This window comes from Heterocephalus glaber, unplaced genomic scaffold (assembly GCF_053883595.1).
Source record: "Heterocephalus glaber isolate CG9 unplaced genomic scaffold, H.glaber_assembly_v1.0 deba00001067, whole genome shotgun sequence".
Lineage (NCBI taxonomy): Eukaryota > Metazoa > Chordata > Mammalia > Rodentia > Bathyergidae > Heterocephalus > Heterocephalus glaber.
In genome coordinates this window covers 229,123-498,410 of record NW_028258187.1, presented here as the reverse complement: position 1 = coordinate 498,410, position 269,288 = coordinate 229,123, and the positions used below count along the sequence as shown (strand labels likewise).

General features: G+C 44.0%; 4 protein-coding genes and 2 pseudogenes across 18 annotated transcripts; 3 read left to right on the top strand and 3 right to left on the bottom strand.

Annotated features, from left to right (window-relative positions):
* Positions 1–80,254: 80,254 nt before the first annotated feature.
* On the top strand, positions 80,255–220,990 carry Enah (ENAH actin regulator). Of its 14 annotated transcripts, none has more exons than XM_087209801.1 (16): positions 80,257–80,481; positions 147,786–147,951; positions 156,070–156,247; positions 181,274–181,330; positions 185,922–186,006; positions 198,510–198,721; positions 199,804–200,553; positions 202,621–202,862; positions 203,964–204,109; positions 204,273–204,330; positions 205,157–205,205; positions 208,645–208,711; positions 210,459–210,521; positions 213,929–214,007; positions 216,366–216,423; positions 216,943–220,990. In XM_087209801.1, exons 1-16 carry the CDS (start codon positions 80,477–80,479, stop codon positions 216,978–216,980), a joined length of 2,253 nt encoding a protein of 750 aa, XP_087065927.1. In that variant the 5' UTR covers positions 80,257–80,476; the 3' UTR covers positions 216,981–220,990. The 14 variants fall into 14 exon arrangements, with proteins under 14 accessions (XP_087065931.1, XP_087065933.1, XP_087065927.1 ...); XM_087209809.1 differs by having other exon boundaries at positions 80,263–80,481; positions 200,443–200,553; XM_087209802.1 differs by lacking the exon at positions 80,257–80,481 and adding an exon at positions 80,678–81,095.
* On the bottom strand, positions 162,706–163,419 carry LOC101697838 (small nuclear ribonucleoprotein-associated protein N). The gene has a single exon (XM_004867455.4). It carries the CDS (start codon positions 163,417–163,419, stop codon positions 162,706–162,708), a length of 714 nt encoding a protein of 237 aa, XP_004867512.1.
* On the top strand, positions 163,467–181,267 carry LOC147828468 (deoxynucleotidyltransferase terminal-interacting protein 2 pseudogene; annotated as a pseudogene).
* LOC110346214 (SNRPN upstream reading frame protein pseudogene) lies at positions 163,722–163,982 on the bottom strand (annotated as a pseudogene).
* A 20,842-nt stretch (positions 220,991–241,832) lies between the features above and the next one.
* On the bottom strand, positions 241,833–250,072 carry LOC110346188 (uncharacterized). Its single transcript, XM_087209795.1, has 4 exons — positions 250,041–250,072; positions 247,624–247,835; positions 244,901–247,523; positions 241,833–244,531 (listed from the first exon to the last, which is right to left on the bottom strand). The coding sequence occupies exons 1-3, from the start codon at positions 250,070–250,072 to the stop codon at positions 246,319–246,321; spliced, it is 1,449 nt and encodes a 482-aa protein (XP_087065921.1). The 3' UTR covers positions 241,833–244,531; positions 244,901–246,318.
* Positions 247,138–267,242, top strand: Lbr (lamin B receptor). Of its 2 annotated transcripts, XM_004867456.4 has the most exons (14): positions 247,138–247,244; positions 250,438–250,616; positions 251,932–252,147; positions 254,516–254,647; positions 254,935–255,127; positions 255,866–256,062; positions 257,723–257,777; positions 259,866–260,057; positions 260,638–260,741; positions 261,525–261,650; positions 263,288–263,456; positions 264,569–264,649; positions 264,742–264,864; positions 265,186–267,242. In XM_004867456.4, the coding sequence occupies exons 2-14, from the start codon at positions 250,452–250,454 to the stop codon at positions 265,344–265,346; spliced, it is 1,914 nt and encodes a 637-aa protein (XP_004867513.1). In that variant the 5' UTR covers positions 247,138–247,244; positions 250,438–250,451; the 3' UTR covers positions 265,347–267,242. The 2 variants fall into 2 exon arrangements, with proteins under 2 accessions (XP_004867513.1, XP_021102098.1); XM_021246439.2 differs by lacking the exons at positions 247,138–247,244; positions 250,438–250,616; positions 251,932–252,147; ... (2 more) ...; positions 255,866–256,062; positions 257,723–257,777 and adding an exon at positions 257,806–258,829.
* Positions 267,243–269,288: the final 2,046 nt, after the last annotated feature.

Sequence of the window (269,288 nt, the reverse complement as noted above, 5' to 3'; positions counted from 1 at the left end):
AAGCTGTAGTGTAAGGAGAGAAGACTTGGACAAACCCTGGGAAACAGTCACATTGACAAAGTTTTAGAAGGCATAGAGTCCACTAGGGAAGCAGAGTAGATGCTAAGAGAGATAAAAAAAAAGACTAGGATTTTCTGGGGAGTGAAGAACCAAGAGGGTTTTGAGGAGGTAGCAGTCAGTGTGTACAATGGCCGATAGGGTAAAGTACAGTGAGAACCAAAATGAACTGGTTGACTACACTAGGGACCTGGACCAGCGGAGTCTCAATTGCACTAGGGGTCTCATTGGAACTGACCGTAAGAGCTGAAGAGGTAAGAAATTGATGGCCATTGCTTTATACTGTTCTGTAGATGACATCTCTCACCAGCAGAAGAGGTAAAGTGTCCACAAAGAGACACGAGGGAAAGAAAAAGTGGTTTTGTTTTTTTTTTGGTACCAGGGATCGAACTCAGGACCTTGCACTTTTGAGGCAGGTGGCAGAACCACTGAGCTAAATCCCCGGCCCAAAAGTGGTATGTTTTAAGATGAAAAGATTCTGTCATCTTTATAACTTTCATGGGAAAATTCAGAAAGATGGAGACATCAAAAACACAGGAGAAAGAAGAACAAAAAAATCTCAGGGGAAACATGAAGGGGAGGAACAAAGACCCAGAGCAGTGAAAACAGCAGGTTCCCACTGCCTCTGATGTAGAGGGGAAGAGGAAAGGGGTGGGTAAGGGGTATGAGCAGGTATGCAAACACAGGGACAAGAAGGTATATTCTCTTCGTCAGACAAGAAACAAGACCATCTTCTGACTGGGAGGGTAGGGGTAGGTTTGGTGCCTTAAAATTTGGAAAAGCCATTGTAGGGAGTTAGTCCATTGGGTAGAGCTGAAAGCTGAGATTGAAGGTGGTCTCTGGGAATAGCCTTCCGTAGGTCTGTCCCCAGGGCCACCAGAATCCTAGTTGCAGCATGGGAAGGTGGACACTAGGATTTTTAGGGTGCATAAAGCAGAACAAGAAGTCAAGAACATTGAGAACACCAACAAGAGAGTGCTTGAAGTGATAAATCATGGGATCCAGGCTAGATAGATAAATCATGACATGCAGGCTAGATAAGCCAAAAGAGAAAGGTTAAGGGACAAGATTTCAAAGAAATTTGAATATAATCAGAGGAACTGAAGTTATAGTTGAATACTGGAATTTATTGTTTTAGAGGAGCGGTGGTTCCTGATGATGCTGGGTTGCTAGTTGGGTTGTCCACAAAAGTATTAAAATCACTTATGTATAAAAAAAGGGGATAAGGGGCCAGGGATTTAGCTCAGTGGTTTCGCCGCCTGCTGTGCAAGTGCAAGGACCCGAGTTTGATCCCCGGTACCAAAAAATAAAATAAATAAAAATTTTAAAAGAGGATAAGATGAAGTCTGTGAGCCAGGAGCCTAAATCCTCAGTTAATGGGAATGGGGTTTTGGAAGAGGGTCTCTACTGGGGTGTGGGAGCCATAGAGAACAATGAAAGACTCATTTCCATTGTGAAGTCTCCAGTATCTCAGAGCTCAGCCCATTCCAGCTTCTGAAGAGGAATAGAAATCAAGATGAGGAAGTAGAGGAACTGTTCTTGATAATACAAATGCTGCCAGCTACCCAAGATGCATTCTTTAAAGTAGGTAATTCTTTTCCAGCTGTGGAGACATAGCTTCCAAAAGGCTATCAGAGAGTGTCCTTTATAAATTTCTCACACTGGCACAATGTGGGAAAAAGAAAAATTTCTTTCATCTCAGGAAAAGCAGGGCCTGTATAATTTTGCAGTTGTCCTTTCTGCTTCATTTCTATATAGGCGTCTCATTTGAGCCTTAAAGCAACTTTGTAGGGTGGTTGTTACCACAGTTCCAAAAATCTAAAAAGCTCTAGAAGACAAAAATATCTTGACAACTCCTTTGGTGAAAAACTTGGCCTGACCTTCACTAGAGTTGTTTATATTTGATTTATCCTACTTGGTAACCATGTGTGATTATAGGGTGGAGCCTAGGTCCAACTGGCAGTGGTATATATTACATGGTGCACACTCTGTGTTATCTTTCTAGACTATAACAGGCTGTCTTTAATGCTAATCTTTTCAACAACCATGCTGTCCTTGGCCCCAACTTTACACCACTTTCTCTCAGGCTAATCTGAAAATTTTTCACATCTTAAAGCTTTGCTCCTTATTCTCAGTATAAATCTGGCTAAAAGCACCCACCAGTATCCATGCCTATAGCCTGGACATTGGGCTGGTTTGAAATTTCCCCCACTGGATTAGTCTACCACCTTCAATTTTAACCTCATATAAAATCTTAGGTCATGGGCCAAATGAAGATAAGCTCTTTGCCAGAAAGTAACACACATTATCTCTAGTTCATTTTACAGTAGAGCCCTCATTCCCATCTGAAACATCCTGAGTCTGGCCTTTACTGTCCCCATTCTTATCAACATTTTGGTTTTCTATGGGGCCAGGGATGTAGCTCAGTGGCGCTATGCCTGCCTGGCAAGCGCAAGGTCCTGAGTTCAATTCCCAGTACCTCCCCTCCAAAAAACCCCCCAAAACAAAAAAAATTCTGGTTTTCTGAGCTCCAACCAGAATCACCCATCAAGCGGAGCTTACAGCATTCTAAGTCTTCTCTAGCCAGTATCTTCAAACCTTTCCAAACTCCTCATAAACTAGTTCCCAAAGGCTTCTGAACCACATGATCAGGTAGAGTCACAGCAAAGACCCCACTCTTGGTATCAGTTTTCTGCATTAGTCATTTTCCCATCATTGGGACAAAATATCTGACACCCACAATTTAAAGGAGGAGGGGTTTATTTTGGGTCACAGATTTAATGGGTTTAGTCCATGGTTGGTTACCTCCAAGGCATGAATGGCCTAGTGGAAGGGCTGGTGGAGGAAAGCTGCTCACTCCACGGTGGCCAGGAAGCAAAGTTGGGGGGGGGGGAGCAAGAACACCCCCTTACAGGTCATGCCCCCAGTGATCCAAGGCCCCTCCTCTGAATGTTCAGCCCAGCACACATGGCCCAGGGCTTTTTCAGCTAGATCACTCAGCTGCATTTGAGACCACTGGCCACCCTCTCATCCCTAAGCTTCCCATGCCCTTGGACTTTGGGGCCCCATTCTGTCTCACTGCTCCTGCCCCTCTGACCTTTCCTCCTCTTCCTCCCCGATCCTTCAGCCTTGGAGTCCCAAGGAACCAGGCTTTGCTTTGGTTATTAACTTCTCAACTTTTCCCTAGATGACTCCTGTGGGTTTTAACTACCATATCCATGCTGTAGGACTTCTGAATTTGTACTTAGTCCAGACCTCTTCCCTGAGCTTCAGATTCAGGTCTACCAGGTCCTAGGCTAACACTAGAGTTGAATTTTGGGAGATGAAAACAATTTCTCAGCAAATCTAGACAATGTCTAAGCAATAAATGTGATATTTCCTTTCTTTAAACTTAATTTATTATTACTGTTGGCAAATTATTAGCTACTTATGTACTACATTTGACCGTTAGGAATTTAATAGCTGTGGATTTCAGACTTTTTGCAGGCCAGTCATTGTGTTGGTGAAGTATTTTAAGAGCTAATGAGGTCAGGAACAGACATTAGGGCAAGTTCACAAATACCTATAAATGAAGCAGAAAGCATGTCCCAGCAGGGAGGGAGCAACCTAAACTCTAAACTCTGACAGTACCCGTGTTTGATTTCCCTTTGATTTGTCTCCCCAGTCCCTTATTGGGCTGGTAAGTCAAGCAGGATGGGAAGGAGGTGGTTCTTTTTTTCCCTTTTTTTCTGTTTTTTGGGGGTTTTGTTTTGTTTTGTTTTATTGGTATGGGGATCAAACTCTTGCAAGGCAGGCAGCGGAACCCCGAACTAAATCCCCGGCAGAGGTGGTTCCTTTTTAAATGGGATGGGTGCCGCATGGGGATAGAGCACTTGCCCAGCATGCACAAGACTCTGGGTACCATTTTAAGCATTGCAAATAAAATTAGAGATTGAGAGGAATGATGGACTAGTCTTGAACTCTTCTATTTGACCCTTATGTCCCTCTGTTGCCAGCACTGTAGGTGTTCTGCAGTAAGAACAGGTGTGGATCTTTAAATGCATTCTTCCATTAATCCCAATAATAGTTCGAGTAAAAGTCCTGGTACGCCAGGAATGCGTGTTCTTATGTTTTTCTCAAATTAAATGTTTATCCACCAAGAGTCAAAGAAGTCCTTGTTCTTCTTATACTTCCCAGGTTTCATGAATTCAGTAGAAGGCAGTCAGGGTAAAACGAACCTGGTAAGAGAAGCCAACCAAGAAACTGGTTTGCCCAGAAGCTGTGTCCCCGCCTTGAGGGAAGGGACCCTGAGCAAGCCCTGATGTCTGGGCAAGCCTGGGGCAGCTCCAGTTGTGTTCAGCAGAGGGCAGTGCTGTGCAGTCACAGGGAGATCAATGCCCCTAGGCAGAGCAGCCACCCTCAAGGGATAGCCCTGAGCAATGCGAACATTCCTTCATGGGAGCCACCACTCCAATCCATTAATTACTTTCTGAACACCTACTGGGCATCTGTCACATGCCCATACCCTGCCCCTGGCACTAGGAGCTCACAGAGCAGAGGAGGGTATGGGGCCCTGAAAGTTCCCTGTCCCCGAAACAGAAGTCGGAGATGGCAGGAGGGAACAGAGGAGAGCCTGCCACAGCAGGGCAGGTGCTGGAGTCTCAGAGTCTGGGGACTTCTTGCCTTGGGTGATACAGAGCTTGGAGGTATTCCAGTCACAAGACAGTGCAACATGAAGTCTGACTCACTAGAAAAGTCGTCTTTTGTGTGCCTGGAGGAGCAACCTAGGCCTGAGCCCCTCCAGAATTCCCCCTGGAACTTTTTTTTTTCAGTTCTGGGACTGAACCCAAGGTCTCTTGCATGCTGAGCAAGTGCTCTACCATGGATTGATGCCCCTGGATTCTGCCCCGAACTCTGAGCTGCCTTGGGAATCTAGGGGTTGCCTTGAAGGGCAGCAAAGGCAGAGGCAAAGAAAAAAGCTTCCTGAGAAATAAAGCTCTTCCTGAGGCTCAGACACCAATACCTCCTGCCACCCCATTTCAGGGGCGTGCGCTGTGCCGAGTTCCTGCAGGCTGCCCTCGCAGTCCAGCAGCAGGAACGGTGGCGTCTCACCCCATGGACAGGGAATGTCGCCCCAGCAAAACAGATTTCAAGCAGAACCAGTATACCCCAAAGAACGACAGAGGAGAGAGCCATGGCTTCCCCCAGAGTATCGAGGGAGTACAGCTCCCAGTGAACTTGGGGGCCGGGGAGGACACCCCCAGCCACCCGACCTCTGTGACTGGTTCTGCTGGACACTGGTGGCCAAAGGCAGGGCAGAAAATCCCGAGGCTCCTGGCTTGTCAGCTTCATCTGAAACTGATGAAAACAAAATGCCAAAGCCCAGTACCTGGAAGGAAAGGTCAGGATTCTGCCCCTGCCAGCCTGTTCCTCAGCACGGGGCTCTCTGGCCCAGGGCCACTGGGTCACATTTCCCCTTTCCCAGAAGCCCTGCACTGCTCAGAAACTCCACAGAATGGCCCCATTGTAAATCAGACAGACCAAAATAGCAGCATTTTCTGTTCTCTACCTTAGGGGATTCACCTAAAACCCCAAAGTCTCAGATGGGGATGACAATGGAAGTAGTTGTTGCAAATGAGAGGCAGGTAGCGGAGAGGGCCAGTGTAGTGGCCTGTAGAGAGGGAGAACAGCTACACAGTCAGTCCAGTAACCCAATTAGCAAACTCTGGCCTCGAGCTGCAGGGAGAATGGAAAGGGGACAGGAAGCTGGGGGTGGGGTGCTGGATGAAAGGCTCGGAGGGAAGCCTCAGTCATTTCTGTGCTGCACATGTTATTTTTATCATTTTTTAAATGTTCTGGGTCTTAAAAAAAACATGCCCTGGAGCATTTGTAGGAACCATGTTTGCATTAATTAATAAATCAGATGACATCGCTGCACCTCAGCAGGCTCAGCAGTGGAAACGCTCTGGGTGGCCTGGGAACAGTGGTGGCTGGAATCTTGATGGATGACGCTGTCCCGTCATCAGTCCTGTGTCCAAGTCAGTCACTACTTCCCCAGCTTCTGCCTGGTGCAGGCCCTCACCTGGGTTTTGTGGAGGAGGTCGGGGGACAGCTGGAATAAGGCACCATCTGCATGCAAAACAGGCTGTAACCGTGGTGCTTATGACCAAGCTGCGGAATTCTGCTGAACCTCTGCGCCGGCTGACAGCCTGTTAAGCAGGATGGGGGCCAGGAAAGCTGTGGAGCAGGGGTTCTGGGGGTGGGGGCCGGACCACGATGAGCAGTGGCGAGGTGGCCAGGCTCTCACTAGTGGGGGTGTTGGCAGGAGCCAAGGAGGAAGGCGCTGCTTTGGGAGCAGGTGCCGGTCTTCTCGGGTGCAGGACACCCTGGGAACAGGGTGGGCCTTTGCGTCTGTGATGCCCAGAGTGAGCCCCTCTGGTGGGCATGTGAGGAGGCTCTTGCTCTTCCCTGTCAGGCACAGCGTTTTCAGAGGCCACCAGGTTGGGTACTACTCGGGGCTCAGGGGGGCCTGGGGTCCTGGAAACAACACGCTGATTGCTCCAGTTTCTTGGGCAGTGAGAAGAGAGGGAGTCTGGAACCTGCTCAGCTCTGCACACTGGGAGGCAGATGGACTGGCTGGAGAAGCCCAGGAGGGAGGGGCGGTAACGTGGCTGGGTGCTGCCTGGTCCTGCCCCACTGCCGGGGTCCTGCTGCCTTCTCCCCTCCCACCGAGCTGCTCTACCTTGCACTGTCCTTACCGGACCTGGTGAGAGAAAATCGGAACATGTGCAAAGCTTTGTCTCCAGTGCAAACACAAGGTGCCTCGTCCCTCATATCCAGTCACCAAGAAAGGGTCTATGGCCCATGTGCTGTGCCCCCTTCCCCTTACTGTTGGTGAGCTGGATGCTGGGGCAGCAGGCAGCTCTGCTTCAGACAGCCCCGTGTAGCCAGCACTCCCAGTATCCGAAGACCCATGGAGAAACTGCCTGGCCCCACCACAGTTTAAGGAAAATCTTCCCTTGCTGACTGAGGGGCTTTTTGTAGCCCCAAGAAGATGGCTGGGGACATGCAGAGTGAGGTTCAGCCCTCTTTCCAGTGGTTGTGGCCACCAGCATCCTCCCGAGCACAGCCTTCCTCCTCCAGAATCCCACAAGAGCCCTCCCTGGGCACAAGGCCTGGATGAGTTTGTGCATGCATTGCTGTTTTCACACAAGCCTGCCTTCTCAAGGACAGCTGAGGGTGAGGCCTGACTTCCTTGGCTCCCTGACTCCCTGCTGGGGCAGGCCCAGGCCCTGCGGCCACCAGGCTTCAGAGACACTCAGTCTCCTGTGGGGATGAGCTGCCTCTGGTCCCGGAAGGCAGAGACTGCAGAGGGGAGAGCAGCAGGTCTGCATCACCCCGAGGTCCTGCCTGGCCCCAGCAGTGCTCCATGGTGAGGCTTCCTGACCTCACAGCTCCTGCCCTAGCCCCAACAGGCCTCAAAACGCCTCCCACAGGGTGGGGAGTGAATACACCCGCTCCCACCCCATCCCTCTCCAGTATGCTTCCAGTTGGCTGGCATCACTACCTTCCCCTTCCAGATGCTGGGCTCCTGGATGCAGTGGGAGCAGCCCAGGTTCTTCTCTGGCTTCTGTACCCGAGTGGGTGTCATACTGCACAGCTGCCCTGGGCCATGCAGCTTCCTTTGTTGAGCTGGGGCTTTGAAATCAGGTATTGGTGATAAAAAGTTCTGGCAAGAGCTTTGGCAAATCTGCCTGGAAAGAGGCTGCAGGAAGATAATTAGGTCTGATAATTGGTTGCTTTTTCCTTTTTCACAGGCAAAGGGATTGTGGTTGGGAGGAGTCATCAGAAAACTTCTCTGGCGCCAAAGCTAACCAACATGTCCTGGTTCAAGAGGAAAAGCCCCTCTCAGCTGGCCCCACCTTTGTTTGGTTTTTGTTTTTTTTTTTTTTTGGTTTTTGTCTAGTTTTATTTTATTTTATTTTATTTGTATATCCTTTTATTGGTACATTTTAGGTGTACAACATAATGACACTCATCATTGGAAATTTGCACCTTTACATAGTCTCTCTTGGTTCTTAGTTTTCACCCTTGCCCAGCCCTCCCTTCAACCCCTCCATCCCTCCCTATTTACAAAGACTTTGTTTTTTCCATTTTCTCATATTAATCCTATTCCCTTCTTTCTTTTCCCCTACCCCTCCCACTTCCCCCCCCCTTTTACCCCTTTTCTTCCTATTTCACACTATCTATTACACCTTTTAGTCCTCATTTACACTTTCAGTTTCTCACACCAGAGAAACTATTCGATATTTACACATGTGTGTCCTGTTTATTTCACTTAAGAGTATCGCCTCAATGTGCATCCACTTAGCTATAAATGTCTCTAATTTCTCATTTTTTATGGTTGAGTCGTACTCCATTTTATAAAAAAACCACATTTTCTTTATTCAGTCTCCAGTTAATGGGCATTTGGGCTGTTTCCAAGCTTTAGCTATCACAAACGGCGCTGCTGTGAACATGGGTGCACATATATCACTGTGGTATGATTCTTTTAATTCTTTTGGGAAGATCCCCAGCAGGGGAATATCTGGGTCAAATGGGACTTCCAGTCCTAGTTCTTTGAGGTATCTCCATACTGATTTCCACAGTGCTTGCACCAGTCTACACTCCCACCAGCAGTGGAGCAGGGTTCCTCTTTCCCCACAGCCCCGCCACCATTTGTTATTGGTTGATTTCATGATAGCAGCCATTCTTTCTGGAGTGAAGTGGAATCTCAGCGTTGTTTTCATTTGCATCTCTCCAATGACCAGTGATGTTGAACATTTTTTCATATGTTTATTTGCCATGTTTACTTCTTTGTCTGAGAAATGTCTGTTCATTTCAGATGCCCATTTTTGAATTGGGTCTTTAAATTTGGGAGGACTGATCTTTTGAAGTTCTTTATAGATTCGAGATAGTAGACCTTTGCCTGAGGAAGAGCAGGTGAAGATTTTTTCCCACATTGTGGGTTGTCTCTTCACACTGCTGGTGGTTTCTCTTGCTGTGCAGAAGCTTTTTAGTAAGAAGAGATCCCACTTTTTGATTGTTTATGCTAGTTCACAGGCAACTGAGGTTTTGTTCATAAAATCTTTTCCTACACCGATGTCTTCAAGAGTTCTACCTAACCTCTGTTCCAGCCAGTTCAGTGTTTCTGTTTTTATATTTAGATCTTTGATCCATTTCGATTTTAGATTAGTGCATGGTGAGAGATACAGGTCTAGTTTTAGTCTTTGGCAAGTTGAAACCCAATTTCTCCAGCACCATTTATTGAAGAGGCTATCTTTCCTCCAGTGAGGGTGGTTGGTTCCTTTGTCAAAGATGAGGTGGCTGAGTGTGTCTGGAGTTGTTTCTGCATCTTCTAATCTGTTCCACTGGTCTTCAGGTCTGTTTCTATGCCAGTACCATGCAGTTTTTATCACAGTAGCTTTGTAGTATAGTTTCAAGTTGGGGGTTGTAATACCCACTGCCATGTCTCTGTTACCTAGAATTGCTTTTGCTATTCTGGGTCTCTTCTTGTTCCAAATGAATTTTTAGATTGTTTTCTCAAGGTCTATGAAGTATGCTGCTAGAATTTCAATTGGGATTCCATTGAATCTACATAGCAATTTTGGAAGTATAACCATTTTCACTATGTTGATCCTTCCTACCCAGGAGCAAAGGATGTCTTTCCATTTTCTGATATCCCTTCAATATCTTTTTTCGAAGTGCTATAATTTTCAGAGAAGAGGTCTTTGATTTCTTTTGTGAGGTTGATTCCTAGGTATTTCAGTTTTTTGGATGCTATTGTGAAAGGAATTGTTTGCCCTATTTCTCTCCCAGTGACTCTGTTGTTCGTGTAGAGGAAAGCTATTGATTTTTGTGTGTTGACCTTGTATCCAGCTACTTTACTGAATTTGGTATTAAGTCTAGAAGACTTTTGGTGGAGTTCTTGGGGTCTTCTATGTAGAGTATCATGTCATCTTCAAACAATGACAGTTTGACGTCTTCATTTCCTATCTTTATTCCTTTTATTTCTTTCTCTTGTCTAATTGCCGTGGCTAATGTTTCCAAAACTATATTGAACAGGAGTGGTGATAGTGGACATCCTTGTCTTGTTCCTGATTTGAGTGTGAAGGATTTCAGTTTTTGACCATTTAGTATGATATTGGCTGTTGGTTTTTCATAGATGGCTTTTATCAGATTGAGGTAGAGACCGTCTATTCCGATTTTTTGTAGGGTTTTTATCATAAATGCGTGTTGGATTTTGTCAAATGCTTTTTCTGCATCTATTGAGATGATCATATGGTTTTTGTCCCTGGCTCTATTGATATAGTGTATTACATTGATTGATTTGCGTATGTTGAACCATCCCTGCATCCCTGGGATGAATCTCACTTGGTTAGGGTGTGTGATCTTCTTGATGATCTTCCGCATTCTGTTTGCCAGTATCTTATTGAGGATTTTTGCATCTATGTTCATTAATGAGATTGGCCTATAGTTCTCTTTTTCGGTTGGGTCTTTCTCTGCTTTGGGGATCAATACTCCCATGAGTTTGGGAGTATTGCTTCCCTTTCAATTTCGTTGAAGAGTTTAAACAGTAGTGGCAATAGTTCCTCTCTAAATGTCTTATAGAATTCAGCAGTGAAGCCATCAGGACCCAGGCTTTTCTTGGTTGGTAAGTTTTTAATTATATTTTCAATTTCATTGATTGATATTGGGTTGTTTAGAATTTTTAGGTCTTCTTCATTCAACTTTGGTAATTCATACATGTCTAGGAATCTGTCCATTTCTTCTGTGTTTTCTATCTTATTGGTGTATAGGTTCTGGAAGTAGGTATTGATGATCCCCTGGATTTCTGCTGGGTTTGTTGTAATTTCACCCTTTTCATTCCTAATTGCATGGCTTTGAGGCCCCACCCCTTGTGTCCTACTGAATACCTATCTGGCTCTTGATGACTCCTTGCCTGCAGGCTATGCTCCTGCCCCTGATATAGGATGACGTTTCTGGGCTCTGCTCAGAGGATCCAGAGGAAAGCTCAGGTGGAATTACCCTGTCAGGTGTCCCAGGAGGACTCATGGAGCCTGTTGCACGAGACTGACTCATTGGGGCCTTTGTTTAGGGTAGAGCTGACTCATCTCCTGAAGTCAGTTTGCTTCTGGGCAGTTTCCAGGCCCAAACCTCAACTGTCCATCTCACCAGGCCAGATGGATCATGTTAGATCCCAGTTCACCACCCTTTGCAGGCAAGGGCTCTGCATTGGTCCCAGCCAAGCCACTGATTCATGCTGTTAATCAAGGCGGTCCTGGCCATTTGATTCCACTGAAGTACAGAAGCTGTGGATCTGAATTCCAGTGTCCAAGGGTTACCTGCTGATTTAAACCCTAACTGGAAGTGTGGGTCTGGAGCTCAGGTGGGGACCTAGGGCCTCTGCACTGGGTCCTGAACAGGTGAGGCCTTTGGGAGAACTAGTTAATCAGCGTTCGTCAGGTTGGAGTCAAGAATCTAGTTCTGTGGGTTTTTAATATCTTGGATATAAGCAGACAAGACTTGATGAACACTGAGCTCTGGGCTCTCCTACGCACCCCCCACACCGCAGTGGTACGGATGGAGCCAGGGCCCTGTGCATGCCACATAAGGGCTCTGCCTTGGAGCTGCACCCCAGCCCAGTTCTGGGGTTAGATTTAACAACGGCCTTCCTCTGCCACCCTTCCACCCAGGCATCAATACATTTTAGTCCTTCACTGTGGAGCATATACCATGTGGTAGATGGAGTGCTTAGGGCTCAGAAATAAGGATAAAAAGACAGTTCTTGCCCTCAAGGGACTTCCTGGAGCTGTGTGGGAGAGACAGGCGCTCACAGTGCAGGACATGAACGCATGTTGGCCTGGTGCACACTCTTTTCTGCCCCTCACAGGCACAGTTCCCAACTGGGGACCACTCACTTCCTCAGGTGCAGGACAGGAGACATGCTGGTACCACCTCAGCACTTACGTAGTTCAAGGTATTTCTTGGATCTGAAGCATTTAAAACTGTGCCAGGAGGAGGCAAGCTGGCACAGGTGGGGCATTTGAGAAGCTGTGGTGCCCCACATCTAGCAGGGTTCAGGGCTAAAGAGAAGGAGATATCAGACATGAGCCTGGGACTCAGGGATGCCAGACAGTAGTTAGGAAGGTTGGATGCGTCACCAGCAGTGTGTTCATTGGGTCTGCAATCATCGTGCCCCTGATGTGTTCCTCTGTAAAGCAGAGCTGGTAGTGTTTTCCCTTCAGCCTTGCTAGGAAGAAGGCGAGAAAGCAGCATTTTTATCTACTGTGTGCTGGAGACAGTTTTATTCTGAGAAGTGAGAGATATATTTTAAATGTATTTTAAAATTTTATTTTTTTCAGTACCACAATCAAACTCAGGACCTTGCACATGCAAGGCAGGCACAGCCATGGATTTAAAATTATAAAAATAGTAGTTAGGATTTGGCTCTGTGGTAGGGAGCTTGCCTAGCACATATGAGTCCCTGGGTTTGATCCCCAGTACCACAAAAATTAAAAATTTATTACAAAATATAAAACAACACAGAGGGTGATGGTGATTTTTTTTTCTCTTCCCTCCCCTACTCTATTGAGAGTTGGTGGAAAGGGCAGGCACTGTACTGTGACTCACACAGCAGGTGACACTTTGCCTAGAGTGCCTGTCTTGCTTCCTGAGTCCCTCAGTTCTGACTCTTGACTCCTGGTTCCCGAGGTCAGCAACTTCTTGCAGGAGGTGGATCTGAACCAGTGAGAAGCCTGGGGAGCCCCGCTGAGCCCATCAAAGAAAAGTTCATGGGTGACCCCATCAGATGAGATGAGCACAGCAATTCCATGCAGATGCAGGTCCTTCTGGGCCTGGAGGAGCTGAAACCAGCTGAGTGTTGGAGCTTGAGTGAGGCTGGCGGCACACAGCAAAGGGTGCTAATGGAGATGGGTGAGAAGGCAAGGTGGAGGGTGCACCCTTAGCATTTGTGCTCTGTCAGGAGCCACCTTCCTCTGGCCTCAGAGATTTTTTGGCAAGGCTGCAGAGCTCCCTACCAAGACTGAGGCTGGTTAGGCAGTGGTGCAGGGGAGGAGGACATCGGTGAAGTCCCCGCAGTCCACATGGGGGCCTTTCAGGTGAGTGGCCAGCACTCACAGATTACCATCCACTTCCCAGTCTCTGCCAGTGGACTCTCCAGGACCCTGCCCAGGGCCAGAGCGTGGGATTCATGGCTGAAGCAAGAGTCCCAGGCCTATGGGCCATGTCTGCATGCTCCATGTGTCTTTGCAGAACAGAAGACTGTGAACTTCCCAGCTCCTCCCGGCCTGGGGGTCCTAGACCTTTGGGAAACAGCCTTTTCTACGACCCTTTGGACAGATGGGGGAAAATAGCTGCAAGGTTGGTGTCTGCATCCTGTTTGGAGGCCTCGCCTGTCTTTTTCAGTCTGCCCTCAAGACTCTTCTGTTTTACAAGGCTCTGGTAAGGATCACTGACACAGGGTACGTGGAAACCCTTTGCTAACTGAAAAGTACCTGAGAGGGGAGGAATCACTCCCAGCATAGAACTGCAGGCCACTGGGTGTTCAGGGCTGAGCCCCCAGGCCACTCTCTCAGGACCTCCTGAAGGCAGGGGAAGGTGTTCTGGGTTCCTAATGAAAAGGAGCCCTCAGGGCACACAGAAGGAACTGGGTTTCTTCTTTGGCCACTATTTACATGTGACCACACTGCCGTGGTTGGAACACCCCACCCTCCCAGACCAGGGACCCAAGGGGCCCTATTTTCTACAGGAGTGTGACTATAATACCATAGCGTCTTTACCTCTTATCTAGTGAGAGTGAGTAATCCATTTGACATATTTAACAAAAACCAGACATTACCTCACTGATATCTTATCCACAGGGCTCCAGCTTCCCATTAATTCCAGCGAGTTGGGGTCTTTTTTTGCCTTAACGTTTAAATAGCCCAGAGAGAAATTCAGGGACTTTTTCTCTGGGTAAAGGGAGCCACAGAACACAAAGATCTGAGAAGACTTTTTCTCCTATTTGTCTTCAAGTCTGTTCTTCCCCCCAGGAAATGTCGGTTTCTTCATGCTGAGAGCAGGGCAGGGGAATTAGCCTCAGCCCACCCCCAGGCCATTCTGGCTTCTGTCAGGATCCTCTGAAAGCTCAGAAGGTGCAGCCTCTGGCAGCAAGGGATCACCTTCCTAGCTCAGTTGGCTTCATCTGTTCTCAGTTGGTACAGCACTTGCCTGCCATGGACAAGGCCTAGCACTGAAGGAGTATATATCACGTGCATGAATGTATCAAGGTAGATAATGACATTTGAATATCTAGGTGGTATATTTTGTAATTTCCTCCTTTCCTCCCTCCCCCGCCCTTCCCCTATTTTCTTTCTTTTCTTTTCTTTCTTTCTTTCTTTCTTTCTTTCTTTCTTTCTTTCTTTCTTTCTTTCTTTCTTTCTTTCTTTCCTTCCTTCCTTCTTTCTTTCCAATGCTAGGCATCAAACCCAGGGCCCTTTCATATGCTGGACAAGTGCCCTGCCACTGAGCTATACCCTCTACCTTAATTTGTTTTTCTTAATTCAGGTCCTAAAGTTCTTTCTTTCTAATTTTCACCTTTTTTCCATGACTCCAAAACCCCTGATTCAGTTTTTACTCCTCTGAGAATGATTCCTGGATCTGATTGTCCATCCCTTCTCTCTCGGCATCATCCCTACGTCTCCACCCATTTAATGCCTTTTCTTCATTTCGGTCAAATTCATCTAAGTCAGTTTCTCTGCCACAGAAGTGTCAAATCAGCACCTTCTTTGATTTCCTGTTTCTGTCCTAGCAAATTCAATAACTGCGCATGTTATTTTCAATTGTCCTTTCAACTTTTACCTCTCCCCTCTGGGTTGTTCACATATAGAGCTGACAATTTAGTTTCCAAACATTCTGGGTTTTGATTTTTTTTTTTTGAATATTAGGTTTTCCCCCCAGAAATGTTGTTTTACATCAATTATTTCCAAGTTCAAAAATGTTATGATGGGCCGGGGAATTAGCTCAGTGGTTCCACTGCCTGCCTCGAAAGCACAAGGTCCTGAGTTTGATCCCCAGTACCAAAGAAAAAAACAAACAAACAAAGTGTTCTGGTGGCTCACAGCTACCATCAGGCAGTCTGAAGTCCTCGAATCCCATGTCATCCCTCAAGGCTGGCACTTCCCTGCAGTGTTGCTGCCTACTGTCCCCTGCCCGGAGCCATCAGGCACAGTCTTCCTGTCCTGTACTCTTGATGCTTCCCTTGCCCACCCTTGAGGGCCAAGTCAATGCCATTGCCCAGGATGCACTGAGATTGCTCCTGTGGCCCAGTCAAGGTGCTCCTTGGGGTGGCAAAGCTTGTTCTATAAAAAGTAGCTCTTATCTCCCTCCCCAGAACCCTCCCTATTAATAATGAGCTGGGGCCTAGGGATATAGCTTTCAGCGCCAGCACCAAACAAAAAGGAAAGGGAAAAAGAAGAGCTCAGTTAGTTGGCAGACCCAGGAAATGGAGGTGGGAATGAAGAGACATGGTTACTCAGACGTCTCATAAGTATGCACACTAAATCCACTTCACCCCAGCCCTTCTCCCAGTTCCTCTTCCATGATGTCAACTACATGGGAGGCTCATGTCAAATCCCCAGGGCTGTGGGCACCTGTTCTCTCACCTGTGGTAGGAACCTGATGAAAAGAAGATTCCTTTAAATGTAATAGTTTATCAGTTCTCTAAGATCCACATTCTTCACATTTAATATCTCTGAAATCAGGATACATCTTACCACCAATGGAAATGTTTTTCTGTCTTGGTGATATACAAAAGTAAAAAGTACATCTAATATTGACAGTTTCTTAAATTTGATGAAGTATAGTATATGAGAAGGCACTTATACAAATAAAATGCAAATAAGCAGCTTTAATTATTTGACATGAATATTAAATGGGAGGTTGGAAATGAGATTTTCAGAACACTGGGCCTATACCACTGAGACATGGCTCCAGCACTTGGTTCTAGAGCATTCCCTCACGAAGCAGAGCTTTCCTCTGCCCCACATCCTAGTGCTTTGACATTGTTTGTGAGCGGCTGGAGGAGCAGAGACCCAGAACAAATATATCTTGGAATTCCCTATATAAGTGGCCTAAAGAACAGATGTAATATCCACAAGCAGAAATAATAAAAACTTGGTCTGAGGGAAGCCACTGGCCAGGGTGCAGGCCAAGTAATAGTGGGGGCCAGGGTACAGCCCCTGCCAGAGGCTCTGCCCTGGGCCAGGCTGCAGCCCTGGTTAGCACCTGCCCAAGTCCCGCCAGGACCCTGGAACTAAAGGCTGGGGTTTCCCAGCAGTCCTTCGAGGCCTGCACTGTGACTACAGAAGCTGCTGGACAGCGTGCTCTGGAGTTTGTTGCCAATTTTGTATTTTCTTGTATTCCCACCTGTGTCCATATCAGCAATACCAGGAATTTAGGCAAACCAGCCTCTCCAGTGTCCTCTGTCCCTTCTTCACTTAACCGTGGTGAAGCTGGGAGCTTCAACTTAGTTCACTGTGCACCTTAGGTCACTGTGCATCTGCCCATGTTCCACACAACTTAGAAAGGAAACTCCAGCGGGGGGGGGGGTCATGGGAGAAGCTGGGTGCAGGATTCTGCACCCTCAATACATAATTCACATCGGGTCTGCAGAATAAAGGGGGTCTGAGTAACTGGAGAGCAGGGGCAGAGGGGTTTGAAAGTACACGGATGTGCATACACCAGCATGGGCTTTCTCAGAAGCCTTGTGACTGGCTTTCTGATTTTATGTGTACTTAAATGCTTCTGCAGCTGTGTGTAGGCCCATTGCCAACTTGGTCCCTGGGTGCACAGGCAGGAGTTGACTTGCAGAGTTCTTCCTGCTGTGGAAGTAGCAAGGGAACTGTGGGTTTCATCCAAGGCTGCACTAAGGAGCAGGTGCGACTCCAGTGTGACAGAGACAGGAGGAGGAAAGCACGCCTGGGTCGGGGCCACTTTGTTTTAAACCTGCTCTGGCTCTTTCAACAAATCAGCTTCTCCTCTCCTTGGCGTATCCTGGGTCCTGGGATCACAGGACACTGTTCTGAGGTGCTTAGAAGGGACAAGAGGAAGTAGGATGTATAAGCCACTTGCAGGAGAGTGAATTTAAAATGCCGTTCTTTGACCTTCATCCCAGTTCCTGCATCACTCCTGGGTGTGTTTTATCTTTGCCAGAACCACAGAAGGAGGAAGCGGCTCAGACGAAGGGTGACTGCGAAGCCAATTTCTATTCCTAGCCTGTGGGTGATCCTGGCGAGTGACCTTGATCAGGTCATTAACTCCCACACAGGGTGATTTACTAGATTCTCACCTAGGTCAAGCAACTCCTGTGAAAATTATGTTGGAATTTTAAAGTGTTCTGTGTAGGGAGGGGTCCTTGAAGTCTGGCTCCCTACACACTGGCTGTGCTTGTGATAAATACTGCTAACATCTGTTCCATGTCTATGGTGTGCTGAGCACTGTCATGCTCACTGCAGCATTATGAGGTACAGTTGAGGAGACAGATTCAGAAAAGTTAAATAACTTCCCCAGAGTCGCACAATTAATAAACCAAAGCCCTCTGTTTGGACTCTGGCCCCCTGAGTCCTGGATCTGCTATTATCTACAATGGTGGAGCATGCCTGCCAACCAGGTGGTCATTGGTGAGGCCAGGCTGGGTGGTGAGGCAGGTACTGATCAGGGAAGGGAAGGAGATTGACAGGCGCTGACTTGGTGATGCCAAAGTACTTTTGGAAATCTGCGCGGAGATCCGTGTGGGCTGGACTTTTGGGGAAGATTTCATGAGGAGAATGACGCTCGAACATCCTTGGTGTTTTGCCTTCCAAACTGTTGGGAGGTAGGCTCTGGGACAGCGGTCTCCAGGCAGGTGCTGGTGTGTGTTGCTGCAGGGAGGCTCACTCGTGGCAACACCCAGGGCCTGCTGCGTAGTCTCGTGGAGCTTCACAGTGCCGTTGGTTCCGGAGGCCCTGTGAGGTTCTGCAGTTCAAACAAATAAGCAAAACTCTGCATGGTCCCAAATTCTTGGCCATGGAGCAGGTTTTACGTGGACTGAGCCAATATTTAGAGATTTCCAGGTTAGAACCACTGACGTAGAGAAAAGAAACACACGGGGCGTGGAAAGATGGCAAGCACCGCGGAAACGCAGCTCCTTTCATCAGCGTGCCCTTCGCCTTCCAGAGGCAGTGCTCCTTATCCGTCACCCCTTTGGTTTTGTGGTGCTGGTGGGGGACCGCAGGGCCTCCCACGTGCTAGGCAAGTCCTCTGCGACTGCGCTGCACCCCAGCCCCTCATACCACTCTTCTGACATTGGATTCTCTCTTTTCCTATGGGCACCGCCTTCCTGCCCTAACCACACTATGAATAATAACTGAAATGCAAGCACGTGGCTGGCATATCTCTTATCTCTCCTGTTCCTCTTAGTCCACCCCTATCTAAAAAAAGGCCAATAAATATTTGTTAGTTTAAAAACAGAGACATAATAGAGGAAAGAAAAGGAAGGGAAAAAAAGACACCTGAAATTATTGGTAAATTGCAACTGTTTACTTAGTTGTTAATTGCTGCTCATCAATGAGCACTCTTTGAAAGACTGGTGTTTCATTTAAAATGCAAAATCATGTTTTTCTGAGTCCGGGAATTGGCCAGAGCTGGCTGCATAGTTAGAGGCAGTAGGCCCTGGAGCATGACCTATACAGTGAATCTTCTTTTAGCCCCTGGGGCTGCTTCCTGCCCAACATGGGTCCGTGGCCTGCCCAGCGCCAGAGTGTGAAGGCGGGACCGAGGCTCCAAGGAGTTCAGTCATCTGGGATGCCACGGCTCGAGGGCACCTGGCCCAGTGGTAGGGACCTGGCAAGCGAGAGTAAAAGTGACACTCTGCGTTAGTGGGAGTCTCCGGTGGGGTCCCCATCCAACGTGCCTCTCAGGACCTCTCCGGTGCCATTCATTCTGGAGAGGTTTGCAGACTGGGGACTCACTGGCTCCCTAACCCCGCTTTGGTGTTTGGATCTTTTGTGTTTTGTTTTGGTTTTGCTTCCACAGTGCTGATGAACCAAGGACTCAAGAAGGAACTCATGAGCTATTCGGAGCTGGCACTCAAAGCCCATGAGGCTGGTGTGGGACTGGGCCCCTGTTCTTGGAAGGAAGGAGGACCGGCCTTCTGAAGGGTTCGGGTCCCTGTGCAGGGTGTGGACACCTTGAAGCATTTTCAGCTTTGTCTTAGGAGAGCTCTGCCTCGAATGAGGAAAGAAGTTGGCTGTGTTTGTTCTTTCTTTCCCTCCGCTGAGTCTCAGCATGGTTCTCATTGTCGTGTGTCCTTGGTTCTCAGTGGCCGGAAGACTCCCATGGATCCCATGGTGTCCCTGCCCTTGCAGGGACAGCAGGAGCAGGTGTGGGCTCAGGAGACCCCACAAGCCTGCGGTGTCTTGTCCCATCATCCCCCTGAGAGGTTCCAGTTCATTCAGCTGCTGAGAAAAGACTGGAAGTCAGGGGTGGTGAGACTCTAAGCCCTGAAATCTGATCTGTGGTTGTTTTTCTCAGTCTAAATGGATCCCCACCCACGACCAGCTGCTAGTGCCCTTAAAGCCAGGGCAGCTGCTGCTCCAGATCCTGATGCCCAGGCCCCACTTTTGATAGACCCACTGACAGCCCATGGGAGGGGTTGGGACCAAGAGGCTCCTTTTGGCTTCAGTGTTGAGAGGCGACTATCAAAAACCTCATTCCTGAGCCGGGGATTTAGCTCAGTGGTTTCGCCGCCTGCTTCGCAAGTGCAAGGACCCGAGTTCAATCCCTGGTACCAAAAAAAAACAAACCAAAAAAACCTCATCCCACCTTTAATTTCTCTGACATGAGAAATGGAGCTTGGTGGGAACAGCCAGGAGCCTCTGTTCACCACCTGTCACACCTACTGGGCCAAAGAACAGGCGCCCATGGTGGGGTGCAGATGGCAGGGCTCCAGGCTTTGGGGTGGTTGAGCCCTCCCTATGTAGCCACCGGTCATCTTGGACCCAACCCAGGACCTCCAATGGAAAGGAAAGATTTCTTTTGGCTCATGTCTTTAGAGTTTCAGTCCATGATCAGCTGCTGCAAGGCAAGAGCATCATGGTGGAAGGGCTTGGTGCAGCACAACTACTTAGTTCATGGCAGCCCAGGAAGCACAGCAAGGAACAGCAGCAGAGAGGAAGAGGCCAGGGACCAGATGTAGTCCCCAAGGTCACTCCTCTGTGGCCTATCCAGACCCTCCCAGGGGCGTGCTTTACTAATCCCCCAGGGCGGCTCCCAAGCCAGTCGGGGTGGTAGCAGTGGCTCTGCAACTCTCTGGCAGCCATGTGCTTGCAGAGGCTTTTTCTTACTAAACAACCACTTCTGACTCTACCCCATGTTGGAGTTTCATCCTTGATGCTTGTGTCCTGACTTGGGAAAAGTCTGATATTTAAGATTTACAGCAGAGAGCTCCAAAGGCTTCTTGAAGGCAGAGCAGCTGCAGACTACAGGGCAAGCTCATCTTACGACTCTAGTGTGTGAAGTAGTCTGCTGGGGCTTCAGGAAGGGTCTTTTCTCTTCGTGCTGGCTGTGTGCAAACAGCCACCAGCAGAAGTTGCCCGACATCAGGTGTCCCCAAGGCCTGATCTGGGCCTCACTTGTTGCTCTGAGCACTGGGCATCATGCGTGGTGGCTCAACCTGAGCATGTCCCCTACAGCTTGGAGTGGGCTGGCAAGGCTCCGGCAAGAGGGTCTCCCACTTGTCCCTCAGACCACCTCCAGCCCAGGGAGTAGGTGGAGCTGGCTGGGAGGCCACACCCGACCCTCAGGCCAGGCCCCAGTGCCAGTGTCCTGGCCCTTCCTGTCCTTCCTTCAATGCTCTTCAGCACCCAAGACACACATGAGGTGATTACTGCCAGGCTGTGTCTCCTCTGCTCAAGAATCCCCCCAGTGCCCGGCAAGGGCAGCCCAGCTCTCTCTCCAAGGGGAGGCAGGGCTAGGCAGGGAGCTCCAACATTGGGCTGGGGGGATGGCTTCAGGATGGGCTTCTTGGGGGGCCTCATGTGGGAGAAGGACCAGGAGCTCTCAGCAGGCTGCCTACCAGCTGTCTCTGTGAGGCCAGTGTTCTCTTCCATTTAGCTGACTGGCGATTGTGTCCCTGAGTGGAACTTAATACCCTTTGGAAACGTCTGTTTTTTTTTCTTCTCTTTTAAAATGTCTCCTGTTTTCTCCATCTGCTCTAGGTTGTCACTGTGTTCCTCGCTCCTGAAGGTGGGCAGTAGCACGTTCCTGGTGGCTGGCCCTCGAGGACAATCTCCCCTCTGAGGCTAAGCTGCGGGACTGGGAGACAGACTCTAGTGCAGGAGGCCGGGGGATGTTCTGTCTCCATCCGAGCAGGGACAAGGTCTGGCCTGGGAGGAGGCCAGGAGGGGCTACCAGGGCCTGCTCTGAGGGACAGGGTAACCAAGGCATCTTCCGGAGCTTGTGCCCTGGCTGCTGGGGCCTCGGCTACACTAAGGTGCTTGGCTGACCAGTTACGGACATGGCCAGGGGCGCTACCTTCCTATGCAGGCAGAGCACTTTCTACAAAAGCAGGGCTGCGAGAGAAACGGCAATTCTACTGCTCAATCCCACCACCTTGAAGGACCTGTAGGAAATTACAGGTTATGTTCTACCCTAGTCCTCCGAGGCCCGAAAACAATGGAACACCATCCCCCATGGCAAGTAAGAATCTGCTGCTGTCAACAGCACAGGTGCTGCCTCCACCAGAGGGCTGTGAGCTGCAGCTGTGTGTAGCTCACCATGGCAACGAGTCCCGAGAACACATCCTGCGGTGATTCCCTCGTTTTGCAAACATCATGGAGCCCTCTCCTCAGGGGAGGTGGCCGCACTGTCCTTGGGTGGTAGAGTCTTGCACCGTGTATGGCATTTGTTGTTGGCCTGTGCTTTATTAGGCACACATGACGTGTATCACTTTCCCTTCCCGGTAACCCTGTATCTGTTTACCATTGAATCAACAGAGACCAGGGCACTGTGAGCTGGCCCAGGACCCAGGACCAAGACCGTAGCAAACCCAGGCCTCCCGGTGCCGAGAACATGACCCCAGGACTTGTCCTGGAAGCCCTGTGCAGTGAGTCATTGTCACCGCTGACTGCTCCATAGGCTGCAATTCCAGGCCCAGACCTAGGCCTCCACAGTGTTCTCTATTTTCAGCTTCTCATCCCTTCCCAGGAAGGCATCAAGTGGGGGACCTCATGTGATTATTCGATGCACCCAGAGTTTGGTACTTGCTGTTGTGCCAAGCACTGTTCTGGACACTGCATCGCAGGAGGGAACAACACGGTAAAAGTTTCTGCCTCGGGGCTCACCTAGCCGGGGCACAGACGTTTATCTGGCAGAGCAGCTATTGCTGAACCTGGGCAGCCCATGTGCGGACTGGGGAGGATGAGAAGGGGAGAGAGGAGACTTCTGGGTCTCCTGGGCTGCAGGCTGCTGTGTGCAGCGAGCATCCCTCTCTAGTGTGGCCAGCTCTGTTCCCTGGCTGCAGGTAGGGCTCTGCCTCTGCTGTGGACTCTTCCCTGGTTGTGTTCCTGAGCGCCTTTTCCAGGGAGCCTGGGATTGAGACCAATGTCTCCCACAAGCGAAAAGCCAGGAGCTTAGACACAGTCTTTTCATTTTTTTAGAACTTTAATTAAATAGATCAGTTAATTAATTTGTTAATTACCTCTGGACTGGAAACTTCTAACACCTTCCCGTCTCTGGTTTGGCATCTTTCTCAGATACAGCCGTGCTCTTGCAGTGGGTGCAGAAAGAAAGCCCCTCTCTACCCACCCTGGCTTGAGATGATTCCTATCACTTATACCCAAATACATTCTCAGCTCAAGTATAAACAGAAACCTGGGATTCCAGTGAAGAGTGGAAGATGCAGGCCTAGAGCCACCGTGGTATGCTTAGGTCTGGGGATAACTAAGTTCAGCCGTTCCCTGGAGACCAGGCAGCAGCAGGATGTCCCTCTTGTCAAGTGTGCCCTGTACCCAGGCACAACCAGAGCCCAACTTCCCCACTTCTGCTCACTACACAGGGTCAGACTTTCTGACCCACTCACATTTCTTCCCTTGCTCTAGACAATCGCAGGGAGTAAAGATTGTGGTGAAAGAAAAGAAGGAAAACAATGACCCTAAACTGCGGGTGCAGTGTGGAAGGGCTGTTAGGGTTGATTCTGGCAGGAATCCACTCAGCGCAGCATCCTGTTCAGAAAGAGAATGGGAGTCCAGCAAAAAGGCTTGTGGATCCATTGAAGAAGACTTCTCCATTGGCCACCTCTGCCCTGGACTAGACAGGTCAGGGCATCCTCAGTTGGGCACTTCCCAGTGGCATGCAGCTCAGCGCCACTGGTCCTGAGTGAAGGCCATATATGTACCACTGCCTGGTGCCAGCAGATGCCTAGAATATAGGCGCTCAGCAGATGGAACCAGGCAAGCGTCCAGTGCTGCCTGTGATGTTCCCAACCCTGCATGACCTGGCTTCCTCCCACTGCAGGAGACAGAGTGCACTCAGGAGGCAGATGGAGCAGACGGGGCCCAGGCAACCTTGGGGAGAGCAGGGATGGACTCAGGGCCTTATGTCTGCTAGGCCGGCACTCACTGCTGCACAGCAGCCTCCACCACTCGGGGGACCCTGGTGAGCTATGAATGGGCTCAGTCAGCTGGGATTCAGGTAGACTTTGCACCATAGAAAGCCAGCCTTGTTCTCTCCTGTAACCTAATTCAGCAGGAATACAGTCCTGGGCAGGGGTAGTGACTGCATGAAGACAGCAGGAACCCATGCTGCCTTGGCTTTTTCCAGGCTTGTTCTCAAGCCCAGTCTCCATCCCCAAGGCTGCTGCACGGTCCAGGAGGCCTAGGGCACACTGGCCATCACACCTGCATGCCTGGCCCCAAGTGGCAGGAGTCAAGCAGTGAGTGACACGTGTGTCTGCTCCCTCTAAGAAACTTGTTGAAGATTCCACTTATTACAGCCAGGAAAGGTTGGGTTGTGGACTTAGCTGGCCACAGCACTCCAAATAGACTTGGTTATGATAGCTAAGGGGAAGAGGAAACAAGGTCTCACTCTGGAGCTTGCAGTTCTACTCAGGCCCTAAGCAAAACGGACAGCACCTCCACCTCACCCACACCCCAGATTTTCTGTGTTGAAAACCAGTAGACATCGCTGGACGTCACAGCTCCCTTGACACAGGGGCTGGTGCTCAATGCCTTTAGCTCCACAAGAGCCACAGAAATGGGAGGAGCCTCTCCTTGCTCACTTGTCCCTTGCCCTCAGAACAAGAAGGGACCATCAAGAGTCTGGTGTGGGCCAGCTGTGGAAGTCAGCACTGGGCATCTCTCCCAAGGCCAGGCAATGGCACTGTCATGGGTCCTGACTGTTGTGAGTTCATGCAGTACACGGGGCCCTGCCGTGGAACTGATGGCCAATGGGCAGCAGACCAGGTGGAGGAGAAGAGACTCTCACTCCCTCATGTTCACAGGGCAAGAGATCCCCCACCTCAGACCCCTAGTTAGTGCTTCCAAACTGCAGACTGATTTTCTGCTCATCTGGAAATATCTAGCATTGAACAACCATGATAAAAGAAACGTGAGAGCATCGCGGAGGCCTGGGGTGGAGCTCAGGCCCTGCCCTGGTTAAATTCCTTACGAGTCTGTTTCCTCAGGTGAAGTAGGGGCTATGACAACAGCTACCTCACAAAGGACTGTGCAGAAAGGTAGGTGAGTGAGCTGAGCACAGTGCCTGGTACAGCGGGTCCTCAAGGAACACAGTGACACTTAAGGCTGAGAACACAAAATGGAGGTGGTGGCAGAGGTCACCATGGAGCTTGGACCCTGAACAAAGCTCCTCTGAAATGGGAGAAATCTGCAACCCTGGCATCTTGGCCAGAGTCCCAGGAAGGGATGGGCCCCTGCCATAGCAGATCCAGCCCGGCACAAAGGCAAGCCCTGGGGATGGCCACTCCCCATCAGGGGTGGGCCCACTTTGTGTCCTGGGGACACTGCCCTTGGAAAAGCACTATTGATTCTGTAGCTCAGATTGCAAAGAGAGGAAGCAAGGGCCGGGGATTTAGCTCAGTGGTTTCGCCGCCTGCTGCACAAGCACAAGGACCGGAGTTCTATCCCGGGTACCAAAAAAAAAAAAAAAAAAAAAGGAGAGGAAGCAAGACTGAAGTTCATTGCAGAAATCATTTCTGCCTACTATGTACTGGTCAATCATTGTTATCTGAGCCCCTCCTTAAACCGGTTTCAGAAATTGCTTGTAAAAGAAGAACAGAGAAGAAATAACTGGCTGGAGACCATGTGGACACTAGCAGAGTTAGAGGTTGTGACCCCCAAGTTTCTAGCACATGGCTTAACTACCTGATCCAGGAGTACCTGGTGGGGGGGCGGGGCTTACCCGGGACAGCTCGTACTTACTGCTAAGCCAGACGGTAAGTGATCACCAGACCCTAGGTAGAGGCTACCTGACTGTCCCCAGCAGCTCAGAACAAGAGGTGAGATGGCATGTCCCCAGCCAGACCACAAGTCCTAGAGCTGGATGCGGGGACCTGTCCAGGATGTGGGGCATTCACAGAGCCAGGGAGCCCTGGGTAGGGCCGTGGCCCAGCCAGGTGCATCCTTTGTTTTCAGCCCTGGAACGACACTGTGGCAGCATGTGGGGGCTGTGGGGCTGAGAGGAGGGTAAGGCGGAGCCTGGAGGTAGCTGTCTGCAGCACTTGCTGCCCAGGAATCCGCCTGTATTGTCTTGCCACCTTGTCTGAGAGCCAGTCATCTCTGAGTCACAGGGGCTGGGGCACCAGCTCAGAGTTCCGGACTTGCTTGTGTTCCTTGGGCTCCCTCCAGATGGCACAGAGCATGGTGAGCATGGTCCCTTGGGGCACCCAGGAGTGTAGGAGGCCTGGCCTGCAAACAGACTGACTGTGGCCTTCACCTGTGTCTGTCCCTGAAAAAGCGCTAGGCACATGTCTTCCTGGATGGTCAGTTTTCAGAGGACAGGATGTTCAGTGACTGCCTCAAGGGAGCACAGGCCTGACTGCAGAGGGCGATTCCAAGGCAGAGCTGCCCCACTCCCCATGAGCCTCAAAGTCAGCCTGACCTCATCCCTTCCTTGCCCCAGGTTTGAGAGAACTTGCAGAGCCCTTCCTGTCCCTTTCCAGAAACCCAAAGGGTTACTCTTCTGGTAACTGGAGGGGCCTTGGGACTTGAGGCTGCTCCGAGGGATGACGGTGCATCTGCTGCAAGTTCTCAACTGCCAGGAAGTACAGGGCCTGGGTCACCTCCTGCAGCCCTCACCCAGCAGCTGGTGTGGCACCAGGTGGCAGGAAGGTGCAGCTGCTGACCCTCGTGAGCTCTCCTGCCCTCCGGCTCCCAGCAGCCTCTGTCCCAGAAGCCTTTCCTCGTCCAGCTGCTTTCTGAGACACAGATAGCAGCAGGGGTAGGGGTGGCTGGCAGCTCCAGAGCAGAGCTAACCCCTTTGACCCACTACCGTCCTGTGCACCAGCCCCCATGCCCAGAGGTGGTGCCTGCTCCTCCCTTGGATTTTGCTAACAATTTTGTAGAATATTAAAACTGCTATTGGAGCAGCAGATGACTAAAGTTCCCTAGAGATTAAGAAACAATGAATGGCATGATGGCCAGTTCTGGAACCCAGGCCACAGGCACCCACTACTGCTCAGCCACCACTTCTGCTCTGGCCCAGGTACTGAGCCTGGACACGGGCTTCATGTGAAAGAGGGCTTCATTGCTTTCAGGGTGTTTGGCACCGTTGCTTGGGTTATCCTTCACCCGTCCATGCGGAGATATGCAGAGTTCAAAAGAGGAAAAATAAAAAAGGAAGAGGTAGGTTGTCTCTGCTTTTGGCACTGGGAGGATCCCTGGGCCTTGCTCATGCTGGTCCTGAGGTAGCTGCTCTGGAGGACCAGGGAAAGCTCCCTCTGTGAAGGGGTCTCCATTGGCCTGCTCTACTGTCCCTAAAGAGGAATCCTGGCCATAGCCAGGCTCTTTTCTGTGGGACATAGGAGGAGCACATCTTGAAATACTAATCCAAGATGATAACAGACATACGATTCCTACATAATCTGGAGCTAAATATGAATGTGACATGAAGTCTCGAGGTGCCGCCCATGTAGGAAGGCTCTCCCTGTCTCTCCCAGTCTCCTCAGAGCCGGCCCAGGGTGAAGCAGTGCCAGCAGACCTGTTTCCCCTTCGCTGTTCTCCTGGGTGGCATCACCCTTTGGCTGCAGTGAGAATGTGACCCTTCGAGCTATTTCAATGTGGCCAAGTCCTGATCATCAGTGTCCTGGGAGCTCCTGGGGAGGCCCAGTACTGCATACTGGGAGCTGTCCTCAATTTGGCAGGGCCACTTTGGTGCCAACAGGCCCCTCACCATCAGGCCCAGCCTGTGGGTGGTGGCAGTGTGGGATGCTCACATCTGCTGCCACACAACAGGGCAGAGCGATCCAAAGCCATTCAGCCTCTCAGTTTGTCGCCCTCCCACTCCCCCAGCTACAATCTGGAGTTGTGACATCCTACTGTCACTCATGTCACTTCCTCAAACACCGCCCTCTCAAAAGTGCTGTGGGGCGTGTGTTTACGTTTAAGATTAAGGTGAATTAAAATTGGAAAGTTACCTGAGCGTTTTTTGGCACTCTAACAAAAAGATTTCCAGGAGAAGTTTGGAAGCTGGAAGGACGGATCTGACTCCATCCAGGGGAGTTTTTGACCAGCTGGGGCAGGTGCATACGTCCTGGTGCTTTTCCCACCTGCCACCCAGTCCCTGGCCCTCAGGAACATTCCTCCTGTCCTCAGTGTCCTCGCCAGTGCTGGGCCCTGCCCTGGAACTGTCCCCTCGACCCTCCCACAAACCTCTTCTGGGCTGGGTGAGTCTTTGGAAAGGCACTAAAATGTCTACGTCCCCTTCCAGCACAACAGTTTTAGTAGGGCTAAGGGTGATGATAATACCTTGAAGACTTAATCCCACCCAAGGATATTTGTAATTTAAGTGGAGATAAAAACATACTCAGGAGAATTAATTTCCAGTGAAACTTCAACAGGTAACAAAATGACTAGGGGTGGTGGGGTGGCTCTGCCTACTGTATGGACCCCTGGTTATGCAAATCTTTGCTTGGGCTGAGGTAAAAGGTGTGGGATGAGAGGTGAGTGACCCACATCTATTTCTGACTTAATCCATTCTTTACTAAGCATCTTCTGTGTGCCTGGCATTTGGCCAGGCCCTAGGAGTCCAGGGATGACTGGGACAGATTCTGTCCGCTGTGAATACTCAGCCTATCAGGAGGCATCAAATACAGTACCATGATAAGTGCTTGCTTAGCAAGATAGGCAAAATACTGTGGGAACACAGACAGAGGGTGGTTAATTCTGCCTGGAGAAAGGCAGAGGATTAATATTTGCATTGGACTGGAAGGATACAGCAGGATGAGAAGGGAGGAGAAACAGAGGGAAGTCGATGGAGGGGGAAAACACTTGAAAAAGTGCACAGGCCATTTCTAGGGAGATCCAAAAGTCTGGGGCCAGAGAAGGGATGCAGCGAGGTGGGGCTGAAAAGCAAGGCCAGGCTGGAGTTTCAGAAGGATCCTCCTGTGGCTGGGTCTTGAATGTCCTTGGTCCACAGCCTGGCAGGTGACCGCACCTGTAGAGGTAGGGCCTGTGGGAGGTCTTTAGGTTGCCAGACTGTGTATTTGCAAGGCATCATGGGATGCTGGCTCCCTCCTGTTTCCCTCCTGTTCTTCCTGGCATAAAGTGATCAGTCCTGTTCACCACATAATCCTGCCATTTTCACTGAGCCATCCCACCAGAGGCCCAGAGCCATGGACTGGAACCGCCAAAATAACCTTTTCTCTTTATAAAGATCTTTAAGGCCAATGATCTAGAACTCTGTTGTGGACATGAAACAGTTTAGGAAATGATTATACAATTAAGAATTCATCTTAGAAACCCTAAAACGTTTCGTGTTCCTTCACACTTCTTAGAATTTATTCCAGAGGAACAGTGGACAGGTATAAATGAACCAGAATATCTTTTCTTCTTTATAAGCTGATCATTTCAGTTATTTTGTTATAGTGACAGAACGCTAACACAGCTTTCCATGCCCTGCTGAGGAGTAGCAGCATCACCTTGTAGACTATGGAGCCATCAGAACTGTTTTAAGTCTCTGTGGAGAGATTCATCAGGAGAAGTCACATGTGACAAATGAAGTTCTTGCTTGGGCTGATAAGAACTGGTGTTTTATTAATTGAAGACATGGATTGTAGGAGCCAGGGCAGTGGGAAATAAAAATTGGTGAGGTTTGGGGCCTGTTGGTTTAAGAGAGAAGGTTGTGGATGTCCCTGCAGAGGATTCTCCTTTGTTTATGTTTTGGGTCTTCCTAAGAGGACGCTGAGCTTGAATTTTCCAGGCATGAGTCTACCTCTGATCTGGCTCTTCCTCTGGCATGGTCTCTTCCCTCAGACAGCAGGATGTGAGCCTTCCAGGAGTTTCTGGAAGGTCAGGTCCCCACGCACACAGGCTGCTTCTTCAACTTCCTTGGTGTTGAGGCCTGGGGTGCCTCACAGTGGTAGAGAGCTTGCCTAGCATGCAAGAGGCCCTGGGTTCTATCCATAGCACTGCAGCAAGAATGAATAAATGTTAAGCTTTTCTCTCTCCATTTGTTTCCTGTTTTCAGTTGTCTTTCTTAAGTAATATCCTTGCTTTGGAAACCAATTATATCCAAAGACAGCCTGTGAATCTTTGCTTGTTTCAGCATGAATATTGTTGAGTGAAAATCAATAACTATTGGTTGAAAACCAATGATCTAGAACTCTGTTGTGGATATAAAGCAGTTTAGAAATGATTATACAATTAGAAATTCATCTTAGAAACCCTAAAAAGGTTTGTGTTCCTTGGTGCTTCTTAGAATTTACTCTAGAGGAACAGAGGACAGGGAGACAAAGATGTGTGTACAAAGTTGTCAATCTTGCCTATTAAAATAAAACACTAAGAAATAATTTAAAAGATCACAAAATAAAGGATTAATTGAATTAATTAAAATGATTGGGGGGGAGGGGGGAGGGGGGACCTCACGAGTCTTCACTTAGACTCCCGAGCCGTGTCACCTGCCTCCTTGCTATCATCCTCATCCTGCCCACATTCATTTTCCCTCTTGGAGCTGGGGATTTTGAAAGACAGCAGTGAGAAGCATTGTTTCACATTTCAAGTGAGACTATGTCAGTTTTCTTAACCACACTGCAGTGGCACCCGCTCCCCACTGCTCTCGCCCTATTCCTTTCCCTCTGCTGCCACCCTGGCTTCTCTCGCAGTCTCTGTCACCCAGACACACTGCCTTCTCCTCCCACAAGGCTGCTGAAGGCCCTGACCAGTAAGCACGGACCAAGGTCCTATCAGGTGGCTTCTGAGACCAGGCTCCTGGGACAGTGCTCGTGGGACCAAGGACAGAATGGTGGGAGAGGTCAGCACAATGGCTGGCTTGCCCCACAGCAGCACTGCCAGGAGGCTGCTCAGAGGTGTCCTGAGCTGGGTAAGGGCCAGGCTGTCCTGTCCCTGATGGAACCAGGTACCAGGAGGGAGGGCAATCCTGCCCTGGTCCCACTGGTTGGTGCCTCCATGATTGCCCTGTGTCTTTGGCCAGGCAGGGTACTGTGCAACACAGCACGGGCTTGCTTTGGCCCTCCTCATGTGTTGTGGGCCCGTGGACCTCAGGCGATGCTGTGTTTGGTCCTCTGCTGGCAGGCGGGATGCTCAGGACCTCGTGATACTGGCAGCAGCTGTGGCCTCATGAGGAGGAAGCCAAAGCCACCCCTGCAATAACTGTGTCCTGCTACACTGAGTGCTGAGGGCGGCTTCTGGGTCTCCTGAGGGTGATGCTGAAGAAAATGCTCAGAGCTGGTCTCCTTCCTGGCAGGCTGGCTGCGCCATGGCGGGAGCTGGATTCGCTTTGGCATGTGGGAACCCCCCAAACACACACACATTGTTCACCTGCCCCTGGCAGCAGTCCTGGAGCAGCCAGTAGCAGAGGTGAGCTGGCTTCACCTGCCAGGTCCGGCACTTCCGTGGCTGTGCTGTCCTTCAGAGCTGAGGTGCTGAGCAACGATCTGTATCATACGCCACTCCATGTGTCCACCCCAGAGATACTTGGTCGCACTCTTCTTTGTCCCAATCTTCATGTTTTTCTCTGAGTCCTTGTTTGTTCCAGCCCAAGCCTCTTCTGTGCCCAAATAGAACGTGGGGGTGGGGGTAGGTTCCATGTGTATGACCTCTGCCCACTGAGGGCTTCTCACCATCTTTCCAGGCTCCCGGAGTCCAGTCATGTCCTGCTTCAGCTTACACCCACCTGACGACTCCCTCCTCTGTTAACCAGGTCCAGCCAGCTAACCAGGGACCACCAGGAGCTGCAGGATGAGCTGAGGAGGAGGCTCAGAGGCTGCACTTTGTGCAGACACATGTCCCTCCAGCCCTGCTGTGGTGGGCTCTGGGTATGCTGTCCATGCTCCATTGGCTGCTGCTGGGCCTGCCTCTCCTTGCAACTCCTTGACCATGGTGAGAAGCCATGCCTCTCTGGTTACTCAAGGAGTGGTCTTTTAGGGCCTGAGAGCATGCCTAGAGCTTTCTAGAAAGTGCTTTCTTCTTTGCCACAGTTGACATGGCCTTGCTCCAAATCCTTGTGTATTTGCATTGTGATTTTCCCTTTGGGACTTGTCACAAATTCCACATGATATCTTTTCCCAACATGGATGCCTCTGGTAACATAGGGTCTGCCAGTCACAGGGCCCAACCACCAGGGCTGCTGACACAGTAGGCTGGACAAGCTGCAGAGCCTGACCCTGTTTGTGGTCCCGTCTGAAACTGTCGCCTTGACTGTGGGTTGAGATCGGTAGTTCCAGGTTTGGAGCTGGCTGCCTCCAGAACTCAGAGGCCTGCCTTGTGTTCTACTTCCTTCTTTGTGAAGGGAAGTGCATGATCCAATAACATATCCTTAGCTGTAGGGGATGTCACAGCAGGCCCCAGCCCTCTGAGTGCTCCTGGAGTTTCTCTCCCACTCTCCAAAATGTGTAGCGTGTGTTACAGAGGCCTACAGCGTGCCAGCCATCCGGTTGGCGTGGTGTCATAAACACCCAGCCAACCCAGATCCCAGACACTATATCACACCAAGAGTGGGAGCATTCACATGGCCACAGAATCCAGCTAAAAACACACGAGTCTATTCTTCTGATAGAAAAGGATTGACGCCTTGACTCAGTGGCCACAGATTATGTACCTGAGGACATTTTGATCTGCTCTGGTGAAGATACCTCATCTGGCACAGCAGCTGCTAATGAGGCTCCTGCTTGGTTAACTATGGAAATTACTGTCACTTTCAGGTCTGATTTTTGCGGGGTTCAGACTTGTGGTTCAACGGCATTGTGCTGGCCCCACCCACCCTGCCTTCCTAGTCTTTCTCAGTTGCTTCTGTAATTGCTCTTTGTAAATTGCTGGTCTGCCTCCTTTGTTTTGCCGTCTTGGCTCCTGAGGGGAAGAGAGGTGCTAGAGAAACAGCTTTGGGTTCCACTGGCCTTTCCGTTGTCACAGCTCTTATCCACAGACAGACAAGTACACCGGGCACATCCATCTGATTGTGTATCCAAGACCTGGGCACAACCCCTGGCAAGTTCTTGGGCCTGGTGAGGGCATAGCCTCCACTTGCCAACTGGCCCTGTGTCGCCCACCATTGCAGGATGTCATGATGATAGTTCAGGACCTTATGTGGACCATCCTGAGGAAAGCATTCTCTTTTCCCGTGTTGGCCACCAGGCAAAGGGTCCTTGTCACCTTTAAGAAAGGACACAGAAAGTAACCCTCAGGCACATGCGCAGGAAGCACAGGTGCTTCTTGCTGTCTTCTTCTATCCACCCATTCTTCCCAGTTCCCACCTGGAAACGCAGCAGGGGATCTTGGCTTTTACAGGGTTGGCTGTCCTCGGCTTCCCGGTCATCCATACAGATTCTGTATCCTTGTGCAGACCAAGCAGTCATTTTGGCTGTGTCTTTGTAGTGACATGTGCTCCTGGGGCTGGGTCCCTAGTGCCCACCTCAGCCTTGTAGCTCATCAGGATCTTGCATCCCCCTGGCTTCTGCGGGTTTGGTGTCACATCTGTACCTGACTGTGCCAGGGCTCTATTATCCCATTGTCATTAATGTCATCCTAACCCTAAGCCCCAGTGTCACCCAGAGTCCAGTAGCCAAGGCTATTGGAGATGGAGGCTTCTCCATCCCTCATGCATCAGCCCGGCTCTACTGTTCTGTAGTGTCTGTGGGCCTCCTGCTGCGTGTCTGTGGCTGTATGCTCCCTCTGTCACCCTGGGAACCTTGCAGGGCCTGACATCCTGACAGGCTGCTTCCAAACCACAGTCTCTCCCTTCCCACCTTACCCTTGTCCCATGCACCCTCCAAGGGTGCAAACCCCTCCCTCTCACTGGGCACAGTTTGATTCTGGCCAGGCGACCTTAACTGTTGTGAGTTTACCTGAGGGTAGCTGGTGGCAGCAGTGCTGGGGAGAGTTCTCAGGGTCAGCCAAGTGCGAGTGCTAACCCTTACTTAGAGTGACCAGGGAAGGCAAGGTCCTCAGCAGTGTCCACGCAGGTATGTCCCACGCACCAGAACCCCACCCCTCCTGGCTTGGCCCATCTGTAATTGCCATCTTATCCAGAACGCAGCTACTCCGTTAGCCTATACCAGTCCTCTGCTCACCCATTCCTCCAGGTGTGAGAAATAAGAACCTTCTTATAGTTTCCCAAAGAGATCCTTTGACTGGCACATTAAATTTCTAATTGCTAATTATTGTTTCTTTCTTTCTTTTTTTTTTTTTTTTGGTACTGAGGATCGAACTCAGGCCCTTGCGCTTGTGCTGCAGGCGGCCAAACCACTGCGCTAAATCCCCAGCCTGATTATTGTTTCTTAATGTTTCATTATTCCTTCAAAGTGATAATTATCCTCAGTAAAAGACACCCAGTTGCACTCTGCCTAGGGAGTTTCCCTGTAGCCCTCAAACACCTGATCCGTTATACCCTCTGGTGGATTCCCTTCTGCCAGGGCACTCACTCAGCTCTCAAGAGATGGGAGATTTAGCAATGTCACTGCCACCTTGTGCAAGGGACTCTATGCTCCACCTGTTCCCATCGATGAAGTCCTCACCCTTACTCCCAGATGGGAGGTGATCTAATTCCCAAGTCCCACCTTAAACCTGCATGCTTGGGCCCACACTGTATCAACAGTCTTGGGTTGAGTTTCCAGGGAGGCTCACGCTACAACAGGTGTGAAGGCAGGAGAAGCTCAAGAAACTCCCAGTGCCAACACCATTGGGAGGGAGGCAGGGGGAAGGCCAGGTTGCACAGAGGACAGGGGCTGAGCCTAGCGCAGTCCCATGGGGCCTCGAGCAGCTTCCCAGCAAGCTCCAGTTCAGAACTGTCTCAAGTTGGGCCAGCTCTCGTTGGATGTGGGCTGTCACAGGGGCTGGGATGGTGTTGTGGCTTGTGTCTAGATGTCCCCCCAAAAGCCTCATGAAGAGGTGACTGATTCATGGTGCAACGCTAGGCTCAGGGGGCTCGAATTGAGGATGTGAGCTCTACCTGCCCCGAGCAGTCTGGAAAAGGTACAAGGGGTAGGAAGATGCTGTTAAGTTCCCTTGTTGCTTTTGCTACTTGTGGCTGCCATGAGCTGTTGTTCTCCTCTGCGATGCCCCTCTGCCATGTGCCACTCTGTCCTAGAGCCAGCCACCTATGGAGTAAAACCTCTACGAACTGTGAGCTAAGTAAACCTCTCCTCCTTTAACTTTGGGTGTTGGGTATTTTGTCTCAGCAATGAGAGAAAAGTGACTAATATAGATGGTCTTCAGCGAGGTGACTTTTTGGTCCCACAGGAGACCAACAGCTGTCCATGCTCTGCAGCTGGGTACAGTCTTCAGTCCAGAGGGCCACCTGGACAGGATAAGGCACCCTGTTATCCCTAAGCAGTCAGGCTAACTGTCCTGTGTCCCACTCAGTGAGGTGGCCCAGGCCACTCCTAAATTCAGCATCTCATCTGTTGCACTTAACACCTTCAAACACAGTCATACACCTTAATTAAGAGTAATTAACCTGCTCTTCATATTTACTGCTCAGTGTCAATTTCCTCTGCTAGAATGTCGGTAAAAGGGGACAGTGATTTTTGTTAATTTCTTTATGGGCGAGTCTTAAGCACACAGCACATAACAGGAGCTGAAAAATATGTGCAGAATCAATAAGCAAATCAGTAAATACCTCACTCACTGGGTCATGGTGAAGATGAAATCACACTGCTGACTGTGGTGTATTTAAATACCTTAGACACTGAATAACTACTATAAAATCTATTGTTATTATAGAGTTTAGAGTCTTAGTGATTTTCTTTGACTCATGATATTATAGGTAGTTTCTATTTTGTTCTTTGGAATTTTTATATATTCTAATTTTCTATAATGAGTACATTTAATTTTTTAATGATGAAAAAAATGGAAAATCATTAAATTAAAAGAAAATGTGATTGAAGTGTTAGGAGTACAGAGGGTGGCAGTTCCCGATGTCGTCGCTTTGTCAGAGGGCCTGGATTCTGAGTTCCCAGTGCTCCCTGCTGAGGTTTGACTGCAAGCTGTGAGCGCTGAAGCTGTGTGGCACAGAATGAGCACTCGGTGAGCAGGGCCAAGGCTGGGGGGTGGGAGCACAAGGTTGGGAGGTGTCTGCTCCTCTGAAAGCAGCCGTCAGCTCAAGACAGCTGGAAAGTCCAGTTTGGGTGTCAGCTTAGGCTTCTCTGTGAGCCAAAAGCCTGGTAGTAACTGTTGTTACAGCCTGGCTCTTTAATGTCGCCCCCCAGGCTGTATGCTAAGGAGCTGTGGCTTGCACCACTACTGGGAGAGCGGGGAACCCTTCGGGCAGAGCCTGGTGGGAGAAGCCGAGGTGGCTGGGGACCTGCTGCGGAAGGGGTCATTGGGACCTAGCGCTTCCCTCCCCTCTGCTTCCTGGCCTCCATGAAGTGAACAGCTCTGCTCTGCCACGGGCTCCCACCATGATTCTGCCTCATGGTGAGCCTGGAAATAATGGAGCCAGTTGACCATGGATGGAAACCTCTGAAACCATGAGCCAATCAAATCTCTCTTTGGGCCAGGGATTTAGTTCAGTGGCACCGCACCTGGCTTGAAAGTGCGAGGTCCTGAGTTGGATCACCGGCACCAAAAAAAAAAAATCTCCTTTAAGGTGCTTGTCAGATACTTTGTCACAGCAACACAAAGCTGACCAACACAGAGAATTGGTTCCAAAAAGTGAGGCCACTGCTATGACTGCAGACCTGACTGGTTCAGAAGGCTTGAAATTGGTTTGTCTGAGGAGTTGGGAAGTCTGGAGATGCGGGCTCAGGGAGCCCTAGAATGTTGTCACGGCTCAGTGGACGATTCTGGTGGAGGCTCAGAAAACCAGAATGCTGGTAGGAATGACAACAATAAAATCCAGTTTTGGAAAACAGGCATTTCCTCAAAAACTTAAACAGAGTTACCATGTGACCCAGAAATTCCACTCCTATGTATATGCCTGTGAGAACTGAAAACATATGTTTACATGAGAATGTATACACAAATATTCATTGTATGTTATTCCTGCTAGCCAAAAGGTAGAGACAGCCCAAATGTCCATCAGCTGATGAAGAGATAAACAAAATCTATGCAGTGGCTCGAGCAAGCTCAGTGAGAGGTCCCTGCCTAACATGAGCAAAGCCCTGGGTTCAATCCCCAGCACAATGCAACAGAATATTACTAAGCCATCAAAAGGAATGAGGTTACTGATACATATTCCAATAGGAGGGAGCCTTGAACACATGCTGAGAGAAGCCAGACCCAAAGTTGCATACAATATTATTCCACTTACAAGGAGCATCCTGATAAACAAATGTATTGGCCAGCTGGAGATGCAGCTCAAGCTGGAGGTGGAGCAGGTATTCAGAGGCCCTGGGCTCAATCTCCAGCACAGAAAACAAAAGAGAGAAGGAGGCCGATAGCCGTGGGTGGGGAGAAGGTTTGTGAAGATGTCCTAAGAGGAAGACGTGGTAAAGAGGGTTCTGTGAATGTATTAAGAACCACTGAACTGGGCCGGGGATGTAGTTCAGTGGTTCTATCACTTGCCTTGCAAGCACAAGGTCCCAAGTTCCATCCCCGGTACCAAAAAAACCACAAAAAACAGCGGCTTTGTTTAGATACACTTCCATACCATAAAATCCATGCTTTAAAGTCTGTAGTTCAGTGTTTTTTGTTTGTTTGTTTGTTCCTGGGGATCGATCTTGAGACCTTGAGCTTGCGAGGCAGGTGGCAGAACCACAGAGGTACATCCCCGGCCCCAAACAAAGCTGTTATTGCAAAAAGAAAAGATAGAGCCAGGGATTTAGCCCAGTGGTGGTGGTTCCGCCACTGCCTGCCTCCCAAGTGCAAGGTAAAAAAAATAAATAAATAAGAAAGAAAAGCTGGACAACCCGAGGAGCTGTCTGGACAGAGCGTTAGAGCAGCAGACGCACTCCCAGGGACTCCCCACTCCCTCCCTTGGGGCTTGGGCCTCATCAGACTGAGGTGACACTTTCGGAGCCTGAGCCCCAGTGCCCTGAGTCACCAGCTGCCCCCTAAGCCTGTGTTCCCCCCACAGCCTGTCCAGCAGGGCTCTGGGTCCCTGGCCTGGGAGACCCCCCCACCTTGGCCCCCGTCAAGGGAGCACTGAGTCTGCTGGACCCAAACCACCCCAGGGTGCTTCTGTGGAAGGACAGAGGCTCCAGCTCACCGCTGACACTGAGCTGGGGGGCAGTGTGGGTGCTGGGCGGGGTCACGCCCTGGCTCAGGCACTTGGGACCCCTGCTCTCGGCCACCTGGGGCTCCGGGGGACTCAGCTTTCCCAGAGTGGCCCTGACCCACGGAGCTGCCTGGCCCGAGGTCCCCGAGAACACCCTCCTCTGTGTGAGTCGGTACTGTCACCTGCTCAAAGACTCCAGCCGAGAGGAGCTGGGTCCCTGGGAGAGGCTAATCCTGGCTGCATGAGCACACGATGGGTGAACGCTGCCACGGCTCTGCTGGTCTAACGCACCTGTTATCCAGGGTGCAACCACTGGTATAGAGGATCTGGAATATTTATCAGGAATTTAGGAATGATTATCACCATCACCATTATTATATTTTTTGTATTACATTCTTTTATTGGTACATTGTAGGTATACAACACAATTACACTTCTCATTGGGAATTGTACCTTTACATAATGCATCTTGGTTCTTATTTTTTCCCCATTCCTAGCCCTCCCTTCACGCCCTCCACCCTTCCCTATTTACAAAGACTTTATTTCCAATTTTTCCATTTTTCAGCATTATTCCTTTCCCTTCTTTCCTTTCCCCTGCCCCTCCCACTACCCCTACCCCTTCGGACCTTTTCTTCCTATTTTGCATTATCGATTATTCATTCTAATCATTGGTACATTTTAGGTATACAATATAATGACATTCATCATTGGAAATTTGCACCTTTACATAGTCTCTCTTGGTTCTTAGTTTTCACCCTTGCCCAGCCCTCCCTTCAACCCCTCCAGTCCTCCCTATTTACAAAGATTTTGTTCCTATTTTTCCATTTTCTCATATTAATCCCATTCCCTTCTATCCTTTCCCCTAGCCCTCCCACTTCCTTCCCCTTTGCCCCTTTTCTTCCTATTTCACATTACCTATTATACATTTAGTCCTTATTTACACTTTCAGTTTCTCACACCAGAGAAACTATTCGGTATTTACACATGTGTGTCCTATTTATTTCACTTAAGAGTATTGCCTCAATGTGCATCCACTTAGCTACAAATGTCTCTAATTTCTCATTCTTTATGGCTGAGTAGTACTCCATTTTATTAAAAAACCATACTTTCTTTATCCAGTCTCCAGTTGATGGGCATTTGGGCTGTTTCCAAGTTTTAGCTATTACAAACTGTGCTGCTATGAACAAGGGTGCACATATATCACTGTGGTATGATTCTTTTAATTCTTTGGGGAAGATCCCCAGCAGTGGAATAGCAGGGTCAAATGGGACTTGCAGTCCTAGTTCTTTGAGGTATCTCCATACTGATTTCCACAGTGGTTGCACCAGTCTACACTCCCACCAGCAGTGGAGCAGGGTTCCTCTTTCCCCACAGCCCCGACACCATTTGTTATTGGTTGATTTCATGATAGCAGCCATTCTTTCTGGAGTGAAGTGGAATCTCAGCGTTGTTTTCATTTGCATCTCTCGAATGACCAGTAATGTTGAACATTTTTTCATGTATTTATTTGCTATTTCTACCTCTTTGTCTGAGAAATGTCTGTTCATTTCAGATGCCCATTTTTGGATTGGGTCTTCAAATTTGGGAGGTCTGATCTTTTGACGTTCTTTATAGATTCGAGAGAGTAGACCTTTGCCTGAGGAAGAGCAGGTGAAGATTTTTTCCCACATTGTGGGTTGTCTCTTCACACTGCTGGTGGTTTCTCTTGCTGTGCAGAAGCTTTTAATAAGAAGAGATCCCATTTGTTGATTTTTTGTGCTAGTTCACGGGCAACTGAGGTTTTGTTCATAAAATCTTTTCCTACACCGATGTCTTCAAGGGTTCTACCTAACCTCTGTTCCAACTGGTTCAGAGTTTCTATTTTAATATTTAGATCTTTAATCCATTTTGATTTTAGTTTGGTGCATGGTGAGAGATATAGGTCTAGTTTTAATCTTTGGCAAGTTGAAGGCCAATTTTTCCAGCGTCATTTATTGAAGAGGCTATCTTTCCTCCAGTGAGGGTGTTTGGCTCCTTTGTCGAAGATGAGATGGCTGAGTGTGTCTGGCGTTGTTTCTGCATCTTCTAATCTGTTCCACTGGTCCTCAAGTCTGTTTCTTTGCCAGTACCATGCTGTTTTTATCACAGTAGCTTTGTAGTAGAGTTGCAGGTTGGGGATTGTGATACCCCCTGCCATGTCTCTGTTACCTAGAATTGCTTTTGCTATTCTGGGTCTCTTCTTACTCCAAATGAATTTTTGGATTGTTTTCGTGAGGTCTATGAAGTATGCTGCTGGGATCTCAATTGGAATTGCATTAAATCTATATAGCAGTTTCAGAAGTATGGCCATTTTCACTATATTAATCCTTCCTACCCAGGAGCAGGGGATGTCTGTCCATTTTCTGATATCATCTTCAATCTCTCTTTTCAGAGTGCCATAGTTTTCAGAGAAGAGGTCTTTGATTTCTTTCATTAGGATGATTCCTAGGTATTTCAGTTTTTTGGATGCTATTGTGAAAGGAATTATTTGCCCTATTTCTCTCTCAGTGAGTCTGTCATTGGTGTAGAGGAAAGCTATTGATTTTTGTGTGTTGACCTTGTAACCAGCTACTTGACTGAATTTGGTTATTAAGTCTAGAAGACTTTTGGTGGAGTTCTTGGGGTCTTCTATATACAGTATCATGTCATCTGCAAATAATGACAGTTTGACGTCTTCATTACCTATCTTCATTCCTTTTATTTCTTTCTCTTGTCTAATTGCCATGGCTAATGTTTCCAGAACTATATTGAACAAGAGTGGTGATAGTTGACATCCTTGTCTTGTTCCTGATTTGAGTGTGAAGGATTTCAGTTTTTGACCATTTAGTGTGATATTGGCTTTTGGTTTTTCATAGATGGCTTTTATCAGTTTGAGGTAGAGACCATCTATTCCAATTTTTTGTAAGGTTTTTATCATAAATGCATGTTGGATTTTGTCAAATGCTTTTTCTGCATCTATGGAGAGAATCATATGGTTTTTGTCCTTGGCTCTATTGATATAGTGTATTACATTGATTGATTTGTGTATGTTGAACCATCCCTGCATCCCTGGGATGAATCCCACTTGATCAGGGTGTATGATCTTCTTGATGATCTTCTGCATTCTGTTTGGCATTACCTTATTAAGGAGTTTTGCATCTATGTTCATTAGTGAGATTGGCCTATAGTTCTCTTTTTCAGTTGGGCCTTTCTCTGCTTTGGGGATCAAGGTGATGCTTGCTTCCAGGAATGAAGTTGGGAGTATTGCTTCCCTTTCCATGTCATTGAAGAGTTTAAACAGTAGTGGCAGCAGTTCCTCTCTAAATGTCTTGTAGAATTCAGCAGTGAAGCCATCAGGGCCCAGGCTTTTCTTAGTTGATAAGTTTTTAATTACATTTTCAATTTCATTGGTTGATATTGGGTTGTTCAGAATTTTTAGGTCTTCTTCGTTCAACTTTGGTAATTCATATGTGTCTAGGAATCTGTCCATTTCTTCTGTGTTGTCCATGTTATTGGCATATAGGTTTGTGGAAGTAGGTATTGATGATCCCCTGGATTTCTGCTGGGTCTGTTGTAATTTCACCCTTTTCATTTCTAATTGCATGGATTTGGGCCTTTTCTTTCCTTTTTCTGACAAGGCTGGCTAAAGGTTTGTCAATTTTGTTGATTCTTTTGAAGAACCAACTCTTGGCTTCATTGATTTTTTTTTTGTATCGTTCTCTTAGTCTCCATTGCATTGATTTCTCCTCTGACCTTTATAATTTCCTCCCTTACATGAGTTTTGGGGTTGTCCTGCTCTTCTTTTTCTAGAAGCTTGAGGTTCAGCATCAGGTTGTTTAATTGGGCTCGTTCTGTTTTCCTCATATGGGTATTCACTGCTATGAATTTCCCTCGTAAGGCTGCTTTCATTGTGTTCCATAGATTCCGATATGTTGCATTGTCATTGTCATTTAATTGAAGGAACTGTCTGATTTCTTCTTTAATTTCCTCTGTGACCCATTGGTTATTCAGAAGTGTGTTGTTCAATTTCCACGTGTTTATGACATTTTTTGAGTTTCTTTTGCTATGGATCTCCAATTTCATCGCACTATGGTCTGATAATATACAGGGGATAACTTCAATTCCTTTGCACTTACTTAAACATGTTCTATGTGTGAATATGTGGTCTATTTTGGAGAATGACCCATGTGCAGCTGAGAAGAATGTGTATTCTGATTTTGTGGGGTGGAAGACTCTGTAAACATCTGTTAAGTTCATTTGTTCAAGAGTTGGATTGAGTTCTAGTATTTCATTACTTATTTTTAGTCTAGCTGATCTATCTATTTGTGACAGTGGGGTGTTGAGGTCCCCCACTACAATTGTATTAGTGCTTATATGACTTTTCATGTCCGTTAGTATTTGTTTTATATAGTTGGGTGCACTAGTGCTTGGTGCATAGATATTTATGATTGTCATCTCTTCCTCTTGGATTCTTCCCTTTACAAGGATGTAGTGTCCTTCTCATCTCTCTTAATCAGTGTTGGTTTGGAATCTACTTGATCTGCCAAGAGGATAGCTACTCCTGCTTTTTTTCAGGTTCCTGTCGCATGCAGTATTGTTTTCCACCCTTTAACTTTCAGTCTATGAGTTTCCTTTTGAATGAAGTGTATTTCTTGTATGCAGCATATTGTTGGATTTTGCTTCTTGACCCATTCTGCCAGTCTATTTCTTTTGATTGGTGAATTGAGACCATTAACGTTGATGGTTATAACTGAAACATATTGACTTGTCATTGCCATGACTTTTTCTTTTTGTTGGGTTCTCCCCCTTTCCATTTAATTTCTTGTCATGCCAGATGGGTTCATTCTGCTTTGCTTCCTGGGGTTGTGATCCTCAATGTCTGTTCCTAGGCTATTGTGTAAAATTCTTTGGAGTGCTGGTTTGGTATTCACAAAATTCCTAAGGTGCTCTTTGTCATGAAAGTATCTTATTTCTCCATCCATTTTGAAAGATAGTTTTGCAGGGTACATCAATCTGGGTTGGAGGCTGTTTTCTTTTAGGGCTTGGAATATGTCACTCCAAGCTCTTCTTGCCTTGATGGTTTGTGTTGAGAAGTCTCCTGTGATTCTGATGGGCTTTCCTTTGAATGTGATTTGTTTCTTTTCTCTGACTGCTTGGAGAACTTTGTTCTTCTGTTGTGTTTCTGGAATCTTAACAATTATATGTCTATGTGTAGATTTTTTTTTGATCAAGGCTATTTGGAGTCCTATATGCCTCACTTATCTGTATGTCAAGCTCTTTTCCCCTGCTTGGGAAGTTTTCTGCCATTATTTCTGTGAAGAGATTTTTTTATGTCATCTGCACTCTCTCCTGTTTCTTCATTGAGCCCAGTCAGTCTTATGTTATTCTTTTTTGCATCATCTAGCAGCTGCTGGATTGATTTCTCATGGTCCCTTATAATTTTGAAGCAATTTTTCTTTTCCTGGTCACTAATTGCAATCTTATCTTCTATATCTGAAATTCTGTCCTCACATTGGCTCCTTCTGCTGTGTAGACTTTCAGTGGAGTTTTTCATGTCCTGGAAATCTATTTGCATCTGTTTTATGGGTTCCATTTGTTTCTTATGTTGGGATTCCATCATGTTCCTGAGCTCCTCTCTAGATTTATTAATCATGTCTTGCACTAGGGGCACAATTTCTCCTGTTATCTGAGAAATTATTTCTGATTTCATTTTTTCCAGATCCCCTTTTGTTGCCAGTTCAGTGGGTCCAGGTGGTTGAGTATCAGAGTGTTCCATCTCATTTCCCTTTGGGGTTTCTGTAGGTGATCTGGAAGTCTGGTTTTGAGACTTATTTACGTGTTTTCTCATTTCGACTGGGGCGGGGGGCTGTTAGCGCCTGCACGGATTACCTCCTCTGAGCTGGGTGAGGTGGGACAGGGGCTGGGAGCAGCGGTAGGGATGTTGACCCAAAAGCCCTTTCCTGTGGGCTGGGACCAGTGGGAGGGATGGTGACCTGGAAAGCCCCTTCCTCTGGACCAGGAGCAATGGGACGATGGCTCAGAAGCCCCTACCTCTGGGCCAGGAACAGCGGGACTCAGTACCTTGGTCTGGTGGTCTGGTGTCCTCTGCGTCTTTGTAGTGTGGAACCAGGTGGCTGCTTGTCTGCAGCGGGATGATTCGGTGTTTTCCGCGGGACTCAGGACCTCGGTAGGGTGTTCACAGACCTTCCTGTGTGCAGCGGGCTCATCATCATTATTATTAATGAAGTCTGACTTCCGGCTCGAGAAATCCTCCTGTCTCAGCCTCTCAGGTATTTGGGCCGACAGGCACCATCCATTGCACCTGGCTTTTGGGGATATCTGGTACAGGGAATTAGAATTTGATACATGTCACCTCAGGTCTGACAGGAAGAGAAGAGCTCTGGCTAGCTGTTCCTAAGGGAGCACCCTGACTGCACCCTGAGATAATCCTGTGCCATCCACACCCCACCCAGGAAACTTCCCCCTGGGTCCCAAAGTACCAGTGGCCACCCCCTGTCAAGGCATGACGGGAAAGCGAGGGGGAAAGTTAGGTGCAGACAGAGGTCTCCACGTCTCCACTGGCTAAAGCATTTCAGTTTTGAAAACGTAGAAAACATAACCAGGAGTGCACATAGAGCCCCCCGCCCCCCCGAGCCACAGACAGGGCTGGGGCCGCATAAAGCCCCAAACTCCACAGCAAGGGCCCTGGCAGCCTCCCCCTGGCCTCTTGGGCTCATGCTGTCCCCTCATTCTGGACACCCGGGCGCATGAATGTTTGGCCATCACTCCCAAATTCTCAATTAATATTTGTGGGATGCATGAGCGAAGAAAACATTTCAGACTAAAAGCTGCTTTCCGGGGAGACTTGGTTCATCCAAAATGGAATTCAGAGGCCAGGGATGTAGCTCAGTGGCACAGCACCTACCTGGCAAGCACGAGGTCCTGAGTTTGATCTCTGGCACAAAAAAAAACCAAAAAAAGGAATGAGGATTCCAAAGCCCATGAGGAATTACAGGACGATGACACCATGGGTGTTGCCCCAGTGTTCCAGGGCTGTTCCCACACGTGGCACCCCCAGGCAAGTGAAATCCTCCTCCCTGCTGTTAGACACCCGCCTGCCCGCATGCACTTGCCCAACAGCAGCACAGTGGACTCCGCCTTGCTCTTCGTGCAGGGACAGAGCCTTTGGGTCACAGTGTCCCCAAACCCTCACCCCAATCCTATCCTGCCCCACCCTCTCTTCCTCCATTCCTGCCTCTCTGGAGCCAGGTCTCAGTGCCAAGGCAAGGAGCAGGTGGCCCCCACTTAAAAGGGGGTAATAACAGTGCTTGTTTTACGTGGTGGTTGTGGGAATTAAATGACAGGGTGGGGGTGACTGTTAGGGCACTTGCCTGGCATATGTGAGGCCCTGGTTCCATGCCCATTGAGGCAGAGAGAGCGCGCGCGAGTGAGAGAGAGAGAGAGAGGGGAGAAGAGGAAGAGCAGGAGGAGGAGGAGCAGGAGGAGGAAGAGGAGGAGCAGGAGGAGGAGGAGGAGGAAGAGGAGGAGCAGGAGGAGGAGGAGGAGCAGGAGCAGGAGGAGGAGGAGGAAGAGGAGGAGCAGGAGGAGGAGGAGGAGGAGGAGGAGGAGCAGGAGGAGGAGGAGGAAAGGGAAGAGAAGGAGGAGGCCAGGCGAGAGGAGAGCGGGAGTGGAGAGGACCAGAAGCACACATGGAAGGGAGGGCGCGGGAGGCACAGTGCAGCCTGAGGCCCTCTCTGCAGGCTGCTGCCTGGAACTACACCTCCCAGCCATTAGCGCTGTGAGGAATAAGTCTCTTTTCTTTCTAAATCACACAGTCTGGGACGTCTTGTTAAGTCAGCGTGGTGGATGAGGAGGAAGCCAGCTGTTCACTGGAGCTGCCCTGCAGCCACCGCCCTGCCTTCCCCCACAGCATGGGCCTCTCTCCCCGCAGCTGGTTCTGGAACCCAGGCCCTGGCGCTCTCCACAGAGCCACACCCTGCCCCTGGAGCTTTCTGTGAAGCCCGGCCTTCACCCATCCTTACTGACAGCTCTTCTTTGTCCCTGCTCTGGGTCCTGATATTTGCCTCCTGCTCCTTTTTCATGGCCTGCTCTCGAAGGTGTCCAGTGGCCTGCTCCCATGGCTATGCCTTGCCTTCTGTTCTAGGGGCATGGATGCTCATCTTTCTGGCCTGAGCAGGGCTCACACCGTTCTGTCCCACAACAGCCACACCGGGAGGAGAGGTGACTGACCAGACAGCAGTGACCATGTGCCTGCCAGGGAGGAGGGAGGCGAGCCAGGCTGCAAAGCCAGAGCAGTTGCTCTGGAGTTTCTGCTGCTCTTGTTTTATGTTTGCAGGGCTAAGGATCAAACCCCAGGCCTCACATATGCCAGACAAGAGCTCTGCCGATGAGCAGAACCAGGCTAGGAAATCTTTTAGTTGAAGCCAGACTCTACCTGATGGGCAAGGTGTGCAGGGCGGGGTGGGACTTAGGGAACAAAGGCCCCATCATCCAGACTCCCTCTAGATGTTTTCGTCACACTAGAGTGTGAATGACTCAGAAGGGTTGAGAATGTGACCCATTTCAGTTGTGTTTGCATTTTGTATGAAAATGCCCACCTCACAAGGTCCAGTCCTAATCACAGGATTTCAGGCATTTGCCCTAAGTTAGAAGAGAATATCGTTGTTGCTGTTGTAGCTGTTCTTGTTCTTTTGAGGCTCATCCCTCCATCTCTGCGGTTTCCCAGTAGCCAGCTCTGCCGGGAGGTCAGGCAGCCTCAGCTCATACAACCTCACTCCTCCCGCTGTCTGCTCTCTGGGAAGCTGCAACTCTGCATCCCATGTGTTATTTTCATCAAAACCACCTTTGGTTTCTTTTCTTTTTCCTATTTATTTATTTATTTATTTACTGCTGGAGATTGAACCCTAAACATGCACTCTACCACTGACCTATACCCCAGCCTCATTTTTTAAGCCCTCTCTTTCACACAGAGTGGTTTTCCCATGCCTTGGAAGCAGCGATTATAGCAATACTTAGCCATGTTTGCTGGAGCACTCTCCACTGCAAAAAAGAACAAAATGTTTCATTTTATTAGGGTAATGACAGCCTGCAATATGTCACCTGTATAGCAGAGTCAGACTCTCCAAGAGGAAGGACTAATTTTACATTTTTTTTTTTACACTTTTTTTTTGGTACCAGGGATTGAACTCAGGGCCTTGCACTAGCGAGGCAGGCCTAGCACCACTGAGCTAAATCCCTGGCCCAAAACACTTTAATAATTGCTACTGAAGTTGCTAAATGCTCTCTCTCAGTTCCCGTCCTTACCTTGCTGGGCTTAGTAGGGAGCAGTTTGCAGTCAGAGCCATTGCAGGAATGCATTCTGAGCAGCACCAGCGCATGTTGTCTGCAGAACAACTCCGTGCCTTTCTGACTCCATCACATCTGTTCAGTGGGCAGCACGGGTTGAGTATGTCCTACACAGCAAGTGCCCAGCCGGGTGCTGCCACACAGGAATGAGGCCTCCACGGACACTTCACTCTGCAGCAGAAGCAGACTTGGACCTGCTCTCTGCAAATTAGTTAACTTTAGGTAAATGCTGAAGAGATTGGAATACTTGACGTTCACACTAGGATGTCCATGACGGCCAACAGGTCCGGAAACACTTCTTCAAAGAGCCTCTCATGTCAGAGCTGAGGAACGAGGAAGCACGAGTTCTGTCCAGAAGGGGCAGAGGCTCGAGGAGCAGGAAAGGCAGTGGGAGGCGCTGGGGCAGAGGCTGGCAGCGGTGGGTGGCGGGGCACAGGGTCCCGAAGGTGGGAGGCTGTGGCCTGGCTCAGCAGAGCATCTTGGGAGTTGCTACGATGACTGGCCCTCGAAATCCATCTTGATGTGCAACTGCCGCAGTAGCAGCGTGCAGAGGTGGGGCCTCAAGACCTGACCTGGCTGCGACAGGAACAGGCCCTTGTCCTTATCGGGATGCAGTGCTCAGAGTTTGGCCCCAACTTCCTTTCTCCCTTCTTGGTCTCATGTTCTCCTTGCCAAGTGTGGGAGCCACGCTCTGAAACCCCAGGCCCTAGACCTGCGAGCCTGATACCTTTTTACTGTTGACGATGTCCCCAGTCTGTGGGGTTCTGTTAGGACAGCAGAAGATGGAGCTCCTGGACAGTTTTGCTTTTAATTTTTACTTATTTTGCAGAACTGGGGGTTGAACTCAGGATCACTTTACCACTGCGCTACCTCCCTAGGCCTTTTCACACATCGATTTAGAGGTAGAGTCTCATCAAATTGTCCAGGCTGACCTTGAACTTTGATCCTGATCCTCCTGCCTCAGCCTCCTGAGTGCTGGGTTAGAGCCATGTGCCACCATGCCCAGTTCCTCAAGGGTTTGGAACAAGGGAGTGACATGGTCATTTCCTTTTAAAAATAAGAATCTTACTTTCCCATTAGTAAAACAACAGTTTTCATAATAAGTGCAATGGGGAATTAACAATCCATTGCAAAACTTTTCACACAGGAGCAAAGTTTTGGGAGTGCGCTTGTGTCTTGAGGGTTGTATGGGACCCCAAGCCTGCAAAGACTGTCACGAAGACACCTGCTCATCTTCCGGCAGCAGAATGTTTCTCCCTCCATTTACTCTGGAAATAACCTCCAGAATCAAGAAACCAGGGGGACCAGGACAGACCCTCCACCTCGTGACACAGTTTCCTTCCTCCTGGAAGCCAAAGATTCCCCTGGAGCTGGATGCGGTGATCCATAGTCTCAGCTACTTGGAGGCTGAGGCAAGAAGCTCTTGAGCCTAAGCGTTCAAGGCCTTTTCTTCCCACCTTCAGGTCATTCATGAGTCCCAGAGGGGCACTAAGAAGCCGCACACACAAGGACGACGCCTGACACAGCAAAGCGGGAGGAGCAGAAAGAGCCTGAGTCCCGGGGGCCCGGCCTGGACTGCTGCCTTGATCTCCTTGTTACAGGAGAAAAACAACTCTGGCTGCAGGCCCTGTGGGTCTGGTTTTCTGATTCTTCAACTTGGAAGCAGTCGGGCTGCTCAGAGGGAGATGAGGGTCCACAAAATCAGCTCAACCTGGTGGCACATTCTCCCCCTGTGGCTGTTCCTGGCGTTGGTTTAGATATTTCACCAAAAAGGGCTTTTGTTTGATTCTGATGCCCCTGCCCTTCTCCCTAGGCACTGTAACAGGATAAGGAGGCTCTGCCTGTGTCCTTTGTTTCCCGAAAGGGGAAGGGCAAGCTACGTGGCTTCTGGTGGAAACTGCTGATACACTACACCACATTAGAATGTGCTGTGCTCATTTATTTTTTAATACAAACCCATTTTTGCATGTGGGCACTGGCAGAGAGTTTGTGGCTATGAAATATGGGGCAATAGTGGTAATATAGGAGGTGACACACAGCAGAGGAATCTTGACTTCAGATTGCACAGAATGCAGACCACTGCGGTTCATGACATAGCATGACAGCTTTTCCATATTTATCCAACAGACTCCAGTGAAATGGATTGTGTGTCTCATTTGTTACATGAGTGTATAAAAGCACCAGACAGGGTTGTGCAAAGTAGTGTGTGAGGACCCCAGGCAGGGCTGCGGGAACAGCTCAGTGACAGAATGAGCACTGAGCACTCCTGCTCACTTTATTTTGTTTGAGAAACAGAACACAAGCTGTAGGAAGGTGTGGGCAGCAGGCCTTTGCCTAGGCACCAGGGGGTCTGTACCAGGCCTCAGGAAGTGTCCTCAGGAGCCACTTGAGCTGCAGCCTCTATATTCAGTGCCAAAGCAATGAGCAGAGACAGTGAATTCAAAGGTAGAGGAAATATTCCTATCCCAGACACAAGTGCCCATGTATCCACAGTGTCAAGGGCTTCTTAAGTCCATGAGCTAGCTGTCTTTCAGGCAAAGTAGCCTCTACTAAAAATAATTCTATTTGATCAGACAAAGAGAGAAGAATGGTACCAAAGTTAGAATCAAAACAGAATAATCTCTCCTGCCTGCAAAAGGGCCCTGTGAAGGCCCATCTATCAAAGGAGAGGCATTTTAAAGGTGCACCACTGGCACCCAAAGGAAGATATAAATGGCCGGAGGTTTGCATAACGAGGCCTCTTGGTCTATAATGAGACCCCATGGATGGGGTCTGGCTGAAAACTGAATTAGACAATGAAGCTGAGACCCCTGTAACCTTGAGGAGAGCAGCTGAAGGCTTTAATGTACACATATTTTTAGTCACTAAATTTCTGTAACATCTGGCACACGATTAGTGCCCAAAGAGGTTTAAGAGCTTCTAATGATACTAATAGCCCTTGCGGCTGCTGGAAGAACTCCACTGCCAGAGAAACAAGTGGTCAGACATGCAAAGCCTCTAAGGGGTAGAGAAAGGCATTCCGATGAATTTAGTACCTCATGGGAACCAGGGTCAATTTTCCAAACTACATTCGAGCTTCAGCAGTCTATACTTGCTTCCCCAGGTAAAACAAGTTTTCTGACTTTTGAAGAAAATTTAAAAATTTTTGGAAAGTCTGAAAAGCCTTAAGATCTCAATCTGAGGCTAAAAACAATATTATAAACATATATGCAGAAGAATATATTAGGAAAAAATTTAAGAGTCAACAGCAGTTATACATGGAGTTGTAGAATTACTTCTTTATGTGTTTCACAGTTTCCAGTTTTCTATTATGAATATTTTTTTATATTCAGAAAACTGACAGTACTGGTTTTTTTCTTTTTACAATGCTAAGGATTGAACCCCAGGCATCATTATGTTAGGCAAGTGCTCTACCACTGAGCTGCGTCTTCAACCTTGGGAATGCTTCCAAGAGCAAAAGAAATATTTCAAGAGACTCCTTGGAAAACAAGCCCCCTTCTATAGAGGAGAAGGGACAATAGGGTTCCACCTTTGCCGTTTGCCAGCTGTGTATCTTGGTCCTAGAGATGAGCTGCTGTGAGATTGAAAGAAATCACGGACATAAACCACCTACAAGAGTGCAAGGTGTATTACAGACACAAATACCTATCCGAGTCAGTATTCTAGCTCAAAACATGCTCAGAGTTCAAAATGTGTCATTCATATTGAGGAGAAATCATCTGAAATTTTGTTCTGTTTTGTTTTGTCTGAAACAGGGTCTCGATACATAGCCTGGGCGGGTGTGAAACTCTAGGCACTTCTGCCTCAGTCTCCCAAGTACCTGAAAATGCAGGCTGGCAGCGCCCTTCTTAGCTTATCTGAATTTTAAAATGCGAGAAAACTGTTCTGAAATGGGATGAGAGAAAAGACCTCCCCCCAGGTCAGCGCATGGGACACTCCGCGCTCCACCTGTAAAGCATAGGAACCCCAGCTCCAAAGCTGGCAGCCCTCCTCCTCCAGACGAGGAGCTCTCACGCTGGACCTGCACTGGGTCCTTGGGAGCTGTGTGGCTTGCTGAACAGTGAGCCTGGATTCCCTAGATGCCATTATTAAGGATGGGAATCTGGTTTCCCAACCTCGGTTGACTTCAAGACAGATCAAGACTGTGAACTATTGTGGCCGCTTATCAGGGTGCCCATGCCTGGGGCCAGGTGCAGAAAGGGGATCACAGTTGCCAGCCATCAGCTTGTGGGACTGTTGTAAGGTCACCAAGTCTCCTTGTCCACATGCCAAGCTCCAAGCAATGCTCTGCGCTGTGCAGCGAGGAATGACCCTTCCTGCCTCCCTCCAGGATGGCTTTCTTTCCTGTCTGCTTCCCTAGTCCAGAGCTCTCAGGGAACAGAGTCTTAAACATTGTTCCTCTAAGCCAAAGCCTTTTGGGGAGGTTTTCTGCCAAATTTTTCTAGCGATTCCTCGGTGTCTAGAATTTCTGTTCTCCCTACAATGGAAGTAGAGGGCAGTGTGCTGAAATCTGAGGGATGCCAGCCCAGCCAGAGCTGCCTTCCTCCAGAAGGGTCTCGGATGTGGGCCTCTGAAACATCCTGGGATATTTGTACATAGGTACTGAGACCGATATCTCATGGATGGGACCCAAGTATATGCTCCACCATACCTACGTCCTCCATATACACTTGTGTACTTAGCTGGAAGGTAATTTATGCACTATATTAACTAATGTTGCACATGAGACAGGTGCCACACAGGCACTCAGAAAGTCTGGGAGCCAGGTGTGTTGGCGCATGCCTGAAAATCCAGCGCTTGGGAGCTGAGGCAGGAGCATCACTCCTAGTTTGAGGCCAGCCTGAGCTACATAGCAAGATACTGTCTCAAAGAACAAAACAAACAGGGGCCAGGGTTCAGTGTTCACTGGCCACCAGTTCAGTGGCACCATGCCTGCCTCGAAAGCACAAGGTCCTGAGTTCCATCCCTGGTACCCCCCAGAAAAACAAAACAAAGTCTGTGATTTTGGAGCACTCTGGGTTTCAGATTTTTGAATGAAGGATGTTCAGCCTGTAACAACTAACACTCACTTGGTGCCTGTAGTATGCTGAGCCACTTCTGCAATGCTGTGTCTTTGACCCCCATCAAACTTGTATAGCAGACACAGCTACTACTGAGTGCTGTCCCCAGTTCCTGTGACCCCAAAACTAGTCATGCACACAAACCTAGGAGCATCTTATCTACTCATAAAATTCCACAGTTCCACTTAAGAAGGTGCCAGTGTGGGTCTCTGTGGACTCAGAGGAACAGGCCTCACAATGGGTTCTCTTCCTTAGTTCCCATCCACTGAGCCTGGGCCCTGGTCTAGATGACCCTGTGTCCAGGTTTCAGGTATGATTTTTTTACCCTGTCCCTAAAGACTGATGCTCTGCACTGTTGGCCTCAATTCTCTCCTAAATGCCATAATATTCTTTTTTATTGTTTTTAACACCCTGAGGAACTTCCAGAGCAGCCAAAAGACAGGATGGGATGAGCACTGGCTGGACCGTCTGCCCTGAATTTTTTAGTGTAAGAAGAGCCGGTGGTGTCCATCACTCATTTATCACACAAGCGTCCGGGCAACAGCTGACAAGCGCAAACTAACCCTGCGAGTCACAGCCGCGAGTCCTGCCGCAAATGTGGCCTGCAGCCCCTCCCCATCCTCCCTGCCCCCAGAGCCGGCTCTCTGCAAACACATGGGGCCATTCCTCACTGCTCTCCTTTCAGGCCCAAGTCATGTTGGCAACAGGGATTTACAATGATCCAAAATGCAGTGTTCTGTTTTCTTTTGCATTATTCCAAGTTTGGGGCCTGTTAAAAGTTTTGTAACTACATAAATATTTATCCTGAGGTTTTGGTTACTGCATGAACACTACAAACATGACACTGGACCCAAATGCTGTAAGTTGGATAAAAGTAGGGGGAAATGAAAAAGGAGCCTCAGAACCAATTATTTTTATCATGAAATATTTTTACTTTTCTTTGGATGTGGGCTTCAAAAATATCCAAATATGCATATCCTTGGCTCTGTAGCTGTCACTGTCCGTTGGGCAACCTGCTTGCGAGTGCCCTGGGTCACAGAGCTGCGGAGAGGGGAGCTTGGGATGAAGAACAAGGCCCTGCTCACTCACCTGCCTGCACGGGGCCCTGGGCTCAACCCCCGCACGAAGGGGAAGCTGCTCACTCTGAGCTTCACACCTTTGAAGGCAGTGATATTGTTCTGGGTCCGAATGTCTTTTTCTTGCATTTGCTAGTGGGTTTGGGAGACACTTGTAGGTGCTCTGTAAGAAGAGTATGAATCATGGAGGACAGACACTAAAGTACCAGATGTGCTGATAACGGAAAATGTGGAGGAAAATATTATTGTGCATTTTTTCTTTTTTTCTTTCTGTGGTGCTGGGGATGAACTCAGGAGCATGTGCAGGCCAGGTGAGATTGTCACTGAGCTGTACCCTCAATCTGTGCATTCTTTTATGAACTATTTGCACAAAGCTCACCCTCCACTTCTAAGAAGGAAAGTTTGTGTGAATGCATGGGTGAAGCTTGTGTTCTTCAGAGCTGTTGGGATCAGTATTTTCTACTTCCAAAAAGACACACCTGACCTTCATCATAGGAGGAGATCCTGGTGGAACTCTCTACTTTTCCAAGAGCAGATGATCCAGGCAGAAAGCAGCATCATGAGAATCTGTTGCCACTTCTGGTGGGTACAGTAAGGTCAGCCCCTTATTGCTTTGCAGGAGGTTAGCCTGGACCAAGAAGAGAACTGCTCTTCTGTTGATGGTTTGTGTAGAGAAAGCAAACCCTGTAACAAGTGAGGCAAGTGCTGGCTTTGTGTGCTCTTGCACTGCCCAAAGTGATGACAGAGACACCTGTGGGGATGGCTCTGGAGAGGCTCCCCACAGTGCTGCAGGCTGATGCTAAGGCCCCCGGGGTTCTCTGCTTCAAAGGATCTCACTAGCAGCAGTTGATGTTGCTGAAGTGTCCTATCCCTATTCTGTGCACTGTAAGTGTGGAATAGCAAGTGCTTTAATGACTTGCTCCAAAGTTCATAACATACCAGGTATGGAGAAAACAACAGCTGGACTTTCTGATTTTCAACCCCATGCTTTATCCAGGAGACTCAACTCTCCGTAGACCCATTTTGAATGCACAGCAGGAAAATTCAGAAAAGATGTTGGAGAATCCAGTGTCTTTTAGAACTTTTGGATGGATGTTAGCAAAGCTCCCTGCTAGCATTTTAACTCACTTGCCTCTGCATGAAGCTTCTAAGACGCAATGAGTCATGCTTCTTGCTCCTCTAAGGACCTGAGATGCAGAAAGCTTGACAGTTTAGCCAAGGGCACATCATTAGAGGTTGAGGCAGGGCCAGATGTGCAGGGTCTCCTGAGTCTAAACCACAGCTTTTCCAGGATGCTAGTGACTGACCAGGTGAGTTCTCAGTGACCTTCCATGTACATGCACTGGTTTTGTGCTGTACACAAAACCTGCTCTAGCTGGAGCAGCTCCCAGGTTCTCATTCTCTGCACACTGCTGGGGTGGAGTCAGTTCAAACAGGGACCTTCCCAGACTTGGAAGACAGGAGCAGGCAAGCCACTGTGCTCTGGAAACTGCTTATAGCTCGAGGCTGGCCATGTGCTTTCCTACCCCACATCCACAGTTCTTCCTGTAACCAACAGTGGCTCGGCCCAGTCTGGGGGCCTGGCTGTCCATACACTGGGCCACTTTGGTGTCCCCACGAGTGCTGCAGGGCCCCACACACCCTCATCCAGCTTCTCTACACTGGCCTGATCTGTCCTTTCCTGGTTCAGGTAATGCACACGCAACACCACAGGGGCTCCATGCTCTTAGGAGCATTTACCACACCCGCCTGGGCACTCAGGGCCACTGGCTATATAGTGACAAATACCCAGTGTGGGCCTTGTGGTCTCAGCTGTCCAGTCTGTTTGGGTGCAAGGTGGAAGAGCCGAGGGAGTGGACATAGAATTGGCCTCTGGGCCCAGTGCAGACAGACTTTTCCTCCTCTTTCCCGGGCTTTAAGCTTCTTATCAGCACAAAGATAGAGAGAAAGTCATTTACATGTTGGGTCAAGATGTCGAGTAGAGATGAAAACAAATGCTGACACTGAAGATTTCCCATTCAGCCACGCTCGTGCAAAGTGAGTTCTGGAATTCCGGGCTTGGTTAACCCAAATCCACAAATTTCCTGGAGTTACGAAGCTTAGGGAGAACTCTGTTTTTCTATTATGCCTTCCCTATTTCTGCTGTCCTGAACTGACACCACCAAATTTATTTCCCCCTCATTTTTAACCCTCTGTCTGTTGATCTGATCATTTTTTGACAGAGACCAGGAAAACATGAAAACGTGAATTCTTGGGCTTTTCATGGCACAAATTTTATTTACAAAACTTAGCTGGAAATTGCCCCACTGGCTCAATCTAGTTCCTCATTTTGTTGGGCCTCAATTTCCTTCTGTTAAAAATAGTGTTACTACTATGGTTTGGATCAGTGTTCTCCTAAGGGCCACCTGCAAAAGGCTTGGTCCCCAGCTTGGCCCCGCTGTGGGTGGGAGACCTTGAAGAAGCAGGGTCTAGTGGGAGAAGCTGAAGCCACAGAGGCATGGCTTGAGGGGCATTGGGGCCTGCTTCTCCCTCTCTTGTAGTTTCCCTGCGACACTGTGATGTGACCCGCTGTGATGTGTAGCCTTATCACAGGCCCAGAACCAATGGGTCAACCAATCACGAACTGAAACCTGTAAAACTGTGAGCCAAAATAAACCTTACTTCTTTTTAACTTGATTTATCTTAGGCATTCTGAGCAGAGCCAAAAGGGTAACACAGTTACACAAACACAAACAAAGGAAATGCATCAAAGGGCTGGATATGTAGCTCAGGGGCAGGGCACATTTGAGGCCCTGGCTTTGATCCCCAACACCACGCACGCACATGTGGTTACTAATGCCTCTTTGGGGAACTGTGAGCACCAATGGTTGGTTCCGTACCCACGGACAGCCCTGGAATGAAGGACAGCACCCACCTTAGGCAGGCTTTGGGCATGGCAATGCCAGCTTCTGAAAGCTGCAAGAGAACTGGGGTTTGTTGTGTGCCTTATGTGTCCTTCCCTCGAGTGTTGACTCTAGAGACCTAAACATATAGTCAGTGACCTCACTGGTAACTCAGAAAAATGAGGGTTTATGCTTAGCTTTGATCCTTGTCTGCTAAGTGATCTGAATTTACAATGGAAGAGGAAAGGGGAGAAGGAAAGGAAACACGGAAAACAGTGAAGGGTGTGAGTCCCACCTTGATCTTAAAAACATGAGAGAGAAACTCCAGCACAAACTTCTTTTTGCAACCAGAAAGGCCTGGACAGGAGAGATATGTGCAGGGTGCCATTTAGGCCACTCAGGAGAACTAACTGGCCCTGCCCTGCACACGTGTGTTTGGAGAATGTGGACATGTCTACACAGTTCTTTTAGGACACTGAGCCCAGGTTCATGACTCCTTTGTCTCTGGATTTTCTGCCATGATGCTTCCGAGCCAGTGTCTAAGGGGCTTCTGCCCACCTGGAAGAGAAGTCTGGGAGCGACGATGTCTTTTGAAGCAAGCAATGAGGCTGTGACACACATACTTGTGTTCCTCACTCGTGGGAGAAAACAGAGTCACACGGAAGCATGGTCAGGGCACGAGCCGAGTCCATTCCTGCAGAGCAAGGGGACCCAGACTTGGGAGGCCCATGGGAAGGAGCTGGGTGGGCCAGCATGGGTGGGGTCGCGGGAAGGAAGAGGAGAGGTGTCATCACTAGGAGCTTGCTCCCCTGGAAGGAAATGAAGCATTGACTCCCCCCGCCCCGACACGAGCTGCTCAGGGATGGCCACATCTTTAGGAACAAGTTGCATTTAAAAATGCGTTTTCATATGGCATTGTATTTATAAAACAAGAATAAAGAGGCTGAAGCAGAGGCTCCGGAGCTCCAGGCCCCTGCTTATTTCTTGCTCTCATTACAGAGACTCTGAGGGCCAGGGGCCTGAGGTCAGCTTGAAAGTCTCTCCCTAACAGCGAGGCCTTGAGAATCCAGTCTGCACAGCAGGGGCTCTGGGAAGCAGAGCCCAAAGTCCTTAGCCTATGTCCTTAGATGATAGGGTGTCCAGGAGCCTTGCAGAAGTGAACTATTCAGCTGGACTCAGGGTGTGGTTGAAATCCAGTCATTTGGGGCTTGCAGATTATTTGGTGGTTGCTGTTCTGACATTGAGGGATGATAAGATTACGACTGATTTAATAGCACAAACCTCAAATATAACGAGTTGCCATGGAAAAGGATCACCACTTTGTGAAGTGTTTTCCGGGAGGGCCCTGCCACTAGACCCCTTGGGGACCGGGCCACCCTGGTCAGAGTCAGCTGTGGGGCAGCCCCACACTGGTCTGGCAGGAGGAGTGCCTGGCTCCTGAGGCAGAGTACCTTGTTGCCACCCACCCCAGGGGCCAGTGGCTTGTTCTCCTCTCAGTGAACACCAAGGAAAGGGCACGTGTGGAAGGAGATGCCCGGATGTGCAGCCCAGATGGTCTGGGTGCTCCAGAGCCCGTGTCCCAGTGCGCAGTGGGCAGGAAAGTGAGGCGCCCGGTTGTGGTGGGGGGAGTGCTGTTCCCAAACAGCATGCAGGAGGAGGGGTGGCCCTGCGCCCCTGACTTCCCCTGCTGCTGCACCTTCAAGACAGGAAAAACTCGGGTGCAGTTCTGTGGCAGGGCTCACGCTCAGCAGGCAGCGGGCCTGGGTGAACAGAACCGTGCTGCTGTGGCTGGGCAGGGCTCCCGACTCAGCCCTCCAGGTGGGCAGCAGAGGCCTTCTGTGTCGAACACGGAAAACGAGATCATAGCTTCTCAGCTCCCTCAGCCCCCAAATCTATCCTCAAAAAACAAAACAAAGACAAAGACAAAGAAAAAAATCACTTCCTAGTCTACAAAAACTCAAAGTGAAGCAAATTCTTCAATGAGTGTCCTCAAAATAAAACCAACAACAACGGAAAAATGGGCAAAAGACAGAAGTAGGCTGAGCCGATCCCACCTCCAGGCGGCCAGCGCAGAGCACCGCCTGGTGCTGCTGTGGACCCGCAGCCGGGGCAAGTTCAGGCTCTCGCAGTGGCGTGGGGGAGAGGGCTGCGGAGCCTTGTCTCCGAATTCCCAGTGGGAGCGCACATAGGCATAACCATCTCGGCAGACAGCATGCCATTTGCTGTAAGGACTAACGTGTGTGTTGTTGGGACTTAGCAGCTTCACTCCTGAGTATTCCAGGTCATTTCCCCCCAAACATGTATGTTAGCGGGTTGTGAAATCAATTTAGTAGTGCTCAACCAATTTTTTTTTTAGTTGTGGCCTTGCTATGTCCCCAGCCTGGCCTTGAAGTCCTAGGCTCAAATGATCCTCCTGCCTCAGCTTCCCTTGATACCTGCGACCACTGGGGCACCCTACTGCGTGTGGTTCAAATAGCATCTGTAACAAATGAAATAAAATCAGCAAAGTAGAAGAGCTTAGAGGGCACTGAGTGAGACGGAAAGCCTGCTCCACCTTCCCAGTCCCTGGTTGTATGAAAGATGGAGGCAGACGTGATCAGTTTGGGGAAGATGAAGGGGGGGGGGGACCTTGACCCGTGTGACCGGTGGTCTTCTCAGAGGGGGACGTTTGCACATGGACACAAAGGCACGCACGGAGGACACTGAGCCAGGTGTGGTGGTGCACACCTGCAATCTCAGCACTCCAGAGGCTGAGGCAGGACTGCCACGAGCTTGAGACCAGCTTGGGCTACACAGCAAGACCTTGTTGCAAAGAAACAAAAAGAAATCCAAAAACCCACACCATGGAAAGTGGACAAGGTCGCAGGGATTCAGAGAGGCCAGTGGCCACCAGCTGTTGGAAGGTACCAACTCTGCTACACCTTGATCTTGGGTTTCTAGTCTGTGAGATCACAAACGTCGACTGCTCTATGTCTTTCAGTGTGTGGGACTCTGATGCAGTGGGCCTGGCAAATGAATACACTGTGGTTCTTGAAGACAGAAGAAAATGTTTAATCTCCTATTTAAATTTCAAACATTATCTTATGACCTCTGTAGGTTATAGCCAGTATTTGAAATCAGGAGACTTTGAATAAAGATTCTACTCTGCCTTTTAGCTTTCATTTTTCAAGAGACAGAGTCTTGGTATATTGTTCAGGTCTGCCTAGTTTTTTTTTTTTTTTTTTTTTCCCCATTCCTAGCCCTCCCTTCACGCCCTCCACCCTTCCCTATTTACAAAGATTTTATTTCCATTTTTTCCATTTCTCATCATTTTTTCCTTTCCCTTCTTTCCTTTCCCCTGCCCCTCCCACTACCCCTACCCCTTCGGACCTTTTCTTCCTATTTTGCGTTATCGATTATTCATTCTAATCATTGGTACATTTTAGGTATACAATATAATGACATTCATCATTGGAAATTTGCACCTTTACATAGTCTCTCTTGGTTCTTATTTTTCACCCTTGCCCAGCCCTCCCTTCAACCCCTCCAGTCCTCCCTATTTACAAAGATTTTGTTCCTATTTTTCCATTTACTCATATTAATCCTATTCCCTTCTATCCTTTCCCCTAGCCCTCCCACTTCCTTCCCCTTTGCCCCTTTTCTTCCTATTTCACATTACCTATTATACATTTAGTCCTTATTTACACTTTCAGTTTCTCACACCAGAGAAACTATTCGGTATTTACACATGTGTGTCCTATTTATTTCACTTAAGAGTATTGCCTCAATGTGCATCCACTTAGCTACAAATGTCTCTAATTTCTCATTTTTTGTGGCTGAGTAGTACTCCATTTTATAAAAAAACCACATTTTCTTTATCCAGTCTCCAGTTGATGGGCATTTGGGCTGTTTCCAAGTTTTAGCTATTACAAACTGTGCTGCTATGAACATGGGTGCACATATATCACTGTGGTATGATTCTTTTAATTCTTTGGGGAAGATCCCCAGCAGTGGAATAGCGGGGTCAAATGGGACTTGCAGTCCTAGTTCTTTGAGGTATCTCCATACTGATTTCCACAGTGGTTGCACCAGTCTACACTCCCACCAGCAGTGGAGCAGGGTTCCTCTTTCCCCACAGCCCCGCCACCAATTGTTATTGGTTGATTTCATGATAGCAGCCATTCTTTCTGGAGTGAAGTGGAATCTGAGTGTTGTTTTCATTTGCATCTCTCCAATGACCAGTGATGTTGAACATTTTTTTCATGTATTTATTTCCTATTTCTACCTCTTTGTCTGAGAAATGTCTGTTCATTTCAGATGCCCATTTTTGGATTGGGTCTTTAAATTTGGGAGGTCTGATCTTTTGAAGTTCTTTATAGATTCGAGATAGTAGACCTTTGTCTGAGGAAGAGCAGGTGAAGATTTTTTCCCACATTGTGGGTTGTCTCTTCACACTGCTGGTGGTTTCTCTTACTGTGCAGAAGCTTTTTAATAAGAAGAGATCCCATTTGTTGATTGTTTGTGCTAGTTCATGGGCAACTGGGGTTTTGTTCATAAATTCTACCCAACCTCTCTTCCAACTGGTTCAGAGTTTCTATTTTAATATTTAGATCTTTAATCCATTTTGATTTTAGTTTAGTGCATGGTGAGAGATATAGGTCTAGTTTTAATCTTTGGCAAGTTGAAGCCCAATTTTTCCAGCACCATTTATTAAAGAGGCTATCTTTCCTCCAGTGAGGGTGTTTGGCTCCTTTGTCGAAGATGAGACGGCTGAGTGTGTCTGGCGTTGTTTCTGCATCTTCTAATCTGTTCCACTGGTCCTCAAGTCTGTTTCTTTGCCAGTACCATGCTGTTTTTATCACAGTAGCTTTGTAGTAGAGTTGCAGGTTGGGGATTGTGATACCCCCTGCCATGTCTCTGTTACCTAGAATTGCTTTTGTTATTCTGGGTCTCTTCTTGCTCCAAATGAATTTTTGGATTGTTTTCGTGAGGTCTATGAAGTATGCTGCTGGGATCTCAATTGGAATTGCATTAAATCTATATAGCAGTTTTGGAAGTATGGCCATTTTCACTATATTAATCCTTCCTACCCAGGAGCAGGGGATGTCTGTCCATTTTCTGATAATCATCTTCAATCTCTCTTTTCAGAGTGCCATAGTTTTCAGAGAAGAGGTCTTTGATTTCTTTCATTAGGATGATTCCTAGGTATTTCAGTTTTTTGGATGCTATTGTGAAAGGAATTATTTGCCCTATTTCTCTCTCAGTGACACTGTTGTTTGTGTAGAGGAAAGCTATTGATTTTTGTGTGTTGACCTTGTAACCAGCTACTTGACTGAATTTGGTTATTAAATCTAGAAGACTTTTGGTGGAGTTCTTGGGGTCTTCTATATAGAGTATCATGTCATCTGCAAATAATGACAATTTGACTTCTTCATTTCCTATCTTTATTCCTTTTATTTCTTTCTCTTGTCTAATTGCCATGGCTAATGTTTCCAGAACTATATTGAACAAGAGTGGTGATAGTTGACATCCTTGTCTTGTTCCTGATTTGAGTGTGAAGGATTTCAGTTTTTGACCATTTAGTATGATATTGGCTTTTGGTTTTTCATAGACGGCTTCTATCAGTTTGAGGTAGAGACCATCTATTCCAATTTTTTGTAGGGTTTTTATCATAAATGCATGTTGGATTTTGTCAAATGCTTTTTCTGTGTCTATGGAGAGAATCATATAGTTTTTGTCCTTGGCTCTATTGATATAGTGTATTACATTGATTGATTTGTGTATGTTGAACCATCCCTGCATCCCTGGGATGAATCCCACTTGATCAGGGTGTATGATCTTCTTGATGATCTTCTGCATTCTGTTTGGCATTACCTTATTAAGGAGTTTTGCATCTATGTTCATTAGTGAGATTGGCCTATAGTTCTCTTTTTCAGTTGGGCCTTTCTCTGCTTTGGGGATCAAGGTGATGCTTGCTTCCAGGAATGAAGTTGGGAGTATTGCTTCCCTTTCCATGTCATTGAAGAGTTTAAACAGTAGTGGCAGCAGTTCCTCTCTAAATGTCTTGTAGAATTCAGCAGTGAAGCCATCAGGGCCCAGGCTTTTCTTAGTTGATAAGTTTTTAATTACATTTTCAATTTCATTGGTTGATATTGGGTTGTTCAGAATTTTTAGGTCTTCTTCGTTCAACTTTGGTAATTCATATGTGTCTAGGAATCTGTCCATTTCTTCTGTGTTGTCCATGTTATTGGCGTATAGGTTCTGGAAGTAGGTATTGATGATCCTCTGGATTTCTGCTGGGTCTGTTGTAATTTCACCCTTTTCATTTCTAATTGCATGGATTTGGGCCTTTTCTTTCCTTTTTCTGACAAGGCTGGCTAAAGGTTTGTCAATTTTGTTGATTCTTTTGAAGAACCAACTCTTGGCTTCATTGATTTTTTTTGTATCGTTCTCTTAGTCTCCATTGCATTGATTTCTCCTCTGACCTTTATAATTTCCTCCCTTGTATGAGCTCTGGGGTTGTCCTGCTCTTCTTTTTCTAGAAGCTTGAGGTTCAGCATCAGGTTGTTTAATTGGGCTCGTTCTGTTTTCCTCATATGGGTATTCACTGCTATGAATTTCCCTCGTAAGGCTGCTTTCATTGTGTCCCATAGATTCTGATATGTTGTATTGTCACTGTCATTTAATTGAAGGAACTGTCTGATTTCTTCTTTAATTTCCTCTGTGACCCATTGGTTATTCAGAAGTGTGTTGTTCAGTTTCCACATGTTTATGACATTTTTTGAGTTTCTTTTGCTATGGATCTCCAATTTCATCGCACTATGGTCTGATAATATACAGGGGATAACTTCAATTCCTTTGCACTTACTTAAACATGTTCTATGTGTGAGTATGTGGTCTATTTTGGAGAATGACCCATGTGCAGCTGAGAAGAATGTGTATTCTGATTTTGTGGGGTGGAAGACTCTGTAAACATCTGTTAAGTTCATTTGTTCAAGAGTTGGATTGAGTTCTAGTATTTCATTACTTATTTTTAGTCTAGTTGATCTATCTATTTGTGACAGTGGGGTGTTGAGGTCCCCCACTACAATTGTATTAGTGCTTATATGACTTTTCATGTCCGTTAGTATTTGTTTTATATAGTTGGGCGCACTAGTGCTTGGTGCATAGATATTTATGATTGTCATCTCTTCCTCTTGGATTCTTCCCTTTACAAGGATGTAGTGTCCTTCTCATCTCTCTTAATCAGTGTTGGTTTGGAATCTACTTGATCTGCCAAGAGGATAGCTACTCCTGCTTTTTTTCAGGTTCCTGTCGCATGCAGTATTGTTTTCCACCCTTTAACTTTCAGTCTATGAGTTTCCTTTTGAATGAAGTGTGTTTCTTGTATGCAGCATATTGTTGGATTTTGCTTCTTGACCCATTCTGCCAGTCTATTTCTTTTGATTGGTGAATTGAGACCATTAACGTTGATGGTTATAACTGAAACATATTGACTTGTCATTGCCATGACTTTTTCTTTTTGTTGGGTTCTCCCCCTTTCCATTTAATTTCTTGTCATGCCAGATGGGTTCATTCTGCTTTGCTTCCTGGGGTTGTGATCCTCAATGTCTGTTCCTAGGCTATTGTGTAAAATTCTTTGGAGTGCTGGTTTGGTATTCACAAAATTCCTAAGGTGCTCTTTGTCATGAAAGTATCTTATTTCTCCATCCATTTTGAAAGATAGTTTTGCAGGGTACATCAATCTGGGTTGGGGGCTGTTTTCTTTTAGGGCTTGGAATATGTCACTCCAAGCTCTTCTTGCCTTGATGGTTTGTGTTGAGAAGTCTCCTGTGATTCTGATGGGCTTTCCTTTGAATGTGATTTGTTTCTTTTCTCTGACTGCTTGGAGAACTTTGTTCTTCTGTTGTGTTTCTGGAATCTTAACAATTATATGTCTATGTGTAGATTTTTTTTTGATCAAGGCTATTTGGAGTCCTATATGCCTCACTTATCTGTATGTCAAGCTCTTTTCCCCTGCTTGGGAAGTTTTCTGCCATTATTTCTGTGAAGAGATTTTTTATGTCATCTGCACTCTCTCCTGTTTCTTCATTGAGCCCAGTCAGTCTTATGTTATTCTTTTTTGCATCATCTAGCAGCTGCTGGATTGATTTCTCATGTTCCCTTATAATTTTGAAGCAATTTTTCTTTTCCTGGTCACTAATTGCAATCTTATCTTCTATATCTGAAATTCTGTCCTCACATTGGCTCCTTCTGCTGTGTAGACTTTCAGTGGAGTTTTTCATGTCCTGGAAATCTATTTGCATCTGTTTTATGGGTTCCATTTGTTTCTTATGTTGGGATTCCATCATGTTCCTGAGCTCCTCTCTAGATTTATTAATCATGTCTTGCACTAGGGGCACAATTTCTCCTGTTATCTGAGAAATTATTTCTGATTTCATTTTTTCCAGATCCCCTTTTGTTGCCAGTTCAGTGGGTCCAGGTGGTTGAGTATCAGAGTGTTCCATCTCATTTCCCTTTGGGGTTTCTGTAGGTGATCTGGAAGTCTGGTTTTGAGACTTATTTACATGTTTTCTCATTTCGACTGGGGCGGGGGGCTGTTAGCGCCTGCACGGATTACCTCCTCTGAGCTGGGTGAGGTGGGACAGGGGCTGGGAGCAGCGGTAGGGATGTTGACCCAAAAGCCCTTTCTTGTGGGCTGGGAGCAGCTGGAGGGATGGTGGCCGGGAAACCCCTTCCTCTGGACCAGGAGCAGTGGGATGGTGGCTCAGAAGCCCCTACCTCTGGGCCGGGAACAGTGGGACTCAGTACCTTGGTCTGGTGGTCTGGTGTCCTCTGCGTCTTTGTAGTGTGGAATCAGGTGCTGGCCTGTCTGCAGCGGGGTGATTCGGTGTCTTCCGCGTGACTCAGGACCTCGGTAGGGCGTGCACAGTCCTGCCTGTCTGCAGCGGGCTGATTGGGCGTGTTCTGTGCGACTCAGGACCTAGGTATGGCATGGGCAGACCTGCCTGTCTGCAGCAGGGTGATTCGGTGTCTTCCGCGCGACTCAGGACCTCGGTAGGGTGTGCCAGGTCTGCCTAGTTTCAAGGGATCTTCCTGTCCCAGTCTCCAAGAATCTGTTACTACAGGTGCATTCCCTTTTTACAGTGTGTAGCCATGCTAAGCTAAGAGCATTTCCTCGTAACATTGCATTTCTAAGTGATCTACATCCCCTGTGTTGTGAGCATTGGTTCTAGGACCCCTTACAGCTCCCAACATCTTCAGATGCTAAAGTCCTTCATGTAACCTGGTGTCATCCTTGCAAAGAACCTATGCTTATCTTCCTACTGACTTTAGATCATCTTTTGACACTCACAGTTCCCAACACAATGCAGACACTATATAAAAAGTTGTTCTACCTTGTACAGGGAGTAGAGACAAGCACAGAAACAGTCTGTACATGTTCAGTACAGATGCAATTTTTAAAGAACATTATTAATCCATGCTCGATTGAATTCACAGGTGGGGAATTGTGACATAGAGGGCCAGATGTGCTTTTAGTAGCTACACAGTAAGACTCCTTAAAAAATCACTATCATCTGAGGGGTTTTGTGAACCAGAAGTCCTGGGGGATACTGTAGAGTTTTTTTTAAAAACTAAATCTGTTTTCAAGAGAGTCCTGTTGGGTAGATTCTTCTCCACGACTGTTATCCGATTTCATAGCAGGTGAAAGACACCCAGAAAGGGTCATCAAATTCCTAGACTGGTGTTTCCTCAAAGTGGCAGGAATACTGGGAAATACTCCTATGGGTAGAGACATGCAGAGGGGCAACCAATTCAGCACAGCACTCTAAATGTCAGAGGAAGAAAACTCACGATTTGGACAAAAACTCCTGACATGTGCAGGTGTCCTGGAAGATGGATGGTTGTCCTAATGGTGTACCACAAGTAGCTCTTGCTTCAGAATTGACAATTAATAGCAGTGCTCATGGTGTTCTGGCACATCAGAGCAGTGAGGTAATGCCTCATGTGTCTTCTGTAGACCAATCATTAAGCACTGGCTGCAGGCGTGTGATGCTTCTGATGTGCGCAGAGGGTATTTTTGCTGTCATAACTTTGTGTATTTGGGGTTTTAGAAATGATTTACCACTTACTATATCTGAAATCCAAATTGTGGAATTGGCTTTGGTTGTTGCCAGCTAACAAATGCTATAATATTTGAAAGAATTTAAGAAGTTATGATAGACTGCTTCAATTTCATGTGGAAAAGAAATTCCTGAATTTATAGGTTAAAATATGATAATTTGCATAATTTAAAATGATGCTTGTCACCTCTACCTGTTCCCCTTAGAAACACAGCCAGACCTGCTCACGTGATGCTGGTGCACAGGATTTATCCAACTGAACAGAACAGTCCTGGATGCTGTTATAAACGCAACATGCGCCCTGCAGGCGAGCCTGCCATAAGAATGACAGTACTTCTGGCTGGAGGAAAAAGAAAATGTCACCTGATTTCAGCCCCTTTGCACCCTGTATTTCCTCCTCCCTCCTCCTTCTCACCCTAAATAAAAACAAAAAACACTAAAAACAGAGATGCTTGTCATATTCTGTAGGAAAAAAGTCTTCTTGATATATTTTCTAGCTCTTTTTAATTTTTTTTTTTTTTTAGGTACTGGGGATCAGATTCAGGTCCTTGTGCTTGCACAGCAGGCGGTAGAACCACTGAGCTAGATCCCCGGCCTAAATCTTTTTAATATTTTTAATATGATATACTCTTTTTTTTGGTATATCCTTTTATTGGTACATTTTAAGTATACAATGTAACGATATTCATCATTGGGAATTTGCACCTTTACATAATCTCTCTTGGTTCTTATTTTTTCCCCCTTCCCCTGCTCTCCCTTCAACCCCTCCATCCCTCCCTATTTACAGAGACTTTGTTTCCTTTTTTTCATTTTCTCATATTTATTCCATTCCCTTCTTTCCTTTCCCCTACCCCTCCCACTTCCCCTTCCCCTTTGCCCCTTTTCTTCCTATAACACGATATATTTTTGAGTAAATTTTTTTAGACTATAAGTACAAGAAGTTGTAACCTAAGTAATATTACTACTGCATTGTTTGAATTGTGACTATACAGCTAAATGGGACTCTATTGTCCTAAGTATCACCATTTTTCTTCCTTTTGTCTTCTCCTAAAGCATAAAATAAGAGAACATGTGACATATAGAAATATAAAGGCTTAGGTTTCTAGGAGATTGTGAGAATGTGCCATTGTTACTGCAGTGTAGATTTAGAACAAGTAGTACAATTCTTCATTAGCACATCTTCTGGCAATGCTGAGAAGAGTCCAGTGTTTTCATTTCACTGCTTCCTGGTGAAAGAAAGCCTACCTTTCAGCATCAATTACAACCCAACATCATCCAATCAGCAACTCTGAGCCATCATCTAGCTTGGGACTATGTTCAAATATAGTATTTTACTGTATTTCAAAATACAAATGTGGAATTTTAAAAATTATTAGAGCTGGAAAGATATAGATCCGCTATTCAACTCTCAATTTACAGGGAAGGGAATAGAGGACTCAGAAAGTAAACAATTTGCTGATGGCAGATTATTGTTTGTTTATTTACTTGGTCATCTGTCCTCACATTCAGTCAACCAGGGTCACTGATAGGAGTTAACATGAGTCCCCAGAAAGCAGAAAGAGTGGGAGACCACAGCTGTCCCTGTGGAGTTGTCCCTAGGGAGGTGCTCTCCGGCAGGGAGCAGCACCCCTGCCCCCAGCCAGCCACTGCTTCGGCCTCAGAGGACCCTGCCAGCCCTCACCCTCAGCTGCCAAAGAGTGAGGGGGGTGTCACGGAAGAGCCTGTAGTAGAGAATGAGCATCTGTCATACAGAGAATGAACAGCATGAGCAAAGCCACCAGCCATGGGCAGGCGTGACAGGAGTGGAACTATCATCAGTCCAAGGTATGAGTGTGTGGGATGCATGGGTCAAGGGTGGGGAACATGAATGTCATGAAATTGGTCTTCAAAAGTCTACCTGACTAAATTGGTACAGGTCTTGAATGTCACACTGAGAAGTATGAACTCTGCTCTGAAAAAATAGTGCAGCTTCCCTAGAAGGTTTATATGAGGGGATATGGTCAGACCTTGATTTATGTTGGAGATGAGTTAGCAATATACATGCTAGACAGGAGGTGACGAGAGCAGAATGTGGAAAAGCAGTGATGAAGAGGAACTAGGAACAGACACACATGGAAAGACGGGCAGCAGGGAGACGCAGGTCAAACTCATAACGCAATATACTGTACACCCACCAGAATGGGCTGCACAGAAAGGTGCACTATCCCAGATGTCGGTGAGGGTGTGGGGCAAATGCAACTCATAAATGCTGCTGGTAGGAATGTGAAGTGCTGCAGCTTTGGAAAATAGTTTGGCAATTCCCTGTAAAGCTAAATATACACTTACCACATGACCCAGCCTTTTCAACCTTGAGAACTGAAAAGATGTGTCTTGCTATAGTCTGAATGTGGTTCATCTTCTCTGAAATGCATACTGGGCTTTACTCATTGTGAGGTATTGAGAGGAGAAACTCATTTTGACTATGGCATTCAGAGGTGGGGCCTGGGGGTGATTAGATAAAGTCATCAGGGTGGAGCCCTTGTGATTGGAGCGCGAGAGAGGAATCAGAAGTCACACACGCATATATGCACACCCATGCACACACTCACGCAGTACTCCTTGTCTCTGGCATACATGATACCTTTCACTGCTTTAGGAATCTGCCAGCAAGAGATGCAACCCCCTGACTGGACTTCCAGACCTGAGCCAAAATAAGTCTGCTTTTTAAAATGTATGCAGATTGTGGTGTTGTGTAACTAGGCACACAGAAAACAGGCTAAGACATGTCCACAAAAGACTTCTCTGTGAATGTTTGTAGCAACTGCCTACTTCATAGCCCCAGCTGGAAACAACCTGGATCTCCAACAGCAGAGAAGCAGATAAAGACATTAAACAAACTGTGGCAATCCTTGCAGTGTGAACTGTTCAGCAGTAACAAGACATGATCTACGGGTAAATATAACAACACAAGAAATTGCCAAAGCACTACTCAGTGAAACTGACCCAACATGCATTTATGTGAAATTCTAGAAAAGTCTGATCTAAAGTGACAGAAAGCAGACCAGTGGTTGCCTGGGGCTGAGGGTGAGGGAGAGATTGACTAGGAAGGCTCACAAAGGAATTTGGGGCGATGGAGTGATGGCAGTCACATGGGTATACAAATATGTCCAAACTCATTGAATTAATGTACACTTAATGGGTGCATTTTAGGATATATACTTTATGCCACAATAACATTCATTAAAAAGTAATTGAACTTGGGGGGAGGGAAACTACCTGATTCAAGTGTCTGAGAAACAAATCTCTTTTGTTCTTCTAGGCTGCAGTGGAACAACTTTAACAGGGTTGTGGCTTTTCCTTTCCTTTATAAAACATGCTCAGCAAACTGTACCAGTTAAATACAGTTTGGTAAATTGTTAGGTTCACAATTATGACATCTGCAATGTTTTATAAAGTAACTAATTTAATACAATTACTATTGTGAAGACTTAAAAAAAAAAAGTAATTGAACTGAGCTGGGTGTGGTGAAAGCTGTCTATTGTCCCAGTTACCCTGGAGGCTAAGGCAGGAGGATATTCAGCCCAGAAGTTCAAGACCAGTCTAAGCAACATTATAAAACCCCATTTTAAAAAAACAAAGCAAAAAAACCCCTGAACTTAGATGATTATTGAAATAAGCTAAAAGTATAGTAGTTGACATTATTTTGCAGGCTTCTCTTTTGGTTCTATTTAGTTATGAATTGATGTCTTTTTTTTTGAGACAGGGTGTCCAGGCTGGCCTTGAACTCACTAGGTAACCCAGCTGGCCTTGACCTCATGCCGGTCCTTGTGCCTCAGCCTCCTGAGTGCTGGGATTACAGGTGTGCCACTGCATCCGGCTTGAATCGGTGTTTTAAAGCAGTCCAAATCAGCCAAGATACAAACAAACAAAAAGGATTCTCTGTTCATCCAGCCAGTCAAGGGTGAGACCTGTGTAGACCTCAGTGACCAGCACAGTGCGGAGACCCAGTTCCACGCGACTGTAAAAGCAGTGCAGCTGATGTTGATGTGGCCCCGTGGGCCCCTCTGGAACTGGAAGTAACTGATCTCAGGACTGCTTCCACCACCTTTCTCTCACTTGAAAAATTATAAATGTATTTTTCTATATTTTAAATGGATCTCTATTCTATTTACATATAAGGCTTATAAAGTGATGGAATCATCTTTAACACTGACGGTTTAAATTTTTCTTTCTGCTGTTGTATTTCCATTTTTATTTTCGCAAATTTCACTACACAACCAGGGTAAAAAGGAGAATGACAGAGGAGGAGAAAGAGAGACACTGCCCGGAATGCTATGTGTCGGTTTTATTATTTTCCAACTTTAGTCTTCCAAGTGATGCACTTGGCAAGGAAGATAGAAGAATGTATTTTTATTTTAAATTTTCTATTAGTACACATTTGCCATACATAATGATCACATTTATCATAAGTAGTTTTTTACCTGTACATAATATATGTTAATTCTTCTTTTCCCTATACCTCTCCTCTCCCTTCTACCCTTTTTCTCCTCCCCATTTACAAAGGGGAAGACAGAAGAATTCAGAACTGTTCTATTTCCATCTTCAGGGAGCACTCCCTCCCTTCTCTGAGGGGCTTTTCCTTGCCTTCCCCCCGTTGGGGAAGAGCCCTTCCACAGTCTCTGGTGGCCAAGAAAGAGGTGAGTCAGGAGCTGCTGGCAGCCACAGTTACAGCTTTGTGACGAAGCCAGCCTAAGAAAAGGAAGCTAAAACTCAGACCCTAAGAAATGGAATCCCCTAAAGAGCCGGGTGTGGTGGTGCATGCCTGTTACACCAGCAAGCAGGAGGCTGAGGCAGGAGAATCGCTGTGAGTTCAAGACCAGCCTAGGCTACATAGCAAGACCCTATCTCAAAAAAAAAAAGAGGGAAAGAAGGAAGAGTGGAGAGCCCCTCTGTGTGAGAGATGCTGCCCTCCCTGCCCTTCCGAGGTCTTAGCACACAAAAAACAACACCCTTGATTTGGGGTGACTTTTTGTCCATTGAAGCTTTCTTTCTTTCTTTCCTAAAATGAGTTATTCATATAGGTCTCTTGTCCTCTGGCCAAGTCACAATACAGCCAACATTTCCCGAAGAGCAGAGTGGTCTGGGGCTCCCTAATGGAGAAATGAGGGCTCTTTTCCTCTTCCAACAGCCTGACTTCCTTCTTTCTGACCCAGGTGTCTACTTCCCTTGGGTCCACATGTCTGGAGCTCTCAGGACCCTAACACAACTTCTTAGATTGCATACAATCCAGCTTCCTTGCAGTTACTACACTGGACTGTTGCCTGGTGAGTGTGGAGGCCATAACCTAAAGCATTGCTCTGAACCCTCCAGGAACATCTGCTTGCTTCACTGTTTCCTTGTCTGAGGACCAGGCCATCTTGAACGCTTCTGCAGGATGACCTCAGTGTCTTTCTCCATTGGAAAGAAGCATGTACCTCATCCCCACTCACGTCTGCTTCCTCCACCAGGACACAGTAATCTCTGCTGAGAACTTTGCCAAGTGCAGCTAAGTTGGAGCTGGTTCCTAAGTGTTTATTCCCAGAGAACTTACAAGGATGGTTAGGGATAGTTACCTTATCATCAACTCAACAGCAGTAGAATTGAGAGGGGTGATATTCTCCCTGGAAACTTGAACTTGAGCTTTAATACCTTTTGTCCAGCTGAGAGCAGTTTGAGGCGTTCAAATACAAATTTACTAAAGGAAAATAAGGAGGAGAGAAACAAAAATCTAGACTATCAGCACACAGCTCATGGCTTTTGCTCATAGTTTCAATAACTCCTGTCTTATCTGTGGGTAATCTGGCTTTTTATCTTCTGTTTATCCTCCATCTTGAATTTTCTGCCTCCTTTTGTAAGAAGAGCTCCCAAGTGTATCAAGCAATGAGGGCTGCAGCACATCAAGGCTCACAGACTCTGAGAAGTCTCCAGAGCGTCCTTGATGTGAGATCCAGGACCAAAGTAAACATCTTCTAACTGGAGGAAGAGCTTCACTCAAATTCTCCCCTCTGTGCAGTAGCAACTCAAAGACTTACAGGAAGTTCTTGAAGAAAAGCATTGGTGCATCAGTAAACTTTGGCAGCTTAACAAACTACCCCATAACTTTAGTGGCTTTAGCCATGGGTTAGAATGAATGATTAGCATACACAAGGCCCAACAACAGCAAAACACAAACCAAAAGACAAAACAAAAACCATCATTTCTCATGACTCTGTGGGTTGATTGGGCTGTCTTCTTGGTTGAGGTCAGCTCACCTGGGGTCAGGAGGCCTAGAGGTCTCTCAGCCTGGGGGTTGGAAGGCTGGTGGCCTGAGAGCAGCCTGCAGGCTCTATTCTGCCTACACGTCTTGCAGCCCTTACTATCCAGCCTGCTTCTTCTGGGAACCATCTTAGGTTTCCAAAGTGCAGCAGGAAAGGGTAGGCTCCATCCACAGTCCATCATAGACCTCGTGGGGGTCACATCTGCTATTGTGCCACTGGCCACAGCAAGCTACAGGCCAAGCTCAGAGAAGCTAAACAGGGGCAGTTCTTGTGGCTGTTGTCGACACTTGTACCACTGGGAGGGAAGGAAGATAGAAGGCGACACCCACGGCTGGAGGGCGGAGGCCTGTACTGCCCTGGACCTCACCCAGTGGTGCAGAGCAGACGCTACTGGAGCTCATCTCTGCAGAGCTTGCACCTCTGTGCCTGGGGCTGCATTTGGGGGCGTGGAAACACTGCTCTCAGAGGTTTCCGCTCTGCTCTTTGTGCACTGATACCATTCCCTTCCCCACTCCTACCTCACTAGGATTTTGGTTGTTTAGTTGAACCCACCCTCCTTAGCTGGAGGCTCTGTGAGTCATTCATCTGGGTGGCAGCACAGTGCCCCCAGGGGTACATGACTTGGTCCTGGCCAATTCAAGAGCCTGTTCAACCTGGCCTCAGTCGTGATCCAGGATGGTCCTACCAATCGGGGTGGGCCAATCAGATTGCTCACTGGTTGGGTGGTGTGCCCAGCTCTGCCATCACAGAGGTGGTAGAAGGTGGCGTGGGGAAATGCACAGAAGAGGAGAATAGATAAAAACACAAAAGAAGTAAAGCTAAGCAGAGCTAAGAGATGGAGATGACCATGTTGCTTTAGGCCTTGGCTACTTTGAACTGGGTTTCTGTCACTTGCAACCAGAATCCTAACAAAAAGGCCTTGCCTGATAGAAAGGCAATGCAGAAAAGCTTCTTTTCCTAGATGACGGGACTAGTTAGGCTAGACTTAGCACCTAGGCCCGTTACTGCTCTCAGTGGCTGTCTTGTCAGGATAGCCCTGTCTTTAGAAAATGGCCAACTGCCTTGTATTCATTGGATGGTGCCAAATGACTAGGCCTCAATCTAGAAGTCAAATTACCTTATCAATTATTTTTGTGCATTTACAATGGCCACACTGCCCTCTGTCATCCTTTCTCCCTACTCTGTCTCCACATCTGGTCTTGGAGCACAGTTTCTCTGGAAGGGACAACTGGGTTATCCCTGACAAACTATGAGATCAGCTAGTTATGTTAACTTTCAAATTAAACAGACTGCTCGGGATACCAGAAGAACATGAAGGATCACAGACCAGCTTTCTTCAGAATTGCTTCTTAACTTAATTTGGGCATCATGCAGTAGGAAAAGAATCCCAAATCAGACTTGATATTAAACAGAGACCTGAAGATATAAATAACCCAAATAAAGTGAAATCAATAATTACCATCTCATTGGTAGTAGGAGAGAAAATAAAATGAAAAACAAGGAAAAGACCAGACTGTGAACTTTTGGAGGTAAACACTATTTGCAAGCAAAAGACACTGAATAAAATAAGTACAGTGAGGTGCTCAGTGGAGGCTGCATTACAAAAAACACACAAAACAGGAGCTATTTAAATAAAGACTCCTTAAGAGATGCCTGACAGGTACAAAATGCTGGAGTTAGACAAGAAATCCTGAATGGGACAGTAAGGTTCTATGCGAGGCCTTTCCTGAAACATTATAGTCATCTGCACTGGTGATAAACTTTAAATGAGTGTTTAAATCCTCACAAGAGTATATAAGAAGAAATTGATGTGTTCTTTCCAAAGATCTTGGTAAATCTCATCCTAGACTAAGATGTTTGCAAACAACCAAAGCTAAAGACAACATAGGACCACTTGGGGGCACATACTCCCTCCCAAGTCTCTCTACTACTAATTAGAATATTTAAAAAGTGAATGTGAACACTTCTCAAAATATCTTTAAAAATGTACATAGGCTCACAGGTGCATGTGTATGTCCAAACTCATCAAATGCACATGTCACATATGGTAACTTGTAAACCCAACAAAATAAAAGTACAAATAAGAACACACACACACACACACACACACACACACAGGATTGTATCATCCTGCATTCAACAAAAAATATTAGCACGCCTTTGTGAGTTTTTGGTTAAGTTGGTTTAAGAAACTCTACCCCATAAGCTCTGTAAACTTCTACCCTTTTATATCTGGGATATTTAAAATGAAGGAGTGATGAATGAATCACCATTGGTCATTTCACAGTAGCAGTACTATACTAGAAATAAAGTCCTAGCATTACTCTAACTTGGAGATTTATTAAATTATCTGAGCCCTCATATCACACAAGGCACAGCTTAGGCACTAGAGACTAAGTGTCTGCCCAAAAGAAGGGTTTATTTATAGCTTGGGGGAGGAATGTCATGATTTACCAGAGAGGTTATCTACTGTGGCTTCTTGTGACAGTGAGGAGCTCAGTGTTGTTTTTAGCAGTGCTAGCGCCATTTCCTAAATGGACCTTGAATCAGTGTCTGTCTCTCTCTCCCTCTCTCTCTCTCTGTCTCCCCCCCCCCCACTTTGGGGAGCCCAACCAAGGGCCTTGTGCATGCTGAACAAACGCTCTATCACTGAGCTACATCTGCAGCCCCCCTGCCCCCTTTCCTTTTTTATCAGAGGAAGTATTTTGGTGGGGAGGTTGGGAGTGTGTGTGCGGAGCTGGCCTCTCTGGCTCTCTCACTAGCTTTGTGGCTTCAGGCTCTTAATCCTGTCTCACCTTCATGAGCTGCACACTGAGGCACAGTGGTGCCCATGTCACAGGAAGGGTCTGAGGATTAACTGAGTTAACGTTCATAAGTACTCAGCAAGTCAGAGATCATTACCAGCCAGCTGATCACTTAGCTATATCTATCTCTTACATTCCGGAGACTCAAAGAGCATGATTTTTTTCTCCAATGTAGAGCTTGTTTATGTCAGGTTCCACTGAAAGCAGGTATTTGTACAGAGAGGGGTTGGAAGTGAGAGGCTTTGTTGGCGTGCTGGAGAATCAAAACCAGGGCCCGCACATGCCAGGTAAGCCTTCTGCTGCTGCACTTCACCCTGGCCTCAGTGGGCTTCCTTTTCACTTGTCATTCAATTCATTTACCCCCAAATTTAGCATTCAGTCCCTGGTTCCTCTGATTAAAGGACCACCCCACATATACAAAATGAGCAGAACAGCACCGTCTTACTTCATTTTACAGTGGAACTAAGGATAAATGAGTTAAGGTCATAGAATGTCTGGAGGCCAAATGTAAGTATTAGGACTAATGACACAAAATGAAATTATTTTAAATTATTTTCTGCTTTCTTCCCGCTTCAGTAAGACCTGATGGGAGGTTGAATTTTGCTATTAAACCCAATCAAATGAAGATTGGAAGGTAATTCTCAAGTTAGAATTTGGCCAGGTCATCATGATTAGCAATAGATTCAAAAGGAAAGATAATGGGGAGTTTTAATAAGCTTGAAACTTACCTGAAAGGTGAGATAAACACCACAAAAGAAGTGCTGTTAAGCAGCGTGACCTAATTTTAGGCAGCTTGTTTGGGACATATCCTCATGGTAATATCTGTCTTTTCTATTGTGATTAGCTGGAAAAGAATCTTTTCTTTGTTAACTTTCCTTCAGATCTCCTTTGAGGAAATACTCCAAGGTCAGCTGTTCCCTGGCCAGGAAAATTAGCTGGTGTTCCCAAGTCTGATTACAGTAAAGAGGGCAAGTCAGTCAGTTCAGTGCTGGAAAGAGCAACCACTCGTTCTTCCCAAGCTCCCTGCAGAATTTTACAGACTGAAAGGTAAGAGTTCAGCATTGGAGGATGATACTTCTCTTCAGTTTCGAAAGCACCACGGTTTATTACCTAATTACCTAGAAAGGGAGCCCTCCTGCCATATTCTTTAATAGCAGCCTTGGCTGAATTTTGAGGAAATGATTCATCACATTTTAGAGAAGGCAGCCTCTGCCTATCAATTTGACTCAAACACCACTCTGGCTATAGGACTCTCCTGCAAGTGGAAACACTGTCAAATTAAGGAAAGAAAGAGACTCAAGGGAGAAGAAAGGAAATCTAACTGAGTTAACCCTAATATGGGAGATAAATGACAAATGGAAGAAAAATGCAAGCGGCAGAGAGACAAATAGTTTTCTCTAATGTCTCCTGAACATATTTTAAAGCTGAGATTATATATGGGCAGCTAAATTGGAAAAATGAGTAATAAAATATCTTCAATTCTATTGGAATGCCAAGGTCTATTTTACTTTTCTCTCCCCTTCTTAGGTAAACAAGACTTACACTGTAAACTGTCACAAAAGAAAATACGGTACCGTTACATACTAATAGGAAGCGGACTTTGAACCACCTTCCCTTCTTTCTCAGTCCCCAAGGACCTTGAGGGAAGGCTTGTTCTTGGGGACTGCCTAAGGCCCTTATTTCGCACGGGCTTCCCTACTGCTGGCAGCATTAGGTACGAATCTTGCCCCTTGCCACATGCTGGGAGCACCGCGCTGTAGATCACTACGGCCAGGCCTAACTTGCCTCCTCCTGTGGACGAAGCAGGGCCCCGAATGGAACAAGGAACATGGCTCTCTTTCGCTTCCTCCCGGGGAAGAGGCAGGGCCCCGAGGGAGGAGACCGGGCTACAAGAGGGCGTGGTGGAGTAAGGCCTAGCTGAGGACTATCTTCCTTCCCACTCATCTGCCAGAGAAACATCAAGTACTGTCTCTTGCAGACCCTAGCTGCTCTCCCTGTTCCAATCAGGCCTCCCCTTTCGGTTTCCTTGTCTACACTATAAATAAAGGTGCTGAGGATGCAAGCCGAGCTTTTTGTCTAACCAGGACAAAGAGTTTCCACCTGGCCTCAGCTATGCACACTTTACTGTTGTCTTTGTCTTATTCTTTGACTTTCTTAGCCTCTCACTGTCGTTTCTCACTCTGTGAACCCTTCAGCCATGCGGGTTGTGGCACCCACGCATGGAGGACAAGTCTAAACCGATGCTCCTGGACAGGCTTCAACAGGTCTATTTTGGTGGCACCCTTGAAGCCAGACTACAGCATTCCTGTGGCAAACCCATTTTCAACACTGTAGGTGTTTTTCATTTTCTGTCTGAGTGTGAACTGATAACAGACATACAGACGGATTCGTGATGCTGGCTGTGTACACTGAGGGCTGTAATATTGAGGTGGGGTGGAAGGTTCCTGTGAGGCAAAGTGGAGGTCCATATTCTTGGTGTTAAGAAAAAAGTTGGGGTTGGGGGTACAGCACGGTCTTACCATGAACAAGGTCCTGGACTCCATCCCAATACCAGGGAGGAAAAACAAAGTATACATACATTAGCATAATTCTTCTGACGAACGGTTAGAGCACTCATTCACTGGCTCATTCACTCACTTTTGGAGCATCCAGATGCCAGCTTTGTGGGCCAAGCATTGGGCTTTGGGCCCAGCAACCCTCATGAGAAGAGTTCAAATGATTTTCACCATTCAGAAAGCCACATTTAATTTTGAAGCAAGATTAATGAGGAGGGAATCAGCTTTAAAATTTACTGTCTTAATTCACTCCAGTTATACCATAGGAAGGTAGCATGATGTGGCAGAAGGAGTAACAGGCCATGAGTTGGAAATGCTAGCTTAGGTTCAGCTCTGCCAGAGGAACTGCATGCTTGTAGGCAAGTTACTTAACCTCTCTGGGCCTCACACTCCTCTTCCTAAAAACGGGCGGGCTGGGCTTGAGATTCCTTCCATCTCTAAAATTCTTTTATTCTATATAGTAACACATTTCACAAAGTTTCCTTTGTGGCCAGAATTACTCTGTGATTCCCTAGCTCAAGTGCCCCCGCCCGCCCCATGTTAAACCAAATATGAACAAAAAGCAATAACATTTTGTCACAACTGCCTTTTGCAGTGACCTTTGGAGGTCAGGCCACCGATACAAGATCTAAACCCAAAGGCAATGTTCTGACCACTTGTGGCTGGCAGGCTGCCATTCAAAAGATGGAAATGGCTGCAGGCCACCAAGATTCTTGGCTGGGACATTTTTAATAAACATAGAACATAAGAGCAGCATTTTCCACTTGGATTGCTTAATTTGGTGCCATACCATTGGAACGTTTGCTGTTAGGACAGAGATGATGTGATATATAACTTATTTAGCTCAGGATGGAGTAACTTTCACCAATGAGAAATAGGTTATGGAGTCATCCCTGAGGAATTTTCACCCTTGCTGCTCATCTGGCAGGAGACAGCTTGAGTCATAGCAGCAGTGACCCCCATTCCGTGCCAGCTCTCGTGGCCCTCGGTAAGTTTGCCCTGAAACACCAGCTCTGCTGAGTGTGCTGCTATGCACGTATGGACAGAAGCAAATTGGTGCGACTCTGGCTGAAGCCACGTCTTTATGAATACTTTTCCCAGAGAGTTCAATGTGTCTGCATAACTCTTCCGAGAAGAAAGCCTCCACAGCAACTGTCCTCTAAAGTGGAGAACAATACTTGAGGCACAGGTATCTTACACCACAGTGAGTAGTGAGTCACAACTCCCCTCCAAGCTGTGACTTCCCAGTCGGTCTCTGGGTCTCCCAGTCTCCCACGGTGGAGGGCAGGCCACAGCGAAGGCCTCCCCCTGGCCAGGCTTCAGAGAGCTCAAGAAGCTGCAGTTAGATGCGTGGGTGGAAATGAGCGCTCTCCAAACGCTTCACGTTTGGACCGAGGCCCCATGCTTTCCTACCTGCGGCCACCCTGGGCCTGACTATAGCTGCAGCTTCCCACTTCTGAGGCTGCAAGTTCCAAGAGGAAAACAGCTGAGACCAGCCAGCTTTTCAGTTAACTGGGTTCCTCCGTTCCATTACAGACGCCTCAGGCCCTGATGGAACTGAGTGACCATAATCTCTTCACTCAACCTGGCCTTCATAGTCATCTCAGTTGCACCCCAAGTCACTCCAGGGATGAGAGGCCTGGTGACAGGAACTGGCGGCAGCAACCTTCTCCGGCTCAGGGTCCTACCAGAATGCTGGATGTAAATGCGGACACTCGAATCCCGGGATTGTGGGTCCCTGCGCCCCCGCACCCTTTGGCTCCGACGTGCACATAGGGGTGTTCTGCACCCGCCCTCGGCAGAGGTAGCTCCCGGCTGCTGGGGCAGGAGGATTTGACCGGGCACGCGGTCCGGTCAGGCGGTGCGGGCAGGGGTCGGTTCTAGAGCAGGGCGCAGGGAGCTGCGCGCCTGTGTGCGCCCCACAATCACGCATCCCGCCCTGCACTGCGCCCCGCCGGTCACGCACCGCCGCCTCCGCTCCCGCCCCCGGCAGCCACGGGGGGCAGCGCGTCACCCACGGGACCCCCGCAGCCGGGGCTCGGGCGTGACAAAGATCCCGCAGGCCCCGCCCCCGGGACGGAGGGAGCGTATCTGCGCGCCCCGCCCCGCCCCTCCGCCGGCCCCGCCCCGCCAGGCCCCGCCCCCACTGCACACGGCCTGGCTGCCCGCGGCGCCGGCTCTGAGGAGGACGCGGGCGAGCGGAGGACGCGGCGGAGGCCGGAGGACGCGAGCGGGTGCGGAGCGGCGGCGGGTCCTGGGGTTCCCGGGGTCCCCGGGCGCCCGGCCCCCCGCCCCCGGCCCCACCCCGGCCCGCGGCCCCACGCGGACATGGTGTAGCCGCCGCCGCGCCGGACGCCGCCCCCCTGAGCCGCGGCCGCGAAGCCGGGCCCGCCGCCGACGCCATGAGGTGAGCGGGGCCGGGGCCGGGTCGCGGGGACCCCTTTGTCCGCGGGGCTCGCCGCCCGGGACCCCGCACCGCCCCGCCGGGCCCGACTCAGCTGTCCGAGCCGGCCCGCGAGCCGCGGCGGGGTCGCGATCCCGCGGGACTTGCAGCGGCGGCGCGCGGGCGGGGGTCCGGGCGGGGCCGAGGGTCGTGGGGAGGCGGGGCCCGCGGAGGTGCTCGGGCCCCGAGGTGCAGTGCGGCAGCAGCCCGCCCCGCTGTGCTGGTCCCCGCGGCAGCGCGGTCTCGGCCGATCCGGGCGCTCGCAGCCGCGGCCGGGCGGAGGGGGCTCCTTTGTGTCGGCCGGCTGGCCGGTGCCTGGCGTGCGGTTCGACCAGGACCGCCTCGGCTCTGCGGGCTCCCGAGCGGCACCAGCCGTTCTGCGCGATCATCCTCCGGCCTGCCCACCAGGCGCCCGTCGCGGGTGAAGTACATTACCCACTCTCCCTCGGAGAGAGTCTTACTGTTCGTCTGGGTTTGAATCTCCTTTGTGTTAGAGATTAATGGCTAGCCGTTGCCAAGACCTTTATGATGTAATACAATGAGATTTGAGTGGTAAAATCCACGGATTCCTTGATTTGGTAAGAAAATGTCTTCTCATTAGACTTTTTTTCAATTTAAGTCGTTTTCATTTGAAACTATTTTCATTTGTATCAGAATTAAACCTATTCCTGTTTTCCTTTTTTCGGTCTTTTTTTGTGATACAGTTGTGTTTTCCCTGAAACTTACTCAGAATTTGAATTATTTTATTCTCGTTGTTCGAGTTACAGGCTTTTATTTATGATGTCTTAAAATTTCGAAATGCAAAGTGACCGCTTTTCCATGGTAATTTCACATAAGTTACTTTCAAATGTAGTGGATCAGTTTAGAAAGTAATTATGGCATAGAAACCAGGACCCATAATTAATCTTTGTAAAATATGGCTTGAAAAACTTCAGTTATATATTTGTGCTTTTTTTAAGTCATGATACCGCTGTCCTTGAAAACTCAGGAACGGTGATATACACATTGTGCCATATTATATATAGCATTGATTTCTGCCTCAGATTTAATGTTATAGGGTTCTTGTAGACAAGAGGTATCAAACTTTGACTAAATTTATCTTAACATTGAAGAAGTGTACGACAGTGACAGGAGGTTATTCTAAAAAGCAGTCGTCAAGCTAACTCAAAGATTGTGAGCCGACAGAAAGACACTGCAAGCTTTGGGTGTTCAGTAAAGTTCGTCACTGTCACGTATCGATGTCAATCTGTCTTGGGTAAATTGTGTCTTCACTTTTAAACTTCTTTTTCTAGTAAAATACAACTTCTATTTTTAAAGCTCTTTTTGTGCCCTATTCCACATTAAGTATAGTGAGGGAGGAATCGCACTGTTTTTCCAGTAGCATAAACATAGAAAGAACATGGTACCCAGGTATGAAAAGTTTAAGCGGTCTATAATAATTCTTTGTGGGGTAGTTTTGAGTAATTTAAGAACAGAAAGGAGGATTACCTTTTTCATTTTAGAAGAAATTGGATTATTTGGTAATGTTTTGTACAATTGTATGAGATGAGGCAAAATTTGGGCTATTTTCTTGCTTAAGAAAGGATTTTTTAGGCCGGGGATTTAGCTCAGTGGTTCTGCTGCCTGCCTCACAAGCGCAAGGACCCAAGTTCGATCCCTGGTACCAAAAAAAAAAGAAAAAAAGAAAGGATTTTTCATTAATATAGTGGGCCCTCAAGTTATGACCAGCCTGACATATGAACAACTTGGGTTAATCAGGTTAATGGAAGATTCATCTGGCTCTTTTTATCTATAGCATGTAGCCAGGTAACCATCCAGATCTCAGCTGAATTGACTTACAACCAATTTGAGCTACAATTGAGTTCTTAAATCAAGGGTCCACTGTATTTACTTGGTCTTCATGATGCCTTCAAGTACTGTAAGACATAAGTGTCAGTCCTTTAAGTCTTTTTTAGTTTTATGAAGGATAGTTCTGATATTTCAGAGGCTATCTGGAAATAGGAATGCCTAGGCAGAGATTTCCAATTAAGTTGGTCAGAATTTTGAAAAAGAGAAAATGATGAATATATTGCAGTGTATTTGTGCTAAGATCTCTCAGGTGACTTAAATTTTAGGAATAGCATGCTCACTGAGATTTAATGCAATCATACACAGGAAAGAAATGAATAATACTTTACATTCCTGGTACAGTTGTACAACATTTCCATTTTGCTTAAAGATGAGCCTTAAAAAAGTGAAAAAACAGTGGTTCTGCCGCCTGCCTTGCAAGCACAAGGTCCTGAGTTCCATCCCCGTTACCAAAAAAAAAAAAGTGAAAAAGTGTATTATACAGGGTAGAGGAAGTGATGAGACCAAAAAATTGGCACTTTTAGTATCCCATCTGAGTTTCTGGTTCTGTTCAATTTTTCATTTAGGTAATATTTCAAACATATAAGATGATTTATGATTGAGGAGTGTATGTATGTGTATAAAATACAGTATGTGCCTTTTAAGTGATTGTATTTTGAAAAATTAGTTGGCTAAGATTTTCGTTTTTTTTAATAAAATGATGAGCTTGTCTGATCTAAAATTAGTTGTAGTCTGGCTAAAAGAGCTGAGATTGAGGATTGGCATTCTTGGGTCCATATTAAATATAGTCTAGGCTTCCACTAGTTATTCTGACTTTCTTATGTAAAAAAGGTGTAATGAAGTTGTGAGGATTTGTCCAAGCCACCTACTAGCTGGGTGACCTTGAGCTAAGCAAGTCATTTCATTGACTTTTTTGTTTTTGCGGTGCCAGGGATCGAACTCAGGACCTTGCGCTTCCAAGACAGGCGCAGTGCCACTGTGCTAAATCCCCAGCCCCATTGACATATTTTTTAAAAGTAGAGTAAAAATAGAGGCTGATGTGGTAATAGAAGCTGCTTTTTGGACTTAGCATTACAAGATTATGTTGCGTCTCTTGTTTTGAGTGCTGCTGCTTTAAAAATTTTTTTATTTTTGGCTTTTTGAAACAGGGTCTTGTTATGTAGTTTAGGCTGACCTTAAACTCATTACATAGCCCAGGCTGGCCTTGAACTCACAGAGATCTTTCTGCTTCGGCCTCCCCAGTGCTAGGGTTACAGGCATACCTCACCATGTCCTGCATGAGGCCTGCTTCTGTTTTAGAATAGTTGCGTAAAATATTTGGGCAGTTTGTTTACCTGTGGACCTTCTTTACTTCATGGATGTCAAGGTTACATTTTGCTTTCCTGTTCCAACTATAGTAGGTACCATGTTGATAAGGATGTGGATGCATTTCTGGACTGATGGAAAGGTAATGTTTGGTTGGATCTTAGCAGTATTTGGTTGGGATGTGGATCCCAGAGAGGCATTGGAGAGCGGTTCCTGGAATGCTGTTTACTTCATCTGTGATCTAGTCCACTGTTAATTTATGTGAGAAAGCTGTTAAGTTTCCTTAAGTGTATATGTTTATAGTTTTGAAAGTTATTTTGTTACTTTTATTGATGGTAATAATAAATTTATTACACATTTTAGACTGTGGAACAATCAAGGGCCAGAAGATCCAGGTTATATACACTGACTCATTAATTGAACAGATTGGTAAAATGGCGATAATCCTATTATTTCACAGGATTGTTCTGTCAGGTATCAAGTGAAATATCCATGAAAGGATGCAAATAGTATTCTCTCTGTTCCCATGGGTCTTCATTTATACTTGTAGCTGTTGGATGTGTGACTCTCCCACAGAGATTTTTTTTAGGAATAGGAGCCAAATCTTCAATTTTTTGAATGTCAGTATTGTATTATTTATTGAGTGAATAAACTTGAATAAAAGTGTGGATAAGTAGGGAAAATTTACTGAACTTTATATAGTAGTCAAGGTTTTGGATATTTTGTTAGCTCAGTTGGAGTAGACAGAATAACTAGGCAGGCACCATTTGGCTAGTTTTGAAGAAATTACATACAAGATTGATGGTTTTGTAATTTATACACAAAATGGGTGGTTGTGTAACTTATAAAACACCCAGTCTTTATCATGAGTATAGAAGGATTTGGAAGAATGCAATTTTTATAGTTTTATACAATTTTATGCAGTATCCTTTTATGCAGTAAAAGGATACTTGAACTGTTCCTGTGCCAAATGAAAGTTGTCTCTTTTTCCTTCTCTCCTTTCTTTGAAATTGATCGATTGAGTGGAGGTAAAAATTAGAATCTGAGCTGAGGCTGTACAGTGGATGCTGCCCCAAATAAGAGTTGTGAACTGTTCTGGACTAAGGAATGAGAGGCTTCGTCTTTCTTGTAACACATCCAAGACCTGTGCCCTCCACTCCCCCAGCTGTTCTGTGTGTGCTTGTGCACTCTGTGTGTTTCTCTGCTCTTTCATTTATTATACTGTTTTATAATCATCGGGATCTGTTTGACTTCTACATTGTAAGCTCCTTGAGGACAAAATCTGCATTGTTTTTTTCCTTAGGTGCTGGGTTTGAACCTAGGGCCTGGCTTGTGCTATGCATGTGCTCTGCACTGAGCCACAGCTCCTGCCTAAGGGTCTCTGTGTGTGTGTGTGTTTTTTGAGACAGGGCCTCACCATGTAGTTCAGGATGGTCTTGAGCTCTATGTAGCCCAGACTGGCCTTGAACTTGCAGCGATCCTCCTGCAGGGCTGCATTTTTATATTTATGGTACCAATAAAATTCTTGCCAAATGGTGGTATCCTTATAACTATTTGACAATGATATTCTCTTGTGGAATCTCATTTACTAACAATAATAGTCACTACTTTTTGGAGTGCCTGTAGTGCTCTAGAACCTGCACTAGGTACGGTGGGATGTAATACAGTATTTGGCAGGTAATAAATGTAATAAAATTATTCAGTAAAACAAGACCCTGCATCCTGACTACAGAAATAGATGTGAAATATGTTTCTTACTCATTGACAAAGCTCAGAAGTGGCCAGAGACTCAGACTTAGGTTTGTGTGACTCTAAAGCCCTTTGTAGAATACCATTTCCTTGATTTTATCATTAAATTCTGAAATAAGTGAATGACTATTTTGTTTCTTTAAGTCTCTTTGGTCAAGAACTCAAATATATTTGAGTAACAAGCATATGTATCTCTCTTGGTTTAGCTTATTTCTACTCCATTTAATGTTGGCTTTGGTTTGATTCTTTTCAGTGCTTGAAATACCAATAAATGTGTATTTCATGATATTCATGAAGGAAGATACATATTGGCTCAGGCTGCTGCCATAACAAAGTCCCATAGACCAAGAGGCTTAAACAGCAGAGACTTACTTTCTCATGGCTGCCAAGTGAAAGTCCAAGATTAGGTTGCCGGTGTGGCCATGGTTTGGTGAGGCCTTCTCTCTCTATTCATTTGGTGGTGTGGAAGGGGCTGGAAAGGTTTGCTAGAGCGTTTCCCTGCTTTCCTGAAGTCATCTATCCTATTAGATTAGGGCCCAGCCTGTATAACTTCACTTAATTACTTTCTAAAAGCCTGTGTTCAAATACAGTCGCATTGTGGATTAGAACATCAACATATAAATGTTGAGAGGACCACAGTCCATAGCAGAAAAGTCCATAGCAGAAAATACTTGCATTTTTTTTATTGCTTTGGTGGAAGAAGGTAAGCTGTATAATGTTTAGCGAATCATAGGTTTCTTTCTGTCTCTTTTTTTTCTTTTTTGGTATCAGAGATCGAAATCAGGACCTTGCGCTTGTGAGACAGGACAGGCGTGGTGCCACTGAGCTAAATCCTGGCCCTCATAGGTTTCACTGTTTTATGTAATTTTGTATGTAGAAATCATTCACTAAAGAAGATAAGTGGGGCAGAGATATGTAAGTGACTTATGTTTTCTAGAAATACCTTTCCATTGGAAGCTTCTGTTTTATACTGATTCTAATCAACTTAACTTGTAGCATTCCCAGTGAGCACTGATATGAAGTGACATGCCTACTTTCAAGAGCAGCAGGGCAGCTGATATTGGGTAGGATGCAGATTTTGAGGCCAAATCTGGGTCCAGGTTCTAGTTTTAACATTTACAAACTGACTGAATTTTACGTAGGTTACAAGTTTCTTTTTTTTTTTTTACAAACTTCTTTTGAGATTTGAGTATCTTCTGTAAAATGGAGATAAATTTCCCTTACAGAGTTGCTGAGAAAATTTAATGCTGTAAAAGCATGGCATAACACTTAGCACACAAAAAGGGCTTGATAATAAATCCCCTACTTTTATGGAAGTCCAACATCTCTTTTATGTTAAGATTGTGAAAAAACACATAAGATGGTGCAGTTGCTTTACAGGAGTTTGACAGTTCCTCAAAAATTTGAACATAGAATAATCTCATGACCCAGCAGTTTCACTAACACGTTAGACAAGAAAAGTGAAAACATGTCCATTCAAAAGCTTGTACACAAATGTTTATAGGAATAGTATTTATAGTAGACCAAAAGTGGAAACACCCTAAATGTCCTGCAGTGAATAATGAAAATGCAGTATATCCAAAGAGTGAACTAATACTTGGCCATCAGAAGGAATGAATTCCACAGCATGGATGGAAACGTGAAGAAAGGGAACCCAGATCTAAATTACATATGATGTGATTTCATTTACTTGAGATATTTCGAGTAGACAGACCTTTAGAGACAGAAGGCAGATGAGCAGTCGCCAGGGTAAGGGAGGAATGGACTGTGACTACTATTACAGGTGGCTTGCTATTCTGGATGACAGAAGTGTTCTGGAATTAGACAGTGATGATGGTTGGTTGAACAACCTTGTGTGTATATATTAAAAGCGGCTGGATTTTATACTTTTATGTGGTGTATTTTTTTTCTTTGTAAAATGGTGAATTTTATGGTGTGTGAGCAGTATCAAGCCTCCCTGGCTCAGTCCCATCCATGTCCTTGGATTATTACTTTTGTTTGTTCACTAGAGTAGCTAATAGCAGAAGAGATCTCATTTGCTATTACATTGTTTACGATGTTGATATCTTTATGTTCTGGATTAATATTGATATCTTTATATTTTCTGAAGAACAGACATTGGAGACAGAACCATTGGGCTTTTCTCTGTAGGGAACCAGCAGATGGGAGTGCTGAAGTGAAAACTAGACATTAGTGCCTTTTTAAAAATTTTATTTATTTATTTATTTATTTATTTTCATTAGTGCCTTTTTTGAGGCTGGGGCAAATGTTGGCGCTCTGAGTTCATGCTAAGTAAGTCAGTAGCCACGTGTCTGGTAGCCTTGTTGTATATAGAGATGAATAAGGTCACTGATAAATGTGATGAAGCAAATCTATCAGACTCTTCAGGCAACTGTTCATCTGGGTGTTGATTTTAAGTCTGTTTACAGTAGTCTCAGATACCCCATGATGACATTTTTTAATGAAGTAAGTACTTTTCCAGTGGTAAAGGCCTTTTTAGAACATTTGACTTTGGTAACATCTGGTGATGTGAATTCAAAATGAGTGCCCTTTAATGTGCTTTGGAAGGAAGTTCTCTGTCTTCTTTGGTATTGTGTTGTATCTGTTGACTTGGTAGGGGAGAAACTTTATAAAGAAACCTAGAATATAAGCAAAATGAAATGAATAGCTCTTTAGGTCAAATCTCAAGGAAGTCCAGATTGCTTGTTCTACAGGTCAGTGAAGGGAAACTTCTGTACAGGTTTTATAATTATTCAGGTGTTTACTTTGTTCTGCTATCCTGAGCTGTCCCTCTTCCCTTCCCCTCAAATTCTTGGCTCATGTTAGACTGGTATTTTAAGCAAAGTTATGACTGTTCAGCTTTCAATAGTGTAAGATTTATGAATCTTGTGTTCATTTAAGACTTATTTTTGTTTCTTTGTATTTCCTTAGTCTTTGTATTTGCAGTATTTTAAGTGCACCAATTACTATTGCCAAATAAATGTCTGGTCATTGTTTTTTTAAATTACTTTTCCTCTTCATTATTAAGTCTGATTTTTGCACAGATTTTAGAACATAAAAATATAAAGATATTAAATCCAGGCTGCATGGAATTTTAACATCTCAGTGTGTGGTTTTCTAGGCTTTTTGCAACACAAATGCAATTGTAAATGTGGTTTGTGTGTAAGTTGAGGTTTCACTATTTAAAAACTATTTAAAAATGAAATTGTACTTTTATTGAGGAGAGGGGATTTGAGACAGGTTCTCATTGTAGTCTAGGCTGGCCCGAATTCACTTGTAGCCCAGGCTGGCCTCAAACTCATAGTGATCCTCCTGCTTCAGCCTCCTGAGTGCTGGGATTATAAGTATGTGCTACCATGGCTGGCAAAACTGTACTGTATTGTATTGTGTATAATGTAGCTGTCTCATTTGCACATAATTCTTATCACTAAATAGAGTTTTAAGTCACTGCATAGTATTTCAATTATTTTGGATGGATGGTCTTACATACTTACCCAAGCACTTAGGGTAGATTTTATTTATTTATTTATTTATTTATTTATTTATTTATTTATTGATGGAACTAGGGATTGAATCCTAGGCTTCATGTGTGCTAGGCAACTGTCCTCACATTGAGCTACATCCCTAGCTGTTTTTAAATTTTGAGGCACAGTCTAAGTGACTGGCCTCAAACTTGATTCTCATGCTTCAGCCTCCTGAGTAGCTATCATTGCAGGTGTGGACCATCATGGCTGATTTATTGTTTCTGTTATTATAAAAACATTGCTGTGTAGTGGTGCATGCCTGTAATCCCAGGACTCTGGGAGGCTGAGGCAGGAGGATTGCAAGCTTGGGCAACTTAATGACTTAGTAAGACCCTGTCTCAAAAAAAAAAAAAGATGGTAGAAGAAGAAAGAGGGGGACGGGAAGAGGGAGGAGGAAGAACAGGTGAGGATGCAGTTCAATGCAGATGCCCTGGGTTAAATCCCCAGTTCCCCAGCAAAAGTAAAAACTAAAAAAAATTAAAAAAAAATTACAGTGAACATCTTTGGGTTATTTTAGGATAAAGGTGTAAAAAAAATCAAATAATATTTACTTTTTTCCTTTCTCTCACTTTTCTGTATTCACTGGGTGTCCTTCCAGGCTGGCTTCCGTTTGCTCATGTCTGTTTCACTGGTACCATGTACGTCCAGGCTACTGTTAAGCTGTCTGTCACCTGAACAGGCAGTGTTTCCTCATTTCCATTCTTGTCCTGGTCTCCCATGCATCAGGCAGAATAATCTCCAAGTGAGACCAGACTTTGTTATTCCCCTCCTAAAGTGTTCAGCGTCCTATTCTTGGAATAAACCCCAAATTAATGATTAAAATTATTAAACTCCTGTGTGATCTGACTCTGTATTCATGGTTTTCAGCACAGGCCTCTGAGAGAGTGCAATAAATATTTAAGGTAACAATAAATGAAAGGAAATTACCAAACTGAAGGGTCTTATGAGTTTTTGGTACACATCACCAAACTAGTACAGTAAATGAGAGTTCCAGTTTCCTCATATTCTGGCCAATTTGGGATTATCAGCCTTTTTACTTTTTACCAATCTGATAGGAAAAGGTGTTACCTCATTGTTTTAATTTGTATTTTTTTGATTGCAAGTAGGGTTGAACATCTCATGTGTTTATTGGATATCTCTATTTTTGTGTGAATATTTATGTGCTATTTTCCCAATGGAATGCTTCATTTTTGATACAATGATTTATAACATCTTTATCTTAAGGATATTAGCCCTTTTTATGTTGTTTTTTTGAGATATGGTCTTGCTATGTAGTTCAGGGTGGCCTTGAACTCACTGTGTAGCCAAGGCTGGCCTTGATCTCATGACTATCGTCCTGCCTCAGCCTCCTGAGTACTGGAATTACAGGTGCACGCCACCATACCTGGCCAGGATATTAGCCTTTTATAGTACATATATATATTTGTTTGTTTGTTTGTTTTTTCGGTACCAGGGATCAAACTTGGGACCATGTGCTTATGAGGCAGGCAGCTGAACCACTGAGCTAAATCCCCGGGCCTATAGTACATATATATTATATCATCTATGTACTGATATTTAATAAACCAACTCCAAACTTGGTAAAATGTATATAGGTTGTCTGAGCATTGCTTCTGTTCTTACCTGTGCTCTTGTGTACTTTCATTGACTTGGCTGTCTCCCCTCCCCTAGCTGCCTTGGGGAGAGCACACCCACCAGGATGCAAGCTCCCCTCACCCCATCAAGTCATGTGGTCAGGCAAGGGTCTGGGAAAAGGCTCCATGAGGCGTAGCAAGAGGAGTGATCCTCTAAATTCGACATATATCTTCTGAATTTGTCATTTGTCTTTTATTTGCTTTGATACAGAAGTTTTAAAATTTTATATCAAATTTGTCAGTCTACCTGTAAAATTTTGGCCTTTGGCATTGTGCCTTTTCTACCGTAAAATTTTTTTGTTTTGGTTTTTTGACACAGGGTCTTGCTTTGTAGCCCAAGCTGGCCTTGAACTCACAGCGATCCTTCTGCCTCAGCTTCCTTAGTGCTAGAATTACGGGCATGCACTACCATGCCCGGCCACCTACCCTAAAATTATATACAGATTCACTTACATTTTATTCTGTTACATTTATAGTTCACTTATGTTTAAATTTAAGCTACTTGAAATTAATTTTCCTAAAAAAATTAAAGGTTAGTCTCTAAATATTAGTCATTTGTAGCATAATTTATTGAATAATCCCTTCTTTCCCACTAATTTTGAAATACCATATTAATTATATACTAACTTTTCACTTAGTTCTCTTTTGGGATTCATTACAACTCAGTTCTCTATTTCACTGTGTGTGTGTGTGTGTGTGTGTTTATGTGGGGGTGCTGGGGATTAAACCCAGGGCCTTGGGCATGGTAGGCACTTGCTTTAACATTGAGCTATACCTCCAGCTGTCTCACTCTTTAATTTTATATTTTAACAATAAGGGAAGTTTTCTGTTTTTCAAAATGTGATATGCTAGTCAGTTTTCAGAATTTTAAAATTAAAACCAGTAAAAATGAAATAAAAGCTGTCACCCAACCTGTTGGGATTTTAATTAGAATTATGTTAATGAATTAATATGGGTAGTGGAGAAAAATGACCTTTTTGTTGGTACTGGGGATTGAACTTGGGACTGGGGATTGAACTCGGGACCTTGTGCTTGTGAGGTAGGTGGGGGAACCACTGAGCTAAATCCAGCCCGACCTTTTAATAATGCTGAATTTCTGTTTTACCTTTAATAAAGTGCAGCAGTGAGTTAGTTTCTAGTTTAGTAGGTTTGCTGTGTTATCTTTTCTTTTTTTTTGAAACGGTCTCACTGTGTAGTTCAGGCTGGCCTTGAACTCTTGGCAATCCTGCTTCAGCCTCCCCTAGTGTTGGGATTGCAGGTGTGTGTCTTTATAAAGTTGGTAAATATTTAGAAATTAAACGCAACCTTTTTATATGTAAAATTTTACTCTCTCTCTCTCTCTCTCTCTCTCTCTCTCTATATATATATATATATATATTTTTTTTTTTTTTTTGGTGCCAGGGATCGAACTTGGGTCCTTGCGCTTGCACAGCAGGCAGCGAAACCACTGAGTTAAACCCCCCGCCCTAAGCTTTTTTTTTTTTTTTTTTTTGGTACCGGGGATCAAACTTGGGTCCTTGTGCTTGTGCATTTATTATATATTTTCTGTGCCTTAATTTTATATAAAATGTGTGTACTTTTATTTAAATAAAGCTTGTGTTAAAAAATTCCAGTTAACTTAATTCCAGTGTTGGCATTTACATTCCCATTTTCTTAAGTTTTAAAAATTATAATAGCTAACAATTATTGTATACTTACTGCCTTGAAACTTTTTTTACATAGTCCTCCAACAGCTCATAAAGTAGGAATTTTTGTTACTTTAACTTTATAGATGAAGAAACTGAGGCAGAGATTGTTAAGTGGCTTGTTCAGGGTACCCAGCTGCTAAACAGTGGAACTGGGTTCCCATTTCAGGCTGGTTCTGGAGCTGATGGTTTTAACCAGTGAGCTCTCGAGTCTCTGTAATAATTAATTTTTATGAAGTGAGCAACAAGTTAATGTTTGAGTGAATAATTTATTTTTTCCTGATGATTTTGTATATAAGAGAATCTTTATTTTCTGAAAATAATTGGTGCAAGAACAAGGCCATGTAGAATGAATTAATCTAGAATACAGTATTTAAGAGATAATACAGACACTCCTTTTTAGTGACCGAGTTCCATTCTGTGACGAGGTCATTCAGTGAATTGGTTGCTAAATGAGGAATTGTATACAGTATGTACATTACAATATTCAGAACAAAGAAATGGTCAAAGGAAACTCCAGCTTGGTGACTTTGCTTCTATTTGCATAATGGTTATGTGCTATAATGTATAACAGCATAAAACTACAGAACCGTACAGTACAATCAACAAAATTACAGTACTGTATAAACAAGGTGTACTGTACAAAAATAAGACATCGAGGCTCTAAAAACAAGATGTACAGAACCATACCAGAAAAAAAGGGGGGCAGGTCTAGTTTCCCTCGATTGTAAGTCCGAACTGAGGAATATCTGTAGTGCATAGAGTGGGGACAAAAAGCTTTATTTGGATATAATCTTGAAAAAAATGAAGACATTCATGTTATGGTTGCAACCTATGTCTTAAGTTCCTAGGATGGAAGAAGAATGAATCAAGTGTTGATTTAAAAATGTTTTGTTTTTCTTTTGGTACCGGGGATCGAACTCAGGACCTTGCACTTGTGAGGCAGGTGCAGTGCCATTGAGCTAAATCCCCAGCCCTAAAAAATTTTTTTTTGTGTTTGTATGTGTATGTGTGTGTGTGTGTGTGTGTGTGTGTGTGTGTGTGTAATTTTTCTGACGAAGTTTCAAGGTACAACGAAGTTATATATTTTTTGTGTTACAGTATACTTTTCCAGTATAATAAAGTTATTTTTACCAAAAATTTAAAGCTTCATTAGTTTTCCTAGGGAATTTACTTTGATTTTTCATATTATTTTGAAAAACTAATAAAGATGAAATTACTAGATCAAAATAATATGTTTCTTTGTGGTAATATATTTGAAATGAACTTACTTTGAAATATGTAATATGTTTTTCTTGGCTTTAGTCATCCAGCTATCTATGCCAGTGTTATTTTGTATTGCTTCAGTGAAGTGCCATTTTGTTCACCTGTAAGGGAAATCCATGTGTCATCTTTTTATACACTTCTGGTTGTAGAAGGTTTTCAAGGTTTTCATTTTGGGGAATAGGTAGTCAAATTTATTAGGATCCACGTTTGACTTTAGAAGAGTTCTGCTTTTTGGCTGTACGCCCTCGACTGTCCCAAACCTCAGTTTCTTTCTCTGCAAAATGGGATCAGTAATTGCCTTGTTCAGAGATTTACCATAATAACAGTACGGTATGCTTAGAGGACTTACAAATTTGGAATTGCAGGAGATGGTAAATCTGTAGTCTAGAAACTCACTCAAGAGTTGATGTTGAATCTTCAGTCTGAAATTTGTACGATGGACCAATAGGCTGACAATTCAGACAGGATTCCTCTGTTAAGCTCTCGATTTAGAATTTCTTTCTTGCATTTTTTAGTTTCTGGTGTTTGCTGATAATCCTTGTCATTCCTTAATGTGTAGGTGTATCACTCCAATCTTTTGCTTCTCTGGCCACATGATTATTTTTACCATGTGCTTCTGTATTAACATGACATTTTCCTTGTAAGCACATCAGCTATATGAGATTACAGACCCACCACCCTGTTCCTTCTTCAGTGACCTTGTTTCTAAAGAAGGTCATATTCCTAGAGTTAAGACTTCAACAGCAATTTTTTTCCTTAGGTTTCCCTTTTGGGTTATCACAATTTTGATCTCATGCATGTCTTACTTTAGTTAGATGACCTAACAACTGTTTTAGATGACAGAGAAGGAAACTTGAATATATGTGTTAGAAATAAATCAATTTTAAAAATTCACAGTAAAGTTACTAGAGATAATGAGTTTAGTGAAGTTGTAGGATATGAGATCAGCACCCAAAAATAGGTTTTATTTCTATGTATCAGCAATGAAGCATCCAGAAAGAAAATTAAGAAAAGCACTTCCATTTATAAAAACATCTAAAGGAATAAAATACTTAGGAATAAATTTAATCAAGTAGGTAAAAGATTTGTACACTGAAAACTGTAAAACTATCTGGAGAAAATTAAAGCAGACCTAAATCAAAAGATCTGTGCTTGTAAATTGACACTTAATATCATTAAGATGATAATATTCACCTAAAGTGACATATAGATGCAATCCCTCAAAGTCCCAGTGATTTTTTTTTTTTTTTTTTTTACATAAATTGAAAAAAAAATTCTAGGAGCACTCACTGATCTCAGAACTTACTAGAAGGCTACAGTAATCAAAACAGGAGAGGAGCCCTGGCACAAGGGTGGGTCTGCAGACCCATGAGGAGAACAGGGTGTGCAGGTGTAAACTTGCATACATAGGCCAGTTGATTTTCTGCAAGTGACAGGACCTCAGGAGGGAAAGGATGTAATCTTTCTGACAAATGATGCTGTTCTGGAAGACTATTGCCAGTTTAGTGGCGTTTCCCCCCACAATATCAATGCCTGCCTCTAAAACTCAGTGTTTTAATCTCAGCATTTCAGACATCAGTGGCTAGGTTATTTTGTGTTGTAGGGTAATCCTGTAAATGTCTGATATTTAGCAGTATTCCTGGTCTCGACCCACTCACTAGATGCCAGTAGTACACCCTCCAACCTTTTGTTGTAGCAGTGACAGGCAGCATGTCTCCATGCATTGCTAAAGGTTTACATGTACCAAAATCACCCCAGGAGACCAGGTCTGAATCCTCTAATGCCAGGAACTGCTGTATAACTTATTTTATAAATGTCTGTCATATTAAAAACGTTTAAATATTTTGTGTTTAAGTGGAAAAAGGTGATACTACTGCCATTTCCTTCTCTTATCACAAAAATCTATTTGGTTGTTTGGAGTTTAAGTGATGAACTAGCCTGGTAACTGAGCCACAATTTATAGCCAGTTTTGTGAGAAAGAAAAGCAGTTTCTGTCCTAAAAGTCTGTTGATATAAGCTCATTTATAGGTTAGGAGTTACTTTAGATGAAGTAGAATTTTATTAAAAAAAACAAACAAAAAAACCTTGTGAAATGTTGTTAGTACCCTATATAGGCAGTCCATAGAAATAGTTCAAACCAGTCCTAAGAAAAATTTAAACTTTGAGGAATTATAGTTCTTTTTGGTTAAGATTTTTAGAAAATAAACTGAACAATCAAATTATGTATTTTAAATTATGAAACAAAAGATGCTTGGGTATGCTATACCTGGGATTAAAAAAAACTATCTTACAGATAGATGATTGTTTCAAATAAAATCTGACTCAAAAATGAGCATTGCAGTGTTTTGCTAGGACATAGAGAAACAAGAGTGAAGGCCTTGCTGTTACTTTGAAGTTATAAACTGGTTGGAATTTGAGCTTTGTTAAGATCTTTATCATTAGGCTTCTGATGTTGGTAATAGCCTGTACAAATTTGTTTTTGTGTAGTTTCTCAATGTTCATGGGGTTAATTGTGGCGTAGCAAATCAAGAAAAGGAGACCTGTGCTGTTTTCAGATTACAGAGTCTTGTTGCTATGCAACAGAAATTGTCAGGATAGGGTATAGTAAATTGGTATTCTCTGTCCCTTTTCTCCACATGCTCATTTTGTAATGAGAGAAGTGGTTTGAGGCTATTTTGCAAGGTTTTATTTTGAATTAGGCATTTAAAAAATTTTGTTGCTATTTTGGAGTTGGTTATATTTAAGGCCTGTGAAATCTTTCTGTACTTACAGAGAGGATGTGCTGAAATACTTGCGTTTGGAGAAAGGATTTATAGATCTTTTCCAGGTTGTTTCAGGTTAGGTCATTTTATTTTTGTTACTCAAAGGGAGGTAAGACCGCCAACTTCCAAAGAGTAGATTTTTTGCTTGAGAATTAAAATTGCATAATTTGAACATAAGAACTTTACCATATACTAGTACAGGGTTTATTTTGAAATTTATTTCTGAACAATATCAACCCCAACGTTGATATCAGTTTCTTAAAAGCTCTTTAATTGATAAAGGTTAAGTAGGTGTGCTAAACTTAAGAGTCTCATGTGGAATGTAATAGTTTATTTTCTATTAAAATGTTTTTCCTATTTGCTATTAAAAATTAAAATGTTTTCATAGCAAATGGGTCATAGATCATTGTGCTTTTTATTGTGAAATAGACATAACATGACCTTTACCATTTTAGCCATTTTTATGTATACACTTAAGTGACATGAAGTAGGGGCACCTCATTGTTGAGCCATCACTCTTGTCTGTATTAGAACTGCATTCCATGTAGTAGAACTTAGCCCCGGCTGCCTTCCAAATCCTTCAGATAAATTGGCTCGTTTGAGTCTTCATGACAACCTTGTGTGATACATTCTTTTGTTCCACATGAGAAGGCTGAGGTGCAGAGACAACCATGAAGTTAGCACCTGTGCACCCTGGCCTCTCACCCTGCAGTCTGGCCAGGTGCTCTCCACCCTGTGGTGGGCTACCCATTTGGGAATTACTTTCTTTTCTGTTGAGTGGTAAATGCATTATTTTTTTTTTAATTACCTTCTATAGCTTTTTCAAGTAAAGTTGGTATACTTCTACAGTATTTTAAATGATTAATGAATTTATTTAGTTTGGCTGTAAATCACTGTAACTCTTTAGATATTATTTTTTCTAAATATTTTTAAAAGAATGCAGTTTATTTTACATTGTGGTTAATTATATTGTGGTTAATTACATAAAAAACTTAATTCCCTTTTTCAGTTTGTTTCTGGACCATTCTCCTTGTTCCTTCCAAGAGTATATGCAAAGAATGCAGCAGCTTATTTTCTGGTAGCTGAAATTACAAATAAAAATAGGAAGGGATGTTGTGGTTAGAGAATTCTAGAACAGTGCCACCCATAGTGTACAATTAATTGGCATATGATCACCTATTGTATTTATAGAAAATACTGTATAGTATTTTTTTTCTTGTTTTGATTTTTGAGACAAGGTCTCACTATGTAGTTGGGGCTGGGCCTAAACCATGTAGCCCAGGCTGGCCTTGAATTCATGGCAATTCTCCTACCTCAGCCTCTCAAGTGTTGGGATTTCAGGTGCACCGTCTGGCCTGTGTAGTATTTTCTAAATTCATGCTTTTAAAAATTCATGGGTATTTGGAGTTAATTGTACTATTGGTGATCTAGAATCAAGAACAGCCTGGGATAAAAAAGAAAAAAACCATTGCAAGGCCATTTGAACTCAAAGTTGATGTCAAGAATGGGATTTTGCTGACTGCTTTCTTCCTACTGGGCACCATCTCTGTTCTTTAGGGAGTTGTACCTTTCTTTCTTTGGTAGCTCCTCTACCCTGTGACTATTCCCTCAGCTCTGCTTTGAGAGCCAAGGGCCTAGGCCTTCTCTGGGTTTAGCTGTTCCTGTCCTGCTCAGCCAGGTTCACTGTACAGTCAGTTTGCCTTTCTTGTCTCTTCACAGTTGCACCATCTTTTAAGTAAAAATGCCTCCTTTTATTCAGTATTTTTATTTTTGGGTCTGGGGATCAAACTCCGGACCTTCTGCTTGTGAGGCGAGGCGGAACCACTGAGCTAAATCCCCGGCCCCCTCCTTTTATTTTTGTGCATTTGTATGCATATCCAGATTACACTTTATGTAGTTTTGCCTTGTTCACTTGTTATGTTTTGCATTTTCTGTGCTTTAAAAAAACTTAGAATTTTATTAGTTGCATATTTCACTGTAATTTACCTGTTTCCTTTTAAATGGTCATTCACGTGGTTTAGAGTGATTTTATTTAATGAATAATGCTTCCCTGAACCCAGAAGGTTTTTCCCCCTCCTAATTACAGAATAATTCTTTAAGATACACTTCCAGAAATAGTATTGGCTCTCTGAAGAAATAGAAGCAGTTTTAAAAGCTCTTGAATCATGTTGCCAAAATGCTTTCTGAACACGTGGTACCAGTCTTCAGGCCAGCCAGGAAATCTATGGAGTGTTCATTTCTCCATAGCAAGTAACAGTGGGAAGTGAAGTCTAAGAACAGTTGACTTGACGGGTCTGCTGAGTTTTTATCCTGAATTACACATAGAACTGTATTTGTGGTTATGATCAGATCCCAGAGGAGGCGGACCTGGCTTACCAGTTCTCCTCCTGAGAAGGTTGAAATTCTGTTCCTGTGTACTCACTGCCCAGTGAAGGTACATCTTTTTTGGATGAATGAAGGGACTGACTTTTTTTTTGCCTTTTAGCATTATTCTCATTAGTTAGATGGTAGGGGCAAAGCAATGTGGGTTTCACTCGGATGTCTCTGAAAGCTGAGACTGAGTGTGTGGAGGACGTGGAGCTAGGTTCAGTACACCTGGCCCATGGCTGCTGCTTAGCTGTAGCCTGAGTCACGGCTACTTCTGTGTATGGGAAATCACTAACAAGTTGAGATAAAGTGGCTCTTGCCAAAAGCTTGTTAGGGAACTAGAAGTACTGCATATGGACAGAAGGAAATCCAAGTAATGCCTTCCTAACCGAATGTTGATAATCATGGTCTGATTGGACTCCCCTGACCACGTAATAGTATTCAGCACAGCTGGCCATTCTGTTCCAGGTCATTTTGACTCAGTGATTTTAAGCTGTCTTAGTTCTCTCCTTACCTCCAGTCTCATTGGTCCTTTTCTGCTCTCATTCCCCCTCCCATTGTGTCCCTTTGTTATTCAGCCACTGGGCTTTGCAGCCTGTGTACTGTCCATTCCAAGATTTATGGTTTCTGGCTATCATTCCTTCATTCTTTTGTATAACTGGGAGCCACCTTAAATGTATATCTACATCAGAGTATGTGATATTTTGTACATATTTATTCTTACTGATAAATAGCCATTTCATGAGAATTTTTACCTAGTGTTTCAACTATAGTAATAACAGGTCTAAATTATAAATAATAGCAATTTAAGATTTGTGATCTTGAACCTAATATCTTTCTCATGTTTTAAGCTTTTTTTTTGGTACCAGGGATCAAACTCGGGTCCTTGTGCTCGCGCAGCAGGCGGCAAAATCACTGAGCTAAATCCCCAGCCCTCTCATGTTTTAAGCTTTAGATCCTGTAATTTTTCTTCTTATAAGCCAGAAGAAAGCTTACTTATTTTTTTCTTTTTTTTTGTTTTTTGTTTTTGGTATCAGGGATTGAACTCGGGACCTTGCACTTGCAAGCCTATTTTTTCTTAATGAGTGAGTGCAAAAGTTCTTATTAAAGGGGCTGGGAGTGTAGTTCCGTGGTAAAGCACCTGCTTAGCATGCTTGAAGCCTTGGGTTCAATCCTCTCAGTACCACCCCCCAAATAAAATAAAATTAAAATTAAGGATTTTACTTGTATGAGCTTTCATATGCTGTATATGAGATACGGCCAAAACAATACAGTGAATGTTTAATTTAAAAAAGTTAGTACAGTAAAATATATATTATCGTTAATCTCCTTGAAAATACTCCTTTTTGCTTATTCCATCATTCTTGCTCCCTTCTGAGGCAGTTCTGCATGTCCTTCCATGGCAGTAGTTGCACTGTCATTTGTGACTGCCTCAATGTCTTGAATCTAAATGTAAAACATTTACGTTTCATGGTCATTTTGATTTTGGGGAAAAGCAAGAAGTCAGTCACATGGTGCCAGATCAGTGAATAAGGTGTATGAAGACATAGCATCATGTTTTATTTAATTGAAATTGCCATAAACGTTGAACAGTGTGGGGAGATCAGAAAATAAAGTGAATATTGAAGTTTTTAAAAAATGTATTATAGTAAAAGACACTTTCCCATTTATTCCCCTCAAAATATTCCCTCTTGCTTCCAACACACTTATGCCATCATTTTTGGCCATGTGTCTTACTGTAATAAGTTTTAAAAATTTAAACAGTCACTATATGTTTTGATTACTGCTTGTACCTGTACCATTAAATACCATTCCCCTTTCTCAGTTTAGTATTTCATATGTTCTCTGACAAACAATAATTTGGACCCAGCAGGGTGGTACAACTTGCCTACTTAGCAGTTCCATTTTGCCAGTATCAGCACTTTGTGTGTGTGTGTGTGTGTATGTGTGTGTGTGTGTGTTTGTGTGTTTTGGTACCGGGGATCGAACTTGGGACCTTGCACTTGTGAGGCAGGCGCCAGAACCACTGAGCTAAATCCCCGGACCCAGTATCAGCACTTTTGTAGAGTGTTGCATGCATTTATATTTTTCCCCTTACAAAAATGAGAGGAAAATAGAAATGAAATGTTAATTTAGCACAGTTGAGATAAAGGTGGAAGTCACTAGGCATTCTAAGAGTGGTAACTACAGTGTCTCAGCCGTTCTTGCTGTTGTAACAGAACACTTTAGACTAGATAAGTAACAACAGCAGTTTATTTCTCAAGTTCTGGAGGCCAGAAGCCCAAGATCAAGGCACTAGCAGACTCTGTACCCCAGAGGCATGAAGGTAGCTAGTTCCTGCCAGTCCTTCTCGGAGCTTTCCTCCCATTCGCAAGGTGGGGTCCCGTGATGGAGCCACCTCCCAGATTGGGTTTCGGCACAGGGACTCTGGAGGACACACGCAGACCATTGTGCCCATTAGGCCTCCATGGGGCTGGGTCTGCTGGCACAGCTGAGCCTCTTCCTTGTCTGACAAGATTCTTTGGTGGACACTGACAAACTCAAGTTAGCTGATGAAAGACCCTAGTACAGTACAGCATGCTGGGCAGCTCTAGGACCTCAGCGATAAGAACAGAGCTGACATTTGCTTGGGATTTATTCTGCTCCTTATTTATTCTTTCTCCCTGAAGCCTTTCTTTGCATGGTTTCTCTAGATTCCCATTCTCCCAGCTTTTGTAAATTGAGAATCAAAGAATGTTTCCTGTAATCTTCAGGGAGAAAAATCCTGAAAAAGACTGGTGAGAGCTTGCTTAGATCATCGGAGTTGGAGTACTGTGATGGCCCATGGGGTGAGGAGGAGCAGTTGTTCTAAGTGGGAGAAGGAGGCTGGGGGTGTACTCTGTCAGTGGTTAAGCATTTGCCTAGCATGTGGGAGACCCTAGGAGCCATTCTTAGTACCACAATAAATAAATAAATAAATAAATAAATAAATAAATAAATAAATAAAATGGGAGAAGGAATGCTGGTAACATATCCATTATGATATTCAGTTAAGGAAGCGTGTCTAACAGGTACAATTTTGTGGTGGGAGAAATTCAAATTACTAGTTTAGTGATTTGTTAGATTGACAGGTCCGTAGTGCTTATTGATAGATGTTGCTTGCAAGAAGGAAAAGATGGCCAGAGTTCAACTTTATCCTAAAAATTTTTAAAAGAAAACTGGAAAGAGAACATCTTGTTTCTTGCAGTCTGCGATTAGTTTTTCAAAAAATTTCTTTCTACTAGATGCTGTTTTAATTATGCCAAGAAAACTGGAATTTGAATAAGAATTACTTAAGAAACTTAATTTTGTCTATATCTCAAATTTGCGTTATCTTAAGTGATTGCTTATACTTTAGTTTTTAAAACTAAACATTCATCCCCTAAGATAACTAAACATATCTCTTAACTGTTGGAATGAAAACCCAAGTTTAAAAATAAGCCTGTTGCTCAGCTCTGCATGTCTGCTTTCATGCTTTTCAGGAATGGATTGTATATGAGGGTAGGGACGCTGGAATTCTAACATTCCACGTTGAGGGTGTGGGGCACAGCATCTCCCCATCAGCTGTCCGTCGGAATGAGAGAGTGGCTGGCTCCTCTCCCGCCTGCTAGGTGGGTGCTCCTTAGCTCTCGCTTTTGTCCATAGGGTGGTGGTGCAGAGATGTGGCCTGGGGAGAATCAGCTCTGTGATGTTGCCAAAAGCATTGGGCTTCTGGAATATTTCTTGGGCCCTTTTTCTTGGCTCCTTAGCCCTCTGTGGAATTTAGATGTTGGCAGAATGAGAGCCTCCTTTCATTCCTCAGACAAGTTGGCCAGGCTCCACTGAATTATGAAAGTTTTTAACACTTAGTTTCTGTATTTTCCAAGAACGTTATTAATGGAAGTGTCATTGTACTTTGAATTTACCAGTAAAATTATGAGTCTTTGTGGACTTTAAAAAAAACAAACTTCTTTTCTTAGTTATTTCCTTTCCTCAGTTTTTGGTCACCATGTTAATTATCATAGGCGAGCTAACTGACATAAATTGATTAACTTGTATGTAATCCAAGAGCCATTGTGGAAGTATTTCACCAAAGGGCAGATTGGGAAGTTGGGGAAAGTAGTTTAAAAAAAAAACAAATCCAAGAGACTAATTTACTTTGCTAATTATAGACAAAATATACCAAAAGAAGTATTATAAGCACAAGAAACAAAAAATGTAAAACTTATTTTTCTCTAAGGTTAGTTTTTCAGAGGTCGCTTAAATCTTTGGTAAGAACTCTAGTGTCTTGTAAAGTTTTTGGTGCTTCTCTTCGATTTTAGCATAATCTGTAATAAAAACAATGTTCTTCTAAAACCTTAACTTGCAAGGTTTTTTTCTTTCAAGTAGAGAAGCTTCTGCACAGTGGTTGGGTGTGTGGGGAGAATTTCTCTAAAGAAGTACATACCCAACCCAACAGACCCCATCTCTTTCTTTTAAAAAAATAATTTGGGGGGCCTACCAGGGATTGAATTCAGGACCTTGCATTTGCCAGGCGAGTGCTGTGCCACTGAGCTAAATCCCTGGCCCCTCTTTTAAAAAGTTTTGAATCAGTGTCTATAGAAAAGTCGCCCAGGCTAGGCTCAAATGTGTAATTCTCCAGTTTCAGCCTCATAACTGGGGTTACAGGTTGTACCCCTGTGCCTGGCTTAAGTTTCTTCCTTTTGAGATTTCTTTGAGTTACTCCATGGAGCAAATGACTGTCGGCAGTCCTCTGGTTTCCTACAGAGTTCTCCTAGCTTGCTCAAAGCTTGTGGTTAATGTCATTCTGCCATGGTTCTGTAGGCTCTGTATGTGTCCTCCTAAGCTTCATATGTTAGAACCTAACCCCAAGGTGTTGGATTAAGAGGTGCAGCCTTTGGGAGATGACTAGGGGCTGAGGGCAGAGCGTACTTAACAGAAGAGGACCAAGGGAGCCCGTCAGCCCCAGCTGCCTTCTGCTGTGTGAGGCTTGGAGAAGGTGTCATCTGTGGAGGAGAAGTCCTCACCAGACACCAGGTCCTCTGACACTTTCATCCTGGACTTTCCTGACTGAGAGCAGTGCTTTAATGTTGTTTGTAAATTACCTAGCCTAAGGTATTTTGTTACAACAGCATTAATGGACTAAGGCACATAATTTATCAAATTTTAATACAGTTCATACATTTATCAGTTTTATTGCGGTATAATGATACAATAAATATACTATGTTTAAGGGCAGTGTATGTACCAGTGAACATATTGCCACAGTCAAGATAGTGAACAGATTCATCACCTCAGTTTAAAAGATTGCATAAGCCAAGTTTGATGGTGCTTGCCTGTAATGGCAGAACTCTGGGAGGCTGAGGCATGAGGATCACAAGTTCAAGCCTAGCCTAGGTAACTTAGCTAGACCCTGTCTCAAATTTTAAAAAAGGGCTGGGGATGTAGCTCAGTGTGAAGGCCCTGGGTTCAATCCTCTGTACTGCAAGAAAAAAATGTATAAGCACGTGAACAGAAATTTGGAATATAGAAGGAAGAGAGAAGTTACTCAAACCCTAACATACAACTTGGAGAACCTTTGGTATTTTTCATTTAACATGGTATTATGAGCACTTCTCTATGTCATTATATGGTCTTCACAACAGAAGACTTCTTGAGAAGTTGAGCAAGTTCATATTGAAAGCAAATTCTTTACACATCTAGCATGGTAATACACATCATTTTATATTGGAAACAGATTTTCGCTTGCCTTTGATGTAAGATTGTAGGAGAGAGGCAAGGAGAGAGAGCATAAGAGCAGAGTATTTCTGAATTGTTCTCTGTCTTCCAAAGCAAATGAATACCCCTGTCTCCAGGAGCTGTTTAGAGGAGAGCTTTGAGAGGGAGGATGTCGTAGAGCATATGTATGTCTCAGGGGAAACTGAACTGAAGCTGGGGGCTGAGCTAGATAGTAAGTGAGTGTGCCGAGGTCAGATGTATTCTGTTGTTAAAGGACTGTGTTGCACCTGTGTTGCATGTGGAGAAAGTTGGGGGGGAGGGAGGGAACACACACGCGCATATGTGCATCAAAAGTCAGTGAAAACTTTGGGAGACAGTGACTGGACTGTTGTTGTGTATGATAAAATGATCTTAATGGTTGAATAAGTGGCAGGTTTAAAGAGGTAATTCTTATGGCCATACTGAATCAGAAGGGTGATAAGTAAAATGAGAATGGTTGGTGGTAGGAGAATTGCAAGTCTGACCCCAGTCTGGGCAACTTAGAGAGACCCTGTCTAAAACATAAAAGAGTTGGGGATGTGGCTCAGTGTGAGGGCCCTCGGTTCAACCCTCAGAGTCGCAGTGGGCCTGAGGTTGAAGCTTCCTGCTTTCCTTTGATGTTGCTCCTCTTAGTTCCCTCACCTGCTGTGGGAACAGGGGTTCTCTGTAGCCCCACGATCTGACAGGTCTTCTCTCTGATAGTCACCCTCTCTTCCCCATCTGTAAAGTAGGACAAGGGAGTAGGTGAGTAACCAGGCAAGAGGAAATATTTTAGTTTTCAAATTGTGGGCTGTTAAAATTTATCAATATGAAAGATAGTAGAAAATATCAAAATACCTTATGCATGGTAATGGCAAGTGTTATTTCATAAAACTTAGTTCTCTGTAATTGTGTGTATTTATGTGTGCACTGGGTTAAATATACTGTGTGTTAATCACTGGCCTCAGACATTTGAGAAATACTGTTTGGAGAGGTGAAATGGTGTGGTCAAGTGTCTTGGGGACCAAGGGTTAATAAGCCATTGTAGGGTTCTGGGGCTTACTTTACCTGTGCTTTCCCCGTAGGCCAGAGTGGTAGGCCTCCTCTCACTGGTGCCACCAAACTCCTCATAACTCTGACTCTTATTCTTTTACCTGCTAGGTAATGAAGTGTAGTCTAGCATAACAGCAGAATCCTTTGGTGTTTTGTGTTGTTTTGTTTTGAGAGGGTCTTGCTATGGAATTTAGGCTGGCCTTGAACTACTACCGTGTAGCTTAGGCTGGCCTCAAACTCATGGCGAACTCTCGTCTCAGCCTCTCGAGTGCTGGGATTACAGGTTTGTGCCACCATGCTTGGCTGTTTTTGTTGTTGTTGTTTGTTTCTTTTTGTTTTGGTACTGGGGATCAAACTGGGGTCCTTGCACTTGTGAGGCAGTGGAACCACTGAGCTAAATCCCCGGCCCTCTTTTTGTTTTCTGAGACAGGGTCTCAGCTGGCCTGGAACTCATAGCAGTCCTCCTGCCTCAGATTCCTGAGTGCTGGGAATACAGGTGCACCACCACACTCCTGCTGTTTTTGTTTTTTAAAGTTGATTCCTGGTAGTTGGCTGGCATACTGGTAGTTAAAGACTGAAAACCTAAGGCACGCGAGATGGCTGTTTCCTTTTTCATTTTAGTGTTGTAAATAGAACATAAATCTTCTCAAGTTGAGGTTTTGTAGTGATGACTGAAGATTTGTCTGTATTTTAGAGGAACAGGAGAGAATAGTGCCTGACCATATTTGTTGTTGGAGAGAGTCCTGTGCACTTGTCTAAACTCAGTGAATTACATCTTAGCAAATGATGAAGCAGAAGTGATGGTACAAACAGAGAGGTGATAATCTTCCTCATTTCTGTTCCATACTCTAGGAAGCAGAGATGAGAATAAAGGAATCTCAAACTGGCAGTGGGGAGAATAAAAGAAGTCTCTCTGACCAGCTGTATATCTGGTCATTCTTAGGAGAGAAGGGGAAGCCATGCATATAAAGAGCTGCTGGTGGGAGGACATTGTACTAGTTTTTAGGGATATTGGCCCATGGTTCACTTTTCTCTCCCCTATTACTGAAGAAGTTGATTGCTCATAACACTGATTGCTTTTAGGGAGTTGTCATTTTCCTCCAGGGGCATATTCAGATGAGAATGGAGACTACTTTGGTAGGGGCAACAGCTGCTGAACAATCTGTTTGGGGATTAGGTGCAAGTTGGTCTGTAGTTGAAATCTGCCTTCTGGTTCCTGAAATTAGGTTCTTTTGCCTCCAGGATATGTTTTCCTGCTCACTGCAGTTACATTGACTTATTTCTGACTGGTAATGTTTCTGATTGATAACCATTCCCTTCAAGGGAGCTTCTTTGAAAAAGTTATTTGACAGCTACTATGAGCAAATTAAAAATGTTATTCTGCCTTTTCTTCATTTTTGCTCATAATTTAATCATAAGTTGGTGGTAGCAGACTGAGTTCAAAATTAATTGTATATTATCTAACCAATTTGGCAATGGTAATTTCTGCATGTGGATAATCTACCCTTCTGATTATTTAGCTGGGAGTATCAAGATCTAACCATATTGTCCTGGTATGTAAATTCTAATAAACTTTAGAAGCATTAACAGTAGAATTTACTTAGCTGGCTGATTTGCAAGCTTACTCTTGCATTGGGATTACATAGATGAATCATACATGTAACTAGTTGTGTTGATGCTAATTATGTCTCGAATTTATAGAGGAGACTAAAATAATTGCCAGCTATGATCATTGCCTACTGAACATTGTGGCAAAGGTAATTTTGGTTATCTTTTACAATATTGCAGATAACTGTATAAGAACTTGCAGAGGGTGCTTTTAATTTGAGTGTATGCTGATGTTTATGTATCAGATAATGTGTCTGGATCCTGAGTCAGGATTATAATAACCCCAATCTTTTCTTAGGCTTGCCTACAAGCTCTCAATTCTAAAAGCTGTTTTGTGGTACCTAGATGATATTCTGGGAGCCCAGAGGGTAATGTGTAAGACCAGAAGCGCATGGCTGTACATTTTCATATTTGCTTTAATTTGGTTATTACTTTATGCGTAAAGCTTAAATTCACTTTTAGAATTGATGTCGCAGTTGTTAGGGACTGGTAATGTGATCCATAGGATGACAGATGGAAACATCCTTTTCTTTCTCATGCCAAAGTCACATTTGTTGGCCTGAGCTCAGCTGGGTGTTTGGCACAAACTAGGGATCATTAACCTTGATTTGGTGCGTGGGCTCAGTTTTCCAGTTGCCAGTAGAAACTTGCCATAAATTGGAATGCTTGTATTTTATTCGAGTTTGAAATTATCCCCTCCAGAGATGTTCACGTTGACTTTGTAATTAGGATTGGTGGTATCACTCTTTTTTGATAGTACTGGAAATCAAACCCAGGGACACTAATGCTGAGCTACACCTCATCCTTTTTCTTTCTTTTTTTTTTGGAGACAAGTCTCATTAAGTTGCTCAGGATGGGCTCAGATCCGTGATCCTCCTCGCTCGGCCTCCCAGAGTACTGGGATTGGAGCTGTATACACCTGCTGGCATGGTATCATTTTTGATTCTTTCAGAAAAAGGATATTTTTCAGATTGATTTGTGTGTATGTGTGTGATGGGGTTTGAACTCAGGGTCTTAGTGAACTACACTCTTAGCGTCTCTCTTCAACTTTTAGATGCAATATTGAGTTATAAACATAGGTTGAGTATCTCTTATTCAATGCTTGGGACCAGAAGAGTAGCTGGCAAGGATTTTTCTCCGATTCTGTAGGCAGTGTTTTTAATCTGTTGATTGTTTCCTTGGCTGTGCAGAACCGTTTTAATTTGTTACAATTCTAATTGTTGATTCTTCTGTTATTCCTTGAGCTGTTACAGTCTTAATCAAGAAGTCATTGCTTGTGCCTGTCTTGAAGTGTTTCCCTTGTGTTTTTGTCTAAAAATATCAAAGTTTCAGGTCTTGTATTTAGGACTTTGATTCATTTTGAGCTGATTTTTGTACAGGGCAAGAGATAGGGATGTAATTTCAGTCTTTTGCATATGATAACCTAGCACCATTTGCTGAAGAGGTTGTCTTTTCTCTATATGTTTTTGGCTCCTTTGTCTAGAATAACATGGCTATCTGTAGGTGTGTGTGTGTTTCCTCTATTCAGTTTGTCTACATGTCCTTTAAACATTTCAAAAATATTTATTTATTTTTGAAACAGGGTCTTATTATGCAGTCTAGGCTGGCCTTGGACTTGCAGTGATCCTCCAGCTTTAGGAGGGCTTACAGTGCTGGGCTTACAGATAGGTATCATCACACCTGGTTACTTGTCTGTTGTTATGCCAATACCTTGCTGTCTTTGTGGCTCTGTAGTAGATTTCCAAGTTGGGTGTTGTGATACTTTTCAAGTTGAATAAAGGGTGATCTTTGGCTGTCTATTCCTATTTAAGTGCGAGGCTTCTTTGGAGGTGGGTGCTTAGCTTGCAGTCTATCCCTGAGGTACACTTCCAGCCCCTCATTTTTCCTTTTAAAATGAACTGGAGGTTTGTTCTCCTGGGCAGGGCTTATGGAGTGCCGTTTCTCCTTGAGTGGTGAACTGGTGAGTCAGGCTTTCTTTGGGGTGCCCTCAGCTGTCAGTGACTGCAGACCTATTTTTGTTTAGGCTTTTTTTGTTCAGACAGGAGGTTTCCGTCTAAGAGGATAAACTTGACTCCAGCATTCTGTGGCTAAGTTGGGGAAGAGGAAGGCAGTAGGTGACTGGTGGGTAGTCCGCGGTCTTCAGGCTTCATGCCCTCGATCCCTGTCAGAAGACCTTTGTTTCACCATGCCTCTGCGCACACTCCAGAGTGAAGGACCTCCTCTGGTTGGGTCCCCTGGATCTTGGTATCTAGGGGTTTGATGAATGGCTCTTTATGTAGTGACTTAACAGATCTTTTTAGTCTGCTTTGCTCTTGCTCCTGATTCCTGAGCTTCTTGGGGCTTTTTTCTTGATACCCACGCTCTGTAACCACCTGCCATGTCAGTTTTCACAAAGCCACCTGATTTTTAGCTCACTGTTGTGCATATGTCTATAGTCCAGTGTAGTGTCCTCTCTGTAGTTTTGTTTGTTCAGGGACTCTTCTTCTCTGCTAAGGAACAGGTGGCCAGCTGTGGAGAGGTCTCCTCAGGTCTGTGCTCAGCACACAGAGCTGCATTATCTGGCCTGTGGTGTGTGCATAGTGAATTGGTTGGATTATTGTGAGGAGGAGCTAACTAGATCTAGCAGTTCTTATCAGGTTGTAAAAAATGTCCTAATATCACATTAAAAGGATTTTTGAGAAAATTCTACTTTGATGTTTTATGGATAATCTATCCAAAAGGAGCATTTAAAAAAAAAAAAAAGATGCTGTGCGCATTAGGTTTTTAGGATATTTCAGCATCTTTAGAGAAGAGGAAAGAGTGTGTATTAGTTTGCTAGGACTGCTGGAACAAAATAACATACTGTGTAGTTTAAATAAGTTTTCTCATGATTCTGAAGGATCGAAGTCTTAAGATCAAGGTGTTGGCAGTTTTGGCTCCTTCTGAGGCCTCCTGGCTTGCAAATGACCACTTTTTCTCTGTCCACAAGGTGGTCTTACTTCTGTGTCTTTGTCTACATCCTAATCTCATTTTCTAAGGATACCATGAATATTGGATTAGGACCCACCTATATGACCTCATTTAAGGTCCTGTCTCCACATACAGTCACATTCTGAGGTACTAGGCATTAGGACTTCAATGTAGGCATTTCAGGTAGGGGACATACAATGTAGCCCATAGCAAATATTTTCATTATCTCTTATACTCTGAAAACAGTATTATTTCTAATATCCTTCAGTTGGTGTAACCTAGTGGAAGTAGCTTGTGCTGTGTAGTCAGATATGGTCCTGGTTTGTTTGAATCCTTGCCTTGCCTCTTAATAGTTCCCTAAATTATTTACTCTCTCTGAGGCTTGCTTTCAAATCTGTATACTGGAGGTTAGAATATATCACAGGGTAGTGGTAAGAAATCAAAAACAGCTTATGTTAAAGTGCCTGGTGTAGAGTTGACTTTCAAAGAGTCCCTTGTTACTGGTCTTTACTTTTTTCTTTTTTTGCATAAATTCTTTTATTGGTACATTTTAGGTATACAACATGTTTACATTTGTCATTGGGTGCTTGCACCTGTACATGATGCATCTTGGTTTTTAATTTTTCCCCATTCCCTGTTTGCCCTTCACCCCCTCCACCCCTCCCTATTTACAGAGACTTTGTTTCCATTTTTTTCTTTTCTCATAATTTTTCCTTTCCCTTCTTACCTTTCCCCTTCCCCTCCCTCTTCCCCTACCCCTTTGGAACTTTTCTTCCTATTTCAAATTATCAGTTGCTTGTTGTAATCCTTTTAATTCTTATTTACACTTTCAGTTTCTCACACTAGAGAAACTATTCGGTATTTACACATGTGTGTCCTATTTATTTCACTTAAGAGTATGGCCTCAATATGCACCCATTTAGCTATAAATATCTCTAGTTTCTCATTCTTTATGGCTGAGTAGTACTCCATTTTATAAACCACGTCTTCTTTATCCAGTTTCCAGTTGATGGGCACTTGGGCTGTTTTCAAGCTTTAGTTATTACAAACTGTGCCTCTATAAACACAGATGGACATATATCGCTGTGGTATGATTCTTTTAATTCTTTTGGGAAGATCCCCAGCAGGGGAATAGCTGGGTCAAATGGGACCTCTAGTCCTAGTTCTTTGAGGTATCTCTATACTGACTTCCACAGTGGTTGCACCAATCTACATTCCCACCAACAGTGGAGCAGGGTTCCTTTCTCCCCACACTCCCGCCAGCATTTATTATTGGTAGATTTCTTGATAGCAGTCATTCTTTCTGGGGTGAGGTGGAATCTCAGTGTTGTTTTCATCTACATCTCTCAAATGACCAATGATGTTGAACATTTTTTCATATGTTTATTTGCTGTACTTCTTTGACTGAGAAATGTCTGTTCATTTCAGATGCCCATTTTTGAATTGGGTCTTTGAATTTAGGGGTTCTGATTTTTTTCAGTACTTTATACATTCTAGATAGTAGTCCTTTGTCTGAGGTACATCTGCTAAAATTTTTTTCCCATATTGTAGTTTGTTTCTTAGCTCTGTTGGTGGTTTCTCTTGCAGTGTAGAAGCTTTTTAAATAGATGAGATCCCAGTTGTTGATTCTTTGTGCTAGTTCCTGTGCTACTGAGGTTTTTGTTCATAAAGCCTTTTCCTATGCCAATGTCTTCAAGAGTTCTTCCTAACTTATCTTCCAGCAAGTTTAGTGTTTTTGTGTTAATATTGAGATCTTTAATTCACTTCGATATTAGTTTAATGCATGGTGATAGATATGGGTCTAGTTTTAATCTTTGGCAGGTTGAATTCCAGTTTTTCCAGCACCATTTATTAAATAGGCTATCTTTCCTCCAGTGAGGGTGGTTGGCTCCTTTGTCAAAGATGAGGTGAAAGATGAGGTGGCTGAGTATGTCTGGAGTTGTTTCTGCATCTTCTAATCTATTCCACTGATCCTCAGGTCTGTTTCGTTGCCAATACCATGCTGTTTTTATCACAGCTTTGTAGTATAGTTTCAAGTTGGGGATTGTGATACTCCTTGCCATGTCTCTGATGCCTAGAATTGCTTTTGTTATTCTAGGTCTCTTCTGGTTCCAAATGAATTTTTGGATTGTTTTCTCTAGTTCTGTGAAATATATTGTTGGAATTTCAGTCAGCATTGCATTAAATCTATATAGTAGTTTTGGAAGAATGGCCATTTTCACTATATTGGTTCTTCCTACCCAGGAACCAGGGATGTCTTTCCATTTTCTTATATCCTCTTCGATCTCTTTTTTCAGAGTGCTGTAGTTTTCAGTGTAGAGGTCTTTTGCTTCCTTTGTTAGAATGATTCCCAGATATTTCATTTTTTTTATGCTACTGTAAAAGGAATTGTTTCTCTGATTTCTCTCTGTGAGTCTGTTATTTCTATACAAGAAGGCTATTGTTTTTTGAGTGTTGACCTTATATCCAGCTACTCTACTGAATCTGTCAATTAAGTCTAGAAGTCTCTTGGCAGAGTTTTTTGGGTCTTCTGTGTAAAATACCATATCATCAGCAAATAATGACAGTTTCACTTCTTCCTTTCCTATCTTTATTCCTTTTATTTCTTTCTCCTTTCTAATTGCTGTGGCTAATGTTTCCAAAACTATATTGACCAGGAGTGGTGATAGTGGGCATCCTTGTCTTGTTGCTGATTTTAGTGTGAAAGTTTTCAGCTTTTGACCATTTAGTATGATGTTGGCTGTTGGTTTTTCATAGATAGCCTTAATCAGGTTGAGATAAAGACCTTCTATTCCAATTTTCTGTAGGGTTTTTATCATGAATGGGTGTTGGATTTTGTCAAATCCTTTTTCTGCATCTGTTGAGATGATCATATGGTTTTTTGTCCTTGACTCTGTTAATACGGTGTATTACATTTATTGATTTACGTATGTTGAACCATCCCTGCATCCCTGGGATAAATCCGACTTGGTCAGGGTGTATGATCTTCTTGATGACCCTCTGTATTCTGTTTGCCAGTATCTTGTTGAGGATTTTTACATCTGTGTTCATTAGGGAGATTGGTCTGTAGTTCTCTTTTGGGGTTGGGTCTTTCCCTGGTTTTGGAATCAAAGTAATAGTTGCTTTCAGGAATGAATTTGGAAGTATTGCTTCCCTTTCAATTTCCGTGATGAATTTAAAAAGTAATGGCGATAGTTCTTCTTTAAATGTCTTGTAGAACTCCGCAGTGAAGCCATCAGGACCTGGGCTTTGTTGGTAAATTTTTTATTACATTTTCAATTTCACTCATTGTAATTGGGGTGTTTAGAATTTCTATATCTTCTTCATTTAACTTTGGCAATTTGTATGTATCTAGGAACTTGTCCATTTCTTCTGTGTTTTCCATTTTATTTTATTTTATTTTTTGGTACCGGAGATCGAACTCGGGTCCTTGCACTTGCACAGCAGGTGGCGAAACCACTGAGCTAAATCCCCGGCCCAAGGAGGGGTGGTTCCATTTTATTAGAGTACAGGTTCTCAAAGTAGGTATTGATGATCCTCTGGATTTCTGCTGGATCTGGTGTGGCTTCCCCTTTTTCATTCTTAATTGCATGGATTTGAGATTTTTTCTTTCCTTTTTTTGATAAGGTTGGCTAAAGGTTTATTGATTTTATTTATTCTTCCAAAAAACCAACTCTTTGATTCATTGATTTTTTTTGTATCATTCTCTTAGTCTCCATTGCATTGACTTCTGCTTGGATCTTTATAATTTCCTTTCTTGTACGAGCTTTGGGTTTGTTATTCTCTTCTTTTTCTAGGAGCTTGAGGTTCTGCATTAGGTTATTTAACTGAGTTCTCTCTGTTTTCCTAATATGGGCATTCACTGCTATGAATTTCCCATGTAAAACTGCTTTCACTTCGTCCCACAGATTCCTATATGTTGTACTGGCATTATCATTTACTTGTGGAAACTGTCCAATTTCTTCTGTGACCCATTGGTTGTTCAGGAGAGTGTTATTCAGTTTCCATGTGTTTGTGGGGGGTTTGCAGTTTTTTATGCTCTTGATCTCCAATTTTATTGCACTATGGTCTGATAATATACAGGGTGTAATTTCAGTTCTTTTACATTTACTTAAACATGTCCTATGAGCTAGCATGTGGTCTATTTTGGAGAATGACCCGTGTGCAGCTGAAAAGAATGTGTATTCTGATTTTGTGGGGTGGAACAGTATATAAACATCTATTAAGTTCATTTGTTCAATAGCTTGGTTCAGTTCTAGAATTTCGTTGTTGACTTTTTGTCTAGATGATCTGTCTATTTGTGATAGTGGGGTATTGAGGTCCCCCACTACAATTGTATTAGTGCTTGTTTGGTTTATCATGCCCATTAATATTAGTTTTGTATAGTTGGAGGCATTCGTATTTGGTGCATATATATTTATGACTGTCATCTCTTCCTCTTGGATTGTTCCCTTCACAAGGATGTAGTGACCATGTTTGTCTCTCTTAATTAGTTTTGGTTTGAAATCTACTTTGTCTGCAAATAATATTGCTACCCCTGCTTTTTTCTGAGTTCCGGTGGTGTGGAGAACTTTTTTCTATCCTTTTACTTTCAGTCTGTGAATTTCTTTTTGAGTTAGGTGTGTTTCTTGTGTACAGCATATTGTTGGATTTTGCTTCTTAATCCATTCTGCCAGTCTATTTCTTTTGATTGGTAAATTGAGGCCATTAACATTGATGGTTATAATTGATAGATACTGACTCGTCCTTGTCATGATGTTTTGCTGTTGTTGGCTCTTTTATTTTTTATTTTTCCCCCTTTCCCTTTAGTTTCTAGCCTTGCTTGGTGGCTTCCCTCTGTTGGGCCTCATGGAGTTGTGACCTTCCTTGTCTTTTTCTAGGATATTGTTTAGAATTGTCTGTAGTGCTGGTTTAGTGTTCATGAAATTTCTCAGGTGTTCTTTGTTGTGGAAGTATCCAATTTCCCCATCGATTCTGAAAGATAATTTTGCAGGATACAACAGTCTAGGTTGGAAGTTATTTTCTTTTAGGGCTTGAAATACTTCACTCCAGGCTGTCCTTGACTTGAGGGTTTGTGTTGAGAGGTCTGCTGTGATTCTGATGGGCTTTCCTTTGTAGGTGATTTGTTTCTTTTCTCTAACTGCTTGTAGGAGTTTGTTCTTCTGTTGGGTTTCTGGGATCTTGACTATTTTTTTTTTTTAATTTTTAATTTTTTTATTTTTATTTTTATTTATTTTTTGATCTTGACTATTATATGTCCAGATGTAGATTTTTTTCGATTGTGGCTGGGTGGAGTTCTCTATGCCTCACTTATCTGTATGTCCAATTCTCCACCTCTGTCTGGGAATTTTTCTACTATTTCTTATGTGAACAGATTTTTATGTCAGTTGTACTTTCTCCTTTTTTTCATGGACTTCTATTATGTTATTCTTCTTTGCATCATCTAGCAGCTGCTGGATTGATTTCTCATGGTCCCTTACTATTTTTAAGAAATCTCTGTTTTCATGATCACTAACTGCAATCCTGTCTTTTATATCTGATACTCTTATCTTCAGATTCCCTTAATCTACTGTGAATGCTTTCAGTGGAGTTTTTAATCTCCTGGATATCTGTTTGAATGTGTTTCATGGATTCCATTTCTTTCTTATGTTGGGCAATCATGGTTTCCATTTCTTTTTTATGCTGGGCATTCATGGCTTCCAGCATGTTTCTGAGCTCATCTATTTTTTTTATCTGTTTCTGTTCTAGAGCCTCTAATCATGTCTTTCACTCGGTTCACCATGTCTGTAGTTATCTAGGAAATTATTTGTGTTTTGAATTTTTCTAGAGCCTCATTCATCTGTTTTGTTACTTCCTGTGCTATCAGTTCAGGGTGACCAGGTGGATTATTATCAGACTTTTCCACCTTGGTTTCCCCCAGAATTTGCCTTTTGTGGGGTGGAAACCTGAGTTTGTGCCTTACTTAAATGTCTTCTCATTTTGTTTTTGGTACTGTCCTTGGTTTAATTCCTGGGTTGATACTTCAGAATTGCTTATTGTAAGTATCTTTGTTGCTTGTATTTAGAACCCATGTGGAATGATTGTTTCTTCCTTTTTTTTTTTGGTACCGGGGATCGAACTCGGGTCCTTGTGCTTGTGAGGCAGGCAGCAGAACCACTGAGCTAAATCCCTGGCCCTAGAATGATTGTTTCTTAGAGGTGTCTTCCAGATATAGCTGGTCTTTAGGTTTTGAGTCTCTAATGACTCTGAGGCTATCTCATTTTCATTATACCAGGAAGGCAATCACAGCATCTTAGCCCAAATGATACAATCAGCAACACCATAGCATCAAGCACAGCTTAGAAAATGACAATTTGTGATAGTTATTAATCTATCACCTTTAACTGTGTGAATTAAATCAAAATCAAGGACCAACCCAACATATGTTTATAGTGAATAAACTCTTCAATATAGCAACTTTACCCTTTGGCATGGGGAGTTAGAAGGAGTTGGGGAGGGAGGTACAGATAGGAAGAAGTATCGGGAAAGGTTAGCAGTGAGGCCAGAAGACACAGGAAGATCATGCAAACTCTAAGAAGCTGTTGAAGGCAAGAGGAAAAGGCAGAATGAAAGAACAAAGATGAGAACAGAACAACCTAACTGCATTAGGGAGGCTAGAAAGTGTACTTACTTTCCTTTAAAGCTAATGATAATTGAGAGAAAAAAAGAAAAATAAAGAAGAAATCTGAATTAGGTCCAGAAAGGAACAAAAAGGGAGATGTGGGACATCGAGAGAAGGAGAGGGGAGAGGGGAGAGGGGAGAGGGGAGAGGGGAGAGGGGAAAGAGAAAAGGAAAAGAAGAGAAAAATAAAAATTTGAAGAGTAGAAAAAAAAATTAAGAATTAAAAAAAAAAAAATTTTGGCACATAACAAAAAGTAAAAATGAAGGGCCTCCTTCAAGTGTTTCTCTGCTGTCACAGTAGACAACCTGGGCAGCTGTGTGCAGATATAAGTCAGTGAGTCTCAGCAAGCCAGTCACAGACTTGTGAGATTCAGGCAGATTTCTGGCTGCAAGTCCCAAGTTGAGCTCCCTGTCCTCATGCGGGGTTGAACTCTGCAAGTTTCTACTGCAAGTTCCAGCTGCCCTTCCCCTGAAGATAGTGCAGGTTCCGATGGGAGGTGATGATCCCTCCAATTTAACAAGCATGGTGGTCTGGTGTGCCTTTATTGCAGAGATTCTCACTTGTCCACTGGGCTTAAGTTTTCATCGAAGAGCCTGAGAGAGGCCCTCTTTCTGTTGCTCACTTCTGCTCTATCTTGTGGAGCACAGGTTAATGGCCTTTATGGCCCCCTGTGCCTCTGTAGTGTTGGAACCTGGTAGCAGCGCAGCCACGAGGCTGGGGCCAGGGGGTGGGGGACCGGGCCCTGCAGGCACCTGTGCAGCTAAGCTGGTCACGTTGTGCGGAGTGTGAGGACGAGGACTCCGAACCACGCCAGGGTCCTCATCCTGTGCCTTCTGGTCACAGTGGGCAGAGCCACTGGTCTTTTCTTTTTTCTCTCTAAAGTATTGTTTTGTACCCCCACTCCAATTAATATTTAAAGTATTAATTTTCAGGTATAGATATATATCATTTTAAAGATGTGAATATATTGTTCTACTCACAAGTGGTTGAATATGTAGCAGTCACATAGATTCAACCTAAAAAATATATTCACTCAGTCTCCTGTTGGAATTTCTGTCATCAGTAGTTGAGTTTAACATCTAGGGTTTTACAGAAGACACTTAAGTGGCACCCACACCGTTGTAATCTGTTGAGTCCATGAAAATCTATGTTCACAGGCTGTTGGTGCCAGAGGACAAACTTTGACAACCTTGTACAGGTTTACTTTAATCAACAAGATAGATACAAAGGTACCCTCTCCCACCTCATTACTCATTTATCTCATTTGTCAGTCAAAAAGGATATCTTGTTTAACTGAATTCTAGCTTAATATTTTCCTTTTTCAGCTCTCTCAGTCTTCTGTGAATTGCCCCTTTTTATAGTCTTTTTTGATCTCTCTTGTTAAAAAGTTGAAAACTTGGTTGTTTTCCCATTTGTTCATTAAACCAGTGGGAATGGATGTTGAAGTTGAAACCAGAAGATCAAATGTTCACACAAGGGTTCTTGGCTCCCACTGGTGAGTGTGGGTCTTTGCTCTATTGATAGTAGAAGTTAAAACTGAGGCATTCAGGAAATTCATTGAATGCAAAGGGAAGAGTTTTAATTGGATAGGTAGAGAAAATGAAGGAAGGCATAGATCTGACAAAGATCAAGCTGGAAGGAAAGTAAGAAAAAACAGGGTGGCCGGGGATGTAGCTCAGTGGTTTCGCTGCCTGCTGCGCAAGCGCAAGGACCCGAGTTCAATCCCCAGTACCAAAAAAACCCCAAGAAAAAATAGGGAAAAGGCTTGAGTTTGAAAAACTGAAGGGGACAAAGGTCTAAAGAGAAGGATCAAGCACTGACCTATTCACAAGAGGACAGAGACCAGTTTTATGGGGTGCCGTGATGGATGGGCCTCATTACTGTATCTCCTTCCTGGTTTTATAGTGCTGCAGAAATCCTGTGGCTGAAGAGGCGGTGGGTTCCTGTGAGATGATCGTGCTCACTTCAGGGAGTCTGTCATGTGAGACTCTGCTAAGATCTGAGGTGACACTAATGTAGGGTTCACTACTTGAAGAGGATAAGGTGTGGCTGAATGTCCCTGTAATTAATTTTCTTACCTTAGTGTCCCCTCTGTCTTGAAGGAGAATGAGCCAGGCTAGTCTGTGGTGGTGAACCTGTGGCACTCATTCTTCAGTGGGCTGTTTGTTATCATTGAAGGGTCTAAAAGGTTCGCCATCACTGGGCTAAATTTAGGGCTGATATTTTTTAATTTTGCCAACTTTTAGACAGACATTTCGTAAATGTCTAACATGTCTGTATGCAGAGCTGAGATTTGACCCAAAGTATTATAAAATGAAGATCAAGCTTTGTTCTACGTTTAGTTACTTATTGGGCATCTGTAGGCTCAAGTGAAGAGTCATGGTTTTTAGCAAAGACCTTTTTTTAAATTCTCCTGAAGAAATCACAAATCATCCTTTTGATGAATAACAGGTTAAGGGTCCTGGAGTTCATTTGTCCTCTGTTCCTGTGGTGGTCACTGTGTCAAGAGTGTTCAAATTTGAATCCTAGTTTTGTGTTTAGTAACTTTTTCCTTTGGTTTTTTGGTTTGTTTTTTGGTATCAGGGATCGAACTCAGGGCCTCCCACTTGCCAGGCAGTACTGTGCTGCTGAGCTACATTCCCGTCCCTTCCCTTGGTTATTTGAGACAGGGTCTTACTATGTAGCTTAGGTTGGCCTCGAATGCAGAGTGATCCTCCTGCTTCAGCCACCCAAGTGCTGAGATTACAGGTGTGCACCAGCCACTACTCTTGTCTTGTGCTTAGTAGCTTTAAATTTTTTTTTTTTAATTTTTGTGGTACAGTACTAGGGATTGAACCAGGGCATTGAACATGCTAGTCGAATGCTCTTGTGCTGAGCTACATCCTCATCCTTTTTATTTTGCGTCAGGGTTTCACGAAGTTGCCCAGGCCAGCCCGGCCTCAAATGTGCAGTACTCCTGCCTCAGCCTGCCAGGTAGCTAGTATTATAGAGACTAATCCAGTGGGTGCACTTAGTATATGTTTAAGACTGTCATTGATGAAATTAATTAATGGCCATGGGAGTAAAACTTGACTTTGTTTCTTGGCGTTCCTAATCTTCTTACTAGAAATTTCATCAGCCTTTATTTTATTTTATTATTTATTTAGGTACTGGAGATCGAACTCAAGACCTTGCGCTTGTGGGGCAAGTAGAGGAACCACTGAACTAAATCCCCAGCCCCTGCCTTTATTTTAAATAGTACTTATTTTTATTTCCAGAAAGAATACATGTTCCCAGCTAATTGTAATTAGTCTAAAAATGGCTTCTTGTATACATCTATTTAGTTGATTTTGATTTTTAAGTTATGTGCTAATAATTTGAAGTAGTACGGGACTTACACCATATGCAAGAGAGACTCCTGTTGAAAATCAGCCTTGGTTTCAGCAGAGGTCAGTAACCGTGACTGCTTCATTGCTTGGGCTTTGATTTGTACTTGGTCATATCAATCTTTTTCCCTGCCTTCTTCCTCTTACTGCATCTTGATTTCTGGGGAGAGCTAGAGCCTACAGTTACAAGTACTATTTGACCAAAAGACTAGGTTTAACTGCTTGGCTGAATATAAAAGAATTGATTACTTTTTTCTTTAAAAGCTTGATCTTTCTATTTATCTTTTTAATTTAGATTATAATACAGTACATTCATTACTTGGTTAAGCATTGTTATTATTATTGTTTTTGTTTTTGTTTTTGTACCGGAGATGGAACTCAGGACCTTGCACTTGCAAGGCAGGTGAATCACTGAGCTAAATCTCCAGCCCACGTGGAACACTTCTAAGCTTTATTTTGTAATATTCTTATTGTCTTTTCAAGTAGTGGGCTGTATTAAGCTTTTCAAGTTAAAAACATTGTTTTAGGGTTTAATGTGGGAGTTCCTATATGCCTTATGGAGATTAACAAGCAGTGGAGTTCCTTGAGGTTCATGTTTTTGTTTTTATGTCCTACAGATTTCCCTTTAAGCCCTCTGAAAAAAAGCACACTAGCTTGAGATCATCCCTGTTCCCTATTGTGTGTAAGATGTTTGACCCTTACAGCCTGTACTTTAATGTCACATTAATGTTGACCAAAGTATGGTTGTAGCCATCTTATAATATTTTTTGGGGGGGCTAGCTGGCTGGCTTCCTTGTTTGTTTGAAACAGGGTTTCACTGTGTAGTTCAGGTGGGCTTTGAACTCACTAGTTTGCCCAGGCTGGCATCAACTCATAGAGATCCTCCTGCCTCAGTCTCCTAAGTGCTGGGATTACAGGTCTACACCACCATGTCTGGATAAGAGGTACTTATTTAAAAGTTGGGATTATGTTTGTTTCTAAATTCTGCCTTTTTCCTATATAAAAATATTTGTAACTTTTTTGTGAAATTTAGCTGAATAAAAGAGGAAAATTTCTAATATTTTGTTGTTTACATACTATCATTAATATATTCCATTGTTTTAGGGTAACATTTTTACAAGTTTCAAACACTATTTCTAAAGGTAAGTCACTCAGTAGTTCATAGTTCCTCTTCATTTAATAGTGTCTGGCATGTACTATCTTGCCTGCCTGTTTATCATCTTTTATCTTAAGTCCTCATTTTCCCCTGTTAGCTGTTTGTTCCTTCTCCCTCAACAAGCCATTGATGTTTTCCAAAGTTACAAAAATCAGTGATAACTTAACTGCTCAAAAGTAATGAAAGAATATGACTTTATGCCTGGAATATCACCTAAGAGTATTTGATTTTTTAAAAAATCACAGTATCGAGGATACTTTTTTATGTCTGCCACTAAAAATACCTTGTTTCTGAGTTTATTTGGTTGAATGATAGTGCTGTTGTTGCTAAAGATTTTGTTGATAAACATACAAGATTTATTTACTAGAAATTTCCAGTAGACCAGAGTAATTAGAAAATTTTAAATGAATTATAGTTAAATGACTAAGGTTTAGAATAAAATCAACCTCTCCAAAACTGATATGTAAAAAGCTTTTTAGTAATATTTTCATTTATTTAACATTAACCATAGTCTTTTTTTATGATCCTAGGTGATCAGCAGTTTTTATTTTGACCCTTTAAATCCGTTAACCATATGCAACTTAAATTTACAAAATTGTGTATAAAGTGATTTTGGTTTTTAAATTTTACATATTGGCTGATGCTCTCATTTCTCAAACTTTACATTTGGTAAATGCTACTGTTTTTCTTTTTTGGTACTGGGGATCGAACTCGGGACCTTGCGCTTGCGAGGCAGGCACCAGAACCACTGAACTAAATCCCTAGCCCTGTTTTTCTTAATGTACCTTCTCACAGCCCCTCTGACTGATACTCCTTAAATGTTGTCCTTGAGAATAAACAGGAGGACTCACAGCCTCTAGGTAGCCAGAGCATGCCTGTAATGAATGCCTCTGTGCATTTTGAAGCTATGACAGGGCAAACAACAATTCCTTTCCTTTCTGAAACTGAAGCTTTATTAGAGTTAGATTCAAAGATGAACAGAACTGCCTTTTGAGAGAAATAGAAAAGCAAGGTTATATGTGGAGGTATTCTTTTCTAACTCTGACTTTGAGTATTAATGTATAATTAAAAATAATTTGCTGGGGATTTGGCTCAGTGGTTTCACTGCCTGCCTCCTGAGTGCAAGGTCTCGAGTTCGAGCCCCGGTACCAAAATAATAATAATAAATAATAATTTTATAGAAGCAGTGAATGATCCTATCTCAGCTTATTTCTGGGGTCTTTTAATAATTCAGGAGCTTTTAAGCATGCACCTTGAACTACAACAAAGTGTCATATGTGTAGTTAGAAGACAAAACTTGAAGTTTTCTGAGTTCTCCATCTCATTCTAAGTGTTTGTTTCTGCTTGGGGAAAATGATTCTTTTAAAGGTGGAGCCTTCATAGTTGGGAGGGCAAAGAAGCATTCATTAACAACCTGTTTTCCAGCCTTGTGCCGTGGAGTCCTCTCCTCGCTGCTTGAGTGCCCTCTGGGCTCTGGCTGGTGTTTTGTCCCTGTCACACCTGATGTCCTACTGCTGTGGCTGCCTTCACAGCCTGTCCTAGAACCTGATCACGCACGGTTACTCTCCAGGGTCGATTTAGCTCCGCTTTATTTTTACGTAAACATTCTACGCTAAGCTTATTGAGTTCTCTAAAAAATCCAACTGGAAACTTGAGATTAAATTCATAGGTTAAATCGGACAGAGAAGTGCTATTCCGGTAAGTGGACTGTATTGACTCTTCTGGCTAGATGATGGTATTGGGTAATAGTAACAGTCTACCTCTCCTCTTCCAGATGTATCACTCTCATTTCTTACAGTATTTACCAGTTCTTGCACTTTGTGAGACAACATGCATAGGTTTTGATGTTGCTTTTATTAAATTAAGGAGGCTCCCTTCAAGTCTGAGGTTTCTTAGATTAAGAAATTGAGTAGGTGCTGGTCTTGCACATTCTCTCCTGCTCTTACTGAGACCCTAAGGTTTTAGTTATTATTTTTCCCAGTAATGGTGGTTGAACCCTGGGGCCTTCCCCCTGAGCTCCATCCCCAGCCCCCCTCCTTTTCTTAAATTTTTAAGATGGCGTCTTGGAGCTGGCCTTGAGCTTAGGGGTCCTCCTGCTTCAGCTTCCTAGGTAGCCGGGATTACAAAGGTAATACTACCACACTCGTCTTCATATGAGTTTTTTTCTTTAGCCACTGATATGGAGCATTAAGAAAAATACATTGTTGGATTTGGTTAGACAGTGTTTTATTTAGGATTTTTTTCTTTTTTTTTGTTTGAGATAGGGTCTTGCTATGTAATTCAGGCTGCCCTTGTAGCCCTGTAGCCCAGGGTGTCCTCAAATTCACAGCAACCCTCCTGCCTCAGCTAAGTTGCCTCAGTTGGGCTCAAACTTGTCATCTTTCTGCCTCAGCCTCTCAGAATGCTAGGATTACAGGCCTGGGCCACCATGTTGGTGTCTCTTGATAAATACTTCTAGAGTTTTGAGTTATTACTGTTTACCAAAAAACAGCTTTTGGTTCGTTAATTGCTTCACTTGCTCTTTTTTAATCTAGATTTTAATTGATTTCAGCTGTTGTATTGTTTCCTTTTTATTGGCTTTTCTTTCTTTTTTTCCTTTTTTAAAAAAACCTTTTCTATTTTCTCATGTTTAAAGCTATATATATTTTTTCTGAATTCTGCCTTAGCATTTATCTCCACCATGTGAAACTGGGAAGTGTTGAGGGTGTGAAAGTGGTCATGGTGAGTTACGTGCATGTACAAATCTGCCAAAATTTAACCCATTAATCTACATAACAATAAGCGTGAAAAAGAGCATCCATACAAAAATACTCTGTGTACGAACTTAATGACAGAATTCTTATCAGCAACAATGCAAACAAGAAAACGGTGAAATAATAATTTTTCGGTAATTAAAAAAACCAAAAAACAAAAACAAAACAAACCCTAAGCAACAATAACAAAAATCTTCCAACTTAGAATTTCCAGAAAGAATTCAAAACATAGGCAAAGACTTTTTCAGATAACCAAATGCTAAAAGAGGCCATCACCTGCAGACCTGCACCATAAGAAATGTTAAAAGGAATCCTTTAGGAGGAAGGAAGATAACAGCAGGAAATAAAGATCACTGGGGGAAAAAGGCAGAATGTTGTTTTTATGTCCTGTTGTGTTCACTCTACCATAGTGAATTTACCTTTTATTTTAACTCTCTTTAATATAGTTTTCATAGGGTTTCAAGGAGGGAATGGAAATCAGACAAGTGTTCACCACCTGCCATATTATCTAGGAGGCGGTTTTTTGTTTTTCTATTCTATTATAAATATATATGCAGTTAGCATGTAGTTAATAAAGTATATAATTTTAAAATATAATTGTATACGTAACTGCATATTAGTAAAAACATTCTGCCATGGATATTTTGTAAATGTTTTAAATTTTTATTGATTTCCTTTTTAATCCAAAGGTTGCTTAATTATACTTTCTTTTGGTTTTTAAACTTGTGAATATTTAAAAAGTTAATGATTTCTGATTTTATTTTATTACATCAGAAGATAATTCATAAAATGGACCCTTTTGAATTTATGAGGCTTCCTTTATGCCTAACACATGATTCAGTGACACAGATGTTTTGGGTGTGTTAGTAAAAAAAATATTCCCTCAGGCCGGGGATTTAGCTCAGTGGTTTCTCCACCTGCTGCGCAAGCACAAGGACCTGTGTTCGATCCCTGGTACCAAAAAAAAAAAAAAAAATTCGCTCTGTATAGGGAATCCATACAGATTCTATATAGATCTGTGTATTTCTAATTTAAACTTTGTAATTACACTGTTTAGTACTTGTATTTTGGCTTACATTTTGTCAGCTTGATCTAGTCAGTACTGAATGAAGTACATTAAAATAATAATTGTAGCTTTTTGTCTTACAGTTCTATTAGTTGTTAGATATATTTTGAGGTCTTATTTCAAGTGAATTTATAATGGATAGATTATATTCCCTTGTCATTTTTATCAGTAAGTAGCACCTTTATATATCTTCAAGTTACTTTTTTGGGGAAAATTTCAAGTCTTTAGAAAAGTTGTGAGATTATTACAAAGACAGATACTCTTCACATAGATTTGCCAGTTGCTGTACTAATATTGTTTATTATTGTTTTATTATTTGCTCTGTTGCTCATTTTCCTGTAGATCTATGTTTACTGCAAAGTTAAGAGTCGCACATCCACTCTCAACATAATCAACAGTATAGCTGTTGTACTCTGGTACTGTGTTATCATGGGATATATTATCTATACTCGGATTTTCTTAAATCTTCCAGTAATGTTCTGTATTACTCATCTTCTCCCCACTCCAAGATCCCTTGACTTACATTTAACTTTGATATCTCTTTATTCTCCTTTATTCTAGATTCCAGAACAGTTCTTAAGCCTTGTTTTTCATTCTTGACATTACCATTTTGAAGGGCCCATGCTAATTGTCTCTGAAATGTTCATTGTTTGGATGTGTGCCGTGTTTTGGCATGGGGACTTAGCAGCTGAGCATTTGGGGCAGGAGTACCACATGGCGATGCTGTATCCTTTGCTCCTTCCCAAGGCTATCAAGACATTTTCCCTGATGTTGGAAGTTTGCTCCTTTTGATAAGGTGGTGCCCTTCCAACCTGTGGAGTGATGCTTTGAGGCTGAGCAAATACCCAACAGTCTTCATATTCTATTGAATATTGAGATTGTTTTTCCACTTTTCCTTTTATTTTGTACTTCTCCCATCTTTTTGTTCTTTGTTCGTCCTTTTATGGTTTTGCTTTCCACTAGATAGATGGAGATTTCTTCTGTTGGTTTAAAAGTTGCAGTTATTTTTTTGTGTTCTTAGCCATTTGTCTTTAATTTAAAACCTGTTTATTTACTCTTGTTTTTAAAAATTTACCAATATCTTTAGCTTCTCTTTAGTAAGACAGGTACTTTATTACACTCTCATTTTCTTGGGTGAGGTTTCCTCTCACCCAGTGAAGTTGATACTGTCTAGGATTTTTAACTCTTTTCATTGTGAATATACTTTTTGTTGTTCTCCCTCTCTATATCTGTCTCATTCTCATTCTCTCTTTCCCTTCCTTCTCTCTTTTTCTTGTTTCATTTACTCTTTGTGTCAGGTCTTTTAGAAGAGTTTAAAAATATATATTTATAATTTTCAAGCAATTAATAATTAAAAACAAGACTTTGATACTTAGGTATGAAGGTGTAGGAATATGCTTGCAAGTGAAAAAATTTAGTTCCCTTCATTCCCTCGTACATGGGGCATCAGTGCATTAAATACTACGTTAAGCAGCTTTGAGTTCAGCTGGGTACACTTAAGTAGGTTTTTTTTGTTTTTTTTTTTCCATTTTTTTTACACTTGATCTTAGCCAAAAGGCCTAGAAGCAATTTTTTTTTTCATTTTTTGCAACTGGCTGTTTCCTTATTTTATAAAAGGAATGAAGAACACTGACCTTGCAGAGATTTTGCAAAGATTGTGGTAATGTAGAAGCATAGAACTAGGTAAAAGTATTAACAATCAAAAAAAGATTAAGCAGAGGGAAATTCTTAAAATGCCACCGATAAAAAGATTTAAAAGGAAAAGTAAAATAAGCTGAATTGAGATGTAGATCTCAGTAAAATACAACCTGAAAATGTACCTTCAGTAGGTCAGTGCATTATCTGGTAATCTTTTGTTTAATTGTAATGTAGTGAAAGAAAAAAGCATTTTTCCCCTCTACTCAAGATTCAGTTCAAATGGCATGTTAGGTTTCCCTGTCACATCTTATCAGTGTCCTTTTTCTTTTTCTGCGGTACTGGGGATTGAATCTCGGGCAGTGACCCCCCTTCCTCTTCCACCTCCTCCTCTCCCACTGCTTTGTTCCATCTTTTGTACTTCTCTTTCACCCCTACCATTCTTCTTTCTCCCTCCTCCTCTCCTTCCTCCCCACCCTCAGTCCCCTTCCGCTTGTCTTCCCCTTGGCACTGGGAATTGAACCCAGATAGTACTGAGCCGCAATCCTCAGCCCTTTAAAATTTAAAAAAAAAAATTTGGTGACAGGGTCTCACTAGCTTGTTCAGGGTGGTCTGAGACTTGGAATTCTCCCATTGTAGGCTTCTGAGTAGCTGGTATTACAAACATGAGCCACCACATCCAGCATCAATGTCTTTTAATTTGGAACAGTTCTTTAGTCTCTCCTTGCCTTGACATGTAAAGTAAGTAATGTCTTACTTATTTTTCTTGTTGCTGAGACAAAATACCCACCACGCAAAGTTAAAGGAGCAAAGGTTTATTTTGGCTCACAGTTTGTAGTAGTTTCAGTTCATAGTTGGCCTGGCTCCAAGGCAGGGTGGCAGGCAGAGGGGCATCGCAGAGGACAAACAGTCCATGGCAGGCAGAAACAACAAGCAGCAGGGGACAAGTGATGACAAGCATCAAGCAGATACACTCTTTCTGTCCCTTATATCTTATCCAGGCTACCAACTCTTAAGGTGGGTAGCACTCACATCAAGGTGGGGCACCCTTAATCCTACCCAAAACTGTGGCAAACCAATTAGTGGACTAATTTAGTAATCACATACACTCAGTCCCAGCATCACACGGGCTGGATCTAGCCACCTCTGAAAAAGCCCCACCTATGACTGCATGGGGCTTTGGAGGGACATCTAGATACAAGTCATAGCAAGTAAAGACTATTTATTTTGTATAATATTCTCCAGTTTGGGTTCCTTTTGGTTTTAGTATTAGCCTGGTTTCAAGGCACTGCTCTTACAGGACACAGACTGTCCATGTGAAATGAACACTGTGTGAGTGATTACGTTCTTATATGTGGCCCACAGTGGAGTGCTTGCTCTGTGGCAGAATGGAAGCATAAATAATTGGTCATTTAGGGTGTGTGCCTCATGTGTAGCATTTCCAGTACTGGACTAGAGAGCTTCTGCTGGCTTTTTAAAGGTATTGGTGAAGGAAGGGAAAGATAGAAAGGAAATTTAAGAGGTCTTTTATCCTGGATCTGATCAGAATGACCTAATAGCTGTGTCCATTTATTTGTTTTATTTACCAGTTTTATCTCACTGGTTAGGTGTTAATAATATTCACATGAACTTATATAGAAAGATTGAAGTCTAGAGATGGCAGCTGTGTGGAGTAGGCTACCCAACTGCAGGATAAATATACTCATAGCAAATTTTAGCCCTTTCCTGCCCAAGTTGTGTCTGTGTCACCTGATTATATTTTTATTTTGTGGTTTTTGAAATGAGACTACTGTCTGTAAGATCTGTTATTCAAACTCTATTCACAGAACATGAAGTAAAATTTCTCAGAACTTTTATAATAGTTTTAAAGCAACGTGTATAAGCTAAACCACTTTTTTCCAGTTTATTAATTGGAAACAAATATTCATAGTCTCTTTTGGTTGTTGTCAAATAATTTGTTATTTGATATGAGTTTAAATAAACTTTTTGAAAAATACTTTTTGAAGCCACCCCCTCCTTCCCCATCTACTGCTTTATATCTTCCCCACAGCTGTATGGTCCTTCTAGTTTTGTAATAAAGCTTGGAGAATTTTGGGAACTTTTATTACTTTTAAGAGATCAGGAAACTGAAGGCAGAGAGTGCTGAACTGAACTTGAGGTCCCTCATCAGTGCCAGGTCTGACAGAGTAACCAGCCGGGGGCAGGTGGTGCGGTGTCTGCCTGGCGGGCTTCCTTAGCCTGCTGTCTGTGAGGAGGAAAGCACCTGAAGAGTGGGCTTTTCTGAGGAGTGCTTGTGTTAGACATAGCTGTCTGTCTCACCAGTGTGGGACTTCCAAGGGAGAGTGTTAAAAGATACTACAAGCTTTTTCGGCTAAGTGCCTTGTGTGGTCAGCCAAGGAAAGAACGAACCATCTCCAGGAGAGTCTCAGTAACAGATTTTTTGTGGGTTTTTTGAGACAAGGTCTCACTATGTAGTCCAGGCTGGCCTTGAATTTGCAGCAATCCTCCTGCCTTGGCCTCCGGAGTGCTAGGATCACAGGTGTGAATCACCACGCCCAGCCCTCCTCAGTAACAGATGTTGTGGGAGGGCATAAAATTATGTCAAGATATTGAGAAAAATGTATTTTCTAAATTTTAGCTGAAAAACTTATCTTTCATAACAGGGAAATAATAAGAATACTTGATGCTGGGGATGTAGCACAGTGGTAGAACACATATGTAACATGCACAAGTCCCCAGCACCACAAAGAACAGAAAAGAACCCAAAAGGATGGTTACAGGCATTGCACATCTTGAGGAAAATGGGATACTTCTAAAATTAAAATTCAGCCCATAAACACTTTTCTTTTTATGAATTGGATTACTCATCATTTTGAATGTTGCCTTCTGCTAAATTACTCTTAACATGAATTAAGTTGACTTTTTTGTTCAGAATCCTAAAAGTTACACAAAATTCGTATAGTGTTTTGAACTTTTATAGTATTTTTTTAACTTTTTTTTTTTTTTTTTTCCGAGACAGAGTCTCACTGTGTAGTCTATGCTGGTCTTGAACTCACTGTATAGCCCACACTGGGCTCGAACTCAAGTAATTCTCCTGTCTTAGCCTCCCAAGTGCCAGTATTACAGGCATGTACCACCATGCCCTGTTTGAACTTTATATTTTTATTTATTTATTTACATTTTTAGATACACTGTAAAGATCACACAGCTGTTCCTTGGAGATGCATGTAAATTACTTTGAGCTGTTGGATCATATAGATCATTCAGCTACTGCGAATTAAAAGAAGCTAACACATGAGAATGAAAGTTCTTAAAGGGTAGAATGTTCTGGGTAGTGCCTGCCTTATTTGAGGCACGAAACTGTCAAGACCAAACACATTTTATGATGGGAGACCAGCTTTAGTTTATCTATTGGAAAGCTGGGAGATTTTCCTCTTCATTTTATTAGGGATTTGAATGTGTGATGAGCTACTCATGGCAAAATGCATTTCATTAAATCAACTCAGGCTCCACGTTTCACTTGATTAAAGTTTATTGATAAATAGAATTACTAAATTTGGCTAGATGTGGTGTGTGCCTGTAATCCCAGCACTTGGGAGACTGAGGCAGGACGATTGCTGTGAGTTAAGGACAGCCTGGGCTACATAGTTCACAACCAGCCTAAACTACATTGTGAGGCCCTGTCTCTAAAACGAACAAACAAATACTAAATTTGATTTTTTAATGCCATTGCTAATTCAGTAGATTGGGTTGCTCTTAAATGTCAGTTAAATATTCTTGAGTGTTACGTGTTGAGTTTTCTATACATCAATTTCTGTACACTCAGTTATGTCATTTCTGTGTTTCTTTAGTATATTTATAGTTTCTGAGCTCCATTGATTATACTTTTAACAAAGCTGCCTATAAGGTATTTTGTGCCTAGAGCCGAAAATCTCTATAAAGTAAAATTTCCCATTGACTTCAAATATAAATTGCTCATTATTTTTGTCTTACTGTTTTTTGCTGCAATAACAGAATGCCTTGAAATTAGGTAATTTATAAAGACAGATTTATTTCTTAGAGTTCTGGAGGGTGGTAAATCTTAAGATTGAAGGCCCTCCTTCTGGGGAGATCCTTGATGTGTCATCCCCTGGCAGAAGAGCTGCAGAGCATTGATTGGGTGGGGTTGAGGGTGGGACATGGGTTCAGCCACAACCTGACCCAGTCCTGCAGTATGGCCTGACAGATCCATTCATGGGGGACAAATCCCTTATGATCTAATCACAGTTTAAAGGTCCTACCTCTTAACACTATTTATTACATTTGGAACTGAGTTTCCAAACGTAACTTTGGGGAACACATTAAAACTGTAGCAACTTCCTTGGAAGGCTGTCTTTAATAAAATTTAAAGAATTTAAAGTAGTGGTTGCCTGTGGTTCATGCTAGGTGTTGTGATCCATTTGATAATTTGACTTTCAGCAAATCCCTGCATATGCTTTAAATATTAACAGTGCAGATGGAGGTGATGCAGTCCTCTACATAGGAATTGTACATTCCTGATGCTGTTAAAATACAGTGAGGATCATGCTGTAACTAGAGTATTCCTGAAATCTGATGGTACTCAGAGAGCTGCATGAGCCATGGAATGGGAAGACTACCTGGATATGAACTGGGGATAGGAAACAAGAATCCAGTGAGGAAAAAGAAGCCTTACCTTATATTTATAAAAAGAAATAATCATTCAGGAATAGTATGGTAAAAGGATTGGAGAAAAGAAAGAGGCTGTTGCCCCAGGGCAGTGAAAGAGTTTAGTAGATTGTTTTAATGATACCATTTCATTGAGATCCCAGAAACTGAGACTTTGTGCACTGCTTGAAGATGTCCTCATTCAAATTAGAAATATTAAATAATGCCTATGTGTGGCATTTTCCTAACCATTTAAAAACAACTTGCCCTTAAGCTTAGAATCTAGCAGTGTGCCAGAAGAGCAGTGTAATTGGTTCTCAGAATAATAAGATGATTTCTGAGTTTCTAGCCTTACCTCAGCTTTTATTGCATGTGTGTATACTCATTTTAGCATCTTTGGAAGACTGAAAAAAGAATATTAGTGGTTGGTAGTGTGTAAGTATAGCAGAGGTCCTCTTGAGGAACATTGTTTGATTACTTCTCAGTAGGTTCCAACAGACAGTATTTTCTACATGCAGTCATTGACTATTGACTTCATTGTGTTCACCAGAAAAGCATAGCATCAAAGCCTCCTAATCAAGCCCTTTACAAAATTACATTTTACCTTGTTTGATTATTATAGAACCACAGGGCAAGAAACTCCAAAATATCTTGAATGTCATATAGTTGGGGTTTTTTTTTTTGGTACCAGGGATTGAACTCCTCAGGATCTTGTGCTTGCCAGGCAGGCGGCGGAACCACTGAGCTAAATCCCTGGCATATAGTTTTATTTTGCTGAAGATGATTGATTAAAATAAGCTACTGTCTTTTAGATGACAGCCAGTAATTCTCTTTGATTATTATACTGTGCTATAATTACTTTCCAAACACACTGGCAAAGTGGGTGAACAAAACATTGCATGCTAGTGATTCCTAAATCACTCTTAGCTGTCATCCTGTTATCTTCTTGTCAGTAACAGTCAAGGGACTATTGACTGTGTTTGTTTCTGGTACTGGGGATCAAACTCAGGACCAGGACCAGGCGCAGTGCCACTTAGCTAAATCTCCAGCCCTAGGGACTATTGACTATGAATTCTATACTTACTGTTCTACTTCTCAAAGCCTGCCTGAAATCTTGGTATTCCCCTTGACATTTATGTGCTTTTAGTACTTCTGTGTTCTCATATGGGCCATTTGTTCCCAAAGAGGAGCAGACCATAAGACAAATTTAGCAGATCTACGTGGAATGTCAGTTTTACTGAAAGATTTTTGGGAGATACATAATGAAACACATTGCGTAATGAAGTGAATTATGAAATATTCATTAGATTTTACTATGAAATAAGACGCTTCCAAGATTTTTTTTTCCTGTCAGTTCTTCAGGGCCCCTAGACTTAGGGTTGTTTCTGTATATGTGGGTAGAAGGTATATGATGTGCCATTATGTGATCTTCAGATAATTTTTTCTGGAATTCTCATTATGTGGTAGCCATCACATCTAGTCTGGTCATTGGAATTGAAGTATTGGACTTTATTTGATTTAGCAAATTTATGTAAAGGGTGATCTGGTATGTCATGTTTAAGGCCTAAATTCCTGGTCTTAAGGAAGAACTACTGTATATGGGGAGAAAAAGACAAGAAGTGTGCTTCCCCAGCTGCAGTGGATAAGGCTGCTTTTCAGGACAGAATTTCACAACTTTTAAAGTAGTTTTGAGCAGGAGCTGGTGGCCGGTAAATGTTAAATATATTTGCCGAACTCTATAAATATCTGTTGTGGAATCATGAATGTCCAAGGAATACTCTTGGAGAATTGAGGGTTTCCTTGGGATAATAGAAAAATCAGGGTTTCCTTTGTAATTGATTTAGTGTCACTGAGTATCCAAAGTGCCTGAATATTGTATTCACTTTTACCTCATTCTGGTTAAAAAATAATGAAAAGCAATTTCTTAAAACTTCAGGAATCCATATCCTTATTATGCTGTAATCATTTACAGTAGTAATTCAGTTGAAACAGTTAGGAGCTGTATTCCGGTGGCATAGACATAGACTAAGCCATAGGCATTTGCAGTATGCTTGTGACAGCTCCAGGTTGTGGACCTGTTGGAAATTCCCAGATTCACAAATAACTGTAGCTTGACAGCTGCCACATATGACGACACCTGGGGTGGTAGACGTGGAAGAAGCCCCTAGGGAGAATGCATGCAGTTGGTGGGAACCTTAGCGGGTGGAGTTGGTGGCCCACTTCCCACACTCATGGACTGGCAGAGTGGCAGGCTCAGACCTGCCACTGTAAGGTCAGAGTGCGGCTGGAGATAGACCAGGGGCCATGCAGTTTGCTTGTCAGCGCGTTAGATGTTCGTGCATGAGCCACAGCTGTGTGGTCGTGTTCACTTGTAGCTCTAGAACTCCACCCAAGTGCCAATGCTGCTGATCATAACGGCTCACAGTCTTGTGTGTCCAGCATGCGCAGGCACTTGAAATGCTTTCTCTGCAGGGCTTTATTCTCACCACAGCTCCATGAGGCAGTGCTATTATTATTCTGCTTTAGAAATCAGAAAACTGAAGTTTATAGAGGCTGCCACACAACTAGAAAGTGATTGAGTTGGAATTAAAATTCACTTAGGTTTAACTCCAGATTCTCTGTTGGTTGAGATGAGCTGTAGAAATGACTGCTACCGGTATGCTTAATCCTATAAGACCTAATGTAAACCTTGATTAAAACCTTAAAATTTTTAATGGAGTAGAAATAATAGTTTGTTTTTTGGTTTTCTCTTTCTTTACAGAATCAGTGTTAATTGTAGAAAATTTGGGGGATATAGATTCCATTTCCCCTCCCCGCATAGAAAATTAAAGCCCTTCATTATTCCAGTTTCCACAGATTACTACTGAAAACAATGAGTTTCTAGAACTTTTTGCAATATATGTGTGTGTGTGTGTGTGTGTGTATATATATATGTATGTATGTTTACATACATGCATATACAAGTAGGGTCATAATGCACATTATTTTATAACCTGTTTTGTTCACTAATCAATTTGCTATTTTACATATGTCTCTGAATCTTTTGCCATTATGAACACTTCTTTTGTATATTAAGATTACAGCTAAATTTCTGAATATATTAATAATTATTAGAAGCAGTATTGTAACTGTATTTACATATTCTGTACTAATAATTGTTTCCTTCAGATAAATTCTGAAATAGCTTAATTCCTGAGTCAAAAGAGATGTAAAATTGCAAACTTCCCCCAAAACCAAACAAAGCTACCATTTACTGAGTGCTTACTAAGAGCCAGAAATATTACTTCTTTATCTCAGGTAATCCTCAGAGCAAGTTTATTGTCCCCATGTTACAAGTATGGAAGTGGAACCCTGGACATGACATGATTCGCTCAAACACAGCCAGCTCTGTCCATGGCCCTCAGTCTCTGCAGCTATAGGTTGCTCAGGCTCAGCCCTGGGTTTTCTGTCTGACATCCAGACTCATGGTGAACTGGAGTTCCAGAGAAGCAAGTGTCCCTGTAAGAGCTCTCAACCAGTGCAGGACGGACATTAGTAGATGAGTACACGCATCTTTTCATTCTCCACTGGGATACTCTGTCTGTGTAGTTCAGGGTGTTTCTGCACAACTATGCTGCATTGAAGATAGAGAAATATTGTTACATAATTTGTATTATACCTGTGAAGTCTGTGCATAATTATGCAGTAGTTCTTTTATGGAGAAAGCTGCACAGGAGTGAACACAGGTTAATCTCCCACCCCCATTATGAGAAATTTCAAACATACCCTACAGGTAAAAGTATTGCTCCATGAGAATATGTAGGCCCATGTTTTATTGTACTTTATTATATACAGTATCTCTATTTATGTATATTAGGTATCTGCATTTCAAAATATTAAATTGTAGATCTCATCACACTACTTCATAAGTATGTCCATTGTAGATCATGACCTAGGCTTATTTTTTTCCTTTTGTGGTATATATTAATAAATATATATTATATGTGTATGATGGAGACAGACCATTGGGTGATTTTGATGGATGTTCGCAGTGTAATTCAGACTCCTTTCAAGATAATAGAACATTCGGGAGGTGATTGCAAAATTCACTGAGACCTGTTCCAGTTTCATTCTCTGTTTTAATTTGCCACATCCACAACTGCTGTGCTGGATAATTTCTAATGTGAGTTAGTTTTTCCTGTTCAGAATTTAACCTCTTAGGGCCAGAATATATATGAGGCTTCCTTCACAGCATAATGTTTTCACTGTTGTTGTTTCATGTGTCAGTTATTTCTTTTCTTGCTTAGTGGTATGCCATTGTATAAATAGGCCACAACTTACTGATCTCTTTTGTTGATGGACACCTGGGCCATCTCCAGGTTTTGACAATACTTAGCATTGTAATTTAAGGGTCCGAGGACTGGTATATGTGTAGTTCTGTGAGAAATTGCCAACTCGTCTTCCAAGGCTGTTGAGCCATTTTATACTCCCACTAACAGTATATGTGAGTTACAGTTGCACCAGATTTTAGCTACTGTAGTGGATGTGTAGTGGCATTTCATTGTGACTTTAATTTGCATTTCCTCGATGATTAATGATGTTCAGCACTTTTACATGAATTTACTGAACATTTGTATATTGTGTTTCCTAATGTCTCTTCAAATTATCTGCCCAGTGTTTTACTAATTGTCTGTATTTTATTTAGTTACAGGAATTTAAAAAATACGTATGTCAGATTTATAGTTTGCAAGTAGTTTTTCTTCATTTGTGCTTTGCCTGTGTGTGCATTCTGCCCCTTCCCTTTAGTTAATTAGAAATGGCTAGGATGGGCATCCCTGCCTTGTACCTAGCCTTAGGGGGAAGGGATTTGATATTTCATATCAGGGTATGATGTTACAGCTATTTTTATAGATGTTCTTTATCACATTAAGGAAATTCCCTTCTGTTACTTGTTTGCTGAGTGTTTTGTCATGACAGATGTTGCATTTTACTAAGTGCTTTTTCTGCATCTTTTGTATTGTACTGTGTTTTTCCTTTATTCTGCTGATATGGTAAATTAGCTTGATTTTCAAATATTAATACCAAACTGGCATTTTTGGAATAAACCCTATTTGATCATGACATAGTATCCTTTTAATATATTATATATTACTGGGTATCTATACTGAATACTGTAACTTTTTTATTTGTAGTATTTGGTACTTAAATCATGCTGCCCTCATAAAACAAGCTTGGAGTTACTTCCTTCTGTTTTCTGAGAGTTTGTATAATGTTGGTGCTGTTTCTTCTTTAAATGGTTGAAACAATTTACTAGTGAAATCATGCACCTAGAGTTTTATTTATAGTTGAGGGAGTCTGTATAACAATATCCTTATACATGATGTTATTCAGATTTTGTTTTGCTTTTATTTTTCAAGGAGTTTTTCTGTTTCCTCCCTCCCTCCCTTCTTCCCTTCCTCCCTTTGTTCCTTTGTTCTTTCCTACTTATTTTGAGACAGGGTCTTGCTTTGTTGCCTAGGCTGGCCACAACTTGTGATCTTCCTGTTTCAGCTTCCTAAATAGCTGGGATTACAGGCTTGTACCTCCATGGCACCCACATTTGTCTTTAATGTCATTCTTTGAAGAAGGTTGAGATTCTATTTGAAGGAAACATTCTCTAGTGTATTAATTTTATGAACAAGTTTTTTTACTGCTGCCTTCAAAAAAACCTGTCATATTCTAGACCTGTTTTTGTTACAGATTAACAGGATATTTTCATTAGTAAAATCTTTTAAAATTACTCTTGCTTATTTCTAAAAGAACATCAATGAAGTCTTGTTGCAAGTGGAATCCCATTCCTACCTCTTTCTATAGGATGTTCTTGGTCATTCTGTGTCTGTTTCCTAAGTAAAAATGGGGATATTAATAGTACCTGCTGAATAAGGTTGTTGAGGGGGTATGTGAATTAATAAAGACAAAGAGCATAGAATAGGATATGGGCTCGAGAAGTGGTGTGCGTAAATTAGTGTTTATTACTGGTAGCATTGTTACCACTAGTCAGTAATTAATGACTTACGTCACTTAATTATCTCAGGGCTCAGGTCTTTTGTAATGTAACTCCAGCAGTGTCTTGTTTTGTTGCAGTGCTGTGGGGATGGATGGAATCCAGGCTTCGAACACGCTGGGCAGTCTTCTGCCACTGAACTAGGCCCTACCCTGAGGAGTGGACTCTTTATGACCATGAATAACTGGGGTATATTAACCTGTATCAGATGCAGTAGACAGTAATCCATCATTTTTTGTTTTTCCCTCATTGGTTTTGTTAGGAGATTTTGTACTTGTAGTTAAATGATATTCTGAAATGCAGGCTGGGTAAATAGCTATGGGTAGCTGTACAATGTGCTCTCCTTAAACAGTTGGCGTTGACTTTTTCAAGTAATAATGCTTTTATTTTTGTTAATGAGTCTTGTGTATCACAGGAGTGGAGTAGACCCGTGGTGTGTGCTCATGGAGCCACGCCCTGAAGGTCAGTGCCCTCCCTGTTCCCTCGGGCTTCCTAATGTGTTGTTCTTTTTCTTTTTGGTACCGGGAGTGAACTCAGGACCTCGGCTTGCAAGGCAGGCGGTGGCACCACTGAGCTAAATCCCTGGCCCTGTGTTGTTTCTTTTTACCTTCTTGTTTCTTTGCCTCCTTCCAAATAAGACTTCATTTAATATCTTCTCCGTAAACTCTTATAAATCCCATCCCAGTTTGTCCTCTGTCTCGTTGTTCTAAGAATATGGAAATTGTGCCTTTTCATTGTCAGTTATTTTTAATAATTTCTTTTTCAGATAAGTTGTTGACAGTAGCAAGTTCTTTTTATTGGCCGAGTCACATTTATTACGTTTTGCGGATTCTGTACTTATTCGAGTAACAGGTACTCAAGATTAAAGTCAAATAGTACCGTAGATGTTGTTTTGGAAGATTACTCCCACTGTTCCCAAATGTGCATGAGTGTAAGTGCCTCCTGCAAGATCACATTCCCACATAGTATTTAACCTTAGCAATTTCTCCATGTTTTAAGAGTTTTCATTCTGGAAGATAGCCTAGGAGATCTGCTGAAATGTTTTCAAAAACATGCCATCTTACTTTAGATGCACTGATCACTTTTTGTTTTGTTTTTGGCAACTGAATCAGTTGTTAAATTAGATTAAATGAGGCTGCATTTGTACTTTGCATATGAATATGGATATGGTAGGGTAGAGTTTAGCACTGGCATTGATATTTTGCCTTTTTAAAATTGTTGATATTTCTCAGAAAGATGAACAGTGAACAGCTGTGTGTTCATTAAAGTTTTGCCTTTCTAAATATTTGGAGCTACTGTACCCAGGTGATTTTCTTGCCTTGCAGAAAATAACTTTGCTGCTGCCATAATTTGTATCTGCCATTTGTTAATGGTATTCACAGTACTTTTGCTGTTTTCCCCAGTCATAATGGAAAAACCTAAATGTTGTTAACAAGCAGATTTTTTAACAAGTTTTTAAAAAATGGAATAGTAAAGGAGAACAGTTACTTAGTGTTTCATAAATGTATATATGCCATAGTGGAAGTTCTCAGTATAGTATGACCTACTGGTGACAGTGATTGATTAAAGTAATTTATTATCCTTAAATTGGTACATACTTTCAAACTTTTCATTTTATTATTGCTATTGTTGTTATTATTATTTGGCTTAAAAAGAAATTTACTTTCTCATAGTTTTGGGGGCTGGTGGTCCAAGGTCAAGGAGACGACAGGCCCATTTTCCTCTGCGGCCCCTCTTTGCCTTGCAGACACTAATTACCCTTGTGCTTCCTCCTAACATAGTGGGGTTTCACCCTTTAAAACTACTTTGGCATACTTTAACCTGTAAAAGGCAGATGCTGGTAGGCAGAATATGGAATACCTAGATCTTTAGAAATTAAGGATTATGTCTTGCACCTGTGATCCAGCTAGTCAGGCGGCCAAGGCAGGAGAATTGTGAGTTTGAGGCCAGCCTGGACAATTTAGTGACTGTCTCAGAAAGAAATTAGGGATCACGTATGAATGTTACATCTTAAGTCTCTCAGAACTCACAGATAAAAAGGATCAGGGTAGAGTCTGCCACTAGGCTGAGATCCTAACCTGGGACTCTTACTGTTTTTTAGTCCTGAGCAGTTTCCTGGCTCTGAAGTGCCTGACCCCTGCCCACCAGTGGAGTTGTGGCTTTGACTCTGATGTCCCCTTGACCAACTTAGCCAATGATTTCCCCCTACTTCAGCAAGCAAGGTAAACTGCATATTCCCAAAGTCAGAGTTCCTGTCTCCTGTGCCTGACGACCCTGACTCAACGGCCTGCAGTTATCTGTAAAGTTTGTAGCTCTGACCAGTGACTTCTCAGCACCGCCACAAAGCCCAGAGGGCCCTGTGCTGTCACAACACAGCAAACCGTGCCTTGGCTTGAGAGCCACCAGGAGCTGGGTACAGGAAGAGCAGAGTGTGCTGGGGACACTGTGGCAGGGTGGGGCGGAGAGGGTCCCTTGGGGGCAGCTGTGTCTTTCCTTGGATTTCTCCAGGGTCCTGGGGAGTCAGTAGTGGTCCTGGGGTCCCTTCATTGGTCGGCCACCAGTACTGTCAAAAGACAGCACCACAACAAATGTTGTTCTGATTAGCTTTTGCCTACAACTCATCCATGGAGGTAGAGGCAGCCTTGTTCTGTAACGTGGAAGAACTCTCCTGAGCAGCGGCCAGACGTTGGGTTTTTAAAGGTAAGACAAAGGAAACATCAGGAGAACTGGATTAACACCAGGTCACTTTTTCATAAGGGTAAAGCAGGGGGACTTACTTATTATGCTGACGCAGGTAGACTGGAATTTCCTGTTTTCAGGAAAAACTGTTCTGCTTGGGGATCGGTTTGCTTCCTTACAGTTTCAGTTTGACTGTGTGATTTAGCATGAGTGACTCCATTTTGGTTGCTTTGGTCTTTGGGACCTAATGCAGGAGTCAGCCTCTTCTAGTTTTCTTAACAGTGCTGTGGTAAAATGTGAGATGCAGCCATGATTTCTCTTGTTCTGGTTTCCCATTTCTTCCATCTTATCTTTGCAAATCCTTTCTGCTGTACTTTTAGCATATATCCCACCTGCTTCCCTCTTGTTTTACAGTCTGTCATTTGTGTGTCCACTCTTCACTTCCACATCGCTTTCCAGAATCCTTTCTTGGCACAGTAGCTAGAGGCATCTTTAAAAAATGTGAGTCCTGTTCTGCTTAAAGCCCTCCAGTGACTTCCCAGTACACTTGGAGTAAAATACAGCTCCTTCTTGTGGTTTAGACAAATACCTCCCTAGACCATCTTGCTTGTTGAGAAATTAACGAATACTAGAACTTGGAGAAGGAAGCAATTAATTCTGGCTTTCAGGATCCCAGAAAGACTTAATAGAAGGAACAGCGTTTGATCCAGATCTTGAGGATTTTGTCAGATGAAGTTATATGCTGGACAAACATAAGGAGTGCCTACCATGTGCTTGGTACTATCATATTCATACCTTCTTAAGTAATGGCTAGGAAGGGTATCACTGAGAGAAAGTTGCTATTTGTTACTTAGCTTTACTGCAGTATTAATTAATGATGTGTACAAGAATAGCTGAAAAATCCTTAGTCTGCTTAAAAACCAAGAAACATTTCATTCACTGGTACGTATGACAATAGAATTTGGCAAGCATTCTCTGCTATTTTATATATCTATATATCTATATATCTATATATATATGCATACATACACACCTTCTCAGGAAATTTGACTTTATTAGAAATGCATATTTGGGCTGGGGATTTAGCTCAGTGGTTTCACCGCCTGCTGCGCAAGCGCAAAGACCTGAGTTCAATCCCCGGTACCAAAAAAAAAAAAAACTGCAAAAGAAATGCATTATCTCAAAAATCTACAAAATAACAATGCACTGTCACGGTTTTAAGACTTTTTTTTTTTTTTTGGACCAGGGATCGAACTCGGAACCTTGTGCTTATGAGGCAGGTGGAGGAACCACTGAGCTAAATCCCCAGCCCTTTAAGACTTTTTTTTAGACCATTTGTCTCTAGTCATCTCATGCCTTATTTTATTGAAGAATACCAAAGCTAATGTAAAAAAGATGAAGTCCAACCAACTATGGAATGCAGTTTTTGTTTATAACAAACTTAGTGCCTGATCTTTACAAAAGTACAGCTTGGTGATTTACTAATTTCATCTTTTATGTAGTTGCTTCACTGACTCAGAATCCTGAAGGTTTTGACAAGTTTTCACTATGAACCTTGTTGAGATGCAGATGTGATGGTCATATAAAGATATGTAGCTTTGCTGTCGATAGCTCAGCAGCAATCTTAGCTGGGTGTGATGGCACATGCTTTGGATCCCAGTGCTCTGGGAGCCTGAGACAGAAGGATTGCAAGTTCAAACCCAGCCTGGACAACTTAGTGAGACCTTGTCTCAGAATTCAAAAGAGGAGTGGGGTAGAGATATAGCTCAGTACAAAGGCCCTGGGTTCAGTCCCTGGCACGGGGGGAAAAAAGAAAAAGGAAAAAAAACATAGATTCATGACTGAGTAGAAGTAGCAAAGGTGGAAGAATCTAAGGTCAGTATAGAGAATTGTCTAGAAGTCATTTGATGATTTGCCTTTATTTTGAGATTTTTAAAATTTCTATTTTTAGGTTCAAAAAAAAGATCTTCATTTTTGTAAGTTATTCCCTTAGTCCCCAACTGCCTACTTGCCAAGTAGTCTAAAATATTGACAACCAATTCTGTATTGACTCAACCAATCTGTTCTGAAGGGTTTTTTTTTGGTACCAGGGATTGAACTTGGGACCTTGCGCTTGAGCGGCAGGCGCCAGAACCACTGAGCTAAATCCCCAGCCCTGTTCTGAAGTTTTTAGGTCCATGAACTCCAAAACCTGGATATGCTGCTTTATTTTGTGCATCACTCCTGTAGTCAGAGTTAGTATGTGAGTGTTTCTGCCCCTTGACAACAGTCTATTCTCTCTAGCCAATTGGGTGTTGAACAGTTCAATTCTGACAGTATCTATCCAGAGTTAGCACAGATCCAATAGGTTAGAACTCAGTCCCCAAGGCTGTCTGTCCTCCCTTCAGACACTAGCTGCAAATGGGGTGCCCAGGCTGTCCATATGTCTGCCCAGTCAACTACAAATTCTGAGGGTATCCCTCATCTTGTTTGAGAATTTGTTACAATGATTCCCAGAACTCAGGAAAGCACTTTGCTATGACTGGTTATTATGAAGAATTCATTTCAGGGACAGCCAAATGGAAGAAATGCAGAGGTCACAGTATGGAGCAGAGGGAGTATCCATGCCCAACTATATACCACTTTACCAGCACCTCTGGGTGGTCTGGGGACCAGATCCCCTCCTCCTTCCTGGCATGGACCCTCCTTTGGCAGCTGTGCCCTCACATGACCTTTGGGTATTTTATGGAGGTTTCATTACACAGACAGGCATAGTGAGACCATTGGTGATTGAATGCAGTCTCTAGCCTTGCCCTCTCCCCAGAGGAGAGGAGAGGTGTGGGGTGTGTGTGTGTGTGTGTGTGTGTGTGTGTGTGTGTTATTGAAGGATGGGGCTGAGTTCCAGTGCTACAGTCCTCCCTTGATGTTTCTGGTCACCAAGCCCCATCCTGAAGCTGCCTACGAGCCCTTTACCCAAGGTTTATCTCTGCAGCAAACCAGAGACCTAATCACTCTGTAGAGGCCAAGGGTTTTAGGAGCTTTATTCCTGGAACCCAGGACAAAGACCAGCGGCCCCTCCCTCCCATTGAATCCAAGGCCTTTGCAATGAGCTGCAACCCCCACTCCTAATTTTGAGAGAGAGAGAGTTTCCCTAAATTGGCCAGGCTTGGCTTGAACTTGTGACCCTACTGCCCCAGCCTCCCAGAGTACTGTACTGGAATTAGAGGCATGTTCCAGCCCTTCTCTCTTGTTTTTTATTATGCCATAGCATATCTGTCCTTGGTGAGGAGGTGAGAGGACTGAATGCATTTGTCACTAAACCTCAGGGGCAGTGCCTTTTCTTCCCGACTGGGCCTTCCTGTGGCTTCTCTGTGTTCCTGTCTTTTGGAAATGCTGGCTTATTTGGACTGAACCTGTCCCTTCACAACTTGCACAGACTCATGTGGCTATTACTACTTCTCCAATAATAAGCTCTTACCCCTGACTTTTCCTTCATTTTTATTTTTTGGCTTCTCCTAGTGCTTCTTGGCACTAGAGTTGGATTATTTTTTTCTTAACATCTCATTTTGAAAATTTATTTTCATCTTTGTCAGAAAACTAATCACTTCTTTTTTCATTTTTGACCTTTGTTGGTTTCATAGATATGTTTATTTGGAGATGCCCTTGTTACTGTGGTTATTGCTTTCCCTGGAAAATTGACACCACCATATAATTAGTGATTTGTATATATAACTGTCCCTGGTATCCACAGGGTACTGGTTCAGGGACCCCATCACATACCAAAATCCACACGTGTTTAACTCCTTTTCATAGAATGGTATAGTATCTGCACATAACCCACACATATATTTCCATATGCATTAAATCATGGGTGTCCAACCTGTTGGCTTGCTTTGGCTGCATTAAATGAAGAGGAATTGTCTTGAGCCTGCATATAATAATCTTTTCAACATTCGCCCTGATTTATCTGCTTTACTTCAAAAAAGTAAATAGTGTTCCTGAAGTCAGCATTCATACTTGTGGTAAACTGGATTTGGCAATGATTCAGTCCCTTCAGCCTTAGGAAATTCAGTTTTCTTGATGAGATCTGCAAATCCCTCTTTGTTGTTGTGTGGTGGTGGTGGTGGTGGTGGTGGTGGTGGTGGTACTAGGGATTGAACCCAGGGCCTTGCCACTGAGCTGCATCCCCAGCCCTCTTTTATTTTTTATTTTGAGACAGTATTTTAGTCAGCTTCCCTGTGGCAGGACACATTACCTGGCACTTGCAACTTAAAAGAATAGCACTTTATATTGGCTCATGGTTTTCAGTTGATTCAGTCCATGGTCAGTTGACTCCCAGGCAGAAGCACCATGGTAGAGGGGCATAGCAGGAGAAAGTTTTTTACCTCACAAGGAAATGGAGCAAAAGGAGGAGCAGAGTATAAGCATATACCCTTCAGGTCATGCTCCCGGTGACTTGCATCTTTAGACCAGGCCCAGCTTCTTAACAGCACATTCAGTACTGCGACTCCATGGCCCTGGTCACTCTCTAAAAGCCCCACCTCTGAATACATGGGGCTTTGAGGAGGCATTTGAGGTCTGAACTGTAACATACAGGGTCTCACTGAGTTGCCCAGGCTGGGCTCAAATTTGGAGTCCTCCAGTCTCATCCTCCAAGAGTGCTAGGATTATAGATGTATACCTCCGTGCCCAACCTAAATCCTTAACCGACTGTTACTGGGGTGCCATCAGTAGCTGTAGCAGATGTGTTGACAAAGGTTAAAGAAAATTGATTTAATGTAATCTTTACTGCAAATCAAGAGATTTAGTTGTATCTTTTTTTTGTTGTTTTTTGGGGTACTGGTGATCAAACTCAGGACCTTGTGCTTGCCAGGCAGGCGCTGTGCTACAGAGCTAAATCCCCAGTCCCTAGTTGTCTTTTAATGGCATCAAAGAAACTCTTTCTTCAGTCAGCAGTTTGTTATCAGAACTGCTAATAAAAAGCACAAGGTGAGCCTTATTGCACTTTAATCAGTGGCCAAGCATAAAACTTGAAATCTGAAACTTTACCCTCCAAATCTCTTTTGATGGATTTTCCTGTTTCTTCAATTTACCTGGCTATAACTTGGAGAAAATCTGATTTTTTTCAGAACAACTTATATCTGCCATCCTTTCTATACATTATATAATTAACTCACCATCAGTAAATGGTTCTGATTGTTTTTGCAATCAAACATGTTACCACATAGCTATTTTTTATAACAGTCTATTTGAGTTGTAACTTTTTTTGTTGAGATGATAGGTTTTTTAAAATTTTGTCTATGACAATTTCATTAATACACATCAAATTTGGATCACATTCCACCAGTTTGTGGACACCCTTGCTGTAAATCATCTCTAGGTTACTTAGAGAACCTAATACAATGTAAATGCTGTGCATTTTTGTATCATTTAGGGAATAGTGACAGGAGAACAAGGTCTGTACACATTCAGTACAGATGCAGTATTTTTGAGTTTATTTTGATACAGTAGGTTGAATTTGCAGATTGGGAAACTTTGGATATGAAAGGTAATCTGTTTCTTGATGATTAAGCAGCAGTCAGAGCTGTTCAGTTAACCATGTGTTTCAGTATTTGGAGTTTCTCCAGCAACCTACTGTACAGGTAGGAAAGAGGAAGGGGAAGACTTTAGAGCGTTATATCTCTTTAGTTTTATATTTCCTATACTTTGTTTTTTTAAATTTAAGCATGAAGTGACTTACTTTACAAAGTTGGCCATTGCTTGTATTGGGACATCTTGAAGAGACATTATTTCTTTTTTTTTTTTTTTTTTTGGTACTGGGGATTGAACTCAGGACCTCGCGCTTGTGAGACAGGCATGGTGCCGCTGAGCTAAATCCCCAGCCTGAGACATTATTTCTTGACCCTTGAAAACAGAATGTAGGCCTAGAATACTAATTTTTGAAAACTTGAGGGCCAGGGATTTAGCTCAGGGACACTGCACTGCCTAAGGTCCTAAGTTCGATCCCCAGTACTGCACAAAAAAAAAAAAGGAAAACTCAAAAGTACTGTTCTGAATTAATTTACAGGTTTATTTATTGATTTGTTACTAATGTCTTATAGTAAATTTGTTAAATTATAACCTATAAGAGGCACTTTGCCTTTGCTTGTTTCACGTAATCTTTGTAGTTATATAAAAGTTGCCATTTAGCTATTTCTGTTACGAATGATGAAGAGATTTCAACTGCTATATTGACAAATGCCCATTAATTTTTTTAAAAATAATTTGCACTTTAGTACCAAGAAATTTTAGGGTAGCATAAAAGTTTAGGCAGTACTATTGGGTTTAGTACACAAATATTTTCACAAATTAGTTTTTGTAAAATTTCCATAATAGAAAACTGTAAGGCGCTGTAACCTCCACTATGAAGCACTGTGCTGCTCAGAGCTGTGACCGCTTGAGGTGCTATGGTGTGGTCCTCAGGCCCAGGCCAGGCAGAGGTGCAGCCCTCAGCGTCCTCCCTCTCAGGCACGGCAGAGGCTTGAGGAAGGGCAGTGTGAGGTGGCTTGTCCCTGAGGGCGTTGGGAAGAACCGGGATGATGGATGGTTTGAAATCTTTGGGACTGAGCTGGTAGAGTGAGCAGTGTTCTTTGTAAGGGCACAGTTGTGTGCGCTTCTGAGGAGTGTCTCCCTTGACTACTGCATAAGCTTTTCCGTGTGGAGGTTGAGTTATAGTAATTGGAGATCACCAGCATAAAGGTAATATGCTTGTTTCTGCCTTTTGGTGTTTGATTCTTTTAAAAAATAAAACATGGCTGGGTATGGTGGTGCATCCTTGTAAGAACTTTAGGAGGCTAAGGCAGAAGGATTGAAAGTTGGGGCCTAGCTTGGGCAGCTAAGCACTTAGCAAGACTCTAAGTAAAAAGTGGGGAGAAAAAGGCTGAGTACATAGCTCAGTGCAGAGACTCTGGGTTCAGTCTCTAGTACCACAAAAATAAATAAATATAGAATGGAATAAGGTAAAATTTGAATCACTTTTTCTCTTCAGGAATATTTTAAAATATTTGAAATGTGAGCTAACTGCTGAATTATGAAATTGACTTCATCTTTACATTTTATTTATTTGTGTATCTTAGTCTGACTTGGGAACAAATAACAAATTAATACAGCTAAAACTTAAAAGACTCTGTGATAGACTTGATCCTTTTTTCTTTAATATTTGTCTGTGGAGGTTAGAATCTTAAAACTAGCAGGATCCTTAGAAATCATCTCATTTTTACTTTTACACTTTCATGAGTGTGGTAATGTAGGTTGGAACTTGATTGGGGAATTGAGATTTACACACACACTCATTGCTTGATTATGTATGAGTGGCAGCTCCAAGTCTCAGGCCAAGGGCGTGTATTTGAATTTGTTAGGCTGTGAAGTAAGCCTGAAGATAAAAGTCATGGTAATCACAGACAGGTCACCAATACAATAAGCATGTGTGCAGTTTAAAAAGTGACAGTTGATTTGTACTTGTAGTTGTATTCAGTTAATGAAAGAATTAGATGCACACACTTAGAAGAGAATGGCTCTTGTGTGGCCTGTGTGAGTGCTCCTGAGGACCCTGGTCTCCATTTGTCCCTTACTACTTTTTGTGTCTCTGCTTTCCCCAGCAGGCTCTCCTGCAGGGTAAGGTTCTGTACTGCTCATTCTTTGAAGCACCTACAGTACATCACTAATTGTTGCTTACTCTCAGTTTGGCTAACACTGGCTTGTATGCCTACGTGGGATACCTAGCTGATTTAAATATCTTAAGTCTGAACATTGTATTTTTTGCAGTGAACAGAGTATCTGTCAGGCGAGAGCTGCTGTGATGGTTTACGACGATGCCAACAAGAAGTGGGTGCCAGCTGGTGGCTCCACAGGGTTCAGCAGAGTCCACATCTATCACCACACAGGCAACAACACGTTCAGAGTGGTGGGCAGGAAGATCCAGGACCACCAGGTAAGAGCTGGCCAGCTGCTGCTGGAAAGTGATTCCATATCACAGAAGGACTTGGGGTAGTCAATGAAATAAAGCCATGCTTCAAAATGCTGGTGAATATGATTTCTCTGGGAAATACTGAATATAGGTTTCCCTCTTTACCCTTTCTACTTTTTATGAAGCCTGAATTTAAACAAAGATTTAGAACTAATTGTACAAAATTATAAATGTGGTTTTCTATGTGAGTTTTCATTAGATCTGATTTTTCAAGTAGCTAGCTTTTGTAATTTGAGTAAGAGAAGAAAGGGAATGGAGGAGGGAGGGAGGGAGAGAAGGGGATCGATGCACCTTCAGACCATAGTGTTATTGAAACAAATCAGACGTAAACTTAAATGTGGTGTGGCTTCTCTTACATGAGAAACTCAAGATATAAATAACGAGCAAAATAAAAGATAGATAATAGCAAGTAGGGAGATAGACCTTTTTCAAATGGGAAGGGGATGAAAAAAGAATTGAGATGTGTTATGTACATGTACCAACTCCCACACAAGGAATAAAATCATTATGTACTGTAAACAAGTACTAATAAAACTGAAAAAAGAAAAAAGGACCAAGATACGATAGATAATCTATTCCCCAAGATGAATGTAATGATTATGTATCACAAATATATATTAGTAAAAAAATGAAAAGATAAAAGTAAATTTCAGACAAATATTAAATACTATTTAAGGAGCCGACTGTGTGTTTGTTGGTCTAGTTGATTTCTTGTTCCCTAAAAAGTCAGGAATGGTCATGCTTAGTCACGCTTGAGAAGAAATTAACTAACTACAGTTCCCAGCGGGAAGCACGCCAAAGATTATCCAATCAGATCTCAGTAAAAAGCATCGCGAGTCTTCAGTGAGATTTAGTGGTATAAGCCCGTGGGAACGAACCCAGGAGGCCCTTTTTACCAAGATGGCGCCGACGGGGAAGAAGGTAGTTCCTGCCCCTCCCAGAGCTGAAGCCAAAGCAAAAGCTTTGAAAGCCAAGAAAGCAGTGCTGAAAGGCATCCACAGCCAGAAAAAGAAAAAAAATCCGCACGTCACCCACCTTCCGCCATCCCAAGACACTGTGGCTCTGGCGGCAGCTGAAATACTCTCGGAAAAGCACCCCCAGGAGTAACAAGCTTGACCACTATGCCATCATCAAGTTCCCCAGACCACAGAGTCAGCCATGAAGAAGATGGAGGACAGCAACACACGCGTGTTCATTGTGGACGTCAAGGCCAACAAGCACCAGAGCAAACAAGCTGTGAAGAAGCTCTGTGACACTGACGTGGCCAAGGTCAGAACCCTGATCAGGCCTGATGGACAGAAGAAGGCGAATGTCCGACTGGCGCCCGATGACGATGCCTCGGATGCTGCCAACAAAATTGGGATCATCTAAACTGAGTCCAGCTGGCTAATTCTAAATACACATTATTTTCACCATAAAAAAAAAAAAATCAGGAATGGTAGACAGAGGAAAAGGTACATAGGGTTTTTGCTAGCATTAACTATATACTGACAGCAGGGAAAACTTCTATGAGTTGTAGACTTAGAAATACTTTGAAAGAATGTTTTCCAGTGATGTTGGAAATCAAGTGATACTAAAATTGTCCTGTTCCTCCTGCAAGAAAAATAAAACAAATTTTCTTTAATGCTCAGCTAAGCTGTCATTAAAGAGAAGTAGATCCCTAGGACTCCACTATGGCATGTGGTTTCGTGCTGTGTAGACAGACACTGCAGTAGTCCAAGGGTCAGGATGGAGATGGGCCTTAGATGTGTCATGCATGTGTATAGGGACTGTGGGCCTTTGAGAGGTTGTGGTTTGAAATTCTTTAACTCTGCAAAGAACTTGGAAGTCTTAGAAGGGTCTTGAGAGGACTACAAGAACTTCTTTAGTCAGAACAGGGAGGCCAAGGAATTTGTTTCTGTCTGAGCTGGTTAGGTTCTTCCCTGAGAAATGGAAACTCCAACTTCACTTACCTAACTCCAGCCAAGAAATTATTAATAAATGCTGGTTGCAGGCCACTGAAACTTAAGGCACCTGATAAAAACAAAAGCAGTGCCCCTCTGGAGAGAAACTTTCACAGTCTTGAGTCAGTCTACAGGAAAAAAACACAAACCTCTGAATTTACCAGATTTATTGATTTAGTACACTCTCAGCCTGCTGCTCTTCTCCCTTCTCAGACTGCTTTTTCTGTCATCCTCCTGTCTCTCTTCCCTCACCTCCCTAGTCTCTCTCCTATCCCTCTATGCCCAGTTTCCCTGCTGTGTTGCACAGCCTTTCTCTGGTGTCCTGAGCCCCACAGTGCGCCCTCCCTGTGCTCTTCATCTCTTCCGGTGGCAGGGTCCAGTGTACATTAGGTCAGAGACAAGCTACCTACTTCCTAAGATGCTGTTGAGAAAAACATGAGAACGAGATAATTGCAACTTTGTAGAAATGACTTCTTAGTACAGCATTCCAGATCATTAGCTGTAAAGAACATAAATTTTTGGTGAACTGGTCACTCAATCAGTACTGATGAACAATCCTAAAAGTATGTCAACAGAAAAGAAAATTAATATTTAAAAGTAATTAGAAATTAGGTTAAGCCAGAGCATTTTCAGATAAAACACTAAAATTTTTTATTCATAAGAGAATCAAACTGTCCTATGACAGACTTTTTCTTTTAAAATTTTTGGAAATTCAAAATCAGTCTTATAAATAATAAGATGAAATTATTATAAAAATAAAATACTTACGCTGGAGTGATAAGATACTATACATATCTAAACTGTCCTAAGATGGACAAATCTTGACAATACATACTGTATTGTGTTGGTGGGGAGCTTAACCCAGAGAAAGAAAACCATACCAAGAAGAATTAATTACATAAAAATAAATAGAACTTAAAAGCATAAAAGCTACATCATTGAAAAGAGAAACTGGCCAAATCAAAAACAACAAAAAGTTCTAAGTAGATCATTTTAAGAATGAGAAAAGCACTCTAGTTGCAGGCAGGAAATGAGAAATTGTAACACACTGAAAAATGCCAGTAAATGGGCCATTTTATAAGGCCAATATAGTTCTGATACCTAAAAGAGAAGAGCAGTTTGAGATAGGAAAGTTATGAGCCAGTCTTACTTATGAACACACACTTACGTAAATAGAAGTGCTCTTCAATACAATTTGCAGACCAAATGCAGCAGTATGATGCAAAAAGCAAAAGGCCACCTCTAGGCCAAGTGTAGGATTCTCTTTCTTCATCTCAGTGATGGAAAGGTAGTTTAATTTGGGGGGTCTGATTTTTTTCAATTCTTTATATATTCTAGATAGTAGACCTTTGTCTGAGGTACAGCTGCTAAAATTTTTTTCCCACATTGTAGGTTGTCTCTTAGCTGTGTTGGTGGTTTCTCTTGCAGTGCAGAAGCTTTTTAATAAGATGAGATCCCAGTTGTTGATTCTTTGTGCTAGTTCCTGTGCTACTGAGGTTTTGTTCACAACATCACTGGTCATTTGAGAGATGCAGATGAAAACAACACTGAGATTCCACCTCACCCCAGAAAGAATGGCTGCTATCAAGAAATCAACCAATAACAAATGCTGGCGGGGCTGTGGGGAGAAAGGAACCCTGCTCCACTGCTGGTGGGAGTGCAGACTGGTGCAACCACTGTGGAAGTCAGTGTGGAGAAACCTCAAAGAACTAGGGCTAGAGGTCCCATTTGACCCAGCTATTCCCCTGCTGGGGATCTTCCCAAAAGAATTAAAAGAATCATACCACAGCGATATATGTGCACTCATGTTTATAGCGGCACAGTTTGTAATAGCTAAAGCTTGGAAACAGCCCAAGTGCCCATCAACTGGAGACTGGATAAAGAAGGTGTGGTTTTTTAATAAAATGGAGTACTACTCAGCCATAAAGAATGAGAAACTAGAGACATTTATAGCTAAATGGATGCATATTGAGGCCATACTCTTAAGCAAAATAAATAGGACACACGTGTAAATACCAAATAGTTTCTCTAGTGTGAGAAACTGAGAGTGTAGATAAGGATTAAAATGATTACAATGAATAATTGATAATTTGAAATAGGAAAAGGTCCAAAGGTGTAGGGGTGGTGGGAGGGGAAGGGGAAAGGGAAGAAGGGAAAGGAAAAACTATGAGAAAAGAAAAAAATGGAAATGAAATCTATGTAAATAGGGAAGGGTGGAGGGGGTGAAGGGCTCACAGGGAATGGGGAAAAAAATAAGAACCAAGATTCATCATGTACAGGTACAAGCACCCAATGATAAATGTAAACGTATTGTATACCTAAAATGTACCAATAAAAGAATTTAAGAAAAAAAAAAAGCAATTGGTATCAGGGGCCAGAGATTAGCTCAATGGCACTATGCCTGCCTTGCAAGGGCAAGGTACTAAATTTGATCCCTGGTATTTAAAAAAAAAAAAAGCAATTAAAGCAATTAGTATCAAAAAAAAAGAAAGGTAGTTTAATATTAGCTCACTTAGTAATGTAACTTACTAGGATGAAATCTGTAAGAAATGGGGTTCAGAGACATTTATAAAATTCAAATCAATATATAATAATTCCCAGCACATTGGGTATAAAAACAGATTTTCTTAAGGTGATAAGGGTGGAAATGAGCTTCTGTACACCTTTCTGGATGGTACAATGTTGAGAGCATGGTACCACTCCCCCTCCCCCAGTAGCAGGGCTCAGACTCAGGACTTTGCGCTTTCAAGGCAAGTGTGGTGCCACTGAGCTAAATCTCCGGCCCTTATTGAGAGCATTTCTGTTAAACCTGTGAATCAGTTTGGGGTTTCAGTTTTAGCCACTTTCCTTCAGTGTTGCAGATAACATTATAGCTAACCTGAGGTACAGAGAAGAAATAGAAGCTTTGAGGATGGGAAAGGAGGCAGCAGCTGGCCTTAGTCACCAGTGATGGGACTGTTTATATCAAAACATTCCTGAAGGTGACTGCATATAGACTATTACTAACAAGATCACTCAGCAGGTTGATACAAGACTAGTGTTTTAAAATCAGTAACATTTTAAAATAACTAGCAATAAACAACTAGAAAATATAATTTTATAAGAATACTACTTAAATGATAATGTACCTATGAATACGTGTAGTAGTAATTGGTTTCTTCTCATTCTAGACTGCATTTCTTGTACCTCTTACTGGTAATCAGTCTTTTCCAAGTGGAAATACATTGTTACAATTTATTAAACATTAAACTTTCTGTAGTAACACTTGTTTCAGGAAATCACTCTACTTCTTTATAAAATGGAGTATGTACAAATTATTCCATTTTTCCTGCATAACACTAATTATTTATTTTTATTTTTTTTTTGTTTGAGACAGGGTCTTCCTATGCAGTTCATGCTGGCTTTGAACTCAATTGTAGCCCGTGCTGGCCTTGAACTCTCAGCAGTCCTCCTGCCTCAGACTTCCGAGTGCTGGGATTATAGGTGTGCGCCATCAAACCCGGCATGCTAATTGTTTATGATTCTCTAAGCACTATGCTTAGGTTCATTAAGTTTGTGACCTTGGAGAGAAGATGCAGTCAAAAATTTGGATGTAAAACTTGCAAGAAAAGAACTGTTAATACAGTCGTAAATTTACAGTTGTAAATTATAGCACAACATGGCATAAAAGAATCACCAGTTTGTTGGGTAGATAGGGAAAATGGGAATGGGCGGCCTCATAGATGTGGTGGATACTGAGTCAAGTAGCAAGGCAGAGAATGTGTTTACCGCGCTGCCCAATCGGTCACAGCACCAGTTTGAATTTGGGCCCACTGATGGGCGGCATGAGCTTGGGCTGCGATCAGGTCCACGCTGGACACTGTGCACATCCCATAAGTACAGTTTCGTTCCGGGAAAGTGTTTACAAAGTCGAATTTGTTCGTAAGTGTGACAAAGTGAGTCTTACACATCTTTGACACAAATATACAATGTAAAACATAAAAAACACCCCAAAATACAGTAATTCCCTGACTGTACTGTACTACTGTACGCTACTGCACTCTGCAGTAAGCACACAGCGGCAAAACTACGACAGTGTCCAGCAGACATGTGAGCTCCTTCCACAGTTTGCATCCACGAATGTTTGTAATGCAAAGTCCATTTGGATCTGTGAAAGTTCGCAACTCAAATGTTCTTAAGTTGGGAAACTTACTGTAGTTATCATTAAGTGAAAACAAGCATTTCTTCCTTAGTTTTAAGGATTATTTACAATGTTGTCTCTTCTTGGGTTAAGTGAATGAAAGAATTGATTGAAGAAATTAAAGAGTAGGCCATTAAAGCAAATGAAATAGACTATAGATCAGAGCTGAAAAATCACTTCTTGGCCTTTTGGCTAAGATCAGATGCAGATAAGAGCTGAAATAAATACAATGGACAGCAGATATACCAAGGAGAGGATCTGCTCTAAAGTTCCTGAGGGGTCCTGGTTGAGAGAGAATCCACTGACAACGTGAGAAGAGGATACTAGCACAGATCCAATAGTCAGCAGAGTGAGCCAAGGGCATCCTGAGCTGGTTTAAGGCAGCAGTTTTTGGAGGGTTTTTTGGTAATGGGGATCGAACTCGGGTCCTTGAGCTTGCAAGGTAGGCAGCAGAACCACTGAGCTAAATCCCTGGCCAGTGGCAGCAGTTTTGAAAACTTGGGTGAAGTGTATAAGTTCCTGGGAAAATGTAACTTCACAAAACTCATGAGAAGAAATAGGAAATCTGGACAGTATCCCCCCCCCCCCCGTACTGGGATCGAACTCAGGTCCTTGTGCTTGCGCAGCAGGCGGTGAAACCACTGAGCTGCATCCCCAGCAGTATTACTATTTTTAAAGAAATTAAGACCATAGTTAAAAGAATTTCAAAAAAACACCTCTGGGTTCAAGTGAACTATTTTGTTTGTATGTTTGTTTAGCCAGTTAATATGTTTAACCTTTAATGAAATGACACCAACATTACAAAACTTTTTTCCAGAAATGGCTAAGAAAAGGATCAGCTCTCAGTTCACTTTGAGCCCAACATAACGTTGATACAGAAACTTTCATGAATACAATAGAAAGGAAATTTCAGGTTAATTTGACTTGAGAATCTAAGAGTCAGGCATGCTTCTCTGCTCTGGTGGAAAGTATGCAAAACAGGTCACAGAAGATGGTGTCTAGGGTCACATTAAGAAAGCTTTCCCTCAGGTAAGAGACAAAGTATCTCCACACCTTTCAGCGTTGAATTGTGATTCCTAGATAGTATAATGGAGGTGAGAAAGAGAAATAATATTGTATATAATTGGAAAGGAAGAAATAACACTATCTCCTGCAGATGTTATGGATATATATTGGGCTGAATATAAATTAGTAGGATTAATAGATTAGAATGGTTAGAATTAACCAATAGATTAGATTAATAGTAGATTAAAATTAAAAGACAAGTTCAACAAGGCTTCTGAGGACATTGTCATTGTACAAAGAGCAGTTTTCGTAAGAGAATGAAAAATTTTAAAGTTACTATTTATAATAGTAACAAAAATTTATCAAATACTTATCAAATCTAGTGGAAACAGGGCCTGGGGATTTAGCTCAGTGATGCCACCGCCTGCCTTGCAAGCACAAGGTCCTGAGTTCGATCCTCAGTACCAAAAAAATCCAATGGAAACATTTGAGGCCCCCATATAAAAAGGTATCAAGTGTCAAAGTCAATTTAAATAAAAGGTAGTATATGATATTCATGAATTAGGTAATTTTGTAATACCACTTCTTCCGAGATTGATGTAACCTTAATCAAAATTCTAAAAATAATTTGGTGGAAATTGATAACCAGAATATAAAATGATAGCTTGACTGAGAATACCCAAAGCAATACTGAGGAACAAAATCAGAGGAATACCCAGAGGCTCTTGTGACTTAATATAAAGCTACAGTCATTAAAGACACTGGTGTTGGCAAAAAGTTAGACATACTGACCAGCAGGATGAAACAAGTCATTTGAGATATGAAAAAAGGTAAGCTGCAGCTGTTAGAAGATGGTGCTGGCTCAGGTGGACAACCTTATTGATAACACTTTCAGTTGTTCCTTGATTTTGCAAGGTATTAGCTTGATTTTATAAAGAATTAATTGTCTTTCAGGTCGTGATAAATTGTGCCATTCCTAAAGGGTTGAAGTATAATCAAGCTACACAGACTTTCCACCAGTGGCGAGATGCTAGACAGGTGTACGGCCTCAACTTTGGCAGCAAGGAGGATGCCAATGTCTTCGCAAGTGCCATGATGCATGCCTTAGAAGTGCTGAATTCACAGGAAGCAGGTAAGCATCCTGCCTCCTGAGGTTGAGCTGAAGTGCTGTGTATATGCTAAAGCCAGTCTTGTCAGCATTTAAATCATATTTATTTGAAGTAATTCTTCACTTTCATTTGTTTTCTACAAAAAGTTTGAAATTGAGTTTGTTGATGATTGTGTAGTTCAGGAGAATAATGCTTGGAGCTTAGTTAGTCTGATTATCTTCCAGTCCTCTCATTTGAAGTTCCTCAGTGTGGTTCATCCTGCTCTGGAAACTCGACTTTGTTGATGGACAAGGCCCAGAGGGGAAGCAGTGCGCCAGAGTAACATGTCTTTAACAGTGTTTTTACTTTTCATGAGAAAACACATTTTCTAAGCTACTAGTACTGACCCCTTAAACTTCAAGTAGGATGAGGTCTCTTTCCTCATATAAAAACTTGATTCTGAAAGCTGTTTGAAAATGTGCAGAGTGCCCTTAGGTGGTGTGAACCATAAATGGTGTCTCCTCTCACACCACATGTTGCTTAGAAAGATATGTAGAAAGAATTCATTTAACCCCAGGATTTAAAAACTCGGTGTGAGTGAGTGAGTGTGTGTGTGATTAGCTCAGTTTTGTCTTGGTGTAAGAAATAGGAAAAGAAATTCACCAATGTGAGCTTATTTCTTTGAAGAGATAGGTTTTATAATTAAAAAATAAATATTACATATTAAAAACAAATATGGTTACTCTAGTGTGTTGTATATTTAGTAATGATTTTAATGATATAAATGTATATGAACAAAATTTAAATATTTTAATAGGAAAGTTAGGCTCAGGAAAATTTGATATTTTCTTGAGTATATAGAATTTCAAAACCTATTATAAATATGTGAAATTATATTTATGTCTTTCCTTACTCTGAAAAGGATTGAGGGATGGGGAATAGCTAAGTGGTAGAGTACAAACAAATAAATGGATTAAACCATCAAGCTCATGTATCAGTCTGTCACAAATGTGACTTTTAGAGCAAGAAAACATTTTGAAATCTTTCAGAAACTTATGTTGATGTACCTACGCGTGTTTTATATTAGATCTTTCGAGGGAATCAATACCTATAAGTAACTTGCACCTTGTTTTCATATTTTACCCATTTTGAGGAAATAAATGACTTGAATTTATTCTGATTTGTCTCTTTTAAGTCCAGAGAGCAGCATCGAATAGGAAAATCTGCACTGTCTCATGTGTGGGTCCCCACTTGATAGGCCTCTGTACTTCTATGATGGGGATCAGTATCTTTCCAGCATTCTGTCCCAAGGGTAGGATTGCTTTCATTAACACGTAGAAGAAATGAGAGTCATAGCTCTAATAAATTATTAACTAGATCAGTCATAGTTTGGAGAGTTTATGTACAGCAGTATTTATCTTCCCTGTGTTTGGAACAGACTGCTGTAATTTTTATTTCTAAGCCTTCTGAAGAGAGTGTCCAGTGATATTAAGAAGTAAATGTTATTTAATGTAGTCCAGGTTATTGTTCATCTTATTTTTTAACCAAATGAAAGGATTATTTTTATCTCTGAGTATTCATATATTTGTAGTTTAAAAGTAAACTATATGAATACTCAGATAAAAATAATCTTTTCATTTGGTTAAAAATAAACTACAAATGCTAATAATTTTTTTTTCCTTCTTATCTTGATCTTTTACAATTGAGTCTTAGTATGGAGAGACTGTATTCTCTTGGAAAGTAATAAGCATTAAAAAATAATGTTCCAGGGCCGGGGATTTAGCTCAGTGCGCTGCTGCGCAAGCACAAGGACCCGAGTTCGATCCCCGGTACAAAAAAAAAAAAAACTTCTCATTTTTAAAATTGTCCATGCTTTCACTAGCTAAATAGCATTTTTGTGTGACAAAAAATTTATAGGATTCTTTTTAGATGGCTTTGATACTTCTCTGTCACAATTTCAACAGTATACTATTGAAAGGGCTAAGAGAGGAGAGAGATAGGAGAGGCTGCTCGGTGGTAGCCATCCACGCCTTGTGGACCAAGGCACTGGCGAATAAGCTTTAAATCTGTAGTTTCTTCATAAAAGAAAGCAAAGCATTAAAATAGTCAGTTTTCTAAATATTCTAATTTATTTAGAAAGTGATGGTTTTCATGTATTTGTTAAACTCTAATTTCTGATTTTTGTTGGCATTAATTGACTTAAGTACAGAAGAATAAGAGGGTGCAGTAGTTGTTAAAAATTAGGAATGTCCTTGAAAAAGGATATTATTTCTGGTACAGATTCCCAAACTAAGACAGATATGTCCCCCACCCCAATATATGAAGTGGGCCCCCTCCCATTCATCTAAACAAGCATACTCAATCATGTCAGTGTGATCATATATTTGCCTGCTGAAGCTGTTTGCCTTGGGTTCACAGCCGATACCCTACTGAGCTGTCTACTGTCTTTTTGCCAGAGCAAAGTTGCAGAAACTTAGCTTCTGTCTCTTCCCTAAACAAACAATAGCGTGATAAAAAAAACTGATTAGAATCAAAAGAACACACTTACTCATAAAAGAAACGCACCTAAAGTTGTGAGTCTTGCCTGTTTCTTAATGTTCTACCACTGTTTAAAACCATTTTTTCTATATTCAATATTGCTGTTTATATTTTTAGTTTATGAAGTGTGAATGTCAGTAGTAACCATTGTTATTATTGGTTAATCCTTTTTAGTGATTTTCAGATTTTTTTTTTCTTCAGTACTGAGGCTCGAACTCAGGACCTTGCGCTTGTGAGGCAGGCATGGGGTGCCACTGAACTAAATTCCTGGCCCCAGTTTTCAGAATTTTAAAAGTTATGATCACCTCTGTTTGAACAGTCTTTGCTGACGCTCACTGTATAAATGCACCAAAAACGTGCAGCTTCCTCTGATTAATGTGGGGTTGCAGCCCAGCCACTAAGGCACCTGAAGGAGCCTCCAGAACAGGGTTTGAAAACTGCTAAGCCAACTTTGTGTCAGAACCAATGATTCCGCCCCCCGCCCCGGGCCTCTAAATTCTCTCTTTTAATTAAGGACAAACACCTTTCTTTGGGGCTAGTCATTTTGACTTTTATAAGATGTTGTTGCATGTGTGATATTTCTGTGTTTTCTTTAATGAAAAAGGTGGGCGGTAGGAATGTTTTCCTTAATTTTGTTTTTAGTGTGGTGTGCAATTATCTAATATACTGGAAAGGACAGGAGGTGCTAAATACAGTGGGTTATAGTTGGGATTTCAAAAAACAAACTTCACATGTTCTAACATTTTTGAGGACCCAAATTAATGGTCTTTCTACAGTATATCATTCTATTTCTCCAAAAGAAATTGGCTTAGTTTTAAGTACATTATCTAGACAGATATTTTTTATTTCTGTGTTTACCAAGTACATCTTTAAGTTTTTGTAGATAGTTGTTATAATTGCATTGTCAGTCTTCATGGTGATTAGTGGAGGTAAATTTGCACAATCTGTGAAAGGTTTAAATCATTTGAATATAGGAAATAATTCTTCAAATCCACTATTTAAAAAAGAAAGTGATATGCATAGCCAGTAAGAGCATTATTCTGCCTCTATTCTATTCAGCCAAGATTAAATGTACCTTTCTAGAAGGAAAGCCTCAAAATATTTTACTGTGAACTAAAAGACTGCTTTTGTTAGATTTTATTTTTTGTCTACTGGGAATGAGAATGTCGTCAAGATATTCTCCTTGTGATTGAAATTTTTTTCAGATTTTTGTAATAAATACTGACATTTCTTTCTTTTTTTTTTTCTTAATGAGAGTTTGGCCCAACATATCTTCCAGTGTAAACTTTTTTATTTTTTATTTTTTGGTAACGGGGATCTAACTTGGGACCTTGCGCTTGCAAGGCAGGTGGTGGAACCACTGAGCTAAATTTCTGGCCCTTCCATTGTGAACTTTTATGTAAGTTTTATTCTCAGTATTATTTAATCTCTTTATGATTAGTTTGGAATTAATTGGATTTTTAAAACTTCACAAAGTTTCTAGAAATAGTGCATTTTTTTCATAGTGACAGTTTTATTTTTCCAGTCTTCTAGGTTGCTGGTACTAGTGGAGCAGTATTGAGTTTGCATCACAGAAATGCTGTCAGGTGACATATCCCGGGCACAGGAGGGATGCTCAGGTGGTAAAGCGTGTCTTCTTCTTCCAGAACTGCACAGTTGGCTAGGGCCAGTAAGAAACAAGGCCAAAATATTTGGATGCAACTTGTGGGTCAAGTCTGAAGGAAAACCTTTGAAATATCAGAGAAAAGCTTTGAAGACAAGAGGACGTGGGAATCATGTTTTGAGGGATGAGTAGGGCATGTCGGTGACAAGTGTGGCAGTGGGACAGCTGGGATGACAGGCAGTAGTGTGGTTCGGACATGGGGACACGGGAGACCAGAAGTAAGGCTGGAAGGACTGATGTTCTTGCTTCAGAGTGCGCCTTTTCCTGTGGTTGTTATGTGAAATGGTTAGCTCCATGGTTTGGAACAGCTGTGCTGGACGGGTGTGCATATAGTTACAAGCAGGGAGATTAGTTGAGGAATATTGGTGGGAAAGAAGAGGCCTGGACTATGAAATAGTAAAGAGGAAAGGAGCAGGTCCAAGAAGAGGTGACCAACTTTAGTTTATTGCCTACTCTTCCTGCCGAGACATTCGTTGTGCAAACCTTCTCTTCTGTCCCGGTTAGTCATTAAAGCAGTTCTTATTCAAGAACAGTGGTTTCTTTACTGCTTACTGGCTATGTGCCTGGCCTTACTGTGGTGCATGCTTTATTGATGATCTTTGTAACAGTTTGCTGATGGTTTTAGCCTTGTTCAAGAAATAGGATCTGGGCTTCCAGAAGGCTCCTGGCCTGGCCCAAAGCCTGCATCCAGACAGTGGCGTTGGTAGCATTTGTACTCAGATCTGACTTTAGAATCCTGTCTTTTCCCACTGTGTCTTGAGATAGAGTGCCAGAAAGGAGAACATAGTGTTTTAAGATGGAGACCAGGTGTGCTGGCTTGGACCACTGGTGAAGACGGTACAGTTAACAAGAGGTACACAGAGGGTAGAAAGCAGCTTTAGAGGAAGTCTCTGCAGTGAGTAACAAATTTGGCTCTGGACATACTGTATTTGGAGTACTTTATTTTGTAAAGAGCTGGAGATGTAGGTCATTGTGAAGGCCCTGGCTTCAGTCCCAGTACCACAAAAACAGACAAACAAAACTCATATAAATTTGGATCTGGAAAAGGTCCCGTAGTTAATCTTGGATGTTGCTGTTGCTTCTACCCCCATCCCTCACCCCTGCCCCCCACCCCTTACTGGGAATTGAACTCAGGACCTTGTGCTTGCCAGTCAGGCCTGGCAGCACTGATCTGTACCCCAGTCTTGCTTTCACTCTCAGCTCTCCTAAACCAGCTAACCAGTTCGGGCTCTGGGTACTGTCATGTCCTGCTCGACTCACACCTGCTTCTTCCAGTCTCCCCAGAGGGGCATGTCCACTGTCACTCAAACTTGGGGGACAGAGCTCTCCTGAGGTTAGACATCCCTAGAGGGGACACACAAAATGGGCCAGGCCTTTGAAAGGCAGATTTCTTTTTTACTATGTTTTTCTGGCTTTCCATGCAAGATCTCTAAGAAGTGTTAAAAAGCTTTTGAGGGAAGTCAGTTTAGGATGAGAAAGGAAAGAGGAAAACTTCCATTTGCTTTTTGCTGGGTATTTTTACTGAAGTCTTCCTGGTGGCATGGTGGGCACTGCTCTGATCTGGACCAGAGGGCGCCAGTGTTGCTGCCCTCTAGTGACCAGCTGCCTCTCTAAAGCCATTCCCATGGCTCTAAAATGTGGATCCTGGCAATGCTTTCATCAGAGTATCATGGAAAATTTAAGGAGGTAAGGACATTAACTTTAAACTAGGAAACGTTAGCTTTGAATACTAATGCTTAAAAGAACAAAATGTTGTGTGTCTTAGAGAAATAAACTAGTGTGCAGACTTTCAAATTTTCTCTAACCTCTTCATCTCTATACCCTGGTAAAGACATATCTTAAGGGTTTTTCATGGAAAATTAATGATTTCATTCATTATTTGAGTGTATCTGTATACAAATGGGAATTAAACACAAGTCTTGTCCTAAAGAATCTTCTGTTTTTTTGTTGTTAGTGTTTCTTGAGACAGGGTCCTGCCGTGTAGTTCAAGCTGGTCTTGAACTCACTATGTAGCCCATGCTGGCCTCAAATTTGAGGTGATCTCCTGCCTCAGCCTCCCAAATAGTGAGATTATAGGTGTGTGCTACCACCCCAGGCTCAAGATCTTATATTCTTCTTTTTTTTTTAAATGAATTTTATTTGTACATTTTATTTTTTATTTTTTATTTTTTTAGTTGCTATGTGCATTTATTATTAGCTATTATTAATGCAGAAAGAGGGGACAAAAAGCTCGCAAACAACCTATACAATTTCACAAGAAGCACTGTGGGGGGAAAAATAACTGGACAGATCAACAGTATCCTAGGGTCTTGGTGGACGCATTCCTGGGGGAGATGGACCTCTAATTCCTGGTGGAGGGGGTCTCATTCCTGGAGGAGGCATGCCTATTGGTGTCCCTGGAGCAGGAGGAAGCCCAATTGGTGGGCCCATGGGTGGTCTGATACCAGGTGGAGGAGCCATAGTGCCTGGAGGTGGGGTTGCTCTGCCTACAGGAGGGGGTGGAGTCCCCCTTCCTGGTGGGTATTGGGTTGGGGCTCCAGCAGTGCTGGTAGTTGCAGCAGCTGCCACAGTACCCCTTCCCTGTGGAGTCATTATCTGCTGGAATGGACCCCCAACTCCTCGGACAGGGCCTGCCAATCCAGCAGGAGCCTGGGGAATTGGTACACCAGCTGGTACACCTCTGCCAGCTGCCCTCCCAACCCCGGGACCTCCTGTAGCTCCAGCAAGTGGTACCCGAGCAATGCCAGTATCTTTAGGTGGTGGGCCTTCCACAGGCATGGATACCAAGTTCTCCCCACACAGCAAGACCAAACCCAAAACCCGCTTTTCTTCACGTTCTGGCTGTTTTGGATTCTTTGGCTTGATCTTCCTGAACTCACCACAATCACAGAGGATCAAATTCATATGCTTGTCAAAAGCTTTAAAGGTGCCAATGAAGATCCGCCCATCTTGCAGGATGCATCGCATTCGGTAGTCATTGTGCTGCAGCATCTTGCTGCTCTTGCCCACAGTCATGATTGCTGTTCCACCAAATTCAGCGTCAACAATAAAATTTCAGATTCCTTAATACCTAGGGGACAGCCGTAAAGGTACGATGTAGGTACAATGTCCTAGAGACAATGCAAGGTGTTCACAAGTTTCACAGACAGCAGGTGGAGTCCAAAAAAAGCTTTTTTTTCCAATCCCAAAACTTAACATCAATGTCTCAATTTATCTTGAGTTGGTTGAAACTTCATACTTCTTGGCTGAACCACATAAATGTTTACAACTGCATGCTATTACTTCCCCTAAAGCACCTTAATGTTCTCTTTAACTCTTTAACCACGTCTTGGGGTCTCAGCTAAGAACGCCCGTCTCAGCTCCGCTTGGAAATCCACCACAGGAGCTTGCTGCTGAGAACGCCTCGGGTAGAGCTGACACTTGGTTGCTCAAGGAGGCCTCCTTCTGCGTTTCACTTGGACCTCCACCTCTGGCATGTGCTGCTCTGTACTTCTCAGGTGTAAGCGATCCCTCTCTAATGATGCAAATCTTGCGATGAGACTCTTTTGATTCAAATTCCATGATGTGAGGCCACACTGTTACCATGGGCAAGTTACTCAGCGTTCTTTTCAGCGCTTTCCTCCTTTGTTACCACTGTTGTGCACTAATCTCCATGTCTTACTCAGATTTCCTCAGATTTTCCCTAATGTCCCTTTTCCGTTGCAAGGTGTACCACACATTACACGTGCTGCCCATTGCAGTCATGCCTCTTTGGTTTTCCTTGGCTGTGACTTGAGAATCATTTCTTCATTTTACTTCATTTTAGGGCTTTGAACCTTTTCACTGATCAGAAATCTTTTTGCAATTAAAACATAAGTACTATCTTAATAAAATTATATTTAATTCTCAACTCTAATCTACTTAATTATCTTATGTTTTCTACCTATCTTCCACACTTTCTGTTCTCCCGTTTTGGAATTTTGATTGCCCTCATAATCTCCTGTGTTATTGACACATTTTAGGTGTACAACGTAATGACATTCATCATTGGAAATTTGCACCTTTACATAATCTCTCTTGGTCTTATTTTTCCCCATTCCCCTGCCATTCCTTCAACCCCTTTATCCCTCACTATTTATAAAGACTTTGTTTCCATTTTCTCATATTAATTCCATAGGTTCTTGTATTCTTCAAGAGGAGATAAGACACAAATATAACATAAGACAAAAAAAGATTGTATCTGAGAACATAAAATGCTTTATATGTGGAAGAAGGCATGAGCAGTCAGGGAAAATAACAAAGAATCTTTGAGCTAGAGCTTAAAAGATGATACATGGATAAAACGTAGGCATAGGAAGTAAGGGACAAAGAATGCCAGGCTGGGAACTAAAGTACAAAAGTGTGGATCAGGGAGCTGTTTGGCCTGATGGGATAAATGCAGAAAGACAGATGTGACCAAGTAGGGTATCTGAGATTTGGTGCAAGTTTTCAAGCAAATGCAATGGTATGAGCCACACTGAACTTCAGAAAGCTGGCTGTAGTTTGAAAAGGCTGAAAGATTACAAAGTGAGAAAAAAGTTCAAACAATGATAGGATCCAGTGAGTTCAAATAGGAAACCAGTATTTGTACTGGTTTTTATCCCTTTTGTCATTGAAAAAGAATTGTGGCTATCCATTCTCACATGTCAGTAGTAGAGATCTCTGGGAACATGTATTTGTTTGGACACGATGTAGTACCTAAAATTAGTTTGGCTATATAATGAAAACTAGTAGTTTGAGAGAGGTAGGTGAAAAATGAAATGTAGTTCAGTAGACGTTTGAATTTAAAGAGTCCAAGTTTTTTTGTGTTTTTTTTTAAAGTTTAAATGTCTCACAGTGTGGCAAGGAAATCCCACCAATTTTCTTTAGTGGATATTAAAGTAAAATTAGAGAACCAGTATGTCAAAAAATGGATGCACCTTGGGCCGGGGATTTAGCTCAGTGGTTTCGCCACCTGCTGCACAAGCGCAAGGACCCGAGTTTGATCCCCAGTACCAAAAAAAAAAAAATGGATGCACCTTGAGACCATACTCAGGTGAAATAAATTAGACACACATGTTTAAATACTCCATTGTTTCTCTGGTGTGAGAAATTGAAAGTGAAAGTAAGGGCTAAAATGTATAATAGAGATTGGGAAATGGGAAGGGGAACAAGGGAGGGAAAAGGGGGAGAGGACAGGGAAAAAAGTGCAGGGGCAGGGAATTAGCTCAGTGGTTCCGACCCCTGCCTGCAAGTGCAAGGTCCTGAGTTTGATCCCCAGTACCAAAAAAAAGTGAAAATAGAAGGAAAATTTGTATGTAGGGAGGGCAGGGGTTATGGGAAAAAAAGAAGAGTCAGAATATATCATGTGCAAATTCCCTATGATGAGGGTTACCGTTATGTATATCTAAAGTGTACCAATAAATATTTTCTTTCAAAGAAATCTATAGTTTAGTAATCTTTCAACAGGGTTGGCTTGCATAATATAAGAGAACGTCTGTTTCCTATGGAGATACTGTAATTCTTTTCTGATTAAAGCAGCGATCAACTTAGTACCCACAAAACCACTGGTGTAGATCTGAGATAATTTTCAGTGTTTTGGGAAGCTAAATAAATCGTGCACATCATGTATTTCAGTGATACCCATTAGCTTAAAATGCAGACTGCTTTATCTGGGGCTGAAAATTACCAGCTCATAGAGATACTTAGCTGAAACCAACCAAAAGTTCTAATTAACTGCTGTTAACATTTTTGGAATTTTTGATCTTATAATTATGCCAAATACTATTAAGAAAAGTTTAAACAGTCACAGTACCCAAATTGAACATGACTTTATATATCATTGATTACTTGTGAGAGAACAGAGATTAATGACAAAAACAGCTTCTTTAGACCAGACTCTCTAAACAATCAAGTTCAAGGGGTTTGGATAGAATAATGAAATAGGTTCTCACTTTGGGAAAGTTGGGAGCCCCCAAATCAAACTTCACACCTCAGAGCCTCAGTTTTCAGCTCAATGTGGTTAGTTTTTCTCAACCAGGTTCCTTGAGAGAATTAAGCTCTAGAGAATGTGACTTTGGGAGAGTGAAGTCTCAAGGGAGAATACTTCAGTATTTTTACCTACCGTGGACACATTAGGGCTATATTCTCTTGCAAGATTGTTTCTCTTCTGTTTGTTTTCCTTGGCCTCTCTTTTTGGCCTATTTTATGCTCCCCTATTCACCTACAAGAACTACCTTAAATTCTGGGCTAGAATTGGGACCAAAAAATTACTTGGGGTTATTATGGGAGTTACTTAACATATCTTTCTCATTTGTTCATTTTTAGCACTATCTTCTAATATTTGTAGTAATTAATGCTTGAAATTATACAATTCTTAGTCATTGAATGGAAAGTTTAAATATTTAATAGTAGCTAACTCCCTTAAAGCCTGCAGTTCTCTTCGTTATGGGAAGGATTAATGTTTGGATTACTTCCTACTTGGTTCTCCATATTCTGATTTTCTTTTTGAACTACACCAGATGCAGAATCAGGAATCTTGAGTTCAAAACCCTTAGGAATTCAGAAAGTATGATTTGAAAGGCACTATTCTCTTAGACCCCCTTGAAAGGGTGTAGAGCCATGCAAACCACTTTTCATTATGCTTTGCCGTAATCACCTTCTTGTTGCTGAGAGAAATCCCCAACACCCACGACTTAAAGGAGTAAAGGTTTGTTTTGGCTCATACTTTTAGGAGTTTTAGACCAAGCAAGCCAGCTATAAATCCCCATAATCCAATCACCTTCCAGAAGCCCCACCTATGAGCACTGAGGCTCTTGGGGGACATCTAAACATAAACCCTAACATGCATCAACTAAAACAGTATACCACTGAATGGTATAAAACAACAGTATAAAATTGGATGCAAAAGCAGATGAAATAATCCATCTGTCTTCTATTAAACCAGACACCAAAGGGCTTCATTTTAGTCCCTTTTCTATTACTGTAATGGAATACCTGAGGGCAGGCTACTTTGTAAAGAAAAGTGGTTTTAGCTCACATTTGTGTTTCAGGGTGTGGCACAAATTTCTGTGTAGCTGGCACCACAGTGGTGGTCTCACACTTAGAAGTAAGGAAATGCATTGCCAGATAGGAAACCAAAGAGCAAACAGGAGGGGTCAGGCTTCCCCCTCCTGTGAAAGATAACTAAGGTGTCAGTTTTGAGGCAGTGCCCCTCCACCTTTTGTTTGGTTCTGTTTTGTTTTGAGACAGGGTCTCACTATGTAGTTCAGGCTGGTCTCAAACTCACTATGTAACCCAGGCTGGCCTCAAACTCCTGCCTCAGCCTCCTGGGTGTTGGGATTGCAGGTGTGCAGCACCATGCCTGGCCATGGTTCCAGAATCCACCATTGGCACACTGAGGACCAAGCTTCTGCCACATGGACCCTTGGGGAACAAACTGTAGCAGGGTTTGTCAAAATATAAAACCATTTCATTCTAATAACCAATATTTTTGTTTTGGAAAGTAGTTATTTTTCATAAAATGTTACTTATTTTGGATGTAACCCCAGACACACACACACACACACACGCACACACGCACACACGCACACACACACACAGAGGAGGTGGAACCCAGGGCCTCCTGCATACTAGGCAAGGGCTCTGCCCCTGAGCTACAGTGCAGGCCTCCACCCTGTAGCCAGCACGCCCAGCTATCCCAGCTTTTAAATCCTTTTTAAAATGAATTATTAGACCTTAATACTGAAATAATTTTAAATAAACATGATAAATGTGTTTTTATATATAATATATAAAATATAAATATGTATGTGTAAAATTTAGTTTAAAAAACAGTAAATATAACCCATGTAAACAAAAACTTCAAGGTCTTCCTTAATTTTTAAGAGTGTAAGTGGATCCTAAGACCAAAACTTTAGAAAACTACTGCCGTAACTTATGAGGAAGAGCTGATGACTGAGAACAGAATTTTACATGCAGTCTTTTTATCTTTTCCAGACAATCTAGCAAAGTAACATCGAAAGTTATCTATTGGATGGGAATTGAATGTTCCTTATTTCCCATCCCTTTGATATAGGTGGACATGCATTGCTTTTGCCTACAACCGAAAACCTTTGCTCCTTCTTATCCTTTTCTCTCTCTGTATTTCTTCCTTTCTCCCCACAAAGAAGATATGATGAAGGGGCTACCATTTAAACATAGACTTTGCAGGTGAATAGCATTGGTGTAGATCTGGCTCCTTGTCATGCTTATTTGCACAAGTCTTTGGTGGGTTTGCAGCTTCCGCTTGCCTACCGCTCACCTGTTGCTGTATCAGCACTGCCTCTTAGGAGCTCTGGCTCTCTGCTTTCTAGTTACTCAGTGTATTAGTGACTTTCCTCTTACAGACTGAACCCAGGACCTTCACACCCTTTTTTCATTTTGAGACAGGGTCTTGCTAAGTCACTAAATTACCCAGGCTGGGCTTGAACTTGCGATCTGCCTGCCTCCACCTCCCAGAGTGCTAGGATTCAGGTATGCACCACTCCCCACTTGTTTCTTGATTTTTTTTCACAATTATGTTCCTTAAAATTACATATTCATATAATTGTTATTTATACCACTGTAATAAACATTTTAAAATAGTTTATTCCATGACTTTTAAGCCCCTGATCATCAGCTGTTTGGAAAAGCTGCATTAACTTGATCATTACTCAAGTCTGAGTTTTAGTGAGCACAGCATTAGTCTTAGATTGTGGAGTTAAGAGATCTTAATCCTGCTCTAATACGAAGTGGCTGAATGGCTGGAAGAAGCAGGTGCTATTTTCGTGATAACTGTGGACTTCCTCATCCTAAGAAAGTTATTTTAGCCTGAAGTTTGTGGGCATAGGAACACTGTACTCCTCTTGGCAGTATTGCTTCTGTGCTTGCGGGGCAGTTTGGCGCTTTCTGATATCCTGTTGGTCTGGGCCCTCCTGCTGACCCCTACTGTTGAGACCTGTTTCACAGTAAGCTCTACGCTTCAGCAACAGCTGCAGGGCCTGCTGCTGTCTCCCTCCTTACTTGCATGCTTTCCTGCACAAGTATGATAATTTGCATATTGTTACTTTACCTGTAGTGGTAAATTTTAGCTGTTGTTACTCATGCATTAGATTGAAATTTTGCTGGATCTTAAATAGTCAAAAACTCTGATGTTTCTGTGTGAGATGTTTTCATCTTTATGCAAAGATAAAGAGAGCCTTTAACTGAATAGCATCTGTCTTCTGGTCCACTGAATAGAAATTGTAGGAACCACTTCTTCCTTTTTTTTTTGGTATCGGGGGTCGAACTCAGGTCCTTGTGCTTGCGCAGCAGGCGGCAAAACCACTGAGCTAAATCCCCGGCCCTGCAGGAACCACTTTTAATCACAACATACAGTAGTAGCCCAATCAATTCCACAGGTTTTACAGCTTAATTTTGAACATTTTTGTGTAAGCGTGTTGATGTGCCATGAGGTCGCCCACATGTGTATCCAGCAGAGCATCCCCACATGCACATTAGTGTACTGCCTTTGAATTAATACTGGGTGTGACTTTTTATAATCTAGACAAGATGCAAAAATTCAAACCAATCTTTGGAAGATGGTATTAAATAGTGGATCTTGTGAAGTCAGTATTTTATTTAAAAATATTATGACATTATTTCATTAATCCATAAAATATTCCTAAGAATTAGATGGTGTCATAATCTAAAAGAACAGCTACGGTAAACTGAATTATTTATATTCCTGCGGAGGTACTTTTACATAATGTGAGAGAAACATAAATGAACATTTTGAAACTTTTGGCCTGTGGGGCTGTTCCTGGTGCAGAGAAGATGTGATATGGTCAGGAATGTCCTAAAGGCTGTGTAAGTAAGTACTACCAGTGGCAGGCAGTGGTAATGAGGAACTGCAGTAAGCAAATAGAACGTGCTACCCACGCAAAGCTTCCAGAAGTCTCGTAAGAGTTACCTGCTATGGCCTGCCTGCCTCCCTCCCCTCCCCTCGACAGGGTCTCCCTACATAGTTCAGGCTGGCCTTGAACTAACTCACAGCAATCCTTCGGCCTCAGCCTTCTAAGTGCTGGGATTACAGGCAAGCACCACCAGGCCTGGCTTACTTTTTGTTTTTTGAGAAGGTTTCTTTCGATATGTAGTTCAGGCTGGCCTTGAACTTTCGGTAATCCTCCTGCCTCAGCCTCCCAAGTGCTGTGATTACAGGGTGCACCATCATATCCAGCTCTGTGAGTTCTCCTAATTTCTGAGATGGCTCAAATATGAAAACTTAAGGAGTATTTTGATATGAGGCTGCCATTCATGTAGAAAGAAATACATTTTGATTAAGGAGTCCTATTTGCAAATACCATCCTGATCTTTCCTGTGGCACTATGTTAAATACAGAACTACTTTTTTTTTCTTGGTGGTTTTTTTTTTTTTTTTTTTGCAGTACCAGGATTGAACTCAGGATCTTGAGCTTGTGAGGCAGGCAGTGGAACCACTGAGCCAAATCCCCGGTCCACTATTTTTTTAACTGATCCTCCAACTTCAGACTCTCTGAAGCTTTAGAGTCTTAGCCCCAGTTTGAAGATGCTGCCTGGATGAGTGGCTGGAACACCAAGGAAGTGGCCCTCCCAGTCTCTCCTGCAGATTGTGCTGGAACCAGCTGTGCACTGTTGGGAAGGAGGCAGAGTGGGTTTCAGGGCGGCCGAGCACTTTGCGCCTGGAAACGCTGCCCTGGCCCTTCACTTCCATTTTCTGCTTTTAGTAGTGTGGAACTTGTGGCATTTGTCTTTAACTTCATGCTTTTTTCAGAACACTTTAAAAACAGTTTCTGGTCTATACAAATAAATTTGGCCAATTGAAAGTTAGTGGTAATGTTAATATAGTGGGCACTCATTTGTATATAAAAATCAGTTATTTGAAGTGCCTCTTGCATCAGGCCATAAAACACATTTCTTTTTTCAAATGTAGTCTATAGTCCTATTAATGTGGACTAAGATATGATACATAAGTAGCTTTAAAGTATATTTAATTCACAGATAGTCTCACTTGCATAAGTAGATGCTGGAAACTCTACAGTTTTGTTCTTAAGATAGAATTATTTCACTACTTCTATTCTTCTGGAAAATCAGCTTGAATTACAACTTTTCCCTCTTAAGTAGGTACTTTGGCTTAAGTTTGCATAGTACAGTTTTATTTTCAAGTTTCACCTTGCTGCCAAGAGAAAGGGTTTTAGGACTTCGGTATTTCTACATTGTCATTTCGCCCAGCAGTGATTGCTCTGCCAAAATCTACCCTTTAATTCACTGAAGTATGAGTTCACATCGGTATTATTTAAAACACTGTCCCAGCATTTCTTTTGCATTTCATCTTCCCATGCACAGTGATTATATAGTCCCTGCAGCTACCTCTCTCAGTCTTGACTTGCTCTGACAAGCTCAGTTGAAGGCAGCTGGCCATGCTATGCCCAAGCCTTCCTGTGGACACCCACCCTCTGCGAACACTGCCCTGTACCTACCTTTCTGGGGCTGGGGTGAGGCCTGGGGTGGAGCCAGCTGCCCCTGCTTCTTTGCTCAGAAAGCATCTTCCTTGCTTTAAAAAACATTTAATGCTTATGGGATCCCAACCTTCTGTCCATTAAGAACTTTAAACTTAGATTTTCTGGGTTGTTTATGTTATTACTCAATTAGGTTTTGTAAGAACCTTCACATTTTTATCTACATAAAGATTGTTTTAAGAAAATTTTATTTCCCAGATTTTTGTTTAAGCATTTCTAATCATTTGTATTTCTGTAGATCCTTTTTTACAAAGTCACTTACAGATTTGGTCCTTCTCACATTTATCTTCCTGCCTCCTCCATCGGCATTAGGTAGGTGAATTGATACATAGGTGCCTGGAATGCAGCTGCCACACAGCCTGTCTCCAGCGAGTTCTCATTTGAGCCGCACCAGTTGTGTGACACAGCTTCAACAGATGCATCGACCACCCTCTATGTACCAGATGCTCTGATGGTTGCTCATACTAGGATAAATATGGCACATTTGTTACTTGCCTTGAGTCTGGAGAGCAGACAGCTGACTGCAGTGATGTGAAGTGATCATTCAGCAATCACATGATACATGGGGAAGACCTTAGGCTCTGTCAGGTGCTGTGGGCTTTACGCCGTATCTCCTTTTGAGGTCTTGCTGGCATAGGACACACACACACACACACACACACCCGCCCCAGCGTTCCCATGCTTGATTTTGTTTTTAAATAAAAAATAAACTGCTGCTGCCTTTGTATCTTTTCCCCCCACCCTGTGGTACTGATGTATGAACCCAGAACCTTGCTCAAGTTAAGCAAGCACAATAAAAGGCTAAGACTCAATGTGGAAAATGTCTTACAAAGAGAACAAAAGCAAACAAAAGCTTATCCATTGAACTACTAAGAATACCACTTAAATGTTGTATTGAGTAACATTTATTGACTCTTAAGAACAGGAACATGGCACTCCTAGTTTAAATTTCTCTCTGAATTTTTACAAGCTTGGCAACAAAAGTAATAGCTTTTTAAGTATTCATTTCTTTGAAATACTGATTGTTCATGTAAACAACATAATATTGTTTTAAAGCAGCATGCTAATTTATGATGTATTAATTATAAGAAAATGTATCTTAAAATAGTGAAATAAAGATACATATTGTTAAAGATAGTATTACATTTCAGAGGTTAAAGTAAAGATGGTCAGTTTGGGGCTGGGAATGTACCCCCATGAGGATTCCTTACCTAAAGTGTCAGGCCCCGGGTTTCATCCCTAGCACCAGAAAGAAAAAAAGCATAAAAAATGATGGTCAGTTAGTAGAAGTTTTCAAAAATGTCCTTTCAAATAGCTCACACCAATAACTATTTGTTTAACAAATTTCATGTACAGTAAGCCCAATTTTTAAAAGATGTATTCTATAAAATCTTTCAATAAAATTTTACATATTTTTAATTTCAAAAGTTAATGCAGGCCTGTTTGTCATTTATATATTAGCTACCCTGTGTTATTTTAGAAAGAAACTGCTTCTTGGTAAGCAAGTTCTTCAAGTGTTGTGAATTATTGTGCAGAGAGAAGGGCAGAGGAAAAGGAGATGGTCGGTCTTCTATTGCTCAGACAGGCCTGGCTTTTGACAAGCCCCCTGAATGGATGTATGTGCAGAGTCATGACCTGAGATGCCTTTGGTTTCATTCCTGCTGGGAAGCAGCCGGTAGAAGAGGACATGCCCTGGGCCTTGCCCACACCAGCTCCAGTTTGGGGAGGGTGTCCCTTGGTCTGGGCCCAAGGTGCTCCAGGCAGGCGCGGCTACCTTGGTGTTGCTGGTTAACTTGATGAACTGTTTGTAACTTCACTGTGTCTGTGTGAAATTCCCCTGTCAGAGTTCTGACGGCCACTCTGGCATGGCATTGTGTTATTCCAATTAATAAGCTCTTTTTTATTTTTTCCTGATTATAGTGTTGTGTGCTACTTACAAAAAATTTAAGCAGTGCAGAAAGTCATAAAGAACATTAAAAATAGGGCACTGGTGGAACACTTGCTTAGCATACATGAAGCACTGGGTTCAATCCAAATAAAAACAAAAACAAAAAGCATAAAATACTTAAAATTCCACTATCCAGACTAACCTGTGGATTTTAATGTTTTCTGTAATGGAAAAGGGATTGACACTGAGGTATGTTTCAACTTTGTGTTTTGAGATGCTGAACACATGTGCACCATGATACTTTTGCTTTTTCTACCACAGGTTCATCAAGCTTCACTTCACATTACCATACAGTGTACCCATTTAAAGTGTATCTCGATTGTCTTTTTCACATTCACAGACTTATACAACCATCACCAGAATTTTAGAATGTTTTTTTGTTTGTTTGTTTGTTTGGTACCGGGGATTGAACTCGGGTCCTTGCGGTTGGAAGGCAGGTGGTGGAACCACTGAGCTAAATCCCTGGCCCTGGAATGTTTTCATCACACCAAAAAGAAGCCTTACACTGTGCAACCATCACTACTTCTTTTCCCACCTCCAGTTTCTCCATCCTTCCTAACATCTGGCAACTTCTTTCTGTCCCTAAAGGTTTGCCTCTCTGGATACTCCACTATAAATGGAATCATGCAATATGTGGTCCTGTGATGACTGGCTTCTTCCACTTCCATAGTGTTTTCAAGATTCATACATCTTATAGCATTTATCACACATGGCATTTTGAAAATAAATTTATCAAAGGACATATATTCATACATCTAGGCATGTTTTGATAATTGGCTTTTGTTTTAAAGTTGAATGAATTTATGTGTAGTGAAGGTAATGACTAAATCTTAAGTATTTTTTTAAAAAATAGATTAAAGTGAAAGCAAAAGAGCCTTTCTGAGATTGTTTTAAAAACTCAACATTTTGGGCTGGGGGTTTAGCTCAGTGGTTCCACCACCTGCCTTGCAAGCGCAAGGACCCCCGGTACCAAAAAAACAAAACCAAAAAAACCTCAACATTTTAAGACTTGATAAATTTTGTAAGGCAGGGCTGCATAGCAGTTTTCTGTGCCAAACTGAATGAAAATAGAAATGCATCCTTGACCAAATTCAGAATCTCTGAGGTCTGTTCTCTTAGTCTGCGGGCTCTGTTTTCTTGCCAAGAATTGCCCTACCTCTGTGGTCTTCACTTCTCCCAACATGGAAGAGCATTAGAGTATTAGAAACTTGATTCTCTTAATTCTTTTTTTTGTCATACAAAGTAGGAAAAAAGCAGGTATGGTCTTTGAGAGCCTTTGGTTTATACTTTTAGAATGAAACCCTTTTCTTTCTTTTTTTTTGGTACTGGGGATCGAACTTGGAACCTTGTGCTTGGGAGCCAAGCAGCAGAACCACTGAGCTAAATCCCCAGCCCTGAAACCCTTTTCTTGGTTAAATAAGCTTTGATTCTTCACATATGGATTGGGTGATAAAATTGTGTTTCCTTGTAATGATGTGAGGCATATTCTTTTTTTTTTTTTTTTTTTTTAAGAGTAGGAAAATTTATTGGGAGAGATAGCTCCTGAGAGACAGGAGGGGACCCAAAAGTAGGTTGCCGTGAGGCATATTCTGTTGCTCACCACCATTGGTAGTAAATCAAAATGAATTTCTTTCTTCTCGCCCAAATATAAGATAGACCTTTTTGCTTGATTTTAATGTTGCACTAAAACTTTTCTCCTGTCTTTAGACAAATTCATATTTCTTAGAAAATTTGGTATTATTTTATCTTTATGCTTAACTTCTTTCAAATTCTTGAAATGGCTGATAGGAAAAAAGCTGCACACTAAAACTTGAAGTAGGAAGTAACTCTTAGTAGAGGAAGAAGATCAGTAACTCTGATTTGAATGTTGACGGCCAGAAAATCCTCATTGGTGCCAAAAGAAGTGTGCCATTGTCCAAGAGAAGATGATCAGAATGCCTGGGGTGGGAACCTGAAGGCCGCCAAAGTGTTGGTTGCCAGGGCTGCCCGATCTTGGGCCAGAATGCAAGTCCCGTTGGCCGCCAGCCCCGAGCAGAAGAGTTCTGCTGCTGAAGGAATTCAGGCATGTCCAGAAAGCAAGAAGGAATCTGGACCTGATAACCAAAGTACAGCTGAATCACAGACTTTTGGGAAACAGAGTTCAAGCTCTAGAACTCCTGAAACAGAGAAGAGGAAGAACAGGACTACAGGCTTATTAGCAGAGATAACTGAGCCATCTACTGATGGAGAGTTCTCCAATACAGAGTCAAATTGTGCTGAGATGCAGGAGCCTATTGTAAGAATAACTAGGAGAAGGTAGATCATAATTGCACCTACTCCAGTGTCCACTATAAAAAAAAAGCAGAAAATAATTCCACTAAATGAGTCTGTTGCTGAAGAAGTTGTCTCTGAAGCAGAATCTCATGCTTCAGGTATCTCTAGAATTGTGTCTTCCCCAGAAATGACAAGAACCAGAAGTAAGGCTAAAGCTCTAACATGTCAAAGCCAAGAATCACCTGCAAAAGCCATATCTGATGCTGAATCATCAATGCTCTGACATTTCATTCCCTGAAATTACACATAAGAGAACAACCAAGATTATGCCAAGGAAATCACAGGTACAAACTGAGAATAAATATACTAAGATTGTACCAGAAAATGAAAAGCAAATCATGGATATCTTTATGAAGTCAAGAGGATTCTGATACCAGACAGACCTCTCAGAGTTTGGATGAAGAGGGAAACAGAGCAACAGATGAGGGAAAGGAAAATGATGAAAGTTGTCAGTTGAAATGTCTTTCTAAACTTAAGGACCCTAGCCTTCAGTTAGTTTCTCAAAATCATTCAACCCCTCAAAATAATAAAACCACATCAGAGCCCTCAAATCTGAACTGTGAAGCTGTAATGAAATCATTAACTTAAACATTTGCAGTTGTAGAAGTGAACAGATAGAGTGGAGAGAGAAAAAGCACCATAAAAATAAATGACTTGACAAAGTTCAGTGGTAATCGTGGTGATGATGATGAAGAGTCCACAAATAAAGTTGTCAGTGAGGACAACAACAGTGAAAGGAGTGTAGATCTTGAATGTAATACCAGACTAAACAAATCTGAGCTCAACTAGTCTCAGGATATGGATGATTTTGTCTTACTAGTTTTCAGCAGTGATGAAACCCAGCAATCTGAAAGCAGTGAAAGTGAAGAGGACACTGTGTGTTTTTTTGAAAATAGTGGTCAAAAGGAATCATTAAATGGAAACTCAGAAAATACATCTCAGGACAATTCATTCTTTGTAATTGACGCAATGCCTGGATTGAATGCTGATAAAAATTTTTACTTGGAAGATAAGGCAAGTGAGGTTTCCACTGAGGGAGAAAAAGAAGAGGAGGAAGATGAAAATAGTGAAGAAGAACCATCAGACAGTGACAGAAATAAAGATGAGTATAGTGTTAAAGATGACTTACCTAAATAACACAAAGTCTAAACTTCTGAAGTTGACAAGAAGCAGTATAGACCCTGGTCTGAGTATCAAGCAATTGTGTGGTGTGCACATTAATTTCAATGCAGAAAAACTTCAATCTAAGAAGAAAACTCTAACACAGATCAAGGAGAAAAAGAAAAATGAGCTTCTACAGAAAGCTGTTATTACATCTGATTGTGAAAAAAACGATTGTGTCCCACCATATAGTGAACTGAAGTGTCAACTTCAGAAAAAACGCAGGGAAGAGCGACAAAAAACTGCAGGTGATGGTTGGTTTGGTATGAAAGCTCCAGAATTGACTGATAAACTTAAAAATGATCTCAAAGCTCTGAAGATGAGAGCAACCATGGACCCAAAAAGATTTTACAAGAAAAATGACCCAAGATGGCTTCCCTAAGTACTTCCAGATTGGAACTATTGTTGACAATCCAGCTGATTTCTACCATTCACGATTTCCCAAGAAACAAAGGAAAAGGACTATTGTGGAAGAACTGCTGGCTGATTCTGAGTTCAGAAGATATAACCGAAGGAAGTACTCAGAGATCATGGCTGAAAAAGCAGCAAATGTAGCAGGAAAAAAGTTTAGAAAGAAGAAATTTCACAATTAATATTCACCAAGCAAATCCCATTATTTTGCATCTTCCCTTTATTTGTAAAGAGGTTTAGAAGACTAACACCATCACAGATTTAATATAGACTGACTGTTTATATAGGGATTTCTGTTTGGAAATAAAATTGACAGGGAATCAATCACATACCCTTTGGAATAAAAATAAGCATGTCTACAAAAGACCTGTTCTGGCTTAGACAGCTTTTAAGGGGAAAAGAATGTCAACCATTTTAAGATAATTAACATTTTTATTAGGTTTTCACTGCTTGGTTATTTAAGGAAAATTTAATTAATTAAAAGTATAGGATTTGCTAATATGTTCAAAGAACATCTTTTAATGATTGTATAATACCTTAGTTACTGTGTAGTTTTATATATATGTATGTATGTGTACATGTACAGGGGGTTTGATGGACAGGCCATGCCCTATATTTAGCTGCAAATTCAGATCCAGAAACCGAGGAAAATTGATCTTAACCTATATTCATTGTTTTGTTTCAAATAAAAACAGAATTGAAAAATAGCATTTTAATTTGGCCAGAAGGTAAAGTGGCTCAGTTTATCTCCTCTCCAGTAACACAAGTATGCATTCTGGCTAAGTTGCTTTCTGCCACCAAGGACAGTTGGGTCATTTATGTAATGCTTCTCGGTCAGTTGCAGCCTCCTTTATATCATTGTTTACTGTATCTTTATTTTCCTATTTTCCTGTATATTACCACACTGCTGTGGACATGAAGGAACATCCACAACTCTAAGACTAGAGTAGCTGAGGGCCGGGGATTTAGCTTAGTGGTTTCACCGCCTGCTGCACAAGCGCTAGGACCCGAGTTCAATTCCTGGTACCAAAAAAAAAAAGACTATAGAGTAGTTGATAGACAGCAGTCTTTTTTCTCTAGAAGTTTGATACAGGTCTTTATATTTACATTTTTGATACATTTTAAACCTCTAGTTTATGTTTTTATTTGCACCTCACCCTCATTCCTATCAATTCTAATCCATAATATGGCTATCTTAAAAAGTGGGATGTTGGCTGGGGATTTAGCTCAGTGGTTCCACTGCCTCCCTCTCAAGTGCAAAGACCCGAGTTCAGTCCCCGGTACCAAAAAAAAAAAAAAAAAGTGGGATGTCCTTTCCTAGATAGAATGTAAAGTAGATGGAACATCAGTGCAAGTCTTAAAACTATGCTGAAATCATATTCCTGGACTTAACTTGGGTAATGAATCTTCTTTCCTGTCTTCCATCCTTCTCCCTCAACTGAGTGAAGAAAGAGTTAATAGTGCCAGTATTAAGCAAGAAATGCTGTCAGCCTTCTACATATGACAGAATGAATAATTTAGTACTTTCAAGAAATGTGGACTGCAGTAGAATTTAAGCAACCTTATCAAAATATAGATCAGTATTTAACTCGATAGTATAAAGTAAAAGTGGAAAGATACCTAGCCTAAGAATGTTTCTTAGTAGTTTAAATTGCAAGAAAGATTGAGAGTGCTTGGTTGGCAATGTTTTGTTTTAGTGCAGTAATAATGGTACACCTGCATTCTGACAGTTGTCAGATGATTTTTTTTGCTAAAACAATTGGTAATGGGATGTGGCAGTTTCTTTGCTGTCAGAAACAAGATATGTTCTCAGGCTTTTCTTGAAAGTTTTTTTTCTAATTGTTTTATGTTTTTCCCTTACATATGGATTAAAGGAACTGAAGGGTAAAGCCTGAAAATTAGGTATGCTTCTTGATGTAACAAAGATTTTATTATGGAAATTGCTATTTATAAACATCGGTAAGACAAAAAGCAGCTTAAACTTAAAATGTAATTATTGAAGTTTTTCTAACTTGTTTGTCTCCTTTAGAATAATCTCATTAGCTTGTTAGACATTTTATATATGCCTGTGGTCTTTATATATCTTAGGTCATTACTATAAATACTGTGCATGCAACTTCAGTAGTAATAGGTTGGGTGGCTGGATGTACTTAGCAAAGGTGACAATTATCAGTCTTATTTTGTGTTGGCAAATGTCTCCTGTATGTAATATTTTAAAAATAAGACTTAAAGCTTAATTTATGTTGTCTATTTCAAAAATGAAAAAATTCTCCTGATTATTTAACTTATTACCATTTTCACATGTGTATTCTTTAAATACAAATTGGTTTGGTTCTGATTCTACTGCAACATTTTTAGTTAGCTAACAGCTGTATTATTTAAAGAATTTAGGTTTAGGGAAATGTAAAATGCTGTCTTGTTTGCCTTTATGTGATCGTTCTTAAACAATAGATTTTTTAAGTCATTAACTGCTTTCTTTGTTAATATCAATGGAAAAAGAAAATCTTCCTGTGCTGAAAATAATTTCTTTAGACTTTTATAGAAAATTTATTGGGCCGGGGATTTAGCTCAGCGGCACCGTGCCTGCCTCACAAGTGCGAGATCCTGAGTTCGATCCCTGGTACCAAAAAAATAAAAGAAAATTTATTGATGGAAAGTTTGGATGTCACAATTTAATAGTAAGAAAACATTTTACTTTTCTGACTATTACCTTGTTTTCAGAGAAGCCCTTTCTCTTTATAAGCTATTACCTTCTCTTCGATTTTTCCCTCCTAAAAAGAATTCACTTCATTATACTTCAGCAAAATTTTACTGTAAATAGCCAAAATATGGCTATACATTTTTAATAAGATATTTTTTTCAAGTATGTGTGCATATTGAGAAAAAAACAGTAAAATGTGGCTTGTTAAACAATGAATAGTTTTTTTCAGAGTGCAAAACAAAGATATTTTATATCGGTGAATATACAAATCTTTAATTGCAGCAGATGGTTTATAATGGCATTTTTCCCCACCTGGTAGAAATGAGTTAATCTCATGTTGAATCAATCTTAAGTTATTTCCTCTAAATTTTATTCAGATGCAATTCTCCTAAGTGGAAGGGTAGGCCTAATGAAGTTTACTCTTAATGGCCATACATCTTTACTTCCTGTACTTCATCTTTATTAACTTTAGAAAAATGTAATCCTAAAATCAGATTGCATTCTTTGATTGTACCACTCAGGAAATAATTAAGCTATAAACGCATCATTTGATCTGTGGCTTATCGTAGAGTTTTTCCACAAATAAGATTACGTATAAATTATTTCTACGAGCTGTGTTAAAGAGGATGCGTTCTTATTAAATTACAGAGCTTCCAGGATGAGAATCTAGATAGGACGTATGTGTAGACACATTTTGAGCCTTTCAAAGCACCTGTTAGTTAATGTGAAGTTCTTCAGATGGCCCACTGTCCTTGAAGCTTCTAACACCAAGGTGTCTTTGCAGCCCAGAGCCAGGTTACTGCTACCCAGGACAGCACTAATTTGCGATGTATTTTCTGTGGTAAGCAACATGTTTACATTACTTTTTCAAGCTGTGGTACATACTACTTGCACATTTCCATACTTTTGTTTCCTTAGGCCATAGTCTGGTCCGTGGTATCTGGGATGTAGAGCAAGCTGCTGTTTTTATGTTGTGATACTTGTTGTGGTTCATGTAGGTGATTTGGTCAGCTTTTGAGTTGACTTACTAATGAAGATTTAGTTAGAATTAGGATCTTAAAACTATTTTTGTTTACTTCTTCCAATAGAAATGAAACATAATTTTGTTTGTTCAATTTTGCTTTTAACTACTTTGTTGGGAGCAAATTTTAAATTTAGAATTTAAGGACAAAATTTATATCCATTTTAAATATGACTAGGAATGTATATATGCCTTATTTGAAAGCTTTTGCTTAACTTGAATTAGTTTTAGCTATGCATCTTGTAAGAGGAAGATGTAAGCTTATTACTTATTTTAATAGGTTGATGTCTGATTTGACAGGCTCCTTTATTTAGTAGGTTCGATATCTGTCGCTTAGGAGTAAGCTTAGTACTTTCCTTCACTTGCTCTTATATACATATGTATACATGTATGTACTGTCTCCAGGGACACACTAGGCTTGTCATTTAGCCACTCAGATTAGAGCTTAGATACATGTTCTTATCCTTACATAAGAAGGTCCATGTATCCTTGCCTGAATTCCTTTTATCCCCATTTGATTCTGAAACTTCCTGTTTTAAAAAATTGAGTTCTAAAAAGTCAATTATTTTAGCTTTTTAAAAAATTTATATGTACTTTTTGATTCATGTATACCTTGACTGGCCACATTATCTTCTGAAAGAGATAAAGATGTAAATGATGTACTGCAAAAGTGACTAACAGTCCAGCTGTGTGTGGCACCACATGTTGCAGAATTTTTAATGTGGTTTAATACCAGTAATATAGTATTATTGATATTGTTTCTTTAATTTTTAAATTTACTGGTTTAGACAAAAATAAATATGTTATAAACTTTTAAAAAGGAAAGAAAATCCTAATATATTTCTTTAATCACTTAAAATGATTTGATTTGCTGTAAGTGACATAGTTATAGAAGTGAGCCAGTTATGTGGCTTTTTATACATTTTCCTTCCCTCCTCGATTTCACAGTTAAACATTCCAGATTAAGTGTCTAACCAGTGAACTTATTTCTGAAGTTTCTGCCTACTAGGCCATCTTTTGAAGTAGCCACAAGTGATTATTGATATTTGTGTTATTTTTAAAAAGATGCTATAACTTTGTCCTTAAAAATTTGAGATCCACATGCACAATAATAACTGCAAAGAAAAGATTGATTTGCCTCAATAAGATATTTTTAAAATTTATGAAATAGAAGGTTTAAAAAGCAGATTTTTTCTTTACCCATTGTTACCTTTAACTGTACACAAATAATTACCACTTTGCTAAATAATTTGATTGTATTGTGTATAATAACACCTATTTGTCTTTTAGTCCTGTTTTAAAATAGTCTGTCATTAAGTGGGAAACCAGAGTTGTGAAAATTTAAATGTGGACAGTAAGTGAAATGTGCTTTAACTAAAACTCAGTATTGAAGGCAAGACTGAAATGGCTGCTTAGAGAGAATTTAGAGAGAAGTTTTACTCAAATTCCATTACTTATAGCACACTGTATTAGTTAAATTGCAACATTTTTTTTTTATTAGAAACAAAAATTCATAGGCTTTCCTATGTATCCTCCTCTAGCCAGGACAAATTAAAATCAACCTTTGTCTTTGGCTCTAGTAATAAAACATGGAGAGAGTGACCCTCACACAGCAGCTGTGTATTGGAACGGTGCAGGGTCACTGAATTAACCACCACACGATGCTCATAAAATATTGTCATTTAACCATTGAGATGGTTATGAAATTAGCCATTTGTATGTTATGAGCACAGATACCTTGTAGAAACTTGAGCTACTTGGAGTAATAATTACATAGCAGAAAGTGCAGTGGCAGCTGACAGCCTTGCCCAATCTTAGCTGCTGCTTCACATTGCTAGGTATAGCCTTTGATGTTTGACAAGAGGGGAAAAGGTAATTGTGTACCTGTAGTTCATCATTTACCTGGAACTTTTATTTAATACATTACATTTGTGTTCATTTTTAAAGTGCATATAAATTTCCCTGTGCTAATTTTTGCAACTTGACAAAATTGTTGAAGAAACAAACAAAACAGTCAGATTAAATATAGATGTGAGAAAATGCCAAGGGGAGAGATTCCTTTCCTCTTCTCCATTTATAGAATGAAAAGACAAATGATCCATTACCACAAAGAACTATGTAGCAAAGAATTTTAAGAGTTGTTCTTGGACCAGGATCCTCCCCATTTTAAGAAGATCTTCCCTGAAGTTTTTCTTTCCGTCTCATATGCAGGAATAAACTATAGTAAATAATTTTTATAATTAATGATATGAGCCACAAAAATATTACCCATATTTAAAAAATCTTTCTAAACAGGTGTACTGAGTGAACTGTTAACAAGCTTAAGAACATTCAACATGCTCTGTAAATTACTGAAAGAGTTTTTTCATTCAGTTTGGTGCGTGACATCAGATTTGTGTTAATTTTTTAAAAATCTATTTATTAAAGTCAATAGGATTGAGTTGAAATTTTGACACTTTTTTCTTGAATTTATATATTTGAGTTAAAACTTAGATTTCAGTTAGTGAATTTAATCCACTAAGATTACTGTTGAGACAGAATGTATGTTCTAGATGTGAGCAAAAACAGTTACAAGAGCCAAACAAGCCTAACCCACTGACATTCAGTTGTATCATTATTTATACAGCCTGAGGTTTTCATTTAAATTCTCAAATAAACATTGTTTTTAAAAAATAGTTAAATGGTAATGATTTTGTAGATTGTCCATGCCAGATGTTTGTACTGTAATAATTTCAGATGAATGTAACTTTGGATGTACTTTGTAAAGTACATTCTCCCAAAATTTTATACGTTCTCAGGTTATCCTCCCATATTCTATATCCTTGTCCTGCCAGAAAGTGGTATCTTTTTGTATAAAATACTAAATATTAGGTTATGGCCCAATGTGACAGTCTTTTTTTTTCAACATCTTTATGTTAATTTACCCAGGAAAGTATTTTAGTATGTTTACTAGACAATAGTTATATATTTTTATTTATACAAACATTTATGTGTTTATTTAATTTTGATGTAAAGAATTTTGGGGTTTTTTGTTAGTGATTAAATGGGGTTAATATATTTTTATATTTTACTTTGGTTCTCAGAATCCTAGGAAATCTAATGAACTATGTCACTGTAATTTGCCATTAAGGACAGATTAAATGATTAATCTAAAAATATTATAAAGAGGTGAGGAAAAAGTAGGTAAGTTTAGATAAAAGTATTTCTGTTTATCTACTCCTGGGATGTATCAAAAGCGTATTACATCCTGGTCAGTGTATGCTTCTTATAGTGAAGCATACTCCATACTCCACATACCATAAAATAGATTGTTTATGCTCTTGGCCCATAGATTATAATAATTCGCTTTAAACACAGAAGCACTTGTTTACTTACTTTTTAATATTAATGATCTAGAAAAATCTTTCAGAATTTCTGCTTAGCACATTTAGTGGCATGCTAGAATTCAGAAAAATACCTAGCATGTCATTTCTCATTTATTCCTCCCCAATGATAGGAGATAACTACTTCTTTACTCTCTCATTTACTGGATTAGATTTCAAAACTGTTTGAGTTTAACCTTAGGCATTGTATATTAGATTCAGCATTTTTATCTCATTAAATTTTAATATCCAGTGACATTAAGATGTCCTATAATTTAGTGGAATTCTAAGATGCTAAAAATGGGTCTGCATTGTGCATGGTATGTGGGAATGAATGGTCATTAATTCTCACGACAGAACCATGTCTGTATGAATGCAGGTGGTGTTTTGGTTTTTTCCCCTTACACCAAATGAAAAGTTAAGATTGTCTTTGTTACATTAAAATATCAGATAAGCAAGTTAATTTATTATATAGAAATGTAGCAAACGTTTGTTTTCACCAGTACTGGAAATGCTAGGCCGTTAAGAAAAAATGGCAGCTTAATTTGGGCAAATTTGATAAATGCATTAGCGTACTTCAGTCTAGTAATAAGGTTCTCATGCTCTTTCTCTCTCCTGTTTTTCATTTCCAGTGTTCTATTTAGGTGAGTTTTTGAATTCTGATTTTTCATTTAAGTTCCTCTCCACGTCATGAACAGTTGCCCCAAAGAGAATGTCTCATTGTCTTAGAAAATGTCAAGCTTAGGTGCCTATTCAGATGCTCATTAAATACTTGTTTTACTCAAGCTCTTCATATATAAATGTTTATTTTTTCCTTATTGTTGATGTTTTCCATTTGTTTCAAGTAAGCCTTCTTGGAGATGATGACAGCATTATGTTGCAGTCTTTCATTTGCTCTGTGTTATGTAAAGCTTATATTTTATTTTGCTAGAGAAAGAGAAGATACATTTGTAAATATGTGATGGTTTTATGTTACTGTCATGCTTTTTATCTCCTCTATCAAGCTATATAAGAAGGTAATATTCACCTGCACTGTTTTCCTTTTGTAGGGCCAACATTGCCTAGACAGAATTCACAACTACCTGCTCAAGTTCAAAATGGCCCATCCCAAGAAGACTTGGAAATTCAGAGAAGGTAAGTTCTCAATCTTTGTATTGCAGAAGGCCAAACTCTGGCCATAATTGAGAGTAGCTGTTTGCAAGCCACAGCTTTTATATTACTAAGTGAGTGGATACATGTCATCATAAAATTTCATACCTCCTTTTTTGTAAAAAGCATACTCATAGTACATTTAAAATATTTTAAGTACACTTAACAGCATACAAAATGTCTTCAGTAAGTCTTATTTGTATAATAGTTACAATCTGTGGCAAGTATAGATTTCACATGACCAGTTTAACTAGAAAGTTGAAAAATTGGTGGCTGGTTCTATAATACATTGATCTTGAGATACTACGATGAGTTTCAGTAGAATACATAATTATCCTGCTTATAACTAAATGCTGGTGGGACAAGGTTGGCGACTTGGTTTTCATCATTTCAGTGTAGCTTGGAAATACACTTGAAATTATAATGCAGCCTTGCTTAGAGATAGATTTTTCTGAGTTAGTGAAGAGTCTGAATTGTAAATCTACTTTGTAATAAGATTGTTTTATAAAATTTACGTATATTCAGTAACTAAAATTGGAGCTAGTCAAGCTACATGCCTCATTTTCAAATAATTCTAGAGATGCTGATGTTGCTTCTCATCATTATCAGGTGACCCCTGTTTGGAGGGTTGATCACTAATGTTAGATGGACCATTCTTTTGGTTTGTTTGTTTTGGTACGGGGATCGAACTTGGGACCTTGCACTTGCGAGGCTGGTGGTGGACCAGTCTTATATGAGATTTTCCACAAGGAGCATTTGTTCTGCAGCACACTGGCATTTCTTACTGTGCAGCCTTTGGTGATATTTCACATTTCAAAAGATCTTTCATTTTCTCTGTGTTGTGTCAATGTTTGTGTCCTGTCCCCCCAGTTGGCTGAGAATTCCAGAGCATAACTACTTAGCTCTTGAAGTTCCCCTAAGAGTTCCCAGAATGAATTTTGCCATAGAGCCTCCATATATTGGTGTACTCAGTCATGTTACACTAGAAATAGCTTCCACATTTGGTGAAAATCCATCCAGTTATTTTGAATGACGCTATAACAGTTATAAATAAATTTTTTTCTGTAGAAATAAGCTTACAGGATATAATAATTTCAGTTCTGAGAATTTAAAAAAATACCAGAATAGTTAATTCCAGCAGCGAGGAATACAGTGAGATAGAGAAATAGTGAATAACAAATGACCATACGATCGTTGAGATTAACACGTGTAGATAATAAGGAAGACCCAGGAGAGAACCCAAGACGTAGTAGAAGGCACTCTCGTTACCTTGTGGTCCAACAAGTACCTCCTGCAGTCTTGCCAGAGGTCAGGACCACAAGGGCAGGAGCAGGAGCCACCCCAGGGTGTGTCAACTTGGTAAGGTCAGGGGGTGGCCTGCCCAGGGGCCAGGATTCTGGTTAGAAAATTTAGCTCAGTGGTCCCACCGCCTGCCTCACAAGCGCTAGGTCCCGAGTTCAATCCCCAGTAGCAAGAAAAAGAAATGAGTGTCAGGCTGGGGCCGGGGAGGTAGCTCAGTGACACCACACCTGCCTGGCAAGCACAAGGTCCTGAGCTGGATCCCCAGTGGGGGTTGGGGGGTGGGGTGGGATGTTAGTGTCAGGTGCACTTCTCACAGTTGTTATGGAAACCCCATGCCTGGTACTGATTATTACTCCTCTCAAGGTGCTTGTCTAGAAGTACTCCTTTGGATTTATTTTTTTTGTTTATACAGACATAGATACTTCTACAGGGTTTGAATATATTTTGCTTAAAATCAAAGTTGTTACTTTCACTGCTCATTTGTTTAGTTGAAGACTTTATTCAGTCATTTTGAAGAATAAAATTTAATTTTCTGAAAAATTGGTTTGATTTTAAGTTATTTTCTGTCCATAGTCATGCACTAGATTCTTTAGATAACCCTTCCAATTTCTTTCCTCTCTGTTCCTTTTCTTTGCCTGTACCCATTTCTTTTTTTGTTTTGTTTTGTTATTTTGGTACCGGGGATCAAACTCGGGTCCTTGTGCTTGCGAGGCAGGCCATAGAACCACTGAGCTAAATCCCTGGCCCCACCCATTCCCTTTTAGTCTGGTGAGACCTGCCTTGTCTTCCCAGGTCTGCCAGCCATGGTGCTTCCATCACTGGCTGACTCTTGGTTTACATTTCTTCTTGATTCCTATTTTCACTCTTGTGTCTTCTCTGGTACTCCAGCCTCTTCTCAGTGCTGATTCTTCTCCTTTTCTGTCTCTTCCACAACTGATTCTTTTTCCTACATAAGTCTTTAGGTATCTGGTTTTTCTTTCTGCACATAGTACGTCCTTTGTAAAATTGAGGTTTGAGTTGGTGTATTAGTCCATCTTTCATTACTGCAACAGAATTCCTGAAGAAGTTTGCTTTCTTTAGAAAAGATGGTTAATCAGCTCACAGCTTTGGAGGTTCAAGGCCTGGCACTGGCATCGGCTCAGGTCTGTGTGGGTGCTTTTAGCTACCATCCATTCCCAGGGCACACACGTGTGGTGGGCCAGAGGACCTTCCATTAGGCCCATTTCTCAGAGGTTCATACTGTCTCCCGGCACTGCCACCCTGGGGGCCACACCTCCAAATCATGAACCCTTGGGGCACATAGACTCTCTCCAACCATAGCAGTTGGGTGTTGCAGCTCCCTGTAAGCACTAATGTCTCTGCTGTTGCTGTCCAAACCTACAGCCCAGCTTTGAGCCTTCGCTTGCCATCTAGGTTCACAGATCCAAACAGAGGACATCACATACCCTCTACCCTCTGAGAATGTGAGGGCAACAGTGGCCCTCTGTGCTACCCACCTGGCACAGCCATTCAAGTAGATATTCCACCATGTACCAAGCTAGAATGTTGTGAACCCTAAATGCTAACAACGAGTATTAATGAGAGTCCCTGTTGTAGAGAGCTCATCTATTGGCATATCCTACTGAATCTCATAAACTCTTATGATTTCATCTTTACTATAAGTTCTCTCACACACGCACACCCTGTACTGGAGATTGAGCTTTTTTAAAATTTTGAGACAGGGTCTTGCCAAAAGCTGTCCAAGCTAGCCTTGAACTTGGAATCCTCCTGCCTCAGCCTTCCAAGTGGTTGGGATTACAGATATGAGCCACCACACCAGGCTTCCATCTTTTTAATTTTAGTTTAGAAGCACATCATTCTCTATATTTATTCAGTCATACCTTGTCTTTTTCTGTAAAAGCCTTACAGCTTTACTCTTCTGACATTCTTATTGCTGGTAGTTTTCCTCATATTTATTTTGTTATGTACTAAAATTTTTAGTTGTTTTTTTTTCTCTTGAACTTAGATCGTTTTCAGTTCATCCCAGTGCCAGATTCATTTTTCTTAAAGTCTTTTGCACATATATGTTCTTTTTGTTGTTTTCTCTTACTGGTCAAATGCTAGATCCTCTGGATTATTTCCTTATGTCAGTTTTCTCATTTCTACCCTCATTTTGTTTTATATTCTTAACAGTTTTCTTAGTCTTATGTTCTAAGGCAGTAGTATTCAGTAGAGTCATATAAATAACAATTTTTTTCAAGTGGCCATATTAGTAAAATTTTAAAAGATACAAGTGAAATCCACTGCAACAAAAATACTGCCCTTTGAACATGAAATAACTGAAATCACTAAGATATTGTATATTTTAGTTTTTAGACTGAATCAGTCAAAATTAGTGTGTGTTTTACACTTGAAGCACATTTCTGCCCAAACTAACCACGTCTTGAGACCTCATTGGACAGCTTTGTAGGAGACCTTTCATTGAGAGTTTAATTTTATTTAATTTTATTTATTTTTTGGTACCAGGGATTGAACTTCGGTCCTTGCTCTTGCAAGGCAAGTGACGGAACCACTGAGCTAAATCCCTGGCCCGAGAGTTTAATTTTAAACTCCAAGAGCTTTTCCTTTTTCGTATTTGTTCCTTGTTCTTAGAAGCCTGTAGTGAATTCATGGCTGTACCTCCAGTCTCTCATTCCTCTTCCTCTGCTTGACTCGTCTCCCTCCTAAGGCAGCGTGGTACTCACGTGTCTTTCTGGTTCCACACACCTACTTGGTGGTCCTCAGTGGTCCATGCTGTGGCTCTGCTGTGCAGTGTTTCTCTTTGTCTGTGGGTCCATGCAGGGAGATAGGTGAGCTCTCCCGGGGGACCCCAGAGTGCCCCCAGAACCCCACACCTCCCTTTCTATAGTTAGCAGTCCTCTATGGGGATGCTGTTCCATCCGCTAGGCCAGAGTGTGAGGGGAGCTTGGTAACCAGCTGTCCTGCAGACTTCGAGGAAGAGTTTGTGCCTCAGCTTGATTCCTCCCTCCCCTCCCTGTTCTTTTCTTGTCTCAGGTGGGGTCTCCCAGGCTCCTCCTCCGTGTGCACTTAAAACTGCATTCCTGGACCCCAGTGCCTCCATGGCTTAGTCCAGTGACATCCAGGGACATGTGGGACAGGTGGTGGGGAGGTTGGGCATCTTCACCATCACTGAACATGGTGGTGTAGCAGATGATAAGTGCTATGGGAAAACAAAAATGAGATTCTGTGCCTCGGAAGGGCAAGGGGAGTGCTAGATGTAGATCTTACTGAGGTGAAAGAAAAGAAGGAGTTAGCCAAGCGGGTACCTGTGGAAGCAGAGGGAATGGTCAGTGCAGTGGCAGAAGCCATTATGTGAGCAAGAGGGAGGAGCTTGGCTCCATGGAAGCTGGACCCAAGCATGCCTAGAAGCAGGGAGTGCTGGAGATGAGATCTAAGGTGAGGCCAGATGAGGCAGGGCTCTGACACTACTGAGAATAGAGGAGTGATGTGACTTAGATGTTAATGGAATCAGACCACAGATGTCAGAGGTAGGGTCCATGCTGAGACAGCAGCCTGACAGGAAGGCAGCTAAGAGGCTGGTAACAAGTGGGAAATCCCCCCCCCCCCCCCGGCCGAGTCCTACTGATCTCTGAGGAGCAAGTATGAGAGGAAGGGGGCTTTGAGGGTTCAGCCTGAGCTGTGGGGAGGATAGGGGGATGCATTTGCTGAGCTAGGAAGGCTTGGGAGGGTGTTGGAGACAAATGCTGGGGATGTAGGATTCAGGCACTCACCTGGCATCAACCAGAAGTGTGGATTAGACACATCCCTCTGTCTAGAGGAGGCTAGGAAGGAAGACTGGGTATGTGACTCCTTCTGCTCCTTTCTGTCCTCCAGAAATGTGATAATAAACTCACTGTATTAATGACAGCCCTTCTCAGCTCTGCTTTGTCACAGGTGCATTGGTACATATTTTATGGTTCTGGAATTGCAGTAGAATTTTGAAGTGGAATATCTGTCAGCTGCTTTTTCTGCCAACATGAGGAAGAGCCTCACCATTTCAGCTTTGCGTTCTTCTGGCCCCTTCTCACATCCAGGGTAACCCTTTGCCCAACACTTAGGAGCATCCCCTGGCAGTACCTGGCATCCCTGGTGACTGCCGCCCTCTAGACTATACTCATCTTTCCTGTGCTGGTGTGTGTAGCACTGGCCTCTGCCATGTCCTCGTCCTTCCTGCATGTCCCTTTTCTGTACCCTTCTCCACCCACACTAATACCTCTCTTTTCTGAATTCCTATAACTTAACCAGATACTCTTTGGTAGTTTCTTCTAATAAAACATAAAAAATAAAAGTGGTGACAAACTTGGTAGATCAACAAAAGCATAAATCTAAGCTAAACCACAGGAGAGAAGGCATGAGCTGCTGTGGTGCCCACCAGTAGAGAGCTGCTTCGTAGTGCGTCATGGCTGCTCAAGTCTTGGTAGCTCTTTCCTCCATCACACCCAAAGAGGTGACAAGCAGTCATTCTCAGGGGCTGAGCAGAGAGCTCTCAGCCAGCTATTTAGTGGAAGTGTGATGCAAACACCCCTGGTTTGAAAATCTTGTAGGGGCCACATTTTAAAAAATTTAAGAGAAACAAGTAAAATTAATTCTAACAATACATTTAACTCTGTATATTAAATATTTTAATAGGCCATCGATAAAAGATTTTTAGAGATATTTTACAGTGTGTGTGTGTGTTTGTGTTTGTGTTTGTGTGTGGCATGGATTTTGATGCTTAGAGCTCATCTCATTTCATCCTGTGTGTGTTAGGAATGCTCACTTGCAGCTGATGGCTGCATATCTGAAAGCACAGCAGAGCAGACCAGGAGTTGGTATCCTACAACTCATTGCCACATGGATCCTGCAGTCTACTCTTTTTTGGTACTGGGGATCAAACTTAGGACCTTGCGCTTCTGAGGCAGGCAGCGGCACCACTGAGCTAAATCCTTGGCCCTGCTGTAGTCTACTCTTATATAGCCAAGAGATAAGAAGGGCTTTTACATGTTTTATTGTTGTTTAAAAAAAGAAGGGCTAGGGGTGTATTTCAGTGCTGACATCTGCAAAGCCCTGGGTTAAATGCCCAGCACTCTAAAATAAAGCAAAAAGAGAATGGAAGGAAGGAAGGGGAGGGAGGGCAGAGGAGGGGAAATGCTACTGAATGAGACACTCATCTGGTGCTTTACCTAAATATTTGGCCAGCCCCTGGTCTAGCTCAAGGCATAGCAGGCAGAGCTGTGAGTGTGGGTGAGGTGCCCACCAAAAGAGGTGGAGTGAAAGCTGGCCAAGTAGGGGATCTCTCTCTCTTACTCAGCAGACTGACACCAGAGCCAGGCCCGAGTGCTCAGGCAGAACATCAGGACTCCCCTTGGGAGGGTCACTGTGACCAGGAAAAGGCAGGAGTGTGGACCTTGGCGTCCAGCCAGGCAGTCATGTGCCGAGGGCTTCTCACCAGCCTCAGTGCTGTTCTGTGAACATACAGCCAGGGACCCCAGGTCTGGTAGGACAGCTCTGTCACCCAAGGACAGATCCCAAACACCAGAGATACTGAGGCACCCAGAATGTGAGCTCCATCATGTGAGGACAGATAACACAGTCTTTCAGGCCCCACAGGACAGCTCTGTTGCATGAGGACAGACCCCAAGCCCCAGGGACCTGAGGACAGACTGACCAACAGGAAGCACTGACTTTGGAAGAAACCAGAATAAAGCAGGAAGGAGATGAATGCCTGTAAATAAATGTACTGTCATAGAACAGCTGGGTGAATGTGTTTCATGTGTGAAACAAAAATTGGTAGCTAATTTTATATTGAGAGACTGAGAAAGAGAAAAGGGAAGGAGGAGGGGAAGAGGGGAAGGAAGGAAAAAAGGAGGAAGTGTTTGAGGAAGTTTCCTTGATAATAATCATAAAACTTCAGTGTATGGTATATGATAGAAAATAAAGAAGATTAGAATAGGGGTGCAATATCCACTAAGAGTTCTTAGAAAAAAAAGAACAACTGTAAGGTATGTGAGTCTGCAAATGTGTAATTTAGAAAATTTAATGAAAGTCAGTGATTTGTCTTTATCAAACTGCAAACCTTTTCTGTAAGGGCCAGATAGTACATCCTTCAGGATTTGTAGATCTTAGAAGTATCTGTGACGTTCGCTCACATCCTCATGTAAGTGGTGTGGCCAGACTTAGCCACTGGACAGTGGTTTGACCTCTGGTCTACACCGAAAAGGCTCACTAATGCCTGGTCCTGCAAGTGGGGAAAACAAAAAAGACCCAGCCGACCACCAAGAAAAAGGACTGTGGAGTTTTAGCACACTAGCCAAATGGTGCAGGTTTGTTTTGTGGTCTGGTTTTGGTCTTTTGGTGCTGATAGGGATGGAACCAGAGCCTCAGGCGTGCTAGACAGATCTTCTAACACTGAGCTGTGAGCCCCAGCTCCTAGCACACGTACTGGGAAGGAGCGATCTCAGAAGCTGGGGCGGGAGATGGGAGTGCTTCAGAATGCTGAGGGAAACCCTTTCCGATCTCAGACCTTCTGCACAACTTCCTGTGAAGTCCCTGGAAGGTGTGTTTTGTTAGATGAAAGAGTAAACCAAGGGTGACAGCCTATGAGGGCCAAGAAATGAGAGAGTGACTCCATATCCAACTGAGGAGACTGGAGCCGCCCCAGGCCTAGAAAGAGGGCTCAGAGTTCTGGGGGCACATTGGGCCATAGAGATAGGGTCATAGGGTCACAGAGAAGGACCAGAGTGAGAAATACGCTGAGTATTGGTGCCTTCAGAGTGGTGTCGCAGTGCTGTGGGGAGGACGGAGAAGGAAACGTTGGGGGTGGGTTGTCAGAGTTGTGGGGATGAAATTGTTTCTGTAATAGGAAGTCAGTAGGTGGCATGCTGTGTTCGAAACCAGAGGGTGAACACCAGAGTATGGAAAGTAGTTGCTTCTGGGGAGAGAAATCAGAAGTGGTGCAGATAGGTAAGCACTGGGGATTGAACCCAGGACCTTTGCACTGAGCGAGGTCCCCGTCCCTTTTTTATTTTGAGACAGGGTTGGCTTGAACTTGCAAATCCTCCCTGCCTCACTCTCCCAGAGTGCGGGGATTACAGGTATGCGCTACCATGCAGAATACTGTTGTGAGCTGTGTAATACTCTTTTTTTAAAACTAGGTATTACATTTATAAGTTTTAATTTTTTACTTCTAATCAGTGAAGGTGAGTTAATACAACATTCTACTTTGTATGTTAAGCTTTATTGATCTTAGTACCTTTACTATAATAACATGATAGTAGAGTTTTCTGTTCATACATATATCATTTGTTATATCAGTTTTGGTTCTTATTCATTAATGATTTGGCTTCCTTGGCTGTGATGGAAAAATATATTCTAAGAAACATGAGTCAGTCCTATGTTAGTCTCCACTTAGAAGGTAATTTAGTTGCTACCTATAAATAGTTTGCAGATCATTGCTACTACCTGAAAGTTATAAGAGGGACTAAGATCCCAGCACAGAACTGAGGAGTTAGAGCAATGAGAGCCCATGGTCCCCTCATGAACCTTCGGAGGCAGGATGGACCCAGAGTTGACCAGCTTCTGCTGTAAGTACTGGCTTTTGTCTTGTCATGTTAAAATTCTGTCTTAAGGCTTAGCCATTTTTTAATGTGTTTACTAATAGAGAAGTGAAATGCCCACATTATACAATTAAAACATACACTGTATGGGGCTGGGGATGTAGCTCAGTGATGCCACGTCTACCTGGCAAGTACAAGGTCCTGAGTTCGATCCCTGGTACTGAAAAAAACAAAAAAATATACCATATGTATGGTTCCATTATTTGACAAATGCCAGTAGCATCAGTGGTATTAAATGTTACCAACTCAGAATATTTTTCCTAGTCTGCTGTCCTACTTCATTGTCAAAATCGAATTCCTTATGTACTTACCTAATACTTACTGTTCATTATAGGCAAGGGTGAATGAAATGCCTTCTGCAGTTTTCTTATTTATATTGTACATGTTTCAAAAACATAAGTCTTTGAGTCGTCATAAACTTGTTTGACTATACATGCTATTATTGTGGGCTGATATTTTTTGTACCTGCTTACATGTAGGAGTAATTTCTCTTTTGAAGAGAAATACTTTAGTGGTGAGGGGACTAATGCTTTAATGGCTACAATATTGGTCACTTGCACTACAATTGTTTCCGGAAAAAATATGTATTGTTTTCTTAGAAATTTTTAAATTACTGTGAAATGTATATTCTTGTCCTAAAAGAAATTAGCCTGTCAGAATTTTTCCATAGTTTAGAAGTAGGGAACCTGTACTTTGACAGAATCTTGAGATATCCTATAATGACTGAAGAAAACAGCCAATGTAGAGACAGAACTCTCAGATAGGGGGCCACATGCATTTCCAGTATGGGAACGGGCATGGTAATTGAGAGAAAAGCAAGCTTATGTTTCCTAAACACAAATGTCTTGCATTAGAGACTACAATATTGTCTGATTTATAAACAGTACAATTTTGGTGGGAATAATTATTTCCACCAAAGATGTGTAAGTCACAATTTTCTGTTTGGCACAATTTCTTAAGAATTGTGTGTAGATGGGCATCTCTTTAGTGAACAGACTAAAAATTAGCTAGCGATGTTCAACACTTTCTTCCTTCAAACAGTCTGCAGACTCATGAACTGCCTCTTTGAACCATGTTTCAGTGAACTTGGAGATGCGTTCTGGCTGGTGCTCTCCTCTTGTATCAGCGGATCCTCGGTCTTCTGTGGCCTGCAAGCCCGAGGAAGCGCTGATGTGGAACAGTCCCCTTAGTCAGCTCTTCTACCTACCCGCCCTCTGCCTGCCATGTCAGCATGGCTTTGCCTGTGCTAAAAGCACTGCATTGCTTTGGAAATAGCATGGACTAAGGGTTAACAAGCTAAGAATTAGAAACAAAATGCAGTCAGAATACCATGTGGCTCAGCTGTGAACAGAGTTTAGTTCTTGTGTGGGTCATGTAACTCAGTATCCTGTGAGGGAGCTGCCATTGGAGAGAGAGACATTGCAAAAGTGGGAGTCCTGGACACTGAACTGTTGGGCTTGGCATGAGCTTTAAAAACTGTTATTTTGATAAAAACGAAAGTGGCATCACAAAAATCTAAAAAGACTTAAAAACTTGGATCTATATTACAAACCCCAGTTGAATTTATTCATTAGATGTGGTTGATTTTTTTAAGTGACTTTCCTCTGTCTAGTTTTTAAATTATTAAAAACATTCTTATAGTGTGTCTAATTTTTTGCCATCAATACCACAGTGGTACAGTTATCTGTTAAAAACTTGTACAGCTAGAGACTTACCCAATAGCTTAAGTCAGTACTGTGTCCTTAAAATGGATTTTATTAGCCACTTATAAGGAGCCACTCCTGCAGGATGCTTCTGCCTTCTTGCAGTCATTGTTTTTGTGAGAGAAGTAGGTGGATTTGCTTGTCACAAGGGCTTTTTCTGCTGTGAAAGCCAGCTCGAGAAACATGAGAGGGGAGTTTGGAAAGATCTTGGTTACTGATACTGCTGGGAGGAACAAAGGTTGGAGCCCACCCAGGTCACTAGCCCAGAGAAAGTTCCAGTGTGAGATTTTCACATAATAATTACCATTACATCTCACATTTATCAAGTATTTTGCCCAGGAACTTTTAAAAGAGCCTTTACAGTATTACTTCATTACTTTTTTCCTACAGTGCTCTAAAATGTATGTATAGAGTCTAACTTTGGGGGGGGGGGTTGACACAACTTTTCCTAAAGGTAGTTTGGAGCCATATACAAGGGGTGATCTAAAAATACAGTGAATATTTTAATTTTTAAATCTAAATAAAAATTAATATTTTCCTCCCTCTTGCTTTGAGCACACTTGTCCATCATTCTAGCCACTTTCTGAAGCAGCTCCGAAAGTCCTCGTGCATGAGTGTCTTTACTAGGTGTGATCAAAAGCATTGTGAATGCTGCTGCTGGGTCTAAAAGCATTACAGTACATCTTCTTCCACCTTACTCACTGGGTCTGGCACTGGTGGGACTTCGGCCCTTCCTTAAAGTCAAAATGACCTTGAAAAATAAGCATTTTTAATCTATTCAGGGTATCGAGACAAACAGGATAGCGCAACTGAAGATACTCATGAAAAAGGACTTCCAGAACTGCCTGAGTTTGACAAGAATGATGGGATAAGTGTAGTCAAAGCAGGGTGAGGGTGTTGATGGCTGTGTGTCTTTCACTGTAATAATTTTTAAAAATTCAAACACATTGTATTTTTCATCACACCTCATACTAAAAATCTTAAGAAATATATGCCCTTTTACCCAGCAGATATGTTGATATTCATCCTATAGAAGCAGTTGGAAGAGGATTCCAAGGTGAAGATAAATGCTTATTGTGGTATCAGTGGTAGCATTGGTATGACTTACATCCTACCATAGGAGCCTGCTTGAACTCTCGAGAGCTAAACAAGGGAACATGTGCACTCACAGAAAGTGCAGATGCTGCATGCCCTGCCTTTGGGTAACCCCATGGTGTATTAGAGAACAGAGTAGTAGGGAAATGGGATTCCAGTTTATTTGGTCTTTTAAGTTTGTATGTACAGTATTACGTGAGGAAAGGTTTAGAATATACTTGTATATACCAGAATGTTAATGATGGTTACCTCCGGATATGAGATTTCAATGACTTAAAGTTTATTTGTTCCCTTTTTATGTAACTATGTATTTAATCCAGCAAAAGTTTATTTAGCCATTGCTGTGAGTGGTCATTGTATTTTCCGGAATGATAATTTATTTCTTGTACAGTTAAAATTTAATGTTACATTTTAGGAAGAAAAATTGCAGTCTTAGAAATTTTTTCACTAAGCAATTAAAATGATGACTTGATTATTGGGGTGGTCTGTTTGATTACATGGAAAATTCGTTACCTGCAGTATTTTATCCACAGAATTTAGAGAATAAAGTGGGACTTGCTGTGAAGTGCTGAGCCATCCAGCCAATCTAGCGCTAATAGGAGACTATTTGCATTTGTATGAAGCCTTTCTTCTTATGAGAGAGAGATGTTAACCTCATGCCCTGCATTCCTTTTATTGATTCAGAAATAAAGTGAACGTCAGTTCATTTGATGATTGACCGTAGATACATAGTTTTAATTTTTTATAATTTTAGGCAACTGCAAGAACAACAACGACAAAAGGAGCTGGAGAGGGAACGGTTGGAGAGAGAGAGAATGGAAAGGGAGCGCCTGGAGCGCGAGCAGCTGGAGCAGGAGCGCCTGGAGCGGGAGCGCCTGGAGCGCCTGGAGCGGGAGCGGCTGGAGCAGGAGCAGCTGGAGCGCGAGCAGTTCGAATGGGAGCGCGAGCGCAGAGTCTCGGGTGCTGGTAAGCGGCTGGCTGTGCTGTGCTGTGCCTGCCTTGCTTGCTCTAGGCCAGGGTGTCCATGAGTGAGGTGCCCGGCCAAGCCGGATGGCTGCAGATTGCAGAAAGCACAAAGCAGCGACAACTTTAATGTTTCCTTCTCGTTTCTCTCTGTATTGCTCCTATTACTTAGAGACTTAAAGAACACTCTTGGCAATTTTTATCTGTCATTCTAATTCTTCTAACCTTATAAATTGGCGATGGAGTGTGAGTGTATTTTTATGGAAATTTTTTGTATTAGATGAACTGGGAAGATAGTTCCCTCATAAAATTTCTCAAATTGTCTCAAATACTGCATGAAGTAGTATAATACCAGGCAGCAAAAAATCAGCTTGAATATAATCTAAAGTTTTTGAAGGAGAAATTAAAGCAGTAAGTAAAAAGTATTCTAAAACTGGATATTTAAATATATTTTCTAGTATTCTGATGGAATTGATTGAAAGACATTAAGATATGCCTGAAAGTTTGAGGCATTCATTAAAATTAACATCCATTATAGAACCTAAGAATTTTTATTCCATGTGACATATATCAGAAGTCTAAATGCAGGTTGATTGGATAATGGTCATTTCAGTTAATCCACTTGTTTTGACTGCCTAATTATTTTCTGGAGGAATAGCTAACAGCTGTTCCACAAGTAAGCATTGAAATAGGAAGTTCTTCACCCTTTGTAGTAAACACTTGGCTAGTTTTTCTATTTGTTTTTTAAAAACTAAATTCATTTTGCATATGATGATTTTAATATTTTAATGGGTTAAATAATGAAAGTTAAAGATGCTATCCCTTTCTTATAAAGGACAAATTTATCTATTTAATTTATTAATGTACTTACTAGTCAAAGAAAATGTCATTTTCTGGATCTCAAGGTATATGTTTACAAGTGAAAATTCTCTCAGGGGAAAAGATTATATGCACATGTGCCCGATTCTCTGTAGCTGTAGTGTGCGTTTATGCAGTTGTCTGATTGCTGGTTTTGTGGCTTCACTCGCTCCTTTTTCTCTCTCCTTTGTACCCTGTCTCTGCCGCTGCTTCCCACCTCTGTGCAGCTCCGTCTCCAGACAGCCCCCTGTGTAGCGCTCCACCTCCTGACTACCCCAGTTGCCAGCCTTCTCCAGCTCCTCCTCCACCACACGCCAAAGTCACCTCAGCTCCGGTGTCAGACGCCGCTCCTGACCACGCTGTCGTGGCAGCATTGCCACCTGCTTCCACACCCCCTGCACCACCACTGCGACACTCAGCCACACGTTTTGCGACTTCTCTAGGCTCAGCCTTCCACCCTGTTCTCCCTCATTATGCTACAGTTCCTCGTCCTCTGAACAAAAACTCTCGGCCTTCCTCTCCTGTGAACACACCTTCTTCTCAGCCTCCAGCGGCAAAGCCCTGTGCCTGGTCCCCTTCTAGTTTCTCTCCCCTCCCCCCATCTCCTCCAATCATGATTAGCAGCCCCCCTGGCAAAGCTGCCGGTCCTCGGCCTGTCCTTCCCGTCTGTGTTTCTTCTCCTGCGCCCCAGATGCCCCCGTCACCAACTGGGCTGCTGGACTCTGTGCCATGCCCGGCGTCTCCACCACCTACCTCAGGGCCACCCCCACCACTGTCCCATGGCGGAGCTTCAGCTGCCCCTCCCAGCACCCCCCTTGCCTCAGCCCCCTCATCCAAGCCCAGTGTTCTCCCTTCTCCCTCTGCAGCTGCCCCTGCCTCTACGGAGACTCCTCTAAACTCTGTGCTGGGAGACTCCTCTGCTTCTGAGCCAGGCTTGCAGGCAGCCTCTCAGCCGGCCGAGACTCCACCCCTGCAGGGTAAGGCTTTCCTCATTGCTGCTGGCAGCCATGGCTGCCATATGGAAGGAAGGGAGGAGAGTTTAATAGTGGGACATCAAGATTCCAGAGTGCCACGTGGGGTCTTTTTCCATTTGAAAAATTAAAATGGAAATGAATATTTTTTATTCTGTTTTATCATTTGCATTTGGAAGGTCGGTAAGGGGAATTTCCATTTTGCCCTAAGTTTAGTATCTACTACAGCATCATAAAAGGTGTTTTCTAGGGCCGGAGATTTAGCCCAGGGGCACCACGCCTGTCTCGCAAGCACAAGGTCCTGATTTTGATCTCTGGTACCATTAATTAATTAATTAATTAATTTAAAAAAGATGTTTTCTAGTAATACTAGAAATATTAACACAGTGGTGCCTCTGTTCATGAACTTTCTGGAAAAGATGACCACGTTCGTGTTCGTGCAGGAAAGGTGGCATGATCATGTTTGTCACCTGATGTAGAGTTTGCAAACAAAAACAAAATTTTGCCAGATACTTCTGTTTGCAAACACTTTTGTTCGTGAACCAAGGTACCACTGTACATTTCTTTTAAATTTTACTAGGAAAACTTTACTTGACCTATTTGATCAATGGTCTAAACTGTTTTCCTTTACTTTCTGGGAAACTCAGGGATTTACTTAGTGCTGGCTATGGTCTTGATGTGCTGTGCTAAGTCCCCCTAGTGCAGTTCTGATTTGGGACCCCCAGCAGCAGGCTTTCAGGTGGTACACACTGAGCCCTGGAGCATGCTGGCTGTGCAGGAGGGTGCAGAAGACTCCGAGTGTGCCACAGCCCAGGTATCAGAGGGCAGCAGCCTGCACAGGTGCCTGCACCTGCTGGGTTTGGGAAGAAGGGTACGGCCCCAGAGCAGTGGTGGTGAGTAGGGAGGGCTGGCTGCTTCTGAACGGGAGTAAGGTACCTATGGCCCTGTTTGGGTTTTTGTTTTGTCTTTATTTAGAATTTAGTGAGGATTACGGAGAGGGTGCTGAAAACAAATCTAGACTTCACAGCATTAATCTCAATTTAAACGTACCTCTTTAAAAATCTTATTATCTAAAATAATGTAATAAGGGTTGTTAATGCTATGCATATCTTTGTTGTTGACTTGTGAAATTTTCTTTAAAATGGAATCAAATTCCAAATTTAGGGCCAGGATCAGAACTACATCAGCACACTAGATGAGGAAAGTGTGGTCCTCTGTGCCCTTCAGGAGGGGACAACCGCTTCACTGTCTCTTCCTGAGGCTGGGGTAGTTACAGGCGCACTTGACTTGTGCTGGAGACCCCTTTCAGTCCTTCAAGAAGGAAATTGCCTGCTAGTTCAGTATTCTGACACTAAGTCAATTCCTGTTTGATCCGTCGGTGATTTTATGAGCTTCGAACATTTCTTACGCACCAACTTGAAGGCTAAACACTTGTACTTCAAACTGTATGTTACTTCTGAGAGTTATGTTAAGATTTTACTTGTCTTGGTAAATTCCCTTACTGCAGTGATTCTTAACCCTGGCTACACCTGCAGTTTCAGTATAGAATATTTTTAAGGTACTGGGCTGGGACACATTCTTCTTTCACATTCTGAGCCCAATCACTCTGGCCATGTATAAACAGGAAACATCTGTCTTTGTTATAGTTAGGGTACCAAGATACACTGTCTCAGCACTCACGTGGATTATTTGCAGTATGGTATTTCAGATAGTACTACCTGCTACTACATTTACGTGTTTGTTTCTTAAAGAATGTCTGCCTCTCTCCCAAATTTTATAAGCGTTTTAGTTTTCAAATCTCCATGGGGAAAAGCATCTGATCAGATGGTCTGCTGCATAGTTCACTATTAGAGGCCGAACATTAATGCTTGTGTGTATGTGCGTATTGACTCTGTCTCAGCATTTAAAACTGATGTGCACTGTAAGCAGCACAGCAAGTGAGACCGCTGCCCTGTGCGTCACCCGACACGGCACTCTGCGTGCCTGTCCTCACTTGCCTGTCCTCACGGCGCAGGGCCGCTCCGCCCGCGAACTGACGTCTGTCTCCACGTTCCTCTCCTGTTCCTCCCCCAGGCGTCGTCTTGGGCCCGCCTGCCCCTGCGCCTCCTCCCCCTGTCCCCCCGGGCCCCCCCCCGCCCCCCCCACTGCCGCCTTGTGGGCCTCCCCCGCCCCCGCCCCCGCCCCCGCCCCCTCCCCCTCCTGCCCCGCCCCTCCCTGTGGCTGGATTTTTGTCGGGACCTGTGCTGGAAGACCATCGCCCTTTAACTGGACTTGCAGCTGCAATTGCTGGAGCAAAACTGAGGAAAGTGTCACGGGTAATTGCGCTTCCAAACGACTGCCATGTACATGTGTGTCTTATTCTAAATATCTAAGATACTGGGTTTGTGACTTCTACCTTTATGAACCTATGCTACTAGCCTTATTGGTTAGAATTCAAAATGATTAAAATGTACCACAAAGTTCCAAGGATCATATAAATTTGTGAATCTATCGTCTGCATTCACCAGTTAGTATGTCACCAGTACCTGCCCCCTTCTTTGTGTGTGGTTCCGCCTGTGCACACACAGCCTTGTCTGCATACCTTGCGAGTATGTTGGGCACATCATGCTCATCTCCCTCAGTAACCTTGGTATGTACAGTACTTTGTAAGAACAAGGTCATGTACATAGTACAGGGTAGCTATTAAAATTAGGAAATTTAGCACTGTTTTCAAATTTATTCTGAAATGTATTCAGATCTGCTTTCCAATATCTTTTTATGGCAATTTTGTGGCGATTTTTATGGCAATTTTCTTTCATGGTCTTCTGTTGTGTTTACTTGTAATGCCACATTAGTGTAGACTGTGACTGTTCTTCAGTCTTTCATACTACTGACATCTTTGAAGACTCAGCTATTTTTTTAGATTTTTCTTTCAGTTTGGCATATCTGATTTTTTTCTTCAAGATTCAATTCAGGTTGGGCATTTGGGGAGCAGAAAGACAGTTGAGTACTTCTCCCTGTATTGTGCAAGAAGGGCTTCTCTAGCTCCTGGAGTGGGCCTGCGGATAGAGAGAAGCTGCTGGGGCCAGAGCCCCATGACTCAGTTTGGGCTTGGAGCCACAGTGAGGCACGGAGCGCGCACTAAGGGCCAGGGGCCGTGTACCAGGATGTCCCTTCAGGCGCTCCGTACTTGTCTGAACCTGTGTGCAGTTGCAGAAACCACCCCACACTACTCAGCACGATGCTTTCTTCTGGGGCGTATCACGTAGGGAGACACCCAGTACTGTTTCACCCTAATACTGATGGTGTTAGCTTTGATAAAACTGTTGGTATATAAAGTCAACACTATTTTAAGGCTTAAAAATATTTGCATATTTTAAAAAATTAACATTGATATGACTAACATAGAAAATTATCCTGTGTATCTTCTTGTTAAGATGGAGGATGCCTCTTTCCCTAGTGGAGGGAGTACCAATGCTGTGAACTCAGCCTCCTCCAAAGCCGACTCCAGTCGAGGGAACGGGCCCCTTCCTCTAGGGGGCAGCGGCTTAATGGAAGAAATGAGTGCCCTGCTGGCCAGGAGGTGAGAAATCTCACTGTAGCAGACATGTCCATAATCTGGAGGATTTTGTTAATTTTATTCTGAATATAATTTGAGTAGATGTAATTCTTCCCTCTTAGAGAAGGAAATTTTATACTGAGAGTTACGTGATGTTTTTAAAAAGTCCAATTTGCCTTCCTTCTAGGAGAAGAATTGCTGAAAAGGGATCAACAATAGAAGCAGAACAAAAAGAGGACAAAAGTGTACGTGAGTAAAGCCAGCACCCACCATAGAATGTGGAATACCAGCACAGCCCATTCAGAAAACCCTGCCAATGACTATTTAACTTGACCTCAATTAGTTCAGAGTTACGCTTGCTTATTTTGTTTAGGTATTTAAAATGCCCCGCAAAATGCCTTGTTGTGTTACCCTGTTTCCCTGAAAATAAAACTGAACCGAAAAAATAATCAGCCTTGAAAACTAGAGTTCAAAAATGCTAATCCCAATCACTTTGCCTTACCTGCTGTTCCAGAGTGGCCACCAAATGAGAGAATAGTGAGGTACCTTCTGCGTGACCCTGGCCATCACCACGATAACGACCAGTGCTTGTTTTCCAGTTAGGTGTTATTTTAGGGGAAACAGTTATAAATTACAGTGGTTTTCTTAGTAAAACGAGTTGATGATAAGGAGTCTTGGGAAAAGCGCTGAGGTTCAAGCCTGTGGAGTTAATTCTGTTCTTATTCCCCTTGAAATGAGTGAGTGCCATCTTCTAGGAAGGTTTGTGTCCCTTAGTATGAAACCTTCATGCCATCCTCCCCAGTCCATCTGGGCAAACTCTCCTCTGTCTATTCCTTGTGTAACTGTTTTCTCCACACTTCTGGGTCACTTCTGTCTCCTGTGGCTTCCTAGCAGTAGCTAGCACAGGTCCTCAATGAGAACACACCAGGCTAGGCGCTCTGGGGATCAGAGGGGAATGCCAGGAAGAAGAGGAGCAAGAAGTCAAAGCCAAGGGGAGGGAGGGGTGTGGGCTCAGTGTGCACGCAGCAGGTGCCCAACAGGGGTGCTAATGCATGTGTTTCTGTACATTAGGAAGATGCTGAGCCTGTAACTTCAAAGGCCTCTTCAACAAGTACACCTGGTAAGTTCAGGAGAAATACTTTAATCTTTGTCAACTTTCCTTAAATTCTAATACTCGCCAATTAAAAATTTCTCTTTTCTCATATTTGGACTAACTGCTTGGTGTCTAAAATGTTAAAGTTCCTTTTCACACATGAATACATTGACCCTTTTTCTCTTACCTTTTTTTGACAACTATAATTTTTACACTTATAAAATCTAGTGCATTATTGTCAATGATTTAATAGTTCTTAAAGGTGAAAATTAAGCGAGCATGTTAGCTAGCACTGTTATATTTCAAAACATTCTCAAATTGAGAAGGTTATCATTTTAACCATTCATTTGCATGATGTTGCTAATCAAGGAAATGAAGCTTCTGATTTATAAGCTAAAAAGAATCTCTTAAAAGCTTTTCAGAAATGTTAACAAAACACATGTTCCTGGAGGCTGTCAGAGAGCAGTACATCCAAGGTGCGACGTTAGGCTGCTTGCTGTGTGGCTGTCCAGAGACTGCAAACCAGGCTGTTTACTTCCTTGCCTATTTTGGAATGAAGTGACATAAATAAATTGAATGAGTTAATATTCAGAAAGGTCCACAAGAAGTCAGTATAGAGAAGTATCTGTATTAATTTCTACATATTTTAATTTAGAGATTACCAGCCACCAATAAAATGGCTTCTTTCCTCTCTTTTTTTTGTAATTTTATTTTTTTACAAACACATCCTTTTGTTTTTGTGATTGTAATGGATCCCCACGCACACAGTCCCTCAGTCTCATGGGTTTGTTTAACAGCAACCATTCAGTAGTCTTGATTGCTATATTATAATTATATTGTGACTTTGTGAACTGTTTTTTGTCACCCCATTTTGTTTTTCTCCTAAATAGGACTCTTACAAAATTAATTATATATAGCATCATTAAGACTGTAGATACTTTAGAACTGAACCAAATTTTAGGGTCATTGAGTCATTAAAATATGATAAGGGTAAGGCCAGAGATTTAGCTCAGTGGCTCTGCGCCTGCCTCTCAAGTGCAGGGTCCTGAGTTCAATCCCTAGTACCAGGAAAAAAAACATGGTAAGAGTAGTAGAATATTCTCTACCCAGAGAGGGAATTCACTGGGTACAGATATGCTCATGATTCTCTGAAGGTTCACCATGGACCCCAAATCCACATCCCCTTAATTCAGATACGAAAAACTAAACCCTGTGTTTTGCATGTATGTGACATATATAAAATCAGGAATTCATTCAGATGGGCATGTGGCTGTTTTCATGTGTTTCAGGGTTCTTTTAAACTAACATTGTATTAGGCACTTGATAGGCCAAAAGGAAGTGAGGTGTCTTGAGCAGAAAACTCATAGTACATTTGAGGCATGTTGAAGGAAGGTTAATCTACTGTGACCAGATACTGGATCCCGGTCGGCCAGTGTGTTAGTTACTTATACCTAACACCCAAAGTTAGGGGAAGGGTTTATTTGGCTCACAGTTCATAGAGGTTTCAGTCCTTCATTGGCTGCCTTCAAGACAGGGTGGCAGAGGAAGCAGCAAAAGCAACAAGAGGAGCGGGAAGGGTGTCACAAAGGAAAAGCAGCTTACGGTGCCCACAAGGCAGCAAAGGCAACAAGGAACTTTAACAGCGTCGTTCTGCCCCTTTTGTCTTATTCAGACTGCTGGGATTAGGGCAGCGCCAAACCAGTCACCACATGTAGTGGTTTAGTCTCCACATACCCTTAATCCTAGCATCACGCACTCTAGACTCACCTGCGTATGACCACATGAGGCTTTGCGGGGACATCTAGACCCAAACTATAACAGCCAGAGAGGGAGGAGATCGTGCAGTGTCACTTGGGCCATCTTTGTGGAAAAGGGCGACATGTGGGTGATGTGTGGCTGCACACTGGAAGTAGAGTGTTGGGTATGGCTGCCATGGGGACAGAGCGATCCTCGAGAAGGCAGTGTATCACAAACAGGAAGAGACTGGGAGGTGGCAAATGGAAGCAGTCTAGAGGGAAGAGTTCTTTTTGGAAAGCATTGGAAAAATAAGTTGAAAAGGTGAATTAGAAAGAGAAAATGTTTAGAGCCCTTCATGAGAAGATCAGTTTAGGCTTACACTGCAAGTGTCAAGTTAACATCACCAGCTAAAATTGCTGGAGGCACGTAAAGATGGCACTTGTGAGCACAGTGATGTGGAACCAGGGAGGACTGACATAGTGAATTCAGTGAGGAAGCTCCTAGTGCAGGGAGCCAGTGTGTTTCCAGAGAGCCTTTGCGGGGACCAGCCTTGGCCCTTCCTCTTGAGGCACCCCAGCCTTGCCCAAGATGGCTTCATACCTTGGCCCTACAGAGCAGGCAGCTCTGCCCTTCCTCCTGAGGCACGCCGATCTTAGCCCTCTCCCCTTTAAAAGTGAAGGGTATTCACATTTGTCTAATTGACAAGGACTTAGCTACCATTAGGTAGCAATCACTGCATCTGTTCCTCTTTGAAATTACACCCCAGCTTTCCAGTTGCCTCTGTGGTGCAGTGTCCTGATGACTGTTCTCCTCTCTGCCTAATTTTGTTCAGGACTTCCCCCTTCACCTGCCTGGCTGCTGGGTTGGATGGGTCACTGATTGTGCCCCTCAGGGCACGATGTGATTATTTGGTGGTCCCCAGCCAACTCTGGGACTTGGCACCACTGTGGCATCAATGAGAGAGTGTATTAGCTGTTAGGGTACAAAAGAAAGAACAGAAACGTTTAATGAAGAAAGAATTCCATGAGTGACAAGGAGCCAAGCAAGATTAGTGGCAGCTTTAAGGTTTGCACCTGGATGTCAGCTTGAAGCAGAAATGCAGAAACAAAGTGGTGCTTCAAGGGGGAGTTTGAATTTAGTTTTGCATGTGCATATTTTGAGGAGACTGCAAAGCCCATTGAGGGGCTTCATCAAAACTCAGTGCAATACCTCAGTTAAAACTATATGATAAGATCACAACTCGTATCTTAATCTTCATGTGGCCCAAAAAGTTTTTCTCCCAGACAAGTTTCCACTTCTGATTTCATCCCATTGTCCAGTTGGGCCAGTGACATGCCAGCCAAGTCACCCAAAGTACAAAAACAATTCAAATAAGCACAGTCGATGGCTGGCCAGTGGGTTACTGCAGTGTCCTTTGTAAGAACTTGGAGGGAACTTACTTATATTTAATTGGAATTGTCTGAAAGTCCCAAGAATTAAGACTCTAAGGGCTTCTAAAAGGAAACTTACTAATTTTCTTATTAATTTCTTAAGGGTGTGAAATTGTGCAAATTAGAATCGTTAATGTTTAAAATTTAAATTAAAAATGATTTATCTGTATTGCTACAGTATAAACCAGTATAATGGTATTGTCATATTTTGCAGTGGCCCTGTAGTATTTTGTTGTTTGTTTTATGGCACCTCTGGAAACATAAGGGATATTTAATGCATTTGTTCTTTGCTTTTGAAGAACCAACCAGAAAGCCTTGGGAAAGAGCAAATGCAGTGAATGGCAGCAAGTCCCCTGTCATCTCCAGGTACCAGTGTTTTTTAAAAAGTTTTATATGACGTGTATCTAAAAAGGAAAATATCCAGTTGTAGATTATAAATTGTACGAAGGAACTCACAAAACACCTGTAATCCTCCTACTACTAGACAGTCATACTGCTGAGCCCATTGTAATTTTACTGGTGATGTCTGATAAATTCATCCTATATTTGTTAGCCAGATTGTCTGAAATTTTAAGGCAGCTTTATGCCTCCCAGTATTTTGAAATATTCTAAACTGGAGAAGAGATGAAAGAATAGTACAGGAAATACCCTGGGCTGACCAGCTGTTAACATTTGCCACATTTGTCTCACTATTTATGTATCAACACATTTTTTTTCTTCTGAATAGTTTGAAAGTGGTTTTCAGACAAATGCTGATTCACCCTAAATACTGTAGTATTTTTCTAAAGAATGGGGACATCTCCTGTGTACCAGAATAGCATTATAACTCCCGAGGAATTTAACATTGAACAATGATATTATTTAAACAGTATATATTCACATTTCCCCGTTTGCCTGAATGACAGAAATTTTATATTTTAAACTGAAAGTCAGATGGAGAAAAAGGCTGTAATCTTATAAGAAAGCAAATTAAAACTTAAAAACTTGAATTTATAAGGCAGAAATTTGCTCTCTCTCAATTGAAACTTCTGATCATAATCCAGGCAGGCTAGGATATGGGCACAGTCAGACAAGTTCCATGTCCTCTGTGAAGTCTACTTTATCAGCGTGGCTGAGTTTATGCCACAGATCTTAGACGTAGGTGCAACTTTTTCCTAGTTTATGAGACAGTTTGAAAGGCTCATATCTTTCCAAGGGAAAAAAAATGGTATGCATTTAAAGACTAAAAGGGGTTTCTGCCTTTTTTTTTTGAAATATCTGCCTTAATGTTGGCCTCATAAAAAGAAAACCTGACTGTTAATATAGAAACCTAATTTTTAAAAAAAGAGCAAGAATAGACTTCATATTATCACAGGCCCGTTTTGTGTTAGGCTAAGTTTACATTTGGATTTGGCTTTTGTGTGGTTTTTTCTGTGTGCAGTAAAGATTTGATGACACAGTTAAGCTCCACAAAGAAGCCAGGCTTTTTAGATTGGGGGGTCGCTGGTATGAGACAGAGTCTCGCTATGTAGCTTAGGCTGCCCTTAAACTCACTATATGTAGTCCAAGCTGGCCTCGAACTTACGGCGATCCTCCTGCCTTAGCCTCTCCAGTGCTGGGACTACAGGTGTATGGCACCACACCCGACCTTTTAGAGTTTATTAAAGCTTTCAGTTTCTAAGTGACTATAAGATGATCATATTTGACTTCAGAAGAAAATGAAGGGAATTGTTTTTGGTGGGCATAACCTTTCAGTAGAGCACAAAAATTGCTCCTTATTTTTCTCAGACACCTAACTGAGGTGACCTCCTAACACTAGTCACAGTAATAGAAATGTATATTTGACACTGTTGGTGGGTTTTACTGTGCCTGTAGCCTACAGGGAGGGGTAAGTCATTGGGTAATGACTTTTTAAAAATTCTCTGTAATTTTCAGGTAAACAGTATACGCACATAACTAAAATTAGCTTCAAAATGTCTTCTCTTTATTGGAGAAATGGTTAATCTAAGGATAATTGAGTCCTTTAATTCTTGTTTTGCTATAACTAGAAACCTGTGAAACAGTAAATAACATCATTAGAATTATTTTTAAAGTTCTATTGTATACCCCTTTAAATGGTCTTTCCCCTTCATAGACGGGATTCTTCAAGGAAAAATCAGATTGTTTTTGACAACAGGTCCTATGATTCATTACACAGGTATCACCCTGCTGTGGCTTTGTGACTTGAGACTCTAATAACATGTTCAGAACAGGGCTGAGCTTTTCTACCTGGACTGGTAATCACCACGAGGGAGCTGGCTAATAGGTTGAGTCTTTCATTTAGCGTTATCTTGAACATTTAAATCAAAACAAAACCTACCATCACCTTATAGTTGGATTAGGATCCATACAAGTAGTAAATATCAGAAATACTAGGATGAAATCCAGGGCTCTGTGTATTGTCTAGGGCTGTTTGTAGCTTTGGCATTTTCCTTTAAAGGCTGTTTTCTTCCTGGTTCTGAGACAAAGCCTTTAAAAAGTACGATAGAAGATCCTGTGCTGGTTGTTACTGGAACACAGGACAGTCTCATAGCCAAGTTTGGATATTGTTTGAAGAAAATCTGTTTTCTAGATACATTGTAGCAGATTGAGTACCTTTAACAACCTCAATCTGTCTTCAGCGGATTGTTTTTTAAGATAAGTCCTATTGTACTATTTTAAATTAAGAAAACAGGATGAGAGTCATCAGGGCTGGGGTGCAGCTCAGTGGTAGTGTGCATAGCATGCTTGCATCCCTGGGTTCTACCCCAGCATACCACCCCTCCCCCCTAAAAGTATAAATCATCTGTTCCTCTCTAATTTAAAAAAAAAGGACCAAAAAAAGATCCCCCAAGTGCTTCTCAACTGTTTATAGAATTAATTGGCAGAATAGGAGCTTCAGCAGTGTAGCACAGTTGTTTTCTAGCTGGGTACCTACAGGCAACCCTTCTCTTCATGAAGGAGAAAAGCCCCTGAGAAACCAACGTATTCTGTTAGCAATTATGTTGAAAACCCATACTTTAAAAATAACTGAAATCTGGCCATGGTCTCATATATGCATCTGTTTTGTGAAATACACATCAAGTCTACTGATCATTTGAATTAAATAGTGCACTGAGTAGGAGTTCTGTCACCTGACTCTGGTCAAATGTGTTCAAGTTATTTTCATGCTATTGATTACCAAAATGCTTGATGAGTTTCTTTTGTTAACCAGTTAAATCTCCATAAAATGTTAATATTGCAGTAAGGAAATGGTTTCTACTTTGTTTGGGGTAGATTAATTGTTGTGAACAAAAGATTTATTAAGAAGACTTGCTAGAACATAGAGAGAAAGATGGTATTTATCAATGAGATCTTCTCACTTATCTTGCTGCTTTCTCACTTAGCGTTCCCAGGGTAATGTTGAAAACCTCCTTTTAAAACAGTGGTGATTACTTCTTTCCTTCAGTATGAAAAGTTCCCCCCTTGAGTTGCTTCTCATGGTGACGGTGGTGGTGGTGGTGGTGGTGGTGGATTGCATGTTAGCATGAATTAAGTTTTCAAAATTTTGCATGTCTCTACAGTTGTTAATTATATAACACAGTTATTCATTACTTAGTAAATGTGGGTATATTCAGAGCATACTGCCCAGTTAAGTAGCAGATTATAGCTGATTGTAGCATGAATTTCAGAGTTATTCATTATATAGCATGGAAAAAATAACTAGTTAATTATACCTTTTAAATGTGAAAAAGTAAAAGAAAGAGTAATTAAAATTCAGTTTTGGAGAGAAGGATGGAGACATGAGTATGTGAGATGCATAGTGTGGACCTGCAGGACTGCTGCAGACCTGATGCCCAGAACACTGCGTGTGAGCGTCCTCACTGAGAAGGCTCCCCCAGAAACCTCCCCTCCGCTTTAGTGCCCCGCTTAGCACTTACATCAGTGATTTCTGAAAGTTAATATCTTCTTTAGTTCACATGAGCATATACCTAACAATAAAACTGGTTGGCTTGCTTCATAATAATCTTAAGCAATAACATTTCATTGTTAAAGCAAATTAGCTCAGTATTTTATTTTGATATGTTTAAAGTATTACATGTCTTAGGGATTATGAAATTAAAACTTTGAAAAAGTTATACATATTGGGCTTTGATTTGGATTTCTGACATTGTTACACTGCAAAGTTGAAAGTATGTTATTTGACTAATAGTTTGAAACTATATTCATTAGTAGCCCTTAAAGAATAGGCACTTAGTATACTAAGCTGGAAAATAGATGAGAACCCAATTAAAACTCTAGGTTTTCCACTGAGGATTTTCTTTTATTGCCAGAATTGGAGAAGAAGCCATTACTAGTTTATTTGGTTTGAAATGTTTCTTTAAAATATGCCTAATCCTAGCTGAGCGTAGTGGCACATGCCTGTTATCCCAGCACATGGGAGGCTGAGGCAGGAGGATCACTGTGAGTTTGAGACCAGCCTGGGCTACATGAGATCAGGGCCAGCCTGGACTACATAGTGAACCCTTATGTCAAAATAAAACCATAAAACCATCATAAAATATGCCTAATCCTTGAGCCAGGTATGGTGGCCCACACCTGTTACCCCAGCACTTGGGAGGCTGAAGGAGGAGGAGCTGGAGTTCAAAGCCAGTCTAGGCTACAGAGCAGAACCCTGTCTCAAAAACTTAATCCCCAAGACATTTTGTTGTGTTAAAAAATATATATATATTTTTTTGGTACTGGGAATCAAACTCAGGACCTTGCACTTGCGAGGTAGGCGGCAACACCACTGAGCTAAATCCCTGGCCCTGTTGTGTAAAATTTTTAATAGAAGTTCAACTATTAGACTGTAATAATAATTGACAATCTGCTTTTGTCTGCATTTCCTTTTGTTTTGTTTTTTTAAAGCAAAGCTAATTTATGGAGCAGTTAGCCTGAAGCTCACCATTTACATGATGTTTCCATGAAACCTTTGTAGCCAATTAGAAATAGCCAATTAGATACGAGTGTAGTTCTGCCTAGTAATCATTTTTCAACATTCTTGCTTATTTTAATGTTTGGCGTAGAATAAAACATATACAGAGAAATCATGTTTACTAAAATATCTTCTCGTGATACATAAAAATTTGTAAACTGATTCATGTTAGAGTGAAATATCCAAGTCTTTATACTTTCCTTCCTCTGATTTGCTGAGTGTTCGATAGACAATGTAAAACTTCAACAGAGGGTTAGAGTTAGGGTTGTATTGTTTGGGTGTCAGAAGTATCCACTGGCCTCTTCACCATGGGCATAGTCAACGTGCCACACTCCCTAGTCACCCACCTCAGGCCCAAAGAGTGCTGTCTTCGCCTCTTAACCAAAAAAGTCTTGCTGTCTTATCACCTTTTCTAGTTTCTTTATAAATAACTTAAAATAATGAGATCAGTGAAAAGTGTTTTGTTTTCTGTTCCAGTCAATCTGACAGCTATGGGCGTTAACTTTAAACAAAATGTGTTTCATGTAAGAAGTTACTTAAGTCTGGAGTTGGGTTGGTAGGCTTATAAATACGAACTCTTTAAACATCATAAGTGTCATTTACCTGTCCTGCACATTTCGTTTGTACAGACCAAAATCCACTCCTTCATCACAGCCCAGTGCCAATGGCGTCCAGACGGAAGGGCTTGACTACGACAGGCTGAAGCAGGTGGGCGTGCAGTGCAGCTTCCCTGCATCTTACATGTTGCTCTTTTTAAATGCCTCCGCATATGTTGGTCATGGATCCTGAATGTTCTTTAAAAGACCATAGACTTAGCCAGGGATGGTGTTACACACCTGTAATCCCAGCACTCTGGGAGGCTGAGGCAGGAAGGTTGCGAATTCAAGTGTATCCTACGAGACTTGGCAATTTAGCAAGATCCTGTCCCAAAATGAGAGAGGGCCAGGGATATAACTCTATGAGAAGGCCCTGGGTTCAATCCTCAGAACTTTAAAAGAAAAAGAAAAGACCACAGTTAAAATCTTTTTTTACAAGTTAACCAGTGGCATTCATACCGGGTCACTCTTCATATCCTCATTTCTGCCCAGTGAGTTCACACCAAGGTCCAGCGGAGTGGAAGGCAGAGTGTGGCATCTTGTTCAAGTGCATAGTGTGGCTTGCAGGAAAACAGCAGCTTCTACTTCTACTGTGTTGGCAAAATGGACTCGACAAATCTGATTTTGGACAAATGAGCGGGAATGAGCACCTTATGTACTTCTGCTTTCCAAGAAGCAGTGTAGGGAAACAGATCAAAAGTCTTTGGCTCCAGAAATTTCACTTCAAGAAACTTATGCAGATAAAATGTATGTAAAACATTGTAAAAGCATACAAATACTAAGTGAGGGATGGAGGTTCTGCAGCCACTGAGCAATGAATGCCATATTTTAACAGTGACTGGTGAACACTTGCCCATGTTAGGTGAAACAGATAATGAAACAAGTACGTGCAGTTGTATGAGTTTCATAAAATAAAAAGATACTGTTCATATTTTGGTTGTACATGCATTATATGTGATATATAAATACTCAGGAACAGTTGATAAGGTTACAAGTTTCTTTTAATTTTATTCCTACAAGCAGTGACCATAATTTTTTTAAATCAATCTAATTTTTATACAGCAAAGCTGTTCCAAAAATTAAGTTTCATAGGAACATGTGGTCATGGTAATTAACTCTTCTTTTTCATGTATTAATGATGGCTTTCTTTCCTTGAGAACACTTTTGTTTTTGTTTTTTGAGACAAGGTCTCACTGTGTAGCCCAGGGCGGCCTGGAACTCACAGCAATCCTCATGCCTCAGCCTCCCAAGTGCTGGGATTACAGGCATGCACCACCACTTCCGGCCTTGAGAACACTTTAAAACAGAAACTCCCACACATTTGAACATATGGTAACTTCGTGGTTACCTGCATTTAGGGGATGGAAAAAGGAATAGATGTGGCTTTTGGAATGATTGAAAGATTAATCTGAGTAAGAGCGTCTATCAATCCACATAATAATGTAGGTGCCTCGGTTTCTTCACTGGTAAATGGAGGAATCTGGCAAGCTGATAGTTGCCACCTTCCTTTCTATATGAAGTTTTTATTTTCACCTTCATAGAGCAGTTTAATTAAGCTGTCCAATATTACAGAAAGGCACACAATTTAAACCTGATCCTTCCAAAGGTGGCTGTGGTTTTTAACCCTTAAAATTGTGTGCCTTGGGCTGAGTACCTGCTTGGCAAGCACAAGACACCTGGTTCATCCCTGGCACCAGAGAAGGAGAATGGTCTCTGTAATGGCCCTCGCACCCCTGAGCCCACGCTTCCTGAACGGGGCCCAGAGTGTCGTTAGGTGGAAGTATAATACGGGTCACACAAGCTTTTGTAGTAGTCACAGTTTAAAACACCAAACAGGTGAAACTAATGTTGATGAAATCACTTCGGGATGAAGCCAGCAGCGCTTTGGAATTGTGATGAGTTATTTTATGTTACTTTCCTCATGCTGCCTTTGCAGTATGTTCAGCGCACCTTGTTTTGGAGCAGCCGCCGTCCGGTGCTCCCCACCCCTCCACTCTGTCTCAGCTCCGGGAAGCCCCGGGGCCTGCAGGGAACCTCCACTCCTTGAGATGTAGTTGGGCAGCAGCAGTGGCTCCCGAGAAACACCACACCTCAAGCCAGGGCCACGTTTACCAGAGCTACTTGTCCAGCAGCGTCCTCCTCCTGGAGTGTCTCCATCCGTCACCTCTCCGCGGCTGCTAAAGGCTGGATTAAGAGCAGAGCTGTTGCCTTTCCTGGAAACTGAATCACAGCCTTCACTGACGGCAGAGTAGTTACTGTAGTTTTAGAAAGCATTCTGTTTCATATCTCACTAGGGTAGGACAAGCAAAGATTGGGGAGAGAGAAATATTAAGACAAAACAAGCCCAGTCGTCTTAAGAAATAGAATTGGAACCCTGGAAACCAATACAACTGTTCGTGTTTTATAGCATTCTTAACATTTTATCAGAGTGAGAAACTTTGTTTCCTAATGTTTTTCTCTGATGTTTTAGGACATTTTAGATGAAATGAGAAAAGAATTGACAAAACTAAAGGAAGAGCTCATTGATGGTAAGTGTCTGAGCACATTTCCTACCCTTTTAAAATACTGGTGTGAGTTGCCATTTTTAAGAAAATGCAAATAAAGAAATACTCATTTTATTACTTGAGGGCAATTACTTTTTTACATTATCCTGCCCTTGGTTTGGCTTAGGAGGTCAGAGAGGAGCTCTCCCTTACTAATGGAAATTATCTGTAAGAGTAGAGATGAACAAGGCCTGTAATTAGATGGAAAACAAGGAGGTTTTCCCCTCAGTCATCTCTACTCATCCATCTCTCAGGAGGTCTCCTTGTTTTTGAGCCTGTAAGCACCAGTGTTCTCTTTTTGTGTGCAAAGGGAGAAAACAGCCAGTATAAACACATGTAAGGGTTGGCATCATCTTCGTAATATTAAAACAGACCTACACAATGAAAGATCCAAAATCTGTCTCTTTTATTACTGTGAATTTAAACACAGTCCTTAAAGGTTGCTTAAAAATGAATCACATATCTATATCACTTTATTTACTTTCAATACTTTTTTCTTTCCAGCAATTAGGCAGGAACTGAGCAAGTCAAATACTGCATAGAAAACCAAAAGGAGAGAGAGAGAACTTTAATCTAGAGAGGAAAAAAAAATCCTACAAACAGTAACCTTTAGCAGCAATCCCGTACAATTCTGTGACTGTGAGAAGAAAATGGAGACAAGCAGTCAGAGGAGGAAAGCAGCGTCCTCGGAAAGCCTCAGACATTGTGATTCTGTGATCGCCGTCCCTCTCTGCCGGCTGCTTTTCTCTGACCTTTCCCACAGAATGGAAGAGTGGTGGACAAGTTCCTCTAACGGTTGCACAGAAAATACGAAGCCCATCCATCAGACAAGAACGCCGTGCATTGAAATATTTTCATGTTGAGATAAAGCCGCACATTTTATACAGCCCATTGCTAAAATAAGGAGAAAGGCTTACGGAGTTCTTTTTCAGAAAGTAGTGATGAAGAATTTAGCAAGTTCTGCTGTTGTATTGTAAATGTTTCTCTCAGGTCTGTCTTCCTATCATATTTGATATTCCATGATTAATTGAGATCAGCCTGTGTGTAGGTTAAGATCATAAAATGTGAAACAAATGGAATTGTATGTGCTTTCAAAGAACGACATTTATAAGAAAGTATTCTAAAGATGATTGGTCCAGCTTAAGGAATTTTAGAATGATAGGAAGTCTCTCGAGTTAGCCTTCATGCAATTTTGTAGTTTAAAACATAAAATTCGTCCAGAATTTAAAGATTTAGATGCCTTCCTAAATTGTTACAATGCTTTACCAAATCTATGACTTCTACATAACACAAACCAGTGGTCAAAAGGAAAACAATAATATTGTAGATTTACTGTAGGTTTTCAACCTTTTTTAGATGTATGCATGTGGGCATTTTTATAATGTAATTCCAGTCACCACAAGGTTAGCTTTTTTAATTGCAGACAGTAATGCATGTCACACTAATAAGTAGTGGCTTTTTCGAGGCCTCGACCCAGGGAAAACATTTTGTAGAGTATAGGGAGTGGGAGGAAGGGAAGGAATAACTTTTTATTTAAAGTTAATTTCTGCACTTTTTCTCAATTACCTGCATGAATAGTGATGAGAACTATTTTGTGACTTTAATTGGTAAATATGTTAACAAAACCAAGTACTTCTCTTCTGCATCATGTCTTTAGCTGTCTGTATTCTAACCAGTAATTCCAGCAGTCTGAAACATGAATCCGAGCTTCGTGTGGATTGTATCTTACCGTGGCACTCAGTCAGGTGTCACCGTCCCTGACAGTGACGCGGGAATTCAGGCACACACAGTCTGGTGGGAGGGTGCTTTTGAAGTTCACGTTGAAATACAAGAAATGACAATGATGACAGCAGTTAACGTCACGGAAATCACTGGGTAAAGGGAAACCGAGGCGAGGAGGCTGCAGTTTCATTAAAGGGAGCCAGGCCTAGGTGGGAGGAGGAGCCAGACACTGTTTCCACCCTGTGTTGCGCGGGTGGCGTGCATGAGTGTGCGTGCTGTGTGCATGGTACACTCCCTTGCCTCCGAAACTAGTAAGATTAAAATGGGGGAGAAGTCCTTTATGTTGCAGTGATATTTTTTAGAAAATTTTAGGAAATCAGAAATTCTTCAGGCTCTCCATCTTGATTTATGCTTGAGTTGTTACGTGCCATAATCGCTTTGAAATCTTTGATTATTGGAACTTTTACTAAAATTTTGGTGAAATAATCCACTTTCATCTGCTTTCTAGATTTTATAAATCCCAAGCCTAAGACAAAGCTTGTTGATAGCATTATTTTCTAAATGGTGCCCCTGTGCAGTCATTTCCACTACAGAGAAGTTTGGATGAGAGGATTTTCTTCCCTGTTAAAATAGTTTGTTCTGTAGAAGCTTCATGTTGGATGAAACTGTGATGGGTGAGCTATCGTAACACGAGCATGCAGCTTTTCTATCAAGTATTCACTGTCATGCAGTTGTAGTAAAGGCTTTACAGATGCAGCAAGCTTATGAATTACTGTTCTCCAAAAGGAATAGGAGGCATTTTCATCTTTATTACTGTACTTGAGGTTATGTAGACACTTTGACAATATAAACATTTATGCCTTCTGTAAATCTGGCCAGAAGTCACTTTAGATTTTCTTGGGTAAATTAAGTAGTCTGCAGTAAGAGTACTGGGTACAAGTGGTCCAAAGTGAGATAAAAAGCTAAAATAAAATGCTAAATCTTATAAAGAAGCTGATTTATGCACTAAACATTTGTGCCTTGGTCTAATATAAACATGAAATCTGTGTGAAATGACAGAACCAGTGTTGAGTCACGCTCCATTGTCCATCGTTCTACATCCTACCAGATGTTAAGTGTGTTCCCTCCAGGAAGTTTGATTGAATTACTCTGCACATTTGCCGTGTTGCTGACATACATGACAGTCACGTCATTGTTAGAGATTTCAGTAATGAAAATGAGAAACAGATGCTTAAGTTATTTTCCTCTCAAACTGTGTTTCTCGGAACTACATTATTCTGATGGCTTTGTGCTGTTGTACCTGAATGTCTTCAGCTGAGTACAGTTTCGGGGATCCCTTCTAGTTACAGGAAGGTACTGCTGTCCTCAACACTGTGATCTGACCTGTGACACATCTGTACTATACGCTGTGTAAACGGCTAACAAGTCAGCTGCAAACTGAATGTACAAATCTTAGTGCTGGTGCTGAAATCTCTTCAGAATAGTCATCATGATTTAAAAATTTGTTTAAAAATTTGCAAGCATCAAGTGTCAATCAGAACTGAAGATGAAACACTAATGAATGTTGACTTTTCATGCTTTAGGTATATTTTCCTTTGTAGATTTTTCAGTTCTCTGCTATTTTTACCGTAACTGTTTCATTTAAATTTCCTACATGCTAACTTCGTTTGTGTGATTGAAATAAAATTACAGTATATACATGTTGCTTGTTTGTGACCCTGACGTGATCTGAAATAATTTGTTTTAAAGTAAGTTATATTGTACGGAAGGAGAAGAAAAGCCTTCTTAAACCAAGACTTCAGTACTTAAAGTTTGCATACATCATTACTGTTAAAAGATTTCGTAGAAATTAGGAATACTAACTAATGTTCACAGAGAATAATATACCTGCTGCTTGTTTGAAATAACTGTAAGGTGTTCCCTAAAGTTCCCTAAGTTTTCATAATTTCTGTCAGCACAATTTAGAGTCTTTTAGAGTCAAGATAGGTGTAAATATTTATTTTACTCTATGTTTATTCTAGGACATTTCAGATACTTTGTTTATGCAGTTAAATTTTCTTCGGTATAGTTTGCAGTGTAAAGAACTTGTAAAGGACATTATCAAGTAATTCTAAATGTAAAATCTATGTAATATTTATACATTATGCTGAGTTCTTAAAACCAGTTCTACATAATGAGCAGCAGTACTTTATTATAAAGTATTGATTTAGAGTTCCATTTTCAAGTTCTAATGTCTTCATTAGAAATACAGCAGCTTCTTTGCTTGTTTTTACCAGACCCAGCATTCCGATGTTCCTTTGCATTACCTTCTCCACTACCATGGACTCTTTGTTCCCACCCAGTCATTCACGTTTGCAGACATCGTGAAACATAAGGTTTTAAAAATAGCAGGTGAAAAAAAAAAAGCAGCTGATTTTTCTCTCCTCAGGTTTGTGCTTCTCTTCATGTATCAATCAGAACATTTGTTATAAACTAAAATCACCTTCCCATTCAAAAATGGGTTCTTCAGGGCTAGTGTATAGCTCAGTGGCAAGGTTCAATCCTCAGTACTAAAAAATAAAAAGAACAGATGCTAACCTTTTAAATTTTCCTAGCCACAAATTTTATGTCTTAAGTTGTGTATGTACTCTCAGTGCCGCTGGAGAATGACTGTTTGGAAGAGGTGTAAGCGCTTTTCCTCTAGCCACAACACTTTGTGGCCCCATTTACTCCTTAAATTCTGTTGATTGTAACTGTAAAAAATGAAACTAGATAAAAGCAAAGTATGAGGAATGCTGTAGAGCTCCCGCTTCCTTTTAGCTGTAATAAAATCCTCTTTGCTAAATACAGACTTAGCATTCACTTCTACTGTAAACCTGTTCCTTGTAGAAAGTTCCTTTTGTGTTTTTAATAGAAAGGTGAATTAGTATCTGTATCTACCTAAAGTTCTAAGAAAATGAGAAAGAATCCTGAAGATAAGAAACTTGATATTTATACCTCTGACTACCGAAAGCCGTTTATAAGATGCTTTTGAAGTTAAGATTTGAAGCATTGATGAGGAATCTCCGTGACAGTGAACAACATTCTTGTGGGTGCCTTTGACTACATAAAGCATAGTAGAGAATGCTTATGTGTTAGAAGACGTTTTCTGTGAGTGTGAACATACCTGGAAAGTCGTCAAGCCCAGGAAAACGTGCCAGCCGCCGGTGTTGCTGGACTGCCGCAGGTCTGCAGTGTCCCAGGACTGACACAGGCTGCGTGATGCGTGTTGTGCTCTCCACAGATAGGTGGCAGTGGGATGTAAAGGTCAAGTCAGAGAAGGAAAAGCTGAGCCTTTTGGAAAGGTAAATAGGAAAACTGCTGAAGTATAAACAGTTCTTTCCAGATATTTTTAGTAAAGTAACCCAGTGAAATTCATGACAGCTTAAGAAGTTAGAAGAATCTGCTATGTGGATCGGTTTTTCTCTGGAAAACTGAAGGAACTGATGTGGGTGAAGATCGCAGGAGAAATGCTTTTCCCGTCATGGATGTCCTCGTTGAACTTGCTGTGCTGGAACATGGGGATTACTCTGGAACCCTTTGGGCCCCATCACTGGCCAATGAGCAGGAGGGCGCAGGAAGGCGGGGCACCACCTGCAGCACACACTGCGTCCTTGGTTTAGAGGCACAAACTCCTGGGTGTGTCCAGGAGGGTGAACCAGCCACGAAATCCAGCCTTTCTCACCAAAATTAGGGTCTGAGAGAAGACAGCTTTTCATTTTAATGAAAGGTATTATTAGAAAAGCTTATATACTTCACTGGAGAGCTGTTAGCCTGCATTTATCTCATAGCAAAGTATATATGTGGCATCCTCATAGCTTATCCTGTTGTAAGTCTGATTTAACTGGCTCCCTTTGATTCTCAGGTTTTATTAACAGATTTTCTATAGTCTAAGATTGTGTGTGTGTGTGTGTGTGTGTAAGAGACTAATGTAAGGCAGTGAATAATGTTCTGAGTTAGTTCTTCCAAGAAGGGTTAGAATATACTAGTGGACAGGCAGTTGGGTTGCACGGGAAATAGCAACCAGAAGAAAATTTACATTGATAGGTGTTTGTGTTGAGGGATATTTAATTCTCCGTAAGGTCCAAAAGTTACCATTAAAGGAGACAGAAACAGAAAACATCTTCTTGCCTTACACTTAAAATATACCCTAAGGCCAGGGGTTTAACACAAGGCCTGGGTTTGAGCCCCGGCACCACAGGATTTTTAAATTACACTGTTGTAGCCAGTGAAATACCCCACAGAAACCTTTTTAAAGCTTGCTCCCTGAATACATTCCATATTCTTCAGTTGCATCTGTGGAACCTCTAAGGCCTCCCTCTCTTTATGTAAGGCACTTTTTAAAAAACAGTTTTTGCCTTATTTTAGGTGAGAACTACCAGCTGAAGATTTCATTCTGATCACCTGGCTGAGCCCTGTGCCAACCTGGGGTGACCCCACCCACCCACCTGCCTGCCTGCACTGGGTGTGAGTTCACGCAACGTCTTGACAGCTCCGTACCTCAGCCCCAGCCCCAGAGGTCTGGGGCATGTTGCTGTGAGGGCAGAGTGTGTGCAGCCTTGTTGAAAAAATGTAACCTCTGCGTCGTGCATGCCCTTCCCAGGCATGGCCCAGCGCTGTGTAGTGGGCCCCGAGACCAGTCAGTGACAGGGCCACATCAGGCCCACTGCGGTCAGTGTGCAAGGATAAGAGATTCTTCGAGCTCACAGGTCACAGGAGCGGTTCCCCATCAGCCCTGTGGAGCACACAGGAGCTAGCTCTACAAGGCCCCCTTTCCTGGGCAGCTGTGGCTCAGCAGTGTTGGGTCCCCCGGCCTCTGCTGTGTGTCTACTCTGTCACTGTCATCCTCAAAAGGAGAAAAGGACGATGCTGCCCTTCCTTGTGTTGCCCTCGTCTGCAGATAGCATTCCTCTGGTACTGGTGCCAACCCAGCAGCTTGTCAGGTGGGTGACAGGGCAAGGCTGAGACAGAGCAGGCCTGGCCTTGTAAGCTGGCTCCTGCTTTGTTCACCGCCTTAATTTGGTGCTTGGAACTGTATGTGTTGGGGCTTTATTTTTGTTAGGAAGACATGCTTTTCATCACGTTTTTCTTGTGGGGGTAAATCAAATATTTCTAATGAGAATGCGCTGGTAAAACTCTTGAAACCTCTGTAGTAGATGCAAAATATTTCTAATACACCCAGTGTAGCACTAACTTGTTCATAGATCTCCTGTGGCGTTTGAGGGCATACCCTGAAAGTCCCCATGCCTTGCTCTCCAGCCCCTGGAGGAGGCTTCGGTGCCCTCTGCTTGGCAGAGACAGTGCACTGTGTTTTCTGACCCTTTGGGGAATCCGAGTGAGCATGGGAACGAATGGCAGGAAAGCTTCATTGGTGGTTTATTTTATGAAGGCTGAGGGAGTCAGTGATGACCCTCTCTGGCTGAAGAACCACGTACTGAGTCATGAAGAGAGTTAGAATGTTATATTTCTGGTTTTAGGCATACCAAGTTAGACCAAAACACGCACTGCTGTAACACAATAGAGAAAAATTAAAAGGGAGATTTCTAATGCTCCAAATGATGGCTGTGACCTTTTCGTTGCATATGTTGGAATTACAGTCTCACCTAATCTTGGTTTGTTGCCAACTGTAGAACTAGAAATGCACGTGCACACCCTGAAGATTGTGCGGGCTGTCTTCTCAGCTAGAGACGATAAGCGGCAGCTCGTGCACTAGGGCGGACCCCTCCCACAGGTGCACTGGAGTCCCATTGTAACAGTTAAAGTAGACATGAATGTGCACAAAACTTTATTGGTAATTAGAAATCATCTAATATGCACAAATCCTCATAGAGTTTATCTCATGCAATTTGTTAATTACAGGCCTTACGATTATTTCTAATAATTATAGAAAGGAAACTGGTCGAAACGTGTTAAATCAGTATACTGTAAATAAAACAGGAGCTCACTGACAGGAAGCATCATTGAAGCCAACGTCTGCTTTTAAGAAGACCAGAAAGACCCAGGTGTGAAGAGAACCAACCAAGCTTTGAACCAGTGCTTCAGGTATGAAGAGGCACTCGTGGCCCAGCCGAGGAGGATTTCCAGGACAGCTGCGCCCGCTGCCCGATACAGTGCCTTCCAGCCGCTCTGTGAGAACTGCATGTGCCTGACTGGTCTGGGCTTGTGGTCAGCTCTCATCGGGCCAAGCCCTGTCACCAATGGACCCAGTGTGATCTAGGTGCGGCTGAAGAATCCTGGGTTTGCATTCAACAACTTTCACCAAAATCCAGTCCATCTTTCTACCTTTCTACTTGGCAGCTTTGCTGCTCTTAGCTGCTTCATTCTGCTTCTTGGTGTCCTTGCTTCTTTTGAAATAAAAGAGATGAGATAATTCATTTTACCAGGTGTTCTTCATTTACCAAAGGAACAGGGTGTTGCCTAGGGTTCTTTTCCTTGATTCAGATGGAAATCATGAATTGGCAAAATGCAGCTCTGCTGTGATGGCACTCACCTATATTCCCAGCACTTGGGAGGCTAGGGCAGGAGGGTCACCGTGAGTTCAAAGTCTAATGGGCTACATAGTGAGTCCAAGGCCAATCTGAACTACAATAGCGAGACTTTAAAAAAAAAAAAAAAAAGTGCAGCTCTGCTTGTAGTCCTGATGTCACCAGATGACACTGGATAATACTGGGTGCCAACAGATGACACAGCCAGGTGTTGGCCACTGCTGCTGCTGGCTGCCACTGGCCAGTGTTGGCTTGTACTGTGGTTTCTGTAGGGGTTGCTGGTCCCTAGAGCTCTTCAGGGCTAACAGCCCCTAGTGGTATTGCTCTTTCTTTTGAACCAACCACTCTGTCCACACTACTCAGGACAAGACTTTCAGAGCCCACATTAATCCAGAAATAAAACATAAACAGGTTTACAAAACTCCACAGGAAATCTTGGGGCAGCAGTACAGGGGTCAGTACACAGGAGGGAGCCCTCTAGACTAAACTGGAGAAGTGGCTGGGGAGTGCTGCTTACATAGCAGCTGCCGGCCTATGATTGGTCCACACACAGGCCGTGATTGGTGCTGGCCTCCCAGACAGCCAATGAGGGGGCAAGGCTGAAATCAGGGAATCTTCTGGACAGTTAGCTGTGCAGGTTAGGGGTGCTAACAGTGGGCTGGGATCCCTCTCTCCTTCATTTTAGCCCAGGCCCGGGGCCACCGCTCCCTTCAAAGAGGCAACAGCAGCGGCTGACAGCTGAGCTGCAATCATGTTGGAGTGGAAGGTGGCAACCTGATAGCCGGGTGGGGGAGCGTGGAGCAAGTTGTTCCAGTCCACTGGGAGAGGGAGGGTGTGACAGCCACCAGCCAAGCCACGTCCCCCTCCAGCCAGTGCAGGAGAAATGGGAGAGGCAAGCACTTCTGTCTCAATGGCAAAGAGTTTTACGTTCTGCTGTGTGCCAGCTGCTTGTCCTGTGATCAGATACCTGGGATAAACAGCTTGGGAGTTTCTTCTGGTTCAGGCCTTCAGAGGCTTTTGTCCATGGTCAGTGGCATCATGAAGAAGGGCAGAGGGAGCAAAGCTGCCACCTCAGGACAGCAGAAAGCAGAGGGTGAGGGAGCCAGAGAGGAGTGAGCGGGACAGATGTGCCCGCAGAGGTGCAGCCCTGTCTCCCGCTCCCTGTGGCTGGGCCTGCTGCCACTGGCAAAGGAGGTTAGTGCCCCGGATGTGATCAGCTCTGTATATCGCTGCACCAGGGATCAAGTCCTCGGTACAGGAGCCTTGGGAATGCTTCAGGTTTATACCATGACAGTCTTCTTGACTGATGCAGACCTTTGAGCAGGCCTGGTTCTAAAGCCAAGGAGCTTGCCGGTCCATGTTGTGTTCCCACTGCTGCCCAAGTGGGTCTCACACTCTGTTTTGCTCCCCTATGCCGGATCACGCATGGGAGCCCAACACCATTCTCACAGGAGACAGCGCCTGGTGATACAGGTAAGTCCCACCCTTGCCAAGTGTTCCTGACCCAGGGCTGCAGGGCCTGGGGACCAACCTGCCCCTCCTGCCTGTCAGAGATGCCTCCTTGAGCGTGGTCTTGAGGAACCAGCTGGCACGTGAGCATGAAGGATATAGTGTCCTAAAGGCCTTATGTGAATTTCTGTGGAGCATCTTTGCTTTCCCCGGGCTGAAGGCAGGGAGGTAGGAGGGAGGCTCAGGCCCTGCTCATAGGCTGACAGGAACTTGAGTCGTTTCCTTTTTACCAGGTGCATTTCTAAACAGCTGAATGTTAGTTTCCTGTCACAGTGACAAAGCACCCAAGGTAACCCATTTACAAGAAGGGAGGTCTACTCTGATCATGTTTTCAGAAGTGTCAGCCCATGGTCATGTGCCCCCTGGCTTTGGAGCTGTGGTGGCACCAGGCCTCATGGCAGAGCACTTCCTGGAGAAGGCTGGTTCCCCTCATGGTGACCACGAAGCGAAAGAAGAGGAAGGGGCAGGGTCCCAAATCCCCTTCCAGGGAGCCCCAGGGACCTCCCTTATTTCCACTGGGCTCCAGCAGGCTGGAAACCAAATCTTCAGCACCTGGTTTGGGGACACTCAGATCAAACCACGTGGCATAGATTGGCTACAGCGAGGGTGTGACACACGCTGACCTGCTGCACCCTGTGGTCTTGATGCTTCTCATTGCAGGCTGGATGCATCCGAGCCAGAGGTACACAAGGGACATGACAGAGACACATGAGCTCCTTGCAGGGAGACTTCAGGGCTGCTGGAGATGGGGAGGCAAAGGCAAGCCAGAGGGGCATGTGCCGTGGAGCCTCACTTGCCTTGCCGCGGTGACTGAGAGTGGAGTGCTGGTTTTAGGGGTTATGGGGGCAGGTTTCTGGGAGTAGCGCCCTCCTGATCCTTCTCACCCACCCGTGCCCAAAGTGGGAGAGGGAGAAGCATCTATCACTCTGCCCCTGTCCTTAAGTTTCTGAGGTGTGTGCGGGGGAGCGGAGCAGGGGATTGTTGGACTATTTCTGTTCTTAGTAGTTTACAAACAGAACTTGCATTGCAAGTTCAATACATGGCATGCAGGATACAGCTTGATGATCAGGGTGAGGGAAGCCCAGTTCCTCAGGAATCTGCAGGGGTTGGCTCCAGAAAGAGCGAGTTCGGGGGAACTTCTGCAGAGAGAGCCACCTGTTGGCCTGCATGCAAGGGGCTGGGGAGCTGCCGGGGTGAAGTGAGGAGCCGCCGTGCGGTGTGGAACAAGGGTCCAGAGGACTGGAGGAATCATGGCTGTTTGCTCTTTCCTCTGAAATCTGCCTCAAGCCAAGCTGGACTTGTGGTTTCCAGCATGGTCAGAAGGATTGTTTCTAGTTTACACAGACCACAGAGCTCAAGGACAGAAGACAGAAAATGAGTGTCAGTCCTTGTCTGCCAGAAGCCTCAGCAGCATCTGGGTTCACACACCAGATCCCACATGGAAAACATGGCCTGACCAATTGAAAGTCTTCTGTTCAAAGTGTGTTGAAAGGGAGAGGGAAGGCCACACATGGCCCTTCAGGAAGGAAAGCGGCCTCTCTCCCTAGGCAGGAGCCAGAGCAGTGACACTTGTGTGGCAAGGAAACCAGGCTGGGACCCTTCGTGCTGTGGGTGTCAGCAACAGTCGACTCCTTGACCCGCTGCTGTCCTGAGTCCATGTCAAGCGAGATCCAAGGGAAACAGTTAAACCGGGAGTCACTGGCATCATGGGGCACCTGGTCTTATCACTGGCTGGAAAACAGCTTCCCTGGGGAGTCCTGATGGGCTGGCTTCTGTCCACCCTGGCAGTGAGGCAGGGACTCCAGCCCAGACAGAGTGATGGACCCCGTATTCTGCTGGTCCCCTGTACTTGTACCACCAGGGGCAGCATGGGACTGTGCTTGGGAACAGGGTGAACCAGCAGCACTCAGGAGGGTGGACCTGTTCTGCGGGAAGGTGCCACTGTCTGGGTGGACCATCCCAGGGGTGGAAGTGGAGGGAAGGAAACCTGCTGCTCTGTGTCAGGGTTGCTCTCTACGGGGCTGAATAAGCAGGGTCCCTGGGGGCTTTCTGGAGTTCACCCACTGTCAAGGGAACATAAAGTATCAGCCTCAGTTTTAGCTCACACACTACAGATTTATGAGTCCCTACAATAACAAACAGAGATGCACGAGAGTCCAGGGTTTCCGTGACGACCAACACAGATGCAGGAGGCCCAGGGTTCCCATGACGACCAGTGCAGATGTAGGAGGGCCCAGGGATCCCATGACTATGAGCATGGATCCAGGGGGGTCTGGCATTGCCTTATTGTGCAGCTTTGGATCCCCCTTGGGGTCCCAGCCATGGCACCACTTGGAGAGGAGGCTTCCTCCTTGCGCCTTGCTCCCTTTTCTTCCAGGGAGGGAGGTCTTCCCCTGGGCCCCAGGCCTCTCCCCATGCACCAGCACACAGGGGATCCTCTCTCCGGACCGATCCTGCTGTCCTGCTGCCACCTGAGGGTACAGTGGAGGAGAGGTGGCTCGAGGGCCTCAGCCACATCCAAGGCCCGGCCAGGCCCAGCAGAGTTGCAGAGGGCACATGTGTTTGGACACAGCCCTGTGTGCGGACAGCTGCCCCCGGTGACGGCGCACGTCGTGTGGCACCAGGTCAGGGATCCAACCCAAGAAGAGCCAGCCTGCAGAGTTAGCTCATGTGGTCAAAGCTGTTGTCAAACAGCCCCAGTGAAGCACACAGGGGTCTGGGATACCTTGTGCAATATGGAAAGGTGGTGAATGCTAACAGCAACATCCCTCCTGGGCTCCATTCCCAGCACCAGAAAGAAAACCGTAGAATTAACTCAAGGTCAAGCACACTGTCCTGGCTGCAGGAGGAGCTGCACCGTGTCCTCTGTCCAGCTGCGTCCTCCCAGCCAGGCAGCTCAGAAGCTTTGACCCCAGCCAGAGCCCACTCCTCCTCCTTCGTCCGAGAGGCAGATGGGGGCCCAGCTCTGTGTGCCTCCACCTGCCCCAGGCCGCTTGGTCTGCCTTATCTCTCAGACGTGGTCAGGGTGACATCTGCCCACATGTGCAGAGACCCTGAGCCAGTCCAGGGGACACTGTGCAGGACCCATCCTGTGGCCATCCCCACAGACCCATGAGGGGGAGCGACCCTAAGCCACCTTTATCACAGGGAGAGACCATCTCCATCCCATGCTCAAGGGGAAGAAGGTTCTTGCAGGGCTCAGCCACCATCCCCATCCCCACGCAGGCTGCTGGGAGGGGACAGCCAGGGCTGGGGTCACGGGGCCACCACCCCAGTCCCCAGTGGTCTTGGGAGTGTATCCAGCCCACGAGCATCCTCTGCTGGTGCTGAGTGTGGCTGCTTGAGGTCTCTGGACAGACCACTGAGCACGCGAGTCAGGGCAAAGCTCCGCTGTGTTGCTGGTGGCTTCAAGGGATTCAAATCACCTCAAAAGCATCAAACAGAAGTTTACGCTCATTTTTATACCTCTATGTTTCTATGGAGCGGGGAGGCAGCAACCGTAATCACTGGGGAAACAGCCATCCATCTAAACATAATTGCAGAAACAAAGGGGCAATGAAGGAGGAGCGGGTGGTTTGGCAGGGCTTTCTGAGATTGCTTTGCTATAGCTACAATGTATCTTCCTCAGCAAGCACAGTCACACAGTTAACCCATAGCTGCCCATTTTTACACCAGGGGCTAGTTTTCACCCTCAGTGCCACATGTCCTGGGTCCTGGCCTGGGGGGTTGGCCCTGCCTTGTCACAGTAGAGAAACTGAGGCAATCTGGCTGAGAAAGATCATCTGGCCACAGAGTCTGTGTTCATGGGGGTAGGAGCTAGAGTCCTCAGGGATGTGGCACAGAGCTCCCCCTGCCTGGCCACCTGGGACCATGCCCCACTGCAAGGAGGTGAAGCAGTAGCTTGGGGAAGGGATGGGGCACAAGGTGCAGCCAGGCCACTGTCAGCAGGACCCCACAGGAGGGACAGCTGTGACTCCTAGGGACCCTTGCCAGGCGCTTGGGAAGGGGCAGACACAGGAGTGGCTGCTGGGTGGACGCTAGACGCTACTCATCCTGATGACCACATTAGGGAAACTGAGGCACGAGCACACGGAAGAGGGTGCCACATGTGGCACCTCCAAGAGGCCGACTATGGGTCTGAGTTAGAGGAGCAAAAGATTGATTGGGGAGCAGCACAGAGGCAGATGGGGGACGTGGGAGTGGGAGGCATGACAAGCTGCAGTGCAGCCCAAGACACCACCCTCTGCTGCCCTGAGGGCCATGTGGGGCATGGCCAGACCCCAATCCACTCCCCACCTGCCCTGACCCTGATGGAGAGAGGTGGGGTGACCTTGACTCTGGCTCAGAAGCAAGGGCACCTGGAGGATGCCAACAGCTGGCAACAGTGGGGACTGGTTTCTTTTGCTATGGATCTCCAATTTCATCGCACTATGGTCTGATAATGTACAGGGGATAACTTCAATTCCTTTGCATTCACTTAAACCTGTTCTATGTGTGAGTATGTGGTCTATTTTGGAGAATGACCCATGTGCAGCTGAGAAGAATGTGTATTCTGATTTTGTGGGGTGGAAGACTCTGTAAACATCTGTTAAGTTCATTTGTTCAAGAGTTGGATTGAGTTCTAGTATTTCATTACTTATTTTTAGTCTAGTTGATCTATCTATTTGTGACAGTGGGGTGTTGAGGTCCCCCACTACAATTGTATTAGTGCTTATATGACTTTTCATGTCTGTTAGCATTTGTTTTATATAGTTGGGCGCACTAGTGTTTGGTGCATAGATATTTATGATTGTCATCTCTTCCTCTTGCATTGTTCCCTTTACAAGGATGTCATGTTCTTCTTCATCTCTCTTAATCAGTGTTGGTTTGAAATTCACTTGATCTGCCAAGAGGATAGCTACTCCCGCTTTTTTTCAGTTTCCCATCGCATGGAGTATTGTTTTCCACCCTTTAACTTTCAGTCTATGAGTTTCCTTTTGAACTAAGTGTGTTTCTTGTATGCAGCATATTGTTGGATTTTGCTTCTTGACCCATTCTGCCAGTCTATTTCTTTTGATTGGTGAATTGAGACCATTAACGTTGATGGTTATAACTGAAACATATTGACTTGTCATTGCCATGACTTTTTCTTTTTGTTGGGTTCTCCTCCTTTACATTTAATTTCTTGTCACGCCCAATAGATTCATTCCACTGGACTTCCTGGGGTTGTGATCCTCATTGTCTTTTCCTAGGTTATTGTCTAAAATTCTTTGGAGTGCTGGTTTGGTATTCACAAAATTCCTAAGGTGCTCTTTGTCATGAAAGTATCTTATTTCTCCATCCATTTTGAAAGATAGTTTTGCAGGGTACATCAATCTGGGTTGGAGGCTGTTTTCCTTTAGGGCTTGAAATATGTCACTCCAAGCTCTTCTTGCCTTGAGGGTTTGCATTGAGAAGTCTGCTGTGATTCTGATGGGCTTTCCTTTGTGTGATTTGTTTCTTTTCTCTCACTGCTTGTAGAACTTTGTTCCTCTGTTGGGTTTCTGGAATCTTAACAGTTGTATGCCTATGTGTAGACTGTTTTTTGATCAAGGCTAGTTGGAGTCCTATATGCCTCCCTTATCTGTATGTCAAGTTCTTTTCCCCTGCTTGGGAAGTTTTCTTCCATCACTTCTGCGAACAGGTTTTTTTATGTCGTCTGCACTCTCTCCTGTTTCTTCTTTCACTCCAATCAGTCCTATGTTATTCTTCTTTGCATCATCTAGCAGCTGCTGGATTGATTTCTCATGTTCCCTTACAATTTTAAAGCACTTTTTCTTTTCCTGGTCACTAATTGCAATCTTATCTTCTATATCTGAAATTCTGTCCTCACATTGGGTCATTGTGCTGCATAGACTTTCAATGAAGTTTTTTTTTTATCTGGAAATCTATTTGCATCTGTTTTATGGATTCCATTTGTTTTCTATGTTGGGATTCCATCATGTTCCTCAGCTCCTCTCTAGATTTATTAATCATACCTTGCACTAGGAGCACAATCTCTGCTGTTATCTGAGAAATTACTTCTGATTTCATTTTTTCCAGATTCCTCTTTTGCTGCCAGTTCAGAGAGTCCAGGTGGTTGAGTATCAGTGTTCCATCTCATTTCCCTTTGGGGTTGCTGTAGGTGATCTGGAAGTCTGGTTTTGAGACTTATTTACGTGTCTTCTCATTTTGACCCAGGGAGGGGGAGGTGCCGTTGGCATCCTTGCGGCTCACCTCCTCTGAGCTGGGAGAGGTGGGACAGTGGCTCAGAAGCCCCTTCCTCTGGGCTGGGATTGGTGGGATGCTTCTTGTCCAGCCACTGTGAGACACTGAAGTTCAGCTACAGTTCTTACAGGATGGCTTGTTGGAATTAAGTGTTTGAGAGCAATTTTCTCTTCAGGTCCTACTCGTAACTGTGCTGTGGCCAAATAGACTGAGCTGAAAGTGCCTTCTCCAACTTTGTCCTTAATTTTAAGCACACTACCAAGCTGTGGTACAGCTCCATAAAGTTTCTCGAGGTCTTTTGTAACACGGCTTAAGGGAGTACGACTTCTGTGGCTCTCCAGTTGCCTGGGTTGCTGCCTCCAGAGCTCCCCACCCAGCAAGCCATTGGGGACTGGATGGTCAGCTAGCTGGGCCTTCAGCAAGGGCCATGTGGCTGAACCCTGGCACAAACGGTGGATCTCCCAGGGCAGCACAGAGTGGCTGTGTCCCCAGCCACCACGGTCAGGCCCCCGCCAGCTCTGATCTCTGCCCCCTCGGCTCTGTCCACTCCTTCTCCTGGAGATCAGTGACATCGGTAGTGGCAGCCCAGGTCCAGCCCACAGCCTGCAGAAGCTGTCACCCACCCTCCTCCTCATCCGCTCTCTGCCTCTCTCCCGCCCAGCCACTGCCTGGCTGACGGGGGACAGCACAGTCCTCTGCCCCGCACCATCTCTCCACGCTTCGCGTTCCCTGTCCTGAGGCTGACATAAGTTGAGGGGCGTTCGGGGCTGGGATTCGTCAGAAAGCATGGAACATGAGTTGGGCAGCTGCGGGGGCCTCTGTGCTGGGAGGAGCGGTCCAGCTCTGTGGGCCTGTCCCGGGCAACAGCTAGGGGGAGCGGAGCTGCGGCCTCCCTTCCACACCGGGCACCTGGCCACTTCACAGGTGACGTGGACAGGGGAGCCTGGGGCCACCCAGGTGCGGTTCCTGCCCGTGTTCAGAGTCCCTGGTGCCCCGGTCCCACGGCCCCTCTAGCCGCAGACCTACGCTCCTCACCCCGCTTGGCCGTGAGGGATCTGCCCAGCAGCGCCTCAGCCCCACCGGAGGGCACCAGGTGCTCCCTGAACCACACCCGCCGCCCAGAAAACGGAGTTGAAGGGTGCAGCGGCCCCGGCACAGCGTCGTCCCAGAAGAGCCACCGTGGGGGGCAGGTGCCCCAGAGCCCCACTGTGTGGGCGGCTGCCTCTGCCCATGTCTCCACCCGGGGTTCCTGTGCTCTGTGTCGTGCTCACCCCTTCGTGTAAGGACAGCACGTGATGGGTTAGCTGCGCCCTCTCAATTCCCTCTGTAGAGACCTCAGCCCCTAAGGAGATCCTGGGGTTCAGCCTTCAATAGACATTTAGGGGACACGAGTCACCCCATAATAGGTGGCAAGTCCAGGTGGCCATGGTGCTGGGTCAAGGCAGGGACCTTGTCTTCCCTTCCAGCCTCAGTGACATGCACCCGTGACCCAGGCAGGCATCCCAGGGCTCTGTGGGACGGCTTCTGGGTGGCAGTGTCCTGTGGGCGTGTCCTGTGTGGTGTCCTGTGCCCAGTGTTACCCCAGGAGGAAGCTAGGCAGGAGGGACAGACCTGAGGGTTCCCTTCGCTGCCCTCTGCCACACTCAGGGATGCCAGAAGGAGCCTCACCCGGGGTACCTGGGCTGGCCTCAGCCTTGCATTTCTCTGGGAAGGAAAGGAGGTGGCCCTGTCTCCCACCTGGAGACCTCAGCTGACCTGGGCCATCGTCAGGGGCTGGGGCGCAGGGGCCCCACTAGGTCACGGCTGCAGATGTAGCAGACAGAAGTGCGGGACCAGCTGGTGTGAAGGGCACCTGTGGTCCCAGGTGCTTGCACGCTGAGGCAGGAGGGTGCCTCTGCCGAGGAGTTTGAGGCCAGGCTGGGCAGCACAGGGAGATCCTGTCTCTTAAGTCAAATACATAGAGCCGGGTTGTAGCTCAGTAGCACAGCACCTGCCTGGCAAGTGCAAGGTCCTGAGTTCGATCCCGGTACCAGAAAAAAATTAATTAAATACACAAATAAAACTGTGAAATTCCATTTGTGTTGCTCAGTGGTGGGCCACGTGCTTGCCACGTGCAAGGCCCAGAGATCAGTCCTCAGCACCAAAAACAAACGAACACAAAACCCAGGATGCTCAGTTACATCTAAGTTCCAGGTCAACAACAAGTCACTTGTCTGGCATTAAGTGTCTCTCAGGTACTGCATGGCACACACGGACACTGAGGACTCCCTGGGCTCAGGTCAGACCTCTCTGTTGGCACCCAGGCATGGCAGCTCTGGGCAGGGCAGAAGTGTCCACGAGGGCGGCGGGGTGGCGGCTGCAGCCCCACAAGGCAGGTACGGCCTGGGCCTCCCCTGCCCTGGATTCTCTGCCTGGCCTGGGGCTGGACCTCAATCCTGGCTCAGAGCTGGGGCCTCGGGGCTGCAGGGGCAGTGCCCTTGCTGCTGGCCAGCGAGCAGCCTCAGCCCCAGTCGGCAGAGGTTCTGGCCGTGAGAAGTCCCCGTTCCTCAAGGGTGCCCTGTGCTCTGGTCCTTCCCCCAGGTCCAGCAGCTCTGGCCCAATGTCCTCTCCACCTCTGCTCCCGTTCCTGCAGCCCTGGGTGTCCCCGAGGGTCACGCCCTCCTCCAGAGCCCACCGCGTTTCTTCCTGTCAGACCGTGGGACAGCCTGGTGGGACAGCACTGCCCCTAACCTCCCAGGAGGCCTGGTCACCCGCGGCAGCCATGGCCTCTGCCCCTGCCCGCACCATGTGCCAATGCAGACCCACTCCTCATGTCCAGGCCGGGCCAGAGAGGGCGAGAAGCACCAGGCCAGCCAAGGAGCCCTGTGCGCTGTGCTTGGAGAGGGACAGGGAGCCCCACCCTGGCCCCAGCCCTGCTGACAGCTGGGACCCAGATCCACCCAGAGAGGAGAGGACTGACAGGAAGCGACTGGGAGCTCCGCCCTGGCCTGTGGCTCTGGGCCGGCCACCAACGCCAAGGCGCCCACAAGTAGGGACACCCCAAAGACCATGGGCATCCTTGCCTGCAGCTATGGCCTGCACATTGGCTGTTGGGACAGGAAGTGCGGGCAGCCCTGGTGAACCTGTGGCCGCTTCTCCCTGCCTGCCTGGACAGGCATGGGTCAGGCGGGGCTTGTGGGCAGAGAGGCAGGGGGGTGACACCTGGCTGTGCCTCCCCCAGGCTCCCTCTACTTCCATGTCTCCTGGGGTCAGTGGCCTCCTCCTGCCAGGTCACGGCTGCCACCTTCTACTGACCCCAAGCGAATCCTGGTCCTAGGGGCCACCAGGGCTCCGCTGTCCCCTGGGCCTGGAGCTGCACACGGGGCACCTCACATTTCTGAGGCTGGGGCTCCTTGGCCCCTTCAGAGCTCATGCCCCTCCTTGCCTGCAGGGCACCCTTGGAACAGCGGCCCCTGTCCACCATCCCTGTCACCCTGGAGCCAAGGACAGAGGCCTGTGTGTCCTTCCAGGCTGGGGACGGGTCGGGCCTCTCCCGTCAGTCAGTCTCACAGACGTCCAGCACGCTTGCAGCCACAGCCCAAGATCCTCCAGGAGGCGCCACGCCTGGTCCCCAATCCCTGGCACAGACCCCTCCTTCCCAGGGCCTGGGCCAGGAACTACACAACCTTTCCCTGCTCTCCTAAGCCCTCAGGCTGGGCTGAGCTCCGGTGACATCCTCCTCCCCCACTTCCTGTGCCCTGGGCACGCTGGACCCCTCCCTCTCAGGCCAGGGTTAGGGGAGAGGAAGAAGGGGGATCCCGGACAGGAGGAGGTGGGAGTCCAAGCCCTGCAGAGCACGGACAGCTCCCCAGGACATGCAGGCACCAGCACCCTCCCTCCCTGGGCCCGGGTGCCAGCCCAGTGCTGCGGTCACTGAGGGGCTGGGGATGCCAGGCATGTGCCCCCCTGGGTGGGACACAATTGGCCTTTGGGGCTGTGGGTGTACCAAGCCCCAGGCCCCACCACTTCGAGGGAGAAGGAGCCCTCTCCAGTGCCTGGTGTGAGCTTCCTCTGTGTGTTCCTTGCTCTGAGCGTCTTTACTGGCATCAAGATGCAGCAGGCTTTTCCCTTGGGGTGAGGTGTCCTGTGCCACCCCCACCCTTCCTCGGGAGAGGCCAGGACCCAGGAGGCCTGAGAGGACTCAGCACAGGAGGCTCTGACTGGTCCAGGAGAGTGGAAGGCAGGATTTTACCCTCGTGCTGCAGTCCTGCTGGCCTTGGTGCAGGCTGGTGAGGCCCGTGGTCCCCGGCCTGTCCCCCATCCCTGCAGGCTCCCCTGCAGCCTCCCAGGCCTTAACCCCATGGGACCCTGGACCTGCTCCTTGCTGGTGCCAGTGGTGGAGGCCCAAGCGGAGCACGGGGGCAGCTCCTTTCCCTGGCTCAGACCCCACCCCACCCTGGGCCCTCGGTTTACCCTCCAGCTGTGCTCCTGCTGCGCCTCCCTAAGGCCACCTGCAATGTCCTCACCTGTGGGGCCAGGATCCTTGTCTCGCTCCGTGTCCCTGGGGCCCGGACATGCGCTGGATGAGCCCCGAGTGCTGCACCACCTGTCAGCAGCGCCCTGTGCTCGCCACTGTCGCCAATCCCTAGATGGCAGCGTCGGGGGGTTCTCGGGTCTCGCAGTTTGCGGGTGGCAGTCTGAGGCCAGGCAACTCCGGCCCTTGCAGGGCAGCCCCCACCCCTCCGACCCGCAGGCCCCACCTCCCTCCAAGAGGCAGTGGGGGCACCACCTTCACACGGGGCGGCCAGGGGACACTCAGGCTCCAGCCACCGGCGAGCTCCGCTCCTGCCTGGTCCCACACCGCCGTGTGTGGCATCTCGCAGGCGCTGCGCGTCAGACTCAAGCTCGTTTCCTGTGACCTGGGCCCTGCCCTGCTCCTCCCGGGGTCCTGGGTTCTCCGAGGGGACAGTGACGGCGTTCCCACGCTCAACCCCGGGGTTCGCTGGAGTCGCAAGTGGTGCTGAGCCCCTTCCTGCCCTTGCAGCAGGCATTCATTCGGGTGGGGCGCTGCCCTCGCGTCCACTCTGCAGCTGGGGTCACCGCTGTCTGGGGGCCTGAAGTGCCCAGCCCGGGAACGCGCCCCGGAAGAAGCTCCGCGGCCGTCGCGTCGCTGTCCCTCCCAGAAACACCCAGCGCTGGCGCGGGAGGCCCTGCGGATGCTGCGTGGACAGGGCGGCCCCCAGCCCGTCATCCTTGGGGACGGTGAGCACGCGCGTGCCGCCCCGTTTCGGTCACATTCCCGGCAAAGTTCAGGCCAAGCAGCAGGCTCGGCCCCAAGATGGGTGCGGGGCGTCCCAGGCGGGCCGGCTGGGGCTTGTGCAGTCCGGAGCGAGGGAGAAGCAGCAGGGCGGGAACACGACCGCCTCCCCGGGCGCCCCTCACAGGGGAGGAGGAGGCGGCTCACGCGGCCAGGAGAGGACAGGCCGGGGGTGGGGTGGGGGGCAGGACGAGGCAGTGCAGGAAAGGCCCTCAAGGCTGGCCCCCGGCCCCCGGGGGGCTGCTGCGCTGCCCTCGCTGTGTGCCCTGGGCCTCCGCGGCGGGACCCAGAGGGCCCGACACCCAGGGACCCACCCCTGTGGGTCCAGGCACGGGCCGTGTGCCCTGGGAGCCCAGGGCCGGCACTGTGTCGCGGGGCAGCGCCCGCGGAGGGTCTGGGGCGCGGGCCCCTCCCCACGGCACTTGGTGTTCATTCCTAGCCATGTCACTGAGACCTAAGTGGCTCTGGAGCTCGCCCTGGGGGTGCTGCCCGCTGACAGGGCTGGGACTCAGCCTGCGCCAGCCCCGAGCACCAGCCGGCTGCTCCCGAAGCAGCAGCACAGCAGGTCCTGGTGCCTGGAGGAGCCACCGCCCGGGTCCTAGGCTCCTAGAAGACTGGGACTCCAGGAGGGCAGGGGACAGGCAAGACTCAGGCGTCCTCCCGCTGGCTCTTCTGGCCTGCGGGGGAGGGTGCCAGGGCCTTCAGCTCCCCAGATGGCTTGGCAGAGAGGCCACCGCCCCCCCTGAACCCAGTACCCCCGAAGTGACCTTCACACGCCGCCCCGGGCCATGTCCCAGCACCCTGTCCTCAGAGCAGGTCCCAAGCAATTTCTCCCGGACATTTTCTCACTCGACCACGGGCAGCACCAGCCCTGGGCCAGTCCGCAGAGCCAGGCAGGTGCCAAACATCCTGGGCCTGAGGGGAGGGCACTGCCTCTCCTCATCAGCCACTGGCCTGGCCCACGGGCTGCCTTTTCTTTTGGGTTCAAATGCATGCAGGGGCTGTGCATTTCTAAGAGAAAGTTAAATTCTACCCAGGTGTGGGGGGGCGCACCTGTAATCCCAGCATTTGGGAGGCTGAGGCAGAAGGATCACCTCAAGTTCAAGGCCAGCCTGGGCTAAACAGCATGGCCCTGTCTCAAAAATCCAAAAAATTCTGTTTTGGGTCAGCATCTTACAAACAGTCTTTGCCTCACTTTGATGCGCCATTATGTTTGAGGGACCCGGGTGCTACTAGCAGAGGACAAAGTGCTGCCTCACTACCCAGTGAGGGCTCCTAGACCATCCTGCCTCAGCCTCCTGTGAAGCTAGCTTCCTGGCAGTGCCAAAGTCTTGGCTTTTCTGTGGCCACCATGTCTCTCAGGACTGAAGTCAGAGGCAAATCCTGTCAGAGCACTCTGCACCCAGGGCTGAGGAGTGAACCGAGGAGCCTTGGGGAGCACTCAGTGGTAAGCGCTGCCTGCACATCACACACCAATGTGACCGTGCTGGCCGCTGTTCCCTCGTGCAGTGGTGCAGCCCGAGCCAAGGTCTCGGCAGCAGCTGGTCAAGAGCGCAGCCAGCTTCTGTAGGCAGCAGCCCAAGCCCCATTTCTGTTGTCACCAGTTGTCTGGCGACCTGATGCAACAGGCGCAGCGGGGCCGAGCTGGCCTTTCCTGAACTTCAGCTCACGGCCCTGTGGCTCTGGGGGATGTGGAGGCCACAGGTGACCAGGCTTTGGCCCTGAGCATGGCTACAGCACAGGAAGCAGCTGCCATCAGAAGCAGCGCCAGCGCCGATGGGTTTCAGCTGCTGGGGCGGCTGCTGCCCTCCCTAGCCTGGCCCTGCAGAGCAGATCTCAGCACAGAAGGCAGAAGGACCAGCCGGCCCCGGGAGGAAGGAAGCCCCACCCCGGGCCCCCGCTGTGGCCTCAAGGCGGGGCCAGGGCCACCTTGCTCCGGTCTTGGGTCTGTCCCCAAGTGTACTTCCAGAGTCCTGGCAGGGTGACAGCCCCAGGCCCTCCCTTTGTGCTCCTGTGGGTGCCCTGCGAGCTTCACTCTGTCGCCTTCCCCATGAGGGTTGCAGACTTGGTCCGCAGCTTGGCGCCCACAGCCCGTTGGTGTCCCCCAGCACGTGTTCCTGGGGCCTCCGTGCTTCTGTCCTGCTCTTCCTTGCTCTCCCACGAGGTTGCGATGGGATCCACCCCACACATCTGTTGGCCTCAATGGTGACCAGTGCCCAGAGCCACTGTGCAGAGGACACTTCGAGCAGACACGTGGTGTGGCCTCCCTGACAGTCCTGGGAGGGGATGTGTTCAACCCTAACCCTCCAACCTCCCCAGGGTTGGGACGAAGGTTCCCCCCTCCCCACCTGGCCCTGAGCGCGTCACACCCCCTCCTTCCTGTGTAGAAACCTGGAACAGAAAAAGCAAAGGCCAGACGCTGTTTTCCAAGCTGAGCCTCTCCAGGGATACAGCTACCGGAAGGCTCTGGCCTTGCTTTCGGCTTCCCCTGCCCGGCTGCCGCCTTTTTAGAAACCCTCTGCTCTTCGACACTTTGCTTCAGCCTCGCTGTGTGTGGGTTGCGAACCGAGACAAGAGATGTAGCGCCTCTGTCTGCTCCTGGTGATGCGCCGAGTCCAGAGGAGCGCAGCTGTTGGAAAGGGAGTCAAACCCGAGCAGCGGGGAGGAGTGGCCGCAGCTCTCCTAAGCTTGGTACACGCGGGGCAGGGGCCTCACTGTGGGTATGGGTTCGAGGGACCCTCAGGACTAGTCTGGCCCCTCCTCAGCTCTGCCCCCCTGGGAAGGGCCAGCCACAGTGCCTCGTGGGCAGAGAGCACTCAGGGATGTGCAGGACATCCCGCCCGCCCGCTGCACTGACAGGTTGTGATCTCACGACAGAGATGTGGGGGACGTTTTTAGATTCTGAGCTCCTTCCAAACCCCAGAGGAGATGTTTATCCAACTTACAGATGCCAAAGACTCATGGAGCTGTGAGTTGGTCAGTGTGCTGCTCCGGGCTCAGTCACAGGGCAGTGCCGCCTCCTCAGGGCCCTGGGCTGGCCCTGCCTGTGGGTGCTGGGAGCACCACTGGCTGCTGCCTCAGTTCTGCCCTCCGATGATCTGTGCTGGAAAGCCGAGTCTAAAGGACTCCCCAAAGGACTCCCCAAAGGCAAAGGCTTCCCTCTCCTCCTTAACCCACACCCTGTACTGGTGGGAATAATCACAAATGTCCCAGAAGTCCTGAAGTTTAACAAGTTTTTCAAATTTATTCCACTGCAATTCTTTAATACATGTGCTAAATGAGTTAATAAATCAGTGAGTTAGAACTGTTTATTCATCACTTATTGTCAAACTGAAGCCTCACCATAGGCTTCAATTTTCCACCCGATAGATAAGGAAATGGTCTGAAAATTGAGTGTCCTGTCCTTGGTACCAAGGCCTGGTGGGGACACCAGGATCGGAGGACACAGGTGGCCCTGACGCAGTTCTGTCCCTTGTTCTGCAAGTTCTAGGCCCTCCTCTTTGTGGGTTCCATGGGTTCCGGGAACGTGTTTTGTTATCTTCTTTCCTGTGAATTCCAGAGGGAGAGGGACGCTGTCCTGTGAATGCTGCTGTGTCTGAATCATTTCCCTCCCAACAGTGAAAGCACCAGAGCTGACCCTGCTCTTCCTGCTCTGAGGCCCCAAGGCCTGGCTGCACCGAGCTCCCACCTCTGCAAGCTCCCCTGCATGGTGAGGCCCTGTCAGAACAAGGACACAGAGGCCCTGTGCGGGAATGTTGCTGAAGCGTGCAGGGGTGGCCCGAGTGGGTTGTCATGAGCCAAGCATTCAACTGACAAGAGCTCATGTTGCCCTTCTGTGATAAAGCCTTGTTGTTAATAGTGTAAGAAAAATAACTCGAGGCAAGAAAGATATGTTGGCTCGTGTTTCACAGGATTCAGTCCCTGGTTGGCAGCTCCAGTGTTGTGGGCCCAAGATGCAAACAGAACCCATGGTGTAAAGATATGGACTCAAGTGTCCTTCCCATGCAGGATTCATGCCCTGTTCCTAAAGTACGCAGTCATTGCTAACTGGAAGATCAATCCAGGGAATACCAGAGAAGTAAAATGGAAAAAAAAAGCGGGGGGGGTGGGTTAAAAAGAAAACCTTATGCTCATAGGAATTGCATTTTGGAGCTGTTACTATAATGCTACTCATGCCAATTAATATTTAGTTGTTGAACAGCTCTCCAACCAACTCTGTACAACTTTCCAGTAAATTGTCTTAGTTACTTTGTCACTGAGACACAATACTCAGCACCCACAATGTGTAGGAGAGCTTTATTTTGGCTCATGTTTCAGTCCAAAGTCCGCTGGCTCCAAGGCAAGCCAGCGTGGCAGAGGGGCCTGATGGAGGAGAGATGGTCACAGCAAGGGCAGGGGCAAGCAGAGAGGAGCAGCCAGGGCGTGGGAGAGATACCCTTCCCAGCCCCTTCCAGTGACCCACCTCCCAACACCAGGTCAGCTACAAACCCCATGGTCCAGTCACCTCCCAAAGCCCCGCCTGTTAGCAGAAGAGGGTCTTGGGGACACCTAGCTATAAACTGTAACACAAATCTATGCTACAATTCTACTTTATCTATTTTGAAAAGATGACATTTACATACATTTTTAGCCTTTTATGTAGACATGTTGCAAGTCAGCTTTCCATTACTGTGACAAATGTTTGCGATAAATCAACTTACAAAGACAAGTAGTTTCTTCTTCTTTTTAAATTAATTTTATTGGTACATTTTAGGTGTACAGTATAATGACACTCATCATTGGAGATCTGCACCTTTACATACTCTCTCGGTTCTTATTTTCCCTTCCCCTGCCCTCCCTCCACCCCTCCACCCCTCCCTGTTTACAGACTTTGTTTCCACTGTTCCATTTTCTCATATGAATTCCATCCCCTTCTCTCCTTTGCCCTGCACCCCAACTCCCCCTTCCCCTGCAGAAGTAGTTTCTTCTGACTCACATGTTGGAGATTCAGGTGTGGTTGTCTGCCCTGCAGTTTCCTAGGCTGAGGCAGCGCACCGAAGTGGGAGTGTGTGGTCCACCAAAGCCTCTCACCTCAGGGCCGGATGTGAAAAAGAGGATGAGGAGACTGTGGTCTGAGAGCTCCCTTCAAGGATGTGTCCTTCATGACCTAATGTCCTGCTCGGCCTCACCCTCAAAGGTGCCACCACCTCCCAGCAGCGCCTGGCTGGGAACTAGCCTTGCACACAGGGTCTGCATGGTACCCGTGCTGTGAACAGCGTAACTCCGCACTCTGCTGTGTTCCACGTGGGTCTCATGCTGCCAGTCAGGAGGGTCTTGTGCAAGTGAAATGAAGAGATATAAATGAAGAGTAATTATATGAACCTGACTTTAAGTATTCATCTCAAACATTTTATGTAACCATCTCCACATGTTTTAAACAGATTGGATTGCACTGGGTGCTCATTACAAACAGCACAGAGATGGCAGCAACCCTTCCCTTGCTCCCTGAAGGGAATGGTCTGAGTCCTTGAAAGGCAGGCTTATGTACCCTGCAGAGCCCAGGAGCATCCCAGGGTCAAAGTCACAGAGGGAGGCACCCAAGGGAGAGGCAGGGCAGGCTCCGATGCCTTGAGCCGATCCAGCCTCTGGGAGCTGGGTACCCAGGCCATGGGGGAACGGCTCACCACAGCCTGCATTTTAGGAGCACATAGGACAGTTTCATAATCAAGGAATCATTTGATGATGGATACACAGAGGCATAAAAATGTCCTCCCTGTCCTGCATGTGCCTGGTGATGGGTGGGAAGCATTGCCCTGGGAGATTCTGCTGGAGATGATGCTTCCAGAAAAAACACAGGGTCCAGGCAAGGGAAAGAGAGGGCTGTCTGGAGGTCAGGAAATCTGCAAGGCTGGAGGGTGGAGAGGGTGGTCATTAGCAGAGAAGGGGCAGAAGGAGCTGAGCCCGAGTACCCCAAGGAACTGCTCAACCCCCCTGGTCCTGCTGTACAGCTAGAACTTTTCCCTTCAGGACTCCCAACATAACTAAACACAAATTTTAGGCTAATTTTCAAAGTTATTAATCAAATATTAAAAGTACAGTCATTATTTCTTGATCAGTGAAAGGACCTTGAAGTTTTCAGATTAATACATGAGGCCTGGCAGGGTAGCTCAGTGGCCAGCGCTAGCCTAACAGCCCCAGGTTCTGGTTCCGGCCAGAACTGCAAAGCAAAGACGAACTCAGGGGCAAGAAGACGGAAGAGATCCAGGCTGATGTTTAAACGTGTGCTACAGGAGGAGTCCATGGAATCAGATAAAAAACCAAACGCATAAAACCTCTGTGAACATGTGCTATTTATCTATTTGCACCGATTAAAAATGTTGACCTAACGAACTTGAGACAGAATGACGTCGTGCTGAGTCCCACCGTGAGTGGCTGCATTCACCCTCAGTCACTTCTGGGATCAGCACTTGTGCTGTCCCTGCTCTGCGGATGAGACGGGACTCTGCACCCCAGGAAAGGGCTGTGATGTCTCTTCCTTCATCACTATGCGTCTCAGCAAAGCAAGAGAATCTCCTGCCAGCAGAAGAATGTTAGTACCATTCTCATGGTGCTTCTGATTAGGGTCGTCACTCTAGCTAGCTGGTCTCCATGGGTTCCCTTTGTGTCGGGTCTCTGAATAATCCGAGAATCACCTCCCCCATTCTCTCCACCTAGTCAATCAATCAGGGAATCAACAAATCAATGAACTGAACAAATAGTCACTTACTGTGTGGCAAGCACCATGAAGAAGAGACACAGACTGGCCACCGTCAGAGTCAGAACCTGGTAATTCTGCTGTTCATCCTGCTTCTCCTTCAGCCTGGTGGGAAGGAATATGTAAGGAAGCTCAGGCTCTTGCACATTCAATTCTCTGCCAAGGCAGGGACCTCCCGAGAATCCATGGTGTCAGGAAGACCTCAGCGGGAGCACAGCTTTGTACCCACTGTATTCCGAGGGTGCGGCCTCATTCAGTTTCAACTTTCTTAACCTTTATTCAAAATTCTTTACTATTATTTCAAAATAAAAAGCAAATGAATTTCTTTTGATGTCTTAAGAATACACATGGTTCTACAGCCAGTAAAAGGTAGTTTTCCAAAACTGAAGAAAACCCTGAGGGAGCCAGTGAGGTTGACCTGGGTGCCCACTGGTTTGCAGCAGCACCCACTCCCTCCCTGAGGCCCTGGCCCACCTCTCTGATGGTCTCTTCAGCTTGGCCGCCACATCTGGAGCCTTCACCTTTGGGAACACACATACTGTATGTTAGAGCAACTTCCCAGCATTTGTTCTAGAATGAAAATCCATGAAAAGAGATCGTTAACATTGCCACCACCTTCCTTTTTGCCAGGGATTCTCAAACTCTAGTCTGAGTGGCTTTAGTAAAACTCAGGCTGGGCTGGCTCAGAGGTTCAGGCTCTGCAGGTCTGGGGTGCACTGAGCAGGTCCCCACATGTTTCATGCCTGCCCTGGGAAGTCTGGTGCTAGATGGTGTGGGGTGTGGAGAACAGGCTGTCTTGGTGAGTTTGGGGAAGTGCTTAACCTCCTATTTTCTCAGCTGCACAGCACCTGCCCCACACCACTGTCACCAGGCCAAATCAGTCAACACAGGAAGTGCTTTGAGCCGCAGCTGACAGAGGCAAGAAGTCAGTAAATGAAGGGCTTGCAACATCCTTGTACCAGGTCCTGACTCACTTCTTTCTGCCACCGAGACAATGAAGCGCACATATTTTACCTCCTTTAAATTCCTTTACCAAAGCTGCACACAGTGGTACATTTGGCTCCATCCATTCCAGTACAGTTCCCCTTTTGTTAATAAAAGTTTAAAATTGAAAGTTAAAAATTAAGAAAACAGGAAGTGCTGCAAATGTCCACGTATGCTAATGTTGAAATGGACATCATCAGTGTATCCTGTCGGGCAGACTCTACGCCCGTGTGGACAGAAACCATTCTTACTGACATGAATAGAAGTGTCAGATGGCTCTTAGGTACCTTTACATTATAAATGAAGCTTTCTCGTTTCCAGCATACTGAAGTACCAAGTGAATCCAACTGGAGCTCCTGCTGCATGAAGTTGAACCTAGGTGTTTCCTGAAAGAGCTCTTTCAGAGAGCTAGGATCCTCCGGGGAGCAGAGACAATGCCTGCTTCACGGGAATGCATCCAACGCGGCATGTTTCATCCACAGAGGGGAGGCACTGCCACCAGAAGCACAGTCCCAAGACATGGGACGACTTTTAACTCTGCGCGGCTTTTACTTCCATTCAGGAAACCCACAGCTTGTTGACTGTGATTGACAAGCATCTTTCTGAAAACATAACCTGAACATCTTCTACTTCCAAATCTCACGATTTTTAGCAGTCTTTAAAAAAGAGAAAAACAACAGTAGTTTGAGAAAGTAGCCTAGGTATTTACATGATTTTTCACAATTTGCTTCAGTCTCTAACTAGAAATGACAATTATTACTTGGTTTTCCGAAGTCAAAAATCAGTTTTGTTTTTAAAATGTCATTGATAATATGTAATGTATCAAGTTATCTAAGTTGACTCCAGTAACTTAGTCTTCCAACTTCATTTTGTGATGATTTAAAATACCTAATGTTTAAAATGAAGTTTTAAAAAACCAAATCGTTTACTTCGTAAGTGGAAATGATCCGATGGACCTGTGCCTGGTTCAGGGCAGAACCTGAGCGACCGAACCCTAGGGACCCTGGTTCCGAGCGGGCGGAGAGGGCAGCGCAGGCTGCTCGCCTTTCCGGTCCCTGCGGGGCCGGGCACGGGGCTCCGGTTTCTGCCTCCTGCGGCACCAAAGGCCTCAGCCGCCGAGCGCGCACAGGTTTCGGCTCAGGAGCGCAACGCGATGTCCTCGCATGGCAAACGCCAGGGCCACGACGGTCCGAGGGGACCTCCTCGGGGAGGCTGAGTCGAGGCCGCGCCGAGCGCGGGCGGCAGGGAACACACGGGTGAAACGCTGGGCAGCTTGCCACAGAGCAGCTGGCAGAGTGGGACCGTCTCACGGCGTTTAAAAGCGCTGTGGAGGAACTGACCAACCCACACTGGAAGCAGGGAACTCGAGCCGCCGCCATGACCTCGCGGCCTCTGAGGAAGGAAAGCAGCCCGCCACGGAACTGGGTCCCGTCCCCGAACCTCGTCCCTGCGAGCCCACCCCGGCCCAGTCCGGCGCAGCTCGGGCCTGGCCGTCGGGAGCTCGGAGCTCGCCGCGTTCCGGTCGGTCGCGCACGGCCTGGAGGCGCGGGTGGCCGCACGGCCGAGATAACGAGGGCGCGGCCGCAGGTGCGCAGGCGCGGTTCCTGGGCTCGCAGGCGGGCGGGAGGGGCGCAAACGCTGCGACACGCGGCCAATCGGCGGCGCCGGCCACGATTCAAATGGCCGAGGGGGCCTATGGGAGCACGGGATTCCCTCGGGGGCGTGTCCGGGGCGTGCCGTGGGCGTGCCCGGGCCTCGTCTAGCGGAGCTGCAGTCAGGTCGCTGGCGGCGCGGCCCTGTCCGGAGCGGCTCCTGTTCCCCGGGCCCGGCGCAGGTGAGCGCTGCTGTTCAGTCTGTTTCCGCTCAGTCCCCGTCCCCGTCCCCGCCGGGCCTCCGGCTTCGCGGCGCGGGCTGCGGTCGCTGCGGAAGCGGGCGGCACCGCGCACTTCCCGGCGGCAGGGCCGGCCTTTGTCCCGCCCGTGCGGGGACCCCGCGGCCGGGCTCGGGTTCGGGCCGGTGAGTGGCGGGGTGCGGACTCGGGCGGGCGCCGCCTGCTGGGCGCCGCGTGGGCTCGGCGTCTTCTCGGTGACAGCCGCGTCCTGCCTCAGTAGGCCTGGCCCGTGGGGCGTCGCTCACCGAGCCGGGTCTCGGGGCCAGCGCCGGGTGTGGGCCGCTGCCCCGCGTGTCAGCCTCCCCGTCGCTTCTCGCTTAGCCTGGAAGAGCGGGGGACCCCGACACTGCCGAGCCGGAAGGGCGGAGCGAGGGCCCCAGGAGCGGCGTCCGGGACCAGCCCGCAGGGAGGCTTCGAGCCCCGCTGCCGGGACTGCGCCACACTGAGGGTGCAGAGCTGTCAGACCTGCGGCTCCGCACTGTGCGGATTGGTTTGAGACAGCGTCCCCAGCCAGCGGGCTCGTTTTCCGAGCACCTATGAGAGATCACTGCCCAGGCTCAAGTCGAAGACATCACCCAGGGCAGACGCACGCTGTGCCCCTGTGCCTCACCCCTGTCCCCCTGTGCCTCACCCCTGTCCCCAGGAAATCTGTAAAAACTTGGGCTTAGAGACTCAACAAATGTCTTCATTTGGTTATCTCAGAATTTAATTGGTATAGAAGAATGCTTTTGGTCTTGGCTTGTGTCAGAACTGCACAGACAGCAATGTGATGTGCAGTAGGTGCGTGGAAAAATGCCAACGAGTGAAATTTTTGGAAGATCCAGTAAGGATCTGTGCAAGAGCCCTGTAAAAATGCAGACAGCCCCAAGGTCCTGAGAGCCCGTGTTTCAAAAGCTTATGAAGTGTTTGAAACTTAAGTGGCCTTGCTATGAAAGACGTGCTTCCTTGTGCTTCCTTCCAAGGCGGGTGAGCTGTGAGGACACTGGTCAGAATCTGGCCCGAAGGGTGCAGGGAAGAGGAAAGCAGGCACCAGAGGAGGAAAGAGGCACATTTCATTTCCTTCCTCTTTGTGCTTAGGGCCGGGAGTTAGTTATGTGTTGAAATAGCCACTCCTCGCTGCTGTCACCTTCCGGTTTGTGCCCCTCCTTGTCCGGAGGTGTCCAGTGCCCTGCCCAGGTCCCCTCAGGTGACTGCAGCCAGGCCCAGCTTCATTCCTGAGGCTCAGAGCTGTTCATTACCCTGTGATGCTATCTCAGTTGTACTCTTTGATGTGCACACCCACTGACATTCTCTAATCCCCAGATAAAATAAGCTCTTGTATTTTCTTTCATCTATCAACTTAGGGACCCTGTATCTAAACAACAAGCTTGTGTTATCTCAGGTGATTGACAGTGAAGATGTGTAAGTAGGAAAGGCTTTTTTCTTGCGAGGGGTGGATAACCCATTTTTCTCCTAGTTCCTCAGTCTAAAGTCAGCCTTAAGTGTTGTGGTCATTGTGTGGTCAGCTCTTGACAGAAGTGGTGATAAATGGATATCTGTGTACTCCCATGATTCACTGAGAATTGCTTAGTCGATGACACAGGACTTGGGAGAGAAGTCCTCTTTTCTAGTGTCTGCATCTTGCCGCTTCATTTGGTGTCAGAGGGATTGGTCTGAGATATCAGCTTTGGTGTGGAAGTGTGAGCCTGCTGGTTAGTGGTGGAGAGGCTGCTTCCTGGGAGCCTGCAGCACTGGCAGTCAGCTCATACTTCAGAAGGTTGGCAGACAGGGCTCGTGTGTGAATTTTTGAAGGTTGTCTGTGGCTTCTTATGATGTATGCAAGGTAGGTTCAAAGTATACAGTGAATATTTACATTTTAAAATATTTATTGCAGTAAAAGATAATTGAATTCCTTTCAAAGTACTCCCAGATTTATCCCCTCATTCTTGCTACTTTCGGAAGCAATTCTGGAAATCCTCTTTCCTGAGTGTCTTTGTGAGGTATGATCAAAACTACAGTGAATGCTGCTGCTGAATGTCATCAAACAGGCAGGCTCAGAAAAATATGACAGTGTGTCCTCATCCACCTTGTTCACTGCAACTTCTGGCTCTTCCTCAAAGTCAAAATGACCATGAAAGGTAAATGTTCTGAATCAGTTCAGGACATCCAGGCAGCCAGGACAGTGAAACCAGACAGGAAAGAAGACTTCTAGAACTGCTTCTAGAAAAAGCAGTGGTAAGGACAAAAATGTGTTCGAAGCGAAGTGAGAGCATATTGAGAAGGATCAGTGGCAGTGTCTTTTACTGTTAATACTTTTTAGAAAATCTGATGGTCACCCTGTTTTACGATCATGCCACCTACAGGCTTGTGGACCGTATTTTGATGCAGGGAAGAGAATGTTGTGATGAGGCTGATGTCTGTGGCAGTTTTGAAGGGGTGACTTTGATGAACGCCAGATGTGTGCTGGCCCGACTGGATGGTTGACAGTTACTTGGTGTGCGAGCATTTGGACTAAAACCAAGAGTTGAAGCTTTGTGAAGTAAAGCCAGATTTGCTATTCATTATAGACATGAAATTATTTTCCTTCCTTTTGGTAGGTTACAGTAATGTTAACTGCATATTTTTGATTTTCCCAATCTGTTTTATAGTTATTGTTTTCAGTAAGGTAATTTGTTAAAATATGGTTAATTGCATTTTAAAGCTTTTCAAAGACAACGTGCAGATTTATGAATCAGAAAATGTGCCCTTTATGAGATTTACCCTGAGTTTTGGTCATGGTAGGTGGGTGGCATTTTGCTGGCACAAACTACTGGGTGCCTGTTATGTGTGATCATATTTCATCCTTCATGTCACTTCCATGTGCCTCCATGACTTTATCATTCCCTGTAAAATGATTCCAAATGAGATACAGGGAAGCTTGGATAAATGCCCCACCATTTCCTAAATCTGTTTTTGTACCCTTGGGCAAAAGTTAGCTTTAAGCTTCAGTTTTCTCATCTTGAAATGAGAAGTTGTATACCTGTCCTCTGGAAGCCTTCTTGGTCCTAACATCCTGCCCGTCTAATAATTCTACAGAGTTGTATTTTAGCAACCAATCTATGAAAAAGACAAACGTAACTGTAAATATTGACTAGTTTGTTTCTTTAATATTGTTCAGACTAATTTTAGAAAATGCCAAGTAGGAAATTTGCCGATGGTGAAGTGGTAAGAGGTCGATGGCCTGGGAGTTCCCTCTATTATGAAGTGGAAATTCTGAGCTTTGATGGCAAATCCCAGCTCTACGCCGTAAAGTACAAAGATGGAACTGAACTGGAGTTAAAAGAGAGCGATATCAAGGTAAGACCCGGTTGGCCTCCCCCACCGTGTGGCGGCGGGGTGACATGGCCTGGGCTCCTCTCATGCAGACCTGCCTGCTGGCCCTCTCTGCGTTTAGTCTGCTGCTCTTGGAGTTTGCCCTGCTGCTGTTGGGCACAGAGGGGAGGGAAGGACCCTGGGCTTTAGGGGCTGACAGAGGTGTGACATCTGAGTGCTGAGGATGAAGGGAAATGCTCAGGTGAGGGCAGCACCCTGAAGGCTGGGGATGACAGGGACATGGCAGGTGTCAGAGGGCGTGGCAGCTGGGCCATGGAGTGGGAAGCAGGAGCCAGGCTCGGGGTTCAGTGCTCTGCTGCTCCATGCCTGAGCCAGGCTTCCTCAGGAGGGCGGCATCTGTTATGTCGGAACCTGTCCTTCACCTGTAATCTGTGCAGGGAGGCCTGGATTTTCAAATACGGTGCAGGAATTCTCGTATCAGGTGCTGCAACCTACTCCCTGCCACTCAGGAATCTGAGACTGTGGGCCATGAATTGGGGGCCAGCCAGCGCAACACAGTGAGACCCCATCTCAAAAAACTGAGTAAATACATAAATATACCATAAAATTAATTATGAAGGAAAAGATCTACAGAGTAAAAGCCGCACGCGCTCATTAGATTTCAAAGCATGAAATTCCTCTGTGAAAGCGCAGTGCGGGCGCCTGTGCACCTGTCGTCAGTTCTGTGCCTGCTGTGGATCAGTCGCATTGGGCTCGTGTCCTGGGGACCACGTCTCACCGCAGGCCCGGTAGCTTGGGGCTGTTCCAGGCCTGAGGGAAGAAATGGATAGGGCCTGTCTTGTGTAGTCTTTGCTTATGGATGCTGGAATGGGAATTTCGGACAGTTCTTGTACCAGGAAGTACTGTTTTGATTTTGTCTGCAGGCGGTTATGAGATGTGAAAACCACCCTCAGCTCTCGGGTGAGGATGAGACCCAGAAGCCCATGGGTGTATTTGGCCGGAGGGGCCCGCGCCCCAGTCCTCACGGGGCCACACCCCCCACCTGGGGTTCCGGGGAGCTGTGGGCGTGGCCCTCCTCGGCGGTGTGCTGAGCTCCTTCCTCTGGGCCTCCTGTTCCGTCAGGTTGGGGTGGCCTGTGCTGGGAACCCGGGAGGCACCGTCAGGGAGGTGTGAGGGGCGCAGGGCTGCGCCGTTGGTCGCCGTCACTGCAGTGTCCCCAGCCTGGCCCACCACGGGTCAGAGTTGAGGCTGGCGGCCGAGGCCATCGCTGTGCTCTCCGCGTGAGCGGCTCTGCACGCCTCGGTTTGTGATGAGCTCTTTGCTACGGTCCTCCCTCCAGCCTCTAACGTCCTTCAAGCAAAGGAAGAGCAGCTCAGCTTCCAGTTCTCCCTCCAGACGCCGAGGGAGCCGTGGAAGCCGCAGGTCTCGGTCACGCTCCCGGTCCCCCGGCCGGCCGCTCAGAGGTTCCCGGAGATCCACCTCCGCCTCCTGCCAGGCCGATGTGAAGGAGATGAGGAGGGAGATTCTGGAAGTTAAATTGACTCCGCTCGTATTGGTAACTTGTCTTTATCCTGGTACAGTATGCGTTTCATCTGTTCATAACTGTTGTCCCCTGCAGGTAGATGTTTATTGGAGTTGCTTACAGTTAATAATAATAATAAAATGTCAGACATCAAATCTGAGGTCATAAGTTTGGAAGATAACATAAAGAATAAGTGTTTGTTGTGGAAAGCATAATTCTTTTAAATGGAAAAAAATGAATGTTGTTAATTTTGTTTTACTTTTTTTTGGTACTGTGGATCGAGCTCGGGTCCTTGCGCTTGCGCAGCAGGCGGCGAAACCACTGAGCTAAATCTCCAGCTGTTGTTAAGTTATAAGAAGCGCTATTTATCCCAGCACTCTGGCAGGCTGAGACAGGAAGATTTTAAGTTCGGGCCTAGACTTGGGCAACTTACCGACTGAGCAAGACCCTTGTTTCTAAAAAGGGTTGGGAATGTAGCTCAGTGCGAACCCCAGGCCTGGGGTTCAATCCCTAGTGCCCCTCCCCATCCCACAATGCTATTTAATAGTCGTGTTTAAATTTGAAATAGACAGAGCTTGTCGGTTAAACTGAGTCTTCACATTGTACAAAAGTTCACCGTGAAATGAGACATAACTATGTTGCAGAAGCATTCTTGCCCTCCCAGCACCGTCGTACTGATCTCTGCCCTGTTTAAGGTGATCATTCAGTGGGGTGACCTTCAGAGTGCCTGTGGAGCTGTAGACCTTATGCAGCGGGTAGATTAGTTGATAGACCAAACAAGAAAATACTTTAACAAGAATTAGAGTAAAAGTTATCTTGTATTCCTTTCATGTAATTTTACCTCTTTTTTGGATAAAATACACACAGACTTTTAAAAACCTTGAAAAACTGGACTATGTGCATACTGTTTTACAGTTAAATTTGTAAAATTTAAAAAGTTTGGAATAACCTTTCCTGGCATACTTTTCCATACCGTTCTGATATATGACATGATATGGCTCTGCCACACCCCTCAGACGGGAGTAAGTGTTGAAGTCAGCTCCCCTATTGATAGGCATCTAGTGTTTCCCCTTGAGTCTTTACCACTGTAAACAAGTACAGACATTGGCTTATGCCCTTAGGGTAAATTCTTTAAAGTAGAGCTGCAGGACAGCTGTGCAGCATGGACTTGCAGCTTCCATGTATGTTGCCATGCTGATTCCAGAACGTGCACCAGGACTGATGGTGTGTAAGTGCTGCTTCTCATCTGAGTATTATAATCTTTTCCCAAAGTGCTTGTCAGAGATTTTAGGTCTCTCTGTTCTGATATGCATTTTGCTCAGTGCCAGGGAGTTGAGTGTTCTGGCTCCTGGGCTCCACAGGCAGCTGGGTGTGCAGGGTTAGGAACATGCTGCACGCTGCCTCTGCGACACTTTGGCTTGTGATGCTGAGGGACTCACACTTCCGCAGTGCCAGCTCCTTGGTTGCCTGGAGACACACAGCCCCAGCCCAGCTCTGGCCTCTCCATACCCCGTATTGCCTATTGGCGGTTGTCACAGGTCCGCAGTGCCCCAGTGGGGAACGGACCTGGATTCTGAGTAGTGCTGTCCTTTGCCACTTGGTGACTTATAAAGGAGCAAAGTGACAGATGGCAGTCATACATGTCTAAGAAGCCTTCTGTGAGCCAAATTTCTTCCCTTGTTCAGTCAGGTAAGAAGTTAAAAGAGTGAGTTGAGAAAAGGGACACGTGGGAAGGGGAAATTCAGGGTCAAATAAATAGCAAGAGGCGCAAAACTGAAAAAGTAAACTGTACCTCACTAGTAATAGTCTATAATGATTGCTGTTTCTTAATTTTCCATCTTAGGATGTTTTGGTGCAGTAGATGTCTTTTCCTCATTTTTAAAAACCAAGTAATGAACTAGTTTACCAGTTTTTACTTTTATCTGCCTCTCATACTAAATATTAGAATATCTGATTGAAATTATGACATCTGGTCTAATTCACTTTTTTTTTTTCCTTTTATACTGGGGATTGAACTTGGGACCTTGTGCTTGCGAGGCAGGCACTGGAACCACTAAGCTAAATCCCTGGCCCTAGGTCTAATTATATTTGAAAGAAGACAGATGTTCTGAGGAAATCGATACTATAAGATCCAATCTTTGAAGATTGGGAAATTCTAGTCAGTTTTGTTCCTTTTCCTTTTTTTCTTTGGAGATGCTGGGAATTGAACCCAGACTTCACACTTGGTAGGCAAGTGCTCTCTCTACATTGAGCTACGTCCTAGAGCCTCCCTTTTCATTTTTATAAGAACTAAAATTCTTTAGAATTAAGGCTATGAAAACATTTGGCCTATTTTGTTGGTGGATTTTCAGTAGTAACTTATCACTGTTGTTTTGATTAAAATGTCTTATATTCCACTTAGAAGCCATTTGGGAACAGCATCAGCACGTACAATGGAGGACCAGAGCCCAAGCAGAATGAGGGGAAGGACTCGCCTCACAGAACCATGCAGTCACATGGTGAAGGGAAGGACAAGCCTCACAGAAGACCTCAGGTGCATGGCAGGGAAAGGACGTACTTCACAGCCCCGAGATTCACAAGTTAGGCTCCTTTTGGGCAACTCTTCTTTGTTAATGCTATTTTCCTCCTTTGAAGCACATTGGAAATCATCATAGCTTATAATTTGATCTAAGACTGAATGTAAAAAAAAACAAAACACTGAATGTAATTTGGCAAATTCAATCCTGTTAGTGTCAGCTATGTTGAGATCTGAATTCCTTAATGGAGTTGCCTTTTGGAATTGTTGATGTAAGTATTTAATACTCTCTATGTTTTAATTAGGAAAGAGTCACCATGCCCCACAAAAGCAGTAATGTGTCTACTCAGTATAGCCTTCGACCAAGAAGAGAAGAGATCAAATTCAACGAAGTCAATTCTAAGGGAGAAAAGCCTCTTGCTGAAGAACCTGATTTGCTGAGAACATTTCATGTGGCCACCCCTCCCAGGAAGGAGATGGAGTTTGGGGGTGTCCCTGGTAGGTGCCCTGCACAGGCGTGGGTGGGCAGAGCCTTCAGAGGCTGAGCCAGCGCCCTTCCGCTGTGTTTCAGTATATTTCCAGCAGGCTGTCTTAGGCCTGGCATGGAGAAGTTCAAAGAAGTGGTAAAGGAATCTGACCTGATAGATAGCAGTGTGTGGAAGGCCAGACCTGGGCGGGACACAGGGTGTGGCGTCAGCCCTCCACTGACAGTGGATTGTGAGGGCCTAGGTTCAGCCTCAGGGCTGTCAGCAGGTGGGGCGGACTGGTGAGCTAGGAAAGGAAGTGTTTGGTGAATGGTCCCCAGGCCGGAGTGGTTTCTCTGCTGTGTTCTGTGAGTGGTGACGCCTGGCTGGCGGGTCCGTACAGGTGTGGCCACCATCACCCAAAGGCTGCACCACGACCAGAAGGCGATTTATTTCAATTTTGGGACATTTATGGCTACAGAGTTTTTAAGATGAGACGGATCATTTCCGGATGTCTGGCCATGGGCTTGCTGGCCTCTCCTGCTCCTCTGTGGTCCTGGGGAAAACGTCTGGAGCTGGGTCTGGAGCTGGGCCACAGTTGAGGGGCGCGGAGCATCTGTGCTTCCGAGCTCCGATGCCCATAGCTGCTTCCTCGCGAGGCTGTGCAGCAGTGAGGAGTTCTGAGGGGCCCGACTACCAGCTGGGCCTGAGCCCAGGCCTTCGAGTGCCGACTGAGCCAGCCGAGGCTGAGCCCGCCACCACCCGCTTGCAGGTGCGTTGCTCATCATGCTGGGCCTGCCCGCCGTCGCCCTCCTGCTGCTGTCCCTGTGCCGGGAGGATGACCCGAGCCTCCTGCGTTTCCGGCCCACCTGGCCAGCACTGTGTGACCTGTGGGAGCCCCGGGCTGCAGCACTGTACCTCCTCTGGCTTTCCGTCCAAGCTCTGTTCTACCTGTTGCCAGTCGGGAAGGTAGGTTTTGCTGGTAGGACTCAGCCTTGTGAGGCTTTCCTAGCTTCTGTTCCATGGTCTCACATAAATGAATTCACAGCAGTTTTAGGGTTAGAAGCTGCTTGTCGCTCATAACTGCCAAAACCTACTTACTCCTGTGCCATGTAACACTTGCCTATTAGTGGAAATTAAAAAATCGGGTTTTGTGTGTTACTTCCTAAACCAAATAGAAAAGAGTAAGCTAGTTTGCAAATTGGCCCGACTCCAGGAGAGGTAGGAGGGTGTTGGGGAATTCTTCCTCAGCATATATTATGTCAAATGCAGCATTTTAAATCATTAATTGATAAGCCGTGGCACTCAACGGACTTTTATCTTTTTGCTTTTTTAAATACAGGTATATGATTTTTAATCCCTTTGAGAAATGAGTTGTCAAGAATGTTTTATGTGCTTTCCAGACTCATGCGACGTCTTCAAAGTTTGTTCCCATTGCTAAGTGTAGTTTTTTAATTCTTTCAGTAGAGTACTTTCCTCGGATATATTTAAAGAAACATGAGATTCCTAAGTAATAAATAATTTAAGAATCTTTTTCTTAGAGCTTTGCAGGTTTGCCAGCTGCAAACCAAGGATCAGGTAGTTTTTTTTATCATGGCAAGGGCAGCCATGGGCGGATCACAGGCTCCAGGGCCTGGATGTACCTGATGCTGGCTCTGCAGGAAGGAATCTCTGGTTGTTGCCATGGTAATACGGGAGCCAAACTCAGATTAAGGTAGGGTTGGTCTAGTTTGACGTGTACTAGAAAAAGTAGCTCGGGGGATTACAAATCAGATGTATATTCAGACTAGAGTGACCACAATATGCTAGATACATATCTGCATTCACAGACTAAAACCCAACACAGAGATGGGGGTCATTTGAAATCACCAAGTCGGGGTGGCTGATCCCATGATCGGACAGGTTTTGCTTTTCTCCTGGGTTCCCTTTCGTAGCTGATGAAGAACTCTGGACACATGATATCTGCTGCTGTTGGATGCTTTGAAAGAATGGCTGTGGTTCCGAGCAGTGACTTAGGGAAGTGAGATGGGGGGACTGTGCCCCATTCCCAGGAGCCCGTGTCCTGTAGCCCGTCCCGCATGGGCCTCGCTGTGGAGGTCAGCTCCTCCTAGAGCTGGTGAGGTCGTGGGGTGAGTGTGTCTAAGGCAGACTGAAGAGCTGTGAGGTGCACAATACCAAATGCACAGGGCACCACAGATGGGGCAGAAGCCGAGCCAGTTGGAAAGGACCTAGGGAGTGAAGGCAGTGGGTGGTGCTGAAGTTTGTGAGCAGTGGAGACCGCAGACTGCTGAGCAAGGCCCTGCCAGACGCAGAATGTTGGAATTTGGAGCACCTGTGGTCTTGGGCGGGCCCAGGACGTGATGGGGGGCAGGTGGCTTTCACGGGCGTCTCAGCACACCAGGAAGTCAGTGAGTAGATTTAGGCTCCTGAAGTGGAATTGCTTCATCAGGGCGGGGCTCTCTCGGAGCTCTGTAAGGTGTCACTGCATTTCCTTATTCCGAAAGGTCTGCTTCCTTGAGCATGGTGGGATTTAAGAGATAGCCGATGACTGTATACATGTGCGACATCTGTCATATGTATAAGGGTGATGGTAATGTGCTCTTTTAATTTAAAATTTTTTTTCTCATAGGTTGTAGAAGGATTGCCTCTTGTTGATGGAAGAAGACTCAAGTATAGATTAAATGGTGATTTTATTTTTTTCAAAGACTCACATTAAATGATTCGATAAGTTAAACTTTTGGGTAATTGTGCTCTTTAAACCCGTGGCACGTATGTCATAGTGGGCTGTTTGTTATTGAAAGCACTAAAAGGTTCAGCATCACTACATTAATCCATCAAAGCTGATTCCACCAGGGTGAGTTGTAAACAGGAGTACCTCTTAGTGGTATGAAGGGCATGCAGATGACCCCTGGAGCCAGGGGTGGGACTCAGGTCATGTGAAATAGCAGCTGTTTTACTTTACTTACCATACCTATCTTACCGTAGCTGCGTTTACCTTACTTCCTCCGCAGTGCCGAGGGTGGACTCAGCCCTGGTTTCTTTTCTCAGTAGCACCCCTTCTGCTTGCAGTGCTGTCCTCACTGGGTTTTCCTACCCTGGGAGCCCTGCATGGATGCGGATGTCCTGTCCCTTCCTGTCCCACTTGCTCAGTGCCCCGCTCACTGGCTCTGGCTGTCCCTCACATCTGTGTCACCTCTCTTCTCCGGCCCTTTCCTGGCCCGGCTTGCTGCAGTGGCCCTGGGCCCTCCTCCAGTTCGGCCGCGTGGGCCGCCCTTGGCTGCATCCTGTGGTGTCTGGTGCGTGGAGGGTACCTGCCGGAGGTGGGGTCTCGGCACAGCCAGGGCATGGCAGGCGCTGTCCCTGCTGGTCTGCATAGCTGCCTTGGTGGGAGCAGGGGGGAGACCGGCTCTGAGGGCCAGTCTCCGCTCGATGTGCTTTGCTTTTGCCTGTGGTGGAGAAGCCGTCAGCGGAAGCCACCAAGCTGGGAACTGCCTGTGTCTGTCTGAACACTTGGCCCTTGAATCCTCTCGTTCTTACTGTCCTAGCTCTGGGTGCCCAGTTTTGTGCCTGGCCTGCCCCTGCTCCCACCTGCAACCAGGCTGGTGGGTCATGGGAGGGCCAGTGTGCCTCAGCTGCCATGTGCCTTTCATCTGCCAAGCTGGAGCCGAGCTAGGAGACACCCGGCTCCCATGTGTGTTTGCTGTCACCGAGTTGAATTCCTCTGCAGAGGGAACAGGTATAGATGCCCTCCCCACAGGCTGCGTGCCCCTGGCAGAGGGGTGGAGTCGGGGGAGCAGTCTAGGCCACCTAGGTCACCTCCTGCAGGTCTTGGTGTTCGTGTCGTCTCTTCTGTCCTTTGGAGGCTGGTACCTTTAGAGGCTTGGAACTGTGGGAGGCAGTGCTGGCTTGGTTGCTGACTCCTGTATAAAACTTACCAAGTTATTCTGGTTCCAATATTTGGGTATTCTTTTAATGAGAAGTTTTACCACGATGGCAATTTTTAAGAAATTTTGAATGATTAATTTTAGCCCATGTGCCATTCTTCTTACTATTTACAGATTTTGTGAGTGGTCAGTGAAATATTTTCAAAAGTTCAAACATTAAAAATTATTCTTTGGAGTAAACTTGATATATGGACAGCATGGCTTTGAACAGTAAAGAGAGTGACCCTGTTTCTTCACCAACACTCTGATGTTAGGGTTCTTACACAGTAATGGCACTTGGGTCCCAAGAGCATCACAGTTTCTGTAGCTGGGGGGCACAGGCCCCCGAAACTGCTGAGCCGGGTGGGGACGGCGGGCTGAACACGGCTCCCTGCTTTGCTCTGGGGTGGGGTGAGCTCTCGTCCCACACGGTAGTCATGCTGATGGGGAGTTCGGTATAATACTTCTAACCTCACGAGGGGCAAGGGCGAGACCCTGCCTTGTGTGCCTGCCAGCCCTGCTCAGATTTTACCACCCGACTTTGGGCCTGAGTGTTTGCATTCAGTGCTTTTTCAGGTTCTTCCCTGCTTTTAGTAGAGTACTTCCATTCAGCTTTCCCTTAATTAGAAGCAGATGATGACTGTTCACTATGAAAAAGAATAAATGTGTTAAAATATTTTACAAACTGTGCGGGAGTGTGGAGCCTGCATTGAGAGTGCTTATTTGCGTGTTTGCGTGTTTAGTCTGAATAATGGCACCGAGATTTGGAAGCAGCAGTGCTTTGTCTTACAGAGCTATGATTCCAAGCAAGTCCTGAGTTAATGCCAGTTATTTCCCTCTTTTCTGAAGGATTCTCTGCTTTCGTCTTGACCGCTGCAGTCCTTGGTGCGGGTCTCCTCTGGGGTCTGCAGCTTCATTACCTGTTCGACCACTTCCTCCAGTTGGCTGTTGCAGCCATGGTGTTCACGGCTGTCCTGAGTGTTTACCTCTATGCACGAGCCCAGAGCGCGCCCAGGGATGAGCTGTCGCCGGCCAGCTGCGGTGAGTGCGCTCTGGCTGCTTCCACACCTGCGGAGATGTCTGATCTCTAGCTTTATTTTGTGGGGCACGAAGAGAAATAGGAGGAAATAAAAGATGAAGAAGAAATGTAGAGAGAAGTTAAAGGAAGAAAATATTTTTGACTTTTCCTCATGTTTTGCCATTTGTTTCCCTTCCTATTTTTAGTTGCTTGATAATGGTAGACATTTCCCCGCTTGAACTTTCAGGAATTGTAAGTTGTGATAGAGACTGTTTTGTCCAGAACAGTAGACACTCTTTAAAAAAAAATAGCTGTTGCAAATTGTTTAATTCTGACTCAAGTATTTAAAACTTTAAAAAATGTTGCTTGTTTTTAAAAAATTGTACATTAAAGAAAAATCCTGTTCCTTCCAAATTGAGATTTGGCCACCTGAGCCACCGGTGTGGGGTCCTCAAGGAGGCTGTGCCCTCTGCCCTTGGAGCTGCCAGGGGCCCTGCAGTCCTCTAGAGCAGCAGGGCCGGGGGCCCGGGATGGGCAGCAGGAGCCTGTAAAGCCTGTGGTTGGTTTTGGAGCGCCGTTTGGTAAAATCTTCTCCATTTTCAGGAAACGCTATCTATGATTTCTTCATTGGCCGTGAGTTGAATCCAAGAGTTGGTTCTTTTGATCTCAAATACTTCTGTGAACTGCGCCCTGGCTTGATTGGATGGGTACGTCGTCTCTAAGAATTCCACTTCAGTAGTACACATTTGTCTTGCATTTAGAAACAAATGTACACCACTTTTAGGGATAATGATAACTTTCCATAGTTCTGTCTACTTGCCATAAAATATTTTCTAGAGGTTTAAGATGCTGTGTTATAAGTTACTGTATTAAAATTTGTTTCTGTATCAGTTTATGTATGAAAGTCCTAATGGAGGTGAGTTAATGTAAGAAAAAATACTTAGCTCCCCTAAACGAAAACCTGTTCTGACCAAGTTGCAGCTTTTGAGGTGAGCAGCACATGCAGAACAGGGTCCCCATATCCTTCACTCGATGTCCTGCAGGGTTGGCCCTGGCATCAGGAACAGGCACTCACGATGCCACGGCATCTCCCAGGGTTTCTGCTGTGTCCTCAGTTCCAGGATCCCTGCAGTGTTGGAGCATCCCCCTGCTGCTTCCTTGGAGTCTGCTGTACTCTGTGTGTCCTTGTCTTTCCTGGCCTCTCATGACCTTCACATTTTTTGAAGCGTGCTGGTTAGGATTTTATTTAAGAATTTTCCCCAGCTTGGGTTGGTCTGATATTTTCTCATGATTGGGGTGAGTTTATGTGTTTTTGTAAAGAACACCATGGAAATGACCTTGCATCCTCTGGTATGTGCCTGGGGTTTGTGGTGGGGATGTCTCCTGCCCCACACTGGTGTGGTTGACGCTGTCTGTGGTTCTCAGTGGAAAGTCAGCCTGGCCTTGAGTCGTGATCGACCTTGAGACTCTTCCGTACCCTTCCATCGCAGGTGGTGATTAACCTAGTGATGCTTTTGGCTGAAATGAAGGTGCAGAACCGGGCTACTCCATCCTTGGCAATGGTTTTGGTTAACAGCTTCCAGCTTCTGTACGTGGTGGATGCTCTCTGGAATGAGGTAAGGAATTGTAAGAGCCCAGGCCTTGTGGCTTGGGGAGTGGGTGCGTGGCCTGGCCCCTGGGAGCCTTGCTGCTCCCACATAGGGAGGATGCCATGTGGTGCCATCGGGGGGAGCAGGTGCTGGTGGCCATACATCTGTGAAGATCTGTGGCTCTGCTTAGAAACAGCATTCTAAATATATAAAATTGGCACATCTGGCCTTCTGTTTTAGTGAGAGGTGACAAATCCACACAAGTAAAATTTAACTTCTTAATTATCACTTGGAAATGCATGGATAATCGAATTGGATTGCTGTTTGTTGTTGTTGTTATTTATTTATTTATTTTTGGTACCAAGGATCAAACAGGACCTTGCGCTTGGAAGGCAGGTGCAGTTCCACTGAGCTACATCCCCAGCCCGGAATGCTGTTTTTTTGATAAGAGGCAATTAGTTCTTTAATAAAGGGGGAAGATGTTTAATGTTGATGTTTCAAAATACAAAGTGTGGCTCTGATCAGATGAATGTAAAAGCAAAAATCAAGACAGCAAGGAAGCGAGCTTTCTTTAGAAGCTTAGTTTCTGCTCGTGGCTGTTCTCATGGTTAGTTGGGTCGCTGCTGCTGCTGCTGCTGAGACTGGTGGATGTTTTGCTAGTCCTCTCCAGCTCCAGTAAACATTTCCCTTTAAAAATCATTTCTTCCCCAGCCCTATATTATAATTTTTAAAAAAATCATATTGACTGTTCAAATTATACTCACCTCCTCATTCGAAGTCAGTTTTCTTTTTTCATTTTTTTTTTTTTTGGTACAGGGGACTGAGTCTTTTTTCAGTTTTAAAACAAAGTTTGGCAGCCCTGCACTGTAATGTTGCAGAACAAGTTTCTGCTGATGCTTGGAGAGGAGCTCCAAGCATTTGAATGATTATTTGGTTGTCCTTCATCACTGCTCTCCCCTGAACCTGGTCTCCCGAGTAGACCTCTGCCTGAGCTTGTAACAATACTCAGGACGATTGCGAGCGTGTGGCCCTGGCAGCATGGTGACCTGCTATTGGGCACCAGCCAGTGCCTCTCTGAGCTCCACAGACCTCAGTTGCAAGCAGCTGCATTCTTTCCTGATCTCAGGTTCTTGCTGCACCTACCTTAGCACAGACACCAGCGCAGCATTGGGGACAATTCGGAGTCGAGCTGTGGCTCAGTAGGGAAGCACTGGGTGTTGGCAGGGTCAGCTCTGCTCTGTAGTCGAGGCCTCCTAGGAGTGTGGAGCTCGTGTTCCTGACAGCTGTGTTAAACCTTTCTTTCTTGTCACTGGTGATTTTTAAAATCGGTTAGAAATCCATCTGCCACACCAGACAGCTGTGAAGGCCAGTTAGAGACAATGTCCTGAGAGTGCCCAGGTGGGGCCGAGGGTCCAGAGCTGCCCGCAGGGGCCACCCTGTGTGTCTGCACCAGTCCTGAGAGACGAAGCTGTTGGTTTCCCAGGTTGCCGGCAGGCAGCTTTTTTTCTGCTGTGAAAATGCATACAATCTGGGCATGTGGCACCCCTGTAATCCCAGCTACTCGGAAGGCCGTTTTAGTAATCGTGACAGCTTCACACTCGCCTGAAAACGGGCCCTTCGTGTGAAGTCTCTGAACAGAGACTCTTTCTCTGTGGTCCCTGCAGGAGGCGCTGCTGACAACCATGGACATTGTCCACGACGGGTTCGGGTTCATGCTGGCCTTTGGGGATCTGGTGTGGGTTCCTTTCACCTACAGCCTGCAGGCCTTTTACCTCGTCCACCATCCCCACGAGTTGTCCTGGCCACTGGCCGCACTGATCACCGCTCTGAAGCGTGAGTGTCTGCCTCGGGCTCTGGGTGCGGGATGTGCACTGTGTGTCCTTGCGCTGGCGTCTGCCTGCCTGTCACTGCTGTTGGAATTGGCCCCGGCCAGCTGTGATGGAGGAGGGAGAATGGAGCTTCCCACCCAGGCTCTTGAGTGGTTGTCTGAATAGATAATTTTAAACAAAACATGCTTTCTAAATTTAACAAGTTTAAGTAGAGTAAACGTAAATTGTTTTAGTAAGAGTTTATTTTCTCTCCTGAGTGTCTGCTTTTTCAGGTAGCTATTGTAAGACCAGCAGGAGTGGTCCTGGCTTTGAAGGCTCACGTCCTAACTGGCAGGGAGGCACTGAGGTTGCAGCTGGGGGGGTTGGGGCAGGGGCGCATGCCCTCACTGGAGGGCCCAGGTTTTGATCTGACTTGAGTCTGGCAGGGGACGCAGGATGCCTTGTGGTGGAGGTCACTTCAGGGCATTCCACCCCGCATTTGCCCCAGGGACAATCAGCACTGAATGTTAAATACAGCCACCTTAACTGCACTAACCCGGGTCATGAGGGAAGGAGACAGGCGAGCTGTCGGTCAGATCCTAGGCTGTTCATCACTGGGTTGGATTTTTGGGCCAGCCATGCTGGTGTGCTCCGGACAGGCTGTGCTTTGATAGTGAGGCTCACAGGCTGGCAGTGCAGTTGTCAGGAGGGAGAGGTCAGGGCCTGCTGACTGACACTGTAAACACAAGCACAGCCAGGAGCTTACGGCTTGCAGTTTCACGCAGGTGTTCATGCTGAGGCCAGCAGGGGCGCCCCTGAGTGGAGGGTGGCCTGTGGCCAGGGGACACAGAACTACATTGTCGTGTCTTAGGTTTTGCTTTCTTTGTGGATGTGACTGTAGTTGTTAGTTTTACCTTCAAAGTAGATGACAGTAGGTTTCAGAAGAGTTGTCTTTTGACCTTCTTAGGTTGAGAGTTTTTGAACTGTTTTTAAGAAATCAAGAGTATTCTCTGATTTGGACATTCACTGAAAGCAGAAATTTTTCCAGCAGAAAGTTTTCCAGCAGAAATTACAAATTACTTTCAGTGTTAGATAATATCTAAATTATTAACATAGAAAAATACTTCATCGTTACAGTTTGTGGATATGTAATCTTCCGATGTGCGAATTCTCAGAAAAATGCATTCCGGAAAAATCCCTCTGATCCAAAGCTTGCGCGTGAGTACTGATTTATGTGTATATGATGCGCCTTACATGGGGATTTTATCTCTCCTTTTTAGGGGTCATTAAGAATGTATTTTTCTATACAGATTTGAAAACCATTCACACTTCCACGGGGAAGAACCTCCTGGTGTCTGGATGGTGGGGCTTTGTCCGCCACCCCAACTACCTGGGTGACCTCATCATGGCCCTGGCATGGTCCCTGCCGTGTGGTGAGTGCTGGCAGGCGGGGGCCCTGGAGGTGCTGGCCCAGGGCAGGGAGCTGCTGTTCTGCACGGCAGCGCCTTAACTGCCCAGCTCCTGAGGAAAGTTGGGACTCAGAGCCTGCTGTTGTAAACCTCTAAAAGTAAAGTTTTTGAGTTTCAAACTGTGCCCAGTGGCTGTTTTTCTCAGCAGAATATGGAGCTTTTAATTTATGACTCAGTGTACTTAGATTCTGGAAAACTTTGGTTCCTAGAGAATTGGGGAAAAGCAGGAAAAAACCCAGTGTCGTGACAGGAAAATTCTCAGTCTGTTTGTGTTCTCACCCGCAGGTTTTGAGCACGCCTTGCCATACTTCTATGTGGCCTACTTTTCGGTGCTGCTGGTGCACCGGGAGGCACGGGACGAGCAGCAGTGCCGGAGGAAGTACGGGCTGGCCTGGGAGCGGTACTGCCAGTGCGTGCCGTATCGCCTGCTGCCCGGCGTGTACTGACCGCCTGCCCGCCTGCCTGCCGTGTTCCTGCTCCTGCTCCTGCTCCTGTTCGTGTTCATGGAGCCCGGCATGTCTGTCCTGGGCGTGCTGGATGGGGGAGCCAAACAGGTCTTTAATGAAGCCGTGTTTATTTTTCAGTTGTAACAGTGTAAGGAAAGACACAAATAAGAATGTTAGACTTTGCATCGTAACAGGAAAATTTCAACCCTTATGAATCAGGAGACAATTTTTCTTATAAATGCATTGAAAAGAATACTATAAATGTTCATAGTATTTTTATTCCTTTTAAATCTTGATATATTTCCTTTTGCTGGTTGTTTTTGTTAAAACACGGTTACATTTAAAATACATTTTTGTTTCATTGCATTAAGAGACTAGAACTGTCATTCCTTTCTCTTTAAAGCACTTCCTAGCTATGCGATGTGAAAGGCAAGTGGCCTTGAACGCCGTGTGAGGAGGGTGAGGAGTGGTGCAGATGTCACACTCGCTGGCAGGTGTTAGCCTCAGCTCCTAAACCTGCACTGGAAGATGTAAATAAATAGCTCACTTTTAGGTACTATATAGTGACTGCGGATTTCTTTTGTACAGTGTTTTCAATGTGAGATAATTGTCAGAACTTAATAGCTTTTTAACAAAACAGTTTTAGTATTTAAAATTACGCTTTATATAGAAAGTAAGACATGTGAATTAGAAATTTTGAAACAATTAGAATTCACTTACTATTGTATAGAAGATGCTGTTAAAACATAGGAAAGGAGGGCTGGGGTGTAGCTCAGTGGCACCGTGCCTGCCTCGCAAGCCAGCGCAAGGTCCTGAGTTCAATCCCTGGTACCAAAAAAAACATAGCAAAGGTATTTTTCTTAACCCAAAGTTTGTGATTTTGGCTTTGCTACCTCAACTGTAGGTCGTGTTTGCTGTTATAAACTGTTGCAAATTGAAAAAAATAGAATAAATATATATTTTTGGAGGAACATTGTTATTTAAACATTTTTACATTTTAGTGTTTGAAAAATTTGCCATTTCAGGCTAATATTTTTATATTTTTTTACTTTTTCAATTCAGCAGTGTTTTTGCTACTCCTTATCTCATGCAGTCTATTCTCTATTTCACGTACCATTTATATCTGTAAAATTTTACTTCTGGTGAAAGAGTGCTATCTAAAAACTACCCAAGGGGTTTAAAATTCTTTTAGTTTAATAGATGGGCATAAGATAGCTTTAGCCTTTAAATTATAATGAAGTTGTTGTAGCCTTATTCATTACTGGTTGTCTTGTAATGGAACAGCCGCAAATTCACTAAACTTCTATATTCAAAACTAAATTGTTCCCAGTATCATAAGTATAGGGGAATGTAGTGCATATGCCATGTGTTACACAGGAATGCAGTGCACATGTCGTGTGCTACACGGGAACACAGTGCACATGTTGTGTGCTACATGGGAGAATGCACTACAGTTTAGATAGGAGCCCTTGGGTATATGCAGTGTTCATCCCACTCTGCAGTTGGAAGTGTGTACAACTTAGTCTATGAATGTGATCATGAAGTTGGTTTGCTAGTCTGGTGTTCTGGGTCCTGTAATCTTTAAACATTGTTTTGGTGAAGCTGTCAGTATCTCCCTAGTGCTTATGTATGTCATCAGGCTTTTCTTTGCTGTTTTACTGCTTCTCTCCTGGTGCTGGAAAGTGGTGTGTAGTGTTTTCTGTGCTGGACCTACCGTGAAGGCTTGGGTGGGGTGGAAGGGATTTCAGTTCTCTCCCTGGCAATGAAGAGAGCTTGGTATCAAGGGTTGCATTTTTCTATATTATCTACAGTTTGTTTTAAATTTTGCTTTTGAAACATTTGACAAGCTTTACAATGAAGTTTTAAGTTGGAAATAAAGTTGAAAATAAAAATGTTGCTTTGATGTCTTTAGAGCCTCATTTCTTTTCTGCCTACAACTCTGGGGTGATTGGCACCGAGGGCCGAGGCTTCGGCTTATGTCCCCACCAGCTTTTCCTGGGATCATTTTTTCAGAAGCTTCCTAGGCCAGAGGGAGTCCCAAAGGCACCCTGGGCCCCAGCCGGCTGCTGTTGGCTTGGTGCTCCCAGGATATTGGGCTTCAAGGGGCTGGTGCTGGTGGGGACCCAGCTCCTAGAGAATGGTCAGGTATTTAATATTTGCTCTTTGAGGAAACTGATAAGTGCTGAAAACTACTGTAGCTTCGTAATCCTTTCAGATGCCTCTGGTCAGTCACAGGAGATTATGTGCTCCTTTGCAAGGCCACGTGGAGAGGTGCTGGTGAGCTTGGAACAGGTGAGGCATGTGGGGCGGAACCCATCTTGGTCTTGTTTTGTGCTGTTTGGAGAGGCGGCCTTGTGTGTTGGTGTTTCCCAAAAGATAGACAGAGTGGACGTAGTAGATTGTTTCTCCAGTCATGTTTGCAGAGGAACAACACCTTAGAGGCAGCTGCTTTCGTGTCAGAGCTCTGCAAATGGTGGGGAGTGAAGGGATTAGTTCCTTCTGTCTTTACCTTTTATCTTTGGTTAGGACCGCCCTAGACTTTGCCATTTTCTTGGTTCCTTAAAATTGTATTGTCTTAAAATTCCTTTCTGTAGCATTCTGTATAATTAGGTTTTTACTCTTTGGTTTCCTAATGTTACTTTGAAGAATCTTATTCTTTCTAGCTCATCACAACCCAGAAAGGACACCGTGGTCTTCGTATGTTCTCCCTGCGGACTGAGACCAAGGTCACATCAGGAGGAGATGGGGCCGAGAGGCTGTGCCTGGACGAAATGCTAACCTCTGGGCACTGGTTTCGTTATGGGGCAGTTTGCTGACCATCGGCATGGTGCAGGGCCGGAGGGTTACACGGGGCTTCTCCTCAACCTCATGCTGATAGCTGCTGTTGTGGACTAAGTTAATGTAATGATCACTGAAGCAATACAGGGACCCAGGAATCCAACTGATGGAAACCTTGGGACTGATTTTCAGTGGAGACTGGTGGACGTGGTGATGCACACGTCCTCGAGGAAAACATCCTGAAGCACACAGGCATATATGTACTGTGCGGAACGGGAGTGGCCCCTGCAGAGCTGCTGTTCCTATGAACATCCCTAATAGTCCTTGCCAGGACTCACATGGCCACAAGTGGACTGCTGCTGAAGTGGGTCCCTGCTGCACTCGGGCAGAGCCCAGGAGCCACTCTGTGGGTGGAGGTCTTCGGGATGGAGCGGAGAGCCTGTCCCGCCAGCTGCACACACAGGTTTGTGTTTGTGTACACACATGTGAGTGTGGTCAGAGTCAAAACTTAAAATTGCGTGGGATGGAATTTTATTTTTCATTTTTCTCACATAGCAGGGAGACCTGCATGGTGATCCAGTGACTGGGAGGTTTCCTCGTGGGTACGTGCACTGAGGTCAGGAAGTTTGTTGGTAAACCAGTCGTCAGCAAAGTCCTTGACCTTGCAGGAGTCTGCTAAACTGGGCATTCGAACGTGTAGAGTTCTGAGTCTGTCTGCTTAGAAGCATCACGTGTTACACTGCAGAGCTAGACAAAGAAAACCCAGAGATCAGACTGCAGAGTTCCAGGGAACCAGCAGCTCACACTTTCAATAGGAGGCTTTGGGGCTTTGTGATGAACTCCATACACTGCACTAGATGGTTAATGTAACTACAAATAGCCGTGCCTGGAGGCCTGGAGAGTCCTCACGGCTTTCTCTATAGCTCATGTTCCTGAGAAATGACTGGATATCAGTACAGTGCCTGTCTTAGGGTTTGGCAGTATTGGGCCATTTTGTACACTGTCGTCTGATGAATGTCCCCACCTTCCCTTGTGAGGGCACACGGAGTGGAGATGGGAGGGGCATGTGTGGCAGGGCAGGGGCTGCCTGTTACCTTGGCTGGCAGGAAGTGGATGTCGGGAAAGTCACAGCACATCGCGAGAGGCAGTGAGTCCTCCAGGGTG

Bases quoted from the DNA above. Each gene is read 5' to 3' on its own strand.
- Enah (XM_087209801.1), top strand. The intron at 200,554-202,620 runs GTAAGGCTTTCC...TTCCTCCCCCAG, and splicing joins CGAGACTCCACCCCTGCAGG to GCGTCGTCTTGGGCCCGCCT. The intron at 214,008-216,365 runs GTGGGCGTGCAG...CTGATGTTTTAG, and splicing joins ACTACGACAGGCTGAAGCAG to GACATTTTAGATGAAATGAG.
- Lbr (XM_004867456.4), top strand. From the start codon at position 250,452: ATGCCAAGTAGGAAATTTGCCGATGGTGAAGTGGTAAGAGGTCGATGG. The intron at 254,648-254,934 runs GTGCATGGCAGG...TGTTTTAATTAG, and splicing joins AGCCTCACAGAAGACCTCAG to GAAAGAGTCACCATGCCCCA. The intron at 264,650-264,741 runs GTGAGTACTGAT...TTTTCTATACAG, and splicing joins CTCTGATCCAAAGCTTGCGC to ATTTGAAAACCATTCACACT.
- LOC110346188 (XM_087209795.1), bottom strand. From the start codon at position 250,072: ATGCCACCCACCTACCATGACCAAAACTCAGG. The intron at 247,836-250,040 runs GTAAATCTCATA...GATCTCTCATAG, and splicing joins TACCATGACCAAAACTCAGG to GTGCTCGGAAAACGAGCCCG. The intron at 247,524-247,623 runs GCTAAGCGAGAA...CCCACGGGCCAG, and splicing joins GGGGTCCCCCGCTCTTCCAG to GCCTACTGAGGCAGGACGCG.
- LOC101697838 (XM_004867455.4), bottom strand. From the start codon at position 163,419: ATGACTGTGGGCAAGAGCAGCAAGATGCTGCAGCACAATGACTACCGA.